We start from the raw sequence: 285,306 nt of genomic DNA, 5'->3' as shown, positions 1-285,306 counted from the left end.
CCCAGTTACTGGGTGCAGCAAACCCCCAAATGACTGAATATGTCACCATGCTTTCATCTCCACATTTACCAAAATCTGTGGATGTTCAAGTTCCTTACAGTTGCCCCAAAGTCAACAGAGCAAAACCCCCTAGATTCAAAGGGCCAGCAGTATGCAGGAGACTGAAATCAGTGGTCCGCATCATAAGCCCTATACAAGGGTTGTGGTTGTGTCGTGTGCCTAGTCGCTCAGTCATATCCGACTCGTTGAGTAATTAATCTCGAATATTGTTTGAACATGAGTAAAAATTGTCTTAGAGCCTCAGAGCACTGATCCATCTCCCCTAACTTTCCTTACACACACATACACACATGCACACATACACACACACAGTGCAGACACTTTCATCTAGAAAATGGGTCTCTCCACCCTCAGGGTGAAGCCAGGCTGACGCCCTGCACCCTGGGGTTGCAGAGGTCTCTTCGGCAGGATGTGAACTCAGCGCCCAGTCTCCTACAGGAGAGGGTGACCCGAGACTTACTGGATCCTTGGAGCAGAGCCTGGAGCACTGGGTCAGTCAGGGAGGCTGAGGTTAAGCCGTGCAGGGCTGGAGCTGAGACATCTCCAAGAACCGAAGTGGGGAGTCCTGAGCACAGAAGACGGTCCTCACCCCTGGGTTGCTGGGGTGGAGATGGGGCTGGGTGGGCAGGGAGCATCTGCCTTGTTGCTATCAGCCCTGACTTCTCTGTGGTTACCCTCAGGGGGAGGTTCTGTGTGTATGTGTGGTAAAATACCCATAACATAAAATTGATCATTATAGCCATCTTTAGGTTTCCAGTTCAGCCGTGTTAAATACTTCCAAATTTTGTGCATCCAGACTCCAGGACTTTTTTCATCTGGCAAAACTTCAACTCTGTACCCATCAACAATTCCCCCTTCTCCTTTCCCAGTTCCTGACATTCACCATTCTACTTTCTTTCTCTATCAGTCTGACCACCCTAGGTACCTCATTTAAGTGGAATGATGTAACACGTGTCCTTTCCCATCAGGTTTATATCACTTAGTAGAATATCCACTATGTTATTCTCGGTCATAGCATGTGTTAGAATTCCCTTTCTTTTTAACACTGAAGAATAATCTCTTATGGGTATATACCACATTTGGCTTGTCCATTTCTTGGTCAATGGGCATTTGGCTTGATTTCATGTCTCAGTTATTGTGAATAGTGCTGCAACAGAAGCTTACAAATGTCTCTTCCAGGGTATGCTCTCAATTCTTTGGGGTCTATTCTCAGAGGTAGAATTGCTGGATCACAAAGTTCTAAGATTTTTATCTGCTTGTGATGGAGAAGATGAAAACATATTGAGGAATGGGGAGGTCATTCTGGCTTATCCATGGCTAAGCCTGAACTGTGTGTGAACTAAGACTGCCTGTCTGACCATCATAGCTCATCTGCTCTAAGTATTGAGGTAAAGAACGTCTGTTTTGAAGATAAGAATGACCAACTCCCTTCTCATGGCGTCCATGTTAACGCTCCCTGTGAGATAAGGTTCCCTTCCCGGACATCAGGGAACTGCTGTCTCACTGTCTCTGTAACAAGTCTCTCTCTTTTGAAACCTTGAAGAAATGTACCCCATTGTGTTGTGAGTTCTTTGTTTGGATGAGGTGTAAGATGATGCTGGACGCTACCCTTCAGCAGAGCAGTTTCTCAGAGCTATAGGGACACCGTCTTCCTTGCTATAGTCCTCAGTTTGGCTCAAAAAAAACACCTCTTTCCTATTCTTATTACAGATTGTTTATTGCTTATGTTTGTGGACACGAATTCATTTGATCATCAAGGGTCCCAAGAAGTAGGGGCTGTTAACTCGGAGACCACACTCAACCCTCCTCCTTCCCATTCCTCTTACACTACTCGACCTCTCACATTCTGGACATGACCTGAGAGACTCCAGTATGGGGGAACTCCCAGGTCCAACTGTATGCCAACCAGAAGATGGGGGCTTAAAACCTCTGCTGTTAATTCAAGCAACAAAAGTATTTAACAAGCTTCACACCTGCATCCAGCCTTGCACAAAGGGATGGGAGAGGATAAAGGGGAAGGTGTCCTCCTCATCCACTTCTTCAAGGAGTTCGGTTTGCTGGGAGAGCTGAGCACCATGGCAGGGAAAGGAAATAATGTAAGAGGTCACGAGCTTTCCTTTTGAGGAAGGAAAATGCCAGGGCAGGAAGTGGAGTGTTAAGGGGACAGAGGTACTGGTGAAGGGTTGACTAGATTCTGATCTGCATCAAGGGACTCTCATGCTAAAGCACGGGGCATGTATGTGTGTGTTCAGTCATGTCTGAGTCTTTGCGACTACATGGACTGTAGCCCACCAGGCTCCTCTGTCCATGGGACTTTTCAGCAAAGAACACTGGAGTGGGTTGCCATTTTTTACTCCAGGGTATCTTCCCAACCCAGGGATCAAGTCCATATCTCTTGCATCTCCTGAATCGGCAGGTGGCTTCTTAGCCACTTGAGCCACCTGGAAAGCCAAAACATGGGCACAGACCATCAAAACAGAATTAAATGTAGTGATTGTCTCTTACAAAAACATTTTTTTTAATTGCGTTATAGTTGACTTACAATACTGTAAATTTTCTTAAAGCCAACAACGCAAGGTGGAATGAAGTAGCTTAAGCTGTTGTGGAGAGTTTAGACATTATCCATTACAACAATTAGCCTCTAAGAGACATAATGCCTCCACAGACAAACTTCAGTTCTGCTCATCAGTTTTGAAATATTTAGGTCATTTCATATCTAAGGAAAAATGTTGATTGATTCTGAAAGAATTAAGGGAACCCTGGCTTTCTCAGTTCCCAATCACTCGGGGGATTTCTAAGTCTAACCAGCTACAGAGAAAATGAGTACCCAGATGTCTCTGTGTTGTCCAACCTCTCTGCTGCTGGTGGTGCTAAGTCACTTCAGTCGTGTCTGACTCTGTGTGACCCCATAGACGTCAGCCCACCAGGCTCCTCCATCCTTGGGATTCTCCAGGCAAGAACACTGGAGTGGGTTGCCATTTCCTTCTCCAATGCATGAAAGTGAAAAGTGAAAAGTAAAAATGAAGTCACTCAGTCGTGTCTGACTCTTAGCGACCACATGGACTGCAGCCTACCAGGATGCTCTGTACATGGGGTTTTCCAGGCAAGAGTACTGGAGTGAGTTGCCATTGCCTTCTCCACCAACATTTCTATGAGCTATTAAATTCTACCCAAACAGACCCTACTGAATGACAGAGGGAGAAAAGGCTATCAATGCTTTAATATCTGCAGTAGCCCAGGCTCCAGCAGTAGGCCACCCTAACTACAAATTGCCATGTTTAATCATTGTGCATGAAGGTAGAATACTTGCCCTAGGTGTATTAACTCAGAAACATGGTGACCAGCATTGACTCATTGGCTATTCTAGCCCAGCAGTTAGATTTGTAACCAGTCACTGGTTCAGCCGCTCATCACTCAACAGACAATAAAGCAAGGAACAAGCTTCCACAGGCAGGAATGATGCTTTATTCAGAAAAGCCAGCTATCTCAGGAGAAGGTGGGCTTGTGTCCATGCCAGTTCTGCTCAGCCATGACAATCTTCATATCCAACTCTTTGTGACCCCATGGACTATAGAGTCCATGGAATTCTCCAGGCCAGAATACTGGAGTGGGTAGCCTTTCCCTTCTCCAGGGGATCTTCCCAACCCAGGGATCAAACCCAGGTCTCCCACATTGCAGGTGGATTCTTTACCAGCTGAACCACAAAGGAATCTTTAAAGGGAAGATGATAATGCCTCAGTTAATCCTTTAGGCAGGAGGTCAGATTATCTGTCATTTCTCCATTGCTGCAAACCTGCTGACTTCTCCCTGTCTTCCCTGGGACACTATCTTACTCGGGAGATCCACCTGCAACTGGAGGTTCTCTCGCCCTTGTGGTCCACCCGCAAATTTACTAAGGGGAACCTAGGGGTAGAGAGTCAGTCATTCTTTAACTACTAAATTCTTCATTCTTACTCCTTATAAGCCAAGAATCAGCAGGTTAGGTGAGGTGTTGTGCATAATTAGAAAAGCAGAAAGCTAAATGTTACCTTATGATCTCATCTTTATGATTAAGGTCTAAGGAAAATAGGGATGAACAAACAGAAATGGGCAAAGGAGTGGCTTACAGTAGGTATATTGGCATTTTTTAGACAGGATTCTAAGCACACTGACTAGACTGCATTGTAATATAAGCATAACCTTTATGTGCACTGGGAAACCAAAAAAAAAAAAAAATGTGATTTTCTTTTATGTCAACTCTGTAGAACCAAATCAGTAATATCTCCAAGGCTTCCCTGGTAGCTCAGATGGTAAAGAATCCACTTGCAATGCAGGAGACCAGGTTCTATCCCTGGGTCAAGAAGATCCCCTGGAGGAGGGCATGGCAACCCACTCAAGTATTCTTGCCTGCAGAATCCCATGAACAGAGGAGCCTGGCGGACTGCAGTCCATGGGACCGCAGAGAGTTGGACACAGCTGAGAGACTAACACTTTCACATACGAACTCTCCACTTTGGGTCATATCATTTAATTGTTACAGAAAGCGCATCATTTTGTTTCCTGGAGAATTATCCATATTCTGGTTTGGCTGATTTTGGAGGTGGGAGGGTGGCGGGGGAGGGGGCGGCCTCACTGTGAGGCATGTGGGTTCCCCAACCAAGGATTCAACCTCTGCTCCCTTGCAATGAGGAAGTCCCTGGGTGACTAAGTTTTCAGCTGAAATGTGAATCTATCCCTAATGTTTTCTCTGAGCTCCTAGGTGATCTAGAGTGCAAGCACTCAATGCTTAGTCACTCAGTTGTGTCCAACTCTTTGCAACCCCATGGCCTATAGCCCACCAGGCTCCTCTGTCCATGGGATTCTCCAGGCAAGAATACTGGAGTGGGTTGCCAAGCCCTCCTCCAGGAGATCTTCCTGATACAGGAATCGAAACTGGGTCTCTTGCATTGCAGGCAGATTCTCGACCATTGGGCCACCTGGAAAGCAATTGATGTAGAGACTTGATTAATTCTGAGTCAACTTTTCATCAGGACTATTGTATGGGCAGTGTTCTGGATTGCCTATCACAGTACTTTGGGTATCACATGATATCTGGCTGTCCCACATCAGTAAGGGATCAACAACAATCAGATGATGTCAACTTTTCCATCAAAGTTTCACCTGACTGTCTCATTCTCCATTCATTGCTTCCTAAGTGAGTAATTTCAATAGAACTTGCAAGGTAGTGACTTTCCTAATTCTATTCATTTTCCTCCATCTTTGTTTAAATTCATCTAGTAACTTGTACTTGGTTTCTTGACCTCCATATCTCCTTTACTCCACTTCAGTTGTTCCCACAAACAATCCTCTGCCCCATTATTACCAACTTCTTGCATGTCCGTAATCTCAATTTCAAGCATTCTGTTCTGCAGCAGAAACTTTCTGTCCTGTCTTTCGAGGTTTTAGTTCAACCCTACTAGAACCATTTATCAACCAACCATTACATATGACCCCTTCCCCCCACTTCTGACAATGCAGGAAGTTTTCTTTTCCAATTAAGACGTTTTCTTCATCAGCACTACTGTGTGACTCGAGGACTCTGGGATAGAAAAGTAAAGAAAACCAACCATTTACACTATGCTACACTTTGTCTCAACAAAGCTTGGAGAAAATATCAAAATGATCACTTCTCTTTATCATTATGAAATGATCAACTTTATCTATTGCTATTCTTTTGATCAAAATCTAATTTGTCTGATAGCAATATAGCTACCCTAGTTTCTATTGTTAGTATTTGCACAAAATATCTGTTCCCTTTCTTTTACTTTTAGCCTATTCATGGGCTAATATTTACGTGTAAGTCTTTTAAAAAATAGTATTTGTTTCTTTATTTGGCTGTGCTGGGTCTTAGTTGTGGCCTGTGGAATCTTAGTTCCCTGACCAAGGCTCAAACCCATGCCCCCTGCATTGGGAGCCCGGAGTCTTGACCACTAGACCATCAGAGAAGCTCCTAAAAGTATAACTCTTGACATAATACATAGTTACCTGAGTTTCTTTCCCATGGGACAATCTCTAGTTCTTATTGGAATTAAGTACAAGAAGGTGCTTCTTATGTGCAGGCTCATATTTTATTTCTTCCTCTATTTGTTAGTTACATCATAGTACTTTCTTTGTAAAGATTCATCTTACTACACACTTATGAAGCATGCAATTTTCTGTATGCATATTTAGCTTTAAAACATTTACTTAAAAATTATGCAATAGTAAAGTCATTGTGTCCATTGGCAATAAGTACTAAATATTTATACTAAATACTAAATACTTTCCACCTTCACAGTCCATAGAGGCTCAAAGTGTGCCTTGAATTAGCAGATACCTCCAGTGTATGGAGGGGTCCACACAGCATCTATTTCCTTTGGCTAAGATGCTTCATCACTAGGGGTGTTTTAATCCGGAGTCTGGGAGCTGGAGGCTGGTGTCTATGGCTCATTGTTCTCCTCCAAGCTGTGTCGGATCCCATATCCAAAGTATATGGCAAATCCTAGTAGGAAAATGAGACAATGAGAAGAAAAACAGAGGCTCTCCTGACTTATGAATGCCCAGTAAGCCTCCTATTATCGCGTATGACACAGTTTAGGGAAGAGGTGGTTAGAAGAGGATTGAGTTCAGTCACTCAAGAAGCCTCTTCACCCCAGACAGTCACTCACCAATGGCATTCCAGATGCCAAAGAGGGTCCAGGTCCAAGTGCTCATCTGCATCATCAGATAAACGTTCACAAAGATGCTGACCAGTGGGAGGACAGGCAGAGCAGGGACCTTCAGGCAGAGTCAGCTCGTCCCTGGACACAGCCCAGACGTCGGAAAGGGAGACCCTTCCCCACAAGGGCGAGACAAGTTCAGTCCAATTCAGCCTTTGCGTTCCATGCCTATTGAGCCTGGTTTGTAAGCACTGAGTGTGGATCAGGGAAGAGTCCATTGGTTTCAGCCACTCCCGTTTTTTCTTGGTCCAGCAAAGGATGTTTAGATGTCAAAGCACACAGACTTCATTCACTCAAGGTGGATACTTTGGGCACATAAGGTCACCTTACCCTGAATGTAAGAGGACTGGGGCTCTGGGGCTGCCTCCAGATGATGGCCGTCACCCCTGTGATGAGCAGCAGCAGCAGCATAGCCACTGTTGTGAGCACGGGGTCCCCAGAGAACACACGTCTGGGCCACTGGGCCAAGACCAGGCTCAGGATGCTCAGCAGGAGAACTGCAAGGGTCAAGGAGGAGGAGAACAGGCTGGATCCAGGAGACAAAGATGTCAGGACCTTGGGTCACACCCCTCCCTGAAACCACCAGCATCAGGAAGGGCCATCATATCTCCCAGACCCCTTAACTGACAAAATACACACTCTCACTCCATCCTGTCAATTTCAGAACATGAGTAAAGGGAAACCCCACTGCTCACCAAGCAGGAAGGCATATCCATAGACAATCTGGGCAGATTTCTGTGTGGGGGTGGTGCTGGTAGGGAACCACAGGCTCTTTAGAATGTTTGAGGTTCCTGCTTCAGGTACAGAGTCCAAAGGACTTCCTACAGGTACAAGCTCCATCTCAGTTTCTTCTTCCGTTTTCTCATTCTTACTTAAATTCTGATCTGGCTGGTACCTGAATTAGAGGTTTAAAGGCAATATTAACAGCAGCAACTATTCACAGAACACCAGATTGTCTATTCCACTTCTTTCTTCTCTTGAACAATCAGAAGGCATAATGAAGACACGGACCAGGATGACCTCCCCATCATCCCCATGACCCCAAGCCCCTCAGTCAAGGTGTAGTGGGGTCTCACCTGAGAACAAGGACCGAGAAGGACACCATGGAGTAAGCAAGCAGGGACACAGCTGCCATGAGGTTTGCAATGTGGCTGAACTCAAAGAGTAATGCCATGATCCCTAGAATGGGGGAGCAAAAACGGTGGGGTGGGATTAAGAAACCACTGGGACTGCACTTAAGGGAAATGGATCAAGGAAGGAGCAAGTTTTGCTTATTCACCTGCAAGGCTTCCAGAAGACATGATGGCCACGACAGGGATTTTTGTGTGACCATAGACCCGGGCAAGTCCCCGGAAAAGGAGCCCGTCCTCTGCCATTGCATGGATTAACCGAGACATGGGGAACATGTCACCCAGGAGGCTGGGAGAGAAAGTGGAGACACGTGTGAGGACGTGGAGAAGCAGGGGAGACCAGGGCATGCGCTCCCTAGTCTACACGGAGCAAGATGTCTTTCCCTCTTGTCTCTCAGTCCCACGGGCTGGGGTGCATGAGCATCTGACAGTAGACGGGGAGAAACCTGGACACTGACCTGGACGTAAGAGCACAGAGGACGCCAACAGCCACCACATATCTGGCAGGGCCCCAGCCTACATGGAGAAAAGCCTCGGGCAAGGGGCTGTGGTGATGAATCTGGTAGTAGGGCACCATGAGGGTGAGCGCCGCTGAGACAGCAAAATACGCCAAAAAGCACATGAGGAGTGAGATCAGGGAGATGGACCGCTGAGGCTTTAGGTCTCTTCTGCCTGCAAAAGGGGTGGAAGCAGCAGGTCAGGAAAACGCCATGGGGTGAAAGCACAGAATTGCCTAAAGCAGGCTAACCTTCTCCCAACCTCTGTGCCCAAACTCTGTGCTCAGACTCTGTCCAAACCCCCCATGGGACACATGGTGACCACATTGCCTCTAGCGGCAATGGCAGCAAAACCGACAAATGCGTAGAAACACGTAGCTGCTCCTCGCAGAACCCCCTCAAAGTCAAAAGGCACAAACCCTCCAGCACCTGGAGGGCCCAAGCTGTGGTGGGAGGAGCAAGAAAGAACGTGGGTGAGGTGGGTTCAGCCATCACTTCTGGACTCTTCCCTCAATACCACAAACTCTGGAAACCCACCATCTGGATCCACCAGCCTGGGTCTCTTTAGTCCCCACCAAATTCTCAGCTCTGACTCCCCTACACACATACACACACACACACACACACACACACACACACATTAATATGACCAAGGGTACGCTCCTAACCTATACGAGAATACAGCTGCGGCCAATGCGTAGTCCTGTTCTGTGAGCTTCCAGTTGTGCAGGTCTCCCATAATGAAGCCAGAGACGATGATGAAGCTGAGGACCAAAAGGTTGATGACTGTGAACACTCTGTAAACCCAGGCTGACTCAGGAACTCCCAGAGCGAGTAGTACTGCAGGAGAGATGGAATACGAGACACGCACAGTAACTAAGTCCATAGAGCCAGGGAGCAGCCTGGGGGCTGGGGGCTGTGGGGGTGGGGTGGATGGACCGTGATGCTCAGTGGATACAGGGTGCCCTTCAAGGAAGATGAACATGTTTGAAACTCGATGCAGGTGATGGCTGGACAACATTGTGAATGTACTAGCACCCCTGAATTGTACCCATAAGATAGTTAGTTTCTCATAATTAGAAAATTTTTTTATTTTATTTGTATTTGGCTGGGCTGAGTCTTCGCTGTGGCATAACAGAGTCTTAAGGGTGGCATGCGAACTCTTAGTTGCATCAGTGGGATCGTAGTTCCCTGACCAGGGGTGGAACCTTAGTCCCCTGCGAGGGGAGCAAGGAGTCTTGGCCACTGGACCACCAGGAAGGTCCTAATAGTTTATTTCTTATTGTGGCGATCATCTCACATAGGCAGGTCTATCAGGTCATCACTGTGGGATTTCCCTGGTGGTCCGGTGGTTGGGAGTCTGCTGGCCAGTGCAGGGGACAAGAGTACCATCCCTGGTCCAGGGACATTCCATGTGCCAAAGAAAACTAAGCCCATGTGCTGTAACTCCACAACCCGAGCTCTAGAGCCCATGCTCAGCAACATTAGAAGCCCCACAAAAAGAAGCCTGTGTATCACAGCAAAGAATAACCCATACTCTCTGCAACTAGAGAAAACCTGTGAGCAGCAACAAAGATCTAGTACAGCCAAAAAAAAAAAAAATCACATTGCACACCTCAAACTTACTGTGCTATATATCAGTTATATCTCAGTAAAGCTGAGGAAAATAGCAAAATGATAAATTTATGCTTTATGAATTTCCTCTGGAAAAAAAAAAAAAAACTTTGGTCTCAGTACCAAGACTAAAATATGTCAGTCTAAGTAAATGATTTTCACCTGGGATTAAATTTTATTCCCCAAACATTTGGCATGGTCTGGAGACATTCCAATTGTCAGAATTGGGGGAGTGGATTTCACTGGTATCTAGTAAGCAAAGGTCGGAGGTGGCACTCAGCATCCAACAGTGATTTTTTAAAACATCCTGAAATCACAGAACAGCCCCCCTACCAAGGAAGGAACCGGCTGTAATTGTCAAGAGAGCCAAGAGTGGGAAACAACCCCCCAGATCTTGCTTTCCTGCCTCTCATAGCACAGACAGCCCTTCCAGTCCTAATCCCCACCCCCAAGTCTTTCCCAACCTCAGCTCCTCTCCACGCCCTCCTCAGTCCATCTTTTTTTAAAAAAAATATTTTATTTAGTTAGTAATTTGGCTGAGTTGGGTCTTAGCTGTGGGATCCTTTGTTGTGACCCAAACAGCAAAGTTTGGGAATCAGTGGATAAAGAATCCGCCTGCAGTGCAGGAAACACAGGAGACATGGGTTCACTTCCCAGGTCAGGAAGATCCTCTGGAGAAGGAAATGGCAACCCACTCCAGCGTTCCTGCCTGGAGAGCCCCACGGACAAAGAAGCCTATTGGGCTATAGCCCAAAGTGTCAGACATGACTGAGCAACCACACACACACACACACACACACACACAGATTCTCCAGTTGTAGTGTGCAGGCTAAGGACTTGGGCTTAGTTGTTCTGCGGCACATGGGATCCTAATTCCCTGACCAGGGGTCGAACTGCGTCCCCACATTGCAAGGCGGATTCTTAACCACTGGGCCACCAGGGGAGTCCCCGCATCCCATCTCATATCTGACCCCTGACTCACCCGCAAGCAGCAGCACCAGGCCCAATGCGAAAAAGTCTGCATACATGGCCAGTAAGTAGGGCACATGCAGAGGGAAAGTTCCCTCCAATGCCTGGGAGACGTTGTCCCCAGTGAGGCTGTCAAAGGCGTACCTCCAGGCGCGGGCTGTACACGCAGTGGCTGCAGCAGCAGAAGAATGAACGTTCACAGACAAAACTGAACACCTAGTAAGTGCCAACGGACGTATTTTGGAGGGAAAAATAGACAAAACATATAAGCTCAAAGATTTTTTTCATGGGGTATCGAGAGCAGACTGGGATAATTCACAAAATAGGTCCACTATTTAATATGTTAGGAGGAGATCAGTGTTTCACAAGGAAAGAAAACAAGGAAGTTGGACGAGGAGGGCTAAAAGAGGAAGGATGAAATTTTAAATCAAGTGGCAACCCCCCCCAAAAAAAATCACTCAGAGGCAACAGCTGAGCAAAGACTCCAATACAATGAGGTGATGAGCCTGTGGGACACGCCTCCCTCCCACCCGTGCCGTTTCCTTTCCTTCTCATTCTTAGTCCAATTATTTAAGGAAAGCAGGAGAGAGCTGACTAGAATGAAGTTGTGGGGTTTTCCAGCCACGGTTACCCATTTCCCACCTCAAGTCAGGTAACAAAGTGCCCATGAATGAGACCACAATCCCATCGCCCAGTTTCCTGACCTTAGCCCCCACACCTTTCCCCCACACCTGTCGCCTGGTCCCATCACCTCACCAATTAAAAATAACAGTATGATGTTCCAGCCAACGACGAAGGCCCAGAGCTGTCCCATCGTGACATAGCTGCAGACATAACGCAGAAGAGGAGCGTGGTACCCGTGCATCAAACTCCACATAGCAGAGCCTCGACAGCAGAGAAGACAGGCCAGCCACCAAGAAGGAGACGACAATCGCTGGTCCAGCTACGTACTTGGCCACTGCACCAAGCACGATATACAGGCCGGCTCCCAGGTTCCTGCCCACACCCAAGAACACCAGGTCTGTGGCGCTCAGATGAATCTTGAGACCGTCAGACTCCTTTATGGTGTCTGCCCCTCGCCTGCGGACCAGCTTCTGACCAAACTGGTGAACATACTGACGCACCATCCTAGACATAGTTGAGGAGGCTATGACCTGCTGAGAAAACAAAACACAGAGTCATCAAGACTGCGTATCCGTCCTTGACCCTAGGAGTTAAAATCCATGAAGTATTGGAGTGATGAGGGGCAGGTGGTAAAAAGACACATTGGGTAAGTGCTCCATCTCTGAGCTTTGGTTTCTTCAAACACAAAGAAACCTCTTAATGTGTTTCAAAATTACTAGAAAGATTGTTTAAAGAGAAGTGATGGGGAGCAGAATGCTGCTGCTGCTGCTAAGTCACTTCAGTCGTGTCTGACTCTGTGCAGCCCATCCGGCTCCCCCGTCCCTGGGATTCTCCAGGCAAGAACACTGGAGTGGGTTGCCATTTCCTTCTCCAATGCATGAAAGTGATAAGTGAAAACGAAGTTGCTCAGTTGTGTCCGACTTTTAGCAACCCCATGAACGGCAGCCTACCAGGCTCCTCCATCCATGGGATTTTCCAGGCAAGAGTACTGGAATGGGGTGCCATTGCCTTCTCCAGGGGAGCAGAATACATCTTCTCAAATGTACCCCTTTGATGGGTTGACTGTTTTGAGCTGAAGGCAGTGAAGACCCAGTAGACTCAGGAGAAGCTCCTTGCCACTCCCATAACTGCTCAAAATAAGGTAATCAGCTAGTGAAGAATCCGCCTGCAATGTGAGAGGCCTGGGTTTGATCCCTGGGTTGGGAAGATCCCCTGGAGAAGGGAAAGGCTACCAACTCCAGTATTCCTGCCTGGAGAATTCCATGGACTCTATAGTCCATGGGGTCGCAAAGAGTCGGACACGACTTAGCGATTTTCACAAGGGACCTACACCAGGAAGAGAGCTATCACCAAAGACAACTGTTTCTTTCTAAAAGGATTGCCTGCCTGGAGTGGCAGACATTTGTATACCAAGCACTTGAGCTCTTTTGTTGCTGTCATTCAGCCACTCAGTCATGTCCGACTCTTTGTGACCCCATGAACTGCAGCACACCAGGCTCCTCTGCCCTTCACTATCACTCAGAGTTTGCTCAAATTCACATTCATTGAGTCGAAGCTGCTATCCAGCCATCTCATCCTCTGTCATCCCCTTGTCCTCCTGCCCTCAATCTTTCCCAGCATCAGAGTCTTTTCCAATGAGTCAGTTCTTCGCAGCAGGTGGCCAAAGTATTGGAGCTTCAGCTTCATCATCAGTCCTTCCAATGAATATTCAGGGTGGATTTCTTTTAGGATTGACTGGTTTGATCTCCCTGCCATCCAAGGGACTCACAAGGGTCTTCCAAGCATTTTTTCTTCCCATCTTCCTGTGGGTTCTCTTCCTCCCATTTGAAGCCCCAGATCCCTACTCCTTTCTCCTTAGCTCAAGAGAAGATATGAGCCTCAATTGTTTGAGTGTCTTGAGTCTCAGAATTTCTATGGGGCTCCCCTATGAAGCAAATTGAATCTCCTAATCTGTCTCTTTTTTTTTCTTTTTCTTTTTTTTTTTTTTTTTTTTTTGCTGCACTGGGTCTTAGTTGCAGCATGCAAGATCTTTCGTTGAGGCAGGTGAACTCAGTTGCAGCATACGGGGTCTAGTTCCCCAACCAGGGATCGAACCCAGGCTCCCCGTAATGTGGGCACAGAGTCTTAGCCACTGGACCATCAGGGAAGTGCCTGTTTGCCTGCCTTATGTCAATTTAATTATTAAACCAGCCAAAGAGCTTAGAAAAGGAAATTTCTGTCCCTACAGAAGCAAAACCTTTCGGCACAGTGCCTGATTCAAAGTATCTGCTTAATGGACATGATCTGAGTGGATAAGAATGACGATTTCTTGGTTTTAAGCAAAATCAACCAGTTCTGCCATTTCAAATCCAGCTCTGCTATTTTTTAGCTAGCTGCTATTGCATGTGCTATATACCAACTTTGTCCTGCTTTTCTCTCTACCACTGGGAAAACTGTCCTTATGATCATTATTTCCTTGTGTCTTAGATAGGGGTGAAGTGACTAAGGGGCTTGGTGATCAGAAATCATAGACTCCACCTGTTTCCATGATGAAGCTCGTAAAACCTGGTGGCTTCCTGTTCTGTTGCCTGAAGAGTGACATGGAATAGGGACTCTGCTTTGGGGCAGAAGGAGATGGAATTCATAGGGAGGGACAGACTCAAGCCCAGCTCAGTCAAAGCATCACAGCAGAGTGGCCTCCCAACTAACTGCCTGGAGGGACGAGGGACTAACCTTTACTCTGAATCAGGAATGACAGGACTGTTTCCAGCTGCTTTGGGGCATGAAATGTCCCTTCACTACACTGTTCTGCAGGGCTAGGCTGACCCAGTGACCACAAGTCACCATCAGGGGGCTTCCGCCCCTGATACTCTGAAGTCCAAGTTTAATTTTGATTCAGAGCAAGCATTCAAAGAGCCAGGACATTCTGTCTGCGATCCAAAAATCTGCAAGCAATAAACGCTGGAGAGGGTGTGGAGAAAAGGGAACCCTCCTACACTCTTGGTGGGAATGCAAACTAGTACAGCCACTATGGAGAACAGTGTGGAGATTCTTTAAAAAATTGCAAATAGAACTACCTTATGACCCAGCAATCCCACTGTTGGGCATACACACCAAGGAAACCAGAATTGAAAGAGACATATGTACCCCAATGTTCATCGCAGCACTGTTTATAATAGCCAGGACATGGAAACAACCTAGATGTCCATCAGCAGATGAATGGATAAGAAAGCTGTTGTACATATACACAATGGAGTATTACTCAGCCATTAAAAAGAATACATCTGAATCAGTTCTGATGAGATGGATGAAACTGGAGCCGATTATACAGAGTGAAGTAAGCCAGAAAGAAAAACACCAATACAGTATACTAACACATATATATGGAATTTAGAAAGATAGCAATGACGACCCTGTATGCAAGACAGCAAAAAAGACACAGATATGTATAACAGACTTTTGGACTCATAGGGAGAGGGAGAGGGTGGGATGATTTGGGAGAATGGCATTGTAACATGTATACTATCATGTAAGAATCGAATCGCCAGTCTATGTCCGACGCAGGATACAGCATGCTTGGGGCTGGCGTACAGTGATGACCCAGAGAGATGTTATGGGGATGGAGGTGGGAGGGGGGTTCATGTGTGGGAACGCATGTACACCCGTGGTGGATTCATGTCAATGTATGGCAAAACCAATACAGTATTGTAAAGTAAAATAAAGTAAAAATTAAAATTTAAAAACAAAACAAAGAGCCAGGACATTCTGATTAGAATCTTGGCTCCTCGAAAACTACTGTGCCTTTGAACAAGCCATGCACTTCTCTGGACCTGTGCAGAGAAGGTTTTCTTGCTCAAATGCTGCTGACAAACCCCTGTGCACCGTGAGTAGGAATGTAAAAAAAACTAAAAATGGAATTACCACACGATCCAGCAATTCCACTGCTGGCTGTACACCCAAAAGAACTGAAAATAGGATCTCAAAGAGACACTTGTACACCTATATTCATAGCAGCATTAATCACAATAGCTGAACATTGGAAGCAACCCGGATGTCCATCCTCAAAGAAATGGATACACGTGATGAGGTCTATACATGCACTGAAATATTATTCAGCCTTGAAAACACTGACATTTCTGATACACGCTACAACATGGAGGAAACTTGAAAACATTATGCTAAGTGACATAGTACAAATATCGTATGATTCTAGTTCTATGAAGTACTGAAAGCAGTCAAAATCATAGAGGCCGAAAGTAGAATGGTGGGAACTTGCCTGGTGGTCCAGTGGTTAAGATGGCCTTGCAGTGCAGGGGAGACTGGTCAATTCCTGGTCTGGGAACTAAGACCCCACATGCTGTGGGGCGGCTGAGCCTGCAGACCACAACTACTGAGGCCCGTGTGCTCTGGAGCCCTCAAGACATGACTACAGAGTCCTTGCGTCACAACGAAAGATCCCCCATGAGGCAACTAAGACCAGGAGCAGCCATGTAAACACATCAACAAAAAAGAAAGCAGAATGGTGGTTCAGTAGAGGGAATAAATAGAAGTCATTATAAAATAAATAAATAGGAGTTATTATAAAATGGAGACCCAGTTTCAGTTTTACAAGGTGAAAAGAGTTCTGGAGATCAGAACTCTTATAATGTCCATAACACCTAACATTGCTGAACTGTACACTTTAAAATGGTCAAAATGGTAAATTCTCTGTTATGTGTATTTTGCCACCATTTAAAAAATTACCACTAATGCTGAATAATATAGTCAGCTTCACAGAGTTGTTGGGTGTAGCAAACCCAAAAGTAATATACTATAAATCACCATACAGTTGCCCCTCACAAATACCCAACTCCACGAAGCTCAAGTTCCTTACAGTTGCCCCCATATCTTCAGATGAGGCGCCCACAGACACGGAGGGCAGACGGTATGTAGAAGACTGAAATCGGGGGTCCACCCGTCCATTCACTGTATGAGGGTAATTATTAATATGGTTTGTACATAAGTCAAAAAAATAGGCTTAGATCATCAGGACACAGGTCCAATTATCCTCCATCCCACACACACACACCTTTTTTTCACACACACTCCCAGCTCCCAGCTCTTGCTTTCATTGGAAAACGGGTCAGTCAGGGGCCAGGCTGAACCCCCCACCCTACATTCTGGGATTGCAGGGGTCTCTTTGGGAGGATGTAAACTCAGCGCCCAGTCTCCCACAGAACAGGGTGACCCCAGACTTACTGGATCCTTGGAGCAGAGCCTGAAGCACTGGGTCAGTCAGGGAGGCTGAGGTTAAGCCGTGCGGGGCTGGAGCTGAGACATCTCTAAGAACCGAAGCAGGGAGTCCTGAGCACAGAAGACAGTCCTCACCCCTGGGTTGTTGGGGTGGAGATGGAGCTGGGCGGGCAGGGAGCATCTGCTGTGTTGCTATCAGCCCTGACTCTTCTGTGGTTACCCTCGGGGGAGGTTCTGAGAGGTTTATTTTATTGTGGTAAAACACACATAACATAAAATTGACCATTTTAACCATCTTTAAGTGTCTGATCCAATCATATTAACTACACTCACCTTTTGTGCAACCAAACTCTAGGACTTTGTTTCATCTGGCAAAACTTAACCTCTGTACCCATTAAGCAAAAATTCCTGTTTTCTCCCTCAGTTCCTTGCAACCACCCTTCCACTTTCTGTCTCTGTGAATCTGACTACACCAGGCACTTCATTCCATGGAGTCCTACGGTATTTGTCCTTTCCTGTCAGGCTCATTTCACTTAGAAGAATGTCCACAGCTTTCCGCCATCTTTCCGTGCCGCCATAATGGTGCGCATGAATGTCCTGGCTGATGCTCTCAAGAGTATCAACAATGCCGAGAAAAGAGGCAAACGCCAGGTCCTTATTAGGCCATGCTCCAAAGTCATCGTCAGGTTTCTAACAGTGATGATGAAGCATGGTTACATTGGCGAATTTGAAATCATTGATGATCACAGGGCTGGGAAAATTGTTGTGAACCTCACAGGCAGGCTAAATAAGTGTGGAGTGATCAGCCCCAGATTTGATGTACAACTCAAAGATCTAGAAAAATGGCAGAATAACCTGCTCCCATACCGTCAGTTTGGTTTCATTGTACTGACAACCTCAGCTGGCATCATGGACCATGAAGAAGCAAGACGAAAACATACAGGAGGGAAAATCCTTGGATTCTTTTTCTAGGGATGTAATACATACAAATAAAATGCCTCAGAGGACAAAAAAAAAAAAAAAGAAGAATGTCCACAGTTCCCTTCCTTTCTAACGCTGAATAAACAGCACACACCATATTCCTTGTACACACTGCATTATCCATTTCTTGGTCAGCGGGCACTTGGGTTGCTTTCGTGTTCTAGTTATTGTGAATAATGCTTCTGTGAACATGAATGTACACGTGTCTCTTCCTGAGTGTGGTTTCAATTCTTCTGGGTACATCCTCAGAGGTAGAATTGCTGGGTCATATGGTTTTAAGATTTTTATCTGCTTGTGATGGAGAAGATGTTCACATATTGAGGTATGGGGAAGTCATTTTGGCTTATCCATGGTTCAGCCTGAACTCTGTGTGAATTAAAACAGCCTGTCAGACCCTCAGAGCACATCTGCTTTAACCACTGAGGTAAAGAACATGTGTTTTGAAGATAAATATGAGTAACTCCCTTCTCACAGTGTCTGCGTTAACACTCCCTGGAAGATAAGGTTCCCTCCCCCAGACACCAGGAAGCTTCGGTCTCGCTATGAACTAGGTCTGTCTCTTTCGAAATCTTGACAGAATACACCCTGTCACGTTGATGTATGACCTTTGCTTGGATGAGGTAGAAGACTGCGCTGGACCCCACGCTTCAGCAGAGCAGCTCCTCAGAGCTCCAGGGACACTGTCTCCCTTGAGGGCCACAGTTTGCCTCAAAGAAAACTCTTTCCTATTTCAGTTATGTGCTTTTCATTGATCATTTCTGTGGACACTTGAACTCATTTGATCAAGGACCGTGAGAAATACTAGCTGTAAGACTTGAGATCCCACTCACCCCTGCTCCCTCCCAGTCCTCTTACATGACTTGACTCCCCACAGTCTGCACCCGACCTGAGACACCCCAGTGTGGGGGCCTTCAAGCTCAGCTGTGCCCCAACCAGGAGAAGGCAGCTTAACATCTCTAATGTGAAGTCAAACAATGCAAGCCTGGAACAAGCACCATGCCTGCATCCAGCCTTGCACAAAGGGACGGAAGAGGATGTGACTTGGTCCACTTCTTCAAGGAGCTGTTTTCCAGGAGAGCTGAGTATACACACACACACACACACACACACACACACACACACACACACACACACACACAGGTGGCGCTAGTGGTGAAGAACCTGCCTGCCAAACTACCAGGGCAGGAGATATAAGAGACAGCGCTCTATCCTTGGGTAAGGAAGATCCCCTGGAGAAGGGGATAGCAACCCGCTCCAGTATTCTTGCCTGGAGAATCCCATGGACAGAGGAAGCTGGCTGGCTATAGTCCATGGGGCACACAGAGTTGGACACAACTGAAGTGACTTAGCGCGCACACACACACACATGCATATATATTTGTGTGTGTGTGTGTGTGTGTGTGTGTGTGTGTGTGTGTGTACATAGCTGTTGCCGGCCAAAATCTTGGCTTTCTCTGCCCACTGAAGCTGAAAAAAAATATATGGAGACAGACTTTGGATGTAATAGAAAGGTGGCTTTAATTCTCAATTGGCAGAGAAGGAAATAAGGTAGGTTCATGCCTCAAGAACTGTGCCTCCCCTCCTAACCCCTATAAGTATGGGGGTTTTTATAAGATGAAGGCTCGCAGTCAGGAGTCAGTGAAGAGGAACCAAGATAGTAGGATCTTCTCTTCTTCCTCTTGCATCCTTTCAAAACCCATCACAGGCTGGCATCAGTAACCCAGTAATTGAGTCTGGCAGTTCAGTGGGTCTGCGGCCTTCTTTCTGAAACGTAGCAAGGTGAAAGGAGTGTCATAAGGGTAAGCAAAGGGTAATAAGTGTGAGGTGCAGGGGCCAGAAAAGCAAAGCCAGTTACAGACATGCAGAGTTAGGAGCAGTTAAAGTTAAAAAAAAAAAAAAAGAAAGAAAGGAATGTTTAGGCCTGCTCACTGTTTTCTTTTTTCTTCTTTTTCTCAGGAAAGGGAAAGAGAAAAACTCACTCCGCTTTTTCCTTTACACTGCCACATACCCAGCAATGGACTTGCTACATCATAGCGTAGTTCTATTTTTAGTTCTAAGAGACACCACCATACAGTTTTTTCTACAGTGGCTGCATCAATTTACACCCCTGCCAACAGTGTACATGGGTCCCATTTTGTCCAAATCCTAGCCAACCTTTGTCATTTCTGTCCTTTTTGATGACAGCTGTTCTGACAGGTGCAAGATGGCGTCTCTTGCGGTTTTGATTTGCATTTCCTTGATGATTAGCGCTGTTGAGCATCTTGTCATGTGTCTGTTGGCCACAGCATTTCCTCTTTGAAAAATATCTATTCAGTGCTGCTCATGTTTTAGTTGAGTTGTTTGTTTCTCTGATGTTGAGTTGTGTGAGCTGTTTATATATGTTGAACATTAATGTATCGTTTGCAGATTTATCTTCCCCCATTCAGCAGAAGAACTGACTCACTGAAAAAGACCCTGATGCTGGGAAAGATTGAAGGTGGGAAGAGAAGGGGACGACAGAGGATGGCATCACCGACTCGATGGACAAGTTTGAGCAAGTTCCAGGAGTTGGTGATGGACTGGGAGGGCTGACATGCTGCAGTCCATGGGGTCGCAGAGTCAGACATGACTGAGCGACTGGACTGAACTGAAGTGTTAATTGCTCTGAGTCATGTCCGATTCTGCAATCCCACGGACAGTAGTCCACCAGGCTCCTCTATGGAATTCTCCGGGCAAGAATACTGAAGTGGGTTGCCATGTCTTCCTCCAGGGGATCTTCCTGACGCAGGGATCAAACCCAGATCTCCCACATTGCAGGCAGATTATGGTTTCGACCAAATAAGAGGCCCGTAGTGCATGTAAGTGCTTCGCAGGTGGCACTAGTGGTAAAGAACGTGCCTGCCAGTGCAGGAGACAGAAGAGCTCTGTCCCTGAGTTGGGAAGATCCCCTGGAGGAAGACAGGGAAGCCACCTCAGCATTCTTGCCTGGAGAATTCCATGGACACAGTCCACGGGGTCACAAAGAGTCGGAGACGACAGAACGGCTAACACTTTCACTTTCTTTCTGGGGAACAAAGATACCATATGCCGTGGAGCAACTGGACGGGGAGAGCCACAACTACTGAGTCCACGTGCCACAGCCACACTCCACGCACTGAAAGGAGAGATCCTACGTGACGAATGAAGATCCTGCGCACTGCAGCTGGGACCCAAAGCAGCCAAATGAAAAAATGAAAAAAAAAAAAAAAAGCACACATACACACAATAGCACAGCCCTGTGGTGTGGAAGGGCCAGGATTCTGCCCTGCCCATTTGAGATATATACAATGATACTTTTGAGCTATGTTGCAGCTATCGAATGCCCCACCCAGGGGAAACAAGTTAACTGTACACTTCCCATGAACACATAGACCCCAGACCAGGTGGAATCAGAAAGTTCATGATGCTCATTCCCAGTGACCTCACACAAACCCATCAGAAGAATGTCTATTAGCTCATCATGTTCTCCTCTTTGAACAGTTATTATAAACCTCCTCCTACCCCTTCCGTGTCAGGACACATGGTTTTGAGGGCATTAGCCTGCTTTTGCCCCCTTGGCTCTGTCTCCACCATTCAGTTTGGTACTTGGTTACAAAGCCTGGATTTAGGCTACCCAATCACATTGTATAGCTACCCAGGGCAACCTAATAACTTGTACTGTTTCTTGACCTCCTTCACTCTACTCCCATTGTTCCAACAAACAATCCTATACTTCATCATGACCAGCTTTTAGAATGTCCATACTCTAAATTTCAACATTCTGTTCTGCAGCAACAACTTTTTATCTTGTCTTTTTACTTTCACTTCCTGTCCTAGAGTCTCACTCAACTATAACCATTTATCAACCACCCATTACCTAAACCCCTTTCCCCCACTTCTAGCAATGCAGTTTCATTTTTCAGTTGAGAAGTTTTCTGGATCAACTCTACTGTGTGACTCTGAGTTTACAATAGAAAAGTAAAGAAAAACAATCATTTACACAATGTTACACTATGTCTCAATGAAGTGGGGGAAGAGATTTTTTTTAATGATCATTTTATTGATATGAATGATCTACTTTATCTGTTATTAATCTCTTTTTTAAGAGTCTACATTGTCTGATAGTAAAATAACTACCCTAGCTTTCTTCTGTTACTGTTTACAGTGTGTCTGTTGCCTTCCTTTTCCTTCCAATCTGTTTGTCCTAATATTGCAAGTGTAACTCTGGACACAATATATAGTACCTGAGTTTCCTTCCCATGAGGCAGTCTCTGGTGCTTTTCCTGCAAAGAGCCAGAAGCAGGATCCTCTTACCTGCAGGTTAATATTTTGTTTCTTCCTCTGGATGTTGATTATATCATGGTACTTTCTTTATGAAAGTTCATCCTGCTACACATTTGTGAAGACTGAACTTTTCATTATGCATATTATGCTATTAAAAGTTTATTTAAAAAATATACATGTACACCACCAATGTGATTTTGTCCACTGCCAGTAAATATAGAGCTTTAAATGCATACATCATCACAGTCTGTCAGGGAACGTTTAATTTTAAAGACTCCTATACGTTGTTTTCTGTTTCTCAAGGGCCTTCTGTTCCCTATCAGTTCCTGGAAAACACGAATGAGCAGAGCTGCACCCAGTTCTCAGGACTGAGGTCACGAGGCAGAACACATACATGGATTCCTTTCAGTAACCTTTTTACTTTTTTGTAAAACTACTTAGTCATCTTCCTATTTCCAATACATGGATTGTCTTCTGGCCCTGTGATGATTGCTATTCCCCTAGTTACTGTTGTTATGGACCTATGACTATTGTTATTCCCTTCGTGACTGTTAAGCATCTGGTTTTGGTGTTTTTTACTCAACTTTATTTTTCTGCCTAAAGCTTCCTTGTATAACAATATATAAGCACACGCTGTCATGAATAAAGTACCCTTGTTCCGCTAGAGACTTGGGTCCCCCACGTCCTTCTTTGCTTCACCTTCTTTTTTTGACTCCTGTCCCCAGGTTCCAGTCTGTCAAGAAGACCATAACAACAGTCCACAGACTCAAATGTCCCTTGAACCAGAAGATAACTGCAGTGCCTAGAGGGATTCCACACAGCATCGATGTCCTGTGGTTACAGAATGCTCTTGTACAACACCAGGGATGTTTTTGTCAAGTCCGAGAATTGGAGGCTGGTGGCTGTGGCTCGTCATTCCCCGCCAGGCTGTGTCGGATCCCATATCCAAAGTATATGACAAATCCTAGTAGGGAAATGAGACGGTGAGAAGGGAAAGTAGGAGCTCTCATCACTTACAAATACCTAATAGACCTCCTAGTACGGTGTCTGACAAACTTTTGGAGACAAGATAGTAAGAAGAGTATTGGGTTCAGTCACACCTCTTTATCCCGGAAAGTCACTTACCAATTGCATTCCAGATGCCAAATTGGACCCAGGCCCCAGAGGTGATCTGCACCATCAGGTAAATGTTCACAAAGATGCTCACCAGTGGGAGGACAGGCAGAGCAGGGACCTGTGGGCAGAGTCAGGACATCCCTGGACACAGCCCAGACGTCTGAAACGGAGACCCTACCCAACGTGGGTGAGAAGACTCGAGTCCTTTTCAGGCTGTGTGTTCAGTGCCTGCTGAGATTGTGTATGTAAAGCACTCTGTGTGGAACTGGGAAGGGCCTATTAGTTTCAGCAACTTCTCTTCTTCTCTGGACCAGGAGAGGATGTTTAGACCTCAAAGCATGCAGACTTCATTCACTGAAGGTGGACACTTTGGACACATAAGGTCACCTACCTTGAAATAAAGGGGAGAGGGGTCCTGGGGCTGCCTCCAGATGATGACACTGACCCCAGTGATGAGCAGCAGCAGCAGCACAGCCACTGTTGTGAGCACGGGGTCTCCAGAGAACACACGTCTGGGCCACTGGGCCAGGATCAGGCTCAGGATGCTCAGCAGGAGAACTGCAAGGGTCAAGGAGGAGGAGAACAGGCTGGACCCAGAAGACAAATGTATCAGTGCCTTGGGTCACACCCCGTTCCAAAGCTCCTCACCCCAGGAAGGGATATTGTATCTCCAAGGCTTTTCAATTTCCAAAATACACATTCCCACCACCTCCTGTCACTTTTAGAATATGACCAAAGAGAAATCCCACTGCTCACCAAGCAGGAAGACACATCCATAGACAATCTGGCCAGATTTCTGGGTGGGGATGGTGCTGGCAGGGAACCACAGACTCTTTAGAAAGTTTGACATTCCTGCTTCAGGTATAGATCCTGACGCACTTTCTTCAATTACAGGCCCCATCTCAGTTTCTTCCTCTGTTTTCTTACTTGTGCTGAAATTCTGATCTGCCTGGTACCTGCATTAGAGGCATTAAAGCAATATTAAGAGTAGCCCCTACTGATCCAACATCACACAATCTATTCCCCATCTGTACTGCATTAAGCAGAGCAGGATTTGAGAAGGCGTCATATGAGCCAAAGATGACTACCTCCCTATAATTCCCACCAGTCCAAGACCCGCAGTCAAAGCGCAGTGGAGTCTCACCTGAGGACAAGCACAGAAAAAGCCACAAAGGTGTAAGCAAGCATGATCCCAATTAACATGAATTCCACAATATCACGGAGCTCGAAGGGTAATGCGATGATTGCTAGAATGAGGGTGGGAGAAGGGAATGAGAAACCACTGGAAAAGTCCAGGTGAGGGGAACTGATTAGGGAAGGAGTGGGTTTTGCTTATTCACCTGCAAGAGTTCCAGAAGCCAGGATGGCCATGATCGGCCTGTGGGTTCCGGCATGGATCCAGCCAAGACCCCGGAAAAGGAGCCCGTCATCTGCCATTGCACAGATCAACCGAGACAAGACAAACATGGCTCCAAGGAGGCTGGATAAGAAAATGGGAACATGCGGAGAAGCAGGACAGACCGGCCATCTGTTCCCAAGTCCATGAGAGGTGTCCTTCCCTCTTGTCTCTCAGTCCCAAGGAACAGGATTCCTGAGCATCTGACAGTAGATGGGGAGGAGCCTAGGACACTGACCTGTATAAAAGGGTGCATAGAAAGACGACGGCCATGACATATCCGGCAGGGGCCCACCCGACGTGGAAAAAAGCCTGTGGCAAAGGATTGTAGTGATGAAGCTGGTAGTAGGGCACCATGAGGGTGAGCGCTGCTGAGACAGCTGAGTACGCCAAAAAGCAGATGAAGATGGAGATCACCATGCTCAAGGGGACGGAACGCTGAGGATTTCGAGCTTCTCTCCCTGCAGGACGGGTGGAAGCACTGGGTCAGGAAACACACTGGAGTGAAAGCGCAAAACCCCCTCCCTCACGCACCTCCACAAGCAGGCTCACCCTCTACCCGTCCCTAAGCCCAAGGGGAGCGCAAACCATGCCCACACCCCCAACGGGACATACAATGACCTTGTTACCTTTAGTGACAATGACATCAAAACCAAAATATGATCTGAAAAATACAGCCGCTCCGTGGAGAATCCCTTCAAAGCCAAAAGGCACAAACCCTCCAGAACCCAGAGGGCCCAAGCTATGGTGAGAGAAGGAACGAGGACGAACATGGGTGAGGTGAGTTCAGCCGTCTCTACCGGACTTCTCTGTTAACACCACAAGTCCTAGGCTCCAGGACCACCATCACCTGGATCCATCAGCCTAGGTCTCTCGAGTCCCCACCATGTTGTCAGCCCAGCACACCCTCACCCCTCACACATGTTACTAAGGTCAAGGATACCCTCCAGTCCTAGAGATGTCACTGGCTCCAGATGTGTTTTTGTAGTCCTGTTCCGTGAGCCGCCAGTTGTGCAGGTCTCCCTTAATGAAGCCAGAGACGATCATGAAGATTGGAATCAAAATATTCAAGCTTGTGAACACTTTGATAATCCAGGCTGACACAGGGACTCCAAGAACCAGTACTCCTTGGATAAGATGGAATAGGAAGCATCCAAAATAAATAAATATATAAAGACAGAAAGCAGACTAGTGGTCACCAGGGTCTGGGAGCTTTTGGACCGGGATCGAGGTGGCAGATGGACAGTGACTGCTCAGTGGGTACCGGGTTTCCTTTTCAGGTGGTGAAAATCTCTGGAACTAGGTGGGGGGGATGATTGTACAACACTGTGAATTTACTAGATGTCACTGAGTGCGCCCTTTATGATGGTTAATTTCTTACTGTGGCAATCATCTCACAACAGGGGGGGATCTAAAAAAATCATGACATTGTGTACCTTGAATTTAGACAATTGTTTATGTCAAATATATCTCAAAAAAGGTGGGAAAGTATTAACATTGTTAATTTTACACCATGAGAATTTCTTCTCCATTGAAAAAACATCTTCGGTCTCAATAGAGAGGAAGGAACTTTTTTGGTCTAAGGAAATGATTCTGAGCAGGCATAATTTTGCCTTCCAAGGGACATTTGACACTGTCTGGGGACATTCTCAGTATCTCAGTTTGGGGGAATGGGCATCAGAGGTATCTAGTGGGTAAAGGCCAGAGATGTTGCTCAAAACTCTATAATGACTTGAAAAAAAAAAACAAAAAAACCCACCTTACAATGCACAGGACAACCCCACACCACAGAATGATCCAGCCCAGAATCTCTACTGCCAAGGGCAGAAAATGACCAGCTATGTCCTCCCCTTCTGTCTCTCATATCCCAGACCCTTCTTCCCATTCTAAGCCCCCCACCATTCCACCACTCCAAGCCTTCCACCCGACTTCCCCCTCCACACCTCACTCTTCTGTCACTGACCCCTTCTCACCAGTAATCAGCAGCAGCGGGCCCAGCGCGACAAAGTCGGGGAACGTGGCGAGGGCAGAGGGCATATACGGAGAGAAGGTTCCTTCTAACGCCTGAGAGATGTGGTTCCCAGTGAGGCTGTCGAAGGCGATGCTCCAGGCCTTGGCCACACAGGCAGTGCCTGCAGTGGTAAGAGGAATATTCAGTAACACATACAAACACACATCCTCTGCTATGTGCCTTGGGATGTATTAAAAAAAAAAAAAAAAAACTAAGCAAAAACCCTAACCTCAAAGTTTCTCTTCATGGGGAGAGGGGAGAGAGGGAAGGGGAAAGCAGACCCAAATGATTCACAAAATACATCAACTGGTTAATACACTGAAGTGAAGTGAAGTGAAGTTGCTCAGTCGTGCCCAACTCTTTGCGATCCCATGGACAGTAGCCTGCACCAAGCTCCTCCATCCATGGGATTTTCTAGGCAAGAGTACTGGAGTGGGTTGCCATTTCCTTCTGCAGGGACTCTTCCCAACCCAGGGATCGAACCCAGGTCTCCCACATGGTAGACAGACGCTTTACCGTCTGAGCCACCAGGAAGTCCTTAATGTACTGAGAGGAGATCAATGTTATATAAGAACAGAACACGGGGAAGTGGGACCAGGAGGGCAGGGAGATGAGGGTGAAATGTAAAATCTAGAGATAATGGAAAATCCCACAAAGACAACAGCTGAGCAGAGACTTCAATATGAGGAGGGGGTGAGCCTGTGGACCATGTCTCCCTCTCATCTACCCACTACAGTTCCCTTTCCTCTGAGTTCTTGGTCCATCATTTAAGCAAAACAGGACAGAGCTGAGTAGAAAGAAGTTGAAAAGGGTTTGGCCACTATTACCAGCTTCCCGCTGCAATAGCAAGGGGTTTATGAATGAGTAAGACCCCAATATCACCTCCCTGTTTCTGGATCTTCAGCCCACATCTTCCCCCTACCCATCATCTCACCAACAAATAAGGACAAAATGAGGTTCCAGCCAATGACAAAGGCACACAGTTGTCCCAGGATGACATAGCTATGGAGATACACAGAATCAAAGCGTGGCATCCGGGCCCCCAGCTCAGCATAGCAGAGCCCGAACAACACAGAAGACAGGGAGTCCACCAAGAAGCAGATGACAACTGATGGTCCAGCTATGAGCTTGGCAATGAAGCCAATCAAGACGTACACGCCGGCTCCCAGGCTTCTGCCCACACCCAAGACAACCAGATCTAGGATGTTCAGATGAGCCGTGGGACTCTCAGATTCTTCTATGGGCTCCAGAGGCCGCCTGCAGACCAGCTTCTGACCAAACTGGAGAACATATTGACACAGAATCCTAGACATAGTTGAGGAGACCATGATCTGCTGAGAAAACAAGACACAGAGCCATCAAGAATGTCCATCCTAAACAAGGTTCTGCTGCATAACCCAGGAAACTCTATTCAATATCCTGGGATAAACCATAATGGAAAAGAGTATCAAAAGGCACCAAAATACATATGTATAATTGAATCCCTTTGCCGGACAGCCAAAGTTAATACATTCTAAATCAACTTTACTTCAATAAAATTAATTTTAGAAGAAAGAATGTCCATCTGCCCTTGGCCCTGTGAGTCCAATTCCACAAAGCAATAGAGTGATGGGGAAAAGTGAGTGAATAGTGAGTCACTCAGTCGTGTCTAACTCTTTGTGACCCCATGGGCTGCAGCCCACTAGGGCCAGGCTCCTCTGTCCACGGGATTCTCCAGGCAAGAATACTGGATTGGGTTGCCATTTCCTTCTCCAGGGGATCTTCCTGACCCAGGGATTGAACCCAGGTCTCTTATGTCTCCTGAATTGCAGGCAGATTCTTTACCATCTGAACCACCAGGAGAGTGACGGGGAGCAGGTGGTAAACTTGCCCAGGACACACTGGGCAAGTTCTCCATCTCTGAGCTTTGGTTCCTTAAGCATAAATACATCTTTTAATATGTTTCAAAGTTACTGGGAGGCTGGCTGAAGGGAAGTTGGGGGAGCAGAAAACATCACCCTAAAATGTGTCACTTTGGCTTGTGGGTTCTTTTGAGCTGAACACAATTAAGATGCTGCAGACTCAAAAAAATATATATATTTTTTTTCCTCACACTTTATGGCTCAAAGTCATTTAGATTAGGCAACCTATTCCAGGACCTATTACCAGGGATAACTTTTTATCTCAGAAAGACTCTCCTGCCTGGAGCTGCAAACATTTTTTCCCAAGCATTTGTTCTCCCCATTTTCCTGTAAGTTGTCTTCTTCCCTTTTGAAGCCCCAGATCCCTACTTCCTTCTCCTTAGCTCAGGGGAGTGTATAACCCTCAATTACCTGATTGCGTTTGTGCCTCAGAATTTTTATGGGCCCACCATATGAAGCAATTTGAATGTGTTAACCCCGATGCTAGGAAAGATGGAGGGCAGGAAGAGAAGGGGGTGACAGAGGATGAGATGGTTGGATGGCAATGTCGACTCAATGGACATGAATTTGAGCAAACTCCAGGATATAGCGCAGCACAGGGAAGCCTGGCAGGCTACAGTCCATGGGGTCTCAAAGAGTCAGACACAGCTTAGTGACTGAACAAGAACAACACTTAAAAATGGCTAAGATGGTAAATTTCATGTAACTTGTATTATGCTACCATTGTTTAAATTGCTACCAATGGTAAATAATAGAACTGGCTTCACAGAGTTGCTGGGTGTGTGTGTGTTAGTCGTTCAGTCTCGTCTGACTCTTTGTGACCCCACGGACTATAGCCTGCCGGGCTCCTCTGTCCACGGGATTCTCCAGGCAAGAATACTGGAGTGGGTTGCCATTTCTGTCTCTAGGGAATCTTTGAGACTCAGGGATCAAAACCAGGTCTCTGCATTGCAAGTAGATTCTTTACCATCTGAGCTACCAGGGCTGGGTGTAGCAAACCCAAAAGTAATTTAATATAAATCATCAAACTGTCACCCCTCACGAATACCCAAATCCATGGTGCCCAAGTTCCTTGCAGTCACTCCGGTATCTTCAGATGAGGAACCCACAGACACGGAGGGCAGAGAGTATAGTGAAGACAGAAATCAGGGGTCCACGTGTCACATTCACTGTTTGAGGGTAATTATTGCTCTTATTTGAATCAAAAATATTCACATATTGCCAGGACACTGGTCCAATCACCCCACCTCCCCGACACACCTTTTTTTCACACACATTCCCAGCTCCTGCTTTCATGTAGAAAATGGGTCTCTCCACCCTCAGGCTGGAGCCAGGCTGACCCCCCAGCACTCTGGGGTTGCAGAGGTCTCTTTGGGAGGACGTGAACTCAGCGCCCAGTCTCCCACAGAAGAGGGTGACCCCAGACTTACTGGATCCTTGGAGCAGAGCCTGGAGCTCTGGGTCAGTCAAAGAGGCTGAGGTTAAGCCGTGCAGGGCTGGAGCTGAGACATCTCCAAGAACCGAAGCTGGGAGTCCTGAGCACAGAAGACAGTCCTTAACCCTGGGTTGTTGGGGTGGGGATGGGGCTGGGTGGGCGGGGACCATCTGCCGTGTTACTATCAGCCCTGACTCTTCTGTGGTTACCCTCGGGGAATAGTTCCAAGATGATTTTTGTTGCAGTATAATATTCATAAAATAAAATTGACCATTTTAACCATCTTTAAGTGTCCAGTTCAATCGCATTAAGTACATTCACATTTTGTCCAACCAAACTCCAGGATTTTTTTTCATCTGGCAAAACTTAAACTCTGCACCCATTCATCAACAATTCCCCCTTCCTCCTTCACAGTTCCTGGCAATCACCCTTCTGCTCTCTGTCTCTGTGAAACTGACCACTCCATGTCCTTTACTTAAGTGGAATCACAGAATATTAGTCATTTCCTGTCAGGATGATATCACTTAGCAAAATGTCCACAAGATTCCTCTATGTTGTAACATGTGTTGGAATTCCCTTCCCTTTTTAACATTAAAGAATATTCTATCACTACACACTTGGCTTACCCGTTCTTGGTCAATGGCATTTGGCTTGCTTTCCTACTTTAGTTACTGTGAATAATACTGCAGTGAACAGCAGTTTACAACTATCTCTTCCAGAGTGTGCTTTTAATTCTTTTGGATATATTCTCAGAAGTAAAATTGCTGGATCATACAGTTCTAAGATTTTTATATCCTGTGATGGAGAAAATATTCACATATTGAGGAATGAGGAAGTCATTTCGGCTCATCCATGGTTCAGCCTGAACTGTGTGTGAGCTAAGACAGCCTGTCCAACCCTCGCAGCTCATCTGCGTTAACCACTGAGGTCAAGAGCGTCTGTTTTGAAGATAAGGATGAATAACTCCCTTCTCATGGTGTCCATGGTAACACTTCCTAGAAGATAAGGTTCTCTTCCCAGACACCAGGGACCTGTTGCCTCGCTGTCTCTGCACTAAGGCTGTCTCTTTTGAAACCTTGAAGGAATGCACCCTGTCGTGTTGATGTGTGAGCTTTGTTTGGATGAGGTGTAAGACTGTGCTGGAAACCATGCTTCAATGGAGCAGCTTCTCAGAGCTACAGGGACACTGTCTCCCTTGCTATAGTCCTCAGTTTGGCTCAGATAAAACTCTTTCCTATTCCTATTACAGATAGTTTATTGATTATTTCTGTGGACACTTGAATTCATTTGATCATCAAGGACCCTGAGAAGTGTGGGCTGTGAGACTCAGGACCCCACTTAACCCTGCTCCCCCCAAGTCCTCTTCTGCGACTCGAATCCCCACAGTCTGCACGTGACCTGACACACTCCAGTGTTGGGGACCCCAAGCCTAGCTGTGCCTGAATCAAGAGAAGAGGAGTTTTAAAATCTCTGATGTTAATTCTAGCAGCAAAAGCATTTATTTTCATCACTTCTGCTACAGCAACAAAAGCAGCTAACAAGCATCATGCTTGTGTCCAGCCTTGCCCAAAGCGATGGAAGAGGATAAAGAAGGGGAATGCGACTTAGTCCTCTTCTTCAAGCAGCTCTGTTTGCTGGGAGAAATGAGTAGAAAGGCAGAAGAGAAACAGGAGGTAAGGGGTAAGGATGAATACTTCACTACACTAGGCACAATTATATCCCCCATAAATTTATCCTAAACTATGTGACACATCTATATTTAATAAACAAATAAAGCTTCTTAATTGTCTACTGGAAACCCACATTTACCTTGCCACCCTGCATTTTGTCTGGCTACCCTACACTGATTGCCAAAGAAGTTCAATGATAAGGAGAGCAAAACTTTACTTTGGCTCGGGATTTCACTGGTGGTCCAGTGGTTAAAACTACATGCTTCCACTGCAGGGGCACAAGTTCCATCCCTGGTCAGATACTAAGATCCCACTTATCCCAAGGCCAAAAAGAAAAATCTTTTACTTTGGCTATATACAGACTTCCTAAATCAATCAGATGCACTTTTATTTTATTGATTTATGTTTTAATGGCAGAACCTTTTTCTTTAGAAATGCTATTTTTTTGTTTCTTTATTTTTGGGTGCACTTGGTCTTTGTTGCAGTGCACGGGCTTCTAACTGTGGTTGGCTTCTCTTGTTGTGGAGCAAGGACTCTAGGGCACTCGAGCTTCAGTAGCTGCAACTCTAGAGGACAGGCTCAACAGCTATGGTCCAAGGGCTTAGCTACTCCGTGGCATGTGGGATCTTCCTGGACCGGGCATTGAACTCCTGTCTCCTGCATTGGCAGGTGGACTGAGTCATCAGAGAAGCCCCTCCTCCACCTACTTTTAAATTCATCTAATAACTTGCACTCAGTTTCTTGACCTCCATCCCTCCTTCACTCTACTTCAGTTGTTCGACAGTCCTATGTTTCATTATTACTGATGTCTTGAACATCCATAAATCTCAGTTTAAAGCATCCTGTTCTGCAGCAATAGTTTTTATCTTGTTTTTCTAGTTTCACTTTTATTTTGTTTTACCCAATTATGATCATTTATCAATCAATCATTACCTATGACCCCTTTTCCCCACCTCTAGCAATGCAGGAATTTTGTTAGTGCTTTCTTATTTTTCAATTAAGAACTCTTCTTCATCAATTCTATTGCATGACTCTAAGAGTCTGCAATAGAAAAGTAAAGAAAAATTATCACAATGCTACACTGTGTCTCAATAAAGCTAGAGGAAAACAAAAAAATAATTATTTCTCTTCATCATGATGAAAGGATCCACTTTATCTTTTATTATTCTCTTTTTTTCAAAGTCTACTTTGACAGTAATATAGCTACCCTACTTGCTTATGTAACTGTTTGCACAAGGTATCTGTTCTTTCCTTTTACTTCCAGCCTATTCGTGCAACACTGGGCTGGAAGAATCACAAGCTGGAATCAAGATTGCCAGGAGAAATATCAATAAACTCAGATATGCAGATGACACCACCCTTATGGCAGAAAGTGAAGAGGAACTAAAAAGCTTCTTGATGAAAGTGAAATAGGAGAGTGAAAAGTTGGCTTAAAGCTTATCATTCAGAAAACTAAGATCATGGCATCTGGTCCCATCACTTCATGGGAAATAGATGGAGAAACAGTGGAAACAGTGTCAGACTTTATTTGGGGGGGGGGGCTCCAAAATCACTGCAGATGGTGATTGCAGCCATGAAATGAAAAGACGCTTACTCCTTGGAAGGAAAGTTATGACCAACCTAGACAGCATATTCAAAAGCAGAGACATTACTTTGCCAACAAAGGTCCGTCTAGTCAAGACCATGGTTTTTCCAGTGGTCATGTATGGATGTGAGAATTGGACTGTGAAGAAAGCTGAGTGCCAAAGAAATGATGCTTTTGAACTATGGTGCTGGAGAAGACTCTTGAGAGTTCCTTGGACTGCAAGGAGATCCAACCAGTCCATCCTAAAGGAGATCAGTCCTGGGTGTTCATTGGAAGGACTGATGCTGAAGCTGAAACTCCAATACCTTGGCCACCTCATGCTAAGAGTTGGCTCATTGGAAAAGACCCTAATGCTGGGAAGGATTGAAGGCAGGAGGAGAAGAGGATGACAGAGGATGAGATGGTTGGATGGCATCACTGACTCGATGGACATGAGTTTGGGTGAACTCTGGGAGTTGGTGATGGACAGGGAGGCCTGGCATGCTGTGATTCATGGGGTCGCAAAGAGTCTGACACGACTGAGTGACTGAACTGAACTGAACTAAACTATTTGTACCCTAATATTTAAAGTGTAACACACACAACACATATTAATAGTTATCTGAGTTTCCTTCATATGGGGCAGTCTCTGGGTTCTTGCTGAAAGCAGGCATAAAGAAAATGTACCATAAGATACGATCAACCTTATGTGCAGGTTTAATATTTTATTTCATCTTCTAGTTGTTGGTTAGATTGTTGTACTGTCTTTGTGAAAATTCACCATGCTGCACACTTAATGAAGCCTGCACATTTTGTATGCATATTAGGCTCTGAGAAGTTTACCTGAAGTTATACAATATTAAAGATATTTTGTCCTCTGCTGGGGCTCTAAATGCATGCCACCTTCACAATCCATAGAGACTCAGAGTGCCCCTTGAACCAGAAGATCCTCCAGTACATGGAGAGATTCCAAACAGCCTTTATGTCCTGTGGTTAAGATGATTCACCGCTAGGAATATTTTCTTTCTTTTTACCATGCTTGCTACTGCTGCTGCTAAGTCGCTCCAGTCATGTCCGACTCTGTGAGACCCCATAGATGGCAGCCCACCAGGCTCCCCCATTCCTGGGATTCTCCAGGCAAGAACTCTGGAGTGGATTGCCATTTCCTTCTCCAATGCATGGAAGTGAAAAGTGAAAGTGAAGTCACTCAGTCGTGTCCAACTCTTCGAGACCCCATGGACTGCAGCCCACCAGGCTCTTCCATCCATGGGATTTTCCATACAAGAGTACTGGAGTGGGGTGCCATTACCATGCTTGGTCATTTTTATTTTAAAAAAAATTTTATTGGAGTATAGTTGATTTATAATGTTGCGCTGGTTTCTGCTGTACAACAAAGTGAATCAGTTATGCATATACATATATCCACATATTTTTTTTAAGATTCTTTTCCATTTAATCCATTACAGAGTATTGACAAGAGTTCCTTGTGTTCTACAGTAGGTTCTTATTAGTTATCTATTTTTGTATGTATATGTATTACTGTATGTATATGTTCATCCCAATCTCCTAGCTTGTCCTTCCACCCCTTCCACCTCTAGTAACCACAAATTAGTTTTCCACATCTGTGACTCTATTTCTATTTTGTAACTAATTTCATTTGTACCATTTTTTTAGGATCTGCATATAAGCAATATCATATCATATTTGTCTTTCTCTGACTGATTTACTTCACTCAGTATGACAATCTCTAGGTCTATACACATTGCTGCCAATGGCATTATTTCATTGTTTTTAATAGCTGAGTAATATTCAATTGTATATATGTATCACATCTTCTTTACCCATTCCTCTGCTGATGGACATTTAAGTTGCTTCCATGTCTTGGCTATTGTGAATAAGCACTAGGGATATCGTCATCAAGAGTCTGGGAGATGGAAGCTGGTGGCTGTTGATCACCGTTCTACCTTGAGCTGTATCGGATCCCATATCCAAAGTATATGACAAATCCTAGTAGAGAAATGAGATGATGAGAAGGGAAAGTAGGCACTCTCCTCACTTACTAATGCCCAGTAGACCTCCTGTTATGGCTTCTGACAAAGTTTGGGGCAGACATAGCAGGAAGAGGGTTGGGTTCAGTCACTCAATAGTAGTTTTTATCCCAGAAAACCACTTACCAATGGCATTAGCGATGCCAAATTGGGTCCAGGTCCAAGTGCTTATCTTTGTCATCAAGTAGACATTCATAAAGATGCTCACCAGTGGGAGGACAGGCATAGCAGGGACCTGTGGGCAAAGTCAGTCCACGTCTGAAACATGACCCATACCCAACATGGGTGAGAAGACTCCAGTCTGATTCCAGCTGTGTGTTCATTGCCTACTCAGATTGAGTACCTAAAACACTTAGCATGGATCAGCAAAAGATCCATTTGTTTTAGAAATTCCCCTTCTTCTCTGGTCCAGAAAAGAATGTTTAGACCTCAAAGCATGCAGACTTCATTCACTCAAGGTAGACACTTTGGGCACATAAGGTCACCTTACCCTGAACATAAGAGGACTGGGGTCCTGGGGCTGCCTCCAGATGATGACCGTGACCCCAGTGATGAGCAGCAGCAGCAGCACAGCCGCTGTTGTGAGCCCGGGGTCTCCAGAGAACACCTGGCTGGGCCACTGGGCCAGGATCAGGCTCAGGATGATTATCAGGAGAACTGCAGGGGTTAAGGTGGAGGAGAACAGTTTCAACTCCAGAAGCCAAATAGATCAAGAGGTTGGATCATATCCCTCCCAAAACTGCCCACCTCAGGAAAAGCCATCATGTCTTCAAGATTCCTCAACTGATAAAATATATGTTCCCAACCTATCTTGTCAATTTCAAAATACCACCAAAGTGAGATCCAACTGCTCACCAAGCAGGAAGGCACATCCATAGACAATCTGGCCAGATTTCCGGGTGGAGATGGTGCTGGGAGGGAACCACAGACTCTTTAGAATGTTTGAGGTTCCTGCTTCAGGTTCAGAGTCCAAAGGATTTCCTTCAAGTGTAGGCTCCATCTCAGTTTCTTCCTCTGTTTTCTCATTCTTGACAAAATTTTGACTTGGCTGGTACCTTAATTAAAGGTACAAAGGCAATGTTAATAGCAGCTCCTACTCATGGAACATCATGCAGTCTAATTAAAATCTTTCTGGACTTCAGCCCAGCAGGACAATTATGAGGCAGGATGAAGGTAGAAGACAATTACCTCCTCATCAATCCCCATGAGTCTAAAACCCTCAGCCAACATATAGTGAATTCTCACCTGAGGATGAGAACAGAAAATGTCCCGAGGGTATAAGCAAGCAGGACCCCAGTTAAGAGGAGTTCAATGATATCACGGAGTTCAAAGAGTAATGCCATGACCCCTAGAATGAGGGCACGAACAAGGTGGGGAGGGAGTGAAAACCAGTATAAACATCCAAGGTAAGAAATTTGACTGAAGAAGGAGTGGGCTTTGTTTACTTACCTGCAAGAAGTCCAGACGCCGCTATGGCCATGACAGGGGTGCCTATACGGGCGTGGATCTGGGCAAGATGCCGGAAAAGGAGCCTGTCATCCGCCATTTCACGGACCAACCGAGACATGAAAAACATGGCACCCAGGAGGCTGGAAGGCAAAATGGGAACATGTGTGAGGATGCAGAGAATCAGGACAGAGTGAGGCCTCTCTTCCCTGTCTACATGTCATAATGCATCTTGCTCTCTTGTCTCTCAATGCCAAGGGACAGGATACCTAAGAATCTGACAGTGGTCAGGGGGAAAACCATGGCACTGACCTGTATAGAAGAGCACACAGGAAGACAACAGCCATGACATATCTGGCCGGGTCCCACCCAACGTGGAGAAAAGCCTGTGGGAAAGGGCTGTAATGATGAATCTGGTAGTAGGGCACCATGAGGGTGAGCGCCGCTATGAAACCAAAATACACCAAAAAGCAGATGAAGACGGAGATCACTATGCTCAAGGGGATGGAACGCTGAGGATTTCGGGCTTCTTTGCCTGCAGGATGGAAGGAAATACTGGCTCAGAAAAACATACTGGAATGAAATCAGAAAATCCTCTTTCCTTTTGCACCTCCAAAATCTAGGTTCACCTTCTACCAACTCCTATGCCCAGGGGCAACCCAAACTGTGCCCACACCACTGATGGGACACTCCATGACCATGTTACCTTTAGTGAGAATGGCTTCAAAACCAAAATATGCGTAGAAACACAGAGCTGCTCCTTGAAGAATCCCATCAAGGCCAAAGGGCACAAACCCTCCAGAACCCAGAGGCCCCAAGCTATGGTGAGAGAAGGAATGAGGAAGAAGGGGGATGAGGTGGGTTCAGCCACCTCTACTGGATCCTCCCTCAAGACCACAAGTCCTGGGTTCCAGGATCCCCATTATCTGGATCCACCAGCCCAGCTCTCTTTAGTCCCCATCATGTTCCCAGCTCTACCCACAGCCCTCACTTCCACCCAAGTGCATTTCTATGGCCAAGAGTACCCTCCAGTCCTATAGATGTCACTGGATTCAGATGCATTTCCGTAGTCCTCTTCTGTGAGCTGCCAGTTGTGCAGGTCTCCCTTAATGAAGCCAGAGATGATCATGAAGATTGGAACAAAAACATTCATGCCTGTGAACACTTTGATAACCAGGGATGGCATATGAGCTCCTGGAACCAGTACTCCTGTGGTAAAGATGGAATATGAAGCATCAAGAATAATCAAATGCATAGACACAGAAAGCAGACTAGTAGTTGCCAAGGGACTGGGGGGCAGAGGGTACCAAGGATGCTACTCAATGCCCAACAATGATTTTTCAAAACCTACAATGCACAGGACAGCGCTCCCCCCTGCACCCCTCAACCCACCACCAAGAATGATCCAGTCTGAATTGTCAATGGTGCTAAGGATAGAAGCAGTGTATGTCACCCTCTCCTGCCACCTTTGTTTCTAGTCCTAACCCCCCACATTCTGCCACCCAAGCCTTTCCCTTCCCAGCTCCTGCTCCACACCCCACTCTTCTCATCCTGTCTCTGTCCCCTTCTCACCAATCATCACCAGCACCAGGGCCAGAGCGACAAAGTCTGGGAACGTGGCCAGGAAAGAGGGCATATGCGGAGAGAAAGTCCCCTCTAAAGTCTGAGAGATGTGGTTCCCAATCAGGCTGTCAAAACTGTAGCTCCAGACCTTAGCCACACAGGCAGTGGCTGCATGGAGGAAGAAGAAGGAATATTCATTAACAAAATTAAGTACTCCTCTACCTAGTACCGTGGGATATCTTTAAAAAAAAAAAAAAGGACCAAGTACTGAATCTCAAAGCATATCTCTTCTTGGGGTGAGAAGAGCAGGCCCAGATAATTCACAAAATAGGTCAACTACTCAATATGCTGCTGCTGCTGCTGCTAAGTCGCTTTGGTCGTGTCCGACTCTGCGCAACCCCATAGACAGCAGCCCACCAGGCTCCCCCATCCCTGGGATTCTCCAGGCAAGAATACTGGAGTGGGTTGCCATTTCCTTCTCCAATGCAGGAAAGTGAAAAGTAAAAGTGAAGTCGCTCAGTCGTGTCCGACTCTTAGCGACCCCATGGACTACAGCCCACCAGGCTCGTCTGTCCAAGGGATTTTCTAGGCAAGAGTACTGGAGTCGGGTGCCATTGACTTCTCCAAAGCATGAAAGTGAAAAGAGAAAGTGAAGTCGCTCGGTCATGTCCAACTCTTCGCGACCCCATGGACTGCAGCCTACCAGGCTCCTCCATCCATGGGGTTTTCCAGGCAAGAGTACTGGAGTGGAGGAGGAAGTAAATATTATGCGAGGAAAGAACACAAGGAAATAGGAACAGAGGGACTGTGAGATGAGGGTTGAAAATTCAAACATAGGGGTAAAGGAAAATCCTACAAAGACAACTGACCAAAGATTTCAATCTGTTGAGGGGATGAGCCTGGGGGATATGCCTCCCTCTTATCCAGGGAACTCCCTACATTTCCCTGTCCTCTGGGTTCTTGGTCCATCATTTAAGGTAAACAGGACAGAGCTGAGTAGAATGACACTGTGGGGTTTTCCTGCCATTATTATGCACTTCACCTCTGCAGGTTCAATAACTAAGTTCTCATGAAAGAGCGAAGACCCCAATCCTGTCTCCCAGTTTCCAGATCTTAAGCCCACATTTTCCCACTCCCCATCCTCTTACCAACAAATAAGGACAGAATGAGGTTCCAGCCAGTGATGAAGGCATACAGTTGTCCCATGGTGACGTAGCTGTAGAGATACACAGAACCAGAACGTGGTACCCTGGCCCATAACTCTGCATAGCAGAGCCCACACATCACACAAGACAGGGCGGCCACCAAGAGGGAGATGATGATAGCTGGTCCAGCTATGTATTTGGCCACTGCACCAGCCACGATGTATATGCCAGCTCCCAGGCTTCCGCCCACACCCAAGATGACCAGGTCTAGAATGTTCAAATAAGTTGTAGGACTCTCAGTCTCCTCTACGGGGTCCAACAGCCGCCTTTGGACCAACTTCTGACCAAATTGGTGAACATACTGATACAGCAGCCTCAACATAGCTGAGGAGGCTCAGACCTGGTGAGAAAGAAAGACACAAAGTCATCAAGAATGTCCATCCCTCCCTTGGCCCTGGGAGTCCAATTCCATGAAGCAATGGAGTGATGAGGGGCAGGTGATAAAAGGACACATGGGGCAAGTTCTGCATCTCTGAGTTTTGGTTTCTTCAAACATAAATAGGATTTTTTACATGTTTCAGTTATTGGAAAGTTTGCTTGAAGAGAAGTGAGGGGGAGCAAAATCCATTTCCCCAAAATGTGCCACTTTGGCTCATGGATTTTGGGCTAAAGGCAATTTGGACACAGAAGACTCAGGAGGAGCTCCTTGCCTCTCCCTTAACTGATTGAAATATTAATAATTCAGATGGGGGAGGTCTATGCTAGGAAGAGAGCTATCACCAGATAAGTTTTCATCTCAGAAAGACTTGTCTGCACATTTGTTCACCAAGCATTTGCTCGTCCCATTTTCCTTGCATTGTCTTCCTTCCCCTCAAAGCCCCAGATCCCTACCCTCTTCTCCTTAGCTCAGAGTAGCCTCTATGAGCCAGAACTGTCTAACTGTCTTGAGCCTCAGGGTTTTCATGGGGCTCCCAAACATAACAAACTAAATCTGTTAATCTGTCTCATGTCAATATAATTATTAGACTAGCCAAAGAATCTAAAAAGTAGAATGGTGGTTTTCCGGGGGCTGTGATGAAGGAGGAATTGGGAGTTATCATTAAATACAGACACAGTTTCAGTCTTACAAGATGAAAAGAGTTCTGGAGATTGGTTGAAGAGCAATGTAAATATACCTAATTTTAATGAACTATACACTTAAAGTACTCTTGCCTGGAAAATCCCATGGGCAGAGGAGCCTGGTAGGCTGCAGTTCATGGGGTCGCTAAGAGTCAGACATGACTGAGTGACTTCACTTCCACTTTTCACTTTCATGCATTGGAGAAGGCAATGGCACCCCACTCCAGTGTTTTTGCCTGGAGAATCCCAAGGACGGGGGAGCCTGGTGGGCTGCTGTCTATGGGGTCGCACAGAGTCAGACACGACTGAAGTGACTCAGCATAGCATAGCATACACTTAAAGATGGTTAAGATGGTCAGTGCTGTTATGTGTATTTTGCCAGTATTTCTAAAATTGCTCCCAATGATAAATAATAGAGCTGACTTCACAGTTGCTGGATATAGAAAACTCAAAAGAGATTTAATATAAATCACCAAACAGGCTTCCCTCATGAATACTGAAATCCACAGATGCTCAAATTCCTTATAGTTGCCCCCTGATCTACAGATGAGGAACCCACAGATATGGAGGGCAGACAGTGTAGTGAAGACTGAAATCAGTGGTCCACATGTCACATCTACCATATAAGAGTAGCTATTTGTTGTGTGTGTTAGTCGCTCAGTCGAGTTTGATTCTCTGCAACCCCATGTACTGTAGCCCTCCAAGCTCCGGTATCCATGGAATTCTCCAGGCAAGAATACTGGAGTGAGTTGCCATTCCCTTCTCCAGGGTATCTTCCCAAACCGGGGATCAAACCCAGGGCTCCCACATTGCAGGCAGTTTCTTTACCATCTGAGCTATCAGGGAAGTCCAATTATTGGTTATACATGAGTCAAAAATAGTCCTATATCGTCAGGACATTGATCCAATCACCCCTCTCCCGCACACACCTCTTCTCACACACACTCATATATCCCAGCTCCTGTTTTCATCTAGAAAATGGGTCTCTCCACCCTCAAGTTGGAGCCGGGCTGACCCCCCGCACTCTGGGATTGCAGAGGTCTCTTTGGGAGGACGTGAACTCAGCGCCCAGTCTCCTACAGGAGAGGGTGACCCGAGACTTACTGGATCCTTGGAGCAGAGCCTGGAGCACTGGGTCAGTCAAGGAGGCTGAGGGTAAGCCGTGCGGGGCTGGAGCTGAGATATCTCCAAGAACCAAAGCGGGGAGTCCTGAGCACAGAAGACAGTCCTCACCCCTGGGTTGTTGGGGTGGAGATGGGGCTGGGCGGGCGGGGAGCATCTGCAGTGTTGCTATCAGCCCTGACTCTTCTGTGGTTACCCTCAGGGAATGGTTCCAAGATGATTTTTGTTGCAGTATAATGTTCATAAAATAAAATTTACTATTTTAACCATCTTTAAGTGTCCAGTTCAATTGCGTTAAGTACGTTAACATTTTGTCCAACCAAATTCCAGGACTTTTTCTCATCTGGCAAAACTTAAACTCTGCACCCATTCATCAACAATTCCCCCTTTCTCCTTTCCCAGTTCCTGGCAATCACCCTTCTGCTCTCTGTCTCTGTGAAACTGACCACTCCAGGGGAATCATAGAATATTTACTTAAGTGGAATCATAGAATATTTGTTAGTGTTTCTTCTCAGGCTTATATCACTTAGTAAAATGTCCACAAGGTTCCTCCATGTTGTAGCACGTGTTAGAATTCCCTTCCTTTGTAATGATAAATAATACTCTATTATTGGTGCATATCACATTTGACTTACCCTTTCTTGGTCAATGGGCATTCGGTATGCTTTCATGCTTTAGTTACTGTGAATAATGCTGCAGTGAACAGGCGTTTACAACTATCTCTTCCAGAGTGTGCTTTAAATTCTTTTGGATATATTCTCAGAAGTAGAATTGCTGGGTCATATGGTTCTAAGATTTTTATATATACATGATGGAGAAAATGTTCACAGATTGAGGAACGTGGAAGTAATTCTGGTTCATCCATGGTTCAGCCTGAACTGTGTGTGAACTAAGACAGCCTGTCCAACCCTCGCAGCTCATCTGCGTTAACCACTGAGGTCAAGAGCGTCTGTTTTGAAGATAAGGATGAATAACTCCCTTCTCATGGTGTCCATGTTAACACTTCCTAGAAGATAAGGCTCCCTTCCCAGACACCAGGGAGCTGTTGCCTCGCTGTCTCTGCACTAAGTCTGTCTCTTTTGAAACCCTGAAGGAATGCACCCTGTCGTGTTGATGTGTGAGTGTTTGGAAGAGGTGTAAGACTGTTCTGGAAACCAGGCTTCAATGGAGCAGCTTCCCAGAGCTACAGGGACACTGTCTCCCTTGCTATAGTCCTCAGTTTGGCTCACATAAAACTCTTTCCTATTCCTATTACAGATAGTTTATTTCTGTGGACACTTGAACTCATTTGATCATCAAGGACCCTGAGCAGTGTGGGCTATGAGACTCAGGACCCCACTTAACCCTGCTCCCCCCCAGTCCTCTTCTGCGACTCTCCCCACAGTCTGCACGTGACCTGGCACACTCCAGTGTGGGGGACCCCAAGCCTAGCTGTGCCTGAATCAAGAGAAGACGAGTTTAAAATCTCTGATGTTAATTCTAGCAACAAAAGCATTTATTTTCATCACTTCTGCTACAGCAACAAAAGCAGCTAACAAGCATCATGCTTGTGTCCAGCCTTGCACAAAGGGATGGAAGAGGATGAAGTGGAATGTGACTTAGTCCTCTTCTTCAAGCAGCTCTGTTTGCTGGGAGAGATGAGTACAGAGGCAGAAGAGAAAGAGGAGGTAAGGGGTAAGGATGACTACTTCACTACGCTAGGCACAATCATGTCCCCAGCAAATGTATCCTGAATTACATGACACATGGACATGTAATAAATGAAGCTTATTCATTGTCTATTAAAACTTCAAATTTACCTTGCCCCCCTGCATTTTACTTGGATACCCTAAACTGGTTGCCACAGTAGATCAATGATAAGGGGAGCAAAAATTTACTTTGGCTCAGGACCTCCCTGGCAGTCCTGTGGTTAAAACTGTATGCTTCCACTGCAGGAGGCATGGGTTAAATATATACATATAAATACAATTTATATATATATAAATTGTAACTTTATACAGATGTCCTAAATCAATCAGATGCAATTTTCTTTTTTATTTATTTTTTAACAGTAGAATCTTCTTTTTAAAATTTTATTTATTTATTTATTTTTGAGGGCAGTGGGGTCTCGTTGTTGCACACAGGCTTTCTCTAAGTTGCAACAAGCAAGGGCTAAGTCCTGTCCAATGCTTTGCACCCCCATGGACTATAGCCCACCAGGGCTTCTGTCCATGGGATTTCCAGACAAGAATACTGGAATGAGTTGCCATTTCCTCCTCCAGGGGATCTTCCCAACTCAGGGATGGAGCCCAGGTCTTCTGCATTGGCAGGCAGGTTCTTTACCACTGAGTCACCAGGAAAGCCCTTTTGGGAGGGGGGTGGTGACTATAGGGACACAAGGTGCTGTTCCTATTCTGCATCTTGATCTGGGGGCTGGTTGCAACTGTATGCTCTATGTGAGAAAACGTAGCAATGCAAAAAAAAAAAAAAACGGTAATGAGACATGCACTTCTGAAACAGTATATGACATTACCATTCATAAACATAAGCAAACAGGTAAATAAACAGCTGTGAAATGCAAAACCCCAGTCCTCTATATTATTTTTTCTGATTCCAATCTATATGAACTCACTCAGTAGACAATAAAAGCCCTTCAAGTAACAGGTCTCACCCCTCAATGGATTAACAAAGTAATCAGTAAATAACAGGTTTGGGGACGTCCCTAGTGGTCCAGTGGCTAAGACCCCTGCCCCCAATGCAGGGGGTCTGGGTTCAATCCCCAGATAGGGAACTAGACTTCACAGGCCTGCAGCAACAGACACGGCAGTCAAATAACTAAGTAACAGGGTTTGTGGGAGGCAAGAGGAAAAAGTTTCTTATAGTTGTATTTATTTATTTGGCTGTCGTGGGTCTCTGCTCCTGCAGGTAGGCTTTCTCTAGTTGTGGAGAGCAGGTGCTACTCTTTGTTGCGTGTCCAGGCTTTTCAGTGTGGTGGCTTCTTTTATTGCCAAGCATGGGCTCTAGGGTACTCAGGTTCAGTAGTTGTGGGACAAGGGCTTAGCTGCTCCCCGGCATGTTGGTTCTTCTTGGACCAGGGATGGAACCTGCCTCTCCTGCACTGGCAGGTGGATGCTTATTCACTGGGTCACCAGGGAAGTCCTGGGAAATTCTGATGAAATACTTCTTCCACTACCAACAGATAATAGCGAGCATCCCGGAGGGCGTTTATGACCAGCCGATCCCTGTTGTAAGTTTCCCTTCATTTCCTCTTCACGACTCCCCCGTGGGGTGGGTACTCTTCCCATCCCTGCATTACTGAGGAGACCCCAAAGAGGCTAAGCCCTAGAGAGCCAGAACCAAACCAGGAGCGCGGGCCACACACGGAACCAGCAGAGCGGACCCCCTGGAAGGGGCCGGGGTGGGGGCGGCTCGTGCTCCTGGGGGTCACTAGCTCCTCCCTTTCACGGTGCTCCTTATCACTTAGGCGCTGACCCTTCCGGAAAACCTGCTCATCATCACCTTGACTCTGGCTGACCACTGCCGGGCCATCCGCCAGGGACTCCTTCCTGCGGCCCTCCTCGCTGCTGGAGGTGGGCTTCCCCTCGGCCGTGACCCCGCAGCTGCAGGCCCACCTCCTCACGGGACGCGGGACTGTCCCCTGAGCCGGATGCTTCACCCAGACGGGGCTCGACTTCACCCTGGGCCCCGCGGAGCCCCTGCTGTGGCGGGGATGTCCGCGGACCGCTGCCTGGCCACGCCACCTGGGTGGTACCCAGCGCCCCATGCGCATGCGCATCTGCCCGGTCCTCGGACCCAGCGGCTGGGCGGGCGGCCTCCTCTTCCTCACTAGGCCCCTCACCTGGATGTCCTCTCCCCGTCTGTGGCCCCAGCATCCTGGACCACTCCCTCTGCAACAGCACGCCCTTGCTGGAGCGGGCGTGCCCAGCCACCCGGCCCCTGGCGCTGGCATCCTTCCTGGTGGCCGTGTGCACCCTGGCAGGCCCCGCGGCAGGGCCCCGCCTGTCCTACAGCTCTGCATCATTGGCACAGGCCTGCACCTGCCTTCCTCGAGGGGCCGCCTTCTCCACCCACTTGTCCCAAGTCCTGGTGGTCTCCCTCACCTCCGCGAGCTGCTCAGCCTCCCCCGCCTCACCCCTTCTCTGTGTACCTGAGCCCCAGGCAGACCATGCGGCTTGAGCTATAACAAGGAGGGACTTCCTGCCACGTGATCAGGTCGACCCTGGTGAACCCCGTCATCTGCTGCCTGAGGAATGATCTGGTCCAGAAAGTTAGCAGGAATTTGCTGATCAAGGAGGCTGAGGTTTTCTCCCAAGAAACTCAGAGCCTAAGGCTTCCAGAGGGGCTGCTCGATATTTAATCCATTTCTTTTTTTTTTTTCAGTGAAGGCCTTGGAGAAAAAGTTTGCTCTGGGAAAGCTGACGGTGGTTATTTCTGCATTCTAGTAAAATAGAAGATGAAATGGATTGCTCCTCTGCTCAGAAAGCACAGTTATTTGTCAGTAACCACGGAGACTGGACATGAGTTTGAGTAAGCTGCAGGAGTTGGTGATGGACAGGGAAGCCTGGCGTGCTGCAGTCCGTGGGGTCTCAAAGATTTGGCCACGACTGAGCCACTGAACTGAACTGATGGAGACTGCTAGTCATTCTGCTTACCCAGTCTCCAGGTTAAAAACAGGAGACTTCGAATTTTATCCGGACACATAATGTCCAGTTAGGGACAACATTTCCCATCCTTCCTGCAGCTCCTTTGCTCTCGTGACTGAGTCTTAGAGGATGGGATGTACGTGGAATGATCTGTGTGTTTCATGGACTGTGATTTCATAAGAAAATTGCCTTCTCTCCATGTTTTCCCCCCTCCCATCTTCCTGCTGCCTGGGGAATGTGACCTCTGTGGAAGGGCAAGAGGTGGAAGCAACTGTTGAGAGCAGAGACCCCATCGAGCTTCCCAGATGGTAAAGAATCCAGCTGCCAAAGCAGGAGACATGGGTTCGATCCCTAGGTCGGGAAGATGCCCTGGAGGAGAAAATGGCTACCCCCTCCAGTATTCTTACCTGGGAAATCCCACGGACAGAGGAGCCTGGTGGGCCACACAGCCCAGAGGATTGCAGAGACGCAAACAATTTAGCCACTGAACACCACACACCGCATCACTCTAGGTCCCTGGATGAGCGTTCGGAACAGCGCCGCCTGCTGGCCTTGCATCAACCGCAAACATCCTCTGTAAGAGAAAAGGAAAGTCTATCTTATCTCAGCACTAGGATTCTTGGTTACATCGGCTTACTATAAACTTCCCTGGTATTATAGCTATAAAAGAAAATTCTCAGAGTAAAACCTGGGCTGGAGAAGCCAAGATAAAGGGACAGAACCTGGAATTCCCTGGCCGTCCGGTGGTTAGGACTCTGCTTTCTCCGGTGGCGGGTGCAGGTTCAACCCTTGAGCGGGGGACTAAGATCCCACAGGCTGCGCAGCCAAGGGGGAAAAAAAAGAAAGGAAGAAAGAAAAATGTGGGAGAGAGAACTGCTGTGGAAGTAAAAAGGTGTGCACTCTGGGGTGGAGAGGGTGTTCCAGTACAAATCAGTCTGGGCTCCAGGGACCCCACTTGTTCAGGAATCCAGAAACCAGAAAGGAGGTGAGAGTTCTTCTTTGCCTCCCTCCCTGCCCCTTCTCAGGTCTCTCCTGTTTCCTCTGCAATAAACTCAGCTTTGTCAGTCTTACAGGTCTGTTCCTGGTGGTCATAGGCTAATTGGGCAAGAGCAATACATATCGATAGCTGCAAAGCACTCTGTGTGCCCTGAAGGATAAGTTTGAGATCCTAGGAGGGCTTCTAAAGAGAGACATGAGCTGGTCTGTGATATTAAGAACCTGACAAATTTTCTTTAAGCACCACCCATTTTTGCTCTATGCTAATTTTTCAGATACATTTTATTTTAAAATTTGTTTTTGGCTGTGCTGGGTCTTCATTGCTTTGGGGGCTACCCTCTAGTTGTGGTAAGTGGGCTTTTCATTGCAGTAGCTTCTCCTGTTGCAGAGCACGGGCTCTAAGGAGTGCGGGCTTCAGTAGCAACAGGCTGTGGGCTCAGTAGTTGCAACTCCCGGGCTCTCAAGCATAGACTCAGTAGGTGTGGCCCACAGGCTTATGTACTTCTCCACATGTGGGCTCCTCCCAGACCAGGGATTGAACCCATGTCTCCAACACTGGTAGGCAGATTCCTTACCACTGAGCCACTAGGGAAGCCCCCTCAATGTTCATTTTCAATATCATCTGCAGGCAGTGGTCCTGGGCAGGAACAGTGGGAGCCTCTGGGGCAATGATCTGTTAATATCTGACTGTTCCTCAAACCCAGTTGGGGAGGGACCAGTCAGGCTGGGAGCTTCCTGCCGGGGTCTGTGGTCAGAGAGTGAGGACAAGGCTGAGGAAGTTGCACAACCTCGCAGGGCACAGGGGGCGTGACGGGGACCTGTCAACAGCGGGGCCCTGAGCAGTGGGAGCACCAACACTGTGACAGCTTTGGGGAGCCGTGTGATGGTCTGCAGGTCACTTCACTGTTTGGCCTCTTTCAAACTGGAGCAGCAGTCTGCTGGGTTGATAAGTGCCCTTCCAGCTGCTAAGCATTTAAAAGCTTGAACTTTGGAGCCAGACTGACTTAAATTTGGAGGTCCTCTATCTTCTATCCCTGCTGTACGGGTCACACTCTCTGGGCCTCCCTCAGAGCCTCAGTTTCCCCATCTGTAAGCTGGGAGTGCTGGTTTCTCTTTTTTGGTCAGTTGGTTATGAGCTGGGGATGCTGGTGGTGCTAAGCATGTTTGGAGGGGGGTAGAGCTTGATGTTTTCTTTATGTGACAACAAAGGGGGTCACAGAGAATGATATGGCTGGATGGCATCATTGACTCAATGGATATGAGTTTGAGCAAACTCCAGGAGACAGTGAAGGACAGGGAAGCCTGGCTTGCCACAGTCCACGGGCTCAAAAAGAGTCGGATGTGACTTAGCAACTAAACAAAAATGGTGTATGTAAGCCACCACTGTGATAGCCCATGGAACAGCCTGGAGTCTCATTCAGTTGCTAAAAACTCAGCATTTTGTCACCTCATGTAAAAGCAAGTCCAGCTTACAACGCATTAGTGAGTAACAGAGATTATACCGATGATGGAGCTGAATGGGGGCAGAGTTTTCATCATACCGCATAGAGTAAGACAATTAAAAATTCCCTTTAATCACTGGGACTTACCTGGTGGTCCAGTGGTTAAGAATCTGCCTTACAGTGCAGGGGACATGGGTTCAATCCCTGGGAATTGAAGATCCCACATGCCGAGGAGCAACTAAACCCTCACACCAAAAATAGCCTGAGTACCACAACTAGTGAGTCCATACATCACAATGAAATGAAGATCCTATGTGCCCCAACTAAGACCCAACACAGCCAAATTAAAAAAAAAAAACAAAACTTCTTAAAGAAAAAGCAAGGCTATGTCTAAAAAAACTAGGATATGTCTCCCCTACATGAGGGAATTTAGATTTACAGTCAGCATGAAAATCGTGTCTCAGACTTCTGCCAGAGATTTTTCAGCATATTTTATCCAGCTTATGCTCAGAAGCTCAGTCCTGTCTGACTCTGCAAACATGTGGACTGTCACTCACCAGGCTCCTCTGCCCATGGGCTTCTCCAGGCAAGAATACTCGAGTGGGTTGCCATTTCCTCCTCCAGGGGATCTTCCTGACTCCGGGATCAAACCTGTGTCTCCAGCATTGTCAGGCAGATTCTTTACTGCTGAGCCACCTGGGAAGCCCCCACATTTCCTAACCTCCTTACATTTCTTTCCACTTATTAACACACTAGAATATTTGTAAATAAAGATACGGCATTGCTGGGACTTCCCTGGAGGTTCAGAGGTTAAGACTGAGCTGCTTGGAACACAGGTTCCATGCCTGGACAGGGAACTAAAATCTCACATGCCTAAAGAGAGAGACAGAGATGTCATTGTCTACAATCAGAAAATCACATCTTCTTGGTGAGAGGGAAAAGTCTCAAGAAGCATTTTATGTGTTTCCTGAAGTGGCTTTAAAAAAAAAAATTGTCCCTCCTTACGTATAGAAGCAGAAGTTGAAGTCATGCATTGAAACGGCTCCTTTCCTGTGTTTCCAGAAACAAGTGCTGAGCCCCAGAAGGCCCCAAAATTGCCAAGTCTCTTCCTTCCCATGAGAAAGAAGTGTTTTCTTGAAAGAGTATTGAGAAACAGGTTATCGATTCAGCTTCCCTCCCCTCTGAATTCCTAGAACTATGGTTTTCCCTCCTGGGAAGGAAGGGGAAGAGGTAAGGTAATGAGAGCGTCATCGGGGAAGCCAAGGTCTAACCCTTAGAGGGTGCAGGCTACCACCACCTTCTTTCTCACCCCCTGCCTGAGAACTCGTGTGACTCACCCCTGAATTGAATGCATTCCCTGTCCCAGGTCAGAGCCTGCACCACGGCTCCAGGCTGCCTCCTTTGGTTCATTGTCCATTATCACCCTGAGATATCTTCCCTGGTGCAGATCTGACTCCATCCCTCCCATACTCAAAACCATTCCATATCATACGAAGGAATATTGTTGCTGTTTAGTCAACAACTCATATCCGACTCCTTTGCAACCCCATGGACCACAGTCCACCAGGCTCCTCTGTCCATGGGATTTTTCACCCCTGAGTCCCCAGGGAAGTCCCACAAAAGAATATTATTCAGCCATTAAAAGGAATGAAGTGTTAGTCACTCAGTCATGTCCAACTCTTCGAAATCCCATGGAACGTAGCCCACCAGGTTCCTCTGTCCATGGGATTCTCCAGGCAGGAATACTGGAGTGAGTCGGCATTTCCTTCTCCAAGGGATCTTCCTGACCCAGGGATCGAAAAGTAAGTAAGTAAGTAAGTAAAGTCACTCAGTCGTGTCCGACTCGTTGTGACCCCGTGGACTGCAGCCCACCAGGCTCCTCAGTCCATGGGATTCAAAGTCTCCCACATTGTGGGCAGATTCTTTGCCATCTGAGCCACCAGGGAAGCCCCTCCCCAAAAAAGGAATGAAGTACTGATATAGACTATTACATGCTGAGCCTTGCGACCCATGGACTGTAGCCCACCAAGCTCTTCCATTCATGGGATTCTCCAGGCAAGAATACTGGAGTGGGTTGCCATTTCCTTCTCCAGAACCTTGAAAACAAATATATAATATTGCCCATGTGCGGAATTTAGGAAAATGGTACAGATGAACTTCTTTGCAAAGAGAAACAGATGTAGAGAACAAAGGTACTAATACCAAGGGGAAAGCAGGGATGAACTGGGAAACTGGGACAGACATACATGCACAGCGGAGAACAGTGAGAGCCTGCTGTACAGCACAGGGCACTCTGCTCAGTGCTCCACGGTGATCTACACGGGAAGGGGACCCCAAAAAGAGGCGATCTGTGTACACATATGGCTGATTCATTTTGCTGTATAGCAAAAGCTAACACAACACTATAAAGAAGCTATACTCCAATAAAATTAATAAAAAGAAAGAAAGAAATGTAGACCCTCACACCCACTAAAATAGAATTTTTATTTCAATAAGGTCTCCTGGTGATGCACATTAGGGTTTGAGAATCCCTGCCTGGAGACATGATTTTGCAATTGTACCCAGAAATGTTCACTAACCCCAGTTCCATTGCTTAACCGCTAAAAAAATTTTTTGAAGCATTGTTGATTTACAGTATTGTGTTCATTTCAGGTATACAGCAATGTGATTCAGTCATATAATATATATATATGCACATTATTCTATTTCACTATAGTTTGTTACATGAAAAGCCATATTGTTTGTATATGAATCCAGCTCTATTCTGAGTCTAGAAAACTTGACTGGCCCTCACGAATCCCTCCCCTTTCCACTAAGCACAGGGGTCCTGTCTTTCCTCCTAGAAGCTCCAGCAGTTGAAGAGGCAGACTTCCAGTGTGGATGGTGGTTGAGGAAAGAGGGAACTGAGAACGGGACGATTAAAGCATGTCACAAGTTAAGTGTCAGAGCCAAACACCTCATCTCTGAAATTCCCAGTTTACATAGACTATGGAAGGACTTACGCTGTGTCCTACTTCTTCATTTCCTCACCAAGCCTATAAAAGTTTAGGGTGAAGCTTAGAAAGCGCTTCCAGGCTCTCACTTGACCAGAAAAGGCCCAGGGCAAGGGTGGTGGGGGGAGAGGAATGTGAAGACCGCAGAGGGTATCCACATTGCATCACTGTCCCTAGAAAGACCTAGAAACCAAAGCGTTTCCCCCAAACCCCTTCTTCACCTCGTTGCCATGTTCATAACCATTCACTGGCTCCCTGGACATCCTTGGTGGAACAGTGGATAAGGGGCTTCCCAAGTGGCTTTAGTGGTAAAGAACCTGCCTTCTGATGCTGGAGATATAAGAGACATGGGTTCGATCCCCTGAGTTGGGATGATTCCTTGGAAGAGGGCATGGTAAACCCCTCCAGCATCCTTGCCTGGAGAATCCCACGGACAGAGGAGTCTGACGGGCTACAGTCCATAGGGTCGCAAAGACTTGACTGAAGTGACTTAGCATGCAGGCATGCACAGTGGATAGGAATCTGCTTGCCAATGCAGGGGACATGGGTTTGATCCCTGGTCAGTGAAGGTTCCTTGTACCATGGAACAGCTAAGCCCATGTGCCACAACTACTGACCATCTCCCTAGAGCCTCGGCTCCACAACGAGAAGCCACCACAATGAGAAGCCCGAGAACCACAAGGAAGAATAGCCCCCACTCGCCACAACTAGAGAAAACCCATAGAGCAATGAAAAATCAGCACAGCCAAAAATAAATAAATGAATCTTTAAGGAAAAAAAGAATATCCAATTATAAGATCCCTCCTTTCTCCCCATCCAACCTAAATCTTTCCCAGCATAAATACCTGATAGCTATTTGAGCTACATCCTTCTCAGACTGTATCTTCTTCGGGGTAGGGGGTGCACTGCGTGGGGTCTTAATTTTGGCAGGCTGGCCCCAGAGTCTGTGGGCTTAGTTCCCCCAGCAGGGATCATACCCACACCCCCTGCCCTGGAAGAGGGATTCTGAACCCCAGAATCACCAGGGAAGTCCTGACTATACCCTTTCATTCATCCGAGGGCAGCTTCCTGGTCTGAAGGAGATGAGATGGCTATCTCTGCCCTTGTTTAGCTGTGTGATGGTGGAGAATCCATGTACCCCTCTAAGCTTCTGTCTCCCTCATCAATACCTGGAAGAAAAATTTGCTCACCTTCACCCACATTTCATGTTCACATTTGCTCCCATGACATTGGTTAATGCAAGCGACACATCCAAGTCCGATATCATCCGAAAGGAGGTCTCATTCTCCCATGAGGAAGCATGCGTTGCTAGGCTGCCTCAGTCCTGTCTGACTCTGTGCAACCCCATGGACTGTAGCCCACCAGGCTCCTCTGTCCATGGGATTCTCCAGACAAGAATACTGGGGCGGGTTGCCATGCCCTCCTCCAGGGGATCTTCCCGACCCAGGGATCTAACCCACCTCTCTTATGTCTCCTGCACTGGCAGGCAGGCTCTTTACCACTAGCACCACCAGGAAAGCATCCCCCCAGCCCAAGGGCAAGAACTATTTTGATAATGATCTACCTCGGACCCAGTGAGGCAAAGACAGTAGTCAGGACAAAGAATGTTTGGTCCAGGGAGCGGGGAAGAAGGAGAGAAGTGAAAGCTTTTTCTCACTACCACTCAAGGCCTCCTGCGATTTCCCAATCTGTCTCCACTTCCTCCTCTTCAAAGTGGACCTGGTGGTGAGGTGAGGGTGTGGTGGGGAGGGGTGGGAAGGAATCGAAGGGGGAGGAGGCACTATTTCAACAGAAGGGCTGTCTGGGCGTTCACGTCTCTGCCTGCGGTGATCAGAGCTGGGCATGTGTCCTCACTCCTCCCGGGTATAGAAACACCCCTCCAGCCTCTCTCCTGGAGGGCCCACGGAGCCCCCATGTCCCCAGCCCCGCTCAGGAGTGAGCTGGGTCGCCTCTGCACCTACTTGGAGGAACTGGAGGCCGTGGAGCTGAAGAAGTTCAAGTTATACCTGGGGACTGCGACAGAAATGGGGGAGGCCAAGATCCCTTGGGGGCGGATGGAGCCGGCGGGTCCCCTGGAAATGGCCCAGCTGCTGGTGGCTCACTTCGGGCCACGGGAGGCCTGGCTGCTGGCCCTTGGCGTCTTTCAGCGTATCAACAGGAAGGACCTGTGGGAGAGAGGCCACAGAGAGGACCAAGGGAGGGGTAAGGAGGTGGTGACGGTCCGGGCTGAGGCTGCTACCCACCGATTACCTTCTTTTGTGTTTTTGTTTTGCTGTGTTTTTTTTTTCAAGATTTTTCTGCTGCTTCCTGTCTTAAAAATTAATTAATTAATTTGGCCGCACCTGGTCTTACTTGTGACACGTGGGGTCCTCATTGTAGCATGCTGGTTTCTCTCTCAAGTTGCCTGGAGGCATGTGAAATCTTAGTTCCCCCAGTGGGGATTGAACTTGTGCCTCTTGCATTGGAAGGCCGGTTCTTAATCACTGGACCACTGGGGAAGATCGCCCCTTCTCCTTCCTGATGATTGCTGGGCTCCCAAGAAGCACCTCTAACCCATCCCCCTGGCCTTTGTTTGAGCTGCCTGGAGTACCTCCCTCTTCTTCACCTGGAAAACTCCTATTCATCTGTCAGAACCCTGAAAGCACTACTTTCTCTGTGATTCCTTTACTCATTTTCTCCCTCTCCCTGCTCAATCACCCTGGCTGGCTCGGAAACCCCACTTTTCATACTAAGTACTTAATAAATATATATTTTGGAGTCCATAAAAGAATAGAAGATGTTCAATAAATAAGTATTGAATAAAAAAATATGCCAGGTACACATGTATAAAAGACATTTCAAAAATGCTAGTTTCTGGTGTGGGGTTGAAGGGGAGGAGGAATCCAAGCCGACTCAGAACGCTCTGGCTGAGGGATTCATCAGATGGATGGAGGTGCCAATCACTATGATCGATACCCGTGGGCATGAGTTATTACCATGTAGACAGTTTGATGTAATGGAAGTTACTGTTGTGAAGGGCTAGTCAGATACATGCCAGCTGATCTGGCAAATTCCTCTTCCAGACGCTCCACCTGGTGGCCCACCCTCACTGGGCAGCGAGTCAGCATGTTCTCTGGACGTCTTGCCTGCCGCTCCAAGAAAAGGTGAGCCACGAGCCATGTAAGCTGGTGCAGCCACTATGGAAAACAGCATGCAGGTTCCTCAGAAAACTGAAACTAGAATTACCATACGACCCAGCAATCCCACTCTTGGGCATATACCCTAACAAAACTCAAATTCGAAAAGATACATGCACCCCTTTGCTCACAGCAGCATTAATCACAGTAGCCGAGACATGGGAATGACCTAAATGTCCATCGGCAGTTGAATGGATAAAGATAAATATATATATCACATCTTCTTTATCCATTCCAGCCTGAAGAAGCTGGAATGCTGTTCAGCCACAAGAAAAAATGAAATCATGCCATTTGCAGCAACACAGATGCAACTAGAGATTGTCGTGCTAGGTGAAGTCAGAAAGACAAATACGATATGATCTCACTTACGGGTAGAATCTAAAATATGGCGCAAATGAACCTACCCACAAAACAGACTCACAGACCCAGAAAACAGACTCCTAATTGCCAAGGGGGAGGTGGCTGGAGGAGGGAAGGACTAGTTTTGGATTAGCGGATCCAAACTATTCTATATAGGATGGATAAACAACAAGGTCTTACAGTACCACAGTGAAGTATATTCGATATCCTGTGATAAATCAATGGAAAAGAATAGTTAGAAAAAGAATGTCTATACATGTATAAGTGAGTCAGTTTGCTGTACAGCAGAGATTGACACCACATTGTAAAATAAATCAACTATCCCTGCGGGTGTGCTCAGTCATGTGTGATTCTTTTGAGACCCCATGGGCTGTAGCCCACCAGGTTCCTCTGTCCATGGAATTCTCCAGGCCAGAATACTGGAGTGGGTAGCTGTCCCCTTCTCCAGGGGATCTCCCCAACCCAGGGATTGAACCCAGGTCTCTCGAACTGCAGGAGGATTCTTCACCATCTGATCCACCTGGGAAGTTAAAAGAAAAACAACAAAAAAAGAATAGTTCCCATGTTGATGCTTCTGCTTCCCACAAGGAGGCAAGATCTGTGGTGTTGTACCAAAGTACCAAAGTTCCCAGGCTCCATCTAGAAAAGACTTCCAAGGTCATCGCAAAGCAGATAGTTCCCTAGACCACAGTTTGCATTAATGCACGCATTCATTAAAGGCTGCTGACCAATCTAACCTTCACGGTCCTTCATTCCTCTCCGTTAGATTCCCGGGAAACCTACAGAGACTACGTCCGCAGGAAATTCCGGCTAATGGAAGACCGCAACGCGCGCCTGGGGGAGTTCGTCAACCTCAGCCACCGGTACACGCGGCTCCTCCTGGCGAAGGAACACTCCAGCCCCAGATGGGCCCAGCAGAAGCTCTTGGACACGGGCCAGGGAAACACGGGGACCGCTGGCCAGCCAGCCAGCCTCATCCAGATCGAGGCCCTCTTCGAGCCAGATGAAGAGCGCCCGGAGCCCCCGCGCACCGTCGTCCTGCAGGGCGCGGCGGGCATGGGCAAATCCATGCTGGCCCACAAAGTGATGCTCGACTGGGCCGATGGGAAGCTCTTCCAAGACAGGTTCGACTACGTCTGCTACATCAACTGTCGGGAGATGAACCGGGGCACCGCGGAGCGCAGCGCGCGAGACCTCCTGGCCGGCTGCTGGCCGGAGCCCTGCGCTCCTCTCCAGGAGCTCGTCCGCGTGCCTGAGCGTCTCCTCGTCATCATGGATGGCTTTGACGAACTCAGACCCTCCTTCCACGACCCGCAGGGCCCCTGGTGCCTCTGCTGGGAAAAGAAAGCGCCCGTGGAGGTCCTCCTGGGCAGCCTGATTCGTAAAAAGCTCCTGCCCGAGCTGTCCCTCCTCATCACCACGAGGCCCACTGCTCTGGCCAAGCTCCAGCGCTCACTCGAGCATCCCAGGCACGTGGCGATCCTGGGCTTCTCCGAGGCAGAGCGCAAGGAGTACTTCCACAGGTATTTCCAAGACAGGGAGCAGGCAGGCCAGGTCTTCAGCTTCGTGAGGGACGACGAGCCCCTCTTCACTCTCTGTTTTGTCCCCATGGTGTGCTGGGTGGTCTGCACCTGCCTCAAGCAGCAGCTGGAGGGCGGGGGGCTATTAAGACGGAGGTCGAGGACCACGACGGCCGTGTACCTGCTCTACCTCCTGAGTCTGATGCAGCCCAAGCCAGGGACCCCCACCCTGCCGTCCCCGCCCAACCGGAGGGGGCTGTGCGCCCTGGCGGCCCACGGCCTCTGGGAACAGAAGATCCTCTTTGCGGAGCGCGACCTCCGGGAGCACGGCCTGGACGCGGCCGACGTCTCTTCCTTCCTCAACATGAACATCTTCCAGAAGGACATCAACTGCGAGACGCTCTACAGTTTCATCCACCTGAGTTTCCAGGAGTTTTTCGCGGCCATGCACTACGTTTTGGATGATGGAGCGAGCGGGTCCGGCCCCGAGCGGGACCTCAGCAGGTTGCTGACCGAGTACGCCTTCTCTGAGAGGAGCTTCTTAGCCCTCACGGTCCGTTTCCTGTTTGGACTCCTGAACGAGGAGACCAGGAGCTACCTGGAGAAGACGCTGGGCTGGAAGGTCTCGCCTGGCGTCAAGACCGAGCTGCTCGAGTGGATCCGCCGCAAGGCTCGGAGCGAGGGGTCCACCCTGAAGCAGGGTGCCCTGGAGGTCTTCGGCTGCCTGTACGAGCTCCAGGAGGAGGAATTCATCCAACAAGCCCTCAGCCACTTCCAGGTGGTCGTGGTCAACAACATCACCACCAAGATGGAATACATAGTGTCCTCCTTTTGTGTGAAGAGCTGCAGGAAAGCCGAGGTGCTGCAGCTGTTCGGGGCCGCCTACCAAGCCGATGGAGAAGACGGGCTGAGATGGCCCCTGGCAACGTCGTAAGTATTTGCTGGGGCTCACTCCCCGAGCTCATGCCCTTAGCCAGGTTCATGTTCTCAAAGCGGGTGACTTTTCCCTCCATCCTAGGAGATATTTGGCAATATGTGGAGGATTTCGCTGTCACAGTTAGGGGAGATCAGACAGATGATAGGGGTCTAGTGGGTGGAGGTCAGGAATGCTGCAAAAATATCCTAAGGTGCACAGGACAGCCTCCATCACTAAGAACTATTTGGCTCCAAAGTGTCAACAGTGCCCAGGTCATTTTCCAGTTCTTAAACAACAAGAACAAAAACACTAATGGTTGCTCAGTTGTGTCCAACTCTTTGAGACCCCATGAACTGTAGCCTGACAGGCTTCTCTGTCCATGGGATTCTCCAGGCAAGAATACTGGAGTGGGTTGCCATGCCCTGCTCCAGGGGATCCTCCTGACCCAGGGATGGAACCCAGGTCTCATGCATTGACAGGTGGATTCTTTACCACTGAGCCACCAGGGAAGCTCTAAGCAATACTTATCAGGACTAAATAGTGGCCCATGTCAAGGAGAATGTATCCAGTCAACATATATTATCCAGGGCTTTATATCTGTGGTCTGGGTTATCCCTTTTTTTTCAGGTTGTTTTTTTTTTCCCTTGTCCTTGCCCTGCTGGGCTTAGGAGATCTTAGTTCCCTGACCAGGGATGGAACCTGGGCCCCTGGCAGTGATAGCACACAGTCCTAAGCACTAGACCTCCAGGGAATTCCCAGTGATTTTTCTAAACTTACTATATGGTCTTTTTTTTTTTTTTTCTTGAAAGTTTTTTCACATTGAGATGTAGTTGATTGACAATTCTGTGTTAATTTCAGGTGTACAGCAAAGTGACTCACATATATAATACATACATATATATATATATATATGTGTGTATATATATATATACTTTTTCAGCTTATTTTCTATTATAAGTTGTTACAAGATATTGAGTATAGTCCCCTGTGCTATATAGTATGTAGGTCCTTGTTGCTGGGCATTTTTTTTTTTTTATAGATTGAAGACAGTATGAATAGGCCAGCCAGTACCCCTAACAGAGCAAACGCTCAATGGAGAAGGAAGATAGACAAAGAATAGTAAATAAATCGATAGGCAAATGAAATGAAATTGATTAAGGTAGCTGCAAACCCAATTATCTATTAGGAAGAAAGTAAAACCGGGAAATATTATATAACAGACAGAGACTTGGAGGGGGAAGGGCAACATGAAAGGAGGTGGTCAGTGAAGGAAACTCTGAGCAAGTGACATTGTTTGTGTGTGTGTTCGGCTAGGACTTTGTTTTGGTTTGGGTTCCCTGAGGAATCACCTTAGAAGCAAGGATTTCAACATAAGTGGAGTGGAAAGGAAACATTCTTGTTTCTTCTCCTCTCTTAGGTTGTGAGACTGGGGGCTTATAAATTAGACTTACAAAAGACAGATTCATAAGCTAAAAAAAAAAAAAATAGAAGTTTAGTGGCACGTTTGTTCCCACTTACACGTGGATGGACCCAGAAATGAGTACCCCAAAGGGATCCGTAGAATTTGGGGTTATGCATATATATATATATATATATGTGGAACCTGGAGAGATGGCACCGATGAACCTATCTGCAGGGCAGCAGTGGAGACACAGGCAGACAAAGGGCACAGACTCGTGGGCACAGTGGGGGAAGGAGAGGGCGGGAGGAATTGAGAGAGGAGCATGGAAACATACATTGCCATATGTAAATAGACAGCCGGGGGGAATTTGCTGTCTGACTTGGGGAGCTCAACCTGGTGCTCCATGACAACCTAGAGGGGTGGAATGGGGTGGGAGATGGGAGGGAGGTTCAAGAGGGAGGAGACATGTGTATACCTGTGGCTGACTCATGTTGGTGTATGGCAGAAAGTAACATAAGGTTGTAAGCAATTATCCTCCAATTAAAAATTTCAAACAAAAAGTATTTGGGCTTAGGGACAGTCTTAACAAAAACAATACGTTTTTAGGGCTGTGACAAGACGAAAGAAAAGGGTTTTGAGTTTCCGGTGCAGCAAGCTGTGGAAAGGCAAATATGTGGGGAAACGGATGGAATAATTGTGCGGTCTCACAACGATTTCATCAGCTTTGGAACTGCGGGGGAAGAAGAATCCTCTTCCTTCTTAGGGTCTCTGGCTGGGCCTAAGAATTAAACTGACGTAAGACAGCATAACGGGGGAAACACCCAAACTTTACTGACAGAGAATGAAGACCGGAAGAGCAGGTGATGCTGCTGGCCTGGGGACCGCACTTGGGAACCACAAGTACAGACGAAAGGCTTTAAAGAGCTCTCTGGGGCTTTCCCTGGTGGGCCAGGGGTTAAGACTCCGTGCTTCCGCTGCAGGGGGTGCGGGTTTAACCCTTGTTTGGAACTTAGATCCCGCACACTGCATGCACTGCCAAAATAAATAAATCAATAAATTTAAAGAGCTCCCTGATAGTTACTCAATCAAGGAGCGGAGCTATATGGTTTTCTGCCCTCTCTGAGTTGCTTGCTAATGCTTTTGGGGAAAAAAAAATGTTACAATGGAATATTTCAAATATATGCAGAGTATATATAGAGAGATAGATAGATGAATATATATATTCATCATTTATTTAACCAGTTAGCAACATTTTGCCAAATGTGCTTCATCTATTGTTCCCTGTCTTGCCTTTTTTTTTTTTTTTTCTCAAAAGAAATTTGGCGGGAGAGGATTGTTCCTGCTAGGCTTGTGGGATTCTATTTCCCCAACCAGGGATTGAACCTGTGCCCCTTTCCCTCACCATGGCATCATCATTCCTAACAAAATTAACAATTCCTGGGAATTTCCTGGTGGTCCAGTGGTTAGGGGACTTCCCTGGTGGCTCAGACAGTAAAGCGTCTGCCTACAATGCGGGAGACCCAGGTTCAATCCCTGGGTTGGGAAAATCCCCTGGAGAAGGAAACAGCAACCCACTCCAGTACTCGTGCCTGGAAAATCCCATGGATGGAGGAACTTGGTAGGCTACAGTGCATGGGGTCGCAAAGAGTTGGACATGACTGGGCAATTTCATTTTCACTTTCCAGTGGTTAGGGCTTCCCACTGTCACTGCGAAGGGTCTGGATTCAATACCAGATTGAACCCAGGAATTGATCAGCATAGCAAAAAACAAAAGCAACAACCAAAAGACACACACAATTCCTTAATATCTTCTAATACTCAGTCCACATTCAAATATAGAGCTTCCCTGGTGCATGCGTGTGTGCTAGGTCGCTTCAGTCGTGTCTGACTCTTTGCGGCCCCATGGACTGTAACCCACCAGGCTCCTCTGTCCATGGGATTCTCCAGGTAAGAATACTGAAGTGGGATGCCATGCCCTCCTCCAGGGGATCTTCCCGACCCAGGGACTGAACCTCTGTCTCTTACGTCTCCTGTATTGACAGGTGGGTTCTTTACCACTAGCGCTGCTTGGGAAGCCCTCAGGCTCCGTGGCAAAGAACCCACCTGCCAATACAGGAGACACAGGAGACGTGGGTTCGATCCCTGGGTTGGGAAAATGCCCAGGAGAAGGAAATGCTAACCCACTCCAGTCTTCTTACTGGGAAATTCCACGGACAGAGGAGCCTGGCGGGCAAAGAGTGGGAGACGACTGAGGGGCTGAGCACACATGCCAGGGCCAAACATCTTTAAACCGACCATCCTGTGTCCTTCCCGCAGCCCCGAAAGGCACGTTTTACCTGATGTCTACAGCGAGCAGCTGGCTGCTGCCCTCAGCACCAACCCCAGCCTGGTGGAGCTGGCTTTGCACAGCAACGCCCTGGGAAGCCAGGGGGTGAAGCTGCTGTGTCAAGGACTCAGACACCCCAACTGCAGACTGCAGAACCTGAGGTGAGTCCAGGCTGGTCTGTGAGCTTCTGGGGGCCCTACCGTTCCATCCTAAGGGGTTCCATCAGAAAGAGCATAGGGTGGGACTTCCCTGGTGGTCCAGTGGTTAAGACGTCCAGCTTCTACTCCCAGGGGCACAGGTTTAATCCCTGGTTGGGGTGCTAAAATCCTGCAAGCCGCGTGGTGTAGCCAAAAAATAAAAATAAAAAAATCATAGGATGATGTTTGCTTGGGCTCCCATAAGAAAGCACCACGGGCTGGATGACTTAAGTGATGGACTTTGATTTTCTCAAAGCTGTGGAGGCTGGGAGTTCTGGCTCAGCGCGTCGGCAGGCTTGGTTTCCTCTGGGGCCCTTCTTCCTGCCTTGCAGATGGCCACCTTCTCCGTGTCCTCACGGGTCTTTCCTCTGTGTGTGCCTCTGTCCTAATCTCCTCTCTGCATAAGGACACCCGCCAGTCATATGGGACCAGGGGTCCACCCTAATGACCTCACTTTAACTTAATTACCTTCTTGTAGTGATGGAGAAAAGAAGAGAGAATGGGGAGAGGAGGGATAAATTAGGGGGTGGAGATTAAAATATACACACTTTGTCGTTGTTGTTTAGTTGCTGAGTCAGGCCCCACTCTTTGCGAGCCCATGGACTGTAGTCTTGGCAAGAATACTACAGGGGGTTGCCATTGCCTTCTCCAGGGGATCTTCCCAACCCAGGGATTGAACCTGCATTGGCAGGTGGGTTCTTTACCTCTGAGCCACCAGGAAAGCTCATATATAAAATAGATAACCAACAAGGATCTACTGTAGAGAACAAGGAACTCTACTCAATATCTTGTAATAACCTATAAAGGAAAAGAATCTGATATATATATTCATATATGTATTCATATAATTTTTATATTTGTATGTATTCGGTAAAGCTGAATCACCTTGCCTTGCTGTATACCTGAAACTAACACAAGATTGTAAACCAAGTATGCATGCTTAATCGCTCAGTTATGTCTGACTCTTTGTGACCCCGTGGACTGCAGCCCGCCAGGCTCCTCTGTCCGTGGGATTCTCCAGGCAAGAATACTGGAGTGGTTGCCTTGCCCTCCTCCAGGGGCTCTTCCCCACCCAGGGATCGAACCTGCCTCTCTTACATCTCCTGCGTTGGCAGGCGGGTTCTTTACCACTAGTACCCGCCACCTGGGAAGCCCCTTTACAAAACAACCCCAAACGAAATCACCTGGCTCTTTACCTCTTTGCATCCCAGGCTGAAGAGATGCCAAGTTTCCAGCTCCGTCTGCCAGGACCTGACGACCGCACTGATTGCCAACAATCACTTACTGAGGATGGACCTCAGTGGCAATGCCCTGGGGCTGCTGGGCGTGCAGCTGCTTTGCCAGGGGCTCCGGCACCCCAAGTGCAGGCTGCAGGTGGTGCAGTGAGTGTCCCCCCCCGCCCAGGAACATGTCCTTCACCTCTGTGACCTCCTGGGACAAGCTGCTTGTGTCCTGGGACTTGAAGCATCTCCCCAGATGCCAATCCCCAAACCCCTACCTCTCATCACAGCGGCCCTTAGACCCGTGACATGAGATGCCACCCCTCCCAGACTCTGCACTTTGTGCGAGTGTGCTGAGTCACTTCAGTCGTGTCTGACTCTTTTGCCACCCCGTGGACTGTAGCCCACCAGGTTCCTCTGTCCATGGGATGCTCCAGGCAAGAATACTGGAGTGGGCTGCCATTTCCTCCTCCAGGGGATCTTCCCGACCCAGGGTTTGAACCCAAATCTCCTGCTTGGCAGGCATATTCTTTACCACTGAGCTCAAATTAGAGCTGCCCTTAGACCCTTGACCTGAGACTCCCGCTCTGGACTCTGCACTTTGGAGAACCTGTTTCTGGCCTCTTCTGACCCCAGTCATTTCCACATGGTGAGGAGTCCCTGGGGCCCCTGCCCACCCAGAACCCACACCCTATTTATTGACCACATCCTGAGTACTCAGAACCCCAAAGGTCTCCATGCAAAGATCCTTTTCTTGTGCAACTTCCTTTTTCTTCCGTGCCACTGTTTTCAAAAAATCACCCTGCCTTCCCCCTCTATGTCTTTGTTACTACTACTCATAAGAATGCTCCATTTTTTTTCCCCATTTTTAAAGACTTCTTTTTGATGTGGACCACTTTCAAACTCTTTATTGAATTAGCTACAATATTGCTTCTGTTTTGTATTTTTGGATTTTTGGCCACAAGGCATGTGGGATCTTAGTTCCCCGATCAGGGATGAAACCCAGACCGCACCCCCCGACCCCAGTGGGAAGGTAAACTCTTAACCGTTGGACCTTCAGGGAAGGCCCCCAACACTCTACTTCTGACACTTTATGTGTGGAGTTATCCTCACACGAAGGCATGTGACGCCAACTGGGTGTTCTGGAATTTCAATTGGTTCTAACACTATCTACCTGGAGATGGCGTCAGAATAAGGCTTCATTGCCTGGAACCTGTGTCCCCTGCATTGCAAGGCAGATTTTAACCACTGGACCACCAGGGAAGTCCCATGTTTTTGCTTTTGTTTTATCCCTTAGAAAATTAAAGATTTAGGAACTCTGTGCCAGGAGCCAGAGCAGAGACTTTGTGTGTGTGTGTGTGTGTGTGTGTATTTTTTTTTCTATTATCTCACTGCTCCTCATCTTATTCCTCCAAATCAACTTCTACTTACCCTTCGAGAACCAGCTCAAGTCCTCCCAGAGAGCCTTCCCTCACTGCACACCATGTGCCAAAGCTGGGTGAGGAGGCGCCTCCTCCAGGATGTTCAACAAACAGTGACTCCCGCTGGTAGAGCGCTGACCATGTGTCAGGCTGGCTCTACCCCACTGCTTCTAATAAATTATGTAATCCTCACAACCACCCTGAGCCGGCGTACTTAGTATCCTTATTGTAGTCAGTGACTTGAGACATGGTGGCACATGTAACAGAAAGCTGAGACCTGAGGAAAACTCGCTTGAGGGAATTCCCTGGTGGTTCAGTGGTTAGGACTCTGTCCTCTCGCTGCCAAGGGTCAGGGTTCAATCCCTGGTCTGAGAACTAAGGTCCCACAAGCCACTATGGGATGCAGCTAAACAAACAAACAAAAAACCCCAAAAACAAAACAAAAATCTCCCTTGAGGTCAAAGTATGGGGGGTGGGGAACAGGTTGTTGAACCCTAGAGACCCTGCTCTGAACTATTACTGTGTACACTGCCTCCATGAGACCACCCGTGTGTGTGTGTGTGTGTGTGTGTGTGTGTGTTAGTTGCTTAGTTGTGTCCGACTCTGCAACCCATAGACTGCAGCCCACCAGGCCCCTCCGTCCATGGGATTCTCCAGGCAAGAACAGTGGAGTGGGTTGCCATTTCCTTCTCCAAAAGGAACTATAGAAAGAAGAACGTGAAGTCGCTTAGTCATGTCTGATTCTTTGCGACTCCATGGACTATAGCCTGCCAGGTTCCTCTCTCCATCGGATGCTGCAGGCAAGAATACTGGAGTGGGCTGCCATTTCCTCCTCCAGGGGTTCTTCCTGACCCAGGGATCGAACCCACGTCTCTCGTATTGGCAGGCAGGTTCTTTTCCATTGAGCCACCAGGGAAGCATGTCGGCTGATTCAATGGGCCAGAGCAGGAACCATCAGGACACGGAAAAGCAAGATGGCAGCCTCTTCAACTCTTCTCTTTCCTCCCAAGGTTGAGGAAGTGTCAGCTGGAGGCCGAGGCCTGCCAGGAGCTCGCCTCTGTGCTCAGCGCTAGTCGCCATCTGCTGGAGCTGGACCTGACAGGAAACGCGCTGGAAGACTCGGGCCTGAGGCTGCTGTGTCAAGGCTTGAGGCACCCAGTCTGTAGGCTGCGGATTTTGTGGTGAGTTCTACCGGTGTCTCTTTGAATCTGACTCCTCTAGGGACCTCATATGGGCTTCCCTGTGGCTCAGAGGGTAAAGAATCTGCCTGCAATGCTCAAGACCTAGGTTCAAACCCTGGGTGGGGAATATCCTCAGAAGAAGGGAATGGCAACCTACTCCAGTATTCTTGTCTGAGAAATCCCATGGACAAAGGAGCCTGGCAGGCTACAGTTCATGGGTTTGCAAAAAGTCAGTCACAACTGAACACACGCACACACACACACAGTTATTTTTAATTTTTTGAGGAAGCGCTATTTTCCTTAGCCACTGTACCATTGTACATTTCTACCAACAGTGCAAAGAGGTTCCAATTTCTCCACATCCTCACTAACACCTGTTGTTCTCTGTTTTTTGGATAATGTCTATCCGAACGGGTATGAGGTGATATCTCATTGTGCTTTTGACTTGCATTTTCCCAATGATTAATAATGTTGAACATTTTTTTCACGTGATTTGTGGCCATTTATATGTCTTCTTTGGAGAAATGTCTATTTAGGCCTTTGGCCATATTTCAAACAAGTGGTTTATTTGAAAACATTACTTTTAAGATTAGGGGCAGGCATTTGCAGCAACATGGATGGACCTAGAGATGATCATACTAAGCAAAGTCACTCAGAAAGAGAAAGACAAATGATATCACTTACACATGGAATCTAAAATGATATCACCTATACGTGGCATCTAAAATGTGACACAAATAGACTTATCTATGAAACAAACGGATTCACTATTGCAGAGAACAGACTTGTGGTTGCAAAGGGGAAGGCAGGGTGGAGGAGGGAAGGCCTGGGCGTTTGGGGTTAGCAGATGCTAACTATTATGAACTGAATGGATAAACAAGGCCCTACTGTACAGCACAGGGAACTATATCCAATATCCTGTGATAAACCCTAATGGAAAAGAATATGAATAACCTGAGTCACTTTGCTATTAAAAGAACATTGTATTATATTAAAAGAACATGGTATTAAAAGAACTTTGTAAATCAAGTCGACTGTAATAACATTTTTTAAAAAGATTGGGGGCAGTGAGGATAGCATCAGCATTGTACAGGAAACCCTCCTGAGCACACGCCGAACTGGATTTTGCAGGTTGAAGATCTGCCTTCTCACTGGTGCTGCATGTGAAGACCTGGCGTCCACCCTCCGCGTGAACCAGAGCCTGGTGGAGCTGGACCTAAGCCTGAATGACCTGGGGGACCCCGGGGTGCTGCTGCTGTGTGAGGGCCTCAGGCACCCCCAGTGCAAACTCCAGACCCTCCGGTGAGTCCCCGCTTTCCTCACCATCCTAGGAGTCCAAAGTCATGATTCCTGCCCTCCTGCCTGGGCTCAGGGGGGCTGTCTCCCTCCCCTCCTCTCCTAACCTCTAACTCCATCAGCCTCCTGTCAAAGGTTTTTCTGCCACAGAGCCTTTGCACAAGCAGTTCCTTCTTCCTGGAATGCACTCCTTTTTTTTTTTCTTCTAATATTTATTTTATTTATTATTTATTTATGTAGCTGCCCCCAGGGTCTTACTTGCAGCATGCAGGATTTTTAGTTGTGGTATGCAAACTCTTAGTTGTAGTATGTGGGATCTAGTTTCCTGACTAGGGATCGAACCCAGGCCCCCTGCATTGGCAGCCTGGAGTCTTAGCCACTGGACCACCAGGGAAGTCTCCCTGAGATGCACTTCTGCTCTGATTTCTTCTTTTTTTCACCCTGATAATACCTGTTTCATCTGTTAGGATCCAAAGCAAATGCTGCTTCTTCAGGCACACCTTCTCCAGCTCCTAGATAAGATTACTTTTAGGATCCTATTTGACCTTATTTTTCTCCTCAGTGTCACTTATCAAAATGTGTGTGTGTGTTGTATTCCAGAAGTACAGGAACAGCACATCGTGGCAACAGCGTGTGCCAGTGACTAGCATAAGATCTGGCTCAGGGGAAAAAAAAAAAAAAAGATCTGGCTCAGAGATTATATTTTTAAATGGTGGAAGAGATGAAAAAGCAAATTAAAAAAAAAAAGAAAATGAGGAATTCCCGGGCGGTCCAGTGGTTAGGACTCTACACTTTCATTGCTGGGGGTTGGGGTTCGATCCCTGGCTGGGGGACTAAGACCCCAGAAACTTCTGGGTGGGGCAAAAAAAAAAAAAAGCAGCAGGACTGTCAATTTCATCTTGCCCCTCCCCCATTCCCTCTCCCCACCCCTAAACACTAGTTTGTTCTTGTATCTGTGAGTCTGCTTCTTTTGCATAATATTCACTAGTTAATACAGTAGCATTTTCGACCCCATTAAGCTGAAGACATCTGGGAATTCCCTGTAGTCCAGTGGTTAGGACTCCCTGCTTTCACTGCTGAGGACCGTGGTTCAATCCCTGGTGGAGGAAGTCAGATCCAACCTCTCTTCCCCCAAAAAACTTCAGAAGGAATGAGCCAACTCTCTCCTGTGCTTAATGTCTTCCCAGGCTCGGCATTTGCCGGCTCAGCTCTGCGGCCTGTGAGGGTCTCTCTGCCGTGCTTGGGGTCAGCTCCCACCTGTGGGAGCTGGACCTGAGCTTTAATGACCTGGGAGACCGCGGCATGTCCTTGCTGTGTGAGGGGCTGCGACACCCCACCTGCAGACTCCGGAAACTGTGGTGAGTGGCTGGGACTCACTGGCAGCACTGCTGGGTGTGATGCTGGTCCCTGGCAGGGGTGGGAGGGGATCTGTCCTTATCTTTCTTTCTATTGGACTTTTCCTTCCATCCCTCCATCTCTCTGGAAGATACGAGATGCTCAGAGGTGGAAAGAAAAGCTGTGTAAATGAGTCGCTGAGTAATTCATCCTCTGGAATACAAAGAGACAAGGCTAAGTTTTTCCATCCAGTCATTGCCTCTAAACATGTTCTGTAAAACTCCCCTTTTCTCTGGGCATTTACTTGGGCAGATTTATAGCTTTCTGGTAACCTTTAGGTAATAAAAGTTCAATCTGGGACTTCCCAGGTGGTCCAGTGGCTAATAAGTCCCCTCGCTCCCAATGCAGGGGGCCTGAGTTCAATGCCTGATCGGGAACTAGATCCCACATGCCTCAACCAAGACCTGATGCAGTTAAATAAATAATAAATAAATAAACATTTTAAAAAAACTTCAGTCTGGTCCAGAATAAACTTCAGTCAAATGTTAATGAACCTTTCTTCCTTCCCCTTTCTCCCAATACCAGCCCATCCCTTCCTCCCAAAACACTTAGAATGAGAGGAGGCTGTGTCTATTTTTTTAATTAATTGTGTTAATTAGTTATTTTTGGCTGTGCTGGGTCTTCACTGCTTTTCTCTAGTCGCAAAGAGCAGGGGCTACTCTTTGTTGTGGGGCAAGGGCTTCTCATTGCCTTGGGTTCTCTTCTTGCGAGTCTATGCTGGTGGCTCAGATGGTCAAGAATCTCTAAGAGGCTCTAGGCAGGCAGGCTTCAGTACCTGTGACTCACCGGCTCTAGAGCGCTGACTCAGTGGTTGTGGTTGTTCCCTGGCATGTGTGATCTTCCTGGACCAGGGATCGAACCCCTGCTCCCTCCACGGGCAAGCAGATTCTTAACCACAGGACCACCAGGGAAGCCCAGGCTTATCTGTTTTTAATTTTCCTCCCTTCGTAAATCTCTTGCTTATCTGGGGCCCTGGGTAACTGGAAACGAAGCTGAGGGCTTAGGGACAGCATGTCTCCCTTTTATTATTTATTTTTGCCCTCACTTGGGCCTTGGTTGCTGCGAGAGGGCTTTCTCTAGCTGAAGTACACAGGCTTCTCACTGCGGTGGCTTCTCTTTTTGTGGAGCACAGACTCTACAGTACGGACTCAGTGGCTGTGGCTCATGGGCTTAGCTGCTCCTCAGCATGTGGGGTCTTCCGGGACCAGGAGTCTAACCCACGTCTCTTGCACTGACAGGTGGATTCTTAACCACTGGACCAAGGAAGCCCCATCTCTCCCTTCATTGGTGAGGCTAGGTTCCCTCTGGGATGTCAGCACCAGCCCCTCCCAGTCTGGCAGGTGTCCAAATGATACCTGTCTTGTGGGGATCACTTGTGTGTTCTCATGGGGACCCCAGAGAAGGTGCTCCCGACATGGGATGATCTGGGTCAAGCTTTTTCCACAATCCCCTCCCCAGCTCTCACCGTATGTCCTGCTCCTTACCCTTCTGTGCCTGTGAGGTGGTGATTACACGTCACCCACCTGGGTCTTTCTCGTCCATTTCAAGTCCTGAACTGTTGCCTTCTACCTTGTTTGGAGGCACGTATTGCCTCACAGCCTCAGCCAAAGATGAAAACATTTCCATCTAACATCCCAGCTACAACAACATTTCAGTGCTACCTGTTTTTACTGTAACAGCATGGAATACAGGAAAGAAACACAATTGGACAGAATAGAAACCAGAGAAAATCAGATGGCATAGTAGTGTTGGGTGGGGCAGGAAGTAGCCCAAATCATGCTGGCTTCTTAAAAAAAAAAAAATGATGGGGGAGAGCATTGATCAAGTTGTGTAGCTAGAAGTGTAGGTTTCAGGTATGGCTTGATCTAGGCATTCAGATACTTGATCTCCATTATCCCCTCTACTTATTCCTGTACTGGCTCCATTATGAGTTAAAATTAGCCTTGATCCAATACATGGTGGCAAAAAGCCTACAGCTCTATAGATTGACTTCTTTTCAGGTGCAAGTTCTGAAAAAGTCTCTAGGGAAAGCATGATTCTGGTTCACTGTTTTGGATGGATCCTGTGCGCAGAGGGAACCACTCGTGGTGGCTGGGGACAAGGAAACCAACCAGCTTAGGCCTGGCCCCTATATCTACTGCTAGAGCTTATAGACATTAATCCCTGAGATGAGGGTTTCAATGAGAAATTGGGATAGAATTACCAGAAGGAGAAATTCTTGGCTGCAGAATCGGGATATCCATTACAGATGGAGCTATGATCTTTTTTCTTTCTTTCTTCTTTTGTTTAAAAAAATTAATTTGAGGGCTTCACTGATGGCTCAGTGATAAAGCATCTGCTTGCCAATGCAAGAGACACGGGTTCGATCCCTGGTCCAGAAAGTCCTCACATGTCAGGGAGCAGCTAAGCCTGAGTGCCACAGCTACTGATCCTCAGCTCGAGAGCCCGTGAGCCACAACTACTGAGCCCATGAGGTGAACCAGCTGAAACCCAAGCTCTGCAACAAGAGAAGCAACTGCAATGAGAAGCCCGAGCACCGCAGCTAAGGAGTAGCCCCCACTCACCACAACCAAAGCCCACACAGCAACGAAGACTCAGCACAACCAAAAATAAATAACAATTAAAATAAATAAAATGAAAAACTTGAATTTTTATCGTATAGTTGCTTTACAGCTTTGCATTAGTTTCTACTGTACAGCGAAGGGGAATGTCTTTAAATGCCTTTATGAAATGCTTTCCCTCGCCACATCGGCCTTAACCTGGACTGATCTGATTCTAGTCTACTTCTTTCTTAAACTGATCCCTAAAAATGTCACCCTGATTCCCTTTCCAACACGAACTGCCAATGTTGCTTCAACCGCTTCTCATCTTCCACAGGCTGGACAGCTGCAGCCTCACGGGCAAAGCTTGTGAGGACATTTCTTCTGCCTTGGGCGTCAACCAGACCCTCACAGACCTTTATCTGACCAACAACGCCCTGGGGAACACAGGTGTCAGGCTGCTGTGCGAGAGGCTGAGCCACCCGGGCTGCAAACTCCGAGTCCTCTGGTGAGAGATGGTCCCTGCCTCTGGAGGAGACGGGCCCTGGGGCTTGGGGTCAGGAGTCAGTATGCTTAGGCACTCAGTCATGTCCGACTCTTTGTGACCTCATGGACTGCGGCCCGCCAGGCTCCTCTGTCGGTGGGCTTCTCCAGGCAAGAATGCTGGAGTGGGCTGCCATTTCCTCCTCCAGGTATCTTTTCCAGCCAAGGATCAAACCTGAGTCTCCTGCATTGCGGGCAGATTCTTTACTGTTTGAGCTACCAGGGGAAGCCCTTCCATAAGATGATTACAAATTAAATTTGCTCACACAGGCTAGGGTCTTAAAAATGGGGTATAGCTTAGAGCAAGCTTATCTCCCAATAAGATTTGATTTACAATGATGAACTACTTAATGGAATTAATATATTGTAACCAAGCAGGATGTATGAGAGATTTGCTGTACGGACGGAATGCCACCATAGTGGCCTGGAATATTTCCCATCTTGTGTCCTCAGGTTGTTTGGGATGGACCTGAATAAAATGACCCACCGAAGTTTGGCGGCACTTCGAGTGACAAAACCTTACTTGGACATTGGCTGCTGAGTGGCTGGGCTGCTGATTCTTCTCTTGAAGTCAGGACAGAAGAGGACCATCCCAGGACCCATGAATCAATGATGATCTCTGTCTCTTTACTTCCTCAAGAGACAAGATCCTCTGCAGGATAATCTTTGCTGCTTGGGGTGTGTGCGATTGCTGGGCAAGAGGGTGGAGTTTTAGTTTGGAGAGTTGGTGCCATGGAGAGAATTCAGGGCAGGGTCCCAGATGATTCTAGAACAGAAGCTCTCAACTGAGGGTGATTTTTGTCAGCCCCCCTCCAACCTCCCCCTTCCCAGGACACCCAGCATTGTCAGAGGACAATGGGCTGGGGAGAGTTGTTGGCATCTTGTGAAGTCCTGCTATAAATGTCGTAGAAAGTAAAAATACAGCGACAGTGCCCACAATTAAGTGTCAGGGAACTGCTGACCATAACCCCCCTCCTCCGCCAGGCCTGCTTGCCTGAGTTTGCTCACAACAGGAGGCCCCGATAAGGAACTTGGTGCTGCTTATTGGTTATCCATCTTAAATAGAGCAGTATATTATCCATCCCAAACTACCCCTTCCCCCATCCTTCCCCTCTGGCAGCCCTAAATTCATGAGCAAGCTGAACTAGGGGTAATCTGACCCACTTAAAGCAATCCCTAAACTGTCGTAAGGGCTTCCCAGGTGGCGCGAGCGGTAAACAATCCACCTGCCAATGGAGCAGACGTTAAAGACGCAGGTTTGATCCCTGCCTGGGTCAGGGAGATCCCCTGGAGGAGGGCGTGGCAACAGGATTCTTGCCCGGAGAATCCCATGGACAGAGGAGCTTGGCAGGTTCCAGCCCATAGGGTCACAAAGAGTGAGACTGAAGGGACTTAGCACATGCAGCTGCTGTCATAAAGCTGAAGGCTAAGGAAACTTCTGGGCATAAAAGTTGAGAGTACACCGTAAGTTGAAGGTATGAGTTTTCTGGCTTTGTAGTCAGAACTCCGGCTCCAGCTTTGCAGGCGGATTCTTTACTGATGAACCGCCTTAGTTTAAAACTAGCAACACAGGACTCCAGGATTTAATTACTGGACACTCAAGGTTCCGGGGCTGGAGTGGTTTGGGGAGGACTACATGGCACAACTTCTCAGAGATGGGATGTCCCGATTATAATGGCCAGGATTTCCCACTACGACTGAGGTATAACGTTTAGAAATTGTGAATCACCATTATTACACACCTGTAACCATTACAACTGAATTTTAGTAGACTTCAGAATTACCCAACTATTAATAAAATTTACATTAAGTTGTATCTCTAAATTCGATTCTAAGCACAAGAGTCCTGGCAATTGACTTTCCACATTTACCCATCCCTGGAGAAGGAAATGGCAACCCACTCCAGTACTATTGCCTGGAAAATCCCATGGACAGAGGAGCCTGGTAGGCTACAGTCCATGGGGTCTCAAAGAGTCAGACACGACTGAGCGATTTCACTTTAAGCATCTTGGGCAAACTGCTAGCCCATTGATTCTAAGATCACAGTTCAGCCACTTGAACCTCTGAACAAATTCTAAACTTAGCCGCTTGAACTTCTGAACAAATTCTAAACTTAATTCTTTAACACTGAGTGCTAAATAGCCAGACTGTTTAGTTGCTAAGTCGTGTCTGGCTCTTTTGGGACACCATGGACTGTAGCCAGCCAGACGCCTCTGTCCGTTTTCCAGGGAAGGTTTACTGGAGTGTTACCATTCCTTTCTCCAGGGGACCTTCCCGACCTCTAGGGACTAAGCTCAAATCTTTTATGTCTCCTGCATTAGCAGTCCAGCCCTTTTACCTGAGCCACCTGGGAAGCCACATCAGATACAAACTGATTCTGTAGGCGTTTACGCCTCTGAGCACCAGTAAGTAAAGTCACTCAGTCGTGTCCGACTCTTTGTGACCCTGTGGACTGCAAACCACCAGGCTCCTCAGTCCATGGGATTCTCCAGGCAATACTGGAGTGGGTTGCCATTTAGTTCTCCAGGGGATCTTCCCTACCCAGGGATCGAACACGGGTCTCCCGCATTGGAGGCAGACGCTTTAACCTGAGCCACGAGAAGCCCTGCCTGAGCCCCACGGAAGCCCTAAAGGAACAACACTTATGCGCTTGCTTCAGGGAAGGCAATGGCAACCCACTCCAGTACTCTTGCCTGGAAAATCACATGGACGGAGGAGCCTGGTAGGCTGCAGTCCATAGTGTCACGAAGAGTCGGACACAACTGAACACGTTCACGCATTGGAGAAGGAAATAGCAACCCACCCCAGTGAGTATATCCCAGGTGCTACTAAGCAAAACTTGGAAAAAATGTTTGAGACCACGGCAGCCACCCCTAAAACACTATAGAGATGCTCCACCCCAGCTGCAGAGGTTTGGAGGGTCACACAGGAGGTGAGAAGCAAACAAAACTTTATCCGCGGCTCACCACTTCTGATTCACATGAACCATGTCCCCATCCCCATGGTAACTGTCTCCCACATAACTAGCCCTTGGAACCAGTAAGTTTCTGGCCGAGACTTGTGACCTTAGTCCCCAACCCAGGGAGTGAGATTGCTAGAACCCTAGAAACCCACCGCCAGGGCTTAATCCTGAGCAACATGCAGGATCTTCGTTTTCCACACTAGGGATCGAAGCTGCACCCTGAAGAATGGCCTTAACCAATTCCTACAAGGGACCCATAGAGATCCCTGAGGCGCCCACTGAGACAGACTCACTTTCCAGCAAACCCCCAGAAACTCCCCATAGTGTTCCCAAGGACCAACTATGGAAATGACCGGAAAAATAAACAGCACACAATACAGGCATACTGTTTTTATTAATATTTAATATTAAACCAATTTTATAATTGGAGTAATAGGCAGAGCTTTTAAGGTTGAAAGCAAATGATTGCTGACATACGATTATAATAGGCAGAGATTACACATTACAAAAGGCAGATTACAGACAAAAGCCATGAGTTGGAAGTAAAACCCACCATTGACTACGTGGGAAGTCCTTGGTTGCTGACAGAATCTCCGACTTGAGTCAGTAATGAAGTGCAGGATCGGTAAGTGCGAGCAGACATCGCAGATTCCAACCGTTAGATGGCTTTCCCGAACAGGGACGCTCGAAATGGGAGCACTTTCCAGTCACAAATCGGCAAGCACCCCCATTTTGAGCATCCCGGTCTGGGTTTGCTGGAACCTGTTCTGACCCTGATCCTAGGAAAGAATTAAGTTTAGTGATCTCTGGAAAAGCCATTGGTGTAAGGAGACAACGTTAAGGAAACTTTAGACAACTTCCCCATTCATACCAGGCGCCTAGTTAATGTTCTCACCAAGTGGAAGCTCCTCTCTCAACCGGTAACACTCAAAACATGGCGGCACTTCCCTTCGTAAAACGGAAGTGCCCCCACAGTTTGAGTACCACAGGCTGAGAAGTTGCGGGCCAGGATCACCAAGTGAAGGACTGAGAAGACTGAACGCTTCAAAGGATTAACACTAACCCCGCCTTAACCCCAAACGCAAGGCCAAGAGGGAAAAGCCAACAGGGAAGCCCGGTTATGAAGCTCGTGGTCACCCCCCGTCCCTCCACTATTATAGGAGCAAAACCTCGGTTAAGGACAGTTAACATGCAGGTGAGAAGTCTGCATGCTGAGGCTATTCGATTTCTGACTTTGCCTTGGACTTCCCAGCCAAGTCCTCTGCATTTGAAGCACGGAGGTGGGGAAGGTTTAGTCCCTGGTTGGGGACTAGGGCCCCTCTTGCCACGTCGTGCGGGTAGAAGTGAAAACCTCAAGGCTGGCCTCAATTTACGCTGAAATGAAGCAAGAAAACTCCCGTCCCTACATGTCGCTGGCCAAACACTAGAGCAACTCTGGGGACACAAAAGCTCAGGCACCAGAGCAGTACACACTGGTTGGGCGAGTTGTGGGTGGCATTCTTGGTTATTACGCCTCAGTACTTTCGATGCAGGAGACGTGGGTTCGATCCCACGTTGGGAATATCCTGCATGCCTCCTGGCTGAAAAAGAATAATGAAAAAACCTATTAGAATTCACAAGGGCAGTTTAAATGAGAAAAGGTAGCTTCGGGTTAAACCAAGAGGTAGCAACCCAGTGCAATTTCAGAAGGCAAAGCAATAAAACTTACTGAAAATAGAGCAGCTGGAAAAAGAAAAGGATGAGCAATTTAAGGAAAAGAATGCGCAGGTGATACTCACAAGATACAGGATCTCATTGCTTCTCGCCAGGAAGTCAGGTTTCAGACCTGCCGACCTCTTATATAAGCCAAAGACCCAGCCTTTGCGGAGAAGACCACTCCCCTCCACAGGTCTCCACCCAGACCCACCCTGCCCCATTCTGAGTGAGACCCATCCTCCAATATATATATATTTTAAGCCGTCGACTCCTTCATTGTTTATACCATCAGAAAAAAAACAAATTATAAACAAACTAGGAAAATGCATAGCAGTGCTTTTAGCCACCGCCATTTTGGACTCCTTTTCCCGGTTCTACCTACCTAACAGAAGTACCCCCAAAAGAATATAACTGTACCTTCCAGGGACTCGGTTATTCATTCATCTACTATTTACTATTTAGCAATTATTTGTTGAGCACATAAGACACGCCAAGGCATGCTTGCTAGTGTCTGGGGGGTTTGGGGTGAATAAAACCATGGATTTTATAGTCTAGGATAGTGGTTTTGGATTGAGGGTGTTTTTTTTCCCTCCCCAGGGGACATCTGGCAAAGTTTGGAGACACATTTGGTTGTCACAACTGGGGAAGGCAATGGAGTACCTTCAACCTTTTGTGGATAATGCCAGGGGTCTTGGCAAACATTCTAAACTATGGAGAGCGCTTTACAATGTGAATGGCGTGGAAGCTGAAAGACTGAAACCTAGAGGAAGGGTGATGGACGGAAAAAAAAACAAGCAAGGACACATCTAATTCTGTTCATCTTATCCCTGAGTCTCTGCATATTCATACAAAGCATTGACGTAGGGATCACTTCTGAGTTCTTTAAATCCAAAACCCCATTAAAAGGTATTTTAAATGTTTCTTTTTAACAACTATATTACAATTTCTCAAAATAGTTTCAGGATCTTTTAAAAATGTGCTGTTTTACTAAATTTATGCATATTATTGAGATCTGAGTATTCTCCCTATAAGAAATTCTGGACAAAGAGTAACAAGTCCATGGAATTTGCTAAAGATTGTTGGATGAAGTTCAGAAAATATATAAATAATATGGTAAAAACAATAAATAATGTGCCTTAATGATTAATGGCAAATTTCATTAAGCCCCTGTTAGACATTTTCAATTTTTGCAAATTTAGGATAATTTATTAATAGTGCTATAATAATCATTTTTCATTAATATTTTTATTTAAAAATTTTATTGGCAAATAGTTGAGTTGCAATGTTGTGTTAGAATGAGCATTTTTTAATATTTCCTTTTCTATTTTTTCTTTAAAGAAAAGAATTTTCTTTACAATGAGCTTTTTTTATTTTTGGCCACCCTGAGAGGCTTGTGGGATCTTAGTTTCACAACTAGGTATCAAACCTGGGCCCGTGGCAATGAAAGCATTGAGCCCTAACCATTGGAACATCAGGGAATTCCCTAAAATGTGGATTTGGTAAAAATGGAGACATTGATTTCCACCCAGATCTAACCTCGCCACTCCTCTCCACCTGGACCCTCTGCTCTGTCCCCAAACCCACATCACCTTATTTTCTCAGTGACTGACAGTTTTTTCTTCGTGCCCTTCACCCTCAAGGAGCACGTTCAGGGCTGACCCCTATGTGTCTCTCACATTTCAAGGGCTTAGAATTTCTCTTTGTCTAATCACTAGCCGCCAGTTCAATTACTTGTCACAGTCGTCCTTTGAGCTCAGCTCCCTGGGGACAGTGGTTTGTCTTATTCACCTACATCCTCCCATCCCCAAATCAGCCCTCGGGCCCGCACTTAGTAAAAATGCAAAAAGCATTTGTTCTTAATGGTGAAAAACTCTATTAGCGCAATTGACTTTAAGAAAGGTGAAACAAAGACTTCCATTCAAAGTTGATTTTAGGTAAATCCTGCGGAGAAGGAAATGGCAACCCACTCTGGTATTCTAGCCTGGGAAATGCCGTGGACAGAGGAACCCAGTTACAAGAATCAGACATGACTTAGCAACTAAACTACCACCAATGTGCCCATTAAAATCTCAAGTTAATAAGTTCATTAGCTGCTTTTTCCAATTTCTCCCCAGCTTTATTGATGTACAATTGATTTGTTACCTATTAAAGTTTTATTGATGTATACTTGATTTATTAACTATTAATGAACCTTAAGTCTCAAGTTAATATCTTTCCTCTTTGAAGGTATTAGTCACTCAGTCCAGTCCGACACTGCAACCCCATGGAATGTAGCCTGCCAGACTTTGCTGTCCATGGGGATTCTCCAGGCAAGAATACTGGAGTGGATTCCCATTTCCTTTTCCAGGGATTCATCCCAAACCAGGGGTTGAACCTGGGTCTCCTACATTGCAGGAACATTCTTTACCTTTCCTCTTTACTGAGCCACTTTTTTTCTTCTTTTTTTTTTTGGATTCAAAAATTCCAAACATTTAAGAAATGAGATTTGATAGCCTGGGGTGGCTGCGGGAGAATAGGACTAAATGGGAAAAGTTTGCTAAATCAAACATTCTTCCTGCAGAATTGAAAGCTCTTCATTTGCAAATCACTAGACTTTGTTGTCATTACAATCACCTGGTCTCCCTACCATCCCCGCCCAATTCGTACCTTTATCTGGCTGGTCTGCATACCAGTAAGAATAGCTTTTTTAAAAGAAAGAAAAAAAAAGATTCTCAACAGTTTTTGAAATCCTTTTGTGTACAGAGTTCTTTGCTCAACAATGAGGTACAGCCTGGAGGTGAATGGGTGATAATCGTGTTTATTAAAAGAATTCCTACAATTTAATGTAAAGTTACTGCTTAGTGCTGAAGTTGAGAAGAAAAAGTGGGGGGAAGCGAGGACTATTTCCAGACTAGGTGAAACACTTTAGAAGACCTTACCTGTGTGTTCGACAGCTGAGACTTAGTAGACATCACTTAACATATCTGGGCTTCGCTGGTGGCTCAAAGGTAAAGAATCTGCCTGCCAATGCAGGAGACCTGGATTTGATGCCTGAGTCAGGAAGATCCCCTAGAGAAGGAAGCGGCACCCCACTCCAGGATTCTTGCCTGGAGAATCCCATGGACAGAGAAGCTTGGTGGGTACACTGTGTCCAAATGGTCACACAGAGAGTTGGACACCACTGAGTAAGGGGATGCTCATTATGGCCTTCAAAATCAATCAAGTAAGCAGTGATGTTAGAACATCTCGTGAGTGCTAAATCCCTTCAGTCGTGTCCAACTCTGCGACACTTGGGACACAGGTAGCCCACCAGGCTTCTCTATGCATGTGATTCTCCATACAAGAATACTGGAGTGGGATGCCATGCCCTCCTCCAGGGGCTCTTCCTGACCCAGGGATTGAACCTGTGTCTTCTGCGACTCCCACGTTGCAGGCCACCAGGCCCCATGTTGGGCCACCAGGGAAGCCCTAGAATATCACAGGCTATGGGAAAGAAATAGAGCAAAGTTTTGAAAGTTGTAATGATACAGGCACGAAACATAGTAGGTCTACTTGTCCAGAATTTTCCAGTTCTTTAGTTGCTTTCTTTCCTGATTTCATTGAATCATGCCTCCTCAAGGATACTTCCTCCAACCAGCTTTTCTAAAATAGCAATTCCATGGAACTTCCCTGATGGTCCTGTGGTTAAGACTCCACACTTCCAATGCAGGGGGCATGGGTTTTATCATTGGTCAGGAAACCAAGATCCCACATGCCATGTGATAAGGCCAAAAGAAATATATGGAATAAATAAAATGGTACAGTTATGACTGATTCACGTTGTTGTATGGCAGAAACCGATATAATGTTGTAAAACAATTTTCATCCAATCAAAAAATAAATAAATGAGCATGAACACATGAATATATTTCAGAAAGTGTCAAAGTTAGTGCACATTTGAAAAAAAAATTGTAATTTTTGACATTCACCTCCATGCTGTATCTAGAGTACTTGGTATGCATAATTAGCTGATATTAAAATCTCATTTGCTTATTTCTTTGTTATCTGTTTCCAAAACGAGAATGCAAGCTTGATGAAGGAAGGATGTTTTCTATTTTGTTCAGAACTGTGTCTCCAGTGCTTGGTCCATCACAGACTTCTGAAAATATTCACTGAATAAATAAATCTGCCAACTGGAAAAAAAAAAAGAGAGAGAGAGAGAGTCTGGGAGAACACTTAAGAAAATGTGAGAATCCCTGTGAATGTGAATCTGTGTAATGATAATTTTACTTGTAGTAACACCCACTGAGAACCAAGGGAGACAGCTATGGCACCCCACTCCAGTGCTCTTGCGTGGACAATCCCATGGACGGAGGAGCCTGGAAGGCTGCAGTCCACGGGGTCTCTAAGAGTCGGACACGACTGAGCGTCTTCACTTTTACTTTTCACTTTCATGCATTGGAGAAGGAAACGGCAACCCACTCCAGTGTCCTTGCCTGGAGAATCCCAAGGATGGGGGAACCTCCTAGGCTGCCATCTATGGGGTCGCACAGAGTTGGATACAACTGAAGCGACTTAGCAGCAGCAGCAGAGAACCAAGAGGAAACCTTAGGGAGGCGTTTCAAATTTGATCACAGTTACTTAGGATGGGATGTGCTTGGAGTCACATAGCCCTCATTGAGAATATTTGTCAGGCATCTTAAGAATTCTGTCCTGGTTTTCACCTTGATTATTTTGCATTTCCTTCAGGGTTCTCTACATTGTGTGGAAAAGAAATTCATTTAAAGAGTATAATTTGCCTAATTTAACCATCTATATTCAAGCTTTGCGAGGATGAAAATGTTAGTCTCTCAGTCATGTCTGTCTCTTTGCAACCTCATGGACTGTAGCCCACCAGGCTCCTGTCCTTGGGATTCTCCAGGCAAGAATACTGGAGTGGGTTGCCATGCCCTTCTTCAGGGGATCTTCCTGACCTGGGGATTGAACCTGGGTCTGCCTCATTGCAGGCAGATTCTTTACCATCTTGAGCCACCAGGCAAGCCACCAGGCAAGCCATTCTAACAATATTGGTGATGGAACGCATGTAATGATAAAAGAGAGGAAGGTATGAGAGTCATGAGCTCTCGTGACTGTCAGAGGTGTTCGAATGTGTCTGATACTGTTGTTGATTAACACTGAGAAGACATGGGTTTGCCTCAGCTTTAGATGGAAGCAAAGTCACGAGTTTTAAGTTTTTTTTCTTTTTTGGCCACCCACGTGGCATTCAGGATCTTAGTTCCTAACCAGGGATGGAACCCATGCCCAGAGCAGTGGAAGTATGGAGTCTTAAACACTGGACCACCACCAGGGAAGTCCCAGGAGTTTTAATTCAGGGGATTCTGAAGGCAAATCTTGTGAGATCTTGCAAACCCCTTCACTAATCAATTTATCCAATAGACATGCAGCTACATAGTTTGGGGTGGCTGTTCTGAACTTTTTCAGGGTAAAAATTTTCTCAACAAGGGAGATGGATTGACAGAATATCTGATTCCATGTTCAGTTTCTAAGTCGTGTTTTTGTGACCCCACGGACTGCAGCGCGCCAGGCTTCCCTGTCCTTCACTATCTTCTGGAGTTTGCTCAAATTTATGTCCATTAAGTCGATGATGCTGTCTAACCATCTCATCCTCAGCCGTCCCTTTCTCCTTTGGCCTTCAGTCTTTCCCAGCATCAGGGTCTTTCTCAAGGTGAAATGTGGATTTGCAGCCAGAATGTTGAGTGAGGGGTCAGTGGATGCAAAATCCTTGAGAAGATATACCAAAGTGAGGAGGGGTCTTACTAAGTGAGTCTAATAGGATTCTCATTAAGGCAGGTCAAGGACTCAGAGGTTAAATGGAGGGAGAGGAACTTGATTTGGCATGAGAGGTGATTAGCTCTCTAGGGTCAGGGAAAAGATTTAGCAGGATTCTTTGCTAAGACCTGGAAGGCAGGCTCAGGGTCAAGGACAAGCTTATTATTCCCTCAATTACAAATTCTACCTGTGGGGCAGATGGACAGATTTTGTGGGGCCGGGCTGTGGAAACTGATGCAAAAGCTGATGCCAATGGATGGGGGTGGGAATCTGAAAGGGAAAAGGGGACTTGAGGGCAGAAATTCCTTCCTTCTCCTCAGGAAAGAGGTTCAGACCCTCATTCAGAACAAAGAATGAGATTTGATAGCTGTTTCAGAGAGTATTTTGAATATCACCAGCACACAAAGAGTAGGCAAACATCTGTTTAATAATGGCAAATTTACTATGAAAGCCCCCTAGGGGTGGGGACTTGACTGGGTGGGACTTAACTCTCATTCTTTGGATTTCTAAGAAATGACTGAGCCAGAACCGTTTTTTAATTTATGGCTTTTTCTCCCCTTTTAAAAAAAAGAAACTTAAATAAAATAAAATAATGAAACTTTTCCTTTTGGAACAAGTTTAGATTTACAACGTGTAGAGTTTCCACTATGCCTACCCCTAGTTTCCCCTATACATGAATACATTATTACTCCAACAAGGACTGAGAAACCCTTGCAGCCAAAGGCAGAAGTGGAGCCTAAGAAAACAGGACAACTACGTGTAATGCGATGTCCTGAGTGGGATGCTGGAACAGAAAATGACATTAGGTTAAGGTTAAAAAAAAAAAAAAATCCTAGGGAAAGCTGAATTAACCATGGACTGCAGCTAATAATAATAATAATATTGGCTTTTTAAATGTAACAAACAGAGCACAGAGAACTAGGTACTCTATAATAACCTAAATGGTAAAAGAATTTGAAAAGTAATTGATACCTATAAAAATAAATTTAAAAATACATCATTAGTATATTGGTAGAACACATTTGTTACAGTGGATAAACCAATATCGTTACTGTTATTAGCTGCGGTCCATAGTTAATTTATATTTCCTTAGTTTTGCTATTAGAACATTAGTACAACAAACTTGTTATATTTAATAAGCCAATATTATTATTAGCTGCAATCCATGGTTAACTCAGTTTCCTTAGGTTTTTTTGGGGGGGGTTACACTTGGCTGGGAGGGTTTCTCAAGCTTTTCTTATTTGGAGACAGTTTTGAGGCCTTCTGCTCAGGTCTTATAGAATGTGCTTCAACTGGGATTATGTGCTCAGTTGCCCAGTTGTGTCTGTCTCTTGGGGACCCCAGGGACCCTAATCTGCCGGCCTCCTCTGTTGGGATTGGTCTTCTGTTTTTCTCATTAGATTAGGAGCCTGGTGGGCTGCAGTCCATGGGGTCACAAAAGTCGAACACTGCCTTAAGTGAACTGCCTTAAGAGTTTACATAGAGAGCCTGGGGACTTCCCTGGTAGTCCAGTGGTTAAGTGGAGAAGGAAATGGCAACCCACTCCAGTATTCTTGCCAAGAGAATCCCATGAACAGAGGAGCCTGGTGGGCTGGTGTCCATAGGGTCGCACAGAGCCGGACTGAACTGAAGCGACTTAGCATGCACGCATGCTTTGGAGAAGGAAATGGCAACCCACTCCAGTATTCTTGCCTGGAGAATCCCAGGGACGGAGGAGCCTGGTGGGCCACCGTCTATGGGGTCGTACAGAGTCAGACACGACTGAAGTGACTTAGCAGCAGCAGCCAGTGGCTAAGACTCTGAGCTTCCAATGCAGGGGGGCACAGATTCGATCCCACATCCCACAAGGTGCTGCCAAAAATTTAAGAAATTTACACATTAAAAGAAAAGAGAAAGAGAACCTGTTCTCAGAATAAAGCTACCACCAGTGATGTCTACAAAGACTACGTGGCAAGTGTGTGTGTCGAGATGGGGGAGAACCTGGAGGCCTGGAGATCAGACCCCGCTCTGAGTTCCATTGTCCCAGCCCGGCCCAAGCAAATGTTTGTTTACCAAACATTTGCTTTCATCTCCATGTGAATTGCCCTTCTCTCAAGTCCCATTCTACCAGCCTCAGCATCTTCTTTTGTCTTAGCTGAAGGTGGTTTGTAAGGCAAAGGTTTGGGCCACCCTGGCTATTTGCTCCGTTTTCCTCAGGCTCCCTCATGTATATTGCTATTCTGTCTCTCAGTCGCGTCCCAGTCTTCCCCCTGCAGTGGCAGCACCGGGTCCCAGTCACTGGTCCACCAGGGAATACTTGGTCTCATGTCAATTTAGAACAAGAGAACCTAGAAGAGGAGAGGCACATTTCTTCCTCTGGATAACACTGACCAAGACTCTGTCTTTGACTTAAGCCTGATTGAGTCAGGCTCCCCTGTAGCCTCTTAACTGAGGCACCTTGACCTTGACCTGCCCATGGCCCTCCCAGTCCAATCTTCGCAAAAAAATCTGCCTGTCTCCACCCCACCCTTGATAACTGATAACTTCTGATCTCTGATCAAGTTCCTCATCCAACACCCCCTGATGTCTAAGCCCTTGGCTCGCTTTCAGCAAGAATCCTGTTAAGCGAATTAGTAAGTATACCCCCACCATGAGGTCTCCTGGTAATTTTCCAGCCACTCACTCACATTTACACTGCTGTTCAGGCTCTGACTCCCTGAATTTGAGCCCAATCTCAATCCCCCTGGGCTTCCTTAAGTTAAGTTAAGTTAGTTAAGTTAAAGTCACTCAGTCGTGTCCGACTCTTTGTGACCCCGTGGACTGCAGTCCACCAGGCTCCTCAGTCCATGGGATTCTCCAGGCAAGAATACTGGAGTGGGTTGCCATTTCCTTCTGGCTCATATGGTAAAGAATCTGCCTGCAATACAGGAGACCCAGGTTCAATTCCTGGGTTGGGAAGAAACCCTTGGAGGAGGAAATGCCAACTCACTCCAGGATTCTCCTCATGGACAGAGGAGCTTGGTGGGCTCTAGTCTCTGGGCTCACAAAGTGTCAGACTCAACTGGGCACAGCACATATCCTTTTTCAAATTCTTTTCCAATTTAGATTATCATAGAATTTTGAGTAGAGGTCCTTGTGCCTTACAGCAGGTCCTTGTTGGTTACCTGTTTTAGAATAGCAGTGTGTACGTGTCCATCCTAAACTCCCAGTCTGTCTTTCCCCCTTTCCCCCCTTGGAAATCATAAGTTCCTTCTCTAAATCTGTTAGTCTGTTTCTGTTAAGTCTCGTTGACTTAAAAAAGAAAGAAAGAAAAAGCGCTATGTGAGAGCTGCGAGTTAAGTTTTCTTTGGGACAAAATGAGGACTGCAGTCTAGAAACAGACCTCAGATAGCTCTGACAAACGGCTCCAGAGAGGCAGGGGGAAGGTCAGTCTGTACATGATTTTGGGCAAGAGAAGTTCTGCAATCAAGCACTTCTCTTTTTTCCTGCAGAAGGTTTTTGCTAATCACGAGGAGCAGATATCACCAAGAAGGATTTTATTGCTTTCCTAGATATGAGGAGATACAAGAATGGGGCTCATAAAATCAGTTCCTGAAAATATCTAAATTTCTAAAGACCTGTCCTGCCAGTTTTTCCACTGAGCACAGCCTGCCTCCTTTCTGTGAGCTCCTTTCAGGCCGTGGTGAAAGGCAACAGCTGGCGCAGCTCATGATTTAACCCTCGTAGAGTCAAGTGCCAATCTGCGGTTGATAGTCTGCGCCCCTTTTTGGCTGCACGGTGCCACTTGTGGGGTCTTAGTTCCCTGACCAGGAATTGAACCTGGGCCCTCGGCAAAAAGTGTTACCAAAAGCATGTGCGGGGTCTGGCTGCCTGCCACTCAAAAGCAAATAATCAGGCCAGTTTGGTGGAAAGTTAAGTTTGCTTTATTTCAGATGCTGGCAACTGGGGTGGGGGAGGGTGGTGGACACCGATCCAAAAGCCGACTCCACCCCACTCCAAGAAGGGGGTGAGAGTGTTTATAGATGGGGGAGGGGGGCTACAGGCAGAAACAGCACAGTCCTCTCCAACAGTCATCTTCAAATTGGTCATCAGTGGTCTGAGCAGCATCAACTTGCTTGTGTTAGGTACAGTTAATCTTCAGTTTCAGGGTCCATTTGTTCCCATTTCTTTCCAGTCAATTAATTCTCTGAATTGTGGCAGCTCATGTCCAGGGTGCAGTCCGGTCGCCCTGTAGTTAACTTCTCCACCTGCTGCTTTGCTATCTATAAGACAGCTCACAGATATGGCTCGGAATAGTGTCCATAGCTCTTGAGAGGAAACTAAAGGTCCTTGCCTATGTTGAATGACTACATTATTATTTAGTCTCCTTTGATCGTTTTCCTTTGTTTCAGCATTTCTCCCTTCTCTGATCAAACTTATTCTTTGACTAAAGTGTTCCACGGCAAAAGGCAGGCAGAAGATACGGTGTGGGGGGCAAGGACCAAAGCATGGAGTCCTAATCACTGGACCACCTGAGAATTCCCAAGTCTTCACCAACTTTTAACAAGTGTCCAGTGGATTTTTTTTTTCTTTAATACTTGTTCCAGAACCTGCACTGTTAAACACTCAGAACCATACCATTTATTCTGGGATTCTACACTCAGATGGGTTTTACTGATGATGTACTTTAAGAAAAAAAAGAGAACATGCCACAGCGATGAAGGCTTGGAGATAAGGGAGGGAAGGGATGGGCCGTGAAGGACCTCTCTGCTCAGCCCTGGCAATCATCTCAATAATTAGGTCCTATTATCTGCCCTCTGGACTCATTTTTACCATCAACTCTGTGTTTCCAACACAATAACCATTAGCCATGTGTAGCTCTTTAAAATTTAATTAAGAATTCAGCCCCTCACAAGGTCCTACTGAATAGCACAGGGAATTGTACTCAGTATCCTGAGATAAACCATAATGGAAAATAATATTTTAAAATTTTATATATATGTATAACTTAGTCATTTTTTTGTACACCAGAAATTAACACAACATTGAAAATCAACTTTATTTCAATTAAAAAAAAAAAAACAGGCGGGGAAAAAATTCAGCTCCTCAGTCTGGAGTTGCCAGGCAAAATACAGGATGAACAGTTAAATCTGAAGCTGAGGAAATTCCCCAGTGGTCCAATGGCTATGACTACACGTCCACTGCAAGGGGCATGGGTTTGATTCCCCGTAGGGGGACTAAGATCCTGCAAGTCTTGCAGCAAGGCAAACAAAACAACAAAAAAAGAGGATTCCTTCGAGATCTTGTGAGGGGTCACAGGAGTCACCAAGGTTAGTCTTGTACGTGTGTATGAGTTGCTTCTGTCGTGTCCAGCTCTTTGCCAGGCTCCTCTGTCCATGGGATCTCCCAGGCAAGAATACTGGAGTGGGTTCCCATTTCCTTCTCCAGGGGGTCTTCCGAACCCAAGGATCAAAGCTGGGTCTCCTGCATTGCAGGGGCATTCTTTATTTTCTGAGCCCCGCTGATCCTCAAATTCAGCTGAAATAAAGTTTCCCATTTTTTTCTCTTGGATTGACTGATTTTTCATTGACAGGGTAGAGGTCTAGAAAATATTCCAAGGCATTACAGCTTCTGGAAAAGAGATTTCAGATGTCCAACTCACTTCAAAGAACTGAGTCTCCTGAGCTAGATGCAAAAATATTTTTTTAACACAAAGAACAAAGATAGCTCACTTTGCAGGGAATTCCTCTTGGATGACTCTAGAATCCTGAAGAGCTCTGGGGGTGGGGCTTAATCTCATTTTCTTTTTCATCTGTTTAGGATTTACTAGGACACTTTTTTAGTTTCCAAAATCCAATTTCACTGAATATTCCCGAAGATTTCTTTTGAGCAATTTCTTTGTTCATTAGGTATTAGTTGAGATCTATTTTCCGGGTCCTAATTCACTGGTAAGAAAGGGAGATATAATCCCTCAGTACTTGGGGTCCATGCTCAAGGGCTCAGAACCTGAGCTATGGCCACTGGGTGGGGGGACAGTATAGGGGTGACTCTGGTTTGAGATCTTACGAAAGACATTCTAAAGAAAGCTTTGGGAGGAAGAGCTTTTTCTCTTCCAAATCAAGTCTAGTAGCTGAAGGCCAGAAAACTAACAGTAGCAAGATTAACAGGAGAAAAAAAAAAAAAAAAGATTAACAGGAGAAAAGAAGCTTATTAACAAGTGCATAAAGGACCTCCCAGTATTGAGAAACTAGAGAAACTTACAAAAGGCTTCCCTGATGGCTCAGATGGTGTAGAATCCGCCTGCAATGCAGGAGACCAGGGTTTGACCTCTGGGTTTGACCCCTGTGTTGGGAAATCCCCTGGAGGAGGTCATGGCTAATCCACTCTAGTATCCTTGCCTGGAGAAGCCCATGGACAGAGGAGCCTGGCGGGCTACAGTCCACTGTGTTGCAAAGAGCAATTAACACTTTAACTGAAGGGGTGCGCATAAGGGCTTCAGTGGGAGGGTATGGAAAGTTCTATGGGGCTTTCTGATGCTAGGGCTATGGGCCTTCTGCCTTGGCAATTAAATTTACAGGAAACTCCCCTTGGAGGAAGTGGTTGAGGGCAGCTGTTTTTTGGGGAGGCAGATGAAGTTTATCTAAGATTTCTTTCTGCATCTTCAGGAGCTGAATTGTTTTTATTTGGGGACAAAAGGAATGTCCCTGGTGGTCCAGTGATTAAGACTGCTTCCACTGCAGGGGGGTGCGGGTTAAAATCCCTAGTTGGGGAACTCAGATCACATTTGTCTCACAGTACAGTCAAAACAAACAAACAAACAACACACACAGGAATAGGGATAATTTGTGGACTAAAAATTATTTTATCTGAACTCTGGGAATCCATGTGGGCCCCTATTTCAAAGGGAAGTAAGATAGGCAAGCATAGTAGGGTGGGGGGTATGTAAAGGTGTTGTAAAAACTCACATTCACAGGATAAAAAGTTTAATCTGAAAAGCTTTGTTCTGGAGCCAAGGCCTGCGGCTTCTCGCACCCTGGGCAGTGAAAGCCAGAGTCCTAACTACTGGACCGCCAGGAAATTTCCTCTTAAAATTTTTCCAGATTTTATGAGGCTGGAATGGTGGGGCTGGTGAGTAAAGCTGAAATTTCATAGTCAGGAACCTGATTTCTGAAATAGAAGCTCCATGAGAGTAGAAGGGGGTGACAGAGGATGAGATGGTTGGATGGCATCACTGACTCAATGGACATAAGTTTGTGCAAACTCAGGGGGATGGTGAAGGGCAGGGAAGCCTAGTGTGCTGCAATCCATGGGATCTCAAAGGGTCGGACATGACTGCAAGTGACTTAGCATGTAGCAGATACCCATTTCACAGATGGGCACACTGAGACCCCGGCAAAGTGTGGTCCCAGGTGACTGAATAGGAAAGCAAAGTCGGGGTGAACGTGGAGAAAGAGGGGCTGAGTAGACTAGAAACAAATTTTGAGGAAGAGGTGTAACCCCCCAGGAAGACACATGTCTGCAATTATCCCAGGACTTTATTTTGGGGTGAAAACTTCTTTTCAGTGAGTGAAATCTGTGACTCAACATGCTTCAGCTACAAATTGGCACTTGCCATCCACCTCTACAAGGATTAAATCCGATGCTACTGCAGCTGCTGACCTTCAACACCCCCTGAAAGGAGCTCAGGGTGGAGAACAGAAACTGTTGTAGAGAGGAGGCCAATTCTGACTCCATGTTGGAAACTGTTTCTTTGGCTTGCCTTTATTATTATAATCATACTTAATGGTTTGCCTGGAGGACCCTGCCCTTCTGCTTGTCTGTAAACTAAAGTGCCTTTGTTCAGCTCACAGAGAGATAATGTGTTCCTCCCCACCTGTGGACAGAACAGATTAACACACCCCTTCTGAAGGCCAGACCTCGCCTTGGAGATGTTTTGCAGGACTGAAGACCCTTCCACTACTTCCTCACTGCCTCTCCCTCTCTCTTGCACCTTTAGATTTTAGTTCCTCATTGCTTCTTTCTCTCTGATCTGGAAAAAACCTGGTATCCAGACCCCAATAAGATGGTGATCTTGAGGCGCCAGCCTGCCCTCTTCTCGGTCTGCCGGCCCCCGATTAAACTCTCTTCCGTGCCTCAACACCTCGCCTCTGGGATTCACTGTCCTATTATTGTGTGGCAAGCAGAGCAGCTTGGACTCAGTAACAAAATGAGGTAGTTTGTGCTCCAGGAAAAACTGGCAGGACAGGTCTTCAGAAAGATATTTCCAGGAGCTGATTTTATAAGCCCAGGTCTTGTATCTCCCCATATCTAAGAAAGCACTAAAATCCTACATGGTGACGTCTGCTCCTCGTGACTAGCAGAAACCTGCAGGAAAAAAAAAAAATTGCTTGATTGCATACACTTGCCTTCCCCCAAATCACATACATAGTTGACCTTCCCCCTGCCTCTTTGGAGCAGTTTCTCAGAGCTGCCTGAGGTGCTGTCTTTCCAGCTGCGGTCCTCATTTTGCCCCCAAATAAACTTACTTTGGGGCTTCCCTGGTGGCTCAGTGGGTAAAGGATCTGCCCGCAATGCGGGAGACCTGGGTTTGATCCCTGGATGGGGAAGACCCGCTGGAGGAGGGCATGGCAATCTACTCCAGTATTCTTGCCTGGAGAATCCCTATGGACAGAGGAGCCTGGCGGGCTACAGTCCATGGGGTCGCAAAGAGTCGGACACGACTGTGCGACTCCCAACTCTCATTACGTGTGTTTTTTTAAATCAACACAAGCAATCCATTGTTTGTGCCATCTGGGCTGTGACTGTCTTCATCAGAGTGGGAGCACCTCAAAGCCAAGAACAAGACTGACATGTCTCTGGATTCAGCGTGGGCGCTGGTCTGCAGAAAGCTTGCTGAGTGGGTGAAATGGGCCAGTGAGTAATTTCACTGAGCCCTGGTTCAGACGATCGGGCGGAGGAGCCACTAGCAAGTAGCTCAGATTTTGGCTCTATTTAGCAAATCCGCACTCCCAGTGCGTAAAGAGCATGTGCTTTCATTTATTTACCCTGGACATTGCTAAAGCAGTTCTCATAGTGACTTCAGGGCTCAGAGATGTCAAGCCCCTTGCTTATCTAGAAGCTCCTACAAGCCAGGAGTTAGACGCTGAGACTCCAGATCTAATTTGTGTTATTAGCCCCACCTACTGGAAGCTTCTGGTATTTTTTTTTTTTTTTTGGCCTCTGGTTGTTATCGTCGTTCAGTCGCTAAGTCCCGTCTGACTCTTTGCGACCCTATAGACTGCAGCTCTCCAAGCTTCTCTGTCCTTCACGATATCCCTAAGTTTGCTCAAACTCATGTCCATTGAGTCCGTGATGCTATCTAACCATCTCATCTCCTGCCGCCTTCTTCTCTTTTGCCTTCAATCTTTCCCAGCATCAGGGTCTTTTCCAAAGAGTCCACTCTTTGCTTCAGGTGGCCAAAGCATTGCTTCCCAACTAATGAGATCAGATTATCACAGGTAAGCCATGATGTCAGTCACTTTACAGAGATTTCGCACTATGCCCAGTCTCATTTTTTTCAATGATGATATTGAAAATTGCATTTTCTTTTGGTAAGGTATATCAATTAGGATTTAGGATTAACATATGCACACTACTGTATATAAAATAATCAACAAGGACCTACTGTATAGCACAGGGAATTTTATTCAATACTCTGTAAGAACCTATATGGGAAAAGAATCTGAAAAAGAATAGATACATGTATAACTGAATCAGTTTGCTGTACACCTGAAACTAACAACATTGTAGATCAACTATACTCCAATAAAAAATAATTTTTTTAAAAATTGGGCGCGGGGGAGAGGTGGAGCATGGGGAAAGGAATGGAATTCTCTGCTGGTCCTGTGGTTAAGACTTTGCTTCCACTATCAAGGCAGGGTTAGCTCCCTGGTTGGAGACCTCAGATCCAGCATTCCACACAGCATAACAGAAAAAAGAAATTCCAATTGTATGGTGTTATAGTCAGGGTGAGTGAGAGTGGTATAAAATAAGGGGATGCTAGATCATTCAGATCAGCCTCTTGCAAACAGAGAGGACTGGGGTACATCCCAAAACAAATGATCAAATATCTTTGGAAATCGTGTCCCCAAGTTCAAATAGTCCATGGAAGTGAAACTCGTTCTGCTGAAAAAAAAACCAGTGAGAAACTGAACTGCTGAAACATTGAGGCTGTACTTCAAAGTGGAAAATCCTATGGCAACAATTAAATCCAAAAAGCATTTGCTGGCTTCCCTGGTGGCTCTGAACTGTGGTGCTGGAGAAGACTCCTGAGAGCCCCTTGGACTGCAAGGAGATCAAGTTAGTCAATCGTAAAGGAAGGCAACCCTGAAGATTCATTGGAAGCACTGATGCTGAAGCTGAAGCTCCAATACTTTGGCCACCTGATGCAAAGAACTGACTTATTGGAAAAGACCTTGATGCTGGGAAAGATGGAAGGTGGGAGGGGAAGGGGGCAACAGAGGACGAGATGGTTGGATAGCATCACCAACTCAATGGACATGAATTTGAGCAAACTCCGGGAGATGGTGATGGACAGAGAAGCCTGGCGTGCTGCAGTCCAGGGGGTCGCAGAGTCAAACACAACTTGGCAACTGAGCACACAGAGATGTGTGCAGGTCATTTTGGATAGAGGTCAGATTTGGCCTGTTGATCTGCATCCATAGCCTGTTGTATACACTCCCCTTCCTTTCATACACACTCCCACTCCTCAGACTTAAAGGCCTTGATTCCAGCTACTGAAGGATCCACCCTGCAAACAAGCCCCTTCCTCCCGCTGCGTCCCACTGGGCAGCCATCTCACCCGGAGGAGGACGCTCTGTGAGCATCCCTTTTTGCACTTACCCTACTTCCACTCTGGCCTCTCCAGGATTTGCTCTGGAGCTAGACCGCAATGTTCTTTTCAAAACGCACATAATTATCCTGACCTAAACCCAGCTCAAAAAAAAAAACCGTTAATGGAACCAAAGCCCTTGTAAAGGCAAATTCTTACCAGCCCTTACAGGGACTTAACTAACTATATCCCTGCAAGCTCTGCATCATCATTACCCTCTGTCTTGTTAGATGCCAACCCCCCTCAGTGTGCATTATTGCTTTGCTGAAGAGGGCTGTCAGCCTGATCCACTCTGCCTGGAATGCTTTTAGCTAGCTAATCACCACCCTGTGTATCCTTTTAAAGGTAAATGCCATTTCCTCAGAAAATATGTTCCTGACAAGACCAAAGTACCCTCTCTTTTTCTTTGCAAAACAGATCGCTTTTTTTTTTTTTTTTTTTTTTTGGCAGGGTGCAGTGGGTCATACTCAGAAGCCTCTATTGTAATGATTTTTTTTTAAGATGGGAACTTTAAAAAATGAAATAAAATGTTACAAAATGAACAGGAAGCATACTAGGCATAACCATCTGAACCAATTCCAGATCTTACTGTCAACTGGCAGGAAATAAAGACCAAGAATCATTGCACCAGGAAGATTTGGCCAGAAAAATCCAGACTATGGGACACCCTTACAGGTCAAATCACTCAGGTTCTACAATATAGACCAGAACAAAGGGAATATAATTTATGGGGAAGGATCTGGGTGATGGGGAAGCAGCAAAAAAGAGAAGATTGTTCATCGATCTCCATTTTATTTCATGATGTGATTTTCTCTGCTCTGCTAGGACCATAAGTTCCTTGAGCACAGATGTCATTCTTGAGTTCACCCATGCCAACAGCAGTTTGATATAGCTTCTTGCCCCCAAACATGTTTCTCAATCAGAAATGATGTCTTCCCACGTGGGACTTAGAGCCGTCTGGCCACATCAACAAAGGTGCAGAGATGGTTCTGTGAGGCAAATGCACTCACAGACCTCTGGGTGGCAGAAGAGGTGACCAGATAAAATACAGGATGTTAAAAAAAAAAAAAAAAAAAAACAGGTTGCTCAAGACTTCCCTGGTGGTCCGGTGGCTCAGACCCTGCTCTCCCAATGCGAGGGGCCCGGTTTCAATTCCTGGTCAGGGATCTAGATCCCACATGCTGCAAATAAGGCCTGGTGCAGCCACATAAATAAAAATAAATAGCAAAAAAAATACAGGATGCTCAGTAACATTTGCATTTCGAGTACACAATGAATCGTCTGCTATTCGAAGAAGTATTCTCATATATTACAGGCTTAAAAACAGATAATTTCCTCACTTCAATAGCAACTCATTTTTTTTTTTTTCCTATAAGAATGTCCCAAATGAGGGCTTCCCTGGTGGCTCAGGTGGTAAAGAATCCACCTGCAATGCAGGAGACCCAGGTTCAATCCCTGGGTCAGGAAGATCCCCTGGAGAAGGGAATGGTAACCCATTCCAGTATTCTCGCCTGGGAAATTTTGCCTGGCTGGCAGGCTATACAGTCCATAGGGTCGCAAAGAGTTGGACACGACTGAGCTAACACTTTCAAACATTTTCACGTGTCCCAAATATTCAATATATGGGACGTTTATATTAAAACATCATCCATTGTTTATCTGAATTTCAAATTGTACCGGATATCCTATAGTTCACCTGTTCAATCCAGCATGCTATCAGGGTAAGCTCGTCTGGGGAATTCAGTGAGGCATCTCTCCAGAAGGTTTGTATTTTCAGCAAGAACTTGGAATGTGGAAATCTCACCAAAGGGGTTGGATCGTGATGGCTCTTCATCACGTTCAGAAACCCTGCCAGATCCGTGAATTCTCCACAAGGTCTAAACTATGGGCAGGAAGGATGGTTGGACTGGAGGCTGGCTGGGTTTGGGCAGGTAGTGTGTCCAGAGTGTGCATCCTGCCGGGCTTCTGACCTCCTGTACCAAACTTCTTCATCCACCTCCCCCCACCCCACCCCATACCAATCTCTTTCATCCCCAGCCTCCTTACCATCATTGTTGTTATTGTTCAGCTGCTCAGTTGCATCTGACTCTTAGCGACCCCATGGACTGCACGCCAGGCTTCCCTGCCATCACCAACTCCTGGAGCTTGCTTAAACTCGTGTCCATCGAGTTGGTGATGCCATCCAACCATCTCATCCTCTGCCGCTGCCCTTCTCTTCCTGCTCTCAATCTTTCTTAGCATCAGGGTCTTTTCCAATGAGTTGGCCCTTAGCATCAGGTGGCCAAAGTATTGGAGCTTCGGCTTCAACATCAGTCCTTCCAAAGAATCTTCAGGTATTTCCTTACCACGTTTACATGTCTTACTTTGTCAAGGGCTCAGCTCCAATGCTGACAGGACATCTGGACCAACCCGGCCAGGACAGCTGCTCCCACACCAATCCCAGTTTCCTCTGTGCCTGGGTGAATTTTCATGGTACTCATCACTGGACAAACCATTTATACCTGACTACATGCTAATGGGAGCTACCCAGGTGGTACTGGTGATGAAGAACCTGCCTGCCAATGCAGGAGATGTAAGAGACTTGGGTTCGACCCCTGGGATGGGAAGATCCCCTGGAGGAGGAAATGGCAACCCACTCCAGTATTCTTGCCTGGAGAATCCCATGGACAGAGGAGCCTGGCGGGCTACAGTCCCTGGGGTCGCAGAGAGTCAGACACGACTGAGCGTGCACACACATGCTAATGACCTGAACCAGAACTGGGAACACTTTCACTTAACGCTGTAAATGAGTAAAACAAAAATGAACCCAACTGTTTCAGGGTTGGCGATTCATAGCATAAGGGTTTGAAAAGACTTGATTATGGCCGTGCTGCAGAAGAAACGTATCTGTTTTAAGATATGGTCTAGAACACAAGCTAAAAGGAAAAGGGAATCAATGAATCTTCAAGCGGAACACAATTTTACTAACAATGTGTTAGTGTAAATGGAAATTTTCATGGAATAAATATGACCCTTATAGAGGAGTTTAAAAATTTTTATTTATTTATTTAATTTATTTGTTTTATTTGGCTGTGCCAGGTCCTAGCTGTGACATGCAGGACCTGCACTTGTGACATGTGGCATCTGGTTCCCCAACCAGAGACTGAACCCAGGCCCTCCACATTGGGAACATGGAGTCTTAGCCACTGGACCACCAGGGAAATCCCTAAAGGGAATATTTTACCTCCTTTGGTTCCCAGGATGAGCAGTTCTTGGAATGTAACTCCAGATTCCAATAATGTTGTTAACTGAAGGTCAGTTGTTGTTTTTTTTTTTTTTGGCTCAGAAAAAAATGCAATGTATTAGACATGCATGGTTTGTACCCAACAATTAGGCTAGATTTAACAATCTCTATGGAGATAGACCAGAGAAGGCAATGGCACCCCACTCCAGTACTCTTGCCTGGAGAATCCCAGGGACAGGGGAGCCTGGTGGGCTGCAGTCCATGGGGTCATGAAGAGTCAGAGACAACTAAGCAACTTCACTTTCACTTTTCACTTTCATGCATTGGAGAAGGCAATGGCAACCCACTCCAGTGTTCTTGCCTGGAGAATCCCAGGGACGGGGGAGCCTGGTGGGCTGCCGTCTGTGGGGTCACACAAAGTCAGACACGACTGAAGTGACTTAGCAGCAGCAGCAGCAGCAGCAGCATGATGGAGATAGACATAGAATTAAGTGATTACTCAGCTTAAGTGTATCATTTATAGCCCAGGTGAGATCATCCATAATAGAATCTGCGATGTTTCAGGGGCTTCGCTGGTGGCTCATCGATAAAGAATCTGCCTGCAATACAAGAGGCCCGGGTCTGACCCTTGGTTGGGAAGATCCCTGGAAGAAAGGAATGGCTACCCCACCCACTGGAGATTCCCATGGACAGAGGAGCCTGGTGGGCTACAGTCCATGGGGTCGCTTGCTGCAGGATGTGGCCACAAAAAGAAAAAAAGAAAAAGAACTGAGTAGTTTAAGAATGCTTGATTCTCTGCCCCTAGCTTCCTCTTGGTAAATTTGCAAGTGGACCACAGGGGCAAGAGAACCTCCAGCTGCAGGTGGGTCACTTGAGCAAGACAGTGTCCCAGGGAAGACAGAGGGAAGTCAGCAGGCTTGTGGCAATGGAAAAATGACAGAGAATCTGACCTCCCGCCTTAATGATTAACTGAGACTGTTTCCCTTTAAAGATTGTTTTGGCTGAGGGGAACTGTCATGGACAAGTCCACGTTCTCCCCAGACTGCTGGCTTTTCTGAATAAAGCATCTTTCTTCTCTAGGGAAGCCTGTCCCTTGATTTATTGTCTGTCCAGTGGTAAGTGGCCAAACCTGCCGTCAGTTACAGATCTAGGTGCTGGGTTAGGATAGCCAATGAGTCAATGCTGGCCACCTTGCCTCTGAGTTAATATACCCAGGGTGAGTTCTCTCTCCTCATGCATGAAGATTAAACATGGTAATTTATAGTTAGGACGGCCTGCTGCTGGCGCCTGGGCTAATGCAGATTTTAAAGCATTGATAGACTTTTCTGCTTATTCATTCAGCTGGGTCTGGTTGGGTGGAGCTTAGTCATGCATAGCGAGGTTGGGCAATGCAGAACCATCTAGGCACCTAATTCTCACGATGTCTGGTTAGACTTAGAAATGCCCTGAGATATCGGGAACTGAGAAAGCCAGGATTCCCTTAATTCTTTCAGAATCAATCAACATTCTTCCTTAGATATGAAACGACTTAAATATTTCACAACTGGTGAGCAGAATTGCAGCTTGTCTGTGGAGGCATTATGCTACTTACAGGCTAATTCCTATAACATAGGATAGTGTCTAAACTCTCCACGACAGCTTAAAGTGAAAGTGATAAAACTCAGGGCGCCCACATTGTAGGCAGAATCTTTACCCTCTGAGCCACCAGGGAATCTCCCACTTTGTGTGGTTGCCTTTAAAAAAAAATTTACAGTATTGTAAGTCAACTATACTTCAATTTAAAAAAAAAAGTTAATATAAGAGTCAACTATTACACTTTAAGTCCTGTTTTGAAGGATCATGTCCAAGGTCTTACCTTATGGGTCACCTGATGGATTTCAGAGTCTAGTCAACCCTTCACCAGGACCCCCACCCTCTTCACTATTCCATTCCCTGCTGCCAAGGTTTCCTTCCTGAAAACCAGAGCTCTTTGTCTCTTATCTCCTATTTTCCTTCCCTGCCTGTGCACTTAGCCCTCCCAGCAAACAGAGCTCCTTGAAGAAGAGGACCAAGTCACATCTCCTTTGCCCTCTTCCATCCCTTTGTGCAAAGCTGGATGCACGCACAAGGCTCGTTAAATGCTTTTGTTGCTTGAATTAATATCAGAGATCTTAAGCTCCCCTTCTCCTGGCTGGGGTCCAGCTGGCCTTGGGGTCCCCCCACACTGAAGCGTCTCAGGTCAAGTGCAGACTGTGGGGAGCTGAGAAATGTAAGAGGACTGGGAGGGAGCAGGGTTTGAATGGGGCCCCCAGTTTTACATCCCTTCTGAGATCTGTGAGTTCAAGTGTCCAAAGAAATAATCAATAAACCATCTATAATGGGAATATGGAAGGGTTTTGTTTGAACCAAACTGAGGACTGTACTGTGGGAGACAGATGCTCAGATAGTTCTGAGGACCTGCTTGACTGAAGCAAGAGTTTTCAGCACAGTCTTATACGTTATCCAAACGCAGAACATGCATCAAACATGACAGGGTGTATTCCTTCGAGGCTTCAAAAAAAGACTTAGTACACAGTGAGACGGCAGGACCCTGGTGTCAGGGAAGGGAACTTTATCTTCCAGGGAGTGTTAACATGGTGCCACGAGAACAGAGCTGTTCATCCTTATCTTCAGAACAGATTTTCTTTACCTTAATGGTTAAAGCAGATGTGCTGTGAGGGTTGGGCAGGCTGTCTTAGTTCACACAAAGCTCAAGCTGAATCGTGTATAAGACAGGTAGACTTCTCCATTTCTCAATATGTGAACATCTTCTCCATCACAAGCAGCTAAAAATCTTAGAACCATATGATCCAGCAATTCTACCTCTGAGGATATACCCAGAAGAGTTGAAGCCACGCTTGGGAAGAGACATGTGTACACTCAATGTTCACAGCACCGTTATTCACAGTAACGAAAACATCAAAGCAACCTAAGTGCCCATTGACCAAAGGGTGGTTAAGCCAATGTAGTAGGTACCAGTAATAGAGTATATTCAGCATTTAAAGAGAAGGGGATATACGCACGTTACAACATGGATGAACCTAGCGGATATTGAAGGCGAAGGTGAAGGTGAAGTCGCTCAGTCGTGTCCGACTCTTTGCGACCCCATGGACTTGTAGCCTACCAGGCTCCTCCGTCCATGGGATTCTCCAGGCAAGAATACTGGAGTGGGTTGCCATTTCCTTCTCCAGGGGATCTTCCCCACCCAGGATCGAACCCAGGTCTCCCGCATTGGAGGCAGATGCTTTAACCTCTGAGCCACCAGGGAAGCTTAGTGGATATTATACTCAGTAAAATAAACCTGATAGTAAAGGACAAATATTGGGTGATTCCACCAAAATGAAGAACCTGGAGTAGTCAGATTCATTGAGACAGAAAATAGAAAGGTGATTGCCAAGAACTGGGAAAGGATAAAGGGGGATTTTTGTTGTTGTTGTTGAATGTGTAGTTTCTGTTTGTCAGAGGAAAAATGTCCCAGAGTTTGGTTGCATAAAATGTGAACGTACTTAACATAGAAATGGAGTAGGACCCTAGGGTCCTTGACCCCCATGTCCTCTGCCTGCCTTCTGTCTGTGGGAAAAGCTTAGCCAAAGAATAAGTTTAATCCAAGAAGTGAAATCATGCAGAAACAAAGGACAACAGTCAGAGGAGAAGAAATAATAATCATGTGGTGACTAAGCATAGTCACGGACCTTTACTTCCTTCTCAAGGGCTACAGACAATCTTCTGAGAGTGTGCAGAGGCGGACACCTCCACCAGGTGCGAGAGTACCGAGCTGATGGCCAGAGTGTAGTCATGACAACAGCTGCCCCAATTCTGAGAACCGCCTCGAGGAAATGGGGACAAATGGCCTCGAGGAAATGGGAACAAACTGACCTTGTGACTAAAGAGTAAGTGTACCTAAAACAATCAAGATGCTGCTGGTCCAGCCGTCCATGACCAATTGCAAGAGGACTGTCAGAGCTGACCGTGCTGTTTCTCCATGTAGCCCCCTCCCTCTGTCTATAAACCTCCTACCTGCTGCCTGTTGGGGTGGGAGGCGAGTCGACCTTTGTCAGGAGTGTAACCCCCTCCCGCCAGTGCTGGTATCCAAAATAAAGCAAACTTTCCTTCCACCAACCTGGCCTCCTGAATGGCTTTTGAGCAGCCAGCAGCCAGACTTTGCTTTCACTTACAAAATGACTGAACTGAATACTTAAAGACAGTTAAAATTTCCTGGTATGTGTATGTTACCCCAGCTAAGAACATCTTAGAAAATCTCGCAAGGGTAACCACAGAGGGGTGTGGTTAAGGACTGACAGAAATTTTGAAGGCTTCCGGTCCTCTCAGCCCCATCCCCACCCCAATTACCCAGGGTTAAGAGTTGTCTTCTGTGCTCAGGGGCTCCCCTCTTTGGATTTTAGACAAACATCAGCTCCAGCTCTGCACGCCTTACCCTCAGCCTCCGTGACTGACCCAGTGCTCCAGGCTCTGCTCCAAGGATCCAGTAAGTCTCGGGTCACCCTTTTCTGTGGGAGACTGGGCGCTGAGTTCACATCCTCCCACAGAGACCTCTGCACCCTCAGGGTGCACGGGGTCAGGCCAGCTCCAGCCTGAGGGTAGAGAGATCCGTTTTACAGATGAAAGTAGAAGGAGCTGGGGACTGTCTGTGTTTGTGTGAGGAGAGGAGGGGCTGGGAGAGATTGGATCAATGTCCAGGGGCTCTTGGACTGGTTTTAATCTGGTGCTCACACAACCCTAAGATGACCCTCACATAGAGTGTGTGATGCGGGTACCACTGCCTTCAGTCGCCTGTCTCCTTTCTGCTCTCCACGTCTGCTGATGCCTCCTCTAGGAGCTGAGCATTCTGCTGAGGACAACTCAGTGGTGTTGTGTGTTAAGTTAATTATGTTGGAACTTTGTACATTCAGCAGCTCTGTGAAGCTGGCTCTCCCGTTTATCCTCGGCATAAAATTTTAAAAGCTGGGGTGAAATACACATAAATTTACCATCTTCACCATTTTTAAATGAACCTTCAGCAATACTGGGTAAATTTACACAGCTGTGTAACCAGTTTGCAGAATTCTTTTTGTCTTGTAAACTGAAACCGTGTCCGCATTTAACAATGATTTCCCATTTTCCCCCTCACCCAGCACCTAGCAAACCAGCATTCTACTTTCTGTCTTTGTAAATTTGACTGTATTAGCTATTTCATAGAAGTGGGATCATACAGTATTTGTCTTATGGTGACTGGCTTATATCACTTAACATATTATCCTCAAGTTTCCTCCATGTTATAGCATGGGTCAGAATTTCCCATATTTTTAAGGCTGAATAATATTCCACTGTAGGTATAGAGCACATTGTATTTCTCCGTTTTTTGTGGATGGCCATTTGGGTTGCTTTCATTTCTCAGCTAATCCGAATAATACCACCATGGGTGTACAAACGTCTCCTGTGACCTCACTTTCAGTTCTTTTGGGTGTACACTCAGAAGTGGGACTGCTCAACCATGATGGTAATTTCACTTTTGGTTTTTTGGAGGAACCACCATACTTTACCCACAGCAACTGTACCATTTTATGTTCCTAAAGACAGGGCTCAAAAGTTCATCAGCAGCATTTGAACAAGAAGGAAACACAGGTCCAGGGAAGTGTATGACTTGCTCAAGGGCAGAGAGGTGGGGCCAAGATCCTAATCATAGCTTCCTGACTCTTTGAATGCTTGCCCTCAACCAAAATGCTCAACTCGGACCTTAGAGTAACATGGATAGAAGCCCCCTGCCCTGAACTCGTGTTCTCTGAGTCAGCCTGGCCCCGAAGAGCAGTGTAATGGGGAGACATTCTATGTCCCAAAGGATAGAAAACGGAGTCTCTCGTTTCTGATTCAGAATGAGGATTAGTCCTCCCTCACTCCAGGCACTTGGGAGGTTGGTCTGGTTATCCTTTTTTTTTTTTTTCGATATTCAAAAATAATTAATTAGAAACTTTTTTTTTTTTTTGCTTTCTCATTGGAGAATAATTGCTTTACAATATTGTGTTGGTTTCTGCTGTATGATAAAGTGAGTCAGTCCTAATTATAAATATACTGTCCCCCTGGTGAGCCTCCCGCCCCCTTCCCATCGCATGTGTCTTCGTCCTCACAGAGAGCCAGGCTGAGCCCCCTGAGCTGTGCAGAGGCTTCCCACTAACTCCATCTTACACGTGTAGCGCACATAGGTCAAAGCTACTCTGTGAATTCATCCCACCCTCTTCTTCCCCCGCTGTGTCCACAAGTCCAATCTCTCTGACTCCATCTCAATTCTAGCCCTGCAAATCGGTTCATCTGTACCATTTTTCTAGGGTGCATATATATATACATACATTAATATACAATATCTGTTTTTCTCTTTCTGGCTTACTTCACTCTGTAAAACGGGTTCTAGGTTCATCCCCCTCACTACAACTGACTCGAATTCCTTCCTTTTTATGGCTGAGCAATTTCATTGTATATACGTACCACGGCTTCTCTATCCATGTATCTGTCTAAGGACATCCAGGTTGCTTCCATGTCCTGCCTGTCGTAAACAGGGCTGCAAAGAACTTTCGCATACATGTGTCTTTGTGGTTTGGTTTGATTTGACTTTGGTTTTCTCAGGGTTTATGCCCAGTAGTGGATTGCCGGGTCATATGGTAGTTTTATTCCTAGACTGTTAAGGAATGTCCATCCTGGTCTCCATAGTGGCTGTGTCAGTTTACTTTCCCACCAACAGTGCAGAAGAGTTCCCTTCTCTCTGCATCCCTTCCAGCATTTATTGTTTGTAGATTTTCCAATGCTGACCATTCTGACTTCTGTGAGATGATGGCTCACTGACATGTGGACCCAGTGAGGGAGGAGAGGGTTGAACAAACTGGGGGATGAGGATTGACATGTATACACTACATGTGCAGAACAGATAGCTAATAGGAACCTGCAAAGAGCACGGGCACCTCAGCTTGCAGCTCTGTGGTGCCCTAGAGGGTTGGGTTGGGGGACGCAGTGGGAGGGAGGCCCAGCAGGGAGGGGACACATGTATACATATAGCTATTCCCTGGGCTTCCTTCCCTTGTGGCTCAGTGGTAAAGAATTGGCCTGCCAGTGCAGGAGACACAATTTTGATCCCTGGATCAGGAAGATCCCCATGATTAGGAAATGGCAACCCACCCCAGTATTCTTGCCTGGAGAATCCCGTGGACAGAGGAGCTGGCGGGCAACAGCCCACGGCGTGGCACAGAGTCAGACACGCCTGAGCGGCTAAACAACAACAAAGCTGATTCACTTCTTGTGTTACAGAAACTAACACAACATTGTAAAAGAGTTATATGCCAATAAAAAATCAAAAAGAGAACACTCATATAAGTCAAATCAGAAATGAAAGAGGAGGTATTATAAACGGTACCTCAAATATACACAGGCTTATACACACTTCTTATACTATGAAAAAGTATACGCCAACAAATTGGATAACCTGGAAGGAAAAAATAAACCATCTGAATAAACCAATAACAAGAAAGGAAGTTGAATCAGTGATAAGAAACCTCTCAACACAGCAAAGATAGTTTCATCAGTGAATTCCACAAAACATTTGATTTTAAAAATTTTTTTTAAACAATTTTGGCTGCACTTGGTTTTTGTTGCTTCGGGAGGACCTTCTCTCCAGTTGCAGTGATCTGGGGCTACTCTATTTTGGGATGCATGCTTCTCCTTGCAGTTGCTGCTGTTTTGGTTCAGTCCCGCAGTCTTGTCTGGGTCTTTGCAACCCCATGGACTGTAGCATGCCAGATTCCCCTGTCTTTCACTGTATCCCGGAGTTTGCTCAAAGTCATGTCCATTGAATAATTGATGCGATCCAACCATCCCATGCTCTGTCGCCCCCTTCTCCTCCTGCCCTCAATCTTTCCCAGCACCAGGGTCTTTTCCAATGAGTCAGCTCTTCACATCAGGTGGCTAAAGAACTGGAGCTTCAGCACGAGCATCAGCAGGTAGATTCTCATTCACTTACACCACCAGGGAAGTCCAAAAAACTAAGAATTGTAACAATAACAAAAGACTGCATTTATTTCTAGACTCCTTCCTTTTATAAGATAACGGAGAAAACCTGAGTTGTCAGTCTGTATTCTTTCGAGGGTCCCCTCATAACGGAAGAATCTTTGACGATACCGTGATTGGGAATTTTTTCCTTCTCTTCTACTGTCGTCCCTTTCACCTCCCCTCTGACTTAGTTTCTGTTCTGTCAGGGCTAGCCTGGCTTAGAGATTTGGATGGTTTCCAAATGCAACCAAGGCAGGAAATCTACTGGTCTAAGGCACAGTGATGAATTCATGTCAAAACAGGATGTATGGGGGGAGGGGCAGAAGGCAAGAGAGAGAGAGTGAGATGAAGTGTTTCCATCTGAGATAGAAAAGAGGCAGGAAGTGAAGTGAAGTGAAGTCGCTCGGTGGTGTCTGACTCTTTACAACCCTGTGGACAGTAGCTAACCAGGCTCTTCCTTCCATGGGATTTTCCAAGCAAGAGTACTGGAGTGGGTCGCTGTTTCCTTCTCCAGGGGATCTTCCTGACCCAGGGATCGAACCCAGCTCTCCCGCATTGTAGGCAGACGCTTAACTGTCTGAGCCACTAGGGAAGTCCAAAAGAGGCAAGAGGAGGAGGCCAAGACAGAGGGATTAAGACACTAAAGACTGGCGGTGAGGGGGAAGGAGCAGATTATCAATAGTGAATTACAGGTCACCATGAATGCACCATCAATTTAAAATATTCATATATAAGGTATATGCAAAGCACACAAACTCAGCAATGGTTATAGAATTGAGAAATAATTTCAGATACTTCAGGAAGTACCTGAAAAAGAAAAAGTGTAAATATTTGAGAGATAGAGGTCAGAAGGCTGGGAAATTTAGGGGAGAGGTGATGACCAGGATACTCACCTTGAAATACAGGGTGGCTGTTCAAGGAGAAAGGAAAAGGAATGTGAGCATATCTGTGATATCTCAGTCTCCGTGAGATGAATTAAAAACATGAGAAATTATGTTGGCAAGATGAGAGGGTGGGGAGAAAGCAGCAGAGGTGGACCTCAGGGACTGTCTCATGAATCATAACAGGAAGACAGTGCCTGTCAGTTGGGCTGGTCTACTGGGCTTCCCTGGTGGCTTGGTGCCAATGCAGGCGGTAAGAAGCCAATTGGTCTCCTGCCAATGCAGGAGACACGGGCTTGATCCCTGTATTAGGAAGATCCCCTAAAGGAGAAAATGGCAACCCACTCTAGTATTCCTGGCTGGGGAATCCCATGGACAGAGGAGCCTGGCAGGCTACAGTCCACGAGGTGGCAAAGATTCAGACACGACTGAGCAACTAAACAACAACAAAAGCAACAAAATCAAAAAAAAAAAAGGCAACAAAATCCTGTACGATGCTATTTCAGACATGCCGTTCTTAAGGCTTAAGTGTCTGTCCTCACATTGTTTTAAACTCTGCATGTTTTCTCCTATTATAGTATAGCTGTTTGAAAAGTCAGACTCTTAAAAAAATGATGTGGAATTTTTTTTCAACATTTGTATGTGCGCTTGATTCCAAATGTCCTTTTGTTGTTAAGGAGGGGAGTGTGCCTTACTTCTAAATCCCCAATGCCTATTTTAGATGTCTTTTTTTTTTTTTCTTTCTAAATTTATACTCTCACTTGTTTGGCTGCCTCAACCTGAATTATTTTTTTTCATTTATTGAAGTATAGTTGATTTACAGCGTTGTGTTACTTTCTTCCGTAGAGCAAAGCGACTCAGTTATACATGTGTATCAATATCTTCTTTTTCATTTTCTTTTCCATGACTGTTTATCACAAGATATTGAATATAGTTCCCTGTGTTATACAATAGGACCTTGTTGTTTATCTGTTCTATATACGATAGTTTGCACGTGCTAATCCCAAACTCCCAATCCTTCCTTTCCTCTCTTCCTTGGCCATCATAAGTCTAGTCTCTAAATCTGTGAGTCTGTTTCTATTTCCTAGATGGGTTAATTTGGGTCATTTTTTAGACTCCACATATAAATGGTATCATACAGTATTTGTCTTTCTTGTTCTAATTTACTTCACTAAATATGATAATCTCATTGTCTAGGTCCATCCATACTGCCGCAAGTGGCATAGTTTCATTTTTCATGGCTGAGCGGTCTGTCGGTGTGTATGTATGTCTGAATATATATATTTGTTGTTGTTTAGTCGCTAAGTTCTGTCTGTCTCTGTTGCGACCCCATTTACTGTAGTTAGCCAGGTTCCTCTGTCCATGGAATTTCCCAGGCAAGAATACTGGAGTGGGTCGTCATTTCCTTCTCCAGGAGACCTTCTTGACCAAGGAATCAAACCTGCACCTTCTGCATCTGCAGGCATCTTTACCACTGAGCCACTAAATATTCACACACACACACACACACACACACACACACACATCACATCTTGTTTATCCATTCATCTATTTGTTGCAGGAAGGGGGACTTCTTCCAGGGCCTGAAACTGGACTCTTGTCTAACACTTGGAAATGAAATGTGCAAGGAGACACGTGTGCTGACAAAGCAAGAGATTTTTCTGGGAAAGGGCACCCGGGTGGAGAGCAGCAGGGTAAAGGGAACTCAGGAGAACAGCTCTGTCTCATGGCTTGCGGTCTCGGGTTTTATGGTGATGGGATTAGTTTCTGGGTTGTCTTTAGCCAATCATTCTGACTCTGAGTTCTTCCTGGTGGTGCACACCTTGTTCAGCCAAGATGGATGCCAGAAAGAAGGATTCTGGGAGGTGGGCAGACAAGTGATGTCTCCTTTTGACCTTTCCCAAATTCTTCTGGTTGGTGGAGGCTTATTAGTTCCCTGTTCCTTACCAGGACCTCCTGTCATAAGACAACTCATGCAAATGATTACTATGGTGCCCGGCCAGGGTGGGCGGTTTCAATCAGTGTCCTTCCCCTAACATATTGATGAGTTTTAGATTATTTCCATGCCTTGGCTATTGTAAATAGTGTTGCTATGAACATAGGGATGCGTGTATCTTTTTGAATTATAGTTTTGTCAGGGTATACAGTCAGAAGTGGGATCACTGGATCCTATATCAACTCAATTTTAATTTTTTGAGGACCCTTTATACTGTTTTCCATAATGACTGCACCTCTTTACATCCCCACCAACAGTGTAAGAGGGTTCCCTTTTCTCCACACCCTCTAACAACATTTATTATTTGTAAACTTTTTAATCATGGCCATTCCGAACAGCATGAGGTGGTACCTCATCGTCGTTTTGATTTGCATTTCTCCAATAATCATGAATGAAGGCCATCTTTTCCTGTGAGACTTGGCCATGTTTTCAATGTCTCTTTTAGTGCCTATTTCAGGGTGCTTTTTGGCAATATTAGCTGGATGAATTCTGTACGCTGCTTCTTTTCCTTGACCACCTATTTTATTAGTGAAAGAAAAGTGAAAGTGTTAGTTGTTCAGTTGTGTCCAGCTCTTTGTGACCCCATGGACTATAGCCCGCCAGGCTCCTCTGTCCACAGGATTCTCCAGGCAAGAACACTGGAGCAGGTTGCTGTTCCCTCCTGCAGGGGATCTTCACGACCCAGGGATAGAATCCACATCTCTTATGTCTCTTGCATGGCAGGCAAATTCTTTACTGTCTGAGCCAGCAGGGAAGCTTATATCATCTTGTTGAAGCATTTAAACTTTGCTGCTGTTGGGGCAGAATACCGTGCCCTCTATCCTCTTAAGTTCTTTGTCTGGACCATGCAAAGTAGACACACAAAGGGTAGATTGAACAGGAGAAAGAAGCCTTCTGTTTACATTTCCCAAGAAAGAAGGCAAGTGGGCTCTAGGCTGGATATTTACAACCAGCCTTCTGTTCCCACTGGGAGATGGAAATGACAGGAACAGAGTAAATAGCTGGACTTTGTCTGCTGTGGACATGGTAATATAACAATCATGGCAGGGACAAAGAAGGGCTAAACCCTGTGTGTGTAAAAGATCAAGAGGCCACATATTTTCTATCTTTGGGGCACCCCACATGCACAGAAAGTCTCCTTGGGGGGCAAAAAGATGGGGGCACCATCCCATAATAAGTGATGTCCAGGGCCCCCACAGGCCTATGTGCTGGAATCCATCTAGGAAAAAAAGCTGCACACACTTGTCAGGGCGGGTCCTAGGGCAGGGCAGGTAATTAGCCAAAGGCAAACAAAGACGGGAAGAACTACTCTGTACAGCGATTTAACAGTCTCTTTATGAGGCTCCTCCTCCTTCAGGAGGACGCCCACAGCCTTCCTATTGGGTGTGAACTCTGCCTGGCTTCTGTCTTAACAAACCTCCTCTGCGTGCTCCCCCATGACTGTGCTGTGTCTCCAGTAATGCACGTTTACCATATTTTTAGTTTTTGCCTCCTTGAGAAATGCATTTTTTACTGGGGGCAAGAACCAGGAGAACCTTGTTTCTAGTTTCTAGCTGCTGGTGGACTAGAGATTAAGATTCCTGGTTTTTTACCCAGGCCACCCGGGTCCAATTCCTGGGCAGAGAACTAAGCCACTCCTCATGGTTGTCTCTCTCCAAGATCATTGATGCTGAAGCCTGGGATTTCAAGGTAAACTGCAGGTCTCCCCAAACTGCTGGCTGGAGACTTCTGACTCTCTCTCTCCCAGGAGAACTTGCTTACTCTCACTCTCTGCTTTGCTTTCTTTCCAAGACCCACAGGGCTGAATCTAGGTCCATTCAGTGAAGGAGCCCTGCTGCTGCTGCTGCTAAGTCGCTTCAGTCGTGTCCGACTCTGTGTGACCCCATAGACGGCAGCCCACGAGGCTCCCCCATCCCTGGGATTCTCCAGGCAAGAACACTGGAGTGAGTTGCCATTTCCTGCTTCAATGCTTGAAAGTGAAAAGTGAAAGTGAAGTCGCTCAGTCGTGTCCGACTCTTAGCGACCCCATGGACTACAGCCCACCAGGCTCCTCCGTCCATGGGATTTTCCAGGCAAGAGCACTGGAGTGGGCTGCCAACTTTTTTCTCTCTCCTTTCCTCTTTCTCTTGTTCTGCCTGATCTACAACTCCCAGCATATCCCTCGCCCAAGCAGTGCTTCCTCATCAACTTTCGAGAAACACCCCGGGAATCAGAGCTGGGCGCCCACTGCCACCACCAGCAAATTGCTCCCTGCTATGTTGTCATTCAGTTGATCAGTTGTGTCTGAGTCTTGCGACCCCAAGGACTGTAGCCAGCCAGGCTCCAAGTTTTCTTGCTCTTTCAGATTCTTCTGTAAATTTAAGATACTGTATTTGTAAAAAGAAAAAATGCTAACAATCATTTGACCATCACATGGTTGCCACAAACCTTCAATTTATAAGAAAAGGCAGTATCTTTGAAGCACAATAAATCAGTGAGTGATAGTGCTTGTACATGTATATGTACAGACTTAAAATATAAGTATAATTAATGCACAAATATGCATTTATATAAAAGCTGTGTATTGAAATATATATTTGAATATTCACTCTTTGTCTGAAATTCAGTATACTTAGGTGTTTTGTATTTTTATTTATTAAATCGCTCACTCCTTGGTGTCCGTGTATACGCTCTGGATTCCATTCTCTTCTTAGAAGAACATTAGTCATATGGGGTTAGGAGCTGCCCTAATAGGGCAGGTATAGGAGTAAGAAGGTAGTCAGTTAGCACCATGCAGTCAGGGTTGCTGTCATCTTGAGGTGCTGGAAGGAAAATTGCAAGGTTCAGATGATTATATCAAGCCAAAGTGACGTTGGGTGAAGGGAGTTACGGTACCTCCTCAGAGGCCAGTTGACTCAGAACAGTGTCAAATATGACAGAATTTAAAAGAGATTCAGCTGGTGAGCAACAGAAATAGGCAGAGACCGCAGTTACAAGTTCTTCAGGCAGCAGGACGCCATCTGGAAAGGGAACCTTGTCTTTTCATGGACACCATAAGAAACGAGTTGCTCATCCTCATTTTCAAACCAGATGTTCTTTATTTCAATGGTTAAGACAGATGAGCTGTGAGAGTCAGACAGGCTATCTTAGTCCACACAGAGTTCAAGCTGAACCACAAATAAGCCAAAGTGACTTCCCCATTCCTCAATATATGAACATTTTCTCCATCACAAGCAGATAACAATCTTAAAACCATACGATCCAGCAATTCTACTTCTGAGTATACACCCAGAAGAGATGGAGAGAAGCGCACTCCGGAAGATATATTTGTTTACCCGTGTTCATAGCAGCATTATTCACAATAACCAAAGCATGAAAGAAACCCACATGTCCATTGACCAAGAAGCGGATGAGCCAGGTGCGGTATGTACTCATAATACTATGGAGTATTATTCAGCATTAAAAATGGAGGGAATTCTAACGCATGCTACAACATGGATGAATTCCGTTGACATTATACTGAGTGAAGCCTGACAACAAAGGAGAAATAGTGTACGAACCCACAGGAATGAAGTACCTAGAGTGGTCCCAAAGAGTTGGACATGACTGAAGCAGCAACGCGCTAGCTCTAGAGCGGTCAGGCTCACAGAGACAGAGGGTAGAATGGTGGCGGCCAAGACGGGTAGAGAAGAAAGGAGGAATTTTGCTGTATGGGTACAGAGTTTCAGTTTTACAAGATGAAGAAAGTTCTACACTTTGGTTTGCCCAAAATGTAAATGTACTTAACTAAACTACACACTTAAAAAAGATTAAAATAGTTAATGATACGTTCTGGGTTCAGCTCAGTTCAGTCGCTCAGTCGTGTCCGACTCTTTGCGACCCCATGAATCGCAGCACACCAGGCCTCCCTGTCCATCGCCAACCCCCGGAGTTCACTCAGATTCACGTCCATTGAGTCCGTGATGCCATCCAGCCATCTCATCCTTGGTCGTCCCCTTCTCCTCCTGCCCCCAATCCCTCCCAGCATCAGAGTCTTTTCCAGTGAGTCAACTCTTCGCATCAGGTGGCCAAAGTACTGGAGCTTCAGCTTTAGCATCATTCCTTCCAAAGAAATCCCAGGGTTGATCTCCTTCAGAATGGACTGGTTGGATCTCCTTGCGGTATTACAACACAATTTAAAAAAAAAAAAACCCTCAGAAGCACCCCCTGAGGTAACCACAGAAGAATCAAGGGCTGATAGCAACTCTGCAGATGCTTCCTTCCTGCCCCCAACTCCATCCTCACCCCAACAAAAAGTTGTCTTTTGTTCACAGGGACTCCCCTGTTCGGTTCTTGGAGATGTCTCAGCTCCAGCCCTGCACGGCTTAACCTCAGCCTCCCTGACTGACCCAGTGCTCCAGGCTCTGCTCCAAGGATCCAGTAAGTCTCGGATCACCCTCTTCTGTGGGAGACTGGGTGCTGAGTTCACATTCTCCCAAAGAGACCTCTGCAACCCCAGAGTGCAGGGGGTCAGCCCAGCTCCAGCATGAAGGTGGAGAGACCCATTTTCCAGATGAAATTCAAAGGAGCTGGGAGCTGTTGTGCTGTGTCAGAAGAAGTGGGGGGTTCATCATCTTGACGGCTTTGCATCTTGTTTCCTCAGCAGATCGTAGCCTCGTGACCTCCGTCTAGGATGCTACTTCAGGATGCTCACCGATTTGGTCAGAAGCTCCTGCGCAGGCGGCCACTGGGGCCCAGAGAGGAGACTGACCATCACACGGCTGGTTGTCTGGACACCCTAGACCTGGTGATCATAGGCGTGCGCAGGATGTTGGGAGCTGGCGTGCACATCCTGGTTGGAGCAGTGGCCAAGTACATCGCTGGACCAGCGATCATCCTCTCCTTCCTGGTGGCTGCCCTGTCTTCTCTGTTGTCTGGGATCTGCTATATAGAATTTGGGGCCCGTGTACCACGCTCTGGTTCTATGTATCTCTACAGCTATAGCATCATGGGTCAGGTGTATGGCTTCATTATCGGCTGGAATCGCATACTGTCCTTAACTGTTGGTGAGATATTGGGGTACAGGAAGGGGTGGGGCTTCAGATCAAGAAGCTAGGAGAGATGAATGGGATCTTTGCTCATTCACAAGCAGATGTTATCCACCTTGCGGGGCTGTGCTGTCCTCAGTCACTGCAGTCGTGTCCGACTCTTTGCGACCCCATGGACTGTAGCTCTCTAGGCTCCTCTATCCTTGGGATTTCGTCAGGCAAGAATACTGGAGTGAGTTGCCATGTCCTGGTTGCCATGCCCTCCTCCCAGATCTTCCCAACCCAGGGATCGAACCCCACCTTGTGGGGGGAGGTGGGTAATAGTGACAGAAAGGCTCTACAACTTCATTCTACTCAGTTCGATGCCACTGTTGATGTTCAGTTGATAAATTGTGTGTGACTCTTTGTGACCCCAGGAACCGCAGCATGCCAGGTTTCCCTTCAATCCTGCTTTCCTTAATCGATGAGACTAAGAACTTGAGGGCTTCCCAGGTGGCTCAGTGGCAAAAATCTGACTGCCAGTACAGGAGACTTGAGTTTAACCCCTGGGTCAGGAAGAATCCCTGAAGAAGGCCATGGCAACCTACTCTAGTATTCTTGCCGGCATAATTCCATGGACAGAGGAGCCTGGTGTGCTGCAGTCCATGGTGTCACAAAGAGTTGGACACGACTTACGGGCTAAACAACAGTGACCACAAATAACCTTGAAGGAAAGGGAACTGTAGGGAGTGGGTGTGTGTGTGTGTTAGTTGCTCAGTCTTGTCCGACTCTTTGTGATCCCACGGACTGTAGCCCTCTCGGCTCCTCTATTTCTGGAATTCTCCAGGCAAGAATACTGGAGTGAGTTGCCATCTCCTTTTCCCAAGGATCTTCCCAAGCAAGGGATCGAACTCGGGTCTCCTGCACTGCAGGCAGATTCTTTACCATCTGAACCACCCCCTGCACAGGAAGTGGGTAGAGGGAGGCAAATTCCTCAGGATCATCTCCTCATCATAGTGAAGACTTTGGTTAGCTGCTGACTTCCTGGGATTTTTCCTGACACTCTGATTTAAAATGCCAATTCCGATGCCACCATCCTGGTCCCACGTCCCTGTGTTTTTTGTTCATTTTCTGTAACTTTGATCTCCTAGCATATTAAAGAGTTGACCTATGTTGTGAATCATCTGGGTCTGCCCTCCCCACCTGATGAGAAGAAACTCTGAATCCCTAGATATTAGGGGTTCTTTGTTGTTATTGTTGTTTACTCCTCTCCCTAGATCATAGCGGTTCAATTTCTGTTCGCTCATGAACATTCCTTCTGCTGCTGCTGTAGGCACCGCCTGTATAGCCCGGGCCTGGAGCTACACCTTTGACAGCCTGATTGGGAACCGCATCTCTCAGGCGTTAGAGAGAACTTTCTCCTTGTATATGCCCTACTACCTGGCCAAGTACCCAGACTTTTTCGCCCTGGGCCTGGTGCTGCTGCTCACGGGTGAGTCAGGGGTCAGAGCTAGGGTGGGAAGCATGAGATGTGAATGGGAAGCTGGGTTGGGAAAGCCTCAGGATTCCCGAATGGTGGGGGAATTAGGACTGGGAAGGAAGGTTTGGAATAAGAAAGAGAGGGAGGCAAGACAAAGACCATTTTTTTCCCTACCTTTGGACTATTGAAAATTTGGGCTGGATCATTCTTTGAGGTAGAGGTAGTAGGTGGCTCAGATAGTAAAGAATCTGCCTGTGATGTGGGTCACCAGGGTTCCATCCCTGAGTCTGGAAAAATCCCCTGGAGAAGGGAATGGTTACACACTCCAGTATTCTTGCCTGGAGAATCCCACGGACAGAGGAGCCTGGTGGGCTACAGTCTATAGGGTCGCAAAGAGCCGGACACGACTGAATGACTAACACTTTTGCTCTTTGTGGGGGAGGCTGTCCTGGGCATTTCAGTTTTGTTTTTTTTTTAATCATTTTTTTTGGGGGAATTCCCTGGTGGTCCAGTGGTTAGGACTCTGTGCTTTCACTAATAAAGGTGCAGATTCAGTCCTTGTTTGGGGAACTAAGATCCCGCTTGGCAAACAGGTCACCCTCCCCCCAAAAAAATATTATTGAATATTGAGTAGCAATGCTGAACTTTATGTACTACATACCAGTGATGCGCAGCCCTCCAAACTGTATCAATCACAATGTTTCCAGACAGTGCCAAAAGTCCCTTGTGGGATAAAATTATCCCAGTTGAGAATCAAAGTTGGTTTTTTTCTTCCTGGCTGCACTGGGTCTTCTTGTGTGGCCTTCGGGCTCTTCATTGCTGTGCTTGGGCTCAGCAGTTGCAGCCTGGAACATGGGATCTTAGTCCCCGGACCAGGGATTGAACTCATATCCTCTGCAATGCAAGGCAGTTTCTCAACCTCTGCACCACCAGGGAAGTACCAAAGATTTTATAAAATAATTATTGATTATTTTTTTACTTTATCATTTTATTGGAATATATTGTACAATGTTGCGTTAGTTTCTGCTGGACATCGTTGTGAATCAGCCAGAGGTAAACATATATCTCCTTCCTTTTGATCCTCCCTCCCACCCCACAAAGATTGTTTTTAACTGAGAGGAAACTTTTCCAGTTTACTGAGATAAAATTGACATACAACATTGTATAAGTTTAAGATGATTTGATAGACATGTATATTGTGAGATGATGGCCACAATAAGAAATTAACCACCTGAAAGTGTACAATTTGGTGGCACTTAGTACATTCTCAATGTTGTGTAACCATCACCTCCTTCCAGTTCCAAACATGTTCTTCACAACAAAAGGAAGCCCCATACCCTCTGAGCAGTCACTGTTTGTCTGTCCACCACCCGTAACCACCAGTCCTAGGCAAAAATGTGTTTGCTTTCTATCTCTATGGATTTAGTTATTTATTTGGCCTCACCATGAGGCATGCAGAACTTCCCCAACCAGGGATCAAACTTGTGCCCCCTGCCGTGGAAACTTGGAGAATTAACCACTGGACTACCAGGGGAGTCCTGGATTTAGTTATTCGGAAAGTTTCATTTTCCATTTTCACCCCACAGGACTACTGGTTCTGGGAGTTCATGTGTTACCCCAGGTTAACAAAGTGTTCATGGGCATCAACATTTTGGTCCTCAGCTTCATCATCGTCTCTGGCTTCATTACGGGAGACCTGCACAACTGGAAGCTCACAGAACAGGACTACACGTTGAACACATCTGAATCCGAAGACATTTATAGGTTAGGAGGATGTCCTTGACCTTAGTAATGTATGGCATGAGAAAGGGTGTCCATCTGGGAATCTGGAGGTTGAAGACATCTCAGGCTTCTCTGGTGGCTCAGATGGTAAAGAATCTGCCTGCAATGCAGGAGACCAGGGTTCAATCCCCAGGTCTTCCTGATCCTCTGGAGAACAGAATGGCTAACCATGCCAGTATTCTTGCCTGGAATATTCCACGGACAGAGGAGCCTGGTGGGGTACAATCTATGAGCATGAAGTTGGACACAATTGAGAAACTAACCTAAAGAGACCTGGCCTAGGGGTCCTGGGGCGCAGGACTCGTCATATTAAGGGAGGAGTCCAGTATACATGGCTGAACACACCTCACCCATGTTCTTCCTTGCTGCTTCTCTCACCACAGCTTGGGCCCTCTGGGTTCTGGAGGGTTTGTGCCTTTCGGCCTTGAAGGGATTCTCCGAGGAGCAGCTTTATGTTTCTACATGTTCATTGGTTTTGATTCCATTGTCACTACAGGTAACACGGTCACTGTGTGTCCCATCCAGGGTGTGGGCTCGGATTGGGCTGACATGAGCATAGGGGTTTCTTTTGGAGGTTCAACAGGAAAGGTGTGTTTCACTCTGGTGTGTTTCCTGACCCAGTATTTCCTCTAATCCTGCAGGGGAAAAAGCCCAAAATCCTCAGCGGTCCATCCCCATCAGCATCGTGGTCTCAGTCTTGATCTGCTTTGTGGTGTATTTTGGTGTCTCAGCAGCTCTCACCCTCATGGTGCCCTACTACCAAATTCACCCTGACAGCCCCTTTCTACAGGCTTTTCTCCACGTTGGGTGGGGCCATGCCAGATATGTCATGGCTATTGGCATCCTCTGTGCTCTTTCATCCAGGTCAGTGTCCTGGTTTTCTCCTCGTTGACTGTCAGATGCTCGGGTATCCCAGCCCTTGGGGTTGAGAGACAAGAGAGAAAGACACCTTACCCCATGTAGATGAAGGAGCAGATGCCCTGGTCTCCCCTGCTTCTGCACGTTCTCACTCCTCTCTGTTTTCTTTTCCAGCCTCCTGAACACCATGTTTGCCATGTCTTGGTTGATCTACACAATGGCAGAGGACAGGCTTCTTTTCCGATTTCTTGCCCAAGTCAACGCCCGTACACGTACCCACATCAGGGTCATCATGATTTCTGGAAACCTTGCAGGTAGATAAACAAAACCACTCCCTTTGGATTATCTTCTTTGGCTTGCATATTTCTAGCTGTTTCTCACTCCATCCCCCCACCTTGTTTATGTCCTCCTTCTAGGGGTCTTGGCGTTACTCTTCCATTTCAGTGATTTGATGGATCTCATGTCGCTTCGGTCCCTACTTGCTAACTTGGTGGTCGATTTTTCTGTCCTTGTGCTCAGGTGAGACTCCACTCCACCCTGACTGGGGGTCTTTGACTTGTGGGGATTGATGGGGGCTAATCCTCTCTGCCTCGTGCTGCCTTCTAAATGTCCTGCTCTGCTTTTGTGGGAAAATAGAAATGGATTCGGCTGTGTGATGTTGGGTGAGTAGGGACTGCTGTTCATGTTGCCATCATACCTCTAATTCAGGTATCACTCAGACCAGAATTTAAGCAAGAACCAAAAAACAGAGGAAGAAACTGAGATGGAGCTTGTAGTCAAAGAAAGGTCTTTGGACTCTGTACTTGAAGCCAGCACCTTAAGTTTTCTAAAGAGTCTGTGGTTCCCTCCCAGCACCATCCCCACCCGGAAATCTGGCCAGATTGTCTATGGATGTGCCTTCCTGCTTGGTGAGCAGTGGGACTTCTCTTTGGTGGTATTCTGAAATTTCCAGGATGGGTAGGAGTGTATATTTGTCAGTTGAGGTGTCTGGGAGATATGATGGCCCTTCCTGATGTGGGCAGCCTGGGGAGGGGTGTGACCCGAGGTCCTGACATCTTTGGCTCCTGGGTCCAGCCTGTTCTCCTCCACCTTGACCCTTGCAGTTCTCCTGCTGATTATCCTCAGCCTGATCCTGGCCCAGAGGCCCAGCCAGGTGTTCTCTGGAGACCCCGTGCTCACAACAGTGGCTGTGCTGCTGCTGCTGCTCATCACTGGGGTCACGGTCATCATCTGGAGGCAGCCCCAGGACCCCACTGCTCTTCACTTCAAGGTAGGTGACCTCATGTGCCCAAAGTGTCCTCCTTGAGTGAAGGAGGTCTGCGTGCTTTAGGTCTAAGCTTCCTTTGCTGGACCAGGGAGGAAGGGGAGTTGCTGAAACCTATGGACCCTTCCCTGATCCACACTCAGTGCTTTACATACACGATCTAAGTAGGCACTGAACACACAGCCTGAATTGCTCTGAACTTGTCCCTCCCACATGGAATAGGGTCTCCCTTTCAGATGTCTGGGGTGTGTTCAGGGATGACCTGACTCTGCCCACAGGTCCCTGCTCTGCCTTTCCTCCCACTGGTGAGCATCTTTGTGAACATTTACCTGATGGTGCTCATGAGCACTTGGACCTGGGTCCTATTTGGCATCTGGATGGTTATTGGTAAGTGACTTTCTGGAGTAATGAGGCCTCTTGGGTAACCACACCCAATCTTCCTACCACCTCTCCCCTAAACTGTGTCAGCTGCCATAATAGGAGGCCTATTGGGCATTTATAAGTGAGGAGAGTGCCTGCTTTTACTTCTCGCTGTCTCATTTCCCTACTAGGATTTGCCATATACTTTGGATATGGGATCCGACACAACTTAGAGGAGGACACTGAGCAACACAGTAGCCTCCACTTCCCAAATGCTGGACAAAAACATCCCTGATGCTGAGTCATCTTAACCACAGGAAAGAGATGCTGTGTGGAATCCCTCCATGCCCTGGAGGATCTGCTGGTTCGAGGGGCACTTGTGAGCCTCTATGGACGGTGAAGGTGGAATGCATTTACAGCCGTGTATTTATTGCTAGTGGACAAAGTGACTTTAATGTTGCAAATGCTGAAGGAAGCATTTAAAAGCATAATCAGTTCAGTTCAGTCTCTCAGTCATGTCTGATTCTTTGCGACCCCATGAATCGCAGTACGCTAGGCCTCCTTGTCCATCACCAACTCCCGGAGTTCACTCAAATTCATGTACGTCAAGTCAGGTAATAGACATCCAGAAAAGAGAATTTTCATGAAAAATGTACAGAAATGTAACCAGAAACCAGAGGAAGAAATAAAATATTAACTTGCACATAAGCAGTGTCTTCTTGTGCCTGTTGTCAGTGAAAACACATAGATTGTCACATGAGAAATAAAGATAACGACAGGAAAAAAAAAAAGATTGTCACATGAGATGGAAACACAGGTAACCATATATTGTGACAAGAGCTGTACTTCAGGGGTTTCCCTGGCAGTCCAGTGGTTAAGACTGGCCTTCTAATGCAGGGGGTGCCAGTTCGATCCCTGGTCGTGGGGCTAAGATCCCACATGCCTCACGGCCAAAAAACCAAAACATAAAGCAGAAGCAATACAGACTTTAAAAATGGTCCACATTAAAAAAAAAAAATCTTAAAAAAAAAAGAGTTGCACTTTAGGGAATTTCCTGGAGGTCCAGGATTTAGGACCCAGTGCTTTCACGGCCATGGCCAAGGTTCAATCCCTGGTTGGGGAACTCAGATCCTGCAAACTGTGCAACATGGCCAAAAAATAAGAAAAAAAAATATAAATGTGAATTTTAAAAAAGAGTTGCATTTTAAACATGAGAAAGCAAATGGGTTGGAAGCAGAAGGAAGAGATACACTGCGCAAACAATAACACAAGAAAGATGCATAGCCATATTAATTCAGATGAAAGAGATTTTAAGAAAAAGAGAATAATAATAGATAAATGGAATTATTTTACTGAGAAAGAGAAATGATCATTTTCATCTTCTCCCTCAGCTTTACTGAGATATATATCACGCTGTATAATAAGCACTTTACTTTTCTATCACGGACTCTTAGAGTTAGATAGTAGAGATGATGAGGAAAAGTTCTTTAATTGAAAAATAAAAACCCTGCATTGCCAGAGGTGAGGAAAGAGGGTGGGAAGTAATGGTTGGTTGATGAATGGTTACGGTTGTGTGAAAGTTGCTCAATCATGTCCGACTCTTTGCAACCCCATGGGCTATACAGTCCATGGAATTCTCCAAGCCAGTATACTGGAGTGGGTAGCATTTCCCTTCTCCAGGGGATCTTCTTATCCCAGGGATCAAACTCAGGTCTCCTGTATTGCAGGCGGATTCTTTACTAGCTGAGCCACAGGGAAGACCACGGTTATGGTAAGGTGGAACTAAAAGACAGGAAGCGAAACTAGAGAAGTAAAAATAAAAAGACGTTACCGAAGAAAATAATGCTTGAAACTGAGATTATGAACAGTGAGGACATTGTTTATTATGAAGTACTCAACTGTTTGTGGGAATGAGCAGCTGCAGTAGAAAGAAGGAGGGATGGAGGTCAAGAAATTGAGCAGCAAAGTTGTTAAGTGAGTTTTTAAAAAAATAGATAGAAGAGGATGAACAGAATTAGGAAAATCTTGCAAGTTCACCATCCTGCAAGTCTACTAAAATACAGGCTGGGAAACAATGGAGGGTGAAACTGTGATGGAGGAGGCTGACATCACCTGATTGTTGTTCTTCCCTTACAACTGGGGGACAGCCAGATATCCCATGTTACCCAGTGTGCTGTAACAGGCAACACAGAACACCGCCCGGAACACAGCCCCGATGAAAAGCTGAATCAGAGTGTCCTCAAGCCTCTAGATCAACTACAGCTCATCGTGAACATAAGGGATAGATTTACAGTTTGGGTGAAAACACAATCAGCCAAAACCAGAATGTTGACAATTCCCCAGGGCAGAAAAATGATCCAGTATTTATACCAATTAAATAGTATGACCCCAAAAAAATAAAAAAATAAAAATAAATAAATAAATAAATAGTATGACCCATAGCCATAAAAAGGAACACATTTGACTCAGTTCTAATGAGGTGGATGGACATACAGCCTTTAATACAAAGTGAAGTAAGTCGGAAAGAGAACAAATATCCTACATTAATGCATATGTATGGAATCTAGAAAGGTGGTGGTACTGATGAACCTATCTGTAGGGCAGCAGTAGAGACGCAGACATAGAGAAGCGACTGCGTCCACAGTGGGGGAAGGAGAGGGTGGGACGAATTGAGAGAGGAGCATTGAAACATTTCCATTACCAGGTGTAAAATAGATCACTAATGGGAAGTTGCTCTATAACCCAGGGAGCTCAGACCCAGTGCTCTGTGACAACCTAGAGGGGTGGATGGGGTGGGAGGTGGGAGAGGAGGCCCAAGAGGGAGGGGACATATGTGTACCTATGGCTGATTCATGGCGATGTATGGCGGAAACCAATAAGCCATTGTAAAGCAATTATCCTCCAATTAACAATTTAAAAAAAAAAAAGGTGTGTGAAGTGGATTCCAGATAAACTGTCTCCAATGCCCCCTATTGTTAAAGTGGGGAGTGGTGCTCCTTCTAAGTCTCTGATGCCTATTTTAGTTCCTGGCACACAGTCGTCTCTATGGCAATGTTAAATGCCTGAATGCTGTCCACTACTTCCCTTACCTGGCCACACATTTTATGCAGTAGCAACATTAGATTGTGGAAACAGTTAAACTTTGCTGCTCTTGGAACAGAAATATGTCCCTCCTTTATCCTCAGGTTTTTTGATTGGAGCCTGCAAAAAAGACACACAAAAGGCAAATTACCAGGAGGAAGGATTATATACAGGAGACAACAAAAGTATAATTCGCTAAATGATTAAAGCTACAGGCTTCTGTACCTAACTTAGTAGAGGGGTATAGGGAGAAAAGGCTTTAATGGGAAGAATAAGTGGATTTCTCTGGGAAAGACAAATAGATTAAGAAACCAGAGATGAGATGCTTTGTAATAATGTTTGTCTCTGCAAGTGTGAGCGATCTTTCCAGCTTCCTCAGGCTAGAAAACTCCGAGAGTGAAATTTTTTTTTAATGTAAATATCTTTGTTTTTAATTGGAGGATAACTGCCTTACAACTTTCTGTTGGTTCCTGCCATACATCCGCATGAATCAGCCCTGGGGAGACCTGTGTCCCCTCCCTCTTGAACCTCCCTCCCACCTCCCACCCCTCTAGGTATCACAGAGCATCAGGTCTGAGCTCCCTGCATCATACAAATTTCCACTGGCCATCTGCTTTACACATGGTCACGTGTATGTCTCCATGCTACTCTCTCAATGCGTCCCACCCTCTCCTTCCCCAACTGTGTCCACAATTATTGTCCTAGTTTTACTCACCGTTGGGCCCTTGGGAGCAGTTGGGCGCACCCTCTCCTCAGAGAGGGACTTTCTGGCAGCCATACTTACCAGAACTTTCTGCTTTGAGTCTGATAAGGGAGGCTCCGAGAAGGCGTCTTCCGACGCCGATCCGTTGCATCTCCAATGTCTTCTTTTAAAGTAATCCACCTGACTACTGAGCCTGTGCTCTAGAGCCCCTGTGCCACAGCTGAAGCCTATGATCCTAACCCTAGGATCCGCGTTCCCCAGCAAGAGAAGCCTGAGCACCGCGGCTAGAGAGCAGCCGCCCCATCACTGGAGATGGGGCAGATGGAGAAAGCCCCCGCCGCACGAAGACCCTGTCAGCCAACAAGAAACAGGGAAGGGGCTCAGACGGTCAAGACTCCGCCTGCAATGCAGGAGACCCTGGTGCAAGCACAGGGTTTGGGAAGATCCCCTGGAGAAGGAAATGGCAACCCACTCCAGTATTCTTGCCTGGAGAATCCCATTCACAGAGGAGCCTGGTTGGCTACAGTCCATGGACTCACAAAAAGTCAGACACGACTGGGTGACTAACACTACACTGCTTTTTTTTTTTTTTTTCCACCAATTTTGGGGATTCAAGTGTGTCTTCACTCAATGAACTAAAACTTTCTGTAATAGGTTAAGCCACTTCATTTCATCTTGTGTGGCTGTTTTTTTTTTTTTTTTTTTTCAATTTACAATATTGTAAATCAATTATACTTCAATGTTAAAAAAAAGTGAATGTGAGAGTCAGTCAAGCATTTATGTCTCCTTTTGCTCCCTGGTAGCTCAGTTGGTAAAGAATCACTTGTAATGCAGGAGACCCTGGTTCAATTCCTGGATCAGGAAGATCCTCTGGACAAGGAAGATCCTCTGGACAAGGGATAGGCTACCCACTCCAGTATTCTGGCCCGGAGCATCCCATGGACTGTATAGTCCATAGGTTCGCAAAGAGCAGGACACGACTGAGTGACTTTCACTTCACTTTGCTGCTTTGTGCCCAGGGTTTTAGCACGTGGGTCACTTGACTCGGGTCAGAATCTAGTCAACACTTCACTAGCATCCTCCAAAGCTGCAACGTTCCCCTCTCACTCTCGGGTTTTCCTTCCAGGAGGAGCAAGGCTCCTGATCTCTTGCATCGTTTTCCTTCTCTGTCTCTGTGCTCAGCTCTCCCAGCAAACAGAGCTCCCTGAAGAAGTGGACCAAGTCACACCCCCTTTACCCTCTTCCATCCTTTGTGCAAGGCTGGGTGCACGTGAGATGCTGGTTCCATGTTTGTTACTTGAATTAACATCAGAGGCTTTAAGTTCCCCTTCTGCTGGTTGGGGTCCTGCTGGGCTTGTGTGTCCCCCCACACTGGACTGTCTCAGGTCATGTGCAGACAGTGGGGAGCCCAACAAGAGGACTGGGAGGGAGCAGGGTTGTAAGTTGGGTCCCAAGTCTTACAGCTCATGCGTCTCATGGTCCTTTATGATCAAATGAGTTCAAGTGTCCATGGAAAGAATCAGTAAACAATCTAACGGGAATAAAAGAGTTTTACTTGAGCCAAGCTGAGCACTATAGCCTGGGAGGCAGCCACTTAAATAACTCTGAGGAACTGCTCTGGTTTTCCTTTTTTTTTTTTTTTTTTTCTTTTGGCCCTGCTGCATGGCATGAGGAAGGAGGGGAGGGTGCAGAGTTCTTAGTTCTCAAACCAGGGATTGAACCCATGCCCACTGCAATGGAAGCACAGAGCACTGCCAGGGAATTCTGAGAACCGTTCCACTGAAGCATGGTTTCCGGCACAGTCTTATGCCACATCCAAACAGAGAACATACATCACACATGACAGGGTGTATTCTTTCAAGGTTTCAAAAGAGACGAACAGTACATAGACAGCAAGACAGCAGGACTCTGATGTCTGGGAAGGGAAACTTATCTTGGAGGAAACGTTAGCATGGATGTCATGAGAAGGGAGTTACTAATCCTTATCTTCAAAACAGATGTTCTTTACCTTAGTGGTTAAAACAAATGAGCTGTGAGGGTTAGACAGGCTGTTTAGTTCACACACAATTCAGGGTGAACCATGGATAAGTCAAAATGACTTCCCCATTCCTCAATATGTGAACATCTTCTCCATCACAAGCAGGTAAAAATTTTAGAACATTATGATCCAGCAATTCAGCCTCTTAAGATGTACCCAAAGAATTGAAAGCACACTTGGGGAGAGATATTTGAACAACCATGTTCATAACACATTATTCACAATAGTTAAATCATGAAACCAACCCTAGTGTCCATTGACCAAAGAATAAGTAAACCAAATATGGTATGTACCAATAATAAAGTATTATTCAGCATTTAAAAAGAAGAGAAGAGACTTCCCTGGTGGTTCAGTGGTTAAGAATCTGCTTTTGTAAGGCAGGGGATGTGGGTTCATCCCCTGGTCAGGAAACTAAGATCCTACATGCCATAGAGGAAGTCTGAAAGTTGCAATTAAATGAAGCCTGCCCGCTGCAACAAAGACCCAGCACAGCCAAAGTTTTTTTAAATGTTCTTTTAAAGAAGGAAATATAAGCTAAATGCAGCTGACCTAGTGGACATTGTACTAAGTAAAAGAAGCGTGACAAGAAATGACAAATGCTATATGATCCCATTTAAAGTACCTGGAGCGGTCATATTTATAGAGACAGAACGTAGAGTGGTGATTTCCAGGAACTGGGAAAGAAGAAAGGGGAAATTTTGTTGAATGGGTAGAGTTTCAGTTTTGCCAGATGAAAAAAGTCCTGGAGTTTGGTTGCACAAAATGTGAAATACTTAACACGACTGAACTGCACACTTAAAGATGGTTAAAATGGTAAATTTTATGTACTATACCTTACACAATAAAAGAAATTCAGAACCACCCTCCACCCCGAGGGTAACAACAGAAGAGTCAAGAGCTGATAAGAGCATTGCAGAAACTCCCCTCCCATCCAGCCCCATCTCCACCCCAGCAGCCCAAGGGTGAGGACTGTCTTCTGTGCTTAGGACTCCCCGCTTCGGTTTTTGGCGATGTCTCCGCTCCAGCCCCGCACAGCTTAACTTCAGCCTCCCTGACTGACCCAGTGCTCCAGGCTCTGCTCCAAAGATCCAGTAAGTCTCAGGTCACCTTCTCCTGTAGAAGACTGGGCACTGAGTTCATATCCTCCCACAGAGACCTCTGCAACCCCAGAGTGCAGGAGGGTCAGCCTGGCTCCTGACTGAGTGTGGAGAGACCCGTTTTTAGTTGAAAGGAGGGGGAGCTGAGAATTCTTGTGTTTGTAAGTGAAAGGGTAGGGGTGGGGATTTGGATCAAGTCTGGAGGTTGGGAGACTCTTAGACTGATGTTCAAACAGTATGAAAGAATACCTTTAGGATAGGGGGAAGGGGTATAGCTAGTGAGTTTGGGTTGACATGTACACACTGCTATACTTAAAATGGATAACCAACAAGGATCCACTGTATAGCACAGGGAACTCTGCTCAGTGTTATGTGGCAGCCTGGATGGGAGGGGAGTTTGGGAGAGAATGGATACATGTATATGTGTGGCTGAGTCCCTTTGCTGTCTACCTGAAATTATCACAACGTTATTAATCGGCTATACTGCAATGCAAAATAAAAAGGTTAAATTACTCTTAAAAAAAGATTACTTTTATATAGGGTTTTCATTATGTGAACCTGATCTCAGTCTCCTGCATACTGTTGGCCCTCCAAATCTATGGGTTCGTCCTCTGCAGATATTGGGGCAACCATATCGACATGTGGAGAAGGCAATGGCACCCCACTCCAGTACTCTTGCCCAGAAAACTCCATGGACAGAGGAGCCTACTAGGCTGCAGTACATGGGGTCGCTAAGAGTCGGGCATGAGTTGAGCGACTTCACTTTCACTTTTCACTTTCGTGCATTGGAGAAGGAAATGGCAACCCACTCCAGTATTCTTGCCTGGAGAATCCCAGGGACGGGGGAGCCTAGTGGGCTGCCATCTCTGGGGTTGCACAGAGTCGGACACGACTGAAGTGACTTAGCAGCAGCAGCAGCAGCAACAGCATATCGACATGAAAAACTGTGGATTTTGGTAAGCGTGGAGGACAACTGCATGGTAATTTATATTAAGTCAGTTTTGGGTTTGCTACATCTAGGAACTCTGTGAAGCTGGCTCTGTTATTGATCACTGGCAGCAATTTCAACGGTTGTAAAATACACATGGCATAAATTAACCATCTTAATGATTTTAAGTGTACAGCGGGGAAAGGAGGGGGGTGGAAAGTTGAGAAAGTAACACCGACATGTATACTCTGTTATGTGTGAAGCTGCTGTATATAATGGGGAGCCCAGTCTGACGCTCTGTGATGACCTAGACGGGTGGGATGGGGGATGGGAGGGAAGGTCAAGAGGGAAAGGAACACATATAATAGTTACAGCTGATTCCTATTGTTGTGAGGCAGAAACCAACACAACAGTGTAAAGCAATTATTCTCCAGTTAAAAAATTTTTTGAGTACACAGCTCACTAATGTTAAGTATGTTTACTTTGTTGTGCAGCCAATCTCTAGATCATTTTTCATCTTGTAAAACTAAAACTTTGTCCCCATTTTACAATAACTCTCCACTTCCCCTTTCATCCCAGCCCCTGGAAAACCACCTTTCTGCTTTCTGTCTCTATAATTGGATAACTCTTGGAGGTTCATAGAAGTGAAATCATGCAGCATTTGTCTTCTTGTTACTGGTTTAAGTTACTTAACATAATATTCTCAAGTTTCCTCCACCTTGTAGTACACATCAGAATTTCCTGTCTTTTTAAGGCTGCATAATATTCCACTGTATATAAAGACCACACTGTGTTTATCCATTCTTTGTGGAAGGACATTTGGGTTGCTTCCAACTTTCAGCTATTGTGATCATTCTCTTTTGAATATGTGTGTACAAATATTTCTTTGAGAATCTATTTTCTGTTATTTTGGTTATACATCCATAGGGTGAATGGATCATATATTAAATCAATCCATTTTTAGCTTTTGGAGAAATTATCATACTTTGTCCATAGCAGATGCACTGTTTAACATGCACAAGGATTCATCTGCAGAACATACAAAAGAGGAAAACGGAGGTCTGGAGAAGTAAATGACTTCTTCAAAGCCATAGGGGTGGTGAGAAAGCCAATATTCTAATAATATTCTCCTGGGTTCATAATCTTTGCTCTTTTTTAAAAAAAATATAAATTTATTTATTTTAATTGGAGGCTAATTACTTTACAGTATTGCATTGGTTTTGCCATACATCAACATGAATCTGCCACGGGTGTACATGGATGACCCAGAGGGATGGTATGGGGAGGGAGGTGGGAGGGGGTTTCAGGATGGGGAACATGTGTAATCCTTGCTCTTAAACAAAATGCTGAGCTTGAGTTTAAGAGCATGGGAAGAGAGAGCCCTCTGAAGGTAACTCATGGTCACTGGGTCATCCTAGCCCCGCAGAGCAGTGTAGTGAGGCAACATTTCAGGCCTCAAAGGAGCAGGAAACATAGTCCTGTCATTTCTGATTCAGAATGAAGGTTAGCCCCCCTCCCTCCAGGCAGTTGGGAGACCTCTCTGGTTTGATGCTTTGACTGAGCTGGGCTAGAGTCTGTCTCTCCTACAAACTCCATATTCTTCTGCCACAAAGCAGAGTTCCTATTTCATGTCACTCTGCAAGCAATGAAGCAGAAAGCTGTTAGGTTTCAGGATCCTTGCTGAAGAAATGTATGGAGTCTGAGCTCTTTGATCACCAAGCTCCTAAGAGAGTCATTTCACACGTATCATAGAGGGAAGGGAATAATGATGATAACAATTTTCCCTGTGTTATACAGGACAGGAGGGCAAAGATGTTACGCAGTTTGTGAAAACTCAGAAAAATTGATATGTTCCAGAGCTGGATTTGAACCAGCAGAGCTGGTTGATTTCAATTTAAAAAATATATTCTCATCCATTCATTCATTCATGCATGCTCAATCACTCAGTCATGTCTGACTCTTTTGTGACCTCATGGACAGTAGCTCACCAGGCTCCTCTGTCCATGGAACTTTCCAGGAAAAGAATACTGGAGTATGTCGCTATTTCTTCCTCCAGGGCATCTTCCCAATGCAGGGTGAACCTATGTCTCCTGCGTCTTCTGCATTGGCAGGTGGAATCCTTACCACTGAACCACCTGGGAAGCCCCTCTTATCCACTCAACTTACACCAGTTAATTAGCTACTGTGTATCAGCTCTGCATGTGAGTTTTTGGTTTCTTAAGAAGCAGAAAACCTTTCTTTCTAGGTTTTTTGGTTGGTCTAATAATTTAGTTGACATGAGACAAATTAATAAATTTAATTTGTTGTGTATTGAGAGCCCATAAAAACTTGAGGCTCAAGAGAGTCAGTCAGTGGAGGCTTATATGTACCATGAGTTTAACAGAATGAGGTAAGTATCTGGGGCTTCAAAAGGGAGGAGGACACCCATAGGGTGATGGGAAGTGCAAGTGCTTGGTGAAAAAATGTTTGCCACTCCAGGCAGGGAAATCTTTCTGAGGTTATAAGTTCTCTATGGTAATAATTTCTCTCTGGTAATACCTATTTTCCTGCCATAGGTCCACTAATCTAATTATTTTGAGAGTTAAGGGAGAGACAAATTGGGAAAGGAGTTCATCAAGCCTGTATATTGTCACCCTGCTTATTTAGCTTATATGCAGAGTACATCATGAGAAACGCTGGGCTGGATGAAGCACAAGCTGGAATCAAGACTGTGGGAAGAAGTATTAATAACCTCAGATATGCAGATGACAGTAACTTTATGGCAGAAAGCAAAGAGGAACTAAAGAGCCTCTTGATGAAGGTGAAAGAGGAGAGTGAAAAAGCTGGCTTAAAACTCAAACATTCATGGCACCCGATCCTATCACTTCATGGCAAATAGATGGGGAAACAGTGGAAACAGTGACAAACTTTATTTTGGGAGGCTCCAAAATCACTGCAGATGGTGATGGCAGCCATGAAATTAAATGACGCTTGCTCCTTGGAAGAAAATCTGTGACAAACTTAGACAGCATATTAAAAAGCAGAGACATTACTTTGCCAACAAAGGTCCATCTAGTCAAAGCTATGGTTTTTCCAGTAGTCATGTATGGATGTGAGAGTTGGGCTATAAAGAAAGCTGAGCTCTGAAGAATTGATGCTTTTGAACTGTGGTGTTGGAGAAGACTCTTGAGAGTTCCTCGGACTGCAAGAAGATCAAACTAGTCCATCCTAAAGGAAATCAGTCCTGAATATTCATTGGAAGGACAGATGCTGAGGCTGAAACTCCAATACTTTGGCCACCTCATGAAAAGAACTGACTCACTGGAAAAGACCCTGATGCTGGGAAAGATTGAAGGCAGAAGGAGAAGGGGATAACAAAGGACAAGATGGTTAGATGGCATCACTGACTCAATGGACATGAGTTTGAGTAAGCTCTGAGAGTTGGTGGTGGACAGGGAAGCCCGGTGTGCTGCAGTCCCTGGGGTCACAAAGAGTCAGACACAACTGAGCATCTGAACTGAACTGAACTGAAGGGAGAGACAAGGAGCTTCTCCTGAGTCTGCTGGGTCTTAACTGCCTTCAACACAAAACAATCTACCCACCAAAGAGGCACATTTGGGCAGAGATAATCCACTCTATCTCACTTCTCTTCAAGCAACTCTTCCAGTAATTTTGAATCATATTAAAAGATGTATTTATATTTAAGACACAAAAGCTCAGAGACAGAGAACTTGCCCAGTGTGTCCTTTTACCATTCGCTCTGCATCACTCCATTGCTCCATGGAATTAGACTCCCAGGGTCAAGGGAAGATGGAACTTTTTTTTTTTTAATTGAAGTAAAGCTGTTTACAGTGTTGTATTAATTTCTACTGTATAGCAAAGTGATTCAGTGATACACATATATACATTCTTTTTCATTATGAATTATTCTTTGAATTATTATTCTTTGAATTAATAATTATATGAATTATTATTCTTTTCCATTATGCTTTATCACAGGATATCAAAAAGAGTTTCCTGGGCTATACAGTACGACCTTGTTGTTTAGGATGGACATTCTTAATGACCTTGTGTCTTGCATTCTCAGCAGATCGTAGCCTCCTCAACTCCGTCTAGGATGCTGCGCCAGTATGTTCACCAACTTGGTCAAAAACTGGTCCACAGGCGGCGGCTGGAGCCCAAAGAGGAGATTGAGAGTCCTGTGGCTCAACTGAACACCCTGCAGATGGTGATCTTGGGTGTGGCCAACACCCTGGGGGCTGGCATATACGTCGTGGCTGGTATAGTGGCCAAATACATAACTGGACCAGCAATTGCCATCTCCTTCTTGGTGGCCGCCCTGCCTTGTCTGATGTGTGCTCTCTGCTATGCTGAGTTATGGGCCAGGGTATCATGCTCCGGTTCTGTGTATCTCTACAGCTATGTCACCATGGGACAACTGTACGCCTTCATCACTGGCTGGAACCTCATCCTTACCTTACTTATTGGTGAGGTGATGGGGCAGGGGGGTGGAGGTAGCAGGAGGAAGGCCTGGGACTTAAGATCAGGAAACTAGGAGAGAGGAGGATTGTGGTCTTCTCTCATTCACAAGCAGTTTGTTATCTACCTTGTGGGTGAGGTAGATAATAGTGGCAGGAAATTTCCATAACTTCATTCTACTCAGCTCTATCCTGTTTTCCTTAAATGATGGACCAAGAATTCAAAGGACAAGAAACTGTAGGGAGTGGGTTGCATGTCCCACACACTCATCCCTTCATCATATTGAAGTCTCTGCCCAGCTGTTGTCTTCGTGGGATTTTCCTTTACCACTAGATATAAAATTTCCACCCTTATCTCTCAGCCTCCCTGGTCCCACTTTTCTGTGTTCTTCTCTTGCATAACAGTGATCTCCTAATTATATCAAATAGTGACTTATTTTGTGAGTTATCTGGGTCTGCTCTTCCCACCCCAAGAAGAGAAGCTCTTTGAGATTAGGTACTTTGTCTTTCTTTTTTTTAATACATCCCATGACACACAGTCAAGAATCAATTTATACTTGTTAGTGAATATTTCTTCTGCCTCTGCAGCCACTGCCAGTTTGTCCAAAGTGTGGAGCATCACCTTTGACAGCCTTATTGGAAACCACATCTCTCAGGCATTAGAGGGGACCTTCTCTCCGTATATGCCCTCTTTCCTGGCCACGTTCCCAGACTTTGTCGCTCTGGCCCTGTTGCTGGTGATGATTGGTGAGAAGGGGACAGAGACAGGATGAGAAGAGTGGGGTGTGGAGCAGGAGCTGGGGAGGGAAAGGCTTGGGTGGCAGAATGAGGGGGGTTAGGACTAGAAACAAAGGTGCCAGGAGGGGAGGACACACACTGTTGTCTTTCATCCTTGGCACTACTGACAATTCAGGCTGGATCATTGTGTGTATGGGGGGGGGGGGTGTCCCGTGCATTGTAAGGTTTTTAAGAAACCATTTTCAGGTGTTCAGTAGCATCCCTGGCCTTTACTCACTAGATACCAGTGACACCCGTCCTCCTAAAAAGCTGTGACAATCAGAAAGTCTCCAGACAGAGCCAACTGCTTGGGGAACAAAATCACCCCTGCTCAGAATCTTTTACTTGGACCAACAAGTTTCTTCCTCTGCATTGAGACCAAAAGTAATTTTTTTTCAGGTTAAAGGAAATTCTCATAGCATAAAATTAAAAATTTTATTATTCTCTCCCAGCTTCATTTAGATCTATATGACATATAGCACTGTATAAGTTTAAGGTATACAACCTGATGATTTCATAGACATGTATTGTGAGATAAGAAATTAACCATCTGAAAGTGTACAATTCAGTGGCACTTAGTACACTCACCATGTTATGCAACCATTGCCTCCATCTACTTCCAAACATGTTCATCTCCTCAAAGGAAAGACTGCTTCCTGTACCCACTGAGCAGTTGCTATCTGTCCACCACCACACCATAGTCTGCCAATTATCCACCTCTAGAAACCATTAGTCTGCTTTCTCTATATATAGATTTTTTTTTTTTGAGTGTTTCATATTCCTTTTTTCCCATAGGAGTAACACTTCTGGGACTTCATACGTCACCCCTGATTTTCAAAGTGTTCACAGGCATCAAAATTTTTGTTCCAATCTTCACGATCATCTCTGGCTTCATTAAGGGAGACCTGCACAACTGGCAGCTCACAGAACAGGACTATAGACTGAACACATCCGGATCCAGTGACATCTATAGGTTAGGAGGCTATGACCCTTGGCCAGAGTAATGCTTGTGAAGTGGGGGAGGGGGCAGTGCAGAGCTGGGAATACGGTAGGAACTAGAGAGATCTGGGCTGGTGAATCCACACGATCAGATGATGGGGGTGCTGGAGCCCAGGACTTGTGGTATGAAGGGAGGAATCCAGTAGAGATGGCTGAACACACCCCACCCATGTTCTTCCTTATCCCTTCTCTCACCATAGCTTGGGCCCTCTGGGTTCTGGAGGGTTTGTGCCCTTTGGCTTTGATGGGATTCTCCGAGGAGCAGCTTTATGTTTCTACCCATGTTTTGCTGTTGAAGCCGTGGTCGCTACAGGTAACACGGTTATTATGTACTCCATCTGGGGCTTGGGCACAGTTTCAGCTGCCTGTTGGCACAGGGGTTGGTAGATGGTTAGCCTGCTTTGGAAGATGTAAGAGGAAAGGGGATTTCTTTTTCCCCTTTCACACCAGTGTGTTTTCCTTACCCAAGACTTCTACCCGCCCTGCAGGGAGAGAAGCCCGAAATCCTCAGCGTTCCATCCCCTTGAGCATGATGGTCTCCATCTCTGTTGGTTTTTTGACATATTTTGGAGTCTCAGCAGCACTCACCCTTATGGTGCCCTACTACCAGATTCATCATTACAATCCTTTACCAGAGGCCTTTCTCCAAATCGGGTGGGCTCCTGCCAGCTACATCATGGCTGTTCTTTTCCTGTGTTCTTTTTTATACAGGTCAGTGTCATGGTTTTCTCCCTGTCTACTGTCTGGTTTTCAGATATTCCAGCCCTTGAGATTGACAGACAAGAGAGCAAGACACCTTACCCCATGTAGACAAGAGAGGAGATACCCTAGTCTATCCCTCTTCTCCGCATCCCCACACGTGTTTCTATTTTCTTTTCCAGCCTTCTGTTTAGCATATTTTTCATGTCTCAGTTCGCCTGTGCAATGGCTAAGGACGGGCTCCTTTTCCGGGGCCTTGCCCAGATCCATGCCCGCACAAGCACCCCTATGGTGGCCATCGTGTCTTCTGGAAGTCTTGCAGGTGAATACACAAAACCCACTCTTTCTCCAGTCAATTTCCTTAACTTGGATTTTTATAGTGGTTTCTCACCCCCTTCTCTACCTTGCTCCTGCCCTCATTCTAGCCATCATGGTGTTACTCTTGGACCTTGGTCATATTGTGGAACTCATGTTAACTGGGATCATGCTTGCTTATACCCTTGCGACTTTTTATGTGCTTGTCCTCAGGTGAGAGTCCCCTATACCTTGGCTGGGGGTCTTGGACCCCTGGGGGTGGATGGAGAGGTAATCCTCTTCTGGTTTCATGCTGCCTTCTATATGTCTTATTCTTTGTAAGGCAGGAAAGAAACAAATAGACTGATGTTGGATTAGTAGGGACTGCTGTTATTATTGCCTTAATACCTCTATCCAGGTACCAGCCAGACCTGAATGAGAAAACAGAGGAGGAAGTTGAGATGGAGCCTAAAGTTGAAGAACATCCTCTGGACTCTGTACCTGAAGCAGGAACCTCAAACATCCTAAAGACTCTGTGGTTCCCTACCAGCACCACCCCCACCCAGAAATCTGGCCAGATTGTCTATGGATGTGCCTTCCTGCTCGGTGAGCAGTGGAATTTCTCTTTGGTCGCATTCTAAAACTGACAGGATAGGGTGGAATTCTGTGTCTTTGTCAGCTGAGGAGGAATCCTGGAAATATGATAGCCATTCCTGATGTGGGCAGCCTGGGGAGGGGTGTGGCCCAAGGTCCTGGCATCTTTGTCTTCTGGAGTCCAGCCTGTTCTCCACCTTGACCCTTGCAGTTCTCCTGCTGATTATCCTGAGCCTGATCTTGGCCCAGTGGCGCAGCCAGTTGTTCTCTGGAGACCCCGTGCTCACAACAGTGGCTGTGCTGCTGCTGCTGCTCATCACTGGGGTCACGGTCATCATCTGGAGGCAGCCCCAAAACCCTTCTTCTCTTCACTTCAAGGTAGATGATCTTACATGCTGAAAATATCCACTTGAGTGAATAAAGTGCATGCTTTGAGGTCTAAAAGTCCTTCACTGGACAAGGAATTGAGGGGAGTTGCTACAACCAGTGGACCTGTCCCTGATCCACACTCAGTGTTTAAAAATCCAGTCTCAGTAGGGACTTAACATACAGGCTGAGGACTAGTGTTCTTGCCTACATGGGGTAGGGTCTCCCTTTCAGATGTCTGGGGTGTGTTCATGGATGAACTGACTCTGCCCACAGGCCCCTGCTCTGCCTGTCCTCCCACTGGTCAGCATCTTCGTGAATGTTTACTTGATGATGCAGATAACGTCTGAAACATGGACCCAATTTGGAGTCTGGAATGCGATTGGTAAGTTGCCTTCTGGGCTAAAGAGGCCTCTTGGGTGACTGAACCACTTCCTTTTACTTTATCCCCAAACTGTGTCAGATGCCATAATAGGAGGCCTTTTATGACTTAGTGACTAAACAACAACTGGGCATTTGTAAGTGAGGAGAGCATCTACTTTCCCTTCTCACTGTCTCATTTCCCTACTAGGATCTGTTATATACTTTGGATATGGGATCCGACACAGCCTGCAGGAAAACAATGAGCAACAACCACCAACCTCCACCTCTCAAACTCTTTACGAAAACATCCCTGGTGCTGAGTCATCTTAACCACAGGAAACAGCTGCTGTGTGGAATCCCTCCATGCACTTGAGGGTCTGCTGGTTCATGGGACACTGTGAGCCTTGATAAAGTATGAACACAGCATGCATTTATAGCTGTGTATTCATTGACAGAAGATAAAATGACTTTAAAGTTGTATAAATTAAAAATATACATACAGAAAAGTCCATGTTTCATAAGCATACAACAAGATAAAGTTCACAAAACAATGTACAAGAATGTAAGCAGGAACTGGAGGAAGAAATAAAATATTAATTAGCACATAAAAATCTCCTCCTTGTGCCTATTTCCAGCAATAGGAAAGAAACTCACATAGGAAAGAAACTCAGTCATTGTATTCTGTCATGAGTTGTACTTTATGGAGGAGGGAATGGCAACTCACTCCAGTATTCTTGCCTGGGAAATCACATGGACAGAGGAGCCTGATGGGCTACAGTCCATGGGGTCACAGAAGAGTCAAACATGACTTAGCGAGTAAGCAACGAGTCCACAATAGCCAAAGACAATACCTTGGGGGTTCCCTTGGTGGCTCAGTGGTAAAGAGTCCACCTGCCAATTCAGGAGACATAGGTCCAATCCCTGATCCAGGAAGATTCGACATGCCGTGGAGCAACTAAGCTGGTGCACCAACTACTGAGCCTGTGCTCTAGAGCCTGGGAACCACAAGGGAAGGCACCACAGTGAAAAGCCTACACACTGCAGCTAAAGAGTAACCCCTGCTCACCACAGCTAGAGAAAAGCCTGCACAGCAAAGACCTGCCACAGCCAAAAATAAATAAATTAAAAAAAATTTTTTTTAAAGAATTGCACTTTAAATATGAGGATGCAAATGTGTCAGAAGTAAAAGGAAAGGAATGTAAATATTGTGCCAACAGCAATATGAGAAAGCTAGGCTAGCTATATTACTATAAAAATGGATGTTGATGAAATGAGAATAATAATAAAGTGGATCAATTCATAATGGGAAAGAGAAATGATCATTTGTATCTTTTCCCCTAGCTTTATTAAGGTGTAGTGTAACATGGTATAAATGGTCTTTTTTCTTTTCTTTTCTGTAGGAGACTCTTAGAGTTATGCAATAGAGTTGATGAGGAAAAGCTCTTAAAAAAAAAAAACAAAAACAAAAAAAACCCTGCATTTCCAGTGGTGGAAGAAGTGGGTGGGAAGTAATGGTTAGTTGATAAATAGTTGGTTGGGATTAAAAGGTAGCAATTAAGACTGAAAAGACAAGAGTCTTCCCTGGTGGTCCAGTGGTTAAGAATCTGCCTTCCAAAGCAAGGGACACAGGTTTGATCCCTGGTTGGGGAACTAAGATCCTACAAGCCATTCAGCATGCCCCTGCCCCCCCCCCCCCCGCCAAAAGTATATACCTTAATGTAAAAATACTTTATTGCTAAGAAATGCTAACCATTATCTGACAACTCAGGGTTGCCATGAACCTTGAGTTTGCAAAAAAAATGCAGTATCTGTGAAGCATATTAAAATGATATATGCCTGCACCTGTGTATGTACACATATTAAAATAAGTATAATTAATATGCATAATATATGTGTATATAATATATGTATTTAAATATGTGTTCATTCTTTACCTAAATTCAATGTATCTGGCTGTCTTGTAATATTATTTGCTAAATCTCTCACCCCTTGGTCTCTGTCTATGTTCTCTGCATTGTAATATCCTCTTGGTATAAGAACATTAGTTTTATTTCCTTAGGGCTCACTCTTACGACCTCATTTAACTTTAATTACCTCATTTGAAAATAATTTTCTTTATTTGAAGTGTGAAGTGTTAGTCGCTCAGTCATGTCCAACTCTTTGCAACTCCATAGACTGTACCCTGCCAAGCTCCTCTGTCCATGGGATTCTCTAGGGAAGAATAGTGAAGTGGGTTGCTATTCTATTCTCCAGGGGATCTTCCCAACCCAGGAATCGAACCCGGGTCTCTCTCACTGCACGCAGGTTATTTATCTGTTGAGCCACCAAGGAAGCCCTTTCTTCATTTAAGTCTCACATTTATTTATTGGCTACGTTGGGTCTTAGTGGCTGAACTTGGGCTCAGTAGTTGCCATTTGGACTTAGTCTGAACAAAGATCAAACTCACACCCTCTGAATTGGAAGGTGGATACTTAACCACTGGACCATCAGGGAAGCCCCTTCATTCCCTCGTTAAGGCCCTACCACCACATACAGTCACATTCTGAGGTTGTAGGGGTTAATACTTCAACCTATGAATTCAGAAGTGGGGAGAACTTCAGACCATAACACTTGAACCCCGCTTTTGCTTCCCAGTAGCTAAAACAGGGTCTGGAACACAGTAAGTGCTCAGTTACATTTGATGAGCCATATAATGAAAGAATCACACCTACACATAATATTTTACATGACCCAAGATGAGGAACCTTTCATTTACCAGAAATTATCAAAGGGAGACCACAGTATTTGATTTGGAGAGGAAACATTTTGTTAAACTACTTGGAATACAAAATGAGTCTTTAAAGCCATGTCTCATTTATCAATGGTGAGGCCTAGATCGTGCTGCAGGAGAAAAGAAATGCAGAGGGAAATTGGGGCAAGGAGAGAGAAGAGGGAGTGAAGAGAAGGTGATGAAGGGACTCTGTGAGATGAGAACTTCTTCTCTGATCTGGCCTCACTTTCATATGAAAATTATGAAGTGATGGATGAGGTCATATCTTTTGCCTTTTCATACTCTTAATGGGGATCTCAAGGCAAAAGTGCTGAAGTAGTTTGCCATTCCTTGTCCAGTGGACCACATTTTGTCAGAACTCTCCACCATGACCCATCCATCTTGGTTGGCCCTACATGGCATGGCTCATAGTTTCATTGAGTTAGACAAGGCTGTGGTCCATGTGATCAATTTGATTAGTTTCTGTGATTGTGGTTTTTATTCTGTTTGTCCTCTGATGGATAAGGAGAAGAGGCTTATGGAAGCTTCCTGATGGGAGAGACTGACTATGGGGGAAACTGGGCCTTGTTCTGAGGGGGGCCATGCTCAGTAAATCTTTAATCCAATTTTCTGCTGATGGGCAGGCCTGTGTTCCCTCCCTGTTGTTTGGCCTAAGACTATGCAGGGGTAATGAAGATAATGGCAACCTCCTTCAAAAGGTCTTGTGAACGAACTGTGGTATTCAGTGCCCATGATACTGCAACGGGCCAATGTCAACCCACGCCTCCACAACAGACTCCTGGACTTTCATAGGCAATTCTGGGTCAGTCTCTTGTGGGGTCTATAGTTCAGTTCAATTCATTCGCTCAGTCATGTTCAACACTTTGTGACCCCATGGACTGCAGCATGCCAGGCTTCCCTGCCCAGGACCAACTCCAGGATTATACTCAAACTCATGTTCATTAAGTTGGTGATGCCATCCAACCATCTCATCCTCTGTCGTCCCCTTCTCCTCCCTTCAATCTTTCCCAGCATTAGGGTCTTTTCCAGTGAGTCAGCTCTTCGCATGAGGTGGCCAAAGTATTGGAGTTTCAGCTTCAGCATCTGTCCTTCCAATGAATATTCAGGATTGATTTCCTTTAGGATGGACTGGTTTGGTCTCCTTGCAGTCCAAGGAACTCTCAAGAGTCTTCTCCGACACCACAGTTCAAAACCATCAATTCTTTGGCACTCAGCTTTCTTTATAGTCCAACTCTAACATCCATACAGGATTGCTGGAAAAGCCACAGCTTTGACTAGACAGACCTTTGTTGGCAAAGTAATGTCTCTGCTTTTTAATACGCTGTCTAGGTTGGCCATGACTTTTCTTCCAAGGAGCAAGCATCTTTTAATTTCATGGCTGCAGTTACCATCTGCAGTGATTTTGGAGCCCCCCCAAAAATAAAGTCAACCATTCTTTCCACTGTTTCCCCATCTATTTTCCATGAAGTGATGAGACCAAATGCCATGATCTTAGTTTTCTGAATGCTGAACTTTAAGCCAACTTTTTCACTCTCCTCTTTCACTTTAATCAAGAGGCTCTTTAGGTTCCTCTTCACTTTCTGCCATAAAGGTGGTACCATCTGCATATCTGAGGTTATTGATATTTCTTCCCTTGTGGCTCAGCTCATAAAGAATCTGCCTGCAGTGTGGGAAACCTGGGTTCGATCCCTGGGTTGGGAAGATCCTCTGGAGAAGGGAAAGGTTACCCGCTCCAGTATTCTGACCTGGAGAATGCCATGGACTGTATAGTCCATGGGGTTGCAGAGTCAGACATGACTGAGGGGTCTATAGGTGCCACCCAAATGCACAGCCTCCAGTATTAAATGCAGGGTTTTCAGACAAAGATGCTTCAAAAAAAGAAAACTACAGGCCAATATCACTGAGGAACACAGATGCAAAAATCCTTAACAAAATTCTAGTGAACAGAATCCAACAACACGTTAAAAACATCATACATCATGACCAAGTGGGCTTTATCCCAGGGATGCCAGGATTCTTTAATATTCACAAATTAATCAATGTGATACAGCACATTAACAAATTGAAAGATAAAAACCATATGATTATCTCAATAGATGTAGAGAAAGGCTTTGACAAAATTCAACATCCAATTATGATAAAAACCCACCAGAAAGCAGGCATAGAAGGAACATACCTCAACATAATAAAAGCCATATATGATAAACCCACAGCAAACATTATCCTCAATAGTGAAAAATTGAAAGCATTTCCCCTAAAGTCAGGAACAAGACAAGGATGCCCACTCTCACCACTACTATTCAACATAGTTTTGGAAGTTTTAGCCACAACACTTAGAGAAGAAAAAGAAATAAATGGAATCCAGGTTGGAAAAGAAGAAGTAAAACTCTCACTGTTTGCAGATGATGTGATCCTCTACATAGAAAACCCGAAAGACTCTACCAGAAAATTACTAGAGCTAATCAATGAATATAGTAAAGTTGCAGGATATAAAATTAACACACAAAAATCCCTTGCATTCCTGTTGAGGTCCTCTAATAGACCAGAACCTGGTGGTCCAGAGTCTATGATAAGATATTAAAAGAGAGACAGAAAGAGGCTGATATTTCCTTGGTTTATGCAGAAAACAAATAAAGCCCTTTGACACAGGGCTTGTGTTGCTCACGAAGGCACCTGATGCCCTCTGCCTTCACCAGAGGGTGTTAGAAGCCTGGGCAGGAGAATGAGCATGACAGGTCTCTACACTCCAAAAGAATTAGTCTGAGAGAGAGAGAGAAAGACATGGGGACCAAAGCTCTGATGGAGCAAAGGTGATTTAATCAACATGGTGTAGGCATATGTACTGTAGTTATTCTCAGCAAAGATAAAGATTAAAATTCCAGACTTACAAAACATAGGTGATCCATATTAAAAAGAGAGAGACTTGTAAACAATCACTTTTACCATATGGTTCATAAGAAGGACGAGGGTACTTATCACCATATTGAAAAACTAACGAAGGAAATTCCTGGATTCCTCAGCCCCAGGTGAGGCTTGCCTCTCTTCTTAATTCCTGAATAATTTGGGAATTAATAAGGAACAGAGGATTCCTGACAGATCCAAAACAGCACACAGGAGGCCTCCTGTTAAATGCTTCCGGACACATTCTTATACACTAACAATGAGAAAACAGAAAGAGAAATTAAGGAAAAATTCCATTCACCATTGCAATGAAAAGAACAAAATACTTAGGAATAAATCTATGTAAAGAAACAAAAGAACTATATATAGAAAACTATAAAACAGTGATGAAAGAAATCAAAGATGACACAAATAGGTGGAGAAATATACCATGTTCATGGATTGGAAGAATCAATATAGTGAAAATGAGTATACTACCCAAAGCAATCTATAGATTCAATGCAATCCCTATCAAGCTACCAATGGTATTTTTCAGAGAACTAGGACAAATAATTTCACAATTTGTATGGAAATACAAAAAATCTCGAGTAGCCAAAGCAATCTTGAGAAAGAAGAATGGAACTGGAAGAATCAACCTGCCTGAATTCAGGCTCTACTACAAAGCTACAGTCATCAAGACAGTATGGTACTAGCACAAAGACAGAAATATAGATCAATGGAACAAAATAGAAAGCCCAGAGATAAATCCATGCACCTATGGACACCTTACCTTTGACAAAGGAGGCAAGAATATACAATGGAGAAAAGACAATCTCTTTAATAAGTGTTTCTGGGAAAACTGGTCAACCAGTTGTAAAAGAATGAAACTAGAACACTTTCTAACACCAAACACAAAAATAAACTCTAAATGGATTAAAGACCTAAACATAAGACCAGAAACTATAAAACTCCTAGAGGAAAACATAGGCAAAACACTCTCTGACATAAATTTCAGCAGAATCTTCTATGGCCCACCTCCCAGAGTAATGGAAATAAAAGCAAAAATAAACAAATGAGACCTAATTAAACTGAGAAGCTTTTGCACAACAAAGGAAACTATAAGCAAGGTGAAAAGACAGCCATCAGAATGGGAGAAAATAATAGCAAATGAAGCAACTGACAAAGAATTAATCTCAAAAATATACAAGCAACGCCTGCAACTCAATTCCAGAAAATTAAACAACCCAATCAAAATATGGGCCAAATAACTAAACAGACATTTCTCCAGAGAAGACATACAGATGGCTAACAAACACGTGAAAAGATGCTCGACATCACTCATTATCAGAGAAATGCAAGTCAAAACCACAATGAGGTACCATTTCACACCAGTCAGAATGGCTGCTATCAAAAAGTCTACAAACAATAAATGGTGGAGAGGGTGAGGAGAAAAGGGAACCCTCTTACACTGTTGGTGGGAATGAAACTAGTACAGCCACTATGGAGAACAGTGTGGAGATTCCTTAAAAAACTGGAAATAGACTGCCATGCTGCTGCTGCTGTTGCTAAGTCACTTCAGTTGTGTCCGACTCTGTGATCCATACACGGCAGCCCACCAGTCTCCTCTGTCCCTGGGATTCTCCAGGCAAGAATACTGGAGTGGGTTGCCATTTCCTTTTCCAATGCATGAAAGTGAAAAGTGAAAGTGAAGTCACTCAGTCATGTCCAACTCTTCACGACCCCATGGACAGTAGCCTACCAGGCTCCTCTGTCCACGTCCATGGGATTTTCCAGGCAAGAGTACTGGAGTGGGTTGCCATTGCCTTCCCTGAGAATTGCCATATGAACCAGCAATCCCACTGCTGGGCATACACACCGAGGAAACCAGAACTGAAAGAGACACGTGTACTCCAATGTTCATCACAACACTGTTTATAATAACCAGGACATGGAAGCAACCTAGATGTCCATTGGCAAACGAATGGATAAGAAAGCTGTGGTACATATACACAATGGAATATTATTCAGCCATTAAAAAGAATACATTTGAATCAGTTCTAATGAGGTGGATGAAACTGGAGCCTATTACACAGAGTGAAGTAAGTCAGAAGGAAAAACACCAATGCATTATACTAACACATATATATGGAATCTAGAAAGATGGTAACATGACCCTATATGTGAGACAGCAAAAGAGACACAGATGTAACAGAACTGTCTTTCAGTCTCTGTGGGAGAAGGCGAGAGTGGGATGATTTGAGTGTACAGCATTGAAACATGTATATTATCATATATGATACAGATCGCCAGTCAAGGTTTGATGCATGAGACAGGGTACTCAGGGCTGGTGCACTGAGATCACCCTGAGGGATGGGATGGGGAGGGAGGTGAGAGGGGGGTTCAGGATGGGGAACACATGTATATCCATGGCTGATTCATGTCAGTGTATGGCAAAACCACTGCAATATTGTAATTAGCCTCCAATTAAAATAAATAAGTACATAAATGTGGGGTTTTAATCTGCTGCACCTGTTACTTCCAGAGTGGTCTCCCCCTTCTTTGTTTATTTTGGCTTCCTCTCTTTGTATGCCTGTTCAGTGTCTAATTTCCGCCCTCACACAAGGGGATGAAGGTGACTACTTAATTAGGCTCATTTGTTCAGTTGTGTTGTGGGGAGGGAGGGACACTGCAAGCAAATACCATAGGCATTGTACAGGAGGCAGTGATCAAGACCACCCCCAAGAAAAATAAAAGCAAAAAGGCAAAATGGTTGTCTGAGGAGGTTTTACAAGTAGCTGAGAAAAGAAGGGAAGGGAAAGGCAAAGGAGAAAAGGAAAGATATATCCATTTGAATGCAGAGCTCCAAAGAATAGCAAGGAGTGATAAGAAAGCCTTCCTCAGTGATCAGTGCAAAGAAATAGAGGAAAACAATAGAATGGGAAAGATTAGTGATCTCTTCAAGAAAATTAGAGATACCAAGGGAACATTTGATGCAAAGATGGGCACAATAAAGGACAGAAATGGTATGGACCTAACAGAAGTAGAAGATGTTAAGAAGAGGTGGCAAGAACACACAGAACTATACAAAAGAGATTTTAATGACCCATATAACTATGATGCTGTGATCACTCACCTACAGCCAGACATCCTGGAGTGTGAAGTCAAGTGGGCCTTAGGAAGCATCACTTACAAACAAAGCTAGTGGAGGTGATGGAATTCCAGTTGAGCTATTTCAAATCCTAAAAGATGATGCTGTGAAAGTGCTGCACTCAATATGCTAGGAAATTTGGAAAACTCAGCAGTGGCCACAGGACTGGAAAAGGTCAGTTTTCATTCCAACCCCAAAGAAATACAATGCCAAAGAATGTTCAAACTACTGCACAACTGCACTCATATCACATGATAGCAAAGTAATGCTCAAAATTCTCCATGCCAGGCTTCAATAATACATGAACTGTGAACTTCCAGATGTTCAAGCTGGATTTAGAAAAGGCAGAGAAACCAGAGATCAAATTGCTGACATCTATCAGATCATCAAAAAAAGCCAGCGAGTTCCAGAAAAACATATACTTCTGCTTTATTGACCATGCCAAAGACTTTGTGTAAATCACAACAAACTGGAAAATTCTTAAAGAGATGGAAATACCAGACCACCTGACCTGCCTCCTGAAAAATCTGTATGCAGGTCAAGAAGCAACAGTTAGAACCAGACATGGAACAACAGACTGGTTCCAAATTGGGAAAGGAGTGTGTCAAGGCTGTATATTGTCACTCTGCTTATTTAACTTATATGCAGAGTACATCATGCGAAATGCTGGGCGGGGTGAAGCAGAAGCTGGAATCAAGACTGCCAGGAGACATATCAATAACCTCAGATATGCACATGATACCACCCATATGGCAGAAAGTGAAGAGGAACTAAAGAGCCTCTTGATGAAAGTGAAAGAAGAGAGTGAAAAAGTTGGCTTAAAACTCAACATTCAGAAAACTAAGGTCATGGCATCTGGTCTCATCACTTCATGGCAAATAGATGGTGAAACAATGGAAATAGTGACAGACTTTATTTTCTTGAATTCCAAAATCATGGCAGATGGTGACTTTATCCATGAAATTAAAAGATGTTTACTCCTTGGAAGGAAAGTTATGACCAACCTAGACAGCATATTAAAAAGCAGAGACATTACTTTGCCAACAAAGGTCCATCTAGTGAAGGCTATGGTTTTCCAGTAGTCTGGTATAGATGTGAGAGTTAGACTGTGAAAAAGCTGAGCACCGAAGAATTGATGCTTTTGAACTGTGGTGTTGGAGAAGACTCTTGAGAGTCCCTAGGACTGCAAGGAGATCCAACCAGTCCATCCTAAAGGAGACCAGTCCTGGGTATTCATTGGAAGGACTGATGCTGAGGCTGAAACTCCAATACTTTGAACACCTCATGCGAAGAGTTGACTCATTGGAAAAGACTCTGATGCTGGGAGGGATTAGGGGCAGGAAGAGAAAGGGATGACAGAGAATGAGATGGCTGGATGGCATCACTGACTCAATGGACGTGAGTTTGAGTGAACTCCGGGAGTTGGTGATGGACAGGGAGGCCAGGCATGCTGCAGTTCATGGGGTTGCATGGAGTCGGACACGACTGAGTGACTGAACTGAACTGAAAACAACCAAGATGATGCTAGTCAGACCAGTGATCACCTATTTAAAGATGACTGTTAAAGATGACTGTGCTGTTTCTGCATGGAACCCCCACAACTCTGTCTGTAAATGCCCTCAACACTGCTTGTTGGGGCAGATGCAGAGTTGGCCTTTGGACAATTGTCTGCCACCCTCCCCCTGCCCCCCAGTTGCTGGCATCTGAAATAAAACCAACTTTCCTTTCCACCGACCTGGTTTGTTTACTAGCTTTTGAGCGGCAAGCAGCTGAATCACCCAACATGTACCTTTTGGTAACACCATCTTACATGGGTTATGTAAGGACTCATCCTTTGTCTTATTTCTCCACTTCTTTGCCAGGCCTTTAGAGGGTCAGAGGGAAGGTTAGGTGACTTTTCTAGGTTCGTGTGGCCAGTAAAGTGGGAGGCATGTGGTGAGAGAAGAGGAATGTATAAAGCCTAGAGGGTGTCCACATTGCACTGCAGTCCCTGGAAAGACAGCAGATCCTCAGTCATCTCCCAAAACCCCTTCCTCACCTTGTTGCCCTGCCCACAACCATTCACTGACTCCCTGCCCTGTGGGAACCACCCATCTGTATGAATTTTGGTGGAATAACATGTTCATGAATCGCTCTGTCTCCTGCTTCTGCCAACTGTTTTATCCTATAATCAATCTACACCAAGAATAAATCATTTTAAAAATCCTTCACAGCTTTCCATGAGATGGCCACCTCATCCATCAGTTCAGTTCAGTTTAGTCACTCAGTTGTATCTGACTCTTTGTGACCCCATGGACTGCAGCACACCAGGATTCCCTTTCCATCGCCAACTCCTGGAGACATAGTACAATGAGTATAATAATAAAAATCCACCTTTGTACTATTTTTTTCTTAATGATTAAAGCAGATATACAATGTATGTTTAAGAGGCCACAAACAGGCTGTTTTGTTTAGCCTCAGGTTTAAATTAAATCATGTATAGGCCAGAATGACTTGCCCATACCTCAAAATGTGACTATTTCTTCCCTCATTTTCACCTTTTAAGTTGTTAACTCTTTCCACAGAGAACAATGATACTATATTTTTTTCTAACGCTGCCAGGTTCATTTGCCTGCTCTGGGTCCATCCACATCCCTCGGTGCTAGACCTCCTCTTTATGTTTATATTTGGCTAGTTAACTAATCAGACATCATGAACAGACTCGGAGGTTAATAGGAAATGCTATACATTTTGTCATTCATATCCATACATGTGCTTTAAGCAGTACACTTAAAGCCAGCAATGCTACACATCATGAGCAGTTATGCTCTGAGACAGCTTACTGGACAATTTTTCCATCCTGAATCTTGGGGTCAAAAGTATGATTAGAAACAAAACAATTACTTCCATTAGAAGTCTCTGTTACCAAAATCAGATCAATATTCCAGAAGAACTTTGTTTTCTTAACAGAGAAAAACCAACTTCAGTCTTGCATCAGTTTACTGTTAGTAACAAAATTCATTTACCTAATTAAAGTCATTCTAATCTTAATCCTGACAGCATACAATTTTTTTTCAAAATTCCTTTTTTACAAGCCTTTGCCACTTTCTAGATCCAAACAAATTTGCCTTGCATTTCTTCATCCAGAAATAAACAATGATAGGACAAAATCATCATCATTTTTCCTCAACAAAAATATCTCCATTCTTTATATCTTCTCTTTGTCTACATGTATCCTACTTGCTTTACATACTGAAATGTTTCACTTATCATTTTTACATATCACAGTTTTTAACCCTTGAAAATTTTAACAAAACCAAGAAATGAGTGATTGAAATGTTACACCAGGACTTTCTGATTGACAACTTAAGAACATATTTCATAACCTCAAAAACATTTTTTTCATAGTGTGATTTTTCTTCAGTGATACAGCATGTATGATAAACCCAAACATCTTTAGTTTCCCTCTTTGTCATAGAAAAAGACAAAAGTAGGTAATCAGTTTATGGAATAGAGCCAGAATAGCCAAATTAAACATTAAATTTTAAAGGCTTCTCTCCTTTTTTTCTTTGATTTGAAGTTTTACAATTTACCCAAGGCTGAAGATCCAGGCAAAGTGGACTGTGTTTGTATTTCAAGGACATGATAAGCATTAACTTCAAATTTTCTCCTAGGCACTTTTCTATTTCCTCAGGGTCTGAAAAAAGTGTTTTATCAAGCTACTGCTGCTGCTGCTAAGTTGCTTCAGTCATGTCCGACTCTGTGTGACCCCATTCCCTAACTGCATATGCAAAAAGAACTGTTTTTTGTTTTTTTTTTTTTAATTTCAAGACCTTCATCTTAACCAATTTTCTCTGGAATCTAAAGAATATTGTAGCCATACATTGTCCAAAAAAATCATCTTTCTTTTTCAGTCATAATTTCACAGCTAATTTTTTTTAATGAATTGAATCTGAATTTCCCATTTTACATAAGGTAACAGGAGTACCAGTCACACAAATGGAATATACACTCACACACCAAATGACAGATCTGTCATAAACCCTCTCTGAGAGTGACCAGTACGGAGTCCCAAAGAAACACTTCCTTGACACAAACAGTCTGCAATCATACTCAGATGTCAGAATCAATTGGCAAAATGCCCAAATAACCCTTCGTGTCCCAAACAGTTCTCAACATCAGACACACATCAGAAGCAACTGGCAAGAATGTCCAAATAGCACTAGCACTTACAAATGGGAAGGCTGTTCGTGTGCACACTGGTGGACTTACCGGGTCTTGGAGCTCATCCGCTTATTCCAAATGCAAGTTTCCATCCCATCAAGAAGAGCATAAGTTGGCAGCCAGTGCCGAGCAGGAGAGAAACAGGGAGGATCCTCAAAACAAATGGTTTTGGCAGCTTCTAGGAATGTCCCCCAAATCCCCTACTCCAGGCTAGCTAGCCATGAGCAGAAGGCTGATTCACTGTCATAGACATAGTTCTCCTCTGGAAGACCCAGAAGAGTCGTGTCATGAAAGCTCAGGCGCCAGTCATAGCCAGCAGTAGCTGACCTCACGTTGGGCACCAAAATCTGTTACTGAAAGGTATGCATGGGGCGGGTAGGGTGGCAGGGAGGCAGGTCTGGCTGCTCACCACTCAAAACCCAGTAAACAGGCCAGGCTGGTGGAAAGGAAAATTTGCTTTATTTCAGATGCTGGCAACTGGGGGGGGGGGGGGGGGGGGAGGGTGGCAGACATCTGTCCAAAAGCCAATTCCCCCACTCCCCCAGCTGACAAGCAGAGTGTGAGAGCATTTATAGACAGAGTTGGGGGAGGGGGTTACATGCAGAAACAGCATGGTCATTTCTATATCTTCAATTGGTCTTCAGTGGTCTGACTACCATCATCTTGGTTGTTTTCAGTCAGTTCAGTCACTCAGTCATGTCTGACTCTTTGTGACCCCATGTACTGCAGCATGCTAGGCCTCCCTGTCCATCACCAACTCCCGGAGCCAGCTCTTATTCACGTCCATGGAGTCAGTGATGCCATCCAACCCTCTCATCCTCTGTCGTTCCCTTCTCCTCCCACCTTCACTCTTTACCAGCATCAGGGTCTTTTCCAGTGAGTCAGTTCCTCATATCAAGTGGCCAAAGTATTGTGGTTTCAGCTTCAGCATCAGTCCTTCCAATAAATAGTCAGGACTGATTTCCCTCAGGATTGATTGGTTTGATCTCCTTGCAGTCTAAGGGACTCTCAAGAATCTTCTCCAGCACCACAGTTCAAAAGCATCAATTCTTCGGCTCTCAGCTTTCCTTCTAGTCCAAATCTCACATCCATACATGACTATTGGGAAAACCATAGCTTTGACTAGATGGACCTTTGTTGGCAAAGTAATGTCTCTGCTTTTTAATATACTGTCTAGGTTGGTCATAGCTTTGGTTGTTTTAGGTACAGTTTATCTTTAGTTCCGGGGTGCACTTGTTCCCATTTCTTTGGGGTCAATTCTCAGAATGGTGGCAGCTCAGGTCCTGGGTACAGTCTGGCCATCATGTAGTTAACTTCTCCACCTGAGATTTTAGTATCTATAAGACAGCTCACAGGATGTGGCTCAGAATATTATCTACAGCCCTTGAGAAAGGACTAAAGATCCTTGACTGTGCTTAATGACTATATTATTATTATTTAGTCTCTTTAGACTGTTATCCTTTGAAAATTTCAGCATTTCTCACTTCTTCTTTGACTAAAGTGTTTCACAGGCAAAAAGCAGGCAGAGAACATGATGGGGCAGGTGGGCAATGATCATAAGAGTCTTCCTCTGTTTCAAGAGGAAGAAATAAAATATTAACTTGCACATAAGCAGTGTCTTCTTGTGCCTATTTCCAGGGAAAACACATAGATTGTCACATGGGAAGGAAACATGGGTAACAATGTATTGTGACAAGATCTGTACTTTAGGGGTTTCCTGGCAGTCCAGTGGTTAAGACTTTGCCTTCTAATGCAGGGAGTGCTCGTTCAATACCTGGTAGTGGAACTAAGGTATGTGGGCATACCTCACAGCCAAAAAACCAAAACATAAACAGAAGCAGTAAAGACTTTAAAAATAGTCCGTGTTAAAAAAAAAAAATAGAGCTGCACTTTAGAGAATTTTCTGGAGATCCAGGAGTTAGGACTCAGCACTTTCACTGCCATGACCAGGGTTCAATTCCTGGTCAGGAAACTAAGACCTTGCAAACTGTGCAGTGTGGCAAAAAAATAAGAAAAAAAAAAACAAAAAACATAACAAATTTTAAAAAGAATTGCATTTTAAACATGAGAAAACTGATGGGTTGGAAGCAGAGGGGAAGGAAGAAATATATTGTCCAGTCAATAACACAAGAAATCTAGCACAGCCATATTAATATCAGATAAAAGATTTTAAGAAAAAGAATACTAAATAAAATGGGTTATTTTACAATGAGAAAGAGAAATGATTTTTATCTCTTCCCCAGATTTACTGAGATATATATCACATTGTATAATAAGCACTTTATTTTTCTGTCACAGACTCTTAGATTTATGTACTGGAGGTGATGAGGAAAAGTTCTTTAATTGAAAAAATAAAGACCCTGCATTGCCAGAGGTGAGGGAAGAGGGTGGGAAGTAATGGTTGGTTTATGAATGGTTATGACTGGGTAGAACTAAAGACAGGAAGTGAAACTAGAAAAGTAAAAATAAAAGGTGTTACTGAAAACTATAATGCTTGAAACAGAGATTATGGACATGAAAGATATTGGTAATCATGAAGTAGAGGACTGTTCGTGGGAATGAGCAACTGCAGGAGAGAGAAGAGGGGATGGAGGTCAAGACACTGAGCCACAAAGTTGCTAAATGAATTTAAAAACAGATAGAAGAGGATGAACAGAATCAGGAAAATCCTGCAAGTTCACCATCCTGCAAGTCTACTGAAATACAGGCTGGGAAACAATGGAGAGTGAAACTGTTGGGTGAAACTCCAATGGAGGAGGCTGACATCACCTGATTGCTGCCCTTCCCTTACTGCTGGGGACAGCCAGATATCCCGTGTTACCCTGTGTGCTGTAACAGGCAACACAGAACACCGCTTGGAACACAGCCCTGATGAAAAGCTGAATCAGATTGTCCTCAAGCCTCTAGATCAACTACAGCTCATCGTGAACATAAGGGATAGATTCACAGTTCGAGTGAAAACACAATCAGCCAAAACCAGGATGTTGACAATTCCCCAGGGCAGAAAAATGATCCAGCATTTATACCAATTAAATGATATGACCCACAGCTATAAAAAGGAATGCATTTGACTCAGTTCTAATGAGGTGGATGGACGTAGAGCTTTTAATACAGAGTGAAGTAAGTCGAAAAGAGAAGAACAAATATCCTACATTAACGCACATGTATGGAATCTAGAAAGATGGTGGTACTGATGAACCTTTCTGTCGGGCAGCAGTAGAGACGCAGACATAGAGAATAGACTGTGGACACAGTGGGGGAAGGAGAGGGTGGGACGAATTGAGAGAGGAGCATTGAAACATTTCCATTACCAGGTGTAAAATAGATCACTAATGGGAAGTTGCTCTATAACCCAGGGAGCTCAGACCCAGTGCTCTGTGACAACCTAGAGGGGTGGATGGGGTGGGAGGTGGGAGAGGAGGCCCAAGAGGGAGGGGACATATGTGTACCTATGGCTGATTCATGGAAATGTGTAGTGGAAACCAACATAATATTGTAAAACAATTATCCTTCAGTTGCAATTTTTTTTAAAAAGTTGTGTGAAATGGATTTCAGATGAACTATCTCCAATGCTCCCTGTTGTTAAAGTGGGGAGTGCTCTTTCCTTCTTAGTCTCTGATGCCTATTTTAGTTCCTGGCACATAGTCGTCTCTAGGGCAACATTAAATGCCTGAACTCTGTCCACTACTTCCTTTACCTGGCCACACATTTTATGCAATAGCAACATCATATTGTGGAAACAGTTAAACTTTGCTGTTCTTGGAACAGAAACACATCCCGCCTTTATACTCTAAGGTTTTTTGACCGAAGTCTGCAACAAAGACACAGAAAAGGCAAATTACCAGGAGGAAGGATTATATACAGGAGACAACAAAAGTATAACTTGCTAAATGATTAAAGCTACAGGCTTCGGTACCTAACTCAGTAGAGGGGTGTAGGGAGAAAGGGTTTTATTGGAAGAACAAATGGATTTCTTTGGGAAAGACAAATAAATTAAGAAACCAGAGATGAGACACTTTATAATAATGTTTGTCTCTGCAGGTGTGAGTGGTCTTTCCTGCTTCTTCAGGCTAGAAAACTCTGAAAGAGTGATTTTTTTTTTTAACGTAAGTGTCTTTGTTTTTAATTGGAGGATAATTGCCTTACAACTTTCTGTTGGTTCCTGCCATACATCTGCATGAATCAGCCCTGGGGAGACCTGTCCCTCTTGAGCCTCCCTCTGACCCCATCCCACCCCTCTAGGTGTCACAGAGCATCAGGTCTGAGCTCCCTGTGTCATATGGCAAGTTTCCACTGGCCATCTGCTTTACACATGGTCACGTGTATGTCTCCATGCTACTCTCTCAATGCATCCCACCCTCTCCTTCCCCCACTGTGTCTACAATTATTGTCCTAGTTTTACTCACTGTCCTCCTCTTGGGAGCAGCCTCTCCCAGAGAGGAACTATCTGGCAGCCGTACTTACCAGAACTTTCTGCTTTGAGTCTGATAAGAGAGGCTCGGAGACGACTTCTTCTTGCATCCATTGCATCTCCAATGTCTTCTTTTAAAATAATCTTCCTGACTACTGAGCCTGTACTCTAGAGCCCCTGTGCCACAGCTGATTCCTGTGACCCTAGGATCCGTGCTCCCCAGGAAGAGAAGCCTGAGCACCGCGGCTAGAGAGCAGCCTCCCCATCACTGCAAATGGAGAAAGCCCCGCAGCACGAAGACCCTGCCCAGTCAACAAGAAACAGGGAAGGGGCTCAGATGGTAAAGACTCCGCCTGCAATGCAGGAGACCCTGGTGCAAACACTGAGTTGGGAGAATCCCCTGGAGAAGGAAACAGCAAGCTACTCCAGTATTCTTTCCTGGAGAACCTGATGAACAGAGGAGCCTGGTGGGCTACAGTCCATGATGTTACAAAGAGTTGGACACGACTGAGCAACTAACACTACACTTTTCCTACCAACTTTGGGGTTTCAAATGAGTCCTCACTCAACCAACTAAAACTTTCTAAAATAGGTTAAGCCATTTCATCTTGTGTGGCTGTTTGGGTTTTGCTGTGTTTTGTTTAGTTTACAATATTATTAATCAACTATACTTCAATGTTAAATAAAGTTAATGTGAGAGTCAGTCAAGTAGTGCATTTATGTCTCCTTTTACTCCCTGATAGCTCAGTTGGTAAAAATCCTCCTGCAATGCAGGAGACCCCGGTTCGATTCCTGACTCAGGAAGATCCGTTGGAGAAGGGATAGGCTACCCACTCCAGTATTCTTGGGTTTCCCTTGTGTCTCAGCTGGTTAAGAATCCACCTGCAATGAGGGAGACCTGGGTTTGATCCCTGGGTTGGGAAGATCCCTGGAGAAGGAAAAGGCTACCCACTCCAGTATTCTGGCCCGGAGCATCCCATGGACTGTATAGTCCATAGGTTCGCAAAGAGCAGGACACGACTGAGTGACTTTCACTTCACTTTGCTGCTTTGTGCCCAGGGTTTTAGCACGTGGGTCACTTGACTCGGGTCAGAATCTAGTCAACACTTCACTAGCATCCTCCAAAGCTGCAACGTTCCCCTCTCACTCTCGGGTTTTTCCTTCCAGGAGGAGCAAGGCTCCTGATCTCTTGCATCGTTTTCCTTCTCTGTCTCTGTGCTCAGCTCTCCCAGCAAACAGAGCTCCCTGAAGAAGTGGACCAAGTCACACCCCCTTTACCCTCTTCCATCCTTTGTGCAAGGCTGGGTGCACGTGAGATGCTGGTTCCATGTTTGTGTTGCTTGAATTGACATCAGAGGCTTTAAGCTCCCCTTCTCCTGGTTGGGGTCCAGCTGGGCTTCTGTGTCCCCCCACACTGGAGTGTCTCAGGTCATGTGCAGACAGTGGGGAGTCCAGCAAGAGGACTGGGAGGGAGCAGGGTTGTAAGTCGTGTCCCAAGTCTTACAGCTCATGCGTCTCATGGTCCTTTATGATCAAATGAGTTCAAGTGTCCATGGAAAGACTCAATTAACAATCTAACTGGAATAAAAGAGTTTTATTTGAGCCAAGCTGAGCACTATAGCCTGGGAGGCAGCCACTTAAATAACTCTGAAGAACTGCTCTGGTTTTCTTCTTCTTCTTCTTTTTTTTTTTTTTTTTGCCCAGCTTCATGGCATGAAGAAGGAGGGGAGGGTGGAAGGTCCTTAGTTCTCAAACCAGGGATCGAACCCATGCCCACTGCAGAGGACGCACTGAGTACTGCCAGGGAATTCTCAGAACTGTCCCACTGAAGCATGGTTTCCAGCACAGTCTTATGCCCCATCCAAACAGAGAACATGCATCGCACATGACAGGGTGTATTCCTTCAGGGTTTCAAAAGAGACAGACTCAGTATGTAGACAGTGAGACAGCAGAACCCTGGTGTCCGGGAAGGGAACCTTATCTTGGAGGGAGTGTTAATATGGATGCCATTAGAAGGAGTTACTCGTTCTTATCTTCAAACCAGACGCTCTTTACCTCAATGGTTAAAGCAGATAAGCTGTGAGAGTTAAACAAGCTGTTTTAGTTCACACACAGTTCAAGATGAACCATGTATAAGCAAAATGACTTTCCCATACCTCAATATGTGAACATCTTCTCCATCACAAGCAGATAAAAATCTTAGAACTTTATGCTCTAGCAATTCCACCTCTGAGGATATACCAAAAAGAACTGAGAGTGCACCCATGGTCACAGCAGCATTTTTCACAATAATTAAAACATGAAGGCAACCCAAGTGCCCACTGACCAAAGAATGGATAAGCCAATGTGATAGGTACCAATAATAGAGTATTACTCAGCACTAGAAAGGAAGGGAATTCTAACACATGATGGATGCAGCTTGCAGATATCATACGCAGTAAAATCAGCGTGACTACACTTGAGAACTATTGTGTGATTCCATTTAAGTGAAGGCTCTAGAGTCATCAGATTCATAGAGACAGAAAGTAGAATGATGATTGCCAGGAACTGGAAAAGGAAAAAGAAGGAATTGTTGTTTAACGGGAACAGAGAGTCAGCATTGCCAGGTGAAAAATGTTCTGGAATTTGGTTGCACAAAATATGAATATACCTAACATGACTGAGGGGCTTTCCAAGTGGCACTAGTGGTGAAGAACCCGGGTGCCCATGCAAGACATGTAGGAGACCTGGATTCAATCCCTGGGTGGGGAAGATCCCCTGGAGGAGGAAATGGCAACCCACTCCAGTATTCTTGCCTGGAGACTCCCACAGGCAGAGGAGCCTTTCGGGGTTGCAAAGAGTTGAACATGACTCAAGTGACTTAGCACACACACACACACACACACACACACACAGAACATGATTAAACTGGACACAACATGAATTAAACGGTAAATTTTGTTATGTGTACTTCATTACAACAAAGAAAACATCTCAGGGCCTTCCCTGGTGGTGGAGAATCTGCTGGCCAATGCAGGAAACTCAAGTTCAATCCCTGATCCAGGAAGATTCAACATGCCTTAGAGCGACTAAACCTGTGCCCTGCAATTCCTGAGCCCGTTCTTAGAGCCAGGACTACTGAGGCCACAAGGCACAGCTAGTGCAGCCCGCCCACCCCAGAGCCTGTGCTCCACAACAAGAGAAGTCGCAGCCATGAGAAGGTCCTGCACCGCCACAGAGTAGCCCCCACTCACTGCAACTAGAGAAAGCCTGCGCACAGCCACAGAGACCAAGCACACCAATCAATAACCTAATTAATTAATACAAAATCATCTTAACTACTTAAAAAAAAGAAAACCCTCTCAGAACCTCCCCCGAGGGTAACCACAGAGGAGTCAGGGCTGATAGCAACACAGCAGATGGTCCCCGCCCGCCCAGCCCCATCTCCACCGCAACAACCCAGGGGTGAGGACTGTCTTCTGTGCTCAGGACTCCCCGCTTCAGTTCTTGGAGATGTCTCAGCTCCAGCCCCGCACAGCTTAACCTCAGCCTCCCTGACTGACCCAGTGCTCCAGGCTCTGCTCCAAGGATCCAGTAAGTCTTGGGTCACTCTCTTCTGTGGGAGACTGGGCGCTGAGTTCAAATCCTCCCAAAGAGACCTCTGCAATCCCAGAGTGCAGAGGGGTCAGCCTGGCTTCTGACTGAGGGTGGAGAGACCCATTTTCCGTGGAGATGAAAACAGGAGCTGGAAGCTCTTGTGTTTTGTGTGAGAATCAGTGTGTGTGTGTGGGGGGGGGGTGGGGTGGGCAGCGGGAGGGGAGGTTGGATCAGTGCATGGAGGTTCTTGCGTGTGTGCTAAGTCACTTCAGCCTGTCTGACTCTTTGCGACCCTATGTACTGTAGCCCGCCAGGCTCCTCTGTCCATGGGATTCTCCAGGTAAGAATACTGGAGTAGGTTGCCATTTCCTCCTCCAGGGTATCATTCCAACTCAGGGATCGAACCAGTGTCTCCTATGTCTCCTTCATTGGCAGGCAGGCTATTTATCACTCTGTTTTTTGGGGGGAGGGGGGTACTTGCGCTCAAACAATAGTGAAGATTGTCCTTATACAGGGCCTATAATATGTGGACCATCCACTTCAGTCTCTTGTATACCGTCCGCCTTTTGAGTCTATAAGCTCCTCATCTGCTGATACGAGGGAACTGTGAAGGACCTGCGTGTCAGCAGATGCTGGTGTCTGTAGGGGATGATGGTAGGTTGTTGTTCAGTCACTCAGTCATGTCCGTCTCTTCGCGACCCTGTGGACTGTGGCACACCAGGCTTCCCTGTCCTTCACCATCACCTGAGTTTGCTCAAGTTAAGGCTATGTTGATTTATATTAAATCACCTTAGGGTTTGTTACACCCAGCAACACTTTGACGCTGGTCTCTATTATTTATCATTGGCAACAACAACAGCAAAAAGGTAGTAAAATATACATAACATAATATTTACCATCATAACCGTTTTTTGAAAAATTCAGCCCCAACACCCACATGGTTCACACAGTTCCCCCTTGGGGATCTGTGGGTGGGGTAGTTCCGCCCCCCCCACCCCCGCCTCCCCCCCCCAGGGATCAAATGCAGGTACATGACAGTGAAAATTCTTACTCCGAGCCACTGGACTGCCAGGGAATTCCCATCTACATCATTTTTAAGTGCACAGTTCAGTAATGTTAAGTATATTTACATTGCTGTCCAGCCAATCTGAAGAGCTCTTTTGTATCTTGTAAAATGGAAACTGTGCCCCATGTAACCATACCTCCCCATTTCCCCCTTAACCCCAGCCCCTGGCAAACCACCATTCTACTTTCTGTCTCTGTGGCTCTGACTCCTCTCGATACTTCATGGAAGTGGAATCATACGGTATTTGTATATTGGCGAGTGGCTTAAGGGTGGCTCAGATGGTAAAGAATCTGCCTGCAGTGCAGGAGATCTGGGTTCAGTCCCTGGGTTAGGACGATCCCCTGGAGGAGGGCATGGCAACCCACTCCAGCATCCTTGCCTGGAGAACCCCATGGACAGAGGAGTCAGAGGGGTTGCAAAGACGTGACTGAGCAACTGACACACGCAGACAAGGGAGTGACAGGAAGCTTCTCCAAGCCTCCTGGGTCTTAATTACCTTTAGCTCATAAAGAATCCCTGAGCCAAAGTGGCACATTTGGGAAGATGAATTCTCACCCCCCTCACTTCTTTTCAAGCAAATCTTCGAGTAATCTTGAAACATTAAAAATCTTCTTTATGTTTGAAGAAACCAAGTTCACACAGAGAGAACTTGCCCAATGTGTCCTTTTACCACCTGCTCCCCATCCCTCCATTCCTCTCTGGAATTGAGCTTCCAGGGTCAAGGGCAGATGGACCTGCTTGATGACTTCATGTCTTGCTTTCTCAGCAGATCGTAGCCTTCTCAACTATGTCTCTGATGCTGGGTCAGTATCTTCGCCAGTTTGGTCAGAAGCTGGTCCGCAGAAAGCCACAGTTCAGGGAGGAACCTGAGAGTTCTGAGACCCATCCTCCGAACACCCTGGACCTGGTGGTGATAGGTTTGGACAACATGTTGGGAGCTGGCATATACATCCTGATTGGGGGAGTGGCCAAATACGTAGCTGGACCAGCAATCATCCTTTTCTTACTGGTGGCCAGCCTGACTACTGTGTTGTCTGGGCTCTGCTATGTCGAGTTGGCAGCTGGAGTAGAAAGACCTGGCACTGTGTATTTCATCAGCTATGTCACAATGGGACAACTGTACGCCTTCATCAGTGGCTGGAACCTCTTACTGTATTTAATTATTGGTGAGACGATGGGGAGCGGGGAGAAGTGGGCCTTAAGATGCAGAAAGTAGGAGAGATGAGTGGCAGCTGCACTCATTCATCAGAACCCTGTTATCCACCCTCGGGGCAGGGTTGGGAGAGGGGGAATGGTGGCAGGAAAACTGCACAACCTCATTGCACGCAGGTCTATCCTGCTTTCCTTAAATGATGGACCGAGAAACCAGAAGAAAGGGAACTGGAGGGAGCGGGTGAGAGGGAGGCAAGTCCCTAGGCTCATCCCCTGACCACAGTGAAGTCTTTGCTCAGCTGTTGCCTTCCTGGATTTTCTCTTACACCTCAATTTCACAATTCAACTCTGATCTAGTCCCTCCAACTCCCATTTACCTGTGTTTCTTTGTTTTCCATCACTTCTATCTCCTAGCATATTAAATAGTTGGCCTTTTTGTGAATCACCTGGGTCTCCCCTGTCCGCCCCATGAGAAACTCTTTGAGATCGGGTGTTTGTTTGCTCACCTCCTGCTCTAAATATCTCACACGGCGCATAATAGGGTTTCAGTTTCTGTCTGCTTGTAAACATTCCTCCTTCTGTTGCTGCAGCCACTGCCTGTATAGCCCAGGCCTGGAGCTCCACCTTTGACAGCCTGATTGGGAACCACATCTCTGAGGCATTAGGGGGAACTTTCTCTCTGCAAATGCCCTCCTTCCTGGCCTCGTTTCCAGACTTTCTTGCCCTGGGCCTGGTGCTGCTGCTCACAGGTGAGAGAAGACCAGAGACAAAAGGGAAGAGCAGGTGGAGGGGGAGCTGTCATGGGGAAGGCTCGAAGGCAGAAGGGTGGGGAATTAGGACTGGGAAAATGGTTTGGAATAAGAAAGAGAGGAAGGCAAGACAGAGAGCATTTTTTCCTACCCTTGGACTATTGGTCATTTAGGTTGGATCATTCTTAGGTGGGGGGGGGGTGCTGTCCTGTGCATTTCTGTTTTTAAAAAATTGTTGTTGGGGGAATTCCTGGTTGTCCAATTGGTTAGGACACTATGCTTTCACTGATGAAGTTTTGGGCTCAATCCTTGGTCAGAGAACTAAGATCCCACATGACAAGTGGGGTACCCCCCAAAAAAATCATTCTTGGATGTTGAGTAGCACCTACAATCTTTATGTACTAGGTACCAGTGACACCCAACCCCCAAAGTGTGACAATGGGATGTCAACAGGCAGGGCCAATGTCCCTTGGAGCACAAAATCACCCCAGCTGGGAATCATTTACCTAGAACAACAAGTTTCTTCCTCTATACTGAGATCAAAGCTGTGTGTGTGTGTGTGTATGTGTGTGTGTGTATGTGCGTGTGTGTGTGTTTAACTGAGAGGAAATTCATGTAAATTTAACCATTTTATTGTTTTTCCCAGCTTTAAGTAAGTGTTAGTCGCTCAGTCGTGCCCACCTCTTTCCCATGGACTGCAGCCCACCAGGCTCCCCTGCCCACGAGATTTTCCAGGCAAGGATACTGGAGTGGGTTGCCATTTCCTTCGCCAGGGGATCTTCCCAACCCAGAGATCAAACCCGGGTCTCCTGCACTGCAGGCAGATTCTTTACTGACTGAGATACAAGGGAAGATATAATTCACTTCATGGCAAATAGATGGGAAAAATGGAAACAGTGAGAGGCTTTATTTTCTTGGGCTACCAAATCACTGCAGATGGGACTGCAGCTATGAAATTAAAAGGCACTTGCTCCTTGGAAGGAAAGCTATGACAAACCTAGAAAGTATATTAAAAAGCAGAGGCATCAGTGCTGACAAAGGTCTGTCTAGTCAAAGCTCTGGTTTTTCCAGTAGTCTTGTACAGATGTGAGAGTTGGATCATAAAGAAGGCCAAGTACCAAAGAACTGAGGCTTTTGATTGTAGTGCTGGAGAAGATTCTTGAGGATCTCTTGGGCTGCAAGGAGATCCAATCAGTCCATCATAAAGGAAATCATTTCTGAATATTCATTGAAAGAACTGATGCTGAAACAGAAGCTCCAATACTTTGGCCACCTGATGAGAAGAACTGACTCATTGGAAAAGACCCTGATGTTGAGAAAGACTGAGGGCAGGAGGGGAAGGGGACGACAGAGGATGAGATGGCTGGATGGCATCACCGACTCAATGGACATGAGTTTGAGCAAACTGTGGGACTGGTGTGCTGCAGTCCATGGGGTCGCAAAGAATCAGACATGACTGAGCAACTGAACCGCAACAACAGCTGACATACAGCATTGTAAAAGTTTAAGATGATCTAATAGACATGGATATTGTGAGATGATGGTCACAGTAAGAAAATATCCATCTGCAGGTGTCCAACTCAGTGGCACTTAGTACATTCCCAGTGATGTGAAACTACCAGCCCATCCAGTACCAAACATTTTCATCACAGCAAAAGGAAACCCTGTACCCACTGAGCAGTCACTGCCATCTGTGCACAACCACCAACCACCAGCCCTGGGCAGCCACTAGTGTGCTTTCTGTCTCTCTGCATTTAGTTACTTATTTCTCTAGCCTCACTGCAATGCATGGGGAACTTCCCAGACCAGGGATTGAACCTATGCTCCCTGTAGTGGAAGCTCAGAGTCTTAACCAATGGACCACCAGGGGAGTCCTGGATTTAGTTATTTTGTTGTCTCATTTTCCATTTTTCCCACAGGACTCCTGGCTCTGAGAGTTTATGAGTCAACCCTGATTTACAAAGTGTTCACAGGCTTGAACATTTTGGTTCTCAGCTTCATCATCGTCTCTGGCTTCATTAAGGGAGACCTGCACAACTGGAAGCTCATGGAACAGGGCCACCAATTGGCTGCAGCTGGATCTGGTGATGCCTACAGGTTAGGAGGGTACCCTTGGTTGTAGTAATGCATGTGTGTGTGGTGTGCAGAGTTGGGAACATGGTGGGAACTAATGAGACCTGGGGTGATTGTCCAAGAATGGGGGTCCCTGGAGCCCAGGACCTGTGGTACTAAGGGAGGAGCCCAGTAGAGATGGCCGAACACACCTCATCCACGTTCTTCCTCTTTGCTTCTCTCACCATAGCTTGGGCCTTCGGAGTTCTGGAAGGTTTGGGCCTTTTGCTTTTGATGCAATTCTCCGGGGAGCAGCTACATGTTTCTACGCATTTGTTGGTTTTGCTGGCATTGTCAGTGCAGGTAACATGGGCATCGTGTGTCCCATCAGGGTTTGGGAACAGAATGGGCTGCCCTTGGGCACAGGGGTGAGTAGAAGGTCAGGCTGCTTTTGAAGGTTGAAGAGTAAAGTGAGTTTGGTGATTTCACCCCAGTGTGTTTACTGACCCAATACCTCCTCCTGCAGGGAGCAAAGCCAGCCGTCTTCAGTGGTCCATGCCCTTGGCTGTCGTCATCTCCTTCTTCATCTGCTTTTTGGTGTGCTTTGGTGTCTCGGCGGCCCTCACCCTCATGGTGCCCTACTACCTGATTCAGCTCGAGAGCCCCTTGCCGCAGGCTTTCATCTGTGTCGGGTGGGACTCTGCCAAATATGTCGTGGCTGTTGGCACCCTCTGCATTCTTTTATACAGGTCAGTCTCATGGTTTTCTCTTCATCTACTGTCAGACGCTCGGGTATCCCCAGCTCTCGGGACTGAGAGATGAGAGAAAGGCATCTTCCCCAAGTAGACCAGGGAGCAAAAGCCACGGTCTCTCCTGCTTCTGCCCCTTCTCACACATTCCCATTTTCTCTTCCAGCCTTCTGAGCATCATGTTTATCATGGCTCAGTTGACCTATGCAATGGCAGAGGATGGGCTCCTTTTCCGGGGACTTGCCTGGATCCCTGCCCCCACCGATGCCCGCACCATCATGATCCGCACCACCAATGCCTGCATCATTGTCCGCACCGTTGCCCCCACAGGAACCCCCATCATGGCTGTTTTGGTTCCTGGAACTCTTGCAGGTGAATAAACAAAACTCACCCTTTTAAAATCATACTTCTTAACTTGCATATTTCCAGTGGTTTCTCACTCTTATCCCACTGTCTTTGCTCCCTCATCCCAGCGGTCATGGCGTTACTCTTCGACTTCACTGACCTGGTGGTCCTCATGTCATTTCATTCCCTGCTCGCTTACTTCCTGGTGACATTTTCTGTCCTTGTCCTCAGGTGAGACCCCATGACACCTGGACTGGGCCCAAGGTCTTTGACTTGTAAGGGTTGATGGGGAGGGAATCATCTTCCACCTTCATGCTGCCTCTTCAATGTCCTGCTACCATTGATTGGGGAAAGAGAGGCATTAGACAGACTGATGTTGGATCAGCGGTAGGGTCTGTTACTACTATTGCTTTAACATTTCTAATTCAGGTGTCAACGAGCCCAGAATGGAAGCCAGGAGAAAACAGAGGAGGAAACTGAGACAAACCCTGAAGTTGAAGGAGGTCCTTTGGAATCTGAACCTGAAGCAGGAATCTCAGGCATTCTAAAGAGTCTGTGGTTCCCTCCCAGCACCATCCCCACCTGGAAATCTGGCCGGATTGTCTATGGATGTGCCTCCCTGCTTGGTGAGCAGTGGGATTTCTCCTTGGTCATATCCTGAAATTGACAGGATGGTACTGGAGTGTGTATTTTGTCAGTTGAGGAGTCTTGGAGATATGATGGCCCCTCCTGATGTGGGCAGCCTGGGGAGGGATGTGACCCGAGGCCCTGACATCTTTGTCTTCTGGGTCCAGCCTGTTCTCCACCTTGACCCTTGCAGTGCTTCTGCTGATAATCCTGAGCCTGATCCTGTACCGGTGGTCCAGCCAGGTGTTCTCTGGAGACCCCGTGCTCACAACAGTGGCTGTGCTGCTGCTGCTGCTCATCACTGGGGTCACAGTCATCATCTGGAGGCAGCCCCAGAACCCCAGTACTCTTCCATTCAGGGTAGGTGACCTCATGTGCCCAAAGTGTCCACCTCAAGTGAAGGAGGTCTGCGTGCTTTAGGTCTAAACATCATTTGCTGGACAGGCAACGAGGGGATTTGCGGAAACCAATGAACTCTGCCCTGATCCACACTCAGTGCTTTACAAACTCAGTCTCACTAAGCACTGAGCACACAGTCTGAGTACAACTGGAGTCTTCCTGCCCACATGGGGTAGAGTCCCCCTTTCAGACATCTGGGGTGTGTTCAGGAATGAACTGACTTTGCTCACAGGTCCCTGCTATGCCTGCTGTCTTCCTGGTGAGCACCTCTGTGAATATTTACTTAATGATACAGATGACCACTCGGACCTGGGCCCAATTTGGCATCTGGATGGCGACTGGTGAGTGGTTTTCTGGGTTACAGAGCTTCTTGAGTGACAGAGCCCAATATTCTTCCTACTACCTCTCTCCTAAACTGTACCAGACACCATGATAGGAGCCCTATTGGGTATTTGTAAATGAGGAGAGCACCTACTTTCCCTTCTCATTGTCTCATTCCCCTCCTAGGATTTGCCATATACTTTGGATATGGGATCCGACACAGCCTGGAGGAGAACAATGATCAACAGCCAGCAGCCTCCACTTCTAAGACTTAACAGAAACATCCCTAGTGATGAATTGTCTTAACTACAGGACATGGATGCTGTGTGGAATCCCTCCATGCCCTGGAAGATCTGCTGGTTCGAGGGGCACCGTGAGCCTCTATGGACTGTGAAGGCGGAATGCATTTACGGCTGTGTATTTATTGCTAGTGGACAAGGTGACTTCAATGCTGTAAATGCTGACAGAAACATTTAAAAGCATAATACACATCCAGAAAAGTGAATTTTCATGAAAAATGTACAAAAATGTAACCAGAAACCAAAGGAAGAAATAAAATATTAACTTGAATATAAGCAATGCCTCCTTGTGCCTGTTTCCAGTGAAAACACATAAGCTGTCACATGGGAAGGAAACACAGGTAACCATATATTGTGACAAGAAAGTGAAAGTTGCTCAGTTGTTTCCGAGTCTTTGTGACCCTATGGACTATACAGTCCATGGAACTCTCCAGGCCAGAATACTGGAGTGGTCAGCCTTTCCCTTCTCCAGGGGATCTTCCCAACCCAGGGATTGAACTCAGGTCTCCCACATTGCAGGTGGATTCTTTACCAGTTGAGCTACCAGGGAAGCCCAAGACACTAGAGTGGGTAGCCTGTCCCTTCTCCAGTGGATCTTCCTGAGCCAGGTATCGAACTGGGGTCTCCTGCATTGTAGGCGGATTCTTTACCAACTGAGCTACCAGGGAAGCCCATATTATGACAAGAGTTGCACTTTAGGGGGCTTTCCTGGCCGTCCAGTGGTTAAGACCTGGCTTTCTTATGCACGGGGTGCCTGTTTGATCCCTGGTTGTGGGACTAAGATGCCACATGACTCATGGCCAAAAAAACAGAACATAAAATAGAAGCATTAAAAACTGTAACAATGGTCCACATTAAAAAAATATATATTAAAAACAAAAGAAAAAATGTTACACTTAGGGTATCCCTGGAGGTCCAGGAGTTAGGACTCTGCACTTTCACTGCCATGACCAGGGTTCAGTTCCCAGTCAGGGAACTAAGATTCTAAAAACTGTGCAATGTCGCCAAAAAACAAGAAAAAGAGATTAAAAATGAATTTAAAAGAAAGAATTTCACTTTTTTAAAAAAAATCGAAAATCTAATCAGCTTTATTGAACAACTCATGACTTTAAACATCTTCTCATATTCCTTTTTTTTTTCTGACAGAGCTTATAAAGTGTCCATATTCTTTTTTCTTTAACTATTTGATAGAATTTGAGCAGAGAAGCCATCTGAGCCTGAGCTTTGCTTTGTGGGAGGATTTGTAACTACAAATTCATGTTCCTGTTATCTGGCAACTCAAATCTTTCTTTAGAAAAAAGAGCTGCAATTTAAACATGAGAAAAGAGGTAGGTTGGGAGTAGAAGGAAAGGAACAGATACATCATGCAAAGAGTAACATAGAAAGCCAGCAGAGCAGTATTAATATCAGACAAAGTCGATTGTAAGAAAAAGAGCATAATAACAGATAAAGTGGGTTATTTTACAGTGAGAAAGACAATCGGTCATTTTCATCTTTTCCTCCAGCTTCACTGAGATATAGAATCACACTGTGTAATAAGCAGTTTACTCTTCTGTCACAGACCCTAAGAGTTACACAGTAGAGTTGGTAAGGAAAAGTTCTTAATTGAAAACAACAACAACAACAGCAAAACTCCTGCATTGCCAGAGGTGAGTGACGGGGATGGGAAGTAGCGGTTGATTGATAAACGGTTACAGTTGAGTGGAACTAAAATATGGGACGAAACGGGAAGTCAAAATAAAAGGTGTTGTTGCAAATAGAATGCTTGAAATTGAGATGATAAACATTGAAGATGTTGGTAATAATGAAGTGGAGGACTGTTTGTGGGAACAAGCAACTGAAGTGCAGTGAAGGAGAGCTGGAGGTCAAGATATTGAGTAGCAAATTTATTCAGTTCAGTTCAGTCGCTCAGTCGTGTCCGACTCTTTGCGACCCCATGGACCGCAGCATGCTAGGCCTCCCTGTCCATCACCAACTCCCAGAGTTTACTCAAACTCATGTCCATCGAGTTGATGATGCCATCCAACCATCTCATCCTTTGTCATCCCCTTCCCCTCTTGCCTTCAATCTTTCCCAGCATCAGGGTCTTTTCAAATGAGTCAGCTCTTCGCATCAGGTGGCCAAAGTATTGTCATTAAAACAAACCAAAGTTATTAAATGAATTTTAAAATACATGGAGGAGGATGAACAGAATTAGGCAAAGTCACTGTCTTGCAAGCTCTAATGAAGTCCGATTTAGGACACAATTAATGTGACTGATTCTGTCAGATGAAACTCTGATGGAGGAGGCTGACATCACCTGATTGCTGTTCTTCCCTTACCACTGGGGGACAACCAGATATCCCATGCTACCCAGTGTGCTGTAACAGGCAACACAGAACACCGCCTGGAATACAGTCCTGATGAAAAGCTGAATCAGAAAGTTGTTAAGCCTCTAGATCAACTACAGCTCATCATGAACATAAGGGACAGATTCACATTTCGAGTGAAAACACAATCAACCAAAACGAGAATGTTGACAATTCTCCAGGGCAGAAAAATGGTCCACTTTTTATATTGATTAAATGATATGACCCACAGCTATAAAAAGGAATGCACTTGACTCAGTTCTAATGAGGTGGATGGACATAATGCTTTTAATACAGAGTGAAGTAAGTCAGAAAGAGAATAGATATTATATATTAACATGTATGTATGGAATCTAGAAAGATGGTGCTACTGATGAGCCTATCTGTAGGGCAGCAGTAGAGACGCAGACATAGAGAACAGACTTGTGGGCACAGTGGGGGAAGGAGAGGGTGGGACGAACAGGGAGAAGAGCATTGAAACATTCCCATTACCAGGTGTAAAACAGATAGCTAATGGGAAGTTGCTCTATAACCCGGGAGCTCAGACCCAGTGCTCTGTGACAACCTAGAGGGTGGATGGGGTGGGAGGTGGGAGAGGAGGCCCAAGAGGACGGGACATACATGTACCTATGGCTGATTCATAGCGATGTATGGCGGAAACCAACATAATATTGTAAAGCAATTATCTTCCAATTAAAAATAAATAAATTTAAATATAGATAAATAAATAAACGATATGACCCAAAGTGAAGAGCCAATATGGGCATATCTCAGAGATGTTGAGTCATTGGGGTCGTAAAGAGTCAAACACGACTGAGCAACTGAACTGTAGTATTTTAAAACTGGTAAGCAGAATTGCAATTTCTCTTTGAGGCATTATGCCCCCTAGAGGCTAATTGCTGTGACAGTTGGACAGCGTCTAAACTCTCCACACTTTCAGTTCAGTTCAGTTCAGTCTCTCAGTCGTGTCCAACTGTTTATGACCCCATGAATCGCAGCACGCCAGGCCTCCGTGTCCATCACCAACTTCCAGAGTTCACTCAGACTCACGTCCATCAAGTCAGTGATGCCATCCAGCCATCTCATCCTCTGTCGTCCCCTTCTCCTCCTGCCCCCAATCCCTCCCAGCATCAGAGTCTTTCCAATGAGTCAACACTTCACATGGTGGCCAGACTACTGGAGTTTCAGCTTTAGCATCATTCCTTCCAAAGAAATCCCACGGTTGATCTCCTTCAGAATGGACTGGTTGGATCTCCTTGCAGTCCAAGGGACTCTCAAGAGTCTTCTCCGACACCACAGTTCAAAAGCATCAATTCTTCAGCACTCAGCCTTCTTCACAGTCCAACTCTCACATCCATACGTGACCACTGGAAAACCTTAAACCACTTAATTCCACCCTGTCTAGTTGAATTTTGGAAAAAATTTTTTTTACAGTATTATGAGTCAACTCTACTTCAATTAAAAAAAAAAAAAGAAGATGTAAGAGTCAACTACTACATTTAAGTTCCCTTTTGATGGTCTGTTCTGGGTCCAGAGTCTTATCTGAGGGTTACTTGACAGATTTCAGAATCTAGTCAACCCTTCACGAATACCCCACCCAACTCCCTTCACCACTCTACTTCCCGCTCCGTGGTGGTCCTTTCTGAAGACTAGCACTCCTTACCTCTTACATCCTGTTTCCCTCCTTGCTTATGTGCTCAGCAAACAGAACTCCTTGAAGAAGAAGACAAGGAGGACACCTTCCCATTTACCCTCTTCTACCCCTTTGTGCAAGGCTGGACGCAATTGTGATGCTTATTCAATGCTGTGCTGCTTGAATTAATATCAGATATTAAATTCCCCGTCTCCTGGTTGGGGTCCAGCTGGGCTTGGGGTGCACCCACACTGGAGTGTCTCAGGTCATGTGTGGACTGTGGGGAGTTGAGAAGTGTAAGAGGACTGGGAGGGAGCAGGGTCTGAGTGGGGCCCCCAATTTCACAGCCCATACTTTGCAGGGTCCTTGGTGATCAAATACTTAAGCAGGCAAAGAAATAATCAATAAACAATCTATAATGGGAATAGGGAAGCATTTTGTTTGAGCCAAATTGAGGATTATACTCTAGAGAGATGCTCAGATAACTCTGAGGAACTGCTCTCCTGGAGCACCTTTTCAATACAGTCTTATACCTTGTCTGACCAATGAGCAAACATCACGCATGACAGGATGCACTCCTTCAAGGTTTCAAGAGACAAACTAGTACACAGACAGTGAGACGACAGGACCCTGGTGTCTAGGAAGGGAACTTTATCTTCCAGGGCATGGACCTGTGAGAAGACAGTTGCTCATCCTTATCTTCAAGACAGATTTTCTTTTTTTTAAAATTAGTTTAATTATTTTAAATGGAGGCTATTTACTTTACAATATTGTAGTGGTTTTTGCCAAACATTGACATGAATCAGTCACGATCGCAAATCTATTCCCCATCCAGAACCCCCCTCCCACCTCCCTCCCCATCCCATCCCCAGGGTCATCCCAGTGCACCAGCCCTGAGCACCCAGTCTCATTCATCAAACCTGGACCAGCGATAGGCTTCATATATGATAATATACACATTTCAATGCTATCCTCTCAAATCATCCCACCCTCACCTTCTCCCACAGAATCCAAATGACTGTTCTTTACATCTGTGTCTCTTTTGCTATTTCTCATTTAGGGTCATCGTTACCATCTTCCTAAATTCCATATATATGCATTAGTATACTGTATTGGTATTTTTCTTTCTGGTTACTTCACTCTGTGTAATAGGCTCCAGTTTCATCCACCTCATTAGAACTGATTCAAATGCATTCTTTTAATGGCTGAGTAATATTCCATTGTGTATATGTACTACAGCTTTCTTATCCATTCGCATGCTGATGGACACCTAGGTTGCTTCTATGCCCTGGCTATTATAAACAGTGCTGTGATGAACATCGGGGTACATGTCTCTTTCAATTCTGCTTTCCTCTGTGTATGCCCAGCATGGGATTGCTGGGTCATATTGCAGTTTTATTTTCAGTGTTTTAAGGAATCTCACACTGTTCTCCATAGTGGCTGTACTAGTTTGCATTCCCACAAACAGTGTAAGAGGCTTCCCTTTCTCTGCACCTCTCTAGCATTTACTGTTTGTAGACTTTTTGGATAGCAGACATTCTGACCAGCATGAGATGGTACCTCATTGTGGTTTTGATTTGAATTTCTCTGATAATAAGTGGTCTTGAGCATCTTTTCTTCTGTTAGCCATCAGTATGTCTTCTTTGGAGAAATTTCTGTTTAGTTTTTTGGCCCATGTTTTGATTGGGTCATTTATTTTTCTGGAATTGAGCTGCAGGAGCTGCTTGTACATTTTTGAGATGAATTCTTTGTCAGTTGCTTTGTTTGCTACTCTTTTCTCCCATTCTGAAGGCTGTTTTTCACCTTGCTTATGGTTTCCTTCACTGTGCAAAAGCTTTTCAGTTTAATTAGGTCCCATGTGTTTATCTTTGCTTTTATTTCCATTACTCCAGGAGGTGAGTCATAGAGGATCCTCCTGTGATTTATGTCAAAGAGTGTTTTGCCTATGTTTTCCTCTATGAGTTTTATAGTTTCAGTCTTACATTTAGATCTTTAATCCATTTTGAGTTTATTTTTGTGTATGGTCTTAGAAAGTGTTCTAGTTTCATTCTTTACAATATTCTGGTTTCTGCCTTAAAACAAGGAGGCTCAGTCATAACTATATGTGTATGTCCCCATCCCTCTAGGTCACCACAGAGCTCCAGACTGAGCTCCCGTGTTCTACAGTGGCTTCCACGAGCTATCTGTTTCACACACAATCGTGTATAAATGTCAGTGCTCCTCTCTCAGTTCGTCCTACCCTCTCCTCCTCAACTGTGCCACAAGTCTGTCCTTACATCTGCATCTCCATTCCTTCCCTACAAATAGGTTGATCTGTCCTATTTTTTAGATGCCATACATATGCATGATATACAATATCTGTTTTTCTCTTTCTGAGTTTCTTCACTCTGTATAACAGACTGTAGGTTCATTTACCTCACTACAAGTGACTGAAATTCTTTCCATTTTATGGCTGAGTGATGTTTCGTTATATATATGTACCACATCTTCTTTATCCATTCACCTGGCTGTAGACATCCAGGTTGCTTCCATGTCCTGCCTCTTGTAAACAGCACTGCAAAGAACATTCACGTACATGTATCTTTGTGATTTGGTTTGATTTGACTTTGGTTTTCTCAGGGTTTATGCCCAGTAGTGGATTGCCAGGTTGGATGGTAGTTTTATTCCTAGACTGTTAAGGAATGTCCATCCTGGTCTCCATAGTGGCTGGTCAGTTTACTTTCCACCAACAGTGCAGAAGAGCTCCCTTCTCTCCACATCCCTTCCAGCATTTATTGATTGTAGATTTTCCAATGCTGACCATTCTGACTTCTGTGAGGTGATAGCTCACTGACATGTGGACCCAGTGGGGGAGGAGAGGTTGAACAAACTGGGGGATTAGGTTTGACATGTATACACTACATGTGCAAAACAGATAGCTAATAGGAACCTGCAAAGAGCACAGGCACCTCAGCTTGCAGCTCTGTGATGCCCTAGAGGGTTGGGATGGGGGACGGGGTGGGAGGAGGCCCAGCAGGGAGGGGACACATGTATACATATAGCTATTCACTGGGCTTCCTTCCTTGTGGCTCAGTAAAGGATCCACCTGCCAATGCAGGAGACGCCGGTTTGATCCCTGGGTTGGGAAGATTCCTTGGAAAGGAAATAACAACCCACTCCAGTATTCTTGCCTGGAGAATCCCATGGACAGAAGAGCCTGGCAGGCTACAGTTCATGGCGTGGCACAGAGTCAGACACGACTGAGTGACTAACCAGCAACAAAGCGGATTCACTTCATTATATCACAGAAACTAACACAACATTATAAAGCAATACACCTGTGGCTGAATCACGTCAATGCATGGCAAAAACCACTACAATATTGGAAAGTAATTAGCCTCAATTAAAATAAATATTTTTTAATGTAAAAGAGAACACTCAAATGAATAAAATCAGAAAGGAGATATTATAAATGGTACTTTAAATATACACAGTCTTATAAGAAACTACTATGAAAAACTATATGCCAACAAACTGGATAGCCTAGAAGAAACAGACCAAAATTTAGAAGCATCCAACATATCAAGACAAAATCAGGGTAAAATAAACAATATGAATAACAAGTAAGGAGGTTAAATCAGTGATAAGAAACCTCTCAACACAGAAAAGATAGTTTCACTGGCAAATTTTACAAAACATTTGATTTTTTAAAAGCTATTAAAATGTTGGCCGCGCTAGGTTTTAGTTGCTGCCCGTGGGCTTCCTCTCTGGTTGTGGCGAGGGGCTACTCTTTGCTTTGGTGTGCATGCTTCTTGCAGTGGCTTCTCTTATTGTGGAGCACAGGCTCAGTAGCTGTGGAGCACAGGCTTAGTTGCTCCATGGCACCTGGGATCTCCCAGACCAGGAATCGTGCCCTGCATTGGCTGGTGGATTCTCATCCACTGTGCCACCAGGGAAGTCCAAAGAGTAAGAATATCAACAAACACGAAAAAACTACATTTATTTCTAGACTCCTTCCTTTTACAAGATAGTGGAGAAAACTCGTGGTGTGTATGTGTGTGTGTGTGTGTGTGTGTGCGCGTTCCCAAGAGGCCCCCTCATAATGGAAGAATCTTTGACAATACCGTGATTGGAAATTTTTCATCCTCTTCCCAGGTTATGACTTTTCTCGACTCCCCTGTGATTTAGTTTCCATTCTATCAGGGCTAGCCTGACTTAGGGATTTGGATTGGTTTCCAAATGCAACCAAGACAGAAACCCACTGGTCTAAGGCACAGTGATGAATTCATGTCAAAAACAGGATGCATGGGGGAGGGCAGAAGGCAAGAGAGACAGAGTGAGATGAAGAAGTGTTTCCATCTGAGACAGAAAAGAGGCACAAAGAGGAGGCACAGATGGGAGGACTAACATGCTGAATCCCGGAGTGGGGGGAGGGGAGGGGGGCAGGTTATCAACTGTGAATCACAGGCCACAGTGAACTCAACATCAATGTAAAATATTCACATATAATGTAAATACAAAGCACCCAAACTCAGCGATGGATATAGAATTGAGTGATAATTTCAGACCCTTTAGGAAGTACACAAAAATGAAAAGGAGTTAGTATGGGGTCGCGAAGAGTCAGACACGACTGAGCGACTTCCCTTTCATTTTTCACTTTTGTGCATTGGAGAAGGAAATGGCAATTTCATGAAAAATGTACAGAAATGTAACCAGAAACCAGAGGAAGAAATAAAATATTAACTTGCACATAAGCAGTGTCTTCTTGTGCCTGTTGTCAGTGAAAACACATAGATTGTCACATGAGAAATAAAGATAACGACAGGAAAAAAAAAAAGATTGTCACATGAGATGGAAACACAGGTAACCATATATTGTGACAAGAGCTGTACTTCAGGGGTTTCCCTGGCAGTCCAGTGGTTAAGACTGGCCTTCTAATGCAGGGGGTGCCAGTTCGATCCCTGGTCGTGGGGCTAAGATCCCACATGCCTCACGGCCAAAAAACCAAAACATAAAGCAGAAGCAATACAGACTTTAAAAATGGTCCACATTAAAAAAAAAAAATCTTAAAAAAAAAAGAGTTGCACTTTAGGGAATTTCCTGGAGGTCCAGGATTTAGGACCCAGTGCTTTCACGGCCATGGCCAAGGTTCAATCCCTGGTTGGGGAACTCAGATCCTGCAAACTGTGCAACATGGCCAAAAAATAAGAAAAAAATATAAATGTGAATTTTAAAAAGAGTTGCATTTTAAACATGAGAAAGCAAATGGGTTGGAAGCAGAAGGAAGAGATACACTGCGCAAACAATAACACAAGAAAGATGCATAGCCATATTAATTCAGATGAAAGAGATTTTAAGAAAAGAGAATAATAATAGATAAATGGAATTATTTTACTGAGAAAGAGAAATGATCATTTTCATCTTCTCCCTCAGCTTTACTGAGATATATATCACGCTGTATAATAAGCACTTTACTTTTCTATCACGGACTCTTAGAGTTAGATAGTAGAGATGATGAGGAAAAGTTCTTTAATTGAAAAATAAAAACCCTGCATTGCCAGAGGTGAGGAAAGAGGGTGGGAAGTAATGGTTGGTTGATGAATGGTTACGGTTGTGTGAAAGTTGCTCAATCATGTCCGACTCTTTGCAACCCCATGGGCTATACAGTCCATGGAATTCTCCAAGCCAGTATACTGGAGTGGGTAGCATTTCCCTTCTCCAGGGGATCTTCTTATCCCAGGGATCAAACTCAGGTCTCCTGTATTGCAGGCGGATTCTTTACTAGCTGAGCCACAGGGAAGACCACGGTTATGGTAAGGTGGAACTAAAAGACAGGAAGCGAAACTAGAGAAGTAAAAATAAAAGACGTTACCGAAGAAAATAATGCTTGAAACTGAGATTATGAACAGTGAGGACATTGTTTATTATGAAGTACTCAACTGTTTGTGGGAATGAGCAGCTGCAGTAGAAAGAAGGAGGGATGGAGGTCAAGAAATTGAGCAGCAAAGTTGTTAAGTGAGTTTTTAAAAAAATAGATAGAAGAGGATGAACAGAATTAGGAAAATCTTGCAAGTTCACCATCCTGCAAGTCTACTAAAATACAGGCTGGGAAACAATGGAGGGTGAAACTGTGATGGAGGAGGCTGACATCACCTGATTGTTGTTCTTCCCTTACAACTGGGGGACAGCCAGATATCCCATGTTACCCAGTGTGCTGTAACAGGCAACACAGAACACCGCCCGGAACACAGCCCCGATGAAAAGCTGAATCAGAGTGTCCTCAAGCCTCTAGATCAACTACAGCTCATCGTGAACATAAGGGATAGATTTACAGTTTGGGTGAAAACACAATCAGCCAAAACCAGAATGTTGACAATTCCCCAGGGCAGAAAAATGATCCAGTATTTATACCAATTAAATAGTATGACCCCAAAAAAATAAAAAAATAAAAATAAATAAATAAATAAATAGTATGACCCATAGCCATAAAAAGGAACACATTTGACTCAGTTCTAATGAGGTGGATGGACATACAGCCTTTAATACAAAGTGAAGTAAGTCGGAAAGAGAACAAATATCCTACATTAATGCATATGTATGGAATCTAGAAAGGTGGTGGTACTGATGAACCTATCTGTAGGGCAGCAGTAGAGACGCAGACATAGAGAAGCGACTGCGTCCACAGTGGGGGAAGGAGAGGGTGGGACGAATTGAGAGAGGAGCATTGAAACATTTCCATTACCAGGTGTAAAATAGATCACTAATGGGAAGTTGCTCTATAACCCAGGGAGCTCAGACCCAGTGCTCTGTGACAACCTAGAGGGGTGGATGGGGTGGGAGGTGGGAGAGGAGGCCCAAGAGGGAGGGGACATATGTGTACCTATGGCTGATTCATGGCGATGTATGGCGGAAACCAATAAGCCATTGTAAAGCAATTATCCTCCAATTAACAATTTAAAAAAAAAAAGGTGTGTGAAGTGGATTCCAGATAAACTGTCTCCAATGCCCCCTATTGTTAAAGTGGGGAGTGGTGCTCCTTCTAAGTCTCTGATGCCTATTTTAGTTCCTGGCACACAGTCGTCTCTATGGCAATGTTAAATGCCTGAATGCTGTCCACTACTTCCCTTACCTGGCCACACATTTTATGCAGTAGCAACATTAGATTGTGGAAACAGTTAAACTTTGCTGCTCTTGGAACAGAAATATGTCCCTCCTTTATCCTCAGGTTTTTGATTGGAGCCTGCAAAAAGACACACAAAAGGCAAATTACCAGGAGGAAGGATTATATACAGGAGACAACAAAGTATAATTCGCTAAATGATTAAAGCTACAGGCTTCTGTACCTAACTTAGTAGAGGGTATAGGGAGAAAAGGCTTTAATGGGAAGAATAAGTGGATTTCTCTGGGAAAGACAAATAGATTAAGAAACCAGAGATGAGATGCTTTGTAATAATGTTTGTCTCTGCAAGTGTGAGCGATCTTTCCAGCTTCCTCAGGCTAGAAAACTCCGAGAGTGAAATTTTTTTAATGTAAATATCTTTGTTTTTAATTGGAGGATAACTGCCTTACAACTTTCTGTTGGTTCCTGCCATACATCCGCATGAATCAGCCCTGGGGAGACCTGTGTCCCCTCCCTCTTGAACCTCCCTCCCACCTCCCACCCCTCTAGGTATCACAGAGCATCAGGTCTGAGCTCCCTGCATCATACAAATTTCCACTGGCCATCTGCTTTACACATGGTCACGTGTATGTCTCCATGCTACTCTCTCAATGCGTCCCACCCTCTCCTTCCCCAACTGTGTCCACAATTATTGTCCTAGTTTTACTCACCGTTGGGCCCTTGGGAGCAGTTGGGCGCACCCTCTCCTCAGAGAGGGACTTTCTGGCAGCCATACTTACCAGAACTTTCTGCTTTGAGTCTGATAAGGGAGGCTCCGAGAAGGCGTCTTCCGACGCCGATCCGTTACATCTCAATGTCTTCTTTTAAAGTAATCCACCTGACTACTGAGCCTGTGCTCTAGAGCCCCTGTGCCACAGCTGAAGCCTATGATCCTAACCCTAGGATCCGCGTTCCCCAGCAAGAGAAGCCTGAGCACCGCGGCTAGAGAGCAGCCGCCCCATCACTGGAGATGGGGCAGATGGAAAAGCCCCGCCGCACGAAGACCCTGTCAGCCAACAAGAAACAGGGAAGGGGCTCAGACGGTCAAGACTCCGCCTGCAATGCAGGAGACCCTGGTGCAAGCACAGGGTTTGGGAAGATCCCCTGGAGAAGGAAATGGCAACCCACTCCAGTATTCTTGCCTGGAGAATCCCATTCACAGAGGAGCCTGGTTGGCTACAGTCCATGGACTCACAAAAAGTCAGACACGACTGGGTGACTAACACTACACTGCTTTTTTTTTTTTTTTTCCACCAATTTTGGGGATTCAAGTGTGTCTTCACTCAATGAACTAAAACTTTCTGTAATAGGTTAAGCCACTTCATTTCATCTTGTGTGGCTGTTTTTTTTTTTTTTTTCAATTTACAATATTGTAAATCAATTATACTTCAATGTTAAAAAAAGTGAATGTGAGAGTCAGTCAAGCATTTATGTCTCCTTTTGCTCCCTGGTAGCTCAGTTGGTAAAGAATCACTTGTAATGCAGGAGACCCTGGTTCAATTCCTGGATCAGGAAGATCCTCTGGACAAGGAAGATCCTCTGGACAAGGGATAGGCTACCCACTCCAGTATTCTGGCCGGAGCATCCCATGGACTGTATAGTCCATAGGTTCGCAAAGAGCAGGACACGACTGAGTGACTTTCACTTCACTTTGCTGCTTTGTGCCCAGGGTTTTAGCACGTGGGTCACTTGACTCGGGTCAGAATCTAGTCAACACTTCACTAGCATCCTCCAAAGCTGCAACGTTCCCTCTCACTCTCGGGTTTTCCTTCCAGGAGGAGCAAGGCTCCTGATCTCTTGCATCGTTTTCCTTCTCTGTCTCTGTGCTCAGCTCTCCCAGCAAACAGAGCTCCCTGAAGAAGTGGACCAAGTCACACCCCTTTACCCTCTTCCATCCTTTGTGCAAGGCTGGGTGCACGTGAGATGCTGGTTCCATGTTTGTTACTTGAATTAACATCAGAGGCTTTAAGTTCCCCTTCTGCTGGTTGGGGTCCTGCTGGGCTTGTGTGTCCCCCACACTGGACTGTCTCAGGTCATGTGCAGACAGTGGGGAGCCCAACAAGAGGACTGGGAGGGAGCAGGGTTGTAAGTTGGGTCCCAAGTCTTACAGCTCATGCGTCTCATGGTCCTTTATGATCAAATGAGTTCAAGTGTCCATGGAAAGAATCAGTAAACAATCTAACGGGAATAAAAGAGTTTTACTTGAGCCAAGCTGAGCACTATAGCCTGGGAGGCAGCCACTTAAATAACTCTGAGGAACTGCTCTGGTTTTCCTTTTTTTTTTTTTTCTTTTGGCCCTGCTGCATGGCATGAGGAAGGAGGGGAGGGTGCAGAGTTCTTAGTTCTCAAACCAGGGATTGAACCCATGCCCACTGCAATGGAAGCACAGAGCACTGCCAGGGAATTCTGAGAACCGTTCCACTGAAGCATGGTTTCCGGCACAGTCTTATGCCACATCCAAACAGAGAACATACATCACACATGACAGGGTGTATTCTTTCAAGGTTTCAAAAGAGACGAACAGTACATAGACAGCAAGACAGCAGGACTCTGATGTCTGGGAAGGGAAACTTATCTTGGAGGAAACGTTAGCATGGATGTCATGAGAAGGGAGTTACTAATCCTTATCTTCAAAACAGATGTTCTTTACCTTAGTGGTTAAAACAAATGAGCTGTGAGGGTTAGACAGGCTGTTTAGTTCACACACAATTCAGGGTGAACCATGGATAAGTCAAAATGACTTCCCCATTCCTCAATATGTGAACATCTTCTCCATCACAAGCAGGTAAAAATTTTAGAACATTATGATCCAGCAATTCAGCCTCTTAAGATGTACCCAAAGAATTGAAAGCACACTTGGGGAGAGATATTTGAACAACCATGTTCATAACACATTATTCACAATAGTTAAATCATGAAACCAACCCTAGTGTCCATTGACCAAAGAATAAGTAAACCAAATATGGTATGTACCAATAATAAAGTATTATTCAGCATTTAAAAAGAAGAGAAGAGACTTCCCTGGTGGTTCAGTGGTTAAGAATCTGCTTTGTAAGGCAGGGGATGTGGGTTCATCCCCTGGTCAGGAAACTAAGATCCTACATGCCATAGAGGAAGTCTGAAAGTTGCAATTAAATGAAGCCTGCCCGCTGCAACAAAGACCCAGCACAGCCAAAGTTTTTTTAAATGTTCTTTTAAAGAAGGAAATATAAGCTAAATGCAGCTGACCTAGTGGACATTGTACTAAGTAAAAGAAGCGTGACAAGAAATGACAAATGCTATATGATCCCATTTAAAGTACCTGGAGCGGTCATATTTATAGAGACAGAACGTAGAGTGGTGATTTCCAGGAACTGGGAAAGAAGAAAGGGGAAATTTTGTTGAATGGGTAGAGTTTCAGTTTTGCCAGATGAAAAAAGTCCTGGAGTTTGGTTGCACAAAATGTGAAATACTTAACACGACTGAACTGCACACTTAAAGATGGTTAAAATGGTAAATTTTATGTACTATACCTTACACAATAAAAGAAATTCAGAACCACCCTCCACCCCGAGGGTAACAACAGAAGAGTCAAGAGCTGATAAGAGCATTGCAGAAACTCCCCTCCCATCCAGCCCCATCTCCACCCCAGCAGCCCAAGGGTGAGGACTGTCTTCTGTGCTTAGGACTCCCGCTTCGGTTTTTGGCGATGTCTCCGCTCCAGCCCCGCACAGCTTAACTTCAGCCTCCCTGACTGACCCAGTGCTCCAGGCTCTGCTCCAAAGATCCAGTAAGTCTCAGGTCACCTTCTCCTGTAGAAGACTGGGCACTGAGTTCATATCCTCCCACAGAGACCTCTGCAACCCCAGAGTGCAGGAGGGTCAGCCTGGCTCCTGACTGAGTGTGGAGAGACCCGTTTTTAGTTGAAAGGAGGGGGAGCTGAGAATTCTTGTGTTTGTAAGTGAAAGGGTAGGGGTGGGGATTTGGATCAAGTCTGGAGGTTGGGAGACTCTTAGACTGATGTTCAAACAGTATGAAAGAATACCTTTAGGATAGGGGGAAGGGGTATAGCTAGTGAGTTTGGGTTGACATGTACACACTGCTATACTTAAAATGGATAACCAACAAGGATCCACTGTATAGCACAGGGAACTCTGCTCAGTGTTATGTGGCAGCCTGGATGGGAGGGGAGTTTGGGAGAGAATGGATACATGTATATGTGTGGCTGAGTCCCTTTGCTGTCTACCTGAAATTATCACAACGTTATTAATCGGCTATACTGCAATGCAAAATAAAAGGTTAAATTACTCTTAAAAAAGATTACTTTTATATAGGGTTTTCATTATGTGAACCTGATCTCAGTCTCCTGCATACTGTTGGCCCTCCAAATCTATGGGTTCGTCCTCTGCAGATATTGGGGCAACCATATCGACATGTGGAGAAGGCAATGGCACCCCACTCCAGTACTCTTGCCCAGAAAACTCCATGGACAGAGGAGCCTACTAGGCTGCAGTACATGGGGTCGCTAAGAGTCGGGCATGAGTTGAGCGACTTCACTTTCACTTTTCACTTTCGTGCATTGGAGAAGGAAATGGCAACCCACTCCAGTATTCTTGCCTGGAGAATCCCAGGGACGGGGGAGCCTAGTGGGCTGCCATCTCTGGGGTTGCACAGAGTCGGACACGACTGAAGTGACTTAGCAGCAGCAGCAGCAACAGCATATCGACATGAAAAACTGTGGATTTTGGTAAGCGTGGAGGACAACTGCATGGTAATTTATATTAAGTCAGTTTTGGGTTTGCTACATCTAGGAACTCTGTGAAGCTGGCTCTGTTATTGATCACTGGCAGCAATTTCAACGGTTGTAAAATACACATGGCATAAATTAACCATCTTAATGATTTTAAGTGTACAGCGGGGAAAGGAGGGGGTGGAAAGTTGAGAAAGTAACACCGACATGTATACTCTGTTATGTGTGAAGCTGCTGTATATAATGGGGAGCCCAGTCTGACGCTCTGTGATGACCTAGACGGGTGGGATGGGGGATGGGAGGGAAGGTCAAGAGGGAAAGGAACACATATAATAGTTACAGCTGATTCCTATTGTTGTGAGGCAGAAACCAACACAACAGTGTAAAGCAATTATTCTCCAGTTAAAAAATTTTTGAGTACACAGCTCACTAATGTTAAGTATGTTTACTTTGTTGTGCAGCCAATCTCTAGATCATTTTTCATCTTGTAAAACTAAAACTTTGTCCCCATTTTACAATAACTCTCCACTTCCCCTTTCATCCCAGCCCCTGGAAAACCACCTTTCTGCTTTCTGTCTCTATAATTGGATAACTCTTGGAGGTTCATAGAAGTGAAATCATGCAGCATTTGTCTTCTTGTTACTGGTTTAAGTTACTTAACATAATATTCTCAAGTTTCCTCCACCTTGTAGTACACATCAGAATTTCCTGTCTTTTTAAGGCTGCATAATATTCCACTGTATATAAAGACCACACTGTGTTTATCCATTCTTTGTGGAAGGACATTTGGGTTGCTTCCAACTTTCAGCTATTGTGATCATTCTCTTTTGAATATGTGTGTACAAATATTTCTTTGAGAATCTATTTTCTGTTATTTTGGTTATACATCCATAGGGTGAATGGATCATATATTAAATCAATCCATTTTTAGCTTTTGGAGAAATTATCATACTTTGTCCATAGCAGATGCACTGTTTAACATGCACAAGGATTCATCTGCAGAACATACAAAAGAGGAAAACGGAGGTCTGGAGAAGTAAATGACTTCTTCAAAGCCATAGGGGTGGTGAGAAAGCCAATATTCTAATAATATTCTCCTGGGTTCATAATCTTTGCTCTTTTTAAAAAAATATAAATTTATTTATTTTAATTGGAGGCTAATTACTTTACAGTATTGCATTGGTTTTGCCATACATCAACATGAATCTGCCACGGGTGTACATGGATGACCCAGAGGGATGGTATGGGGAGGAGGTGGGAGGGGTTTCAGGATGGGGAACATGTGTAATCCTTGCTCTTAAACAAAATGCTGAGCTTGAGTTTAAGAGCATGGGAAGAGAGCCCTCTGAAGGTAACTCATGGTCACTGGGTCATCCTAGCCCCGCAGAGCAGTGTAGTGAGGCAACATTTCAGGCCTCAAAGGAGCAGGAAACATAGTCCTGTCATTTCTGATTCAGAATGAAGGTTAGCCCCCTCCCTCCAGGCAGTTGGGAGACCTCTCTGGTTTGATGCTTTGACTGAGCTGGGCTAGAGTCTGTCTCTCCTACAAACTCCATATTCTTCTGCCACAAAGCAGAGTTCCTATTTCATGTCACTCTGCAAGCAATGAAGCAGAAAGCTGTTAGGTTTCAGGATCCTTGCTGAAGAAATGTATGGAGTCTGAGCTCTTTGATCACCAAGCTCCTAAGAGAGTCATTTCACACGTATCATAGAGGGAAGGGAATAATGATGATAACAATTTTCCCTGTGTTATACAGGACAGGAGGGCAAAGATGTTACGCAGTTTGTGAAAACTCAGAAAAATTGATATGTTCCAGAGCTGGATTTGAACCAGCAGAGCTGGTTGATTTCAATTTAAAAAATATATTCTCATCCATTCATTCATTCATGCATGCTCAATCACTCAGTCATGTCTGACTCTTTTGTGACCTCATGGACAGTAGCTCACCAGGCTCCTCTGTCCATGGAACTTTCCAGGAAAAGAATACTGGAGTATGTCGCTATTTCTTCCTCCAGGGCATCTTCCCAATGCAGGGTGAACCTATGTCTCCTGCGTCTTCTGCATTGGCAGGTGGAATCCTTACCACTGAACCACCTGGGAAGCCCCTCTTATCCACTCAACTTACACCAGTTAATTAGCTACTGTGTATCAGCTCTGCATGTGAGTTTTTGGTTTCTTAAGAAGCAGAAAACCTTTCTTTCTAGGTTTTTTGGTTGGTCTAATAATTTAGTTGACATGAGACAAATTAATAAATTTAATTTGTTGTGTATTGAGAGCCCATAAAAACTTGAGGCTCAAGAGAGTCAGTCAGTGGAGGCTTATATGTACCATGAGTTTAACAGAATGAGGTAAGTATCTGGGGCTTCAAAAGGGAGGAGGACACCCATAGGGTGATGGGAAGTGCAAGTGCTTGGTGAAAAAATGTTTGCCACTCCAGGCAGGGAAATCTTTCTGAGGTTATAAGTTCTCTATGGTAATAATTTCTCTCTGGTAATACCTATTTTCCTGCCATAGGTCCACTAATCTAATTATTTTGAGAGTTAAGGGAGAGACAAATTGGGAAAGGAGTTCATCAAGCCTGTATATTGTCACCCTGCTTATTTAGCTTATATGCAGAGTACATCATGAGAAACGCTGGGCTGGATGAAGCACAAGCTGGAATCAAGACTGTGGGAAGAAGTATTAATAACCTCAGATATGCAGATGACAGTAACTTTATGGCAGAAAGCAAAGAGGAACTAAAGAGCCTCTTGATGAAGGTGAAAGAGGAGAGTGAAAAAGCTGGCTTAAAACTCAAACATTCATGGCACCCGATCCTATCACTTCATGGCAAATAGATGGGGAAACAGTGGAAACAGTGACAAACTTTATTTTGGGAGGCTCCAAAATCACTGCAGATGGTGATGGCAGCCATGAAATTAAATGACGCTTGCTCCTTGGAAGAAAATCTGTGACAAACTTAGACAGCATATTAAAAAGCAGAGACATTACTTTGCCAACAAAGGTCCATCTAGTCAAAGCTATGGTTTTTCCAGTAGTCATGTATGGATGTGAGAGTTGGGCTATAAAGAAAGCTGAGCTCTGAAGAATTGATGCTTTTGAACTGTGGTGTTGGAGAAGACTCTTGAGAGTTCCTCGGACTGCAAGAAGATCAAACTAGTCCATCCTAAAGGAAATCAGTCCTGAATATTCATTGGAAGGACAGATGCTGAGGCTGAAACTCCAATACTTTGGCCACCTCATGAAAAGAACTGACTCACTGGAAAAGACCCTGATGCTGGGAAAGATTGAAGGCAGAAGGAGAAGGGGATAACAAAGGACAAGATGGTTAGATGGCATCACTGACTCAATGGACATGAGTTTGAGTAAGCTCTGAGAGTTGGTGGTGGACAGGGAAGCCCGGTGTGCTGCAGTCCCTGGGGTCACAAAGAGTCAGACACAACTGAGCATCTGAACTGAACTGAACTGAAGGGAGAGACAAGGAGCTTCTCCTGAGTCTGCTGGGTCTTAACTGCCTTCAACACAAAACAATCTACCCACCAAAGAGGCACATTTGGGCAGAGATAATCCACTCTATCTCACTTCTCTTCAAGCAACTCTTCCAGTAATTTTGAATCATATTAAAAGATGTATTTATATTTAAGACACAAAAGCTCAGAGACAGAGAACTTGCCCAGTGTGTCCTTTTACCATTCGCTCTGCATCACTCCATTGCTCCATGGAATTAGACTCCCAGGGTCAAGGGAAGATGGAACTTTTTTTTTTAATTGAAGTAAAGCTGTTTACAGTGTTGTATTAATTTCTACTGTATAGCAAAGTGATTCAGTGATACACATATATACATTCTTTTCATTATGAATTATTCTTTGAATTATTATTCTTTGAATTAATAATTATATGAATTATTATTCTTTTCCATTATGCTTTATCACAGGATATCAAAAAGAGTTTCCTGGGCTATACAGTACGACCTTGTTGTTTAGGATGGACATTCTTAATGACCTTGTGTCTTGCATTCTCAGCAGATCGTAGCCTCCTCAACTCCGTCTAGGATGCTGCGCCAGTATGTTCACCAACTTGGTCAAAAACTGGTCCACAGGCGGCGGCTGGAGCCCAAAGAGGAGATTGAGAGTCCTGTGGCTCAACTGAACACCCTGCAGATGGTGATCTTGGGTGTGGCCAACACCCTGGGGGCTGGCATATACGTCGTGGCTGGTATAGTGGCCAAATACATAACTGGACCAGCAATTGCCATCTCCTTCTTGGTGGCCGCCCTGCCTTGTCTGATGTGTGCTCTGCTATGCTGAGTTATGGGCCAGGGTATCATGCTCCGGTTCTGTGTATCTCTACAGCTATGTCACCATGGGACAACTGTACGCCTTCATCACTGGCTGGAACCTCATCCTTACCTTACTTATTGGTGAGGTGATGGGGCAGGGGGTGGAGGTAGCAGGAGGAAGGCCTGGGACTTAAGATCAGGAAACTAGGAGAGAGGAGGATTGTGGTCTTCTCTCATTCACAAGCAGTTTGTTATCTACCTTGTGGGTGAGGTAGATAATAGTGGCAGGAAATTTCCATAACTTCATTCTACTCAGCTCTATCCTGTTTTCCTTAAATGATGGACCAAGAATTCAAAGGACAAGAAACTGTAGGGAGTGGGTTGCATGTCCCACACACTCATCCCTTCATCATATTGAAGTCTCTGCCCAGCTGTTGTCTTCGTGGGATTTTCCTTTACCACTAGATATAAAATTTCCACCCTTATCTCTCAGCCTCCCTGGTCCCACTTTTCTGTGTTCTTCTCTTGCATAACAGTGATCTCCTAATTATATCAAATAGTGACTTATTTTGTGAGTTATCTGGGTCTGCTCTTCCCACCCCAAGAAGAGAAGCTCTTTGAGATTAGGTACTTTGTCTTTCTTTTTTTTAATACATCCCATGACACACAGTCAAGAATCAATTTATACTTGTTAGTGAATATTTCTTCTGCCTCTGCAGCCACTGCCAGTTTGTCCAAAGTGTGGAGCATCACCTTTGACAGCCTTATTGGAAACCACATCTCTCAGGCATTAGAGGGGACCTTCTCTCCGTATATGCCCTCTTTCCTGGCCACGTTCCCAGACTTTGTCGCTCTGGCCCTGTTGCTGGTGATGATTGGTGAGAAGGGGACAGAGACAGGATGAGAAGAGTGGGGTGTGGAGCAGGAGCTGGGGAGGGAAAGGCTTGGGTGGCAGAATGAGGGGGGTTAGGACTAGAAACAAAGGTGCCAGGAGGGGAGGACACACACTGTTGTCTTTCATCCTTGGCACTACTGACAATTCAGGCTGGATCATTGTGTGTATGGGGGGGGGGTGTCCCGTGCATTGTAAGGTTTTAAGAAACCATTTTCAGGTGTTCAGTAGCATCCCTGGCCTTTACTCACTAGATACCAGTGACACCCGTCCTCCTAAAAGCTGTGACAATCAGAAAGTCTCCAGACAGAGCCAACTGCTTGGGGAACAAAATCACCCCTGCTCAGAATCTTTTACTTGGACCAACAAGTTTCTTCCTCTGCATTGAGACCAAAAGTAATTTTTTTTCAGGTTAAAGGAAATTCTCATAGCATAAAATTAAAAATTTTATTATTCTCTCCCAGCTTCATTTAGATCTATATGACATATAGCACTGTATAAGTTTAAGGTATACAACCTGATGATTTCATAGACATGTATTGTGAGATAAGAAATTAACCATCTGAAAGTGTACAATTCAGTGGCACTTAGTACACTCACCATGTTATGCAACCATTGCCTCCATCTACTTCCAAACATGTTCATCTCCTCAAAGGAAAGACTGCTTCCTGTACCCACTGAGCAGTTGCTATCTGTCCACCACCACACCATAGTCTGCCAATTATCCACCTCTAGAAACCATTAGTCTGCTTTCTCTATATATAGATTTTTTTTTTGAGTGTTTCATATTCCTTTTTCCCATAGGAGTAACACTTCTGGGACTTCATACGTCACCCCTGATTTTCAAAGTGTTCACAGGCATCAAAATTTTGTTCCAATCTTCACGATCATCTCTGGCTTCATTAAGGGAGACCTGCACAACTGGCAGCTCACAGAACAGGACTATAGACTGAACACATCCGGATCCAGTGACATCTATAGGTTAGGAGGCTATGACCCTTGGCCAGAGTAATGCTTGTGAAGTGGGGGAGGGGCAGTGCAGAGCTGGGAATACGGTAGGAACTAGAGAGATCTGGGCTGGTGAATCCACACGATCAGATGATGGGGGTGCTGGAGCCCAGGACTTGTGGTATGAAGGGAGGAATCCAGTAGAGATGGCTGAACACACCCCACCCATGTTCTTCCTTATCCCTTCTCTCACCATAGCTTGGGCCCTCTGGGTTCTGGAGGGTTTGTGCCCTTTGGCTTTGATGGGATTCTCCGAGGAGCAGCTTTATGTTTCTACCCATGTTTTGCTGTTGAAGCCGTGGTCGCTACAGGTAACACGGTTATTATGTACTCCATCTGGGGCTTGGGCACAGTTTCAGCTGCCTGTTGGCACAGGGGTTGGTAGATGGTTAGCCTGCTTTGGAAGATGTAAGAGGAAAGGGATTTCTTTTCCCCTTTCACACCAGTGTGTTTTCCTTACCCAAGACTTCTACCCGCCCTGCAGAGAGAAGCCCGAAATCCTCAGCGTTCCATCCCCTTGAGCATGATGGTCTCCATCTCTGTTGGTTTTTTGACATATTTTGGAGTCTCAGCAGCACTCACCCTTATGGTGCCCTACTACCAGATTCATCATTACAATCCTTTACCAGAGGCCTTTCTCCAAATCGGGTGGGCTCCTGCCAGCTACATCATGGCTGTTCTTTTCCTGTGTTCTTTTTTATACAGGTCAGTGTCATGGTTTTCTCCCTGTCTACTGTCTGGTTTTCAGATATTCCAGCCCTTGAGATTGACAGACAAGAGAGCAAGACACCTTACCCCATGTAGACAAGAGAGAGATACCCTAGTCTATCCCTCTTCTCCGCATCCCCACACGTGTTTCTATTTTCTTTTCCAGCCTTCTGTTTAGCATATTTTTCATGTCTCAGTTCGCCTGTGCAATGGCTAAGGACGGGCTCCTTTTCCGGGGCCTTGCCCAGATCCATGCCCGCACAAGCACCCCTATGGTGGCCATCGTGTCTTCTGGAAGTCTTGCAGGTGAATACACAAAACCCACTCTTTCTCCAGTCAATTTCCTTAACTTGGATTTTTATAGTGGTTTCTCACCCCCTTCTCTACCTTGCTCCTGCCCTCATTCTAGCCATCATGGTGTTACTCTTGGACCTTGGTCATATTGTGGAACTCATGTTAACTGGGATCATGCTTGCTTATACCCTTGCGACTTTTTATGTGCTTGTCCTCAGGTGAGAGTCCCTATACCTTGGCTGGGGTCTTGGACCCCTGGGGGTGGATGGAGAGGTAATCCTCTTCTGGTTTCATGCTGCCTTCTATATGTCTTATTCTTTGTAAGGCAGGAAAGAAACAAATAGACTGATGTTGGATTAGTAGGGACTGCTGTTATTATTGCCTTAATACCTCTATCCAGGTACCAGCCAGACCTGAATGAGAAAACAGAGGAGGAAGTTGAGATGGAGCCTAAAGTTGAAGAACATCCTCTGGACTCTGTACCTGAAGCAGGAACCTCAAACATCCTAAAGACTCTGTGGTTCCCTACCAGCACCACCCCCACCCAGAAATCTGGCCAGATTGTCTATGGATGTGCCTTCCTGCTCGGTGAGCAGTGGAATTTCTCTTTGGTCGCATTCTAAAACTGACAGGATAGGGTGGAATTCTGTGTCTTTGTCAGCTGAGGAGGAATCCTGGAAATATGATAGCCATTCCTGATGTGGGCAGCCTGGGGAGGGGTGTGGCCCAAGGTCCTGGCATCTTTGTCTTCTGGAGTCCAGCCTGTTCTCCACCTTGACCCTTGCAGTTCTCCTGCTGATTATCCTGAGCCTGATCTTGGCCCAGTGGCGCAGCCAGTTGTTCTCTGGAGACCCCGTGCTCACAACAGTGGCTGTGCTGCTGCTGCTGCTCATCACTGGGGTCACGGTCATCATCTGGAGGCAGCCCCAAAACCCTTCTTCTCTTCACTTCAAGGTAGATGATCTTACATGCTGAAAATATCCACTTGAGTGAATAAAGTGCATGCTTTGAGGTCTAAAAGTCCTTCACTGGACAAGGAATTGAGGGGAGTTGCTACAACCAGTGGACCTGTCCCTGATCCACACTCAGTGTTTAAAAATCCAGTCTCAGTAGGGACTTAACATACAGGCTGAGGACTAGTGTTCTTGCCTACATGGGGTAGGGTCTCCCTTTCAGATGTCTGGGGTGTGTTCATGGATGAACTGACTCTGCCCACAGGCCCCTGCTCTGCCTGTCCTCCCACTGGTCAGCATCTTCGTGAATGTTTACTTGATGATGCAGATAACGTCTGAAACATGGACCCAATTTGGAGTCTGGAATGCGATTGGTAAGTTGCCTTCTGGGCTAAAGAGGCCTCTTGGGTGACTGAACCACTTCCTTTTACTTTATCCCCAAACTGTGTCAGATGCCATAATAGGAGGCCTTTTATGACTTAGTGACTAAACAACAACTGGGCATTTGTAAGTGAGGAGAGCATCTACTTTCCCTTCTCACTGTCTCATTTCCCTACTAGGATCTGTTATATACTTTGGATATGGGATCCGACACAGCCTGCAGGAAAACAATGAGCAACAACCACCAACCTCCACCTCTCAAACTCTTTACGAAAACATCCCTGGTGCTGAGTCATCTTAACCACAGGAAACAGCTGCTGTGTGGAATCCCTCCATGCACTTGAGGGTCTGCTGGTTCATGGGACACTGTGAGCCTTGATAAAGTATGAACACAGCATGCATTTATAGCTGTGTATTCATTGACAGAAGATAAAATGACTTTAAAGTTGTATAAATTAAAAATATACATACAGAAAAGTCCATGTTTCATAAGCATACAACAAGATAAAGTTCACAAAACAATGTACAAGAATGTAAGCAGGAACTGGAGGAAGAAATAAAATATTAATTAGCACATAAAAATCTCCTCCTTGTGCCTATTTCCAGCAATAGGAAAGAAACTCACATAGGAAAGAAACTCAGTCATTGTATTCTGTCATGAGTTGTACTTTATGGAGGAGGGAATGGCAACTCACTCCAGTATTCTTGCCTGGGAAATCACATGGACAGAGGAGCCTGATGGGCTACAGTCCATGGGGTCACAGAAGAGTCAAACATGACTTAGCGAGTAAGCAACGAGTCCACAATAGCCAAAGACAATACCTTGGGGGTTCCCTTGGTGGCTCAGTGGTAAAGAGTCCACCTGCCAATTCAGGAGACATAGGTCCAATCCCTGATCCAGGAAGATTCGACATGCCGTGGAGCAACTAAGCTGGTGCACCAACTACTGAGCCTGTGCTCTAGAGCCTGGGAACCACAAGGGAAGGCACCACAGTGAAAAGCCTACACACTGCAGCTAAAGAGTAACCCCTGCTCACCACAGCTAGAGAAAAGCCTGCACAGCAAAGACCTGCCACAGCCAAAAATAAATAAATTAAAAAAATTTTTTTAAAGAATTGCACTTTAAATATGAGGATGCAAATGTGTCAGAAGTAAAAGGAAAGGAATGTAAATATTGTGCCAACAGCAATATGAGAAAGCTAGGCTAGCTATATTACTATAAAAATGGATGTTGATGAAATGAGAATAATAATAAAGTGGATCAATTCATAATGGGAAGAGAAATGATCATTTGTATCTTTTCCCTAGCTTTATTAAGGTGTAGTGTAACATGGTATAAATGGTCTTTTTCTTTTCTTTTCTGTAGGAGACTCTTAGAGTTATGCAATAGAGTTGATGAGGAAAAGCTCTTAAAAAAAAAACAAAAACAAAAAAACCCTGCATTTCCAGTGGTGGAAGAAGTGGGTGGGAAGTAATGGTTAGTTGATAAATAGTTGGTTGGGATTAAAAGGTAGCAATTAAGACTGAAAAGACAAGAGTCTTCCCTGGTGGTCCAGTGGTTAAGAATCTGCCTTCCAAAGCAAGGGACACAGGTTTGATCCCTGGTTGGGGAACTAAGATCCTACAAGCCATTCAGCATGCCCCTGCCCCCCCCCCCGCCAAAAGTATATACCTTAATGTAAAAATACTTTATTGCTAAGAAATGCTAACCATTATCTGACAACTCAGGGTTGCCATGAACCTTGAGTTTGCAAAAAAAATGCAGTATCTGTGAAGCATATTAAAATGATATATGCCTGCACCTGTGTATGTACACATATTAAAATAAGTATAATTAATATGCATAATATATGTGTATATAATATATGTATTTAAATATGTGTTCATTCTTTACCTAAATTCAATGTATCTGGCTGTCTTGTAATATTATTTGCTAAATCTCTCACCCCTTGGTCTCTGTCTATGTTCTCTGCATTGTAATATCCTCTTGGTATAAGAACATTAGTTTTATTTCCTTAGGGCTCACTCTTACGACCTCATTTAACTTTAATTACCTCATTTGAAAATAATTTTCTTTATTTGAAGTGTGAAGTGTTAGTCGCTCAGTCATGTCCAACTCTTTGCAACTCCATAGACTGTACCCTGCCAAGCTCCTCTGTCCATGGGATTCTCTAGGGAAGAATAGTGAAGTGGGTTGCTATTCTATTCTCCAGGGGATCTTCCCAACCCAGGAATCGAACCCGGGTCTCTCTCACTGCACGCAGGTTATTTATCTGTTGAGCCACCAAGGAAGCCCTTTCTTCATTTAAGTCTCACATTTATTTATTGGCTACGTTGGGTCTTAGTGGCTGAACTTGGGCTCAGTAGTTGCCATTTGGACTTAGTCTGAACAAAAGATCAAACTCACACCCTCTGAATTGGAAGGTGGATACTTAACCACTGGACCATCAGGGAAGCCCCTTCATTCCCTCGTTAAGGCCCTACCACCACATACAGTCACATTCTGAGGTTGTAGGGGGTTAATACTTCAACCTATGAATTCAGAAGTGGGGAGAACTTCAGACCATAACACTTGAACCCCGCTTTTGCTTCCCAGTAGCTAAAACAGGGTCTGGAACACAGTAAGTGCTCAGTTACATTTGATGAGCCATATAATGAAAGAATCACACCTACACATAATATTTTACATGACCCAAGATGAGGAACCTTTCATTTACCAGAAATTATCAAAGGGAGACCACAGTATTTGATTTGGAGAGGAAACATTTTGTTAAACTACTTGGAATACAAAATGAGTCTTTAAAGCCATGTCTCATTTATCAATGGTGAGGCCTAGATCGTGCTGCAGGAGAAAAGAAATGCAGAGGGAAATTGGGGCAAGGAGAGAGAAGAGGGAGTGAAGAGAAGGTGATGAAGGGACTCTGTGAGATGAGAACTTCTTCTCTGATCTGGCCTCACTTTCATATGAAAATTATGAAGTGATGGATGAGGTCATATCTTTTTGCCTTTTCATACTCTTAATGGGGATCTCAAGGCAAAAGTGCTGAAGTAGTTTGCCATTCCTTGTCCAGTGGACCACATTTTGTCAGAACTCTCCACCATGACCCATCCATCTTGGTTGGCCCTACATGGCATGGCTCATAGTTTCATTGAGTTAGACAAGGCTGTGGTCCATGTGATCAATTTGATTAGTTTCTGTGATTGTGGTTTTTATTCTGTTTGTCCTCTGATGGATAAGGAGAAGAGGCTTATGGAAGCTTCCTGATGGGAGAGACTGACTATGGGGGAAACTGGGCCTTGTTCTGAGGGGGGCCATGCTCAGTAAATCTTTAATCCAATTTTCTGCTGATGGGCAGGCCTGTGTTCCCTCCCTGTTGTTTGGCCTAAGACTATGCAGGGGTAATGAAGATAATGGCAACCTCCTTCAAAAGGTCTTGTGAACGAACTGTGGTATTCAGTGCCCATGATACTGCAACGGGCCAATGTCAACCCACGCCTCCACAACAGACTCCTGGACTTTCATAGGCAATTCTGGGTCAGTCTCTTGTGGGGTCTATAGTTCAGTTCAATTCATTCGCTCAGTCATGTTCAACACTTTGTGACCCCATGGACTGCAGCATGCCAGGCTTCCTGCCCAGGACCAACTCCAGGATTATACTCAAACTCATGTTCATTAAGTTGGTGATGCCATCCAACCATCTCATCCTCTGTCGTCCCCTTCTCCTCCCTTCAATCTTTCCCAGCATTAGGGTCTTTTCCAGTGAGTCAGCTCTTCGCATGAGGTGGCCAAAGTATTGGAGTTTCAGCTTCAGCATCTGTCCTTCCAATGAATATTCAGGATTGATTTCCTTTAGGATGGACTGGTTTGGTCTCCTTGCAGTCCAAGGAACTCTCAAGAGTCTTCTCCGACACCACAGTTCAAAACCATCAATTCTTTGGCACTCAGCTTTCTTTATAGTCCAACTCTAACATCCATACAGGATTGCTGGAAAAGCCACAGCTTTGACTAGACAGACCTTTGTTGGCAAAGTAATGTCTCTGCTTTTAATACGCTGTCTAGGTTGGCCATGACTTTTCTTCCAAGGAGCAAGCATCTTTTAATTTCATGGCTGCAGTTACCATCTGCAGTGATTTTGGAGCCCCCCCAAAAATAAAGTCAACCATTCTTTCCACTGTTTCCCCATCTATTTTCCATGAAGTGATGAGACCAAATGCCATGATCTTAGTTTTCTGAATGCTGAACTTTAAGCCAACTTTTCACTCTCCTCTTTCACTTTAATCAAGAGGCTCTTTAGGTTCCTCTTCACTTTCTGCCATAAAGGTGGTACCATCTGCATATCTGAGGTTATTGATATTTCTTCCCTTGTGGCTCAGCTCATAAAGAATCTGCCTGCAGTGTGGGAAACCTGGGTTCGATCCCTGGGTTGGGAAGATCCTCTGGAGAAGGGAAAGGTTACCCGCTCCAGTATTCTGACCTGGAGAATGCCATGGACTGTATAGTCCATGGGGTTGCAGAGTCAGACATGACTGAGGGGTCTATAGGTGCCACCCAAATGCACAGCCTCCAGTATTAAATGCAGGGTTTTCAGACAAAGATGCTTCAAAAAAGAAAACTACAGGCCAATATCACTGAGGAACACAGATGCAAAAATCCTTAACAAAATTCTAGTGAACAGAATCCAACAACACGTTAAAAACATCATACATCATGACCAAGTGGGCTTTATCCCAGGGATGCCAGGATTCTTTAATATTCACAAATTAATCAATGTGATACAGCACATTAACAAATTGAAAGATAAAAACCATATGATTATCTCAATAGATGTAGAGAAAGGCTTTGACAAAATTCAACATCCAATTATGATAAAAACCCACCAGAAAGCAGGCATAGAAGGAACATACCTCAACATAATAAAAGCCATATATGATAAACCCACAGCAAACATTATCCTCAATAGTGAAAAATTGAAAGCATTTCCCCTAAAGTCAGGAACAAGACAAGGATGCCCACTCTCACCACTACTATTCAACATAGTTTTGGAAGTTTTAGCCACAACACTTAGAGAAGAAAAAGAAATAAATGGAATCCAGGTTGGAAAGAAGAAGTAAAACTCTCACTGTTTGCAGATGATGTGATCCTCTACATAGAAAACCCGAAAGACTCTACCAGAAAATTACTAGAGCTAATCAATGAATATAGTAAAGTTGCAGGATATAAAATTAACACACAAAAATCCCTTGCATTCCTGTTGAGGTCCTCTAATAGACCAGAACCTGGTGGTCCAGAGTCTATGATAAGATATTAAAAGAGAGACAGAAAGAGGCTGATATTTCCTTGGTTTATGCAGAAAACAAATAAAGCCCTTTGACACAGGGCTTGTGTTGCTCACGAAGGCACCTGATGCCCTCTGCCTTCACCAGAGGGTGTTAGAAGCCTGGGCAGGAGAATGAGCATGACAGGTCTCTACACTCCAAAAGAATTAGTCTGAGAGAGAGAGAGAAAGACATGGGGACCAAAGCTCTGATGGAGCAAAGGTGATTTAATCAACATGGTGTAGGCATATGTACTGTAGTTATTCTCAGCAAAGATAAAGATTAAAATTCCAGACTTACAAAACATAGGTGATCCATATTAAAAAGAGAGAGACTTGTAAACAATCACTTTTACCATATGGTTCATAAGAAGGACGAGGGTACTTATCACCATATTGAAAAACTAACGAAGGAAATTCCTGGATTCCTCAGCCCCAGGTGAGGCTTGCCTCTCTTCTTAATTCCTGAATAATTTGGGAATTAATAAGGAACAGAGGATTCCTGACAGATCCAAAACAGCACACAGGAGGCCTCCTGTTAAATGCTTCCGGACACATTCTTATACACTAACAATGAGAAAACAGAAAGAGAAATTAAGGAAAATTCCATTCACCATTGCAATGAAAAGAACAAAATACTTAGGAATAAATCTATGTAAAGAAACAAAAGAACTATATATAGAAAACTATAAAACAGTGATGAAAGAAATCAAAGATGACACAAATAGGTGGAGAAATATACCATGTTCATGGATTGGAAGAATCAATATAGTGAAAATGAGTATACTACCCAAAGCAATCTATAGATTCAATGCAATCCCTATCAAGCTACCAATGGTATTTTTCAGAGAACTAGGACAAATAATTTCACAATTTGTATGGAAATACAAAAAATCTCGAGTAGCCAAAGCAATCTTGAGAAAGAAGAATGGAACTGGAAGAATCAACCTGCCTGAATTCAGGCTCTACTACAAAGCTACAGTCATCAAGACAGTATGGTACTAGCACAAAGACAGAAATATAGATCAATGGAACAAAATAGAAAGCCCAGAGATAAATCCATGCACCTATGGACACCTTACCTTTGACAAAGGAGGCAAGAATATACAATGGAGAAAAGACAATCTCTTTAATAAGTGTTTCTGGGAAAACTGGTCAACCAGTTGTAAAAGAATGAAACTAGAACACTTTCTAACACCAAACACAAAAATAAACTCTAAATGGATTAAAGACCTAAACATAAGACCAGAAACTATAAAACTCCTAGAGGAAAACATAGGCAAAACACTCTCTGACATAAATTTCAGCAGAATCTTCTATGGCCCACCTCCCAGAGTAATGGAAATAAAAGCAAAAATAAACAAATGAGACCTAATTAAACTGAGAAGCTTTTGCACAACAAAGGAAACTATAAGCAAGGTGAAAAGACAGCCATCAGAATGGGAGAAAATAATAGCAAATGAAGCAACTGACAAAGAATTAATCTCAAAAATATACAAGCAACGCCTGCAACTCAATTCCAGAAAATTAAACAACCCAATCAAAATATGGGCCAAATAACTAAACAGACATTTCTCCAGAGAAGACATACAGATGGCTAACAAACACGTGAAAAGATGCTCGACATCACTCATTATCAGAGAAATGCAAGTCAAAACCACAATGAGGTACCATTTCACACCAGTCAGAATGGCTGCTATCAAAAAGTCTACAAACAATAAATGGTGGAGAGGGTGAGGAGAAAAGGGAACCCTCTTACACTGTTGGTGGGAATGAAACTAGTACAGCCACTATGGAGAACAGTGTGGAGATTCCTTAAAAAACTGGAAATAGACTGCCATGCTGCTGCTGCTGTTGCTAAGTCACTTCAGTTGTGTCCGACTCTGTGATCCATACACGGCAGCCCACCAGTCTCCTCTGTCCCTGGGATTCTCCAGGCAAGAATACTGGAGTGGGTTGCCATTTCCTTTTCCAATGCATGAAAGTGAAAAGTGAAAGTGAAGTCACTCAGTCATGTCCAACTCTTCACGACCCCATGGACAGTAGCCTACCAGGCTCCTCTGTCCACGTCCATGGGATTTTCCAGGCAAGAGTACTGGAGTGGGTTGCCATTGCCTTCCCTGAGAATTGCCATATGAACCAGCAATCCCACTGCTGGGCATACACACCGAGGAAACCAGAACTGAAAGAGACACGTGTACTCCAATGTTCATCACAACACTGTTTATAATAACCAGGACATGGAAGCAACCTAGATGTCCATTGGCAAACGAATGGATAAGAAAGCTGTGGTACATATACACAATGGAATATTATTCAGCCATTAAAAGAATACATTTGAATCAGTTCTAATGAGGTGGATGAAACTGGAGCCTATTACACAGAGTGAAGTAAGTCAGAAGGAAAAACACCAATGCATTATACTAACACATATATATGGAATCTAGAAAGATGGTAACATGACCCTATATGTGAGACAGCAAAAGAGACACAGATGTAACAGAACTGTCTTTCAGTCTCTGTGGGAGAAGGCGAGAGTGGGATGATTTGAGTGTACAGCATTGAAACATGTATATTATCATATATGATACAGATCGCCAGTCAAGGTTTGATGCATGAGACAGGGTACTCAGGGCTGGTGCACTGAGATCACCCTGAGGGATGGGATGGGGAGGGAGGTGAGAGGGGGTTCAGGATGGGGAACACATGTATATCCATGGCTGATTCATGTCAGTGTATGGCAAAACCACTGCAATATTGTAATTAGCCTCCAATTAAAATAAATAAGTACATAAATGTGGGGTTTTAATCTGCTGCACCTGTTACTTCCAGAGTGGTCTCCCCCTTCTTTGTTTATTTTGGCTTCCTCTCTTTGTATGCCTGTTCAGTGTCTAATTTCCGCCCTCACACAAGGGGATGAAGGTGACTACTTAATTAGGCTCATTTGTTCAGTTGTGTTGTGGGAGGGAGGGACACTGCAAGCAAATACCATAGGCATTGTACAGGAGGCAGTGATCAAGACCACCCCCAAGAAAAATAAAAGCAAAAAGGCAAAATGGTTGTCTGAGGAGGTTTTACAAGTAGCTGAGAAAAGAAGGGAAGGGAAAGGCAAAGGAGAAAAGGAAAGATATATCCATTTGAATGCAGAGCTCCAAAGAATAGCAAGGAGTGATAAGAAAGCCTTCCTCAGTGATCAGTGCAAAGAAATAGAGGAAAACAATAGAATGGGAAAGATTAGTGATCTCTTCAAGAAAATTAGAGATACCAAGGGAACATTTGATGCAAAGATGGGCACAATAAAGGACAGAAATGGTATGGACCTAACAGAAGTAGAAGATGTTAAGAAGAGGTGGCAAGAACACACAGAACTATACAAAAGAGATTTTAATGACCCATATAACTATGATGCTGTGATCACTCACCTACAGCCAGACATCCTGGAGTGTGAAGTCAAGTGGGCCTTAGGAAGCATCACTTACAAACAAAGCTAGTGGAGGTGATGGAATTCCAGTTGAGCTATTTCAAATCCTAAAAGATGATGCTGTGAAAGTGCTGCACTCAATATGCTAGGAAATTTGGAAAACTCAGCAGTGGCCACAGGACTGGAAAAGGTCAGTTTTCATTCCAACCCCAAAGAAATACAATGCCAAAGAATGTTCAAACTACTGCACAACTGCACTCATATCACATGATAGCAAAGTAATGCTCAAAATTCTCCATGCCAGGCTTCAATAATACATGAACTGTGAACTTCCAGATGTTCAAGCTGGATTTAGAAAAGGCAGAGAAACCAGAGATCAAATTGCTGACATCTATCAGATCATCAAAAAAAAGCCAGCGAGTTCCAGAAAAACATATACTTCTGCTTTATTGACCATGCCAAAGACTTTGTGTAAATCACAACAAACTGGAAAATTCTTAAAGAGATGGAAATACCAGACCACCTGACCTGCCTCCTGAAAAATCTGTATGCAGGTCAAGAAGCAACAGTTAGAACCAGACATGGAACAACAGACTGGTTCCAAATTGGGAAAGGAGTGTGTCAAGGCTGTATATTGTCACTCTGCTTATTTAACTTATATGCAGAGTACATCATGCGAAATGCTGGGCGGGGTGAAGCAGAAGCTGGAATCAAGACTGCCAGGAGACATATCAATAACCTCAGATATGCACATGATACCACCCATATGGCAGAAAGTGAAGAGGAACTAAAGAGCCTCTTGATGAAAGTGAAAGAAGAGAGTGAAAAAGTTGGCTTAAAACTCAACATTCAGAAAACTAAGGTCATGGCATCTGGTCTCATCACTTCATGGCAAATAGATGGTGAAACAATGGAAATAGTGACAGACTTTATTTTCTTGAATTCCAAAATCATGGCAGATGGTGACTTTATCCATGAAATTAAAAGATGTTTACTCCTTGGAAGGAAAGTTATGACCAACCTAGACAGCATATTAAAAAGCAGAGACATTACTTTGCCAACAAAGGTCCATCTAGTGAAGGCTATGGTTTTTCCAGTAGTCTGGTATAGATGTGAGAGTTAGACTGTGAAAAAAGCTGAGCACCGAAGAATTGATGCTTTTGAACTGTGGTGTTGGAGAAGACTCTTGAGAGTCCCTAGGACTGCAAGGAGATCCAACCAGTCCATCCTAAAGGAGACCAGTCCTGGGTATTCATTGGAAGGACTGATGCTGAGGCTGAAACTCCAATACTTTGAACACCTCATGCGAAGAGTTGACTCATTGGAAAAGACTCTGATGCTGGGAGGGATTGGGGGCAGGAAGAGAAAGGGATGACAGAGAATGAGATGGCTGGATGGCATCACTGACTCAATGGACGTGAGTTTGAGTGAACTCCGGGAGTTGGTGATGGACAGGGAGGCCAGGCATGCTGCAGTTCATGGGGTTGCATGGAGTCGGACACGACTGAGTGACTGAACTGAACTGAAAACAACCAAGATGATGCTAGTCAGACCAGTGATCACCTATTTAAAGATGACTGTTAAAGATGACTGTGCTGTTTCTGCATGGAACCCCCCACAACTCTGTCTGTAAATGCCCTCAACACTGCTTGTTGGGGCAGATGCAGAGTTGGCCTTTGGACAATTGTCTGCCACCCTCCCCCTGCCCCCAGTTGCTGGCATCTGAAATAAAACCAACTTTCCTTTCCACCGACCTGGTTTGTTTACTAGCTTTTGAGCGGCAAGCAGCTGAATCACCCAACATGTACCTTTTGGTAACACCATCTTACATGGGTTATGTAAGGACTCATCCTTTGTCTTATTTCTCCACTTCTTTGCCAGGCCTTTAGAGGGTCAGAGGGAAGGTTAGGTGACTTTTCTAGGTTCGTGTGGCCAGTAAAGTGGGAGGCATGTGGTGAGAGAAGAGGAATGTATAAAGCCTAGAGGGTGTCCACATTGCACTGCAGTCCCTGGAAAGACAGCAGATCCTCAGTCATCTCCCAAAACCCCTTCCTCACCTTGTTGCCCTGCCCACAACCATTCACTGACTCCCTGCCCTGTGGGAACCACCCATCTGTATGAATTTTGGTGGAATAACATGTTCATGAATCGCTCTGTCTCCTGCTTCTGCCAACTGTTTTATCCTATAATCAATCTACACCAAGAATAAATCATTTTAAAAATCCTTCACAGCTTTCCATGAGATGGCCACCTCATCCATCAGTTCAGTTCAGTTTAGTCACTCAGTTGTATCTGACTCTTTGTGACCCCATGGACTGCAGCACACCAGGATTCCCTTTCCATCGCCAACTCCTGGAGACATAGTACAATGAGTATAATAATAAAAATCCACCTTTGTACTATTTTTTTTCTTAATGATTAAAGCAGATATACAATGTATGTTTAAGAGGCCACAAACAGGCTGTTTTGTTTAGCCTCAGGTTTAAATTAAATCATGTATAGGCCAGAATGACTTGCCCATACCTCAAAATGTGACTATTTCTTCCCTCATTTTCACCTTTTAAGTTGTTAACTCTTTCCACAGAGAACAATGATACTATATTTTTTTTCTAACGCTGCCAGGTTCATTTGCCTGCTCTGGGTCCATCCACATCCCTCGGTGCTAGACCTCCTCTTTATGTTTATATTTGGCTAGTTAACTAATCAGACATCATGAACAGACTCGGAGGTTAATAGGGAAATGCTATACATTTTGTCATTCATATCCATACATGTGCTTTAAGCAGTACACTTAAAGCCAGCAATGCTACACATCATGAGCAGTTATGCTCTGAGACAGCTTTACTGGACAATTTTTCCATCCTGAATCTTGGGGTCAAAAGTATGATTAGAAACAAAACAATTACTTCCATTAGAAGTCTCTGTTACCAAAATCAGATCAATATTCCAGAAGAACTTTGTTTTCTTAACAGAGAAAAACCAACTTCAGTCTTGCATCAGTTTACTGTTAGTAACAAAATTCATTTACCTAATTAAAGTCATTCTAATCTTAATCCTGACAGCATACAATTTTTTTTTCAAAATTCCTTTTTTACAAGCCTTTTGCCACTTTCTAGATCCAAACAAATTTGCCTTGCATTTCTTCATCCAGAAATAAACAATGATAGGACAAAATCATCATCATTTTTCCTCAACAAAAATATCTCCATTCTTTATATCTTCTCTTTGTCTACATGTATCCTACTTGCTTTACATACTGAAATGTTTCACTTATCATTTTTACATATCACAGTTTTTAACCCTTGAAAATTTTAACAAAACCAAGAAATGAGTGATTGAAATGTTACACCAGGACTTTCTGATTGACAACTTAAGAACATATTTCATAACCTCAAAAAACATTTTTTTCATAGTGTGATTTTTCTTCAGTGATACAGCATGTATGATAAACCCAAACATCTTTAGTTTCCCTCTTTGTCATAGAAAAAGACAAAAGTAGGTAATCAGTTTATGGAATAGAGCCAGAATAGCCAAATTAAACATTAAATTTTAAAGGCTTCTCTCCTTTTTTCTTTGATTTGAAGTTTTACAATTTACCCAAGGCTGAAGATCCAGGCAAAGTGGACTGTGTTTGTATTTCAAGGACATGATAAGCATTAACTTCAAATTTTCTCCTAGGCACTTTTCTATTTCCTCAGGGTCTGAAAAAAGTGTTTTATCAAGCTACTGCTGCTGCTGCTAAGTTGCTTCAGTCATGTCCGACTCTGTGTGACCCCATTCCCTAACTGCATATGCAAAAAGAACTGTTTTTTGTTTTTTTTTTTTTAATTTCAAGACCTTCATCTTAACCAATTTTCTCTGGAATCTAAAGAATATTGTAGCCATACATTGTCCAAAAAAATCATCTTTCTTTTTCAGTCATAATTTCACAGCTAATTTTTTTTAATGAATTGAATCTGAATTTCCCATTTTACATAAGGTAACAGGAGTACCAGTCACACAAATGGAATATACACTCCACACACCAAATGACAGATCTGTCATAAACCCTCTCTGAGAGTGACCAGTACGGAGTCCCAAAGAAACACTTCCTTGACACAAACAGTCTGCAATCATACTCAGATGTCAGAATCAATTGGCAAAATGCCCAAATAACCCTTCGTGTCCCAAACAGTTCTCAACATCAGACACACATCAGAAGCAACTGGCAAGAATGTCCAAATAGCACTAGCACTTACAAATGGGAAGGCTGTTCGTGTGCACACTGGTGGACTTACCGGGTCTTGGAGCTCATCCGCTTATTCCAAATGCAAGTTTCCATCCCATCAAGAAGAGCATAAGTTGGCAGCCAGTGCCGAGCAGGAGAGAAACAGGAGGATCCTCAAAACAAATGGTTTTGGCAGCTTCTAGGAATGTCCCCAAATCCCCTACTCCAGGCTAGCTAGCCATGAGCAGAAGGCTGATTCACTGTCATAGACATAGTTCTCCTCTGGAAGACCCAGAAGAGTCGTGTCATGAAAGCTCAGGCGCCAGTCATAGCCAGCAGTAGCTGACCTCACGTTGGGCACCAAAATCTGTTACTGAAAGGTATGCATGGGGCGGGTAGGGTGGCAGGGAGGCAGGTCTGGCTGCTCACCACTCAAAACCCAGTAAACAGGCCAGGCTGGTGGAAAGGAAAATTTGCTTTATTTCAGATGCTGGCAACTGGAGGGGAGGGTGGGAGGGGAGGGTGGCAGACATCTGTCCAAAAGCCAATTCCCCCACTCCCCCAGCTGACAAGCAGAGTGTGAGAGCATTTATAGACAGAGTTGGGGGAGGGGGTTACATGCAGAAACAGCATGGTCATTTCTATATCTTCAATTGGTCTTCAGTGGTCTGACTACCATCATCTTGGTTGTTTTCAGTCAGTTCAGTCACTCAGTCATGTCTGACTCTTTGTGACCCCATGTACTGCAGCATGCTAGGCCTCCCTGTCCATCACCAACTCCCGGAGCCAGCTCTTATTCACGTCCATGGAGTCAGTGATGCCATCCAACCCTCTCATCCTCTGTCGTTCCCTTCTCCTCCCACCTTCACTCTTTACCAGCATCAGGGTCTTTTCCAGTGAGTCAGTTCCTCATATCAAGTGGCCAAAGTATTGTGGTTTCAGCTTCAGCATCAGTCCTTCCAATAAATAGTCAGGACTGATTTCCCTCAGGATTGATTGGTTTGATCTCCTTGCAGTCTAAGGGACTCTCAAGAATCTTCTCCAGCACCACAGTTCAAAAGCATCAATTCTTCGGCTCTCAGCTTTCCTTCTAGTCCAAATCTCACATCCATACATGACTATTGGGAAAACCATAGCTTTGACTAGATGGACCTTTGTTGGCAAAGTAATGTCTCTGCTTTTTAATATACTGTCTAGGTTGGTCATAGCTTTGGTTGTTTTAGGTACAGTTTATCTTTAGTTCCGGGGTGCACTTGTTCCCATTTCTTTGGGGTCAATTCTCAGAATGGTGGCAGCTCAGGTCCTGGGTACAGTCTGGCCATCATGTAGTTAACTTCTCCACCTGAGATTTTAGTATCTATAAGACAGCTCACAGGATGTGGCTCAGAATATTATCTACAGCCCTTGAGAAAGGACTAAAGATCCTTGACTGTGCTTAATGACTATATTATTATTATTTAGTCTCTTTAGACTGTTATCCTTTGAAAATTTCAGCATTTCTCACTTCTTCTTTGACTAAAGTGTTTCACAGGCAAAAAGCAGGCAGAGAACATGATGGGGCAGGTGGGCAATGATCATAAGAGTCTTCCTCTGTTTCAAGAGGAAGAAATAAAATATTAACTTGCACATAAGCAGTGTCTTCTTGTGCCTATTTCCAGGGAAAACACATAGATTGTCACATGGGAAGGAAACATGGGTAACAATGTATTGTGACAAGATCTGTACTTTAGGGGGTTTCCCTGGCAGTCCAGTGGTTAAGACTTTGCCTTCTAATGCAGGGAGTGCTCGTTCAATACCTGGTAGTGGAACTAAGGTATGTGGGCATACCTCACAGCCAAAAAACCAAAACATAAACAGAAGCAGTAAAGACTTTAAAAATAGTCCGTGTTAAAAAAAAAAAAAAATAGAGCTGCACTTTAGAGAATTTTCTGGAGATCCAGGAGTTAGGACTCAGCACTTTCACTGCCATGACCAGGGTTCAATTCCTGGTCAGGAAACTAAGACCTTGCAAACTGTGCAGTGTGGCAAAAAAATAAGAAAAAAAAAAACAAAAAACATAACAAATTTTAAAAAAGAATTGCATTTTAAACATGAGAAAACTGATGGGTTGGAAGCAGAGGGGAAGGAAGAAATATATTGTCCAGTCAATAACACAAGAAATCTAGCACAGCCATATTAATATCAGATAAAAGATTTTAAGAAAAAGAATACTAAATAAAATGGGTTATTTTACAATGAGAAAGAGAAATGATTTTTATCTCTTCCCCCAGATTTACTGAGATATATATCACATTGTATAATAAGCACTTTATTTTTCTGTCACAGACTCTTAGATTTATGTACTGGAGGTGATGAGGAAAAGTTCTTTAATTGAAAAAATAAAGACCCTGCATTGCCAGAGGTGAGGGAAGAGGGTGGGAAGTAATGGTTGGTTTATGAATGGTTATGACTGGGTAGAACTAAAGACAGGAAGTGAAACTAGAAAAGTAAAAATAAAAAGGTGTTACTGAAAACTATAATGCTTGAAACAGAGATTATGGACATGAAAGATATTGGTAATCATGAAGTAGAGGACTGTTCGTGGGAATGAGCAACTGCAGGAGAGAGAAGAGGGGATGGAGGTCAAGACACTGAGCCACAAAGTTGCTAAATGAATTTAAAAACAGATAGAAGAGGATGAACAGAATCAGGAAAATCCTGCAAGTTCACCATCCTGCAAGTCTACTGAAATACAGGCTGGGAAACAATGGAGAGTGAAACTGTTGGGTGAAACTCCAATGGAGGAGGCTGACATCACCTGATTGCTGCCCTTCCCTTACTGCTGGGGGACAGCCAGATATCCCGTGTTACCCTGTGTGCTGTAACAGGCAACACAGAACACCGCTTGGAACACAGCCCTGATGAAAAGCTGAATCAGATTGTCCTCAAGCCTCTAGATCAACTACAGCTCATCGTGAACATAAGGGATAGATTCACAGTTCGAGTGAAAACACAATCAGCCAAAACCAGGATGTTGACAATTCCCCAGGGCAGAAAAATGATCCAGCATTTATACCAATTAAATGATATGACCCACAGCTATAAAAAGGAATGCATTTGACTCAGTTCTAATGAGGTGGATGGACGTAGAGCTTTTAATACAGAGTGAAGTAAGTCGAAAAGAGAAGAACAAATATCCTACATTAACGCACATGTATGGAATCTAGAAAGATGGTGGTACTGATGAACCTTTCTGTCGGGCAGCAGTAGAGACGCAGACATAGAGAATAGACTGTGGACACAGTGGGGGAAGGAGAGGGTGGGACGAATTGAGAGAGGAGCATTGAAACATTTCCATTACCAGGTGTAAAATAGATCACTAATGGGAAGTTGCTCTATAACCCAGGAGCTCAGACCCAGTGCTCTGTGACAACCTAGAGGGGTGGATGGGGTGGGAGGTGGGAGAGGAGGCCCAAGAGGGAGGGGACATATGTGTACCTATGGCTGATTCATGGAAATGTGTAGTGGAAACCAACATAATATTGTAAAACAATTATCCTTCAGTTGCAATTTTTTTTAAAAAGTTGTGTGAAATGGATTTCAGATGAACTATCTCCAATGCTCCCTGTTGTTAAAGTGGGGAGTGCTCTTTCCTTCTTAGTCTCTGATGCCTATTTTAGTTCCTGGCACATAGTCGTCTCTAGGGCAACATTAAATGCCTGAACTCTGTCCACTACTTCCTTTACCTGGCCACACATTTTATGCAATAGCAACATCATATTGTGGAAACAGTTAAACTTTGCTGTTCTTGGAACAGAAACACATCCCGCCTTTATACTCTAAGGTTTTTTGACCGAAGTCTGCAACAAAGACACAGAAAAGGCAAATTACCAGGAGGAAGGATTATATACAGGAGACAACAAAAGTATAACTTGCTAAATGATTAAAGCTACAGGCTTCGGTACCTAACTCAGTAGAGGGGTGTAGGGAGAAAGGGTTTTATTGGAAGAACAAATGGATTTCTTTGGGAAAGACAAATAAATTAAGAAACCAGAGATGAGACACTTTATAATAATGTTTGTCTCTGCAGGTGTGAGTGGTCTTTCCTGCTTCTTCAGGCTAGAAAACTCTGAAAGAGTGATTTTTTTTTTTTAACGTAAGTGTCTTTGTTTTTAATTGGAGGATAATTGCCTTACAACTTTCTGTTGGTTCCTGCCATACATCTGCATGAATCAGCCCTGGGGAGACCTGTCCCTCTTGAGCCTCCCTCTGACCCCATCCCACCCCTCTAGGTGTCACAGAGCATCAGGTCTGAGCTCCCTGTGTCATATGGCAAGTTTCCACTGGCCATCTGCTTTACACATGGTCACGTGTATGTCTCCATGCTACTCTCTCAATGCATCCCACCCTCTCCTTCCCCCACTGTGTCTACAATTATTGTCCTAGTTTTACTCACTGTCCTCCTCTTGGGAGCAGCCTCTCCCCAGAGAGGAACTATCTGGCAGCCGTACTTACCAGAACTTTCTGCTTTGAGTCTGATAAGAGAGGCTCGGAGACGACTTCTTCTTGCATCCATTGCATCTCCAATGTCTTCTTTTAAAATAATCTTCCTGACTACTGAGCCTGTACTCTAGAGCCCCTGTGCCACAGCTGATTCCTGTGACCCTAGGATCCGTGCTCCCCAGGAAGAGAAGCCTGAGCACCGCGGCTAGAGAGCAGCCTCCCCATCACTGCAAATGGAGAAAGCCCCCGCAGCACGAAGACCCTGCCCAGTCAACAAGAAACAGGGAAGGGGCTCAGATGGTAAAGACTCCGCCTGCAATGCAGGAGACCCTGGTGCAAACACTGAGTTGGGAGAATCCCCTGGAGAAGGAAACAGCAAGCTACTCCAGTATTCTTTCCTGGAGAACCTGATGAACAGAGGAGCCTGGTGGGCTACAGTCCATGATGTTACAAAGAGTTGGACACGACTGAGCAACTAACACTACACTTTTCCTACCAACTTTGGGGTTTCAAATGAGTCCTCACTCAACCAACTAAAACTTTCTAAAATAGGTTAAGCCATTTCATCTTGTGTGGCTGTTTGGGTTTTGCTGTGTTTTGTTTAGTTTACAATATTATTAATCAACTATACTTCAATGTTAAATAAAGTTAATGTGAGAGTCAGTCAAGTAGTGCATTTATGTCTCCTTTTACTCCCTGATAGCTCAGTTGGTAAAAAATCCTCCTGCAATGCAGGAGACCCCGGTTCGATTCCTGACTCAGGAAGATCCGTTGGAGAAGGGATAGGCTACCCACTCCAGTATTCTTGGGTTTCCCTTGTGTCTCAGCTGGTTAAGAATCCACCTGCAATGAGGGAGACCTGGGTTTGATCCCTGGGTTGGGAAGATCCCCTGGAGAAGGAAAAGGCTACCCACTCCAGTATTCTGGCCCGGAGCATCCCATGGACTGTATAGTCCATAGGTTCGCAAAGAGCAGGACACGACTGAGTGACTTTCACTTCACTTTGCTGCTTTGTGCCCAGGGTTTTAGCACGTGGGTCACTTGACTCGGGTCAGAATCTAGTCAACACTTCACTAGCATCCTCCAAAGCTGCAACGTTCCCCTCTCACTCTCGGGTTTTCCTTCCAGGAGGAGCAAGGCTCCTGATCTCTTGCATCGTTTTCCTTCTCTGTCTCTGTGCTCAGCTCTCCCAGCAAACAGAGCTCCCTGAAGAAGTGGACCAAGTCACACCCCCTTTACCCTCTTCCATCCTTTGTGCAAGGCTGGGTGCACGTGAGATGCTGGTTCCATGTTTGTGTTGCTTGAATTGACATCAGAGGCTTTAAGCTCCCCTTCTCCTGGTTGGGGTCCAGCTGGGCTTCTGTGTCCCCCACACTGGAGTGTCTCAGGTCATGTGCAGACAGTGGGGAGTCCAGCAAGAGGACTGGGAGGGAGCAGGGTTGTAAGTCGTGTCCCAAGTCTTACAGCTCATGCGTCTCATGGTCCTTTATGATCAAATGAGTTCAAGTGTCCATGGAAAGACTCAATTAACAATCTAACTGGAATAAAAGAGTTTTATTTGAGCCAAGCTGAGCACTATAGCCTGGGAGGCAGCCACTTAAATAACTCTGAAGAACTGCTCTGGTTTTCTTCTTCTTCTTCTTTTTTTTTTTTTTTTTGCCCAGCTTCATGGCATGAAGAAGGAGGGGAGGGTGGAAGGTCCTTAGTTCTCAAACCAGGGATCGAACCCATGCCCACTGCAGAGGACGCACTGAGTACTGCCAGGGAATTCTCAGAACTGTCCCACTGAAGCATGGTTTCCAGCACAGTCTTATGCCCCATCCAAACAGAGAACATGCATCGCACATGACAGGGTGTATTCCTTCAGGGTTTCAAAAGAGACAGACTCAGTATGTAGACAGTGAGACAGCAGAACCCTGGTGTCCGGGAAGGGAACCTTATCTTGGAGGGAGTGTTAATATGGATGCCATTAGAAGGGAGTTACTCGTTCTTATCTTCAAACCAGACGCTCTTTACCTCAATGGTTAAAGCAGATAAGCTGTGAGAGTTAAACAAGCTGTTTTAGTTCACACACAGTTCAAGATGAACCATGTATAAGCAAAATGACTTTCCCATACCTCAATATGTGAACATCTTCTCCATCACAAGCAGATAAAAATCTTAGAACTTTATGCTCTAGCAATTCCACCTCTGAGGATATACCAAAAAGAACTGAGAGTGCACCCATGGTCACAGCAGCATTTTTCACAATAATTAAAACATGAAGGCAACCCAAGTGCCCACTGACCAAAGAATGGATAAGCCAATGTGATAGGTACCAATAATAGAGTATTACTCAGCACTAGAAAGGAAGGGAATTCTAACACATGATGGATGCAGCTTGCAGATATCATACGCAGTAAAATCAGCGTGACTACACTTGAGAACTATTGTGTGATTCCATTTAAGTGAAGGCTCTAGAGTCATCAGATTCATAGAGACAGAAAGTAGAATGATGATTGCCAGGAACTGGAAAAGGAAAAAGAAGGAATTGTTGTTTAACGGGAACAGAGAGTCAGCATTGCCAGGTGAAAAATGTTCTGGAATTTGGTTGCACAAAATATGAATATACCTAACATGACTGAGGGGCTTTCCAAGTGGCACTAGTGGTGAAGAACCCGGGTGCCCATGCAAGACATGTAGGAGACCTGGATTCAATCCCTGGGTGGGGAAGATCCCTGGAGGAGGAAATGGCAACCCACTCCAGTATTCTTGCCTGGAGACTCCCACAGGCAGAGGAGCCTTTCGGGGTTGCAAAGAGTTGAACATGACTCAAGTGACTTAGCACACACACACACACACACACACACACACAGAACATGATTAAACTGGACACAACATGAATTAAACGGTAAATTTTGTTATGTGTACTTCATTACAACAAAGAAAACATCTCAGGGCCTTCCCTGGTGGTGGAGAATCTGCTGGCCAATGCAGGAAACTCAAGTTCAATCCCTGATCCAGGAAGATTCAACATGCCTTAGAGCGACTAAACCTGTGCCCTGCAATTCCTGAGCCCGTTCTTAGAGCCAGGACTACTGAGGCCACAAGGCACAGCTAGTGCAGCCCGCCCACCCCAGAGCCTGTGCTCCACAACAAGAGAAGTCGCAGCCATGAGAAGGTCCTGCACCGCCACAGAGTAGCCCCCACTCACTGCAACTAGAGAAAGCCTGCGCACAGCCACAGAGACCAAGCACACCAATCAATAACCTAATTAATTAATACAAAATCATCTTAACTACTTAAAAAAAAAGAAAACCCTCTCAGAACCTCCCCCGAGGGTAACCACAGAGGAGTCAGGGCTGATAGCAACACAGCAGATGGTCCCCGCCCGCCCAGCCCCATCTCCACCGCAACAACCCAGGGGTGAGGACTGTCTTCTGTGCTCAGGACTCCCCGCTTCAGTTCTTGGAGATGTCTCAGCTCCAGCCCCGCACAGCTTAACCTCAGCCTCCCTGACTGACCCAGTGCTCCAGGCTCTGCTCCAAGGATCCAGTAAGTCTTGGGTCACTCTCTTCTGTGGGAGACTGGGCGCTGAGTTCAAATCCTCCCAAAGAGACCTCTGCAATCCCAGAGTGCAGAGGGGTCAGCCTGGCTTCTGACTGAGGGTGGAGAGACCCATTTTCCGTGGAGATGAAAACAGGAGCTGGAAGCTCTTGTGTTTTGTGTGAGAATCAGTGTGTGTGTGTGGGGGGGGGGGGGGGTGGGCAGCGGGAGGGGAGGTTGGATCAGTGCATGGAGGTTCTTGCGTGTGTGCTAAGTCACTTCAGCCTGTCTGACTCTTTGCGACCCTATGTACTGTAGCCCGCCAGGCTCCTCTGTCCATGGGATTCTCCAGGTAAGAATACTGGAGTAGGTTGCCATTTCCTCCTCCAGGGTATCATTCCAACTCAGGGATCGAACCAGTGTCTCCTATGTCTCCTTCATTGGCAGGCAGGCTATTTATCACTCTGTTTTTTTGGGGGGGAGGGGGGTACTTGCGCTCAAACAATAGTGAAGATTGTCCTTATACAGGGCCTATAATATGTGGACCATCCACTTCAGTCTCTTGTATACCGTCCGCCTTTTGAGTCTATAAGCTCCTCATCTGCTGATACGAGGGAACTGTGAAGGACCTGCGTGTCAGCAGATGCTGGTGTCTGTAGGGGATGATGGTAGGTTGTTGTTCAGTCACTCAGTCATGTCCGTCTCTTCGCGACCCTGTGGACTGTGGCACACCAGGCTTCCCTGTCCTTCACCATCACCTGAGTTTGCTCAAGTTAAGGCTATGTTGATTTATATTAAATCACCTTAGGGTTTGTTACACCCAGCAACACTTTGACGCTGGTCTCTATTATTTATCATTGGCAACAACAACAGCAAAAAGGTAGTAAAATATACATAACATAATATTTACCATCATAACCGTTTTTTGAAAAATTCAGCCCCAACACCCACATGGTTCACACAGTTCCCCCTTGGGGATCTGTGGGTGGGGTAGTTCCGCCCCCCCCCCCCCCCCCCCCCCCCAGGGATCAAATGCAGGTACATGACAGTGAAAATTCTTACTCCGAGCCACTGGACTGCCAGGGAATTCCCATCTACATCATTTTTAAGTGCACAGTTCAGTAATGTTAAGTATATTTACATTGCTGTCCAGCCAATCTGAAGAGCTCTTTTGTATCTTGTAAAATGGAAACTGTGCCCCATGTAACCATACCTCCCCATTTCCCCCTTAACCCCAGCCCCTGGCAAACCACCATTCTACTTTCTGTCTCTGTGGCTCTGACTCCTCTCGATACTTCATGAAAGTGGAATCATACAGTATTTGTATATTGGCGAGTGGCTTAAGGATGGCTCAGATGGTAAAGAATCTGCCTGCAATGCAGGAGATCTGGGTTGGGACGATCCCCTGGAGGAGGGCATGGCAACCCACTCCAGCATCCTTGCCTGGAGAACCCCATGGACAGAGGAGTCCATTGGGGTTGCAAAGACGTGACTGAGCAACTGACACACGGAAACAAGGGAGTGACAGGAAGCTTCTCCAAGCCTCCTGGGTCTTAATTACCTTCAGCTCATAAAGAATCCCTGAGCCAAAGTGGCACATTTGGGAAGACGAATTCTCGCCCCCCTCACTTCTCTTCAAACAAATCTTAGAGTAACCTTGAAACATTAAAAATACTCTTTATGTTTGAAGAAACCAAGTTCACACAAAGAGAACTTGCCCAATGTGTCCTTTTACCACCTGCTCCCCATCCCTCCATTCCTCTGCGGAATTGAGCTTCCAGGGTCAAGGGCAGATGGACCTTCTTGATGACTTCGTGTCTTGCTTTTTCAGCAGATCATAGCCTTCTCAACTATGTCTACGATGCTGGGTCAATATCTACACCAGTTTGGTCAGAAGCTGGTCCGCAGGAAGCCACAGTTCAGAGAGGAACCTGAGAGTTCTGAGACCCATCCTCCGAACACCCTGGACCTGGTGGTGATAGGTTTGGACAACATGTTGGGAGCTGGCATATACATCCTGATTGGGGGAGTAGCCAAATACGTAGCTGGACCAGCAATCATCCTTTTCTTACTGGTGGCCGGCCTGACTACTGTGTTGTCTGGGCTCTGCTATGTCGAGTTGGCAGCTGGAGTAGAAAGACCTGGTACTGTGTATTTCGTCATCTATGTCACAATGGGACGACTGTACGCCTTCATCAGTGGCTGGAACCTCTTACTGTATTTAATTATTGGTGAGACGATGGGGAGCGGGGAGAAGTGGGCCTTAAGATGCAGAAAGTAGGAGAGATGAGTGGCAGCTGCACTCATTCATCAGAACCCTGTTATCCACCTTCAGGGCAGGGTTGGGAGAGGGGGAACGGTGGCAGGAAAACTGCACAACCTCATTGCATGCAGGTCTATCCTGCTTTCCTTAAGTGATGGACCAAGAAACCAGAGGAAAGGGAACTGGAGGGAGCGGGTGAGAGGGAGGCAAGCCCCTAGGCTCATCCCCTGACCGCAGTGAAGTCTTCGCTCAGCTGTTGCCTTCCTGGATTTTCTCTTACACCTCAACTTAAAAATTCAACTCTGATCTAGTCCCTCCTACTCCCATTTACCTGTGTTTCTTTGTTTTCCATCACTTCTATCTCCTAGCATATTAAATAGTTGGCCTTTTTGTGAATCACCTGGGTCTCCCCTGTCCACCCCATGAGAAACTCTTTGAGATCAGGTGTTTTTTGCTCACCTCCTGCCCCAAATATCTCACACGGCACATAATAGGGGTTCAAGTTCTGTCTGCTTGTAAACATTCCTCCTTCTGTTGCTGCAGCCACTGCCTGTATAGCCCGGGCCTGGAGCTCCACCTTTGACAGCCTGATTGGGAACCACATCTCTGAGGCATTAGGCGGAACTTTCTCTCTGCAAATGCCCTCCTTCCTGGCCTCGTTTCCAGACTTTCTTGCCCTGGGCCTGGTGCTGCTGCTCACAGGTGAGAGGAGACCAGAGACAGAAAGGGAAGAGCAGGTATGGAGGGGGAGCTGGCATGGGGAAGGCTCGAAGGCAGAAGGGTGGGGAATTAGCACTGGGAAAATGGTTTGGAATAAGAAAGAGAGGAAGGCAAGGCATTTTTTCCTACCCTTGGACTATTGGTAACTTAGGCTGGATCATTCTTTGGTGTGGGGTGCTGGCCTATGCATTTCTGCTTTATAAAACATCATTGTTGGGGGAATTCCCTGGTGTCCAATGGTTAGGACACTGTGCTTTCACTGCTGAAGGTTTGGGTTCAATCCCCGGTCAGGGAACTAAGATCCCACATGCCAAGAGGGGTACCCTTCAAAAAATCATTGTTGGATGTTGAGCAGCATCCGTGATCTTTATGTACCAGATACCAGTGACAGTCAGCCCCCCAAACTGTGACAATTGGAATGTCTCTGGACAGTGCCAGTATCCCTTGGGGCACAAAATCATCCCAGCTGGGAATCACTTACCTAGACCAACAAGTTTCTTCCTCCATACTGAGATCAAAGTTTTTTTTTAACTGAAAGGAAATCCACATAAATTTAACCACTTTATTATTTTTCCCAGCTTTATTGAGATATAATTCACTTCATGGCAAATAGATGGGGAAAAATTGGAAACAGTGAGAGACTTTATTTTCATGGGCTACCAAATCACTGTGGATGGTGACTGCAGCCATGAAATTAAAAGGGACTTGCTCCTTGGAAGAAGAGCTATGACAAACCTAGACAGCATATTAAAAAGCAGAAGCATCACTGCTGATAAAGGTCTATGTAATCAAAGCTGTGGTTTTTCGAGTAGTCATGTACAGATGTGAGAGTTGGACCATAAAGAAGGCTGAGTACCAAAGAATTGATACTTTTGATCATGGTGCTGGACAAGACTCGAGAATCCCTTGGACTGCAAGGAGATACAACCAGTCAATCCTAAAGGAAATCAGTCCTGAATATTTATTGGAAGAGCTGATGCTGAAACAGAAGCTCCAATACTTTGGCCACCTAATGAGAAGAACTGACTCATTGGAAAAGATCCTGATGTTGAGAAAGACTGAAGGCAGGAGGGGAAGGGGACGACAGAGGATGAGATGATTGGATGGCATCGTTAACTCAATGGACGTGAGTTTGAGCAAACTGTGGGAGATAGTGAAGGACAGGGAGCCTGGTGTGCTGCAGTCCATGGGGTCGCAAAGAATCAGACATGACTGAGCGACTGAACCGCAACAACAGCTGACATACAGCATTGTAAAAGTTTAGGATGATCTGATAGACATGGATTTTGTGAGATGATGGTCACAGTAAGAACATATCCATCTGCAATTGTCCAATTCAGCGGCACTTAGTACCTTCCCAATGCTGTGTAACCACCACCCCATCCAGTACCAAACATTTTCATCACAGTGAAAGGAAACCCTGTACCCACTGAGCAGTCACTGCCATCTGTCCACAACCACCAGCCACGAGCCCTGGGCAACCACTAGTCTGCTTTCTGTCTCTCTGAATTTAGTTACTTATTTCTCTAGCCTCATTGTAATGCATGGGGAACTTCCCAGACCAGGGATTGAACCTATGCTCCCTGTAGTGGAAGCTCAGAGTCTTAACCAATGAACCACCAGGGGAGTCCTGGATTTAGTTATTTTGTTGTCTCATTTTCCATTTTTCCCACAGGACTCCTGGCTCTGAGAATTTATGAGTCAACCGTGATTAACAAAGTGTTCACAGGCTTGAACATTTTGGTTCTCAGCTTCATCATCGTCTCTGGCTTCATTAAGGGAGACTTGCACAACTGGAAGCTCATGGAACAGGGCTACCAATTGGCTGCAGCTGGATCTGGTGATGCCTACAGGTTAGGAGGGTACCCTTGGTTGTAGTAATGCGTGTGTGTGTGGTGTGCAGAGTTGGGAACATGGTGGGGACTAATGAGACCTGGGGTGATGGTCCAAGTGTGAGGGTCCCTGGAGCCCAGGACCTGTGGTACTAAGGGGCCCAGTAGAGATGGCCGAACACACCTCACTCACGTTCCTCCTCTTTGCTCCTCTCACCATAGCTTGGGCCTTCTGGGTTCTGGAGGGCTTGTGCCTTTTGGCTTTGATGCAATTCTCCGGGGAGCAGCTACATGTTTCTAGGCATTTGTTGGTTTTGCTGGCATTGTCAGTGCGGGTAACATGGGCATCGTGTGTCCCATCGGGGTTTGGGAACAGAATGGGCTGCCCTTGAACACAGAGGTGGGTAGAAGGTTAGGCTGCTTTTGAAACTTGAAGAGTAAAGTGGGTTTTGTGATTTCACCTTGGTGAAACCCCAGTGACCCAATACCTCCTCCTATCCTGCAGGGAGCAAAGCCAGCCGTCCTCAGTGGTCCATGCCCTTGGCTGTCGTCATCTCCTTCTTCATCTGCTTTTTGGTGTGCTTTGGTGTCTCGGCGGCCCTCACCCTCATGGTGCCCTACTACCTGATTCAGCTCGAGAGCCCCTTGCCGCAGGCTTTCGTCTATGTTGGGTGGGAGCCGGCCAAATATGTCGTGGCTGTTGGCACCCTCTGCATTCTTTTATACAGGTCAGTCTCATGGTTTTCTCTTCATCTACTGTCAGACGCTCGGGTATCCCCAGCCCTCGGGACTGAGAGATGAGAGAAAGGCATCTTCCCCAGGTAGACCAGGGAGCAAAAGCCCCGGTCTCTCCTGTTTCTGCCCCTTCTCACACATTCCCATTTTCCCTTCCAGCCTTCTGAGCATCATGTTTATCATGGCTCAGTTGACCTATGCAATGGCAGAGGATGGGCTCCTTTTCCGGAGACTTACCTGGATCCCTGCCCCCACCGATGCCCGCACTGATGCCCGCACCGATGCCCGCATCATTGTCCGCACCGTTGCACCCATAGGAAACCCCATTATGGCTGTCTTGGTTCCTGGAACTCTTGCAGGTGAATAGACAGAACTCACCCTTTTAAAATCATACGTCTTAACTTGCATATTTCCAGTGGTTTCTCACTCTTCCCCCACTGTCTTTGCTCCCTCATCCCAGCGGTGATGGCGTTACTCTTCGACTTCACTGACCTGGTGGACCTCATGTCACTTCGGTCCCTGCTTGCCTACTCCCTGGTGACATTTTCTGTCCTTGTCCTCAGGTGAGACCCCATGACACCTGGACTGGGGGGGGGGTGGTCTTTGACTTGTAAGGGTTGATGGGGAGGGAATCATCTTCCACCTTCATGCTGCCTCCTTAATGTCCTGCTACCACTGATTGGGGAAAGAGAGGCATTAGACAGACTGATGTTGGATCAGCAGTAGGGGCTGTTACTACTATTGCTTTAATATTTCTAATTCAGGTATCAACCAGCCCAGAATGGAAGCATGGAGAAAACAGAGGAGGAAACTGAGACAAACCCTGAAGCTGAAGGAGGTCCTTTGGAATCTGAACCTGAAGCAGGAATCTCAGGCATTCTAAAGAGTCTGTGGTTCCCTCCCAGCACCATCCCCACCCGGAAATCTGGCTGGATTGTCTATGGATGTGCCTCCCTGCTTGGTGAGCAGTGGGATTTCTCCTTGGTCATATTCTGAAATTGACAGGGTGGTACTGGAGTGTGTATTTTGTCAGTTGAGGAGTCTTGGAGATATGATGGCCCCTCCTGATGTGGGCAGCCTGGGGAGGGATGTGACCCGAGGTCCTGACATCTTTGTCTTCTGGGTCCAGCCTGTTCTCCACCTTGACCCTTGCAGTGCTTCTGCTGATAATCCTGAGCCTGGTCCTGTACTGGTGGTCCAGCCAGGTGTTCTCTGGAGACCCCATGCTCACAACAGTGGCTGTGCTGCTGCTGCTGCTCATCACTGGGGTCACGGTCATCATCTGGAGGCAGCCTCAGAGCCCCTCTCCTCTTGAACCTACATTCAGGGTAGGTGACCTTATGGGTCTAAAGTGTCCACCTTGAGTGAAGGTCTGTGTGCTTTAGGTCTAAACATCCTTTGCTGGACAGGCAACGAGGGGATTTGCTGAAACCAATGGACTCCTCCCTGATCTACACTCAGTGCTTTACAAACTCAGTCTCACTAAGCACTGAGCACACAGTCTGAGCAGAACTGGAGTCTTCCTGCCCTCATGGGGTAGGGTTTCCCTTTCAGACATCTGGGGTGTGTTCAGGAATGAACTGACTTTGCTCACAGGTCCCTGCTCTGCCTGCCGTCTTCCTGGTGAGCACCTTAGTGAATGCTTACTTGATGATACAGATGACCCCTCAGACCTGGGCTCAATTTGGCATCTGGATGGCAATTGGTGAGTGGTTTTCTGGGATAAAGAGGCTTCTTGAGTGATGGAACCCAATATTCTTCCTACTACCTCTCTCCTAAACTGTGTCAGACACCATGATAGGAGCCCTATTGGGCAGTTGTAATGAGGAGAGCACCTACTTTCCCTTCTCTCTGTCTCATTTCCCTCCTAGGATTTGCCATATACTTTGGATATGGGATCCGACACAGCCTGGAGAACAATGATCAACAGCCAGCAGCCTCCACTTCTCAGACTTAACAGAAGCATCCCTAGTGATGAATTGTCTTAACTACAGGACATGGATGCTGTGTGGAATCTCTCCATGCACTGGAGGATCTGCTGGTTCGAGGGGCACTGTGAGCCTCTATGGACTGTGAAGGCGGAATGCATTTACAGCTGTGTATTTATTGCTAGTGGACAAAGTGACTTCAGTGCTGTAAATGCTGGCAGAAACATTTAAAAGCATAATACACATCCAGAAAAGTGAATTTTCATGAAAAATGTACAAAAATGTAACCAGAAACCAAAGGAAGAAATAAAATATTAACTTGAATATAAGCAATGCCTCTTTGTGCCTGTTTCCAGTGAAAACACATAAGCTGTCACATGGGAAGGAAACACAGGTAACCATATATTGTGACAAGAAAGTGAAAGTCACTCAGTTGTTTCCGACTCTTTGTGACCCTATGGACTATACAGTCCATGGAACTCTCCAGGCCAGAATACTGGAGTGGTCAGCCTTTCCCTTCTCCAGGGGATCTTCCCAACCCAGGGATTGAACTCAGGTCTCCCACATTGCAGGTGGATTCTTTACCAGTTGAGCTACCAGGGAAGCCCAAGACACTAGAGTGGGTAGCCTGTCCCTTCTCCAGTGGATCTTCCTGAGCCAGGTATCGAACTGGGGTCTCCTGCATTGCAGGCAGATTCTTTACCAACTGAGCTACGAGGGAAGCCCATATTATGACAAGAGTTGCACTTTAGGGGGCTTTCCTGGCCATCCAGTGGTTAAGACCTGGCCTTCCTATGTAGGGGGTGCCTGTTTGATCCCTGGTTGTGGAACCAAGATGCCACATGCCTCATGGCCAAAAAACCAGAACATAAAATGGAAGCAATAAACACTTAAAAATGGTCCACATTATATATATATATATATATATATATATATATATATATATATATATATGAGAAAAGAAAAAGCATTACACTTGGAGGATATTCCTTGGAGGTCCAGGAGTTGGGACTCTGCACTTTCACTGCCATGGCCAGGGTTCAGTTCCCAGTCAGGGAACTAAGATTCTAAACACTGTGAAATGTGGCCAAAAAATCAGAAAAAAAGATTAAAAATGAATTTAAAAGAAAGAATTTCACTTTTTAAAAAAAAAATTGAAAATCTAATCAGCTTTATTGAACAACTCATGACTTTAAACATGTTCTCATACTCCTTTTTTTTTATGACAGAGCTTATAAAGTGTCCATATTATTTTTTCTTTAACTATTTGATAGAATTTAAGCAGAGAAGTCACCTGAGCCTGAGCTTTGCTTTGTGGGAGGATTTGTAATTACAAATTCATGTTCCTGTTATCTGGCAACTCAAATCTTTCTTTAGAAAAAAGAGCTGCAATTTAAACATGAGAAAAGAGATAGGTTGGAAGTAGAAGGAAAGGAACAGATACATCATGCAAAGAGTAACATAGAAAGCCAGCAGAGCAGTATTAATATCAGACAAAGTCGATTTTAAGAAAAAGAGCATAATAACAGATAAAGTGGGTTATTTTACAGTGAGAAAGACAATCAGTCATTTTCATCTTTTCCTCCAGTTTCACTGAGATATAGAATCACACTGTGTAATAAGCACTTTACTCTTCTGTCACAGACCCTAAGAGTTACACAGTAGAGTTGATGAGGAAAAGTTCTTAATTGAAAACAACAACAACAAACCTCCTGCATTGCCAGAGGTGAGTGACGGGGGTGGGAAGTAGTCCTGAAGGTGAAGGTGAAGTCGCTCAGTCATGTCCGACTCTTTGCGACCCTGTGAACTGTAGCCTACCAGGCTCCTCCGTCCGTGGGATTCTCCAGGCAAGAATACTGGAGTGGATTGCCATTCCCTTCTCCAGAGGATCTTCCCGACCTAGGGATCGAACCCAGGTCTCCTGCATTGGAGGCAGACACTTGATTGATAAATGGTTACAGTTGAGTGGAACTAAAAGATGGGATGTGAAATGGGGAAATCAAAATGAAAAGGTGTTGCTGCAAACAGAATGCTTGAAATTGAGATGATACACACTGAAGATGTTGGTAATAATGAAGTGGGAACGAGCAACTGAAGTGCAGTGAAGGAGAGCTGCAGGTCAAGATATTGAGTAGCAAATTTATTCATTTCAGTTCAGTTGCTCAGTCGTGTCCGACTCTTTGCGACCCCATGGACTGCTGCATGCCAGGCCTCCCTGTCCATCACCAACTCCCGGAGTTTACTCAAACTCATGTCCATCGAGTTGGTGATGCCATCCAACCATCTCATCTTTTGTTATCCCTTTCCCCTCCTGCCTTCAATCTTTCCCAGCATCAGAGTCTTTTCAAATGAATCAGCTCTTCACATCAGGTGGCCAAAGTACTATCATTAAAACAAACCAAAGTTACTACATGAATTTAAAAATAGATGGAGGAGGATGAACAGATTTAGGCAAAGTCACTGTCTTGCAAGTTCCGATGAAATCAGATTTAGGACACAATTAATGTGACTGATTCTGTCAGGTGAAGCTCTGATGGAGGAGGCTGACATCACCTGATTGCTATTCTTCCCTTACTGCTGGGGGACAACCAGATATCCCATGCGACCCAGTGTGCTGTAATAGGCAACACAGAACACTGCCTGGAATACAGTTCTGATGAAAAGCTGAATCAGAAAGTCCTCAAGCCTCTAGATCAACCACAGCTCATCATGAACATAAGGGATAGATTCACATTTCAACTGAAAACACAGTCAACCAAAACCAGCATGCTGACAATTCTCCAGGGCAGAAGAATGGTTCCCTTTTTATACCAATTAAATGATATGACCCACAGCCATAAAAAGGAACACATTTGACTCAGTTCTAATGAAGTGGATGAAGTTAGAGCCTTTAATACAGAGTGAACTAAGTCAGAAAGAGAACAAATGTCATATATTAACACATACGTATGGAATCTAGAAAGATGGTTCTGATGGACATACCTGTAGGGCAGCAATAGAGAACACACTTTAGACACAGTGGGGGAAGGAAAGAGTGGGACGAATTGAGAGAGGGGCATTGAAACATATCCATTACCGTGTGTAACACAGACAGCTAGTGGGAAGTTGCTCTATAAGACACGGAGCTCAGACCCAGTGCTCTGTGACAGCCTAGAGGTGTGGGATGGGGTGGGAGGTGAGGGAGGAGGCTCAAGAGGGAGGGGACATACGTGTACCTCTGGCTGATTCATGGTGATGTATGGCGGAAACCAACATAATATTGTAAAGCAATTGTCTTCCAATTAAAACAAATAAATTTAAATATAATTAAATAAATAAATGATATGACCCAAAGTGAAGAGCCAATACAGACGTATCTCAGAGACGTTGCTTGTTTGGTTTTAGACAACCACAATAAAGAGAGCACTGTAATGAAGAGAGTCACACAAGTTTTCGTTTTCCAGGGCATGTAAAAGTTATGTTTACGCTACAGTGTAGTCTATTCAGTGTGCAAAGTATTCTGTACAAAAGAGCAATGTACACTCCTTAACTGAAAAGCACTTGGGACTTCATTGGTGGTCCAGTGGCTAAGTCTCTGCACTCACAATACAGGGGCCCCAGGTTCGATCCCTGGTCAGGGAACTGGATCCCACATGCCACAACTAAGACCTGGCACAGTCAAATAAGTAAATACAAATAAAATTTTTAAAAGGCATTTTATTACCAAAAAATACATGCTGGGACATCCCTTGTGGGCCAGTGACTAAGACTCCCTGCTCCCAGTACAGGTGGCCTGGGTTTGATCCCTGGTCAGGGAACTAGATCCCACATGTCGCAACTAAGATCAAAGATCCTGAATGCCGCAAGACTCGGGACAACCAAAAAAAAAAAAGCTAACAACGATCTGATAACCTAGGGTTGCAGCAAACCTTCAATTTGTAAAAAATGCAGTATCTTCAAAGGGCAGAAAAGGGAGGTGTGCCTGACCATGTGTATGTGTTGCTCAGTCACTGTCACATCTGACTCTTTGTGATTCCATGGGCTGTACTCCTCCAGGCTTCTCTGTCCTCCACTGTCTCCCAGAGTTTGCTCAAATTCATGTCCACTGAACGTATACATGTCTATGTATGTATACATATTAAAATTTGTATATGTATAATTAATTGGAGAAGGAAACGTCAACCTACTCCTGTAACCTTGCCTGGGAAATCCCATGGACTGGGGAGCCTGGTGAGTGATCACAGTCCATGGGGGTTGCAGAGAGTCAGACATGACTGAGCACGCACGCACAAAAACATACACAGTAGAATGAGGAACACAAAACATGTTAGAATGGTTGCCTCTGGTGGGAAAGAGAATGGAGAAAGAAACTGGAATTCTCTAAGGCCACCTGTAGTGCAGGGTCACGACTAAGAGGGAACTTGTGGGTGGGGAGTACACATCGAGGAGAGGGCTGGAAAACGAGGAGGTGAAGCCTCTGTTCTGAAGCTCCTGTGTGGATTAGAAGTGACAAAATCTCAGTACATCAACTATACTTTACCGCCCCCCCCCCAACAACAACAACAACAGAATTAACCCCAAAACTTCAGCACTGTAGACACACAAATGTAGGATGCCTTTATGAGACAGGTGCGCAGGGCTATCAGTGTCTACCTGCAAGAGTGTCATGCTCATATCTGACACATGCTACAAAGTAGACTGCATCAGCAACTCAAAGGACATGAATTTGAGCAACCTCTTGGAGATAGCGGAGGACTCTGGGAGGTAGTGGAGACAGAGGAGCCTGGCGGGCTACAGACCATGGGGTCACAGAGAGTTGGACACGACTGAGCAACTGAATAACAGCAAGCGCAAAATCCTACAGGTTCATGTCAAAGTACATGATTTGTTTATCACACTTTACTGTATTCATAAATGCCGCACACGCAGGGAGAGGGGTTAGTAGGAAGGAATCAGGAGCCTGAGAACTCTTTGGAAGATTTTATGGTGTTGCCATTGTCTTTGGGGTGGGGGTGGGGGCCATGCCCCACAGCTTGTGGGATCTTAGTTCCCCAACCAGGATCAAGCCTCGGCCCCTTGCAGTAGAAGCTGGGAGTCCTAACCTCCATACCATCAGGGAAGTCCCTTCCATTATCTTAAGAAAAGTAGAAGGAGAAAGGGGAAAAAAGAACAAAAGAGAAAAGAAACAGAAAAGTTGGGAGACTGCAGATATTTTGGTTGTCATCAGATATAAAATAATTGGGGAGGTGACCAAAGTGTAGGAAGTAGAAAAACAAGCCAACACCGACTAATTTCTTAAAAATATTTGTCCATTTATTTGGCTATGTCAGATCTTGGTTGTGGCATACGGGATCTAGTTCCCTGACCAGGGATTGAACCCAGGCCCGCTGCATTGGGAGCACATCGTTTTAGCCACTGGACCACCGGTGAAGTCTCATGACTAAATCTTATTAGCTGAACAATACTGAAGAAAAATTAAAAAAACAGAAACAAAATCAAAACAAAGAAGCAGGAAAAAAGAAGGTAACTGTCTTTACTAGTCCTATTATGTATTTATTTTTTTATCAAGGTATAAATTATGCAAAATAAAATACACAGATTTTATTTAAAATTTGTTTCTCCAGTTTTATTGAGATATAATTGACATATAACATTGTATAAGTTTAAGGTGTACAGCATGGTGACTGGATATAATTATATATGACAAAATGATTCCTGCCATGGCGTTAGTTAACATCTCCATCCCATCATACAATTCTCGCTTCTTTTTTGTGATGAGAACATTTTCCCCCGTCTATTTGCCATGAAGTGATGGGGCTGGATGTCATGATCTTAGCTTTTTGAATGTTGAATTTGAAGCCACCTTTTTCACTTTCTTCTTTCACCTTCATCAAGAGGTTTTTTAGCTCCTGTTTGCTTTCTGCCATAAGGGTGGTGTCATCTGCACATCTGAGGTTATTGATACTTCTCCCAGCAATCTTGATTCCAGCTTGGAATGGGAATCATGACAAATCATAACATATGACTTTCTGGGCCTGGCTTCTCTCAGAGCTTTGTGTCGAAAAAAAAAAAAAAAAAGAGCCCAAAGAATTAGAATTGAGGTTTGTAGAGACAGCTCAGGATTCTACAATGGGATAGAGGCAGTATATATTTGGGTCTTGGCAGCAGCCAACATGGACCATTTTGTGGCCCAGAGAATGGTCTGTGAGAGCCTTCAGGGCAGGCTGTATGGTGAGCTGGAAGGAAGGTATCAGAAGATCTGCACAAATAGGGATTCATGGGAGGCTCCAGAGAGAACCTTGGAGGTGCAGCCACATTCTCCTTGGCGGAGCCGATCTTGACCATGACCTCAGCGAATCGCTGTAGAATGTCTTGCTGTTCTGATGGGAAATTCTCATCTTTGGCTTTCTTGAATTTCACTCTACAATTCTTGAACCAATCATGAGGAGAGGATTTCAGAAGCATTTTTATTTTACTCAATCATTTAATTGATGTTTCTAGATGAGGACGGCTCTGGTTCCACATCTTGGCTTGTGGAACCCCTGCCAACCTATGGCCAGGAAGAAGCAGGAATGAGGCTGTGGGCACAGAAAGTGAGGCAGGGATCTGAGCCCCCAGAGCAAGATATTTGCTGCTGTTGTCCAGCCCCTAAGTCATGTCGCACTCTTTGGACCCCATGGATTGCAGCACCAGGCTCCCCTGTCCTGCACTATCTCCTGGAGTTTGCTCAAACTCATGTCCATTCAGTCTGTGATGTCATCCAACCATCTCTGTCACCCCCTTCTCCTCCTGTCCTCAATCTTTCCCAGCATCAGGGTCTTTTCCAATGCGTCTACTCTTTGCATCAGGTGGCTAAAGTATTGGAGCTTCCGTTTCAGCATCAGTCCTGATGAATATTCAGGGTTGATTTCCTTTAAGATTGACTGGTTTGATCTCTTTGCTGTCAAAGGAACTCTCAAGAGTCTTCTCCAGCACACAATTCAAAAGCATCCATTCTTAGGTGCTCAGCCTTATTTACGGCCCAGTTCTCTGATCACTACATGATTTCTGGAAAAACTATAGCTTAAACTATAAGGTAAGGCAAGGTATGGGAAAGCAAAGTGGTCAGCACTAGGGGGTGCCATAGCACGGATATCTGTACACAGTCCGCCGCTGGGCCAAATCTGACCATCACTTATTTTTGTTTTTTTGGTTTGTTTTGTTTTAAATTGCCTGGGAAAATTGTACTTGAAAATGTAAAGTTGAAAAAAAAAACCATGTAAACTTAAAAGTTATATTCTAAAACGAAAGGATTTGAGTCAGATTATGAAGGACCTTAAAGGCTAAGTGACAAACAAATTTTTTACAAAGACGTTGTGATGTGGACCATATTTAAAGTCTTCATTGAATTTGTTACAATATTTCTTCTATTTTCTTTTTCTTTTTTTCTTCTTCTCTTTTATGTTTTGGTTTTTGGCCCCAAGGCCTGTGGGATATTAGGCTCCTGACCAGATTGAACCTGCACCCTCTGCATTGGAAGGTGAAGTCTTAAGCACTGGACCACCAAGGAAATCCCTTTTTAAAATATATGTATATATTTTTGGCTGCACCGCTCAGCCTGCAGGATCTTAGTTCCCTGGCCAGGGGTGGAATTCACGCCCCCTGCAATGGAAAGTGGAGTCTTAGCCACCAGACTGTCCCTAAACAAATTTTCTTTCTCCAAAACAAACTTTTTAAGCAAAAACATTGATAACTGATCTGACGGCATGTTCCAAGGTTGACTGGAGATGAACTGATGGTAAGGAGTGCTTTGCAGAGGCCACTAAGTTAGATAAGAAAAGTGTTTACACAATCTAGGACAAAGCATTGACCTTGAAATAAAGACAAGGGGCAGAATTCAGGATATACTGCTAAAGAGATTGTGAAAAGAGTATTGGTGAAGGGTAGGGAATACGTGAACTGTGAACTTCCTGATGTTCCAGCTGGTTTTAGAAAAGGCAGAGGAACCAGAGATCAAATTGCCAACATCCGCTGGATCATGGAAAAAGCAAGAGAGTTCCAGAAAAACATCTATTTCTGCTTTATTGACTATGCCAAAGCCTTTGACTATGTGGATCACAACAAACTGTGGAAAATTCTGAAAGAGATGGGAATACCAGACCACCTGACCTGCCTCTTGAGAAACCTGTATGCAGGTCAGGAAGCTACAGTTAGAAGTGAACATGGAACAACAGACTGGTTCCAAATAGGAAAAGGAGTACGTCAAGGATGGACGTCAAGGCTGTATATTGTCACCCTGCTTATTTCACTTCTATGCAGAGTACATCATGAGAAATGTTGGACTGGAAGAAACGCAAGCTGGAATCAAGATTGCTGGGAGAAATATCAATAACCTCAGATATGCAGATGACACCACCCTTATGGCAGAAAGTGAAGAGGAACTAAAAGCCTCTTGATGAAAGTGAAAGAGAAGAGTGAAAAAGTTGGCTTAAAGCTCAACATTCAGAAAACGAAGATCATGGCATCCGGTCCCATCACTTCATAGGAAATAGATGGGAAAACAGTAGAAACAGTGTCAGACTTTATTTTTTGGGGGGCTCCAAAATCACTGCAGATGGTGACTGCAGCCATGAAATTAAAAGACGCTTACTCCTTGGAAGAAAACTTATGACCAACCTAGACAGCGTATTCAAAAGCAGAGACATTACTTTGCCGACTAAGGTCCGTCTAGTCAAGGCTATGGTTTTTCCTGTGGTCATCTATGGATGTGAGAGTTGGACTGTGAAGAAAGCTGAGTGCTGAAGAATTGATGCTTTTGAACTGTGGTGTTGGAGAAGACTCTTGAGAGTCCCTTGGACTGCAAGGAGATCCAACCGGTCCATTCTGAAGGAAATCAGCCCTGAGATTTCTTTAGAAGGAATGATGCTAAAGCTGAAACTCCAATACTTTGGCCACCTCATGCAGAGTTGACTCATTGGAAAAGACTCTGATGCTGGGAGGGATTGGGGGCAGGAGGAGAAGGGGACGACAGAGGATGAGATGGCTGGATGGCATCACCGACTTGATGAACATGAGTTTGAGTGAACTCTGGGAGATGGTGATGGACACGGAGGCCTGGCGTGCTGTGATTCACGGGGTCGCAGAATGGGACACGATTGGGCGACTGAGCTGAGCTGAGGGAGAAAACATGGCTTCCTTGGTGGCTCAGTGGTAAAGAACCTGCCTGCCAATGCAGGAGATGTGGGTTTGATCCCTGATTTCAGAAGATCCCTTGTAGGAGGGCATGACAACCCACTCCAGTATTCTTGCCTGGAGAATCCTACGAACAGAGGAGTCTGGAGGGCTATAGTGAAAGTGTTTCCAGGCAAGAGTGCTGGAGTGGATTGACATTTCCTTCTCAAGGGGATCTTCTTGACCCAGAAATTGAACCCGGGTCTCCCGCATTGCAGGCAGACAATTTACTGTCTAGCCACCAGGGAATCCCTGGAGAGCTATAGTCATTCGGACATGACTGAACGACCTAACAATAAATGGCAATGGTAGAAGCACTGCAGCTGGAATTTGGAGACATAAAGAGAGAGATTAAAGATAAGCCACTTAACGGTAATTGTGTGATCCACTATCTGTTTCAGTATGGCCCACGAGTTAAGAGGTCTTACATTTTGAAATGGTTGGGAGGAAAAAAAAAAAAAAAAACCAGCACAGAAGAATAATTTGTGACATGTGAATAACATATAACTTCTAATATGTGTCCATGAAGTCATATGGAACACAAAATATCCATGGAATTCTCCAGGCAAGAATGCTGGAGTGGTTGCCATTTCCTTCCCTAAAGGATCTTCCTTACCCAGGAATCATATGCGTGTCTTCTGCATTGTAGGCAGATTCTTTGCCTTCTGAGTCACCAGGGAAGCCCATATGAGAACACAGACACATCTATTTGTTTTCACAACCTTGATGGCTGTTCCTATGCTGCTATCAAGGCAGAATTTAACAGTTGTGGCAGAGATTGTATGGCTCGCAAGTGTTTACTATCTGGTCCTTTACACAAAAATTTTCCCATCTTGCTCTAGGGGTTAAAGGAGAGAGGGTAATAGGGTATGGGTGGTAGTCTGGGTCTTCAGAGTCTTGGGGATTGCAGTGGTATCAAGCCTCAGGAATTATCCTAGAAATCAGCCCTGGTTATTCATTGGAAGGACTGATGCTGAAGCTGAAGCTCCAATACTTTGGCCACTGGATGCAACAAGTCATTGAGAAACACTCTGATGCTGGGAAAGATTGAAGGCAGGAGGAGAAGGGGGCTGAGGAGGATGAGATGGTTAGATAGCATCACTGACTCAATGAGGATGAATTGAGCAAACTCTGGGAAATGGTGAAGGACAGGGGAGCCTGGAAGGCTGCAGTCCACAGGGTTGCAACATGACTTGGCAACTGAAGAAGAAGAACAACAAATGAGGTGGCCTAGTGAGATGGGGCTTGTTTTCTGACCTGCAGGACTGTTAGGTGGAGCTTCATTTTTGAGGCCATTTCTCTCTGGAGGCCAAGGGTGGGGTATGGGTTTTTTTTATTTTGAAGAAAATTTTAATATGCCAACTGTTTCTCCGTGAATATGGTTCATTTCCTTTTTGAGTGCTTGCGATACTTTCCTAGGAAGGAGAGAAAGGCAGGAATGAGATGCTAAAGTCAGTTTCATTTTCAAAAGCCTGAATTTCCCCCTTCCTCTCTCCAGAGGTCAAGCTTGCCTCTCCAGTGACTGAAATGCCCAGATATTCATACACAATGTGGATGATGTTGGCAAAAAAAAAAAAAAAAAAGATGTACAACTTGAGAGTTATGAGTTAAGTTTTACTTGGGGCAAAATGAGGACTGCAGCCTGGGAGGCAGCATCTCAGATAGCTCTGAGAGACTGCTCCAAAGCAGCAATGGGGGAAAGTCAATATATAAGGGTTTGGTGAAGGGGGAGTTCAATGCCGTGAAGCATTCATTTTACACAAGGATTTTGTTAGTCATGGAGATCTGATGTCACCATGAAGGGATTTAGTGCTTCCTTAGATATGAAGAGATGCAAGGATTGAGATCATAAAGTAAGTGTGAGTAGTTCAGTTGTGCCCAACTCTTTGGGACCCCATGGACTGCAGCCCACCAGGCTCCTCTATCCATGAGATTTTCCAGACAAGGGAAGACCTTGAGATCCAAAATCTGTTCCTAAAAACATCTAACTATCTAAAGACCTGTCCCACCAGATTCCCTGGAGAACAGAGTGCTTCACTCCACCCTGAACTCCCTCAGGGACTGTTTAAGGTCAACAGCTATAGCAGCATTGGGTTCAATCTCCGAAGAGGCAGATGACAAATGTCTTTTTTGTTCAGTCATTGGCAATGCTCTTGGTAAGTGCCAATTTGTAGTTGACAATGGCTTTCCTACTAAAGCCTTTCTCTAAAGCCTCATCTTTTGTCACTGTTGCTATCTAAATACCCACCACAGGAAAAGTGAAAGTGAAAGTCACTCAGTCATGTCTGACTCTTTGCAGACCCATGGACTATACAGCCCGTGGAATTCTCTAGGCCAGAATATTGGAGTAGCCTTTCCCCTCCAGGCAGATTCTTTACCCAACTGAGCCTCAAGGTAAGCCCCACCACAGGAAAGGGTTATTTAAATATAGATTCCTGAATCCCAAGTTTGGATTCTTTTTTTTTTTTTTTTTTTTTTGCGAGTAGGGAATACGAACAACTCTATCCAATGTACGTGATTTTATCCTTGTCCTTCATCCCATTTTTACTAATAACTTTTCTCAAATTCAGGTAATCTTTTCGGAACACCAGCAATGAAATGGGAAAACAAGATCACTGCTCTCCTAAACCCATAGAATGAACCCTATAGATTTTGGATGATTGTGACCTATTGATATAGGTTCATCAACAGTAATTCCAGTGTTCATGTATGGATGTGAGAGTTGGGCTGTGAAGAAGCCTGAGGGCCGAAGAATTGATGCTTTTGAACTGTGGTGTTGGAGAAGACTCTTGAGAGTCCCTTGGACTGCAAGGAGATCCAACCAGTCCATCCTAAAGGAGATCAGCCCTGGGTGTTCATTGGAAGGACCAAAGCTGAAGCTGAAACTCCAATACTTTGGCCACCTCACGCGAAGAGTTGACTCACTGGAAAAACCCTGATGTTGGGAGGGATTGGGGGAAGGAGGAGAAGGGGATGACAGAGGATGAGATAGCTGGATGGCATCACTGACTAGACGGACATGAGCTTGAGTGAACTCCGGAAGTTGGCGATGGACAGGGAGGCCTGGCGTGCTGTGATTCATGAGGTCGCAAAGAGTTGGACATGACTGAGTGACTGAACTGAACTGAATATATGTACCACTCAGTGTGGGATGTTGCTTCAGGGAGGAGCAATGCCTGTGTGGGGACAGGAGGTTTGAGGGAGATTTCTGTCCTTCTGTTCAATTTTTCTGTGAAGCTAAACCTACTCTAATAAAAGTCTAATAATAATAATACTGTTTTCATGGACATTACACTTCAGCAGAGCCACACATACACAGAGTATTAAAATATACACTATATTAGGGACTGACCCTGATGGTTCAGTGTGAAGACTCCACACTTCCAATGCAGGGGCCACAGGTTTGATGCCTTGTTGGGGAACTAAGATCTCACATGCCACATGGTACAACCAATAAAATAAAATAGTTAAAATATATATACACACTGTGTTAAATACTGCTAACGTGACCAAGGAAGGCTCTATGGGGCTTGCCTGAGGAGACTCTCCCCCATATCCTCTCCTTTGGCTCGTCTCTGAAGCACCAAGATAATAATATCTTATGCACATTTCCTGAGTTGTTGTACAGAAGCTAGAAACCCCTCCCCTCAAATGGAAGATTTTTAACTATTTGATGACCATGGGCCCGTAGCCCCCAGACCTACTGGTGCCTAAGGATGGATACTGTTAATCCCTGTGACATCACTCTGTTGTTTAGTCACTAAGTCAGGTCCAACTCTTTTCAATCCCATGGACTGCAGCCTGCCGGGCTCCTCTATTCAGGAGATTTCCCAGGCAAGAATACTGGAGCAGGTTGCCATTTCCTTCTTCAGGGGATCTTTCCGACCCAGGGATCAAGCCCTCATCTGCTATATTGTCAAGTGGACTCTTTACTGCTGAGTAAGTGGATTCTTTACCGCTGAGCCACCTAGGAAGCCCTGTTACCCTACCATTAACCAGAGAATTGTACATAAGCTAACCTGGAAGTCTTCTCTCTCATCTTGTCTTTAAAAAGGCTTTGCTGGAACTTCCCTGGTAATCCAGTGGTTAAGAATCTGCTTTGCAATGCAGGGGACATGGGTTTGATCAATGGTCGGTGAACTAAGATTGTTGCAAGGAAGAGTCAATTCTGACTCCATGTTGGAACTGTCTCTGACTTGCTTTTTATTGCTGTTGTTATTATGCATGCGTGCTAAGTCTCTACAATCGTGTCGGACTCTTTGTGACCCCATGGACTGGTGTAGCCTGCCAAGCTCTTCTGTCCGTGGGGATTCTCCAGGCAAGAATGCTAGATTAAGTTGCCATGTCCTCCTCTGTATAATCATAGGGGATCTGATTTAGGTCATACCTGAATGGTCTAGCAGTTTTCCCTACTTTCTTCAATTTAAGTCTGAATTTGGTAATAAGGAGTTCATGATCTGAGCCACAGTCAGATGTTTCTGTTGACTATATAGAACTTCTCCATCTTTGGCTGCAAAGAATATAATCAATCTGATTTTGGTGTTGACCATCTGGTGATGTCCATGTATAGAGTCTTCTCTTGTGTTGTTGGAAGAGGGTGTTTACTATGACCAGTGCATTTTCTTAGCAAAACTTTATTACTCTTTGCCCTACTTCATTCCACATTCCAAGGCCAAATTTGCCTGTTATTCCAGGTGTTTTTTGACTTCCTACTTCTGCATTCCAGTCCCCTATAATGAAAAGGACATCTTTTTTGGGTGTTAGTTCTAAAAGGCCTTGTAGGTCTTCATAGAGCAGTTCAACATCAGCTTCTTCAGCATTACTGGTTGGGGCATAGACTTGGATTAGTGTGATATGGAATGGTTTGCCTTGGAAACGAACAGAAATCATTCTGTCATTTTTGAGATTACATCCAAGTACTGCATTTCGGACTCTTTTGCTGACCGTGATAGCTACTCCATTTCTTCTGAGGGATTGCTGCCCGCAGTAGTAGATATAATGGTTATCTGAGTTACATTCACCCATTCCAGTCCATTTTAGTTCTCTGATTCCTAGAATGTTGATGCTCACTCTTGCCATCTCCTGTTTGACCACTTCCAATTTGCCTTGATTTATGGACCTGACATTCCAGATTCCTATGCAGTATTGCTTTTACAGCATAGGACCTTGCTTCTATCACCAGTCACACCCACAGCTGGTATTGTTTTGCTTTGGCTTTATCCCTTCATTCTTTCTGGAGTTATTTCTCCACTGATCTCCACTAGCATATTGGGCACCTACTGACCTGAGTACGTCAAGGCTGGATATTGTCACCCTGCTTGTTTAACTTATATGCAGAGTACATCATGAGAAATGCTGAACTGGAAGAAACACAAGCTGGAATCAAGATTGCCAGGAGAAATATCAGTAACCTCAGATATGCAGATGACACCAGCCTTATGGCAGAAAGTGAAGAGGAGCTAAAAAGCCTCTTGATGAAAGTGAAAGAGGAGAGTGAAAAAGTTGGCTTAAAGCTCAACATTCAGAAAACGAAGATCACGGCGTCCAGTCCCATCACTTCATGGGAAATAGATGGGGAAACAGTGGAAACAGTGTCAGACTTTATTTTTATTTATTTATTTATTTAAGTTAATAAAAAAAACAAATTTTTTTTCACAGTCTGGGGGCTGGAGGTTTGAGATCAGGATGCCAGCATAGTTGGGTGAGGACCCCTTTTTGGGTCACAGACCTCTTGTAGTGTCCCTACATGACAGAAAGAGTGAGGGATCTCTGTGGGGTCTTTTATTTATATATTTTTTAGTTTATTTAAATTTTTATTTTTACTTTAGTTTACAATACTGTATTGGTTTTGCCATACATTGACATGAATCCACCACAGGTGTACATGCTTTCCCAAACATGAACCCCCCTCCCACCTCCCTCCCCATAACATCTCTCTGGGTCATCCCCGTGCATCAGCCCCAAGCATCCTGTATCCTGCATCGGACATAGACTGGCGATTCGTTTCTTACATGATAGTATACATGTTCCAATGCCATTCTCCCAAATCATCCCACCCTCTCCCTCTCCCTCAGAGTCCAAAAGTCTGCTCTACACATCCGTGTCTCTTTTGCTGTCTCACATACAGGGTCATCATTGCCATCTTTCTAAATTCCATATGTATGTGTTAGTATACTGTATTGGTGTTTTTCTTTCTGGCTTACTTCACTCTGTATAATCGGCTCCAGTTTCATCCATCTCATCAGAACTGATTCAAATGTATTCTTTTTAATGGCTGAGTAACACTCCATTGTGTATATGTACCACAGCTTTCTTATCCATTCATCTGCTGATGGACATCTAGGTTATTTCCATGTCCTGGCTATTATAAACAGTGCTGCGATGAACATTGGGGTACATGTGTCTCTTTCAATTCTGATTTCCTCGGTGTGTATGCCCAGCAGTGGGATTGCTGGGTCATAAGGCAGTTCGATTTGCAGTTTTTTAAGGAATCTCCACACTGTTCTCCATAGTGGCTGTACTCGTTTGCATTCCCACCAACAGTGTAGGAGGGTTCCCTTTCCTCCACACCCTCTCCAGCATTTATTGCTTGCAGACTTTTGGATCGCAGACATTCTGACTGGTGTGAAGTGGTACCTCCTTGTGGTTTTGATTTCCATTTCTCTCTCTAATAATGAGTGATGTTGAGCATCTTTTCACGTGTTTGTTAACCATCCGTATGTCTTCTTTGGAGAAATGTCTATTTAGTTATTTGGCCCATTTTTTGATTGGGTCGTTTATTTTTCTAGAATTGAGCTGCATAAATTGCTTGTATATTTTTGAGATTAGTTGTCTGTCAGTTGCTACATTTGCTAAAAATATGGAACACTTCATGAATTTTCATGTCATCCTTGCGCAGTTGCCATGCTAATCTTCTCTGTATCGTTCCAATTTTAGTATATGTGCTGCCGAAGCGAGCACCAGACTTTATTTTTTGGGGCTCCAATATCACTGCAGATGGTGATTGCAGCCATGAAATTAAAAGACGCTTACTCTTTGGAAGAAAAGTTATGACCAACCTAGATAGCATATTCAAAAGCAGAGACATTACTTTGCCAACTAAGGTCCATCTAGTCAAGGCTATGGTTTTTCCTGTGGTCATCTATGGATATGAGAGTTGGACTGTGAAGAAGACTGAGCGCAGAAGAATTGATGCTTCTGAACTGTGGTGTTGGAGAAGACTCTTGAGAGTCCCTTGGAATGCAAGGACATCCAACCAGTCCATTCTGAAGAAAATCAACCTTGGGATTTCTTTGGAAGGAATGATGCTAAAGCTGAAACTCCAGTACTTTGGCCACCTCATGTGAAGAGTTGCCTCATTGGAAAAGACTCTGATGCTGGGAGGGATTTGGGGCAGGAGGAGAAGGAGGTGACCGAGGATGAGATGGCTGGATGGCATCACAGACTCGATGGACATGAGTCTGAGTGAACTCCAGGAGATGGTGATGAACAGGGAGGCCTGGCGTGCTGCGATTCATGGGGTCGCAAAGAGTCAGACATGACTGAGCGACTGAACTGAACTGAACTGACCTGGAGAGTTCCTCTTTCAGTATCCTATCATTTTGCTTTTCCATACTGTTCATGGGGTTCTCAAGGCAAGAATACTGAAGTGGTTTGCCATTCCCTTCTCCAGTGGACCACATTCTGTCAGACCTCTCCACCATGACCCACCTGTCTTGGGTTGCCCCAAGGGCATGGCTTAGTTTCATTGAGTTAGACAAGGCTGTGGTCCTAGTGTGATTAGATTGACTAGTTTTCCGTGATTATGGTTTCTGCGTGTCTGCCATCTGATGCCCTCTTGCAACACCTACCATTTTATTGAGTTTCTCTTACCTTGGGCGTGGGGTATCACTTCACGGCTGCTCCAGCAAAGCGCAGCTGCTGCTCCTTACCTTGGACGAAGGGTATCTCCTCACCACCGCCCTTCCTGACCTTCAAAGTGGAATAGCTCCTCTAGACCCTCCTGCGTGCGTGCAGCCACTGCTCCTTAGATGTAGGGTGGCTCCTCCCAGCCACTGCCCCTGACATTGGATACCCCTGACCTCGGACCAAATTCAGACTTAAATTGAAGAAAGTAGGGAAAACCGCTAGACCATTCAGGTATGATCTAAATCAAATCCCTTATGATTATACAATGGAAGTGAGGAATAGATTTAAGGGCCTAGATCTGATAGATAGAGTGCCTGATGAACTATGGAAGGAGGTTCATGACATGGTAAAGGAGACAGGGAGCAAGAAAATCCCCATGGAAAAGAAATGCAAAAAAGCAAAATGGCTGTCTGAGGAGGCCTTACAAATAGCTGTGAAAAGAAGAGAGGTGAAAAACAAAGGAGAAAAGGAAAGATATAAGCATCTGAATGCAGAGTTCCAAAGAATAGCATGGAGAAATAAGAAAGCCTTCTTCAGCGATCAATGCAAAGAAACAGAGGAAAACAACAGATTGGGAAAGACCAGAGATCTCTTCAAGAAAATTAGAGATATCAAGGGCACATTTCATGCAAAGATGGGCTCGATAAAGGACAGAAATGATCTGGACTTAACAGAAGCAGAAGATATTAAGAAGAGATGGCAAGAATACACAGAAGAACTCTACAAAAAAGATCTTTATGACCCAGATAATCACGATGGTGTGATCACTCATCTAGAGCCAAATATCCTTGGAATGTGAAGTGTGTGGGCCTTAGAAATCATCACTACGAACAAAGCTAGTGGAGGTGATGGAATTCCAGTTGAGCTATTTCAAATCCTGAAAGATGATGCTCTGAGAGTGCTGCACTCAATATGCCAGCAAATTTGGAAAACTCAGCAGTGGCCACAGGACTGGAAAAGGTCAGTTTTCATTCCAATCCCAAAGAAAGGCAATGCCAAAGAATGCTCAAACTACCGCACAATTGCACTCATCTCACATGCTAGTAAAGCAATGCTCAAAATTCTCCAAGCCAGGCTTCAGCAATACGTGAACTGTGAATTTCCTGATGTTCAAACTGGCTTTAGAAAAGGCAAAGAAACCAGAGATCAAATTGCCAACATCTCCTGGATCATGGAAAAAGCAAGAGAGTTCCAGAAAAACATCCATTTCTGCTTTATTGACTATGCCAAAGCCTTTGACTGTGTGGATCACAAGAAACTATGGAAAATTCTGAAAGAGGTGGGAATACCAGACCACCTGACCTGCCTCTTGAGAAACCTGTATGCAGGTCAGGAAGCAACAGTTAGAACTGGACATGGAACAACAGACTGGTTCCAAATAGGAAAAGGAGTACGTCAAGGCTGTATATTGTCACCCTGCTTATTTCACTTCTATGCAGAGTACATCATGAGAAATGTTGGACTGGAAGAAACACAAGCTGGAATCAAGATTGCCAGGAGAAATATCAGTAACCTCAGATATGCAGATGGCACCACCCTTATGGCAGAAAGTGAAGAGGAACTAAAAGCCTCTTGATGAAATTGAAAGAGGAGAGTGAAAAAGTTGGCCGAAAGCTCAACGTTCAGAAAACTAAGATCATGGCATCCGGCCCCATCACTTCATGGGAAATAGATGGGAAACAGTGGAAACAGTGTCAGACTTTATTTTGGGGGGCTCCAAAATCACTGCAGATGGTGATTGCAGCCATGCAATTAAAAGATGCTTACTCCTTGGAAGAAAAGTTATGACCAATCTAGATAGCATATTCAAAAGCAGAGACATTACTTTGCTGACTAAGGTCCGTCTAGTCAAGGCTATGGTTTTTCCAGTAGTTATGTATGGATGCAAGAGTTGGACTGTGAAGAAGGCTGAGCACCAAAGAATTGATGCTTTTGAAGTGTGGTGTTGGAGAAGACTCTTGAGAGTCCCTTGGACTGCAAGGACATCCAACCAGTCCATTCTGAAGGAGATCAGCCCTGGGATTTCTTTGGAAGGAATGATGCTAAAGCTGAAATCCAGTACTTTGGCCGCCTCATGCGAAGAGTTGAGTCATTGGAAAAGACTCTGATGCTGGGAGGGATCGGGGGCAGTAGGAGAAGGGGATGACAGAGGATGAGATGGCTGGATGGCATCAGTGACTCGATGGACGTGAGTCTGAGTGAACTCTGGGAGTTGGTGATGGACAGGGAGGCCTGGCGTGCTACGATTCATGGGGTTGCAAAGAATCGGACACGACTGAGTGACTGAACTGAACTGTCCTCCTCTAGGGAATATTCCTGACCCAAGGATCAAACAGGAGTCTCTTGTGTCTCCTGCATTGGCAGGCAGGTTGTTTACTGCTAGAACCAGCTATCAGTCAGTCAGTGAAGTCACTCAGTCGTGTCCGACTCTTTGCGACCCCATGGACTGTAGCCTACCAGGCTCCTCCGTCCGTGGGATTTTCCAGGCAAGAGTGCTGGAGTGGATTGCCATTTCCTTCTCCAGGGGATCTCCCAACACAGGAATCGAACCCGGGTCTCCCGCATTGCAGGCAGACACTTTACCATCTGAGCCACCAAGGAAGAACCAGCTGTAATCATACATAATGGCCAGCCTCAGAGAACCCTGCCCTTCAACCTGACTGTTAGACTAAAGTCCTTTGTTCAGCTCACAGAGAGATGATCTGACCAGCCCACCTGTGAATGCCTGCAGGAGATTACCACTGAAGGCCGGTTGTCCTGGAGATGTTTTGCAAGATTATGGCCCTTTTTAACTTTCATTTCTCACTGTCTCTGTCTCTCCCTCTACATTCTCCATTTTTTTTTTTTAACCTTACTTCCTCACCTTCCCCTATCTCTGTTCTATAAAACAATCTGGCATCCAGACCCCAATAAGATGGTTATTTTGAGTCATTAGTCTGCCATCTTCTCCGTCAACTGGCTTTGCTAAGGAAGTCTCTTCCTTGCCTCAGCACCTCGTTTCAGATTCATTTGCCTGTCGTGCAGCAGAGCAGAGTGAGCTTGGACTCTGTAATAAGTCCAATACTTTCAGAGCAGCTAAGCTCTTGTGTTGTTACAGAAGCCTGAACACTGTGTCTAAAGATACCACATGATGCAATGAAGATCTTGAGTGCTACAACTAAGACCTTGTGCAGCCAAATAAATAAATAAAAATAAAATTTAAATCTATTAGAGGGCATTGTTGGGGAATATCTTTATGACCTCTGAGTAGGGATGGACTTGAAATTAGATATAAAATGAGAAAACCATTAAAGAAAAAAGATGGAAACATTTGACTATACTATAATTAAATGTCATTCAAAGATTTTTAAGGGAGTGGAAAAAATCAATTAAAGGGATAAAAAAAAAAAACCCTTAATATGCATAGACTTTACTGTAAACAATGGCTGTCTGGCTTGGTTATCTGTAAAACCAGACCTCTAACCATTACCACTTTAAAAGATTTGAGTGGCTGAATCAGATCACACCTGAAGTGTAGCAGAAGCCCTGAAATCTACTCAATGCTCAGTAAAATGAGCTTTCCAAATTTCCAGAAGTCTCAACCAGATTTCTTAAGAGAAAGTGAAGTGAAGTTGCTCAGTCGTGTCCGACTCTTTGCGACCCCATGGACTGTAGCGCACCAGGCTCCTCCATCCATGGAATTTTTCAGGCAAGGATACTGGAGTGGGTTGTCATTTCGTTCTCCAAACCAGATTTCTTGGTGGAGCCTATATACTGTGACAAAATCATCCTCTTAAGGGTTTCCCTGGTGGCTCAGACGGTAAAGCATCTGCCTGCAATGCGGGAGACCTGGGTTCAATTCCTGGGTTGGGAAGATCCCCTGGAGAAGGAAATGGCAATCCACTCCAGCACTGTTGCCTGGAAAATCCCATGGACGGAGGAGCCTGATAGGCTACAGTCCATGGGGTCGCAAAGAGTCAGACACGACTCAGCGACTTCACTTAAGGGTTTCCCTGGTGGCTAAGAGGTTAAAGCATCTGCCTACATCTGCCCGCAATGCGGGAAAGCTGGGTTCAATCCCTGGATTGGGAAGATGCCCTGGAGAAGGAAATGGCAACCCACTCCAGTATTCTTGCCTGGAGAATCCCATGGATGGAGGAGCCTGGTGGGCTATAGTCCACTAGGCTGCAAAGAGTGGGACACCACTGAGCTACTTCACTTTCACTTTCAAGAGGGATCAGAGTGCCCATTTCTCAAGGATCAGAGGAATTATGAGTTAACAAAGGGAAGGTCTGGAATTCAGACTAAGACTTGGCATTGCCTCTGACTGGGTTTGCCCTCAGATGACAACTACTAAGCCGTCTCCACCAGCCTTGTCAATTGTGTTCAACTTCTTCACATACCTTTCCTTCAGCTCTCTCTCCTCTGACTTACCTTTAAAAAAATAATAATTTCATTTATTTATTTGCTTATTTTTGGCTATGCAGTGTCTTCCTTGCTTCACAGGCTTTTCTCTAGTTGCAGCGAGCAGGGGCTACCTTTTGTTGCAATGCGTGGGCATCTCCTTTCAAGGGCTTGTCTTACTGCAGAGCACGGGCTCCAGGGCATGCGAGCTTCTATAGTTGCAGCATATGGGTTCAGTAGTTGCAGCTCATGGGGTTTAGAGCACAGGCTCAGCAGTGGCGGCACATGGGCTCAGCTGCTCTGCAGCATGTGGAATCTCCCTAGACCAGGGATTGAACTCATGTCTCCTACACTGGCAGGTGGATTCTTCGCCACAGACCCACCAGGGAGGCCCTGACTTACCTTCTGAAGTGTCGTCTGCATCGACATCCTGTTATCCAAATGTGCTTCTATGTTTCTAGTGCTTCTAGTAATAAGAAATGGCAAAATTCGCATCAAGACTTAAATACCTCCTTTGACAGCCATACCCCAGTCCCGCCCACTCCATGTCTCCCATCCTCATCCACTAATCTGATCCCTGGTCTTCTGGAGCCTGTAGATCTCTCCCATTTCTGTCATTAATCTGATATTTGTTAAGCACAGATTTGAAATGGAGCAGGACCCTATGGTCCTCCCTGCTCCAACCTCATCCTCCACCTGTCTGTTGTCTGTGGGGAAACTTCAGCCAAGGAATAAGTTTAGTCAGAGAAGTGAGAAGATGCAGACACAAAGGAAGACAGTCAAAGGAGACCAGATGATACCAGTTTAGTCATTAGGCAAAGTCAAGAACCTTCAGATCCTTCTCTAGGTCTATAGACGGGATTCTGAGCCATATCCTATGAGCTGTCCCGTAGAGACTGAAACCCCCACCAGGTGAAAGAAGTTAAGGACCGGATGACCAGACTGCAGCCATGACAACAGCTGCCACAGTTCTGAGAATTGGCCCTAAGGATATGGGAACCATCCAATCCTGGAGCTGAAGATAAGCAGCACTGAAAACAATCGAGATGATGCTGATCTGACCACTGATGACCAATTAATTTCAAGATGACTGTCAGAGCTGACTGTGCTGTTTCTTCATGACGCCCCTCTCCCCCCATCTAAAAAAGCTCTTGCCCACTGGTTGTCAGTGGGGTGGGGATAGTTGGACTTTGGGCAGGATTCCACATCCCACCCTCTCCACCTCATTGCCAACATCTAAAATAAAGCAAACTTTTCTTTCCACCAACCTGGCTTCTTTATTGATATTTGAGCAGTGGGTATCTGGAAAACAGTTTTCATTACAGACTGATTTTACTTTTCAAAGTGAAACCCACAAACCAACCTCATGGCATCACCCGGGAGCTTGTTAAAATGCAGAATCTCTGCCTGTTGTTCAAAGGGTACAAATTTCCAGCTATGGGATTAATGAGTTCTAGGGATTTAATGGGAAAAGGCAATGGCAACCCACTCCAGTACTCTTGCCTGGGAAATCCCATGGATGGAGGAGCCTGGTAGGCTACAGTCCATGGGGTCTCGAAGAGTTGGACAGGACTGAGCAACTTCACTTTCACTTTTCACTTTCATGCACTGGAGAAGGAAATGGCAACCCACTCCAGTATGGTTGCCTGGAGAACCCCAGGGACGGGAGCCTGGTGGGCCGCCGGTCTATGGGGTCGCACAGAGTCGAACATGACTGATGTGACTTAGCAGCAGCAGCAGGGATTTAATGTACAGCATGATTATTATAGCTGATAATCCTGTATTGTGCACTTGAAAGTTGCTAAGGCAACACATCCTAAATGTTCTCACTACCAAAAAAAAAAAAAAAAATTAAGTATGGGATGCAGGTGCTAGCTAATGCTGTGGTGGTAATCTTTCTACAACACATAAATTTATTGAATCAACATATTGTCTTCCATGAAACTGGTCCCTGGGGGGAAAATGTTGGAGACTGCTGATCTAATGGGTAGAAGTCAAGGATGCTCTAAATATTCTACAATGCACATTACAGTGTTCATAACAAAGAACCATCAGTCTCCAAACATCAATAGTAGCAAGGTTAAGAAGCCCTGCCTTATGGAGGCTCTCTCTACACTTATCTTGTTGACTTCTCCCTATAGATTGAAGGCTAAAATGTCCTTCTTCCAGATAGTTGCATGACTTCTTCTGTCATTTCATCTAAATCTCTGCTAAGATATCATTTCCCCAAAACAAAAATACCCACTGAAACCCACCCCCAAACCCCTAAGCCAAAACAAATACTGTCCTAAGCATATTAACTTAAAAAGCACCCACCAGGACTTCCCTGGTGACTCAGTGGTTAAGAACCCATCTGCCAATGCAGGGGACATGGGTTCGATCCCTGGCCTGGGAAGATTCCGTATGCCACAGGGGGACTAAGCCCGTGTGCCACAACTACTGAGCCCATGCTCTGCCAGAAGAGAAGCCACTGCTGTGAGAAGCCCGGGCACCTCAACCAGAGAGTAGCCCCTGCTCACTGCAACTGCAGAAATCCTGCACATAGCAACAAAACCTAGCACAGCAACCCCCTCCCCCCTGCAAATAAAGCAAAAGTACCCATGAGTCTCCATTTCTCCAGAGAAATAGAAGACACAGGCCAACCCACAAGAGTTTATAGTTTAAGAAGATTATAGTCCTTTTAGGTGGAATGCAACTAACACACTGAAATGTTTTGAGCTGATTCAAGCAATCAACTAATAGCCTCATTCATTTGATCTTCAGTCATGAATTGAGCTTCTTATGTCTAATCTCTGCGGACACAGGGATGAAAAACAATCTTTGCTCTCAGGGAGGCTGCTTTTCCCTTGGAGGGGCACTCGAAAAAATTAGTGAAGTGAAGTTACTCAGTCGTGTCCGACTCTTTGCAACCCCGTGGACTGTAGCCTACAAGGCTCCTCTGTCCATGGAATTTTCCAGGCAAGAGTACTAGAGTGGGTTGAGATGTGGTGCAAAAAATGTACGTATGTGCTCAGTCATGTCGGACTCTTTGTGACCCTATGGACTGCAGCATGCCAGGCCTCCCTGTCTTCCACTATCTCCCAGAGTTTGCTCAGACTCATGTCCATTGAGTCAGTGATGCCATCCAACCATCTCATCCTCTGCTGCCTCCTTCTCCTTTTTAGCCTCCTTCTAAAACGAATCCTCCTGCAATGCAGGAGACAGGGGTTCAATCCCTGAGTTGGGGATGACAACCCTCTGCAGTATTCTTGCCTGGAGAATCCCCAAGGACAGAGGAGCCTGGCGGGCTACCGTCCATGGGGTGGCAAAGAGTCGGACACGACCGAGCGACGAAGCACAAAACAACAGACAGAGCAAAAGCGGGTGCCTGTGAGACCTAGCGCCACGTGTCAAGGAACCTGGGAGGAATCTCGCCTATCTGCGCATCTTGGTGCCAGGCAGATGGACCTCTGCCTGGGCTGTGGAACCTGCAGGGCTGGTGAGCCTGCTCCCATCCCCCTTGCGGTGGTGGCGGTGGGGAAAACTGACCTGGGCAAATTCCGACACACAGAGAGTAATTGCAGAAAGCGAGTTTTCCCCGGGGGAGATTCCAGCGTGCCAAGACAATGTAGTCACAGCAGAGGGGGCAGCAAGGGAGGCTTTTTCAAACATCTTTCTAAATTCCATATACATGTGTTAGTATCCTGTATTGGTGTTTTTCTTTCTGGCTTACTTCACTCTGTATAATAGGCTCCAGTTTCATCCAGCTGGTGCACGGGGATGATCCAGAGAGATGATATGGGGTGGGAGGTGGGAGAGGGGTTCAGGATTGGGAACTCATGTACACCTGTGGCGAATTCATGTCAATGTATGGAAAACCAATACAGTATTGTCAAGTAAAATAAAGTAAAAAAAAAAAGATTAGTTAGAGTGGAAATAGATGACTTGTTCTTCAATACAAATCAAGAAAGAAAAAAAAAAAAAGAGGATTTTTCAGCTCTCAGCCCACCCCTCTTCCCCAGGGAACATCTCTGGGGGCTGATCTACCCAGAGACCACTTCTCCCACCAAGGAGGAGAAAAGTGGTGAGTGAGTGCTCTGCTCCCCTAGAAAGGCAAGGCATCCCTGGAAACACCGGTTTGTCTACAGCGGCACCAGCGTCCCGAGGCAGGACCTCCATGAGGGTGGAGAGGAAGGATCTTGGGAAAGAGGCAGACAGGCATTCCAAAGGGCACTAAAACAATTGCTTTCAATGGCAAGTCCAGTCACGAGCCTCTGGGAGCACCACACCGGGGAATCTCCCTACAGGGTCCGCGGGCATCCTCAGTGCCCCAAGTGCTGGACCCACACCTGCCCCCGCTCTCCAGGGGCTCCTTGTGGGACCCTCCCCTGCAGTGCCCATAGGAACTCTACAGACAAGAAGCAGGCTCAGCAAACCGGCCCCTGCTCTGGGCGAGGGTGCCCACAGGCTGGAGCTCTAGAGCCACCTTCTGGGAATCCAGAGACAGGTTTCCAGGAGGCAGCCTGGTGAGTTGTCAGAGCAGAGACAGAAAAGCTTAAGAATTCTCCCACAGGAGAGAGCAAGAAAAGTGGAGCAAGTGTAGGGAGAGAAAGAGAAAGCCCCAGATAATATACCACTATCACTAAAAAGAATACCCCACTGAATGTGGCTAGCAAAGGCTTAAGGAGGTGCCTTCTCCTTAAAATGCAAAAGCACCAATGGAAAACTACAAAAAAAAAATAAATAAAAAGAAAAAGCAAAGAAACATGTCATTACAAACAGAAAGTGACACTTTCCTAATTATCAATCTGAAACGCACATAGGCACATAAAATTTTTCTTTCCTTTTCCGCCTGCTCTGCTAGTGGGATCTTAATTCCCCAACCAGGGATTGAACCTGCCCCCCGACAGTGGAAGCACAGAGTCCTAATCACTGGATTCCTCAAGACACAGAATTTTGTGAACAAGCATATAAGCAATTCAAAAATGCTGTTTTGAAGAAAGTCCATGAGAAAACGCCAAAGGAAAATTCAATGAAATCTCAAAAAAATAAAGTGGCATTTTTGCCAATGAGATGCAGGTCTTAAAAAAAGAACCAAACAGAAATTCTGGAGCTGAGAAACTCAGTGGAGGAGATGAAAAATACAATGGAGAGCATCTGTTGTTTTCAGTCTCTTGGTCGTGTGCAACTCTTTGCCACCCCATGGACTGCAGCATGCCAGGCTTCCCCTGTCCTACAGTATCTCCCAGAGTTTGCTCAGATTCATGTCCACTGAGTCACTGATGTTATCTAACATCTTGAGGGCATCTATAGGAGAGCAGAGAAGATGGAAAAGATAAGTGAGTTAGGGACTTCCCTGGTGGTCCAATGGTTAAGAGTCCAAGCTCCCAGTGTAGGGGTACGGGTTCAATCCCTGGTCAGGAAATTAAGATCCTGCAGGCCAACCAGCCTGGCCAAAAATAAATAAATAAGTAATAAGCGGATTAGAGGGTAGGAACTTTCAATAGTGTGTACAAAGAAAAAAGAATGAAAAGAAGTAAAAATAAAAAAGTCTACGTGATTTATGGATACTCTGTGATATTGCCATGTTTTTCCCTTTCAGCTTTACTAATATGCAATTGACTAATAGCCCTGGGTAGGTTTAAGGTGTCCAATATGATGTGGTAACCTACTGCTGTGATGAGTAAGGGTCGTCTCAGCCTCATGCAACAGTCCCACAGAAGGACCTGCCAACCCAAAACTGAGTGAAAGAAACCAAACCAGAAAGAGCACATGGCCTGAGTCCATTTATCTTTCTTTACTTTAAAAAGAAAAAAAAAAAATATATATATATATATATATATATATATATATTTGGTTGTGCTGAGTCTTAGTTGCAGCATATGGGATCTAGATTGCTGACCAGGGGTCGAACCCAGGCCCTGCGCATTGGGAGCTTGGAATCTTAACCATTGGACCACCAGGGGAGTCCTGAGTCCATTTATGTAGTACAGGATATGAGACAAAATCAATGTATGCCTCTGGGGACAGGTCTTCTACTTGTGAATCACAGGCCAGTGTTTTCAGGGTCAACTTAAAATACTCATATTTAATGCAAAGAGTCAGACACGACTGAGCGACTGAACTGAACTGAACTGAATATACGCACAAAGTACCCAATCTCAACCATGGTTATACATCTGAGATTTAATTTCCTAAACTTGGAGATACATATGAAAAAGAACAGATGCTACTATTTATGAGATGGAGGTCATGAGGCTGGGAAACCAGCGGAGAGAGTGAGCCATCTCGTAAGGGTAGGGCTTCCCTGATAGTTCAATAGTAAAGAATTCCCTAGTCAATGCAGGAGATATGAGTTCAATCCCTGGTCCGGGAAGATTCCACATGCCACGAGCAACTAAACCCATGTACCACAACTACTGAGCCTGAGCTCTAGAGCCCGCAAGCCACAACTACTGAAGCCCATGGGCCCTACAGCCTGTGCTCCGCCAGCAAGAGAAGGCACCCAGGGAGTAGCTTGCCCACTGGAACTAGAGAGTAGCCCTTACTCATCACAACTAGCGAAAGTCTGGGCAGCAACAAAGACCCAGCACAGCCAAAAATAAATACAAATTAAAACAAAAAATAAGGGTAATTGTTGAATGAAAATGAAAAAGCCACGCAAGCAACTCTCTTACATTTTTGCAGTAACCATGAGATGAATGCAATGCAAAGGTAAATTACAAGGAAGAGATGAGAGGGTGAGGAGAAAGCAGCAGGGATGGACCTGCATTGCATTCCAGGGGAGTTGGGAATTCCCTGGCGGTCCATTGGTTACGACTCTGTGCTTTCACTGTGGAGGCCCTGGGTTTGATCCCTGGTTGAGGAACTAGGGTTCCACAAGTCTGCAGCAGGAAAAAAAAAAAAAAGCTCGTATGAATCATAACAGCCTGACAATTGGGATCTTCTAAATTCTATGCAGTATGATCAATGTGATATTGGACATAAAAATTCTCAAGGCTTAAATGTCCATCTTAATATTATCCTAAAGGAAATCAAAGCTGAATATTCACTGGAAAGACTGATGCTAAAGCTCCAATACTTTGGCCACCTGATGGGAAGAGTCCACTCACTGGTAAAGACCCTGAGCCTGGAAAAGATTGAGGGCAGGAGGAGAAGCGGGTGACAGGATGGAACGGTAGGATGGCATCACAGACTCAATGGACATGAGTTTGAGCACACTCAGGGAGATGGTGATGGACAGGGAAGCCCGGCGTGCTGCAGTCCATGGGGTCACAAAGAGTCGGACATTACTTAGCAAGGGAGCAGCAACAATTTCAAAGAGTTATTTTAAATGCTTTGTGTGCGTTCTCCTATTACATTCTTGTTGCTTTGAAAAGTTATCATCTTTAAGGATTTCCGTGGCGGTCCTTAAGACTCTGCACTTCCAATGCAGGAGGTGTGGGTTTGATCCCTGATCGGGAGACTAAGATCCCACATGCTGTTCGGCATAGCCTAATCTTTTAACCATGTGAAATTTATTTCAGTATAAGGACTGAAGCGACTTAGCAGCAGCAGCAGCAGCGTAAGGTGTCTCCAAATGTCCAACTGTTGTTAAAGGCAACAGTGTTCTTTGCTTCTAAATCCCTGATGCCTAGTTTAGTGTCTGGCACAGAGAGCTCCCTTTGGCACCGTTAAATGGATGAACTCTAGACTCTACTTCCTAAACTTGGCCACATATTTTATTCTGTAGCACTTTACATTGTTGAAACATTTAAATCTTGCCGGTGTTGGAGCAGAAAAACATTTCCTCTCTCCTCTTAGGTTCTATGACTGAAGCTTGCCAAAAAAAAAAAAAAGAAGACAAATTAACAGGAGGAAAGGATTCTGTATGGAAGCTAAAAGAAGGTATACCTTGCTAAAATGATTAAAGTTACAGGCTTATATATCCAACTTGGCCTTCTCAGGTGGCTCAGTGGTAAAGAATCCACTTACCAATGCAAGAGACATGGGTTTGATCCCTGCATCGGGAAGATCCCCTGGAAAAGGAAATGGCAACCCACTCCGGCATTCTTGCCTGGGGAATTCCATGGACAGAGGAGCCTGGTGGGCTGTAGTACAAGGGGTCGCAAGGAGTTGGACACAGACACAACTGAGCGACTAAACAGCAAACAACACCCAGCTCAGCAGGGGAGTAGGGGAGTAGGGGGTGGGGGTAGGGAGAAAAGGCTTCTATGGGAAGAACAAATGAGTTTCTTTTTTTTTCATTGAGTTCCTTTAGGAAAAGCAAATAGGTTGAGAGAGCAAACATGAGGTGAGATATTTTGTGATAATGCTATCTCTGCAGGTATAAGTGGACTTTCCAGCTTCTTCAGGCTAGAAAACTCCAAGAGAGCATAGTTATTGTCATAGTTTAATTTACCGTCACCCTCTTGGGAGCAGCCTCTCCTCAAAGAGGCAGTTTCTGGCAGCCGTACTTAACCAGAATTTTTTGCTTTGAGTCAGAAAAGGGAGGCTCAGAGAAGGTTTCTTTCTACGTCCCTTGCATCTCAAATGTCTTCTCTTAAAATAATTGTTTCAACCAACTCTGGGGTTTCCCGTGAGTCCCCACACAACCGACTAAAACTCTGCACAACAGTTTAAGCAATTTCATTCCGTCTCGTGTAGCTGACTTTTCAAAAGCTGATGTAAGCATCAGCATCATAATGTAAGTGTGCATGCTCAGTCGCTCAGTTGTGTCGCAGTCTTTGTGACCCCATGGACGGTAGCCCACCAAGCTCCTCTGTCCATGGAATTCCCCAGGCAAGAATACTGAAGTGGGTTGCCATTTCCTTCTCCAGGGGATCTTCCCCACCCAGGGTTGAACTCGCATCTCCTGTGTCTCCTGCATTGTCAGGAGGATTCTTTATCACCCAGCCACCTGGGAAGCCCTGTAAGAGTCAATTCTGGCATTTAAATCCCATTTCAGTGGTTTGTGTCCAGTGTTTCTGATGTGTGTCTAAATCTTCTCAGCCCCTCACCAGTGGCCCCACCCCACTTGCTCCTGGGTTTTTGCTCCTATTTCATGTAGAGCTCCTGACCCCTTACACCCTGTTCTGCTTCCCTGCCTCTGTGCTCAGCCCTCCCAGCAAACTTGAAGAAGGGAACCAAGTCACATCCCCTTGATCCTCTTCCAACCCTTTGTGCAAGTCTGGATGCAGGCCCAATGCCTGTTCCATGCTTGTGTTGTTTGAATTCACATCAGAGATGTTAAGCTCCCCTTCTCCTGGCTGGGGTCCAGCTGGGCTTGGGGGTCCCCACACTGGAGTGTCTCAAGTGGTGTGCAGACTGTGTGGGGAGCCAAGTAGTGCAAAAGGATATGGAAGGTGGGAGCAGGGTCTTCAGTTTTATAGCCGCTAATTCTCGGGGTCCTTGATGAACAAGTGAATGCAACTGTCCGTAGAAATAATCAATAAACAATCTCTGATAGGAATAGGAAAGAGTTTTATTTGAGCCAAACTGAAGGTTGTAGTCTGGGAGGCACCTTCTCAGAAAACTCTGAGGAGCTGCTCCATTGAAACATGGTGTCTAGCACAATCTTGCACCTCACCCAAGCAAAGAACACACATCACACGTGACAGAGTATATTCCTTCAAGCTTTCTTAAGAGACAGACTTCGTACACAGATAGTGAAACAGCAGGACCCTGGGGCCTGGGAAGGGAAGCTTATCTTCCAGAGAGTGTCAACATGGACACCATGAGAAGAGGGGGTCCATCTTTATGTGCAAGACAGACATTCTTTACCCCAACAATTAAAGCTAATGTGTTGTGAGAGTCTGACAGGCTGTCTTAGTTCACATAAAGTTCAGGCTGAACCATGTATAACGCAATCAACTCCCCCATATGTCAGTATGTGAACATTTTCTCCATTACAGGATATAAAAATCTTAGAACCATACGATCCAGCAATTCTACCTATGAGGAAATACTCAGAAGAATTGAAAGCACACTCTGGTGCCTTGTACACCCACGTTCATAGCAGCATTTTCACAGTAAGTAAAGCATGAAAGCAATTCAAGTGCCCATGATCAAACAATGGATAAGCCGGTGGGGCAGGCACATATACTAGAGTATTATTCAGCATTAAAAAAAAGAAGGGGGACTTCTGTTTGGTTCTGTTGTTAAGACTCCCAAGTTTCCAAAGCAAGAGTCACAGGTTCGATCCCAGGTTGAGGAACTAAGATGCCAGGTGTCCAGCAGCTAAAGAAAAAAAAAGAGAGAGAGAGAAAGGAAGGGAATTCTAACACACGCTACAGTGTAAGTGAATCTTATGGACATACTGGTTAAGTGATTCTACTTAAATGAAACACCTGGAGTGGGCAGATTCATAACGACAGAGAATGGAAAGAGATTGTCAGGAGCTGGTGGAGGAGAAAGAGGAAATTGTGGCTGAGTGGGGACAGAGGTTCCATTTGCCAGATGAAAAAAAATCCTGGGGTTCCGTTGCACAAGATGTGAAGGTACTTAACACGACTGAAGTGGCTAAATTTTACGTTCTGTGTATTTTTACCACTTGCAGATTCAAGAATCTCAGAACTATCCCCTGAGGGCAAGCTCAGAAGAGAAGTGGCTGATTGCACCACTGCAGACCTGCCCCTCCCATCCCCGCCCAACCCCGCCCAGGGCTTAAGGATTGTCTTTTTGTTGTGGGAGGGTTCCCAGATTTGGTTTTTCCAGATCTATCAGCTCCAACCCTACGCAGCTTTAAACTCAACCACACTGACCGATATCCGTGCTCCAGGCTCTACTCCTAAGATTTGGTAAGTCCTGGGTCACCCCCTCTTCTGTCAGAGACTGGGTGCTGAGTTCAGATCCTCCTAAAGAGACCTCCTAAAAGCCTATGAGCTTCCCACGTGGCTCAGCATTCAAGAACCTGCCTGCCAATGCAGGCAACACTGGAGACCACTCCATCCCTGGGTCAGGAAGAACCCTGGAGAAGGGAATGGCAACCGCCTCCAGTGCTCTTGCCTGGAGAATCCCATGGACAGAGGAGGCTGGCCAGCTGCAATCCATGGGGTCGCAGACAGTCGAAAATGACTGAACCCTCACCTAAAGAGACCTCTTCAATCCACCCATGTGTGCAACTGGCTCCAGCTGGAGGGTGGAAAGACCCATTTTCCAGATGAGAGCAGGAGGAGTTAGGAGTTGTAAGCTTGTGTGAGGAGAGGCGGGCAGGGGAGGAGATTGCATCAGATCTTGAGGCTTTTAGACTAATTTTTTCACTGGTGTTCAAACACTAGTAAGGATTTATGACACGTGGGCCACTGATTTCAGTCTCCTGTGTACTGTCCATTTCTGTAGGTTCCTCCTCTCTGGATCTTGGGGCAACTGTCAGGGACTTCATCGTCTAGAGTTTGGTACCTATGGAGGAGGGCTGTGTGGTGATTTACTTGAAATCACTTTCAGGTTCCTTACACCCAGCAATTCTGTGAAGCTGGCTCTATTATTTATCATTGGCAGAATTTTTTTTAAACATTGGTAAAAATACACGTAGGGGCTTCCCAAGTGCCTCAGTGGTAAAGAATCCGCCTGCCAATTAGATGTGGGTTCGGTCCTTGGATTGGGAAGATCCCCTGGAGGAGGGCATGGCACCCCACTCCAGTATTCTTGCCTGGAGAATCCCATGGACGGAGAAGCCTGGTGGGCTACAGTCCATGGGCTTGCATGTGACTTTGCAACTAAGCAACAACAGAAATACACGTAATACCATGTGACGTAAAATTTGCCATCTTAACTATTTTTAAACTTCCAGTTCGGTAATGTTAAGTATAGTCACATTACTGGGCAGCCTATCTCTAGAGCTCTTCTCTTCTTGTAAAACTGAAACGTGTCCTCCCTTAACAATTATTCCCCTCTCACCCAGACCCTGGAAAAGCCCCATTCTGCTTTCTGTCTCTAGTCAAGTAACTTTAACGAGGTACTTCATAGAAGTGGAATCCTACAGTTTTTGTCTTTTTGTGTCTGGCAAACATCACTTAGCATAATGTTCTCAAGATTCTTCCATGTTGTAGCCTGTGTCAATTTCCTTCCCGCACCCCTCATCCTCCCTGACTGCACCATGCAGCACGTGTGATGTTAATTCTCAGACCAGGGATCCAACCTGTGTCCCCTGCAGTGATTGCCCAGAGTCTTAACCACTGGATCACCAGAGAATTCCCTTTCCTGTTTATTCTTTGTTGTTGTTTAGAAGTTCAGTCGTGTCGAACTCTTTGCGACCCCGTGGGCTGCAGCACGCCAGGCTTCCTTGTCCTTCACTATCTCCCAGAGTTGACTCAGACTTACGTCCATTGAATCGGTGATGCCATCCAACCATCTCATCTTCTGCTATCCCCTCCTGCCCTCAATCATTTCCAATATCGACTCGTCACACCAGGTGGCCAAAGTATTGGAGCTTCAGCATCAGTCCTTCCAATGAATATTCAGGGTTGATTTCCTTTAGAGTTGACTGGTGTGATCTCCTTGCTGTCCAAGGGGCTCTCAAGAGTCTTCTCCAGCAGTACAGTTCGAAAGCCTCAGTTCTTCAATGCTCAGCCTTCTTTCTGATCCGTTCATGACTACTGAAAAAACCATAGCTTTGATTAAATGGACCTTTGTCAACAAGCTGGTGTCTCTGCTTTTTAATATGCTGCCTATGTTTGTCATAGCTTTTCTTCCACGGAACAAGTGTCTTTTAATTTCATGGCTGCAGTCACAGTCTGCAGTGATTTTGGAACCCAAGAAAATAAAGTTTGTCACTGTTTCCATTGTTTCCTCATCTATTTGCCATGAAGTTATGGGACTGGATGCCATGATCTTAGTTTTTCAAATGTTGAGTTTTAAGCCAGCTTTTTCACTCTCCTTTTTCACCTTCATCAAGAGGCTCTTTTTAGTTCCTTCTTAAGGCTGAGTAATATTTCATTGTCTGTGTAGTGTTTAGCCATTTCTTTGAGGATGGACTTCTGGGAGGCGTCCGTCTTTCAGCTACTGTGAATACTGCTGCTATGGACATAGGTGTACAAATATCTCTTTGAGACCTTATTTTCAGTTCTTTGGGGTATACACCCATAGGGGAAGTTGCTGGATCCTAATGATAAATCCATTTTTAGTTTTTGGAGGAACCACCATACTTTTTTTTTTTTTTCAAAGAAAGATTCAAATGACTGACTCATTGGAAAAGACCCTGATGCTAGGAAAGATCGAGGGCAGGAAAAGGGGACGACAGAGGATGAGATGGGTGGATGGCATCACTGGCTCGATGGACATGAGTTTGAGTGAACTCCGGGAGTTGGTGATGGACAGGGAAGGCTGGCTTGCTGCAGTCCATGGGGTCACAAACAGTCAGACACAACATGGGGTCACTAAGCGACTGAACTGACTGAATTTATTTTTAGGTTGTGCTACACAGCAGGGCATGTGGAATCCTATTCCTTGACTATGGATTGAGCCTGTATCCCCTGCGCTAGAAGGTGGACTCTTTTAACCACTGGACAGACAGGAAAGTCCCTGGAAAAAACATACTTTATCAGCAGCAGCTGCACCATTTGTATTCCTACTAACAGGGCTAAAGTATTCAGCAGCAGCATTTGAGCAGGAAGTATATGACTCCGCAGGGGTGTTTGAGGAACCAAGATTCTAGTGAGTTTCCTGACTCTCAATCAAAATGCTAACCTTGGACTTTGGAGTATCAGGGTGGAAGCCCCTGACGGGACTCGTGGTCTCTGAATCAGCCTAACCCTGTGGAGCCGTGTAGGGAGGAGATGTTTCAGGCCCCACAGCAGCAGGAAACAGTCCTGCCATTTCTGATCCAGAATGAAGGCAATTCCCTCTTCTCCAGGCAGCTGGGAGGGCACTCTGGTTTGATGCTTTGACTGAGCTGGGCCACAGTCTGTCCCTCCCTGTGAATTCCGTCTGCTTTCTGTCCCAGAGAAGAGATCCAATTCCTTGTCAACTCTGCAAGCCGTGGAGGAGAAACCTGCAGGTTTTAGGATCCTTAGTGGAGAGATGGGTAGAGTGTGGAATCTTGTGCCCGAGGCAGTCTGCTTAGTCACTCAGTGGCGTCTGACTCTTTGTGATACCGTGGACTCTAGCCCACCAGGCTCCTCTGTCAACGGGATTCTCCAGGCAAGAATACTGGAGCTGGTTGCCATTTCCTCCTCCAGGGCATCTCCTTGACCCAGGCAGGGAACTCCTTCATTGGCGGGTGGTTTCTTTACCCCTGAGCCACCTGGGGAGCCCAGAGAGGAGGTGGTCTTTGTGATTTCAGCTTCTGGATAAGATCTCAGTTGCAGACATCCTGTCAGCATTTTTGTGACTCAGTGGGTTACTGGCGATTGTGGTTGATCTGTGTTGCTGCAAGGTAAACTAGCAAATCAAGATTTCTGGGATCCCTCAACTTCTTTCTAGGAGAGCAAAAACAATGGTTGAGGTACTGTGTTATTTACTTAGAGCCTAGGGAACAAATAAGAACATCAAGCTGTTTTTCCCTTGGAGACTATTTGGTCCTACTTTTTCTTGGTTTCTATCACTTATCTAATTAGTACTGTGGAATCTGCATTTTGGAACTCAGGTAAGACCTTGGAGATTAAATCTTTTGTCTACAAACAAAGGAGAGGATGGAGAGACTTTTGTACCAGAAGGGTCCTGCAGGGTCCTCCTTGAGTTGACTCCCTCCTTTTCCCCTTTTAAGCTTTTTTATTGGAATATAGCTGATTAACAATGTAATAGTTTCAGGTAGACAAAGGGACTCAACCATATATATACACCTATCCATTCTTCCCCAAACTCCCCTCCCATCCAGGCTGCCACATAACACTGAGCAGAGTTCCCTGTATAGCAGAGTTCCCTGCTATATAGTAGATTCTTGTTGATTATCCATTTTAAATACAGCAGTGTGTGCATGCCCATCCCAAACTGCCTAACAATCTCTTTCCCCTAGTCTTTCCCCCCAACCCTCTGTTTTTGGATTCCCCAAGGGGAATAGGACTGGGACCAGAAAGGGAATAAAGTTTTGGATGGAGAGATGAATCATAGAGTCAGCAGGGGAACTTGGTTACTGGCGGACTTGGTTTCATTGCTCTGATCACTGAGCCCCTTCAGCTGTCATATCACATGTAATAGGGAAGGGGGGAATAATGATGGCAATAATTGATCTCTCTGTTTTATAGGAGAAAGGAGGACACAGCAGTGTGTAGCTTGTGGGTAGTCACATAAGCCACACATCACAGTGCCAGATTTGAACCAGCAGGGCTAGCAGATTTGGGGTTAAAAATCAACATTCTTGGGGCCTCCCTGGTGGTCTAGCGGTTAAGACTCAGTGCTACCAGTGAAAACGGCATGGGTTTGAGCCTTGGCCAGGGAACTAAGATCCCACAAACTATTCTGCAGGGCCAAAAGATTAAAAAAAAAAAAAAAATCCAGCATTCTTACCCATTTAGCTAATACCATTTAAGCAGCTCCTGTGTGCCAGGCTCTTTGTTGAAAGATTTTGCTTCTCTCTGTGTGTGTTAGTTGCTCAGTCATGTCTGACTCTTTGTGACCCCATGGACTATAGCTCACCAGGTTCCTCTGTCCCTGGAATTCTTCAGGCAAGGATCCTGGAGTGGGTTGCCACCATTTGCTTCTGTGCAGGGGTGGGAAACTTTTCTTTCTAGGTTCTAATCATTAAACTTATATAAGACAGATTAAATAAACCCCTATGTATGGGAGTCCCATAAATGCGCTGAGGTTCAAAGACAAGAAATTGAGGTTTAAAGGCTCCCCTGAGCTAAAGAGAAGGGGTTGGGGATCTGGTGCTTCAAGGAGAAGAGAACCCGCAGGAAGATGGGAAGGTTGGTAAATTAATGTTTGCCACTCACTGCAGGTAAGTCTTCCTGAGATAAAGAGTTATCTCTGGTAACAGCTCTCTTCCTGCCATAGGTCCCCTAATCTAAATAATTTTGATCAGTTAAGGGAGACTAACTTAAGCCTAAGCAAGGAGATTTTTCTGAATCTTCTGTGTCTTAATTGCCTTCAGCTCAAAACAACCCACAAGCCAAAGTAGCATGTTTACAGAGACGTATTCTTCTCTCTCTCACTTCTCTTCAAGCAACTCTTCCAGTAACTTTGAAACATATCAAAAGTCTTCTTTATGTTTGAGGAAAGCAACACTCAGAGATGGAGAACTTGCCCCATGTGCTTATACCACCTGCCATCACTCCATTGCTCCGTGGAATTGGACTCCCAGGGCCGAGGATAGATGGACCTTCCTGATGACTTTGTGTCTTGTTTTCTCAGCAGATCGTGGTCTCCTCAGCTCCATCTAGGATGCAGTGTCACTGCGTTCGCCAGTTTGGTCTGAAGCTGGTTCGCCGGAGGCCACTGGAGCCCATAGCGGAGTCTGAGAGTCGCCTGTCTCGTTGTCTGAACACCCTCGACCTGGTGGCTTTGGGTGTGGGCAGCACTCTAGGGGCCGGCGTATACATCCTGGTTGGAGAGGTGGCCAGGGATAAAGCTGGACCAGCGATCGTCATCTGCTTCCTGGTGGCTTCCCTATCTTGTATGTTGTCCGGGATCTGCTATGCTGAGTTTGGGGCCCGGGTACCAGGCTCCGGTTCTGCATATCTCTACATCTACGTCACCGTTGGACAGCTATGCGCCTTCATCACTGGCTGGAATCTTATATTGTCCTATGTCATCGGTGAGTTGATGGGGAGGGGGGAGGTGTGGGGCTTAAGATGAAGAAACTAGGAGCGGGGATTTAGGTCTTCACTCATTCATGAGAACTTTACTACTATCGACTTTGATGGTGGCGGGGAGACGTGGGTCATAGCAGCAGGCAAACCTCATAGCTCCCTTCTCAGCTCTCTCCTGTTATCTTTAAAGGATGGACCCAGAACAAAGAAAGGAAGTGAACTGCAGGAAGTGGGTGAGAGGGAGGCAGGGCCCACAGGCTCATGCTCTCACCATATCGAGGGTCTTTGTTCAGCTGTTGCCTTCACGGGATTTCCCTCTGCTGCTTGATTGAAAATTTCAACCCTCATCTCCCAGACCTCCTGCTCCCAATGACCTATTTTCTTTCTTTTTTTTTTTTTTTTTTTGCATAACATTTATCTCCTAACATTAAACAGTTGATCTGTTTTGTGGGTCATCCTAGTCTACTCTTCCCAACCCGTGAAAAGAATCTCTTTGAGATTAGAACATTTTGTTATGTTTCTCCCCAGCCCCTTCCCCTGCCCAAAGATACCCAGTGACACCAGGTAGGGGTTCAATGAGTGTTTGTTAATGAATGTTCTATCTTCTGCTCCGGCAGGTACCGCCAGTGTGTCCAGGGCCTGGAGCTCTGCCCTTGACAGCTTGATAGGGGACCACATCTCTCAGGCGTTACAGAGAACTTTCCCTCTTCATTTGCCCCATTTCTTGGCCAAGTACCCAGACTTTTTTGCACTGGGCCTGGTGCTTCTGTTCACGGGTAAGATAGGGATCACTGATAGGATGGGAAGAATGGAGTGTGGAGGTGGGGGGCTGGGGTAGGAAAGGCTTGGGGTAGAAGAACAGTAGAAGAAGTACAACTGGATTGAAGGCTCTAGGATATGAGAGACAGGAAGGTGAGACATAGACCATTGTTTCCCACCGTTGGCACTACTGACAGTTTGGGCTGGATCGTTCGTAAGTGTGGGCGGCTGGTCCTTTGCATTAATTTATTTATTTATTATTTGACTGTGCTGCAATGCATGCCGGATCTTGGTTCCCCTGTGCATGCGTGCGTATGTGCTAAGTCTCTCAGTTGTATCTGACTCTTTGAGACCCCATAGACTGTAGCCCGCCAGGCTCTTGTGTCCATGGAATTCTCCAGGCAAGAATACTGGAATGAGTTGCCATTCCCTTGTCCAGGGAATCTTCCAGACCCAGGGATTGAACCTGAATCTCCTGCATTGACAGGAGATTTCTTTACCACTAGTGCCACCTGGGAAGCCCCTTAGTTCCCCTGTGTGCATGTGTGCTAAGTCACTTCAGTCACCTCCAACTCTTTGCGACCCTATGACTGGAGCCTGCCAGGTTCCTCTGTCCTTTATCAGGGGTAAAACCTCCCCTCAGGTGGAGGCACAGAGTCTTAAGCGCTGGACCACCAGGGAAGTCCCTGGGTTTTGTTTTTGTTGTGTTAAATCACTGTCGGGTGTTGAGTGGTATCCCTGGCCTTCACTCACTAGACACCAGTGATGCCCACCCTCCCCCCAAACTGTGACAATAAGAATGTCTCCAGACAGTGCCAGCTGCTTGGGGGACAAGATCACCCCACTGAGAACCATTCACTTAGACCAACAAGTTTCTTCCTCAGTACTGAGATCAAAGATTTTTTTTTAAATTAAGAGTTAATTTACATAGCATAAAATCAAGCATCTTATTATTTTTCCCAGCTTTGTTGAGATATAATTAACATCCAACATTGTATAAATTTAAGGTGTCTAACTAATGATTTAATAGACCTGCCTACTGGGAGACGATGGCCACAGTAAGAAATTAATGATCTTAAAGTGTGCAATTCAGGGGACCTGGTATATTCACAGTGTTCTGTAATCATCACCTCGGTCTAGCTCCAAACATGTTCATCACAACAAAAGGAAACCCTGTATCCACTGAGCAGTCACTGTCCACCTCCTCAGGACCCCAGCCCCTCGTAACCACTTTTGGATGTTTCATATTCCATCTTTCTCACAGGAGTACTGACTGTGGGAGCTGGTGAGTCGGCCCTGGTTAACAAAGTGTTCACAGGCTTGAACCTTTTGGTTCTCAGCTTCATCATCATCTCTGGCATCATTAAGGGAGACCCACACAACTGGAAGCTCACGGAAGAGGACTACAAACCGAACATATCTGGATCCAATGATTCCTCTGGGTTAGGAGGGTTCTCTGGGCCTTAGTAATGCACGTGGAGGAGGGTGCACAGATGGGAACGCGGTGGAGACTAAACAGACCTGGGCTGATGAATCCAGGTGATGGGGCTCCTGGAGCCCAGGGCTAGTGGTGTGAAGGCAAGAGTCCAGAAGTGATGGCTGAACACACCTCAACCACGTTCTGTCTTGTTCCTTCTCTCACCATAGCTTAGGCCCTCTGGGTGCAGGAGGGTTTGTGCCTTTTGGCTTTGATGGGGTTTTCCAAGGAGCAGCTACGTGTTTCTATGCATTTGTCGGTTTCGATGTCATTGCTACTACAGGTAATGTGGTCGTGGTCCCATCCAGGGTGTGGGCACAGACTGGGCTGCGCTTGGGTGTAGGGGTTTCTTTCGGAGGTTCAACAGGAAAGGGGATTTTGTGCTTTCACCCTGGCGTGTTTCCTGATCCAGTACTTCCTCCAATCCTGCAGGGGAAGAAGCCCAAAATCCCCAGCGGTCCATCCCCTTGGGCATCGTGGTCTCGCTCTTCATCTGCTTTTTGGCGTATTTTGGTGTCTCAGCCTCACTCACCCTCATGGTGCCCTACTACCAGATCCATCCTGCAAGCTCCTTGCCGCAGGCTTTCCTCCACGTTGGCTGGGGCCCTGCCAGATATGTGGTGGCTGCTGGCACCCTCTGTGCTCTTACCTCCAGGTCAGTGGTGTGGGTTTCTGCCCATTGACTGCCAGATGCTCGGGTATCCCAGCCCTTGGAAATGAGAGAAAAAGAGAGCAAGATCATCTTGCCCCATGCAGATGAGGGAGTGGATGCCGTGGTCTCTCCTGCTGCTCCACGTGCCCACACGTGTCCTCGTTGTCTCTCCCAGCCTCCTGGGTGTCATGTTCCCCATGCCCCGTGTGATCTACTCAATGGCAGATGACGGGCTCCTTTTCCGGGGACTTGCCCACATCCACGCCCGCACCCGTACCCCGGTCATGGCCACCTTAGCTTCTGGAATTCTTGCAGGTAAAGAAATAATGCCCATGCCTCCTTTGATCAATTTTCTTAGTTTGGATATTTCTCCTGGGTTCTCACTCCCCTCCCCCACCTTGTCCGTGCCCTCCTTCTAGGGCTCATGGCGTTATTCTTCGAGCTCCATGACCTGGTGGACCTCATGTCCATCGGGACCCTGCTGGCTTACTCCCTGGTGGCATTTTCTGTCCTTGTCCTCAGGTGAGACCCCACGACACCTTGGGTGGGGGGGTCTTGGATACTCAGGATTGAGGAGGAGGGAACTGTCTTCTGCTTTCATGCCGCCTTCTTAATGTCTGCTCTGCTTAAGGCAGCAGAGATTTGGAATAGGCTGTGTGAGCTGGATGAGTAGGGGCTGCTGTTAACATTGCTTTAATATCTCTAATTCAGATATCAACAGGATGAGAATTTAAGCAAGACCAAGAAAACAGAGAAAGGAACTGAGATGGAGTCTGTAGTTGAAGCAAGTCCCTTGGACACTGCACCTGAAGCGGGAACTTCAAAGATTCTCAAGAGTCTCTGTTACCCTCCCAGAACCATCCCCACCCAGACATCTGGCCGGATTGTTTATGGATGTGCCTTACTGCTTGGTGAGCATTGGGATCTCTGGTGGTATTCTGAAATTGACAAGATAAGGTGGGAATGTGTATTTCATCAGTTGAGGAATGCTGGAGATACGATGAGCCTTCATGATGCGGGAAGTTTTGGGGAGGAGTGTGACCCAAGGTCTTGACATCTTTGGCTTCTGGAGTCGAACCTGTTCTGTTATCCTCCACCTTGACCCTTGCAGTTCTCCTGTTGATCATCCTGAGTGTGATCCTGGCCCAGTGGCCCAGACGTGTGTTCTCTGGAGACCCCGGGCTCACAACAGTGGCTGTGCTGCTGCTGCTGCTCATCACTGGGGTCGCGGCCATCATCTGGAGGCAGCCCCAGAGCCTCAGTCCTCTTCACTTCAAGGTAGGTGACCTTATGTGCCCAGAGTGTCCACCTTGAGCGAAGGAAGTCTGTGTGCTTTAGGTCTAAACATCCTTCACTGGGACTTCCCTGGTGGTCCAGCGGCTAAACTCTGAACTCCCAATGCAGGGGGCCCGGGTTCCCTCCTGGTCAGGGAGCTAATCCCATGGGGTACAACTAGAGATCCATGTGTGCAATGAAGATGAACGATCCCATCCACTGCAGCTAAGACCTAGTGCAGTCAAATAAAGAAATACTAAAAAAAAAAAAAAAATCTGTCTAATCATCCTTTGCTGTACCAGGGAAGAGAGTTGTTAAAACCCTTTCCTGGACCATTTTCCTGGTCCACATTGTATATGTGCTTTACATAAACAATCTGAGTAGCCACTGAACACACAGCCTGAGGACTGGTCTTCTCGCCCACCTGGGGTCGGGTCTCCCTCTCAGACGTCTGGGCTGTGTTCAGGGATGAACTGACTCTGCCCACAGGTCCCTGCTCTGCCTGTTGTCCCACTGGTGAGCATCTTTGTGAACATTTACTTGATGATACAGATGACCTCTAGGACTTGGGCCCAATTTGGAGTCTGGAATATAATTGGTAAGAAGTTTTCTAGGATAAAGAGACCGCTTGAGGGACTGAACCCAATACTCTTCTACAGCATCTCCCCTAAACTGTCTTGGCCACCATAATAGGAGGCCTTTTGGGCATTTGTAGCTGGGTGCAGCTCCTACTTTTCCTTTTCATTGTCTCATTTTCCTCCTAGGATTTATGATATACTTTGGATACGGGATCCGACACAGCTTGGAGAACAGTGAGCAATGGCCGGCAGGCAGCTTCCACTTCCCAGACTCTTGACAAGAACACCCCAGGTGCTGGGTCATCTTAACCACAGGACATAGATGCTGGGTGGAATCCCTCCAGGCACTGGAGAATCTGCTGGTTCCAGGGGCACTTTAAGTCTCTATGGACTGTGACGGTGGGGGTGAATTTAAGGCCCTTTACTCATTGCTAGTGGATGAAATGACTTATCTGTTGTCTAGTGTTTCTAGTAAACGTTTCAAAGCATGATAGATATGTACAGAAAAGTGCATACCTCATACCTGTGCAGCAAGATGAATTTTCACAGAGAGTACAACAAGCTAACCAGAAAAAAATAAACTACTAACCTGCATGGAAGAATACCATTGTGTGCCTTTTTCCAACAAAAACACATAGATTGCTACACAGGAAGAAAATGCGGGTAACAAAACACTGTGTCAAGGGTTGCACTGTGTTTATTTAGCTTTCTGTGACGTGACTCTTCATTTCATTAATCTTTAATGTCATTCACTGACTCTTTGTTTTTATTTCCCAAGAACTCTGTGGAAATTGTTCCTAATATTAAAAAATGTTGAGGGACTTCCTTGGCAGTTCAGTGGTTAGGAGTTGGAACTTTCACTGCTGGGTTCAGGTTGGATTCTTGATGGGGGAACTAAGGTCCTTCAAGCCATGTGGTATATCCAAATCTTTTTTTTTTTTTAATTGATGCTGTGGGGATTTCTTTTTGTACTGTTGAAATGAAACACAGTTTTGTGTGTTTATTTGAAATTTTCTTTTTTTGTAATGAAAAACACTTTTACTTATCTGTTGCCTTTAATATCTAAATAGATACCATTTCTTCTATAATTACAATATGGAAATGTCTATGAACAAAATGGATAAATTTTTTGTCATAGGCTGAGGAAAGAACGGTGGTAGTAAGATTCATCCAAAGTTTTAGCAGCAGCATCAATGAAGCCACAGTATGGTCAGTGTTTGGGGACAAAGGTAAATATCCGCAATCCATGCATACCTTGGATTTCTTCTTTGAGTGCCTGATTAACCATCTGGTGCTACTGGACAGTTCTCTTCTCTTTAAATTCTTCTGATTCAATTTTAATTTCATACACTGCCCCACAGCCTCCTGAAATGTCAGTGACTTTGATAGCTATAGCTCGAGGAAACTTTTCTCTGAGAATCTGGGTCCCCTTGAGCTCCCCCTCGGTCTGTGAGGCAAACATGCGCTGGGCCCAGTGGAGAAGAGGAAGCTGGTGGGTTCCGCGAAGCAGAGGCACTGCCGCGGCCGGGCTCCACGCCGCCGTGCCCGGCCGACGCAGCCCCAAAATTTTCTTAAAAAAACCTAAGTATATACAATTATTTATTTATTTACAAAAATAGTATTTTATTTTATTTATTTTTTTAATTTTAAAATCTTTAATTCTTACATGCGTTCCCAAACATGAACCCCCCTCCCACCTCCCTCCCCATAACATCTCTGTGGGTCATCCCCATGCACCAGCCCGAAGCATGCTGTATCCTGCGTCAAACATAAACTGGCGATTCAATTCTTACATGATAGTATTCATGTTAGAATGCCATTCTCCCAAATCATCCCACCCTCTCCCTCTCCTTCTGAGTCCAAAAGTCGGTTATACACATCTGTGTCTTTTTTCCTGTCTTGCATACAGGGTCGTCATTGCCATCTTTCTAAATTCCATATATATGTGTTAGTATACTGTATTGGTGTTTTTCTTTGTGGCTTACTTCACTCTGTATAATCGGCTCCAGTTTCATCCATCTCATCAGAACTGATTCAAATGAATCATCAAATGAGTCATCAAAACAGTATGGTACTGGCACAAAGACAGACGTATAGATCAATGGAACAAAATAGAAAGCCCAGAGATAAATCCACACATATGGACACCTTCTCTTTGACAAAGGAGGCAAGAATATACAATGGAGTAAAGACAATCTCTTTAACAAGTGGTGCTGGGAAAACTGGTCAACCACTTGTAAAAGAATGAAACTAGATCACTTTCTAACACCCCACACAAAAATAAACTCAAAATGGATTAAAGATCTAAATGTAAGATCAGAAACTATAAAACTCCTAGAGGAGAACATAGGCAAAATGCTCTCAGACATAAATCACAGCAGGATCCTCTATGATCCACCTCCCAGAATTCTGGAAATAAAAGCAAAAATAAACAAATGGGATCTAATTAAAATTAAAAGCTTCTGCACAACAAAGGAAAATATAAGCAAGGTGAAAAGACAGCCTTCTGAATGGGAGAAAATAATAGCAAATGAAGCAACTGACAAACAACTACTCTCAAAAATATACAAGCAACTTATGCAGCTCAATTCCAGAAAAATAAATGACCCAATCAAAAAATGGGCCAAAGAACTAAATAGACATTTCTCCAAAGAAGACATACGGATGGCTAACAAACACATGAAAAGATGCTCAACATCACTCATTATTAGAGAAATGCAAATCAAAACCACAATGAGGTACCACTTTACACCAGTCAGAATGGCTGTGATCCAAAAATCTGCAAGCAATAAATGCTGGAGAGGGTGTGCAGAAAAGGGAACCCTCCTACACTGTTGGTGGGAATGCAAACTAGTACAGCCACTATGGAGAACAGTGTGGAGATTCCTTAAAAAATTGCAAATAGAACTACCTTATGACCCAGCAATCCCACTCCTGGGCATACACACCGAGGAAACCAGAATTGAAAGAGACACATGTACCCCAATGTTCATCGCAGCACTGTTTATAATAGCCAGGACATGGAAACAACCTAGATGTCCATCAGCAGATGAATGGATAAGAAAGCTGTGGTACATATACACAATGGAGTATTACTCAGCCGTTAAAAAGAATTCATTTGAATCAGTTCTGATGAGATGGATGAAACTGGAGCCGATTATACAATTTTAAATGTACCATTATACCTCAGTAAAGCTGGAATCCAGATAAAAGAGGGAAATTGACTTTAGCACATTCATCATTCATTTTGAAGACGGTATCATCATAGAGTGATTCTTAAACATTGGATTTTTGATGTCTATATTTCCACTGCAATATTTTAATACACCATCGGCTGTCTTTACCCATTCATTCATTCATTTTTTTTTTTTAGATTGAGGTACAGTTGATTTACAATATTATATTAGTTCCAGGTGTACAACACAGTGACATAATTTTATAGATTGTATTTCATTTAGAGTAATTACATATTTATATAATGGCTTTAGTTTCCTGTGCTGCACCATATGTCCTATAGCTTATTTTATACATAGTAGTCTGTATCTCTTAATCCTCTACCACGTTTGTCCCTAACCCTTCTCTCACCTGACTGATAACCACTAACTAGCTTATTCTATCAGTGATTCTACTTCTCTTTTGTTAATACACAGTCATTTATTTTTTAGATTTCACATGTAAGTAGTTTGTCTTACTTTATTTCACTAAGTATAATAACCTTCAGGTACATCTATGTTGCAAATGGAGAACTTTGTTCTTTCTTATGCCTTCGTAGGATTCTATTGCATACATATACATTTTTTTTTTTATCCATTTGTCTTTTGGGAGGCACTTGAGTTGCTTCTGTATCTTGACTATTGTAAATAATGCTAATAATATTGGAAAAGACTCTGATGCTGGGAGGGATTGGGGGCAGGAGAAGAAGGGGACGACCGAGGATGAGATGGCTGGATGGCATCACGGACTCGATGGACATGAGTCTGAGTGAACTCCGGGAGATGGTGATGGACAGGGAGGCCTGGCGTGCTGCGATTCATGGGGTTGCAAAGAGTCGGACATGACTGAGCAACTGAACTGAACTGGATATTGGGCTGCATGTATCTTTTCAAGTTCATTTTTTCACCGAGATACATAACCTGGAGTGGAATCGTTGTTCTGTGGTAGTTATTTTGGTTTTTTGAGGACCCTCCATACTGTTTCCATAGCATCTGCAAACCAGCTTCTCCCCTCACCTCATCTGTTTGCCTGCAGCCCTGAAGTACAGCTGTACTCTGTTTTCCACGTCCACAAAGATCCTGCCTGTGGGCCAGTTGAGTTCATTTTAGCTGAGTATTTCAGTTAACTTAAATACTGTAAGTTTTCACCTAATTTGAAATTTCACAATTGGCCAGGTCATTCATTACATAAAAGTTTAAAGAATGTGAGTCATGCCTGACTCTTTCCAACCCCATGGACTGTAGCCTGCCAGGCTTTTCCATCCATGCGATTTTCCAGGCAAGAATCCTGGAATGGGTTGCCATTTCCTCCTCCAGGGCATCTTCTCAACTCAGGGATCAACCCCTCTGCCTTGGCAGGTGGATTCTTTACTACTAACACCACCTGGGAAGCCCTAAAAAATGGTAAATTCTGTCTAGGAGAAGACAGCTGCCAGAAGAACCTGATGGATTTGTGCATGAGTTCTGCTTCCCCAGGGGCTCAGATGGTAAAGAATCTGCCTGGAATGTGGGAGACCTAGGTTCGATCCCTGGGAAGATCCCTGGAGAAGGAAATGGCAACCCACTCCAGTATACTTGCCTGGAGAATCCCAAGGACAGAGGACCCGGCAGTCCACGGGGTCAGTAAGAGTCAGACGTGACTGAGTGACTAACATACACACTTTCTGCTTCATACAAATACTGTGATATTCCCCACACTCTGCAAACAACCAAAACAAATCCCTCCCCAACAAGAAAACAAAACAACCCCCACTCCACAAAATCAAAACATAGCAAAACAGAAACAAAACAAAACTCCAAAACAAAACAAAAAAAACCCAAACTCCACAGAAAGTCAACGATCGTTGATCCCCGGGTCAATGTGAGCTCCTGAGGATAAGAGGAGGTTCTTCGCGAAAGGTGATAAGTGTCCATGTATATGTCATGGGAAAGCTTTAATTAATGTATAAAATAGTGTATATCTTATGTGGGACTGCTGAGTCAAAGACAGGCACATTTTTAAATTTTGACAAATGTGGTCCAATTTGACAAATTGCAGAAGAGGATAGTGCTGTCTAAGCAAGTACGAAATCCATGTATATAATTAAAATTTTCTTACTATCACATTAGAAAAGGAAAAGGAAACAGACACAACTAATTTTAATAATGTATTTAGCTCAAAATATACAAATTTTATCATTTAAACATATAATGTAAAAATCACTAATGAGACATTTTATCTTTTTATTTCTGAACAGTCCTCAAATCTTAGTGTACATTTTATGCTTATGTCCCACCTAGCCATATTTCAAGTGCTCAAGACTATGTACCACACTGGATAATGCTGATCTAGAATTTTTCTTCCCCATCCTTACCTATTGGTTCAGCGGAGCAGTCAGGTAAATTCTGGTCCATAGCTCAAATCTTGCCGGTGGCCCTGACTTTGTATGGGCCAGAGGCTGAGTGGTTTTTATTTTCAAAAAGTTGTTAATAAAAATACAGAGGAATATGTGGTCCAGAGCATATGTGGCCTGAACAGCCTAAAATATTGACTATTTGGCTCTCAAGAGAAACACTTTGGCAAACTCTGGTCTGGTGTAACTCAGGTTTATTTATTTGCAGTGTCAATGTATTCATGATTTTTAGCTTTTGTGATGCTTCACCTTAGCCACACACATACCTAGATGAGACTAGAAGCATCTCTAGTGATCTTTGACTTCTTGCATAATCAATTCTTCTCCCCCTGTCCCGGTCAATCTAGCTAAAGATTTTCCCATTTTCAAAGAAACAACTTCTAGCTCCATTGATTCCTCATATTACTTTTAAAATTTCTTCTTCTTCTTCTTCTTTTTTTTTTTTTTGCTATGTCACTTGGCTTGCAGGATCTTTGTTCCCCTACCAGGGATTGAACCTGAGACCTCAGCTGTAAGAGAGTCCTAACCACTGGACTGCCAGGGAATTCCCATCTACTTCATTTTTCCACTGTACAGGGGACAGGGATCAAGACCATCCCCATGGAAAAGAAATGCAAAAAAGCAAAATGGCTGTCTGGGGAGGCCTTACAAATAGCTGTGAAAAGAAGAGAAGTGAAAAACAAAGGAGAAAAGGGAAGATATAAGCATCTGAATGCAGAGTTCCAAAGAAGAGCAAGAAGAGATAAGAAAGCCTTCTTCAGCGATCAATGCAAAGAAACAGAGGAAAAAGACAGAATGGGAAAGACTAGAGATCTTATCAAGAAAATCAGAGATACCAAGGGAACATGTCATGCAAAGATGGGCTCAATAAAGGACAGAAATGGTCTGGACTTAACAGAAGCAGAAGATATTAAGAAGAGGTGGCAAGAATACACAGAAGTACTAAGAAAAAGACCTTCATGACCTGGATAATCACAATGGTGTGATCACTCATCTAGAGCCAGACATCCTGGAATGTGAAGTCAAGTGGGCCTTAGAAAGCATCACTATGAAGAAAGCTAGTGGAGGTGATGGAATTCCAGTTGAGCTATTCAAATCCTGAAAGATGTTCCTGTCAAAATGCTGCACTCAATATGCCAGCAAATTTGGAAAACTCAGCAGTGGCCACAGGACTGGAAAAGGTCGGTTTTCATTCCAATTCCAAAGAAAGACAATGGCAAAGAATGCCCAAACTACTGCACAATTGCACTCATCTCACATGCTAATAAAGTAATGCTGAAAATTCTCTAAGCCAGGCTTCAGCAATACGTGAACCGTGAACTCCCTAATGATCAAGCTGGTTTAAGAAAAGGCAGAGGAACCAGAGATCAAATTGCCAACATTCGCTGGAACATGGAGAAAGCAAGAGAGTTCCAGAAAAACATCCATTTCTGCTTTATTGACTATGCCAACGCCTTTGACTGTGAGGATCACAATAAACTGTGGAAAATTCTGGAAGAGATGGGAATACCAGACCACCTGACCTGCCTCTTGAAAAATCTGTATGCAGGCCAGGAAGCAACAGTTAGAAATGGACATGGAACAACAGACTGGTTCCAAATAGGAAAAGGAGTACGTCAAGGCTGTATATTGTCACCCTGCTTATTTAACTTCTATGCAGAGGACATCATGAGAAATGCTGGACTGGAAGAAGCACAAGCTGGAATCAAGATTGCCAGGAGAAATATCAATAACCTCAGATATGCAGATGACACCACCCTTATGGCAGAAAGTGAAGAGGAACTCAAAAGTCTCTTGATGAAAGTGAAAGAGGAGAGTGAAAAAGTTGGCTTAAAGCTCAACATTCAGAAAACAAAGATCATGGCATCCGGTCCCATCACTTCATGGGAAATAGACTGGAAAACAGTGGAAACAGTGTCAGACTTTGTTTTTGGGGCTCCAACATCACTGCAGATGGTGATTGCAACCATGAAATTGAAAGATGCTTACTCCTTGGAAGGAAAGTTATGACCAACCTAGACAGCATATTCAAAAGCAGAGACATTACTTTGCCAACTAAGGTCCGTCTAGTGAAGGCTATGGTTTTTCCAGTGGTCATGTATGGATGTGAGAGTTGGTCTGTGAAGAAGGCTGAGCACCGAAGAATTGATGCTTTTGAACTGTGGTGTTGGGGAAGACTCTTGACAGTCCCTTGGACTGCAAGGAGATCCAACCAGTCCATTCTGAAGGAGATCAGCCCTGGGATTTCTTTGGAAGTAATGATGCTAAAGCTGAAGCTCCAGTACCCTGGCCACCTCACGCGAAGAGTTGACTGATTGGAAAAGACTCTGATGCTGGGAGGGATTGGGGGCAGGAGGAGAAGGGGATGACAGAGGATGAGATGGCTGGATGGCATCACGGACTCGATGGACGCGAGTCTGAGTGAACTCTGGGAGTTAGGGATGAACAGGGAGGCCTGGCGTGCTGCAATTCATGGGGTCGCAAAGAGTCGGACACGACTGAGCGACTGAACTGAACTCACTTTTCCCCACTCTAATCCCTATTATATTTTGCTTTCTTGTTTTGGTTGTTTGCTTTTCTGACTTTTTTTTTTTTTTAGTTTACTTTATCAACTTGAGGTTTTTTTCTTTTTGAAACTTTTTGGCTTCTTGATTTTTTTTATCACTCAAAAAAGCTTCACTTTTTTTCCCCCCTAGCTTTCTGACTTTGTGCTTGTGCTCTCAACAATTTCACAATGATTTTTTGCGTCTCAGTAAGGAAAGAGCACCTGATCCCGTCATGGACAGATTTAGCCCACCCGGAACCCCACAGGCCTGACTGACACAGTGTTTTGTTTTGTTGTTTAGTCGCTCAGTCGTGTCTGATTCTTTGCCACCCTATGGACTGCAGCACGCTAGGCTCCCCTGTCCTTCACCATCTTCCAGAGTGGGCTCAAACTCATGTCCATTGAGTCGGTGAGGCCATCCAACCGTCTCATCCTCTGTCGTCCCCTTCTCCTCCTGCCTTCACTCTTTCCCAGCATCAGGGTCTTTTCCAGTGTGTCGGCTCTTCACATCAGGTGGCCAAAGTATTGGAGCTTCGGCTTCAGCATCAGTCCTTGCAATTCATTTCCTTTAGGATTGACTGGCTTGATCTCCTTGCTGTCCAAGTGACTCTCAAGAGTCTTCTCCAGCACCACAGTTTGAAAGCATCAATTCCTTGGCGCTCAGCCTTCTTTATGGTGAACACAAAGACAGGGAAATAGTCAACATTTCATGGGGCACATCAATTCCTGCTATAAATTCTGAAGCAGCAAAGAAAAATAACAGGATGTTGGATTCGTCCAAAAGTTTCTGTCTGCTTTTTTATAGTAACTTCCTTCCCTGATGGTGAGTGCGTGCTAAGTCGCTTCAGTCATGTTCAACTTTTTGCCACCCTATGGACTGTAGCCTTCCAGGCTCGTCTGTCCATGGGATTCTCCAGGCAAGAATACTGGAGTGGGTTGCCATGCCCTTCTCCAGGGGATCATCTCAACCCAGGGATCCAACCTGTGTCTCTTCTGGCTCCTGCGTTCGCAGGCGGTTCTTTAACACTAGCGCCACCTGGTGTGAATTCTTTGCAAAAACAGCAAGTTGAAAAAATATATATATATACAAAGCAGTCACTATGGAAAAGGCAATGGCACCCCACTCCAATACTCTTGCCTGGAAAATCCCATGGACGGGGGAGCCTGGTGGGCTGCAGTTCATGGGGTCACTAAGAGTCGGACACCACTGAGCAACTTCACTTTCACTTTTCACTTTCATGCATTGGAGAAGGAAATGGCAACCCACTCCAGTGTTCTTGCCTGGAGAATCAGGGACGGCGGAGCCTGGGGGGCTGCCGTCTATGTGGTCGCACAGAGTCAGACAAGACTAAAGTGACTTAGCAGCAGCAGGAGCAGCAGGGATGTGCAAGCTGATTTTAGAAAAGGCAGAGGAACCAGAGATCAAATTGCCAACATCCGCTGGATCATCAAAAAAGCAAGAGAGTTCCAGAAAAACATCCATTTCTGCTTTATTGACTATGCCAAAGCCTTTGTGTGGATCACAATAAACTGTGAAAAATTCTGAAAGGGATGGGAACACCAGACCACCTGACCTGCCTCTTGAGAAACCTATACGCAGGTCAGGAAGCAACAGTTAGAACTGGCCATGGAACAACAGACTGGTTCCAAACAGGAAAAGGAGTATGTCAAGGCTGTATATTGTCACCCTGCTTATTTAACTTCTATGCAGAGGACATCATGAGAAATGCTGGGCTGGAAGAAGCACAAGCTGGAATCAAGATTGCCAGGAGAAATATCAATAACCTCAGATATGCAGATGACACCACCCTTATGGCAGAAAGTGAAGAGGAACTAAAAAGCCTCTTGATGAAAGTGAAAGAGGAGAGTGAAAAAGTTGGCTTAAAGCTCAACATTCAGAAAACGAAGATCATGGCATCCGGTCCTATCACTTCATGGGAAATAGATGGGGAAACAGTGGAAACAGTGTCAGACTTTATTTTTTGGGGCTCCAAAAGCACTGCAGATGGTGACTGCAGCCATGCAATTAAAAGATGCTTACTCCTTGGAAGGAAAGTTATGACCAACCTAGATAGCATGTTGAAAAGCAGAACATTACTTTGCCAACAAAGGCCGTCTAGTGAAGGCTATGGTTTTTCCAGTGGTCATGTATGGATGTGAGAGTTGGTCTGTGAAGAAGGCTGAGCGCTGAAGAATTGATGCTTTTGAACTGTGGCGTTGGAGAAGACTCTTGAGAGTCCCTTGGACTGCAAGGACATCCAACCAGTCCATTCTAAAGGAAATCAGTCCTGGGTGTTCTTTGGAAGGAATGGTGCTAAAGCTGTAACTCCAGTACTTTGGCCACCTCATGCAAAGAGTTGACTCATTGGAAAAGACTCTGATGTGGGGAGGGATTGGGGGCAGGAGGAGAAGGGGATGACAGAGGATGAGATGGCTGGATGGCATCACTGACTAGATGGACTTGAGTCTGAGTGAACTCTGGGAGTTTGTGATGGATAGGGAGGCCTGGCGTGCTGCAATTCATGGGGTCACAAAGAGTCGGACATGACTAAGCGACTGAACTGAACTGAGGGATTTAAACACCTGAAAATATCAGATGCTCTAGCAGTATTACAATTTCCAAGTGTTGGAAAGAATTCAAAAGGTAGTTATGAAGGGCTACCATGAAGGGTTGCCTAGGTCCCAGGGACATTTCATTTTCCTTTGACTCTTCACCCCGAGATCTCTCTTGCCTATTTCTCTTTGTAGCTACCACCATCTAGAGAGTGATGGGGATGAGAAGCTTCCCTCTATCTGCCCGTAAAAGCAGCCATGTTTATTTAACCCCAGCATCCTCGGTGCTTCCAGGGATCAAACCTGAGTCTCCTGTGTCTCCTGCATTGGCAGGCAGCGGGTTGTTTACCACTGACCCACCAGGGAAGTCTAAAGACAAGGATTCAGTTCAGTTCAGTTCAGCTGCTCAGTTGTGTTGGACTATTTTCGACCCCATGAATCGCAGCATGCCAGGCCTCCCTGTCCATCACCATCTCCCGGAGTTCACTCAGACTCATGTCCATCGAGTCAGTGATGCCATCCAGCCATCTCATCTTCTGTCATCCCCTTCTCCTCCTGCCCCCAATCCCTCCCCACATCAGAGTCTTTTCCAATGAGTCAACTCTTCGCATGAGGTGGCCAAAGTACTGGAGTTTCAGCTTTAGCATCATTCCTTGCAAAGAAATCCCAGCGCCGATCTCCTTCAGAATGGACTGGTTGATTACCAAGCCCTAACCGAACTCTCACTTGCCCATTGCACTGTCAATACTTAACAAATTTATCCTTTCTTTGTCTCAAAGGTATAAAAGCTTACTGCTCTGGTCAATTCTTCAGGTCTTCATTCTTTTCTGAAAGCTCTCACGTACATGCGTGCATGCTAAGTCGCTTCAGCTGTGTCTGTCTCTGTGCGACCTGATGGACTGTAGCCCACCTGGCTCCTCTGTCCATGGGATTCTCCAGGCAAGAATACTGGAGTGGGTTGCCATGCTCTACTCCAGATGATCTTCCTGACCCAGGGATCAAACCCTGGTCTCTTATATCTCCTGCATTTGCAGGGGGAGTTCTTTACTATTAGCGCCATCTGGGAAGTCCAAAATGTACATGTAAGAAGTTACATGTATATGTAAGAACTTAATAAAGCTTTTTTTCCCTGTTAGAAGGAGGAGGAAAGGGATAGTTAGGAAGTTTGGGATGGACATGTACAGTGCTATATTTAAGATGAATAACCAACAAGGTCCTACTGTATAACACAGGGAACTCTGCTCAAAGTCACGTGGCAGCCTGGATGGGAGGGGAATTTGGGGGAGAATGGATACATATATATGCATGGCTGAGTTCCTTTGCTGTCTACCTGAAACTATCACCACATTATTAATCAGCTATAAGTGTAATTTGTGCTCAGCCCTGTCTGACTCTTTGCATCCTCATAGACTGCAGCTCACCAGGCTCCTCTCTCCTTAGAATTTTCCAGGCAAACAATACTGGTGTGGGTTGCATTTATACTCCAGAATAAAATAAAAAGGATTTTTTCTTTTTTTAAGTAGTAGCAGTAATGATACTAATACTAAAATGAGTAATAAAACAAATCTGAACGGCTGGCAGGATTCCCAGCATTTACAAACTCTGCGACTCTGCATAACACTCCGTCGCAAGTCTGGGGGCCACGGCTCCTTTATACGCAGGGAGGGATGCCTTCTGAGGAACCCTGTGTATTACCCGAGATGAGAACTACACTTCCCAGAAGGCTCTGAGACACAGCTCTAGTCGGGCCGGTGCGGAGTTGCATGCTGGGAAAAAGAGCCCATGAGCTTTCAGCTCCGCAAATTCCCCGTTTTTGGGACTACGTTTCCCAGAGGGCTCTGGGGGCACGAGCCCATTAGCCTCGCCGGGAGTTGCATGCTGGGAGATGCGCTTTCTGCGCGTTGTTTTTTTTTTTTTTTCCACGCTCTGGTTTCCTGGCGACGCTGTCTGGAGTTAACCTGCACCGCTGCGCTCGCTCCCTCCCGACACCCTGTTAGTTGTTGGGCCCAGAGCCGTGAGTAATTAGCATCCCTGGAGGAAACCTGAAGTGGAAAGCGGCGGGCGGTGGCGGTGAGGAAAAAGGTCAAGAGGCCCGAAACGGAGCGTCGGCCTGTGGCTTCGGGAGCCGCTGCGGAGGGAGTGCGAGCGTGTGCGTGTGTGTGTGTGTATAAGTGTGGGTATGTGTGTGTGTGTGATGGGGCTTGGCCTTGTCTACAGACTGAGGTGCGCGTGGGTGTCGGTGAGGGACACGGGCCGGGTCCCTGCGGTTGTGACGCACTTGGCGCGTGAGTGTGTGAAGCGGGGAGGCGACCCGACCTCATCCCGCGGCTGTGCCCGCCCACCCATCCCTGGTGCGTGTGAGCCTCGGGCTCGGACGCCTCCGCTCCGCTCCGCGTGAGTTCCACGCGCGTGGGCTCTGGCGCGGACGGCGGGGCTGTGAGAGCCGCCTTGACGTGTCTGTGGGGTTGGCGGAGCCGGGCGCCTTGTTTCTGGCGGGGGCGTCAGGCGGTGTGTCGCAGCCGCGGTGTGTGAGTTTGTTCAGCTGTGACAGGTGCAGGCTGGCTCCCGGGTGTGTGGGCACGGATTGAGTGAGCACGGGGAGGGGGCGTGTGACGGTATCACCTGTAGCTCCGGTGTCTCCGCTGGTCCCTCCGCCCTCCTACCGTGCAGTACTTGCGGGGACACAGCGGCCTCCAAGAGACGTGGGAGCCCGAACCTTGTAATGAAAATGACAGGAATTGACACAGGTGTCGTCATGAGATGGCGACTTTAGAGCCAGAGGTGCCGTCCTTCCAAAGTCCAGTGATGAAAGGGTCTTGGGGGGAAAAGATTCTATTTTGGAAGGGAGAGGTCCCTGACCTGGGAGGTGCTGGGTGGGGGTGGGGTGGGGGCGGGCGGGGTACCCCCAGGTAGTAGAGCCTAGCTTCCTGGAATCTCTGAAATACATCTGGGTGCACCCTTCTTGTTTTTGGTGCTTTTTTCGAGTATAATTGCTTCACAATGCTGTGTTAATTTCTGCTGTACAACAAGTGGATCAGCTGTAAGTATATTTATACCCCCTTCCTCTTGGACCTGCCTCCCAGCACCCCCCCCCCACCAATCCCACCCCTCTAGGTCACCACAGAGCACCAGGCTGAGCTGCTTGCTATACAGCAGCTCCCCACTGGTTGTTTTACACTTGGTAGTGTGTATATGTCAGTCCTAATCTCCCAGTTCATCCCACCCACCTCTCCCTGCCCCAGCCCTGTGTCCACATGTCCATTCTGTAGATCCGTGTCCCCATTCCTGCCCTGGAACTAGGTTCATCTGTACCATTTTGCTAGATTCCACACATATGCGTTAATACATGATATTTGTTTTTCTAACTTCACTCCGAGAGACTGTAGGTCTATCCACGTCTCTACAAATGACACTCTGAGAGACTGTAGGTCCATCCACGTCTCTACAAATGATCCAGTTTCATTCCTTTTTATGACTGAGTAATATTCCATCGTACATATGTACCACATCTTAGGTGTGGTCTTGGAGGGTATTTTCTCTCTCTCTCTTTTTTTTTTTTTTAGCTTTTTAAAGACTTATGCTCTTACCCAGGGTTGGGCCCATGCTTTCCTTAAAATTATTTTTAGCTCTTTAATTAGATTTTTCTGTGTGACGCTCACTACTTAAAGTCTCTTCTCTTTAAACTAGGAAGAATGAAAACATCTCTTTATGGCCTTATAACTATGTAGCTTTGATTTTTCAAGACTGACACAGCTTTCCCTGAAAGGGTTTGGTTCAAAAATACTGGTGTGAAATAGCTGAACTTAGGCAGGCAACAAAAAAGTACAGTTATGTATCAGGGAGTGTAGTTTTTGGTTTGCCAATTTAGTCTTTGAGGAAAGCGATTACTTCATTTTGAGACTGGAAATGGGAGGGTATTTCCTGATGTAGTCTGTGCTCCGGAAAGGCCCCAGTGTCTCATTCTGTCCTTTCTTTCCTCAAGGCCAGCTGCCCTCCAGAAAAAGCATTCTGAAGAAGAAGACAGATTATCACAGATCTTCACATCAAGTTCCAGGTGAACTTTTTGTTCAGTAAATGACCTGAATCTGTAGCACTTAAGAATATTTGCCTTCCTTGACCTGAAATGTCCTCGGTATTAACTCAGTAATTGCTTTCCAAGCAATTGTGCAGGTGTCTTCCCCGTTGACTAGCGCTCTCCCATGAGTACTCACATATTCAGTAGGTAAATTGTTCACATCTTCCCATGTGTCCTTCTAAGAATCCAATAGAATCAAGGGATACTACTGGGAGGTTAATGTTAGCAGTTTTAGCATGTGATATGGTAATATAATATCATTATGACATTAATTTTTAGGTGGACTCAAAGGCTACATATCTTTGGTCTTTTGCACAGGACTGACTTTCAGAACACAGTAAGAAAGGAGAAGGGTTTGATTGTTTTAGTCAGTTAATGACAAAGTGTTCAGCTTTGTGAGGTTTTTAAGAATGGGGTTTGAGCAAAGGTCTTTGTCACTGAAGGCAAGGTTTTTTTTTTTTCCTCTAGTAATCAGTAAATAGAAATTTGTTGTATCAGCCAGGTCTTATTTGAGGTCTGACAGTTTCAGTTACATCTTTTTACTAATGGTGAGAGGCAGTATGGTTTGATGCTGCGTGTGGGTTCTGGATCTCAAGCAGGGTTTGGCAAACTTTTTCTCTAAAGGGTCACATGTTAAATATTTTGTGCTTTGTGGGCCACATATGGTTGCAAATTGTTCTTTTTAATAGATTGTATTTTTAGAACCGTTTTATTTATTTATTTTTTCAGTTAGAACAGTTTTAGTTTTACAGAAAAATTGCAAAGATAGTACACAGAATTCCCAGGTACCCTGCACCCAGTTTCTCCTATTATTTACAACTCATATTAGTATAGGATATTAGTTAGAATTAATGAGCCGATTCTGGAACCTTACTGTTAACTGAAATCCGTGCTTTATTCAGATTTCCTTAGTACTTTTTTAAAAACAGTTTTGACTATGTTTATTTATTTATTTTTTTGGTTATTATCTGGCTGTGAGGCATGTGGGGTATTAGTTCCCCCACCAGGGATCAAACCCTCACCCCGTGCAGTGGAACTGCCAACATCTTAACCGCTGGACCACCAGGGAAGTCCCACAGGTTTCCCTAGTTTTTACACAGTAGTTTTCATCTGTGGGATCCTGGGATCCCATCCAGAATACCACATTACATTTTCATGTAATGTTGTCATGTCTCCTTAAGCTCCTCTAGGCTGTGTTGATTTCCCACACTTCCCTTGCTTCTGACAACGTTGGTGGTTTTAAGAGGAACTGGTCAGGTATTTTGTAGGCTGCCACTCTGTTGGAATCAGAGGTTTTCCTCATGAGCTTATGGATTTATGGGTTTGGAGAATTCTGGGTGATGTACGCTGAGAGCTGCTAGGAAGAGGGCTTCATTCTCATGATGTCAGATCATGACCAAAGTACTTCAAAATGATGGATTCTATGTGTCAATAAATGAATTTATTTTCTGTGTTTTATACCTTACATATTTTCTTCTAATAGCGTTGCATGCAACGAAAATGCTAGCAGGGTTAGGTGATTTAGTGTTTATCTTCAGGACACTGGCTGAAGGACAGGTTCAAAATCAGAGCTCACCCTCCCTTTAAGACTAAGCAACATCAAGGTACCTATCAGTATCTGTGGGGCATCTTGGCATTTTAGCCATTTTTTTCCCAGTCAGTCCTCCAACATATATGGGAAGATGTAGACATCACAGAGTTGGTTTAGGTATTAGGAAGTAAAAAGAAATGAGATGTCATTCAGATTAAAAAAAAAAAAATCCCCAAAATAAGTTATTCAGAGATATTTCTGCAAGTTCAAGAGGTCTCCTTTGAGAAAGAGAGTGGATCTTTATCTTTTGAGAATCTGTCTCAACATGTATGTGTGTTTATATAGGTACAAATATCTTGATTATGGTATATATTGTATATAAATATGTATATATGCATATTGAGAAACATTGTTTCAATAGCCTGATTTTCCTACTGACAATATACCTGAAAAATTTTTCATGTCTTCAAGTATTTCTTCTGACTTGGCATTGAATAGCCCTCTAGTACATTTTCACTCTGATATTCTACCTGTATTTATGCAGCCAGCTTTGCTGAATTCAGAATGCCAGACCCTATCTGGGTAGTTCTCTCTCCGCCTTGTCCGCCTGCCAAGTCTTGGTGACTTCACCCTGTCCAGAGGCTGGAAGAGCTCGAGCTGGCATGGCGCAGCCCCTCCCACCTGGGACGGTGTGAATGACCATAATGGACCCTCTGCCCAGAGTCCCCTAGCCACCTTCAGTGAAACTTGAGGGCCTGGTCTCCACACAGAACTCCGCTCTGCCGTCACACCGAAGGCAGGTTCAGGAGCTTCCCTAAACCACCCTGAGGTTTCATAACTCAGGACTAGAAGGGACTCCTGGAACTCACCAAATGCTGCACTAGTCCCGGTTCCTGTGACTGACAGGGCAGGATGCAGACTAACAGCCGCCGAGGAGGCAGGTGCACAGGGTAAGGCCCAGCAAGTTCCCACCCTGGGGCTTCCGGTGCCTTCTCCCGGTGAAGTCAGGACGCCAGCTATTGTGCCAACATCAGCGAGTGACAGTATGCTCAGAGTACTGCCAGCCAGGGAAGCACGCCTGAGCTTCAGTGTCTGGAGTTTTCACTGCGGCTTCATCACGTGGACATAATTGATTGGTCCTGTGGATGTAGGTGATTGATTTGTTGTCCAGATGTTGATCTCAGTCCCCAAGTCAACTCATAGCCCATGACCCATGGTCTCCCCATCCCCGCCCATTACCTGAGTGGTCTTCCTGGTGTGGCCAGTACCCACCCTAAGGTGTGGTGTGACTTGCCCCTACCCAAAGCAAAGACATCCCTGTTATATGCAATGTCCATTACCTCTCAGAGGCTGAGGGCAAAGGCTGCACCTTTCTTTGGTCAAGGCCGGATTTTCAGCCATATCCCCCACCAGGGAGCTGGCCAGGAATCCTCCCACTCCAGTGTCAGATCTAATTTCAAGACATAAAATAAGCGCTCCTCTGCCACATCTATGCAGCTGGGTTTCCTGGAGTGTCAAGGAGAACTTGATTTTTCCAGAATCCTTTTAATCTTCTCCAGGTGTGTTTTTGTGGGGGAGCTGTAGGGGAAGAAGATAGGGTTCTTTGGCAGCGAAGGTGGAGGAGTGAGAAGGCTGTACTAAGTCATTTGGGGACCAGGGTGCACTTATTTTCAAGCCTTGTTTTCCTCTTGTAGATCTGGCATCTCTGGATTTTGTGTCTTCAGTAAAAGAGACCCCAGGAGCACTGATCAGTCCTTGAATTCTAGAATTATGGCCCACGTGAGTGTGTTTCTCTTTCCATCTTGAGCTGTGATGTCTGGGTCCTGTGCATACTTCTGTGAAATACTGTGAAGCCTCCTGCCCAAGTGAGTTCCACTGAAGACCTGCTCCCCTGCTCTTCCTGCTGCAGCAAATAATGATGCCATGTAGCCCTGGGCTCACCTCTGTGGCTAAAGTTTTTCACGGAACCCTCCTCTGCTCACTTTTTTTGTCAAGAGTAATTGCGACAGTGGAAGCAGAAACTACCTCGGGAGAAATATTTGAGTCAGGTCCACGACTTGATGAGTTCTAGATGTTGGTCCCATATGACCACATGAGAGTCCTCTCTCACCTCCACTGATTTTCCCAGGCTCATGCTTTATGAAGAATTGGAGTGTGATGAAGCCCTGGCTCAGAGATCATGTTCCTGTCAGGGGACCCAGGAGATGAATTTTGTTTGTTTGTTTTAATTTTGTTTATTTTTGGCTGCCCTGAGTCTTCGTTGCTGCACATGGGCTTTCTCTTGTTGCAGTAACTAGAGGGCTACTCTCTAGTTGCTGTGCCCAGGGTTTTCATTGTGGAGGTTTTTCTTGTTTTGGAACATGAGCTCTAGGGTGGGCATGCTCAGTAGTTATAGCACATGGGCCTAGTTGCCCTGAGGCATGTGGGATCTTCCTGGACCAGGAATCAAACCTGTGTCTTTTGCATTGGCAGGCAGATTCTTAACTACTGGACCATCAGGGAAGTCCCTGAATTTTGTTTTAAACAGACCTGTCTCTATGTTTCCAAATCGTTTGATACTTATTTCCTCTAAATCAGGAAAAAAGAAAAGGCAGGGTTAGTGGATAATTAACAGATGAGAAGGTCATTTCAGGTCAAAGTGATAGATGATCATATACTCCTGGAATCGGGGAACTTAAGACATCTGACTCAACCTAAATGTGTGACTAATAATTCAGTCTAATCCATTCATATTGACAGCTTACAGTGAACAGTGTCAGATTTGTGATCTGTGAAGAAGATTTAGCTTCAGGATCAGGGACCAGGCTTGATGACTCAAGAACTTTTGTGTAGTAGAGTTTTATTAAGAGAGAAGCTTCTGACATAAACATCAGAAGAGGGGCGGAGAGTGCCCCCCTTATTAGATTTTAGCAAGCTGTTTTTTGTTTGTTAGAAAGCTATTAATCAGATAAGAGAGACACCTCAAGGCTGAGGGAGTTTAACCAGCCCCCTTTCCCACAATATGCATTTTTCAGATAGGATAGAACAGGTGTGTCATCCCCCAGCCATAAAACAATTGATACGAATACTGGTTTGTTGAGCTGTTATCAGTCAAGGTTTGAGAAAAGGGAAAAAGTTAGTCTTAGGTGGAACCATTTTGAAGAAAGGCAAATTCCAAAGCAAATACATGATTTCATTAACATAGCTTAAGAAAAGCATTTCCATAAGAGAAGCGCATTGGTTAGCTCAAGGTTTGAGAAAAGTTGGGTTCAGGTGGAACCAAGTGTTGCCATGGCAACACAGAATTTTAAGAGAAACCTCCTTTTAATTTTGTATAGGCAAGGAAAAAAATCGACACTTGTAGTTTGTTTCTTCCTGCCACTTCAGGGAGAGATTAAAGAGTTACAGCCTGTTTCCTCATTTGGAGACCTTTGGCCTTCCTACCTGTTACCCTCTCAATATGATGGAGTCAAAAACAAAAACTGCTTTTGTCATCACAAAGGCCGACCGCGTAAAAGATAACCTGTCAAAATGATGAGCCTGAAGCCTGAAAACATTCAAACCTGCAAGCCTGATTTTCTAAGATAAAAGATTTTATATTCAGGAAGCAAACCCCTGGCTTTTTTTTTTGTTTGTTTCTCCTTAAACAGAACAGAAATACTGTAGGAATGCACGCTTGCTGAGAATTTATGAGACAGGCATGTAGCAGGCTCAGTACTTGTGAACAAGAGAAACCTGGGCTTGTTTTAGCTATTTCCTGGCAGAATGGCATGGTTAGAGTACCCCAGGGTGTCGATTGTCTTCCTTGCAGCAGGAGGGGCTAAGCGTGAGTCGCAGCGGTGACTTCCCTGGCCCCGACCCAGGTCCCAGGCCTTTAATCTGCTCACTGTGTCCACCCCTGCACAGAGTAGGGGCCTCGCTCCCCCTCCTTCATCTTGAAGTTATGTCCTTCTGCTCCATCAGGGACGCGAGGGTTTGGTGACCTTCTCGGATGTGGCCATCGACTTCTCTCAGGAGGAGTGGGCATGTCTGGACTCCAGGCAGAGGGACTTGTACTGGGATGTGATGCTGGAGAACTACAGTAACCTGGTCTCACTTGGTAAGTTCCCTGCCTTGGACAACCTGGACTCTGTGCCCGCACCATCAGCTCCCTCCATGGTGAGCTTCAGGACCACCTTTCAAGAGCCTCATTGAATTTCTTTCTTCCTGCTCCCAAGGGACATTTTGAGCTTTGTTCAGTCGGAAATGGGCATCATGTGTACACCTCTACCTCCTCACCCATCAGCCATCTTCCTACCGCTGTCTGGCCCTCATGTAATTATTTCTCTTCCTTAATGACCAAAGGGTTGATTAGGGTTATTTAACTTATGAAAATGAATGTATTTGTTTATTTCATGACCATCTTTGGAGAAACCACGCTTCATGCTATGAGCCCATGTTTACACCCAGATTGCTGTTGGTGGTACTGTGGGGACCCACCTTTAGGGAAGACGGCCTGACACATGACATGAGTTTCTCTAGCATACCAGCCTCTGTGTAGATGCAAACTGAACAAACAGAATCCATGTAAAACCACACTAAGCATATTCCACTCCCTACACACTGGACCTGAAGTGAGGTTGAAAGTTATAATCTGTGAACTCTGAGTTAAACACCAGATGATATCATCTTGTTTATAAGGAAATTTAATATTTTTCTGTTAACGAAATAACAGCCATAATATGCATGGCTAATATTGTGCTTACTATATACCAGGAAGCATCCTGAGCATGGTGTGTGTGTATATTAATATATTTCATCCCATTCTCACTAGTTTATCGATAGGAGCAGTTATTATATTACTATAGATCAGTATGCTGGGGCACAGGGTGACTTGGTCAGTCAAGAAGGCAGAAGCAAAAATGGAACCTAAGGTTTCTGGCCCCCAAATCCATACATTCAGCCATCATGTTCTACTTGCCTCTATAAGCTTAAAATAAGACCCTTTATCTACCCATCTGGTTTCCTCTTTGTCCTCCAATCCTTTCTGTTTCTTGAAGTCTTTTATCATTTTGACATTTAGATTGTGACACATTTGACTGAAATGCAATCAAAGAAATCTTGAGCCAACAAGTTTTTTCCCAAGTTCTGCCTCTTGTGAAGTTTCTCTTCTTTTGAAAGCAAGACGTCTCATTTCTGTGCCAGACAGTGCTCTTATGGAAGCAAGGGAGAGAGGTTTGATGGGTGAGGGGAAAAGATACCAAAACAGTGCAGAGCAGACCTCGGGCAGGGAGCAGTTGCCCCCCTTGAGGTGTTTGGGGGGGTCTCCACAAAGGTCTCAGGCCCAGGGCCTCTGAGGAAGAAGTTACCACCTTGAACTTGATCTTCCCTGTTTCCCTCCCAGTCGATTTTCCTTCTCATGTTTCACCCCTGTTGAAAGACAAGGGCATAGGAAACAGGACCCTGTGCCATTGGTAGTTTCTGAAATGTGGTTATTTTCCTAGCTTCACGTGCTTTCTTTATTTTCTTTATATATATGTGTGTATATATATATAATTTTTTTTTTTTTTCGGTGATACTGCTTCTTGGGTGCTCTATTCTTCCATCATGAAGCAACATCTGCTTGTGTCTCTTTTTGTGTCATTAGCAGTTGCTGACACTCAGTACCAAGATTCAGTATTTCATTGGGGTTCAAAATGATATTCTATCATTGCCTCTTCATTTGTTCACTGTAATAATTCTTTAAAGAGAAACCTTGATCCACCTGCTTATTGGTGGTGTAGTGGAACTGCTCACGTTGAAAGCTAAATCTTTGTTCTTTTAAGGAAAAAAAAGTAATAGCTTTTAATAACAAAGGGTTGGTGTCCTGGCCTGCTCTAAGTTGGCCATTTAACATTTTTCTAGTGTCTTTATAAACTCATGAATTTAAATGTTTGATGTTTCGTAGTCCCTTGAGTTAGCATCTTTATCGATGCTCAGATTATTCTAAGCATTGCCTCATAAGTGTTTCACAGTTTTATTATTAAATTTAGTTCTACACATCATCTTTTGAATGTTGAATCTTTGTATCAGGAATTACTTTTAATGGTAGTACATGTGTGTGTGTACCATCCAACTATATCTTTTTGTTTTTTACAGTCATAGTATATTTGATTTTCTTGGTTTTCCAGGCTTGCTATCACGTCTACAAATTGTGATCTTTTTCATCTTCATTTTTGAGATTTGTCCCTCCAGGGTTTTTTGTTTTTGGGGTTTTTTTTTTTTTTGCTTAATTTTTATAGCTGATAGGAAATAGTAGAGCTATTCATAATAGTGCCTTTTGGGTTTGATTTTAGCAGGAATGTCTCCAGCGCTTCCTCATTAAGTATTGTGATGCTAGACATGGAATCTGCATCTTAATAAGAGCTCTCGGTGATTCATATTTTTCCCACTGGAGAAGTTTTATTTCTGTTAGAGAAGGTTTTGGTTTGTGATTAATTTTGGTTTTGTTTCCTTAAAAAATAACAAAATATGTTGGATTTTTTTGTTTGTGTGTGTGTGTGTGTGTTTTCCAGATTTGGAATCACCATACGAGACCAAAAGTTTACCTTCACAAAAGAACACTTATGGGGTGAATTTTTCCAAACGGACCTCAAATAGAAAAAGTAAATCCCGTGGCCTTGGCTGGACATGTGAAGGTGAGCTGGACAGATCACGGGCCCCTCAAGAGGGACGTGCCAGTCAAAGGATAATCAGCTGTGGGGATACCCCCGCTTTTAGAGAAAGCAACCCTGTTCGGCCACAGCAGAGACTCCCTAACAGGGAAAATTCCTATGAATGTAAGGAATGTGGGAAGGCCTTTAGCCGAGGCTATCAGCTTACTCAGCATCAGAAGATTCATACAGGTGAGAAGCCTTATCAATGTAAAGAATGTAAAAAGGCCTTCCGTTGGGGCAATCAGCTTACTCAGCATCAGAAAATCCACACTGGCGAGAAACCTTATGAATGTAAAGACTGCGGGAAGGCCTTCCGATGGGGCTCGAGCCTCGTGATCCATAGGCGAATCCACACAGGAGAGAAGCCCTACGAGTGTAAGGACTGCGGGAAGGCCTTCCGGCGCGGTGACGAGCTCACCCAGCATCAGAGATTCCACACCGGTGAGAAGGACTATGAGTGCAAAGACTGTGGCAAGACCTTCAGCCGGGTGTACAAACTTATTCAGCACAAGCGAATTCACAGTGGCGAGAAGCCCTTCGAGTGTAAGGACTGCGGGAAAGCCTTCATCTGCGGCTCGAGCCTCGTGCAACATAAGAGAATCCACACGGGGGAGAAGCCCTATGAGTGCCAGGAGTGCGGCAAGGCCTTCACCCGTGTCAACTATCTCACCCAGCATCAGAAAATCCACACGGGGGAGAAGCCTCATGAGTGTAAGGAGTGCGGGAAGGCCTTCCGTTGGGGTTCGAGTCTCGTGAAGCACGAGAGAATTCACACGGGGGAGAAGCCGTATAAATGTACAGAATGCGGAAAGGCCTTTAACTGCGGCTACCACCTCACTCAGCACGAGAGGATCCACACTGGCGAAACGCCTTACAAATGCAAGGAGTGTGGAAAGGCCTTTATCTACGGCTCGAGCCTTGTCAAGCATGAGCGCATTCACACGGGGTTTAAGCCCTATGGGTGTCAGGAGTGTGGGAAGGCCTTCAGTCACGGCCACCAGCTGACACAGCATCAGAAAACCCACACTGGTGAGAAGCCCTCTGAATGTAAGGAATGTGGAAAGGCCACATGTAACCACGGAAACCACCTTCGAGACCATGAGAGGATTCCCGCCGTTGAAAAGCCTTTCGTGTACAAAGGCCTCCCTTCGACATTCATTTCTTCCACAACATGAGGAAAATTTGTGTTGAGAGTGAATGCAAGGAAGCCTTCACTGGTCGCCCTTCTGCTTATAGACTATCAGAAGTCATGTGAGCGGTGAATTTGGAGAATCGCTTTTTCTTATTGATCACAGCATACTCAGCTGTCAGCGGTTATCTCCTGGATTAGGTTAGTTTCAAGGAGAGCATAGAAACCTTCCAGTACTGCTTCATCTCTGTCGTATTTCAGATGTGTTCTAAGGTGAAACTCTGCTAGTGAGTTTGTGGAAGAGCTTTTCTTGTGGCACTTAACCCAACCTGTTACCACCACCCTCCTACCTCTCACTGCCTGAGAGACACTGGAAAAAGGAGCTCTTACCCACTGTGCTTTATTCGTGAAGTGGTGATTAGATGAGTTTGGTACATGTGAACTCCCTGAACATGTATCTGGAATATTGTGTAAGCTCAATAAATATTAGCTGCTGTTGTTGTTCTCATTAGCATTAGCATTGCTATTAGTTATTACAGGAAGACATCCTGTAGGAGCAGTGAGTTGAGAAAAGTCTATCAGAGTTCTGTAAGAAAATATAGGGACTTCCCTAGTGGTCCAGTGGTTAGGACTCTGTGCTTCCACTGTGGAGGATGCAGGTTCAGTCCCTGGTCAGGGAACTAAGATCCCACAAGCCACATGGTGCACCCCAAGAAAAAGAAGAAGAAAATAGAGGAGATTGCCATAACTGTGGGGCGGGCAACATTTCTTAGTACACAGAAAACTCTCAACGGAAAATGAAAAGTTATTAAGTTGGAATTTATCAAAAGTTCAAAGTTCCGGTCATCGAGTGACATCATGAAGGTGATGAAAAAGCAAGAAGCAGACTGGAAGAAGACATTTACCTAAATGTGATGAAGGATTCACAAAGGATAAAAAGAAATCTTCAAGTCAATAATAAAACAGCAGTCAATTGAAAGGTGAAGGGAGGGGCTTCCCTGGCAGTCCAGTGGTTAGGACTCCACACTTTCACTGCCGAGGGCGTTGGTTCAGCCCCTGGTTGGACTAAGATCCCACAAGCTGCTCAGTGCGGCCAATAAAAATAATAAATACAAGGTGAAAGGAGACCTAGGTAATCATGTAAGATCATCAAATGTCAAGTAAGTGGAGATGAGTTAAATGTCATCATTCCAGGGATATGCAAAGTCAGGTTGCCCTGGGAGTCACTAAACACCAGAATGGCTGACATTGAAATTGCATATGGGCCAATGTCTTTGCTGAATGTTCACACATGGCCTGTTGAAGGAACAGAACCAGCACACTGGACCTCTCCAGGTTCTGGAGGTCCCAAAGCAGGGGGTTGGGGGGGTTGAGGATGCCAGTGCTCCAGGGATGCAAGTGGATTTTCCCTGGGGGAGGGGCTGGGGCCCAGGGTCAAGTCCTGAGTATGGAAGGAGCAGGTAGACTCAGAAGGGACCTGAGCTGTCTTAGGAGTTATCATTCAGTCACTCAGTTGTGTTTGACTCTGCAGCCCCTTGGACTGCAGCACACTAGGCTTCCCTGTCCTTCACCGTCTCCTGGAGCTTGTTCAAACTCACGTCCGTTGAGTCGGTGGTGCCATGTAACCATCTCATCCTTTGTCGTCCCCTTCTCCCGCCTTCAATCTTTCCCAGCATCGGTGTTTTCCAGTGAGTCAGCTCTTTTCATCAAGTGGCCAAAGTATTGGAGCTTCAGCTTAAGTATCAGTCCCTCCAATGAATATTCAGGACTGATTTCCTCTAGGATGGACTGGTTTGATCTCCTTGCCATTCTAGGGACTCTCAAGTCTCCAACACCGCAGTTCAAAAGCATCAATTCTTTGGTGCTCAGCGTTTATTGTCCTACTCACATCCGTACATGACTATTGGAAAAACCATAACTTTGACCACATGGACCTTTGTCGGCCGTCTTAAGAAGGTCACTCCTAAGTGAAGATGGGGGTTGACTTGGGGAGAGGACTTGAGCCCAAGTCCCCGAGTGGTGGGGAATCTGAGAGTCTGGGCAGGGGAGGACTAGAGCCCATAGGAGTGTTTGATAAGCTTGGAGTGGGGCTCACAGCAGCCAGAGCTCAGACAGGTCTGGGAGACTGGAGAAAAAGTCCTGGAGAGGGAGCCTTTGAGAGCTGGAGGACTCGAATGCTGTGGATGAATACAGCTTGGGAGACCTGGGGTGAGAGCTAAAGCCAGTGGGAGAACTGTGGTACAGGATGGCTGGGTGGTTAGAGTCCAGTGGCATGTCCTGTGAAGGCCAAAAGAGGATCCTGAACCCAGCTGAAGTAGGGCTTATGTGTGGCATATCTCAGTGTTGTGGTTACAGCTCCATTAAAGCTGTTTTGTCCTTGGATTATGTATACCTTAAGGGCTTCCCAGGTGGTGCTAGAACCCAGTGGTGAAGAACCCACCTGCCAACATAGGAGATATAAGAGACATGGGTTTGATCCCTGGGTCAGGAAGATCCCCCGGAGAAGGAAATGGCAACCCACTCCAGTGTTCTGGCTTGGGGAATCCCATGGACAAAGGAGCCAGGGGGACTCCAGTACATGGGGTTGCAAAAGAGTCAGACATGACTGAGTGACTAAAAAAAATCCTTATCTTCATTTAATGAGGTTTATTTGCAAATTCCTCTGGCGCCATCTGTAGGCTGGTTAGAGTATCTTCATCAAAAGGAGAATTGATTTCCTGCCTTTTTGTGTTTGCTGCTTAATTGCCTTCAGCTCAAAATAAATTCGATGTCAGGTGTATTTTAGGATGATATACCTGGTTTCCTTCAGTTGTGATACAAGCATTGTTTTCAATAAAGAAAGCCATGAAGTATTTTTGTATGTGTTCTCTTTTTGTATATCATTCCATTTTATATTGTTTATGAATTAGTTTAATTTAGGTTTGTTTGCTGTGAGTCAATGTGTATGTGCATGCGTGCTAAGTCGCTTCAGTCATGTCCAACTCTTTGTGACCCCATGGACGGAATGACAGCCTCCTCTGTCCATGGGATTTTCCAGGCAAGAATGCTGGAATGGGTAAGTCAGTCACTTCTCCAGGGGA

At 45.2% G+C, this 285,306-nt stretch overlaps 14 protein-coding genes, 1 long non-coding RNA gene, 1 other non-coding gene and 1 pseudogene across 31 annotated transcripts in view; 9 read left to right on the top strand and 8 right to left on the bottom strand.

Moving 5' to 3' along the window:
• The window catches only part of LOC121816561 (cationic amino acid transporter 3-like), a 10,604-nt gene extending 9,987 nt beyond the window's left edge, over nt 1–617 (bottom strand). For all 5 annotated transcript variants that reach the window (XM_060399124.1, XM_042232422.2, XM_060399121.1 and 2 more), the window contains exon 1: nt 521–617. The gene's annotated coding sequence lies outside the window, so the exon portion shown is untranslated. The remainder of the gene's footprint in view (nt 1–520) is intronic.
• Nucleotides 618–6,726: 6,109 nt separating this feature from the next.
• Nucleotides 6,727–16,916, bottom strand: LOC121816557 (cationic amino acid transporter 3-like). The gene is made up of 10 exons (XM_042232406.2): nt 11,743–16,916; nt 11,000–11,202; nt 9,072–9,243; nt 8,734–8,846; nt 8,365–8,578; nt 8,056–8,195; nt 7,853–7,955; nt 7,472–7,671; nt 7,107–7,273; nt 6,727–6,890 (listed from the first exon to the last, which is right to left on the bottom strand). Exons 1-10 carry the CDS (start codon nt 12,120–12,122, stop codon nt 6,837–6,839), a joined length of 1,746 nt encoding a protein of 581 aa, XP_042088340.1. The 5' UTR covers nt 12,123–16,916; the 3' UTR covers nt 6,727–6,836.
• A 456-nt stretch (nt 16,917–17,372) lies between these two features.
• LOC101112592 (small ribosomal subunit protein uS8-like) lies at nt 17,373–17,820 on the top strand. Its single transcript, XM_042232420.2, has one exon. It carries the CDS (start codon nt 17,401–17,403, stop codon nt 17,791–17,793), a length of 393 nt encoding a protein of 130 aa, XP_042088354.1. The 5' UTR covers nt 17,373–17,400; the 3' UTR covers nt 17,794–17,820.
• Nucleotides 17,821–19,295: 1,475 nt separating this feature from the next.
• On the bottom strand, nt 19,296–30,064 carry LOC101112343 (cationic amino acid transporter 3-like). Of its 4 annotated transcripts, XR_006056243.2 has the most exons (13): nt 29,938–30,064; nt 27,541–27,940; nt 26,569–26,727; nt 25,539–25,722; nt 25,225–25,337; nt 24,834–25,056; nt 24,540–24,679; nt 24,344–24,446; nt 23,956–24,155; nt 23,591–23,757; nt 23,209–23,317; nt 22,783–23,047; nt 19,296–19,566 (listed from the first exon to the last, which is right to left on the bottom strand). XR_006056243.2 is itself a non-coding variant. In XM_027977978.3 (12 exons), the coding sequence occupies exons 2-12, from the start codon at nt 27,932–27,934 to the stop codon at nt 22,959–22,961; spliced, it is 1,881 nt and encodes a 626-aa protein (XP_027833779.2). In that variant the 5' UTR covers nt 27,935–27,940; nt 29,938–30,064; the 3' UTR covers nt 22,230–22,958. The 4 variants fall into 4 exon arrangements, 3 of the variants coding, with proteins under 3 accessions (XP_027833779.2, XP_042088329.1, XP_060255099.1); XM_027977978.3 differs by lacking the exon at nt 19,296–19,566 and having other exon boundaries at nt 22,230–23,047; XM_042232395.2 differs by lacking the exon at nt 19,296–19,566 and having other exon boundaries at nt 22,230–23,047; nt 27,541–27,937.
• A 4,417-nt stretch (nt 30,065–34,481) lies between these two features.
• LOC121816446 (cationic amino acid transporter 3-like) lies at nt 34,482–53,732 on the bottom strand. Its single transcript, XM_060399125.1, has 13 exons — nt 49,258–53,732; nt 46,670–46,836; nt 39,382–39,449; nt 38,243–38,401; nt 37,696–37,879; nt 37,377–37,489; nt 36,983–37,205; nt 36,674–36,813; nt 36,470–36,572; nt 36,080–36,279; nt 35,715–35,881; nt 35,351–35,459; nt 34,482–35,183 (listed from the first exon to the last, which is right to left on the bottom strand). Exons 3-13 carry the CDS (start codon nt 39,437–39,439, stop codon nt 35,137–35,139), a joined length of 1,503 nt encoding a protein of 500 aa, XP_060255108.1. The 5' UTR covers nt 39,440–39,449; nt 46,670–46,836; nt 49,258–53,732; the 3' UTR covers nt 34,482–35,136.
• Nucleotides 53,505–73,010, top strand: NLRP12 (NLR family pyrin domain containing 12). Of its 2 annotated transcripts, XM_042232368.2 has the most exons (10): nt 53,505–53,895; nt 54,756–54,836; nt 55,996–57,679; nt 61,384–61,554; nt 62,802–62,972; nt 65,242–65,412; nt 66,544–66,714; nt 67,896–68,066; nt 70,981–71,151; nt 71,640–73,010. In XM_042232368.2, exons 1-10 carry the CDS (start codon nt 53,607–53,609, stop codon nt 71,725–71,727), a joined length of 3,168 nt encoding a protein of 1,055 aa, XP_042088302.1. In that variant the 5' UTR covers nt 53,505–53,606; the 3' UTR covers nt 71,728–73,010. The 2 variants fall into 2 exon arrangements, with proteins under 2 accessions (XP_042088302.1, XP_042088303.1); XM_042232369.2 differs by lacking the exon at nt 62,802–62,972.
• A 27,083-nt stretch (nt 73,011–100,093) lies between these two features.
• Nucleotides 100,094–162,752, top strand: LOC121816554 (cationic amino acid transporter 3-like). Its single transcript, XM_060399104.1, has 12 exons — nt 100,094–100,185; nt 156,550–156,949; nt 157,526–157,684; nt 159,604–159,781; nt 159,987–160,099; nt 160,263–160,485; nt 160,652–160,857; nt 160,959–161,061; nt 161,260–161,456; nt 161,651–161,817; nt 162,089–162,197; nt 162,364–162,752. The coding sequence occupies exons 2-12, from the start codon at nt 156,571–156,573 to the stop codon at nt 162,450–162,452; spliced, it is 1,923 nt and encodes a 640-aa protein (XP_060255087.1). The 5' UTR covers nt 100,094–100,185; nt 156,550–156,570; the 3' UTR covers nt 162,453–162,752.
• On the bottom strand, nt 103,053–104,694 carry LOC132657789 (uncharacterized). Its single transcript, XR_009596448.1, has 2 exons — nt 104,621–104,694; nt 103,053–103,720 (listed from the first exon to the last, which is right to left on the bottom strand). It is a non-coding gene; the product is annotated as an uncharacterized LOC132657789 (long non-coding RNA).
• Nucleotides 108,041–118,041, top strand: LOC101112084 (cationic amino acid transporter 3-like). 2 transcript variants are annotated; one of them, XM_060399109.1, is made up of 14 exons: nt 108,041–108,293; nt 108,396–108,547; nt 110,897–111,002; nt 111,229–111,628; nt 112,923–113,081; nt 114,656–114,833; nt 115,235–115,347; nt 115,493–115,715; nt 115,884–116,023; nt 116,126–116,228; nt 116,418–116,617; nt 116,813–116,979; nt 117,252–117,360; nt 117,525–118,041. In XM_060399109.1, the coding sequence occupies exons 4-14, from the start codon at nt 111,256–111,258 to the stop codon at nt 117,626–117,628; spliced, it is 1,869 nt and encodes a 622-aa protein (XP_060255092.1). In that variant the 5' UTR covers nt 108,041–108,293; nt 108,396–108,547; nt 110,897–111,002; nt 111,229–111,255; the 3' UTR covers nt 117,629–118,041. The 2 variants fall into 2 exon arrangements, with proteins under 2 accessions (XP_060255092.1, XP_060255093.1); XM_060399110.1 differs by lacking the exon at nt 117,252–117,360.
• LOC101111827 (cationic amino acid transporter 3-like) lies at nt 108,041–135,039 on the top strand. 6 transcript variants are annotated; one of them, XM_060399105.1, is made up of 15 exons: nt 108,041–108,293; nt 108,396–108,547; nt 110,897–111,002; nt 124,142–124,246; nt 129,250–129,646; nt 130,226–130,384; nt 131,210–131,387; nt 131,614–131,726; nt 131,902–132,124; nt 132,295–132,434; nt 132,538–132,640; nt 132,825–133,012; nt 133,212–133,378; nt 133,643–133,751; nt 133,938–135,039. In XM_060399105.1, the coding sequence occupies exons 5-15, from the start codon at nt 129,277–129,279 to the stop codon at nt 134,057–134,059; spliced, it is 1,872 nt and encodes a 623-aa protein (XP_060255088.1). In that variant the 5' UTR covers nt 108,041–108,293; nt 108,396–108,547; nt 110,897–111,002; nt 124,142–124,246; nt 129,250–129,276; the 3' UTR covers nt 134,060–135,039. The 6 variants fall into 6 exon arrangements, with proteins under 6 accessions (XP_060255088.1, XP_042088290.1, XP_060255089.1 ...); XM_042232356.2 differs by having other exon boundaries at nt 129,247–129,646; XM_060399106.1 differs by having other exon boundaries at nt 125,044–129,646.
• LOC121816555 (cationic amino acid transporter 3-like) lies at nt 154,591–188,112 on the top strand. Its single transcript, XM_042232354.2, is given in 14 exon segments — nt 154,591–154,714; nt 182,348–182,616; nt 182,618–182,745; nt 183,324–183,482; nt 184,301–184,369; nt 184,372–184,477; nt 184,703–184,823; nt 184,989–185,209; nt 185,379–185,518; nt 185,622–185,724; nt 185,907–186,094; nt 186,294–186,460; nt 186,725–186,833; nt 187,020–188,112. Coding segments are annotated over 13 exon segments (1,872 nt in total). The 5' UTR covers nt 154,591–154,714; nt 182,348–182,377; the 3' UTR covers nt 187,142–188,112.
• Nucleotides 188,113–207,675: 19,563 nt separating this feature from the next.
• LOC101111573 (cationic amino acid transporter 3-like) lies at nt 207,676–215,597 on the top strand. The gene is given in 12 exon segments (XM_027977977.3): nt 207,676–207,799; nt 209,622–210,021; nt 210,597–210,755; nt 212,449–212,626; nt 212,828–212,940; nt 213,111–213,333; nt 213,500–213,699; nt 213,801–213,903; nt 214,105–214,301; nt 214,496–214,668; nt 214,937–215,045; nt 215,212–215,597. Coding segments are annotated over 11 exon segments (1,920 nt in total). The 5' UTR covers nt 207,676–207,799; nt 209,622–209,642; the 3' UTR covers nt 215,298–215,597.
• A 5,766-nt stretch (nt 215,598–221,363) lies between these two features.
• DPRX (divergent-paired related homeobox) lies at nt 221,364–237,177 on the bottom strand. The gene is given in 4 exon segments (XM_042231418.1): nt 221,364–221,506; nt 225,274–225,295; nt 225,715–225,903; nt 237,151–237,177. Coding segments are annotated over 4 exon segments (381 nt in total).
• On the bottom strand, nt 231,311–231,417 carry LOC114118145 (U6 spliceosomal RNA). Its single transcript, XR_003591689.1, has one exon. It is a non-coding gene; the product is annotated as a U6 spliceosomal RNA (small nuclear RNA).
• A 10,219-nt stretch (nt 237,178–247,396) lies between the features above and the next one.
• LOC101111313 (cationic amino acid transporter 3-like) lies at nt 247,397–258,737 on the top strand. 2 transcript variants are annotated; one of them, XM_060399103.1, is made up of 12 exons: nt 247,397–247,505; nt 253,000–253,399; nt 254,012–254,170; nt 255,418–255,595; nt 255,801–255,913; nt 256,063–256,285; nt 256,458–256,597; nt 256,702–256,804; nt 256,994–257,193; nt 257,394–257,560; nt 258,047–258,155; nt 258,322–258,737. In XM_060399103.1, the coding sequence occupies exons 2-12, from the start codon at nt 253,027–253,029 to the stop codon at nt 258,411–258,413; spliced, it is 1,857 nt and encodes a 618-aa protein (XP_060255086.1). In that variant the 5' UTR covers nt 247,397–247,505; nt 253,000–253,026; the 3' UTR covers nt 258,414–258,737. The 2 variants fall into 2 exon arrangements, with proteins under 2 accessions (XP_060255086.1, XP_027833776.2); XM_027977975.2 differs by having other exon boundaries at nt 252,997–253,399.
• A 505-nt stretch (nt 258,738–259,242) lies between these two features.
• On the bottom strand, nt 259,243–275,845 carry LOC132657657 (uncharacterized; annotated as a pseudogene).
• On the top strand, nt 270,767–285,078 carry ZNF331 (zinc finger protein 331). Its single transcript, XM_027978733.3, is given in 5 exon segments — nt 270,767–272,892; nt 276,139–276,223; nt 278,387–278,522; nt 280,957–282,235; nt 282,237–285,078. Coding segments are annotated over 4 exon segments (1,476 nt in total). The 5' UTR covers nt 270,767–272,892; nt 276,139–276,214; the 3' UTR covers nt 282,289–285,078.
• Nucleotides 285,079–285,306: the final 228 nt, after the last annotated feature.

Source organism: Ovis aries, chromosome 14, assembly GCF_016772045.2.
Source record: "Ovis aries strain OAR_USU_Benz2616 breed Rambouillet chromosome 14, ARS-UI_Ramb_v3.0, whole genome shotgun sequence".
Classification (NCBI taxonomy): domain Eukaryota; kingdom Metazoa; phylum Chordata; class Mammalia; order Artiodactyla; family Bovidae; genus Ovis; species Ovis aries.
The sequence above is the reverse complement of the archived record's forward strand: the minus strand, read 5'-3'. Positions and strand labels throughout refer to the sequence as shown.

Bases quoted from the DNA above. Each gene is read 5' to 3' on its own strand.
- LOC101112592 (XM_042232420.2), top strand. From the start codon at position 17,401: ATGGTGCGCATGAATGTCCTGGCTGATGCTCTCAAGAGTATCAACAAT.
- LOC101112084 (XM_060399109.1), top strand. From the start codon at position 111,256: ATGCTACTTCAGGATGCTCACCGATTTGGTCAGAAGCTCCTGCGCAGG. The intron at 113,082-114,655 runs GTGAGTCAGGGG...TTCACCCCACAG, and splicing joins CCTGGTGCTGCTGCTCACGG to GACTACTGGTTCTGGGAGTT. The intron at 116,229-116,417 runs GTGAGACTCCAC...CCTCTAATTCAG, and splicing joins TTTTCTGTCCTTGTGCTCAG to GTATCACTCAGACCAGAATT.
- LOC101111827 (XM_060399108.1), top strand. From the start codon at position 129,277: ATGCTGCGCCAGTATGTTCACCAACTTGGTCAAAAACTGGTCCACAGG. The intron at 132,435-132,537 runs GTGAATACACAA...CCCTCATTCTAG, and splicing joins GTCTTCTGGAAGTCTTGCAG to CCATCATGGTGTTACTCTTG. The intron at 132,641-132,824 runs GTGAGAGTCCCC...ACCTCTATCCAG, and splicing joins TTTTATGTGCTTGTCCTCAG to GTACCAGCCAGACCTGAATG.
- LOC121816557 (XM_042232406.2), bottom strand. From the start codon at position 12,122: ATGTCTAGGATGGTGCGTCAGTATGTTCACCAGTTTGGTCAGAAGCTG. The intron at 8,579-8,733 runs GCAATGTGGTCA...CCCCTTTTGCAG, and splicing joins TGCTGCCATTGCCGCTAGAG to GCAGAAGAGACCTAAAGCCT. The intron at 7,956-8,055 runs GTGAATAAGCAA...CCCCCATTCTAG, and splicing joins GTCTTCTGGAAGCCTTGCAG to GGATCATGGCATTACTCTTT.
- LOC101112343 (XM_027977978.3), bottom strand. From the start codon at position 27,934: ATGGTCTCCTCAACTATGTCTAGGATTCTGTGTCAATATGTTCTCCAG. The intron at 26,728-27,540 runs GTGAGATGATGG...TTACCACTGCAG, and splicing joins CATTTTGTCCTTATTTGTTG to GCACTGCCTGTGTGGCCAAG. The intron at 25,338-25,538 runs GTATCCTTGACC...CTCTCACCATAG, and splicing joins GACATCTCTAGGACTGGAGG to CTTGGGCCCTCTGGGTTCTG.
- NLRP12 (XM_042232368.2), top strand. From the start codon at position 53,607: ATGTCCCCAGCCCCGCTCAGGAGTGAGCTGGGTCGCCTCTGCACCTAC. The intron at 53,896-54,755 runs GTAAGGAGGTGG...TTCCTCTTCCAG, and splicing joins CAGAGAGGACCAAGGGAGGG to ACGCTCCACCTGGTGGCCCA. The intron at 57,680-61,383 runs GTAAGTATTTGC...TCCTTCCCGCAG, and splicing joins AGATGGCCCCTGGCAACGTC to CCCCGAAAGGCACGTTTTAC.
- LOC121816446 (XM_060399125.1), bottom strand. From the start codon at position 39,439: ATGGGACAACTGTATGCCTTCATCACTGGCTGGAACCTCATTCTGTCC. The intron at 38,402-39,381 runs GTAAGAGGATGG...TCCTCCATGCAG, and splicing joins CATTCTGTCCTTATTTGTTG to CCACTGCCTGTGTGGCTAAG. The intron at 37,206-37,376 runs GTAACATGGTCA...TCCATCCTGCAG, and splicing joins TGAAGCCATTCTCACTAAAG to GCAAAGAAGCCCGAAATCCT.
- LOC121816554 (XM_060399104.1), top strand. From the start codon at position 156,571: ATGTCTCTGATGCTGGGTCAGTATCTTCGCCAGTTTGGTCAGAAGCTG. The intron at 161,818-162,088 runs GTAGGTGACCTC...CTTTGCTCACAG, and splicing joins CCAGTACTCTTCCATTCAGG to GTCCCTGCTATGCCTGCTGT. The intron at 162,198-162,363 runs GTGAGTGGTTTT...TTCCCCTCCTAG, and splicing joins TGGCATCTGGATGGCGACTG to GATTTGCCATATACTTTGGA.
- LOC101111313 (XM_060399103.1), top strand. From the start codon at position 253,027: ATGCAGTGTCACTGCGTTCGCCAGTTTGGTCTGAAGCTGGTTCGCCGG. The intron at 255,596-255,800 runs GTTAGGAGGGTT...CTCTCACCATAG, and splicing joins GGATCCAATGATTCCTCTGG to CTTAGGCCCTCTGGGTGCAG. The intron at 258,156-258,321 runs GTAAGAAGTTTT...TTTTCCTCCTAG, and splicing joins TGGAGTCTGGAATATAATTG to GATTTATGATATACTTTGGA.